This window comes from Bubalus kerabau, chromosome 4, assembly GCF_029407905.1.
Source record: "Bubalus kerabau isolate K-KA32 ecotype Philippines breed swamp buffalo chromosome 4, PCC_UOA_SB_1v2, whole genome shotgun sequence".
Taxonomy (NCBI): Eukaryota; Metazoa; Chordata; class Mammalia; order Artiodactyla; family Bovidae; genus Bubalus; species Bubalus kerabau.
This window is the reverse complement of record NC_073627.1, coordinates 172,144,529-172,353,486: the sequence shown is the minus strand read 5'-3', so window position 1 is coordinate 172,353,486 and position 208,958 is coordinate 172,144,529. Positions and strand designations below refer to the sequence as shown.

The 208,958-nt window shown below is 43.3% G+C and overlaps 6 protein-coding genes and 2 pseudogenes across 23 annotated transcripts; 4 read left to right on the top strand and 4 right to left on the bottom strand.

Moving 5' to 3' along the window:
- The first annotated feature begins 5,269 nt into the window (after positions 1–5,269).
- Positions 5,270–18,578, top strand: LOC129651064 (cyclin-dependent kinase 4-like; annotated as a pseudogene).
- On the top strand, positions 13,757–21,497 carry RNF183 (ring finger protein 183). Of its 2 annotated transcripts, XM_055579372.1 has the most exons (3): positions 13,757–13,851; positions 20,277–20,878; positions 20,988–21,497. In XM_055579372.1, exons 2-3 carry the CDS (start codon positions 20,316–20,318, stop codon positions 21,052–21,054), a joined length of 630 nt encoding a protein of 209 aa, XP_055435347.1. In that variant the 5' UTR covers positions 13,757–13,851; positions 20,277–20,315; the 3' UTR covers positions 21,055–21,497. The 2 variants fall into 2 exon arrangements, with proteins under 2 accessions (XP_055435347.1, XP_055435346.1); XM_055579371.1 differs by lacking the exon at positions 13,757–13,851 and having other exon boundaries at positions 19,394–20,878.
- A 332-nt stretch (positions 21,498–21,829) lies between these two features.
- Positions 21,830–25,196, bottom strand: LOC129650672 (40S ribosomal protein S19-like; annotated as a pseudogene).
- Positions 25,197–25,331: 135 nt separating this feature from the next.
- PRPF4 (pre-mRNA splicing tri-snRNP complex factor PRPF4) lies at positions 25,332–45,401 on the bottom strand. 3 transcript variants are annotated; one of them, XM_055579370.1, is made up of 14 exons: positions 45,236–45,401; positions 44,324–44,501; positions 42,157–42,343; positions 35,783–35,870; positions 35,284–35,363; positions 35,020–35,113; positions 34,418–34,512; positions 32,911–32,969; positions 32,340–32,463; positions 29,890–29,979; positions 27,328–27,450; positions 27,110–27,217; positions 26,901–27,019; positions 25,332–26,024 (listed from the first exon to the last, which is right to left on the bottom strand). In XM_055579370.1, the coding sequence occupies exons 1-14, from the start codon at positions 45,260–45,262 to the stop codon at positions 25,831–25,833; spliced, it is 1,566 nt and encodes a 521-aa protein (XP_055435345.1). In that variant the 5' UTR covers positions 45,263–45,401; the 3' UTR covers positions 25,332–25,830. The 3 variants fall into 3 exon arrangements, with proteins under 3 accessions (XP_055435345.1, XP_055435344.1, XP_055435343.1); XM_055579369.1 differs by having other exon boundaries at positions 44,324–44,504; positions 45,236–45,373; XM_055579368.1 differs by having other exon boundaries at positions 45,230–45,363.
- Positions 45,402–45,463: 62 nt separating this feature from the next.
- Positions 45,464–56,547, top strand: CDC26 (cell division cycle 26). 2 transcript variants are annotated; one of them, XM_055579380.1, is made up of 4 exons: positions 45,464–45,605; positions 51,095–51,204; positions 51,708–51,801; positions 56,140–56,547. In XM_055579380.1, the coding sequence occupies exons 3-4, from the start codon at positions 51,721–51,723 to the stop codon at positions 56,314–56,316; spliced, it is 258 nt and encodes an 85-aa protein (XP_055435355.1). In that variant the 5' UTR covers positions 45,464–45,605; positions 51,095–51,204; positions 51,708–51,720; the 3' UTR covers positions 56,317–56,547. The 2 variants fall into 2 exon arrangements, with proteins under 2 accessions (XP_055435355.1, XP_055435354.1); XM_055579379.1 differs by having other exon boundaries at positions 51,680–51,801.
- Positions 55,686–92,241, bottom strand: SLC31A1 (solute carrier family 31 member 1). Of its 5 annotated transcripts, none has more exons than XM_055579378.1 (6): positions 92,104–92,241; positions 65,046–65,203; positions 63,943–64,015; positions 62,314–62,482; positions 61,114–61,215; positions 55,686–55,704 (listed from the first exon to the last, which is right to left on the bottom strand). In XM_055579378.1, the coding sequence occupies exons 2-6, from the start codon at positions 65,169–65,171 to the stop codon at positions 55,701–55,703; spliced, it is 474 nt and encodes a 157-aa protein (XP_055435353.1). In that variant the 5' UTR covers positions 65,172–65,203; positions 92,104–92,241; the 3' UTR covers positions 55,686–55,700. The 5 variants fall into 5 exon arrangements, with proteins under 5 accessions (XP_055435353.1, XP_055435352.1, XP_055435350.1 ...); XM_055579377.1 differs by lacking the exon at positions 55,686–55,704 and adding an exon at positions 56,905–57,784; XM_055579375.1 differs by lacking the exon at positions 55,686–55,704 and adding an exon at positions 77,712–77,806 and having other exon boundaries at positions 57,940–61,215; positions 92,104–92,123.
- Positions 92,242–92,403: 162 nt separating this feature from the next.
- On the top strand, positions 92,404–150,167 carry FKBP15 (FKBP prolyl isomerase family member 15). 7 transcript variants are annotated; one of them, XM_055579359.1, is made up of 28 exons: positions 92,404–92,592; positions 101,426–101,541; positions 106,698–106,782; positions 107,323–107,392; positions 111,661–111,735; positions 112,089–112,187; positions 114,039–114,188; positions 115,480–115,548; positions 117,641–117,787; positions 120,557–120,699; positions 121,361–121,418; positions 124,318–124,425; positions 126,609–126,711; positions 127,215–127,321; positions 128,822–128,936; positions 130,642–130,751; positions 131,430–131,537; positions 131,972–132,066; positions 132,923–132,995; positions 137,920–138,091; positions 139,979–140,115; positions 141,779–141,934; positions 142,371–142,523; positions 143,503–143,625; positions 144,812–144,919; positions 145,215–145,858; positions 146,914–147,010; positions 149,020–149,301. In XM_055579359.1, the coding sequence occupies exons 1-28, from the start codon at positions 92,540–92,542 to the stop codon at positions 149,161–149,163; spliced, it is 3,618 nt and encodes a 1,205-aa protein (XP_055435334.1). In that variant the 5' UTR covers positions 92,404–92,539; the 3' UTR covers positions 149,164–149,301. The 7 variants fall into 7 exon arrangements, with proteins under 7 accessions (XP_055435334.1, XP_055435331.1, XP_055435336.1 ...); XM_055579356.1 differs by having other exon boundaries at positions 132,923–133,088; XM_055579357.1 differs by having other exon boundaries at positions 92,405–92,592; positions 132,923–133,025.
- Positions 150,168–152,171: 2,004 nt separating this feature from the next.
- SLC31A2 (solute carrier family 31 member 2) lies at positions 152,172–160,825 on the bottom strand. 4 transcript variants are annotated; one of them, XM_055579363.1, is made up of 5 exons: positions 160,459–160,825; positions 156,543–156,609; positions 154,271–154,457; positions 153,089–153,213; positions 152,172–152,951 (listed from the first exon to the last, which is right to left on the bottom strand). In XM_055579363.1, exons 1-5 carry the CDS (start codon positions 160,462–160,464, stop codon positions 152,878–152,880), a joined length of 459 nt encoding a protein of 152 aa, XP_055435338.1. In that variant the 5' UTR covers positions 160,465–160,825; the 3' UTR covers positions 152,172–152,877. The 4 variants fall into 4 exon arrangements, with proteins under 4 accessions (XP_055435338.1, XP_055435341.1, XP_055435340.1 ...); XM_055579366.1 differs by lacking the exon at positions 160,459–160,825 and adding an exon at positions 159,564–159,613; XM_055579365.1 differs by lacking the exon at positions 160,459–160,825 and adding an exon at positions 159,302–159,495.
- Positions 160,826–208,958: the final 48,133 nt, after the last annotated feature.

The window sequence follows — 208,958 nt, the reverse complement described above, 5'->3', positions numbered from 1 at the left end:
AGCGGGGAGGGGAAAACAGATGAAGGAAGGGGCTGAAAGCCCAGGGCTGGAAGCTGGAGGCCCTGGTGGGTCCAGCCTCAGCTCCCACATTTCGAAAACTGATGTTAGCTGGGAAAAATTCTCAGTTTCGTCAAAATTCAATCACTGCTTACAGAACTCCTCAAGTTGATCTGGGAATACAATGCCAGGTGTGACCTGCTTGGCGAGGGTAATTATGTGAACTACTTTATATTTGAAAGAATATCTAGATCTTGTGTAGTTCCTGCTAAGTCTGAGGTAAATGAAGTTTGGGAAATACTGCAAATCAACATTTCTAGATTTATTCAACTGGTACACTTTAAAAATAAAATGGTGGTCCAGTGTTTAAGTCCTTGCCTTCCAATACAGGGGTTGCGGGTTCGATCCCTGGTTGGGGAGCTAACATCCCATTTGCATCACAGCCAAAAAGCCAAACCATCAAACAGAAGCAGTATTGGTTGGCTCTCTCTCGAGCCAACCCACTGTTCTAACGGCGTGTCCCACTCTAATGCTGTTCTCCTCTCATTCCACCTCACGTCTGGAAATTTGTTTCCAACCCACACACAGACCACGACAAACCCTGCAAGCTGCATGGGGCAGCCAAAAATAGATAAAACAGAAGCAATATTGTAATAAATTCAATAAAGACTTTAAAATGGTCCACATTAAAAAAAATCCTTAAAAAAATAGAATAATAAAATAGTTTATAATCCTTATCCACGATTCTAAAATTCCCACACTCTGGAGACAAAGTTTGTTACTTGCTCAGTCGTGTCCGACTCTGCAATCCCATGGAGCCCACCAGGCTCCTCTGTCCATGAAATTCTCCAGGCAAGAATACTGGAGTGGGTTGCCATTTCTTTCTCCAAAGTTTTTCTTATTAAATTTGGTGCCAAAATTGGCCTGACGGTGCTTATTCTTTCAGCTTTCACTCTATAATAAATTGCAGAATATTAGTACATTTTATTACAGTGTGCTGCCTCAGATCTCACGAGTGTATGGTCAGTGCATCATATTATGTTCCTAAAATATGAAAAACTCTGAATTCTAAAACACATTTGGCCCCAAGGGTTTTGCATAAGGATTGTGGCTTGTAAAACAGATTCAGATGCTACACAAAGGAGACACAGAGATGTCCATTCCCACGCTGAGATTTACCCAGCCCTGACTGGAACATTATCTTCTTGGTGTCAGGTCCATGGGAAGTCTTTAGGAATCTGAAGATGAATGTACTCAGGATGAGTCAAGGAGCATGTATTGGGGATATTTTTCCTAAATTAGTCCTCCTCATACTCCAGTGTGTCTCTGAATTTCCCCGGGGATCTTGTAAAAATGCAAATTCTGACTTAGTAGGTCTGGAGTGGGCCTGAGCTTTGGCATTGCTCTCAATCTCTGGGTGAGACCTCTGCGGCTGGGACTTTTCTAGGCTCTGGGTGGGCCTAAGGCCAGGCGCCAGGTGACCCCCATATGGTGCCCCACAGGGGGAGCTGCCCCTGCCCTTTTGGGGTGGGGTGTCACTCAGGCCTGATCACCGGACCGAACCTGCCTCATCACCGCCTTTACTCCCGCCTCCACTGTCCGTTTCCTGCCTTCTGCTGCCTCTTCCTCCCCACGTGGTTCATGCCACCTTCCGCCTCCACTCCAGATCTTGGCTGGGCTCCACCACGTCTCATGACTCTTCACTCACCCAGTTTCAACGGACTGCTTAGACAAGGTGCTTTTCCAGCTGACTGACCTCACTTCCCAAGCATGAACTAAGTTTGTTCAACTCTCAGATTCCTGAGATGCCTCACTATCTCCCCTGGGTATCTCCCCGGAAAATTTTCCACAGTTTGCAAAGTACTCCCTAGCCCCAACCACCCAGAGACACTGTGATAGCGCATTTGCTCACTAGATAAGAAGTGACCCGGGAAAGGGCCGTGGTTAGACGAGGTGTTTTATGCTTGCAATGCCCTGATTTCTTACACACCCACCTTCCTTTCTCCTTAAGTTCTGGATTCCCTGGTTGCAGAAAAGTCAGACTTACTTATTTTCCAAGTGAATTCCCCTACTCCAGAAGTGAAACCATTAGGGGGCTCCACTCCAGTCCTTTATGTCTCAGAACAGAAAGAATTCAGCAAGAGGCAAAGTAATAGATAAAAAGTGATTTATTAGAATAGGACTCTTATGAGGCTGACAATTGATTGGTGAGAGGGTGCCGCCTCAAGAACTCCATGGCTTATGTTTTTATAATCAAAGGAAATGTGGGGAGGGGAAAAAGACCACTTTCTTTCTCATTCTTCAATAGATGTCACACTTCCATCATCAACTCCTCTTCCAGGTTGGGTAGGGGAATTTTCTTGTCCCTACATGGTCAAGCTGGCACTACGGAAAAATTACTTCAGGTCTCAGTACAATGAAGGTCTTTCACTTTGAACTGTCACCTTTCCATAAATCATTGTTTTTTATGTGTGCAAAGAGCGTGTCCTAGGAGTCATTAACTTCCTGAGCTCCCTGGGCGCGATGTGGGCCTCATGCCGCCATTGTTGTATTGTTCCGGCCATGCTTCTGCTTCATGGTTTCTGTTGCTACGCAAGCCTACTTGATTTTACAATTAATCAAATCTGATTGCTTAAGTGATCATTAACTTACTGCTGCTGCTGCTAAGTTGCTTCAGTCATGTCCAACTCTGTGCAACCCCATAGATGGCAGCCCACCAGGCTCCCCTGTCCCTGGGATTCTCCAGGCAAGAACTGGAGTGGGTATAGTCCCCCAAAGTCCCTTAAAATTCCCTCTCTATCTATGATCCCCTAATGAAATTTCTGGGCTACATATTTGATTATCCTACTTTGTCCCTATCAAAAGTAATACATATTTATTAATAAAAGTTTAAAAAATATAGATAAGAGAATGACAATACCAGTAAGCCTAGCATGCAGAGATAACCACTGTGACATTTTGTCTCATGGCCTTCAGCCTTTACAAGTTTTGTTTTACAAAATCTGACTCACGCATACAATATTTTGTAAACTGCTTTGCCCCCTCCTTTTATAGTATATTGTGATCATTTTCACAAGTCAATAAAAATTCTTCCACAATATCATTTTAAATGATTGTATAGTTTTCCACTTAACTGATGTGCTATAGTTGGCTCTATTTTTTAAAAAATTAATTTGTAGTTAAAACTGCAATGAACATCCGCACTTAACCAAAAGATATAGGTATATTCTGATTGTGACTGATTCTGATGTGTCTGTAGTTCTCACACCAGCTGGGTGTACAGTTCAACTCCGTTCTGACACTGCCTGGCTAGAGAAAGCATCAGATCCCACAGCTAATAGGTTCAGTGTCACAAGACTGCCTCCCCTCCACACACACTTCAGAAAGTCCACGTAGTTCCTTGTGCTTCTGACCAATTGGCTATAGATCAGAGGTTCCCATGACCCCATCCTTGGGTTTGATTAATTTGCTAGAGCAACTCACAGGACTGAGAAATATTTGCTTCCATTTACCTTATATAGGTAATTATAAGGTAGCATATTATAGAGGATATTATGAAGGATATAGATGAGCATATGTATGTCTAGTCAAAGCTATGGTTTTTCTAGTAGTCATGTACAGATGTGGGAGTTGGACCATAAAGAAGGCTGAGGCCAAAGAATTGATGCTTTCGAACTTTGGTGCTGGAGAAGACCCTGAGAGTCCCTTGGACAGCAAGCAGATCAAACCACTCAATCCTAAAGGAAATCAACCCTGAATATTCATTGAAAGGACTGACTGATGCTGAAGATGCAGCTCCAATACTTTGGCCACCTGATGCAAAGAGCCAACTCATTGGAAAAGACCTTCATGCTGGGAAAGATTGAGGGCAAGAGGAGAAGGAGGGTGACAGAGGATGAGATGGTTGGATGGCATCACTGGCTCAACGAACATAAATTCGAGGGTGACAGAGGATGAGATGGTTGGATGGCATCACTGACTCAACGAACATAAATTCGAGCAAACTCTGGGAGATAGTGAAGGACAGGGAAACGTGGCATTCTACAGTCCATTTATTTAGTCACAAAGATACAACTTAGCGACTGAACAACAACAGATGAACAGCCAGATGGAGGAGATGTGTAGGGCAAGGTATGAGGGAAGGGCTGTGGAACTCACATACCCTCTCAAAGCACACCATCCTTCTAGCACTTCATCAGTCCAGAAGCTCTCTGAACTCTATCCTTTTGGATTTTTATGAGGCCCCATTACACACCCATGATTAATTAAATCATTGGCCATTGGTGATGGAAGTTAATCTCTAGCTCCTTTCCCCTCCCAGGAGGTGGAGGGTTAAAGTTAGGGTTGTAAGGACCAGACTGAAAACTCAGACACAAAATCACAAGGTTGATTCCCTTGGCAATCAGCCCCCATTCTTAGGTTATCTGGTGGTATTTTGAAAGTTACCTCATTAACATAACAAAGACACCTTTATTGTTCTCAATCACTTAGGACATTCCAAGGGTTTTAGGAATCTGCACCAGGAACAGAATGAAGGCCAAATTCTTACTATAAATCACAATATCACATGTATATTTTGGATACTTGCAGGAAATTATATTATTATGTCAAATTGTATAAACTTCATGGTTTGCAAGAGTTGCCAAACCAGAAAGCATGGCTTCCAAACTTTCAAATACAAACCAGGTCTTCTGGGCTTAATCAGTGTTTTGAATTCTCACTAAACTTAGTTAACCAGAAATGAAAAGTAGGGCATTCCAGGGCTGAAAGGGAATTCCAGGCCACCAGGTCAAGCCGTGAGACATCCCTCTGTTTCCTGATCAGACAGAGGAAAAATGCTTCCTGAAGAACACAACTATTTTTCAGGCAATTCTAGGCTTATTTAAATCCTGCAATCATTTTGGCATTTATTTTTCCATCCAATGTTTATATATTTAAAATGAAGGGATTAGGGGGAATTCTCTGGGGTCCAGTGGTTAGGACTCCAAGCTTCCACTGCAGGGGCCCAGGTTCTGTCCCTGGCGAGGGAACTAAGATCCTGCATGCCTTGAGGCACAGCCAAAAACAAAGACAAAGGGGTTAGATCAATGAGGGAATGGCTGGGCAGTTGGTCACTTGGTGAGGGTGGTGGTAAAGGGGACGGCTTTAGTTGGCCTATGTCTATAGTAGACCAATGGGGTGATAGTTGATCCCCAACTGCAAGGAGATCAAGTCAGTCAATCCTAAAGGAAATTAGTCCTGAATATTCACTGAAAGACTAATGCTAAAGTTGAAACTCCAATACTTTGGCCACCTGATGTGAAGAACTGACTCATTGGAAAAGACCCTGATGCTGGGAAAGATTGAAGGCAGGAGGAGAAGGGGACAACAGAGGATGAGATGGTTGGATGGCATCACCAACTCCATGGACATGAGTTTGAGAAAGCTCCAGGAGCTGATGATGGACAGAAAAGCCTGGCAAGGTACAGTCCACAGGGTCGCAAAGAGTTGGACATGACTGAATGACTGAACTGAACAGAACTGAGCATCCAACTGCTTACCCAGGACAGAGCTCGAGTGTATGGCACCGCAGGAACTGACTTCAGGGCCCTGATAACAGGCTGCCCCTGTACCTCTCAACATGGGGCAGGGCTCTCCTCTGGTTTGAGAATGGCTACCCTTCAAGATGAGCCAGTCGCTGAGATTAGTGTTGGTGCCCATGGGATGGAGTACAAGGCCCATGATCCCCCACAGTGGCCACTCTGCAGCCCTCAAGAGCATATGAATGCCCTGGAAGGGGCCTACTGGACACCTGTGCCACAGCCTGAACTGATCGGGAGACCAAAGTGATCCTGGTGTGTGAATATGTGGCTCAAGACCTGTGGTCCAGGACAAGACACCCCCACCAGGCTTACCCATGGAGACCATCAAGGGTCTGAGGCACCAGTTTCTAAGAGGCCTAGATTTCCTTCATGCCCACTTCTTCATTCACCAAGACCTGAAGCAGAGAACATTCAAGTGACAAGTGGTGGAAAAGTCAAGCTGGCTAACTTTGGCCTGGCCAGAACCTGCAGCTTCCAGCTGGCACTTACATCTATACTTGTTACAGTCTGGTACCCTGAACTCCAGAAGTTGTTTTACTGCCTATGTATGCAACACCTGTGGACATGGGGAACGTTGGCCGTATCTCCACAGAGATGTTTCCTCAAAGGCCTCTCTTCTGCGGAACCTCTGAAGCTGACCAGTTAGGTAAAATCTTTGAGGATGACAGGCCCTGAGAAGTGTCTCTGCCCCATGGAGCCCTTTCCCCCAGGGGGCCTGGAGCCCCTAGTCGCTGGTACCCGAGGCTGAGGAGTCTGGAGCACAGCTACTCCAGAGATGCTAGAGATGCTGACTTTTAACCCACACCAGCGAATCTCTGACTTCTGAGTCCAGAGGCACTCTTATCTACACGGTGACCCAGGGTGAGCAATGGGAATGGTTGCATCAGAACCAAGAGAGGAGATACTGACATTTCCCTTCCTTCGAATCCTGGAGTGTGACCTCTGCCTTGGTCTCTGAGGCTTCCAAGACTGGAGACTGGAGACTTCCTCCAGTTTTTAATAGAGACTATTTTGCTGCCTTAATGACATCCCCCTCCAACCCCTCCTTTTTTTTTTTAAAACATTTAACCTAATTTTTGCCGGGAGCCGGCGAGAGACATTCCACTCGTGACAAAGGTCATGAGGAAGGGGGCTCGGCATACACAAAGGCGGGATCGAGCCTCGGGAGTGCCCCCGGATATTCTCGAGCATCTACCCCCCAAAAAACCAGAGTCTGCCTACTTTATTGCTTTGTGCTCTCACCTCTGACTTTACTGGGGGCTGTCCCGCACCACCATCTCACTCTCTCTGTCAAAGAGTTAACTTACAGCTCCAATTAATAAAGTTCCTGGGCAATTAGGAGTGTTTAAATCCAAACCCCTCAGATGGCTCTCTAACTCGCCTGACAAGTTTACCCGGACACCTACAGCTATGCATATGATTGTTTACAGTCTCCCAGCCTCCAGAGGCACGGGAAGCTTAAGATATTCAAATAGCTTAGAGCCTCTCAGAGAATTAGAAACTGTCAGAATAAAACTAGTAAAAGATTTCATTGATGAGCCAATGTTTGTTGCCAAGTTTTCACATCCCCTGAATTGTATCCTTGAATGTGCATTAATTAATATAGTTGGTATGTAGAAAAAATAAGTAGTGGCCTGGTGTTAGTAACTTTAGACCCTTAAGGTAGTAAATTCTTTCCTTTGTAAACCCATTACACATCCACCCTACAGGAACGTAATCTTATCTTCGGAAGATGGCGCCAAACCTTAAAATAATTACTCTTAGAGAAAATAAGTCTTTGTTGATAAGTCCTTGTCAAGAGTCATAAAATGTTAATAGGCCTCTGGCCAGAAGATGATGTAAATCACCTAAACCATTTGTATACGATAAATCTGCAGGAAAGAAACCCTGGTTTTTGATAAGCATCAAAGACTGCTGATTTTGCATCCCCTATTGTCCTCTATGTGTAACTTAGGGTATAAAAGCCCCTGTTGAAAATAAAGCTATGGGCCTTGCTCACCAACGCTTGGTCTCCCCATGTCATTCTTCCCTTTAACTTCCAGCTGAGTGTCCATCTGGAGCGTGGATATCCTCTGCGACCATTTATTTGCCTGGGCTTCTAAGACCCACTCGAGAAGGTGTCTAAGGTGGGGCACCTTCCGCTATTCGAGAGGGCGCCTGCGGCCTCCGTGGTCAGAGCTAACCTGGTGTCACGGGTTATATTGATTTTCCGCGTAAACCAAGCCACTCAGCTTCTTTTCTCCACTGAATTTTCCTACTGAGCTATCCTCATTCTATTCCTCTTTATTATCTCTAATTAACATTTGAATAGGTCGCCTAGCCGTCTCTCCTTCGAATACCCTGGATCAGCCGGGGCTGGACCCCGGCAAATTTTATTCATGCTTGCCTTGGGATAGAGAATAGATCTCTCAGTAAAAACATATGGTAAAAATAAAATATGTCTTACCATGTACAACTTTTAAACTACAGTAATGATGTACCTTAATTACTTCCAGGCATACAAGTCTAACAGTACAGTTTTTTTGTTTTTGTTTTTTAATAAACAAGGAACATTTTGTAATAAAGTACTAATCATTCTTAATTTTTCTTTGCAGATAGATCAAGCACCTCCAAAATACAAATTCCTATACACAGTGAAACTTAAAAGCTCAACATTCAAAAAACTAAGATCATGGCATCTGGTCCCGTCACTTCATGGCAAATAGATGGGGAAACAGTGGAAAGAGGGACCGACTTTATATTTGGGGCTCCAAAATCACTGCAGATGATGACAGCAGCCATGAAATTAAAACACCTTTGCTCCTTGGAAGAAAAGTTATGACCAACCTAGACAGCATATTAAAAAGCAAAAACATTACTTTATCAACAAAGGTCCATCTACTCAAAGCTATGGTTTTTCCAGTGGTCATGCATGGATGTGAGAGTTGGACTATAAAGAAAGCTAAGCGCTGAATAATTGATGCTTTTGAACTGTGGTGTGGGAAAAGACTCTTGAGAGTCCCTTGGACAGCAAGGAGATTCAACCAGTCCATCCTAAAGGAAATTGGTCCTGAGTATTCATTGAAAGGACTGATGCTGAAGCTGAAACTCCAATATTTTGGCCACCTGATGCAAAGAACTGACTAGAAAAGACACTGATGCTGGGAAAGATTGAAGGCAGGAGGAGAAGGGGACGACAGAGGATGAGATGGTTGGATGGCATCACCAACTCAATGCACACTGAGTTTGAGTAAACTCCGGGAGCTGGTGATGGACAGGGAGGCCTGGCATGCGGCAGTCCATGGGGTCGCAAAGAGTTGGACACAACTGAGTGACTGAACTGAACTGATACACAGTGAGTGCTTTACTGAAGACTAATGGTGCTAAAGCTGAAACTCCAGTACTTTGGCCACCTCATGCAAAGAGTTGACTCATTGGAAAAGATTCTGATGCTGGGAGGGATTTGGGGCAGGAGGAAAGGGGGACGACAGAAGTTGAGATGGCTGTATGGCATCACCGACTCGATGGATGTGAGTTTGAGTGAACTGCGGGAGTTGGTGATGGACAGGAAGGCCTGGCGTGCTGCGATTCATGGGGTCGCAAAGTGTCAGACATGACTGAGCGACTGAACTGAACTGAATACTTAAGTAAATTAGGTACATGGACAGCCTTAGGATAAGTTGACATTATATATTCAACTAAACAGGCAACAAACCATGGAGCTAAATGGAAAAAAAATGTATTTGCAAATAAAATTCAAAAACTAACATTTTGTAATTAAGTACAGAAGATATACGTGAACCGTGAACTTCCAGTTGTTCAAGCTGGTTTTAGAAAAGGCAGAGGAACCAGAGACCAAATTGCCAACATCCGCTGGATCATCAAAAAAGCAAGAGAGTTCCAGAAAAACATCTATTTCTGCTTTATTGACTATGCCAAAGCCTTTGACTGTGTGGATCACAATAAATTGTGGAAAATTCTGAAAGAGTTGGGAATACCAGACCACTTGACGTGCCTCTTGAGAAATCTGTATGCAGGTCAGGAAGCAACAGTTAGAATTGGACATGGAACAACAAACTGGTTCCAAATAGGAAAAAGAGTACGTCAAGGATGTATATTGTCACCCTGCTTATTTAACTTATATGCAGAGTACATCATGAGAAATGCTGGGCTGGAAGAAGCACAAGCTGGAATCCAGATTGCCAGGAGAAATATCAATAACCTCAGATATGCAGATGACACCACCCTTATGGCAGAAAGTGAAGAGGAACTCAAAAGCCTCTTGATGAAAGTGAAAGAGGAGAGTGAAAAAGTTGGCCTAAAACTCAACATTCAGAAAACGAAGATCATGGCATCTGGTCCCATCACTTCATGGAAAATAGATGGGGAAACAGTGGAAACATTGTCAGACTTTATTTTTTGGGGCTCCAAAATCACTGCAGATGGTGACAGCAGCCATGAAATTAAAAGACGCTTACTCCTTGGAAGGAAAGTTATGTCCAACCTAGATAGCCTATTGAAAAGCAGAGACATTACTTTGCCAACAAAGGTCCATCTAGTCAAGGCTATGGTTTTTCCAGTGGTCATGTATGGATGTGAGAGTTGGACTGTGAAGAAAGCTGAGTGCCGAAGAATTGATGCTTTTGAACTGTGGTGTTGGAGAAGACTCTTGAGAGTGCCTTGGACTGCAAGGAGATCCAACCAGTCCATTCTGAAGGAGATCAGCCCTGGGATTTCTTTGGAAGGAATGATGCTAAAGCTGAAACTCCAGTACTTTGGCCACCTCATGCGAAGAGTTGACTCCTTGGAAAGACTCTGATGCTGGGAGGGATTGGGGGCAGGAGGAGAAGGGGATGACAGAGGATGAGATGGCTGGATGGCATCACCGACTCGATGGACATGAGTCGTAGTGAACTCCAGGAGTTGGTGATGGACAGGGAGGCCTGGCGTGCTGTGATTCATGGGGTCGCAAAGAGTCGGACACGACTGAGCAACTGAACTGAACTGAACAGAAGATACAATGACTTGCTAAAAAAAATAAGATGTGATATAGTAACACTTGACTATAAAGAATGCATACCAGAACATTTTTAAATGGTGAGTGAAACTTATTAAGAATAGTTTACTACAATAAATGCTGGCTGAATAGAACCACCTCTCCTTTTGCAGCTTATCCTTCTGCCCCCGTGTGTCCTTACACCAAGGGGATGTCCCTTGTTCTCTCCTTCACTATACCTTGATATTTGGATCCTTTTTTATACAGGAAAAACAAAACAAAGGAAAAAAAAAAGGAATGGTTAAGTAATTTCTGGTACAGTCATTCAATGAAATCCAATACAGCCATTAAAAAACTGAAGGGGCTTCCCTTTGGCTCAGTGGTAAGGAATGTCTCCTGCCTATGCGGGAGACACAGGTTCGATCCCTGGTCTGGGCAGATCCTACATACCACAGAGCAACTAAGCCTGAGCGCCCCAACTACTGACACCCGAGTGCCCTAGAGCCTGTGCTCGGCAGCAAGAGAGGCCAGTGCAACGAGAAGCCTGCACACCACAACTGGAGAGTGGCCCCTGCTTGCCGTAACTAGAGAAAAGCCCATGCAGCCAAGAAGACTCAACGCAACCAATACATACATAAATAAAATTATTTTTTTAAAAAGGAAAAAACTCTTTATACACTAATACAGAATGATATCTCAGATACATTATTAAACGAAAAAAGCAAGATGTAAAAACGTGTACCATATGCACATTTGTGTAAAAGGGAGGAAAAGAAATACATAGACATTCTAACATAGGAGTTTTGCTTGTGTATTCATAAAGCATCTTGAGAAAAATACAGAAGAAATTGATAGTATAATATGCTAATTTTTAGGGAAATGAGGTAGCTGAGAGAAAAACATTTCCATTGCCAAATCAGACCTCTCATTGTGCTGAATACATGAATGTGTCACCTATTCTAAAGTAAAAATTGTAAAACATAAATTAAGGGGACTAGGGCATTTGATTACATCACCAATACTTTCATTTCTGTTTTTTTTTTTTTCCTCCAAACCCCAATTTAAAGGATCTGTAAAGGAAAGGATCCCTACAGTCCATGGGGTCTCAAAGATTAGGACATGACTTAGCGACTGAATAACAAAAACAAAAAGGAATAAAAGAAGAATAGGAGAGGGAACAAAAAGTAGGTCATATGAACATGATTTGGGGAGAGAATGAGGCAACAGCACAGATTTCAGGTCACACGTCCAGTCCCAGCTCTTTAATTTGTTTCTCCTGAGCTCTTGGGCAAATAAATCTCTTTGAGCTTCTGATCCCTTATCTGTGGAAGAGTAAGGATGGGTCATTGATGTTCTGTTTTCTTTTTTTTTTGTTTTTTGGTTTTTTTTTTGATGTTCTGTTTTCTATATTGTGCCTTGTGGGAATACTGGGAGGATTCACTGTCAATGATCAGAAGGATTTAATAAAGTACATAGACTGCTATTATTACTTTTAATAATAGTAGCATTTTAAGCTATTAATTCAATCTTTCTCAGTCTTATAGGAAAAATAGCAGTATCTTATTTAAATTTGAATTTCTCTAATTATAAATGGGGCTTCCCTTGTGGCTCAGCTGGTAAAGAATCTGCCTGCAATGCAGGAGACCTGGGTTCAATCCCTGGGTTGGGAAGATCCCCTAAACAAGGAAAAGGCTACCAGTATTCTGGCCTGGAGAATTCCATGAACTATAAATGAAGAGAGTACGAAAGCTGGTTTGAAACTCAACATTCAAAAAATGAAGATCATGGCATCTGGTCCCATCACATCATGGCAAATAGATGGGGAAACAATGAAAACAGTGACAGATTTTATTTTCTTAGGCTTCAAAATCACTGCAGATGGTGACTGCAGCCATGAAGTTAAAAGATGCTTGCTTATTGGAAGAAAAGCTATGACCAACCTAGACAGCATACTGAAAAGCAGAAGCATTACTTTGCTAACAAAGGTCCATCTAGTCAAAGCTATGGTTTTTTCCAGTAGTCATGTATGGATGTGAGTTGGACCATAAAGAAAGCTGAGTGCCGAAGAATTGATGCTTTTCAACTGTGGTGTTGGAGAAGACTCTTGAGAGTCCATTGGACTGCAAGAAGATCAACCAGTCAATCCTAAAGGAAATCAGTCATGAATATTCATTGGAAGGACTGATGCTGAAGCTCCAATACTTTGGCCGCCTGATCCAAAGAGCCGACTCATTAGAAAAGACCCTGATGCTGGGAGGGATTGAAGACAGGAAGAGAAAGGTTCAACAGAGGACAAGATGGTTGGATGGCATCACCAACTCAATGGACATGAGTCTGAACAAACTCCAGGAGATGGTGAAGGACAGGGAAGCCTGGCATGCTGCAGTCCATGGGGTCGCAAAGAGTCAGACATGATTTAGCAACTGAACAACAGCACAATTATAAACGAGATCGAATCATTACATGTCTATTCCATTCGTATTTCTCTTTCTGTGATTTGCCTGATTGTTTATAATAGTTAACATTTACTGCATGTTACTGTGTACCAGGCACTGTGTTATGATCTCTATCCAAATTATCTCATTTAACCTGCAGATCAAATGGGCAAAATTATTATGCTCATGTGCAGCTGAGAAAACCAATATTTAGAGAAGTCAATTTGCTCGTCTGCATCACTAGTAAGTAGAGTCTGGATTCTGATTGAGGACTTGACTCTGACCCAGAAATCTGACTTGATTGAGAACCCAGGCTCTTCGGGCTTTGGCTTCAAAGACTCTCCCCCTGATCATTTTCCTTGTGCATTATTTGCCTTTTCCTAATATTTTGCAAGAGCCCTTTGTAATTTGGTGGTAGGGCTCAGAGTAGTGGAGGATCTATCTGGGCCAAGGGGCAGAAGTGACTTCAAAGAAGCACCCTGCCTGACCTTCAACTACCCCTATGGTGGTGTGTCAACCTAGGCGGTGCAGTCAGACCTGATGGCCGCAGACCCAGCTGTGTTCTGTGTTACAGAACACGGGTCTGCAAAGACAAGTGGACTTCAACCCCTTTAGAGAGAAAGCAAGAGTGACTCACAGGAGGAGGATGAAACCAGAGCTTTCAGGCTGTCCAAAGTCATCAGAGGGAAAGAAGAAGAAAACATGAGGCGGGAAGCTGGCCAAGAGCTTCCTGAAGACCATGCAAATGAGGCCCGCCCACAGCTGCCTGGAAACCGCGCGCCAGGAGCAGGCGGAGCCCAGAGAACAGGCTGCAGGACCGCTCAGCCAAGGAGGAGGAGGTGGAGGAGGCTCTGAGGAGCAGGTAAGGAGTCAGGGAGGGTCGTGGAGGGAAGGGTCACAGGGCCTTGCATTCTGGAGAGGCAGCTCATCTCTGGGTGAACACCGGCCTGGGAGGCAGGGCTCCTGGGATCATCTTCCAAGTTCAACCATTCTTTAGCTGTGAAGCCTTGGGCAAGTCAATTCACCTTTCTGAGTCTTGACATTCCCATCGAGAAAATGAGTGCAAAAATGTCATATTAACTACGCGTTGAGCATCTGCTGTGCTTTGCTGGGCACATAATAGCCATTATCTGTTCCTCACAGCAAGCTCATGAGGTGGGCTCATTAGCCTCTATCATAGAGGAAAACAAAGCTCAGAGAGGTTAAGCCATTTGTCTAAGACCTCACAGCAAAGAAGTCTGGTTCTAAAACTACATACTTTCCACTCTTGATCCTGCTTTTTTCTGAGGGTGGTTTTACACAATCAAATGGTCTATGCAAATGGAAAAAAAAAAAAAAAACTGTAAAAGGCAATTATACCATCAAAATGGGAATCACTCCACTCAGACCCTGGCCAGAACTGATGCCCTTTGTAAACTGGGAAGTTCTATAAAATGGTAGTTCTTCACCTCTTTCCTCTGTCCAAGTTGAAAGCATTGGGGTGATGCTACAGACAACTGATATTTGGCTGAGTGAGCGGGTCACAGACGGAGGTGATGTCTTGGGTGGTATTGGGATATCCCAGCTTGAGAGTGAGTCCAAGTTGGATAAGTGGCCAGTGTCTCCTGTTTCCTGGAGACAGACTCTGAAACCACAGCCAAGGCCTGAGAGGACCATGGCCAATAAGGGCCCAGGTGCTGATTCGACCATAATCATCCCTTCTCACAACCCTTAACAGATTTAGCCATGGAACTTCAGAAAATGGAAGTCTACCTTGTGGGGAAGGAAGTTCTTTAAGGGTAGTAATATAAGCTTAGCACAGTAAAGTTTGAATTTTCAGATAGAATAAAAAACAAGCCAACAAACTTATACTCTTACCCGCAGAGATAAGCACTGTTGACAGTGTTTGTTTTTCCACGCATTTTTCCCATTGCACACATATATTGGAAAATTGGATTGTACTGTAATATGGTTTTACTGCTGGTTCTTTTCACTAATGACATGTCATGAGTGTATTTCCGTATCAATAGGTGTTTTAGGACATTGTTTACAGGCTGCAGAACGTCTCTTTGTATGGATGGAGAGAACTTATTTAATCAGTGTCCTACTATTGGATAATTGAGCAGTTTTCAATTTTTCACCATTAAAGCAGCACTCAGATCTTTGCACAGGACCTGGATTGTTTACACAGTATAAATTTCCAGCGAGAGATACTGCCGAATCAAGGTTATATACATTTTAAGGTCTGCTTCTGACACATTCTGGAATTCAGGGGCTTCTCAAAGCTCAATGCAGAAACCTTCATGGCTTCAAAGTCAGCCTTTTTAAATTTTATTTTATTTTTGGTTGTAGTGGGTCTTCGTTGCTGTGGGGACTTTTCTCTTGTTGTGGCAATCAGGGGCTACTCTGTAGTTGTGGTGCATGGGCTTCTCATTGTGGTGGCTTTTCTTGTTGCAGAGCACAGGCTCTAGATAACAAGGGCTTCAGTAATTGTGGCACTTGGGCTCAGTAGTTTCAGCTCCCAGGCTCTCGAGCACAGGCTCAGTAGTCATGGCATGCTGGCTTAGTTACTCTGTGGTGTGTGGAAACTTCCCGGACCAGGGATCGAACCTGTGTCCCCTGCATTGGCAGGCGGATTCTTTACCACCACCTGGAAGTCCTCAGAGTCTACCTTGAGCCTTCCTCTCTCTCAAAGCCCTTTGCAGGGATAATTCAACCACCTCATAGACAGTCTTTCCTGGGTGCCAGGTTCTGTCTAAGAACTTTACCCTCTGAGGCACCACCATTTTTAGCTTCCTTTTCAGAAGAAATGGAAGAACAGAGAGGTTAAGCAATTCAGCTGAAATCACAGCCCTAATAAGCAGTGGTTTGGAGAGCAATAGCCTTGACAATCTGGTTCTAGAATCTCTGCTGTCCACTGCTTCTCAGAGAGTACGTTTGATCCCATCTCCAAAGATATCTTTTACCCATCCCTTTGATCTTCTCCACCATCGCCTCACCTGCAGCAAGTTCCACCATCCCAACGTGGACCACCACTAGCGCCCCATCTGGTCTTTGATTTCCACTCATCCCTTTCAGTCTGTCTTCTGCTCTGCAGCTGAAATGGTATTTTTAAAATAGAAACAGGATCAGGTCAGCCCCCACTCCCCAGCGCCACTGGCAAGCACACACAGACACAGACTCAGCCCTAGAATAAAAAATCCAGATGCTTTCCCCAGCCTCCAGGGCAGTCTCCCTTACGATTCTCCTAAGTCCTCTCTTAGGATTCTTCCTAAGCCACTTTCCAATCTAGACCTGCCCACTACACCTCAGTTACCCAGCCTCCTTTCACTTCCTCAAAGCTGCTTTTCCTTAGAGTTTTGGCACAGGCTGTTCTCTTGAGCTGGAATGCTCCTACTCCACTCTACAGGGTTGGATTCTTTTCATATCCCTTCTCTGGTAATCTCTTCTGAAGCAGCCAGTCCTCTAAGCTCACTTTCCTTTTTGTTTATAGCATTCATTAAAATTGTGCGTTTATTTATTGCCTGTCACTCATTCATTAAATGTTGCCTTCCCTCACTAGACTCTACATGTCGTGAGGTCAGAGGCTACGTCTGTTTTGTTCCCTGTTATTTACCAAGTGTCTAGCACAGTGCCTGACCTGTGATGTTCAGTTCAGTTCAGTTCAGTTCAGTCACTCAGTTGTGTCCGACTCGTTGCGACTCCATGGACCGCAGCACACCAGGCCTCCCTGTCCATCACCAACTCCCGGAGTTTACTCAAACTCATATCCGTTGAGACCTGTGATGAGCTCTTGTTAATTCAATGACTGCTGGATGGATGGACGAAAGATCCACAGGAGGAGGCATTCATTGGTCGGGATCTTTGGCAAACTATCCCAGCCTTGGCCAGAGCTAGTTCATCCTCCTCCGGCATGTCTTCCTCTTCCCTACACGAGATAGTGACCGAGGTCTAGGGTCTAGCAGGAAACCAGGAAACCATGGTTGAGAGCGTAAGCAGGTTTTGCTTCAGGTGCCATTTCAGTCAGGGTAGATGAGGTCATGTTTGAGGCACAAGGGAGACATATTGTCCCCAAATCCCCCCTGCATGCTTCCTGGATTCCTACCATGAGAGGAATATTTATGGCCGCTAGAACTCTCCTAGTGAAATGCAAACTCTCACTATCCAGTCAGTAACACATATGCAGCAGGTGAACCGAATGGTGGGTTCTGTCTCTCTGACAGCAGCATGGTGGTGGCCTAGAAGTCCTGAGGTCACCAGTGGGTGACCCTGATGGTGGTTTAGTCACTAAGTCGTGTCTGACTCATTGCGACCCCATGGACTATAGCCCACCAGGCTCCTCTGTCCATGGGATTATCTAGGCAAGAATACTGGAGTGGGTTGCCATTTCCTACTCCAGAGGGTCTTCCTTACCCAGGGATCGAACCTGGGTCTCCTGCATTGCAGGCAGATCTCTACCCACTTAGCTATGAGGGAAGCCCATGTGTGACACTGGGGGAGACTAAAGGGCTCCCCAGGTGGCGATAGAGATAAAGAATCTGCCTGCAAATGCAGAAGACACAGATACACGGGTTTGATCCCTAGGTCAGGAAGATTCCCTGGAGAAGGAAATGGCAATCCAGTCCAGTATTCTTGCCTGGGGAAAATCATGGATAGAGGAACCTGGCGGGCTACAGTTCATAGGGTTGGATATGACTGAGTGCATGCGCGCGCGCGCGCGCGCACACACACACACACACACACACACACACCAGCAAAATGAGGGCTTAGGTTGGAGAAGAGGTTTAAACTTTTTTCTTTTTCCTCAGAAGCTCAACTCTTCTGCTTGTTCAAATGATTAATATGAGGAAAGCCAAGTGTTTCTGGCTGAAATACAGAAGTGGGGCTGGAATGCTGCTCCTCCTCCATGACTCCCCGTTTGAAGTCCCCAGGGTGGTGGGAGGGTCAAGTCTTAGACTCAACTCAGTAGTCAGTGCCTGCTGGCTGACTGTCTGTGTTCTAAGAACAATGAAGGCAGCGAGGCCTGCATGTTCTGGGTGTAGCTCCTTGGGCTCATTAAGTGATCAGGAGGGCATTTGCTGAATCTGATATTGAGAGAATAGTCAGAGACTTTAGGCAGGGCAGCAAGTGAATTTCATAGCAATTGAAGGGCAGGGCTGGCAGCCCCTTTGTGCGAGAAGGAGGTTTCAGCCATTTTAGAAAAGAAATGAGGGCCCAGGAGAGAGGAAGCCCAGAAGGCTCATTTACCCTCTCCACAATCTAGAAAAAGGAAATTGCCACCCCTGCCTTTCCAGGCCAGGGATCCCAGGCCTTGAGGAGACCGCCCACAATCTCGCAGATGCTTGGCTTCCGGGCGCGCTGTTGGCCACACCCCAGTGCAACGCTGGTCCCCCACCTCCCCACCTGCCGCTCTGGCCGGCGCTGCAGGCAGGTGTGCTCCAGAGGCTGCAGGTCGGGCCACCTGGCAGCTGCAGGCACTGCGTGTGCGCTGCCATGGAGATGGGCCCTGGGGTTGGTGGCGAGAAGGCAGTCTCCCAAGGCTTTGTGGATGTTGGAGAGGAAAAGACTGGAGCCTCCGACCTTCCGGGGCAGTCTGCCTTACTACCCTAGTGCCAAGGAAGCCCAGGTGGGTGCTTTGGGGGTTTCTAGGACAAACAGATGGAGGAGGAGCCAGGGGAGACCAGATCTTGGGAGAAGGCTCTGGAAGGGTTGATCTGGGGAGCCAGGGAGGGAGGAGCCTGTCCATGATTTCAGGTCAAAGGGAAAAGCCTTCACAGAGGTCCCTTTGCCAGGCCAGCGTGGTGCCCTGCACAAACACTGGGCCCATGGACTGTGGGGATTGGCCCTGCAGCCCAAGGGGATGAGGAAGGGAGGGCCTGGCATCTGCCCCCAGAGGAGGGGTAGACCAGGTATCGGCAAAGCCCATCTCTGCCCTAGCCAGGGATGGGAGGTAGCAGGTAGGGAAATGTTCATCCTCCAGGAAGATCTCCTGGGGGAGGGCATGGCAATCCACTCCAGTATTCTTGCCTGAAGAATCCCATGGATAGAGGAGCCTGGAGGGCCACTGTCCATGGGGTTGCAAAGACTCCGACAGGGCTGAAGTGACTCAGCACACCTAGCACATGAGGCACCATCTGTGGTTCCCCTGCCTCTCCCTGGGGTCCAGGGAACCAAGGGCAATCCCATACAGCACAGGGAGCATTGTAATCCGCTTTCAAGGCCAGAGAGCTGTCTCCTCCAGCATGAGCTCAATGATGCTGCGGTGGCTTAGGCCTTTGCCCAGCAGAGGGGATGCTGCCGGAGCACCAGGCTTAGGAACCTGGTGATCTGGAACAATCACTTTTTTTTTTAAATTATTGGCATATAGTTGATTTACAATGCTGTGTTAGTTTCAAGTGTACAGCAAAGTGAGTCAGTTATACATATTCAGTTCAGTCGCTCAGTTGTGATCGACTCTTTGCAACCCCATGGACTGCAGCACGCCAGGCCTCCCTGTCCATCACCAACTCCTGGAGTTACCCAAACTCATGTCCATTGAGTCGGTGATGCCATCCAACCATCTCATCCTCTGTCGTCCCCTTCTCCTCCTGCCCTCAATCCCTCCCAGCATCAGTGTCTTTTCAAATGAATCAGCTCTTCGCATCAGGTGGCCAAAGGATTGGAGTTTCAGCTTCAACATCAGTCCTTCCAATGAACACCCAGGACTGATCTCCTTTAGGATGGACTGGTTGGATCTCCTTGCAGTCCAAGGGACTCTCAAGAGTCTTTTCCAACACCACAGTTCAAAAGCATCAGTTCTTTTGCGCTCAGCTTTCTTTATAGTCCAACTCTCACATCCATACATGACCATTGGAAAAACCATAGCCTTGACTAGACAGACCTTTGTTGACAAAGTAATGTCTCTGCTTTTTAATATGCTGTCTAGGTTGGTCATAACTTTCCATATATCCACTCTTTTTTACATTCTTTTCCCATATAGGTCATTACAGAGTACTGAATAGAGTTCCCTGTGCTATACAGTAGGTATTTATTAGTTATTTATTTTATATATAGTACTGTGTACATGTCAGTCCTGATCTCCCAATCTATCCCTCCCCCGCCTACCCCCTGAGAACCACAAGTTTGTTTCTACATCTATTTCAGTTTTATAGATAAGTTCATTTCACTTCATCTTTTTGAATGTAAGTTTCAGTTTCATCTGCGAAATAAATATGGATGATAATGCCTTTCAACAACCCTCAAGACACAGCCTGGGGCCAAGCACGGGCATGGAGACTAATGGGTGTTCCTTTGCTCCTTTTCTGCCAGGACGTCTCCTGTCAGACCCCCGCAGTGTCTGGTCTGAGGATGGCAGAGCAGCAGGGCCGGGAGCCTGAGTGCCCTGTCTGCTGGAACCCCTTCAACAACACATTCCACACCCCCAAAGTGCTGGACTGCTGCCATTCCTTCTGCGTGGAATGCCTGGCCCACATCAGCCTGGTGACTCCGACGCGACGCCGCTTGCTGTGCCCGCTGTGTCGCCACCCCACCGTGCTGGCCTCCGGGCAGCCTGTCACTGACTTGCCCACGGATACCGCCGTGCTCACCCTGCTCCGCCTGGAGCCCCACCATGTCATCCTGGAAGGCCACCAGCTCTGCCTCAAGGACCAGCCCAAGAGCCGCTACTTCCTCCGCCAGCCCCGGGTCTACACGCTGGACCTGGGCCCTGAGCCTGCAAGTCAGGCTGGGCAGCCCCAGGACGTGGGCCCTAGCACCAGGCCAGTCCCCATCCCCAGCCGTTACTCTCTGCGGGAGTGTTTCCGCAACCCACACTTCCGGATCTTTGCCTACATGATGGCGGTCATCCTCTGCGGCACCGTGTTGTTCATCTTCTCCATCTTTTGCACCAGACGATTTTTCTGGGGCGTGGGGTGAGCATCTATTCCAGACACCTTTCCTGGCTGCTGCTGGGTATGGGGATTGTGGAGCACCACTTGGGGTTGGTCTTCCTTCATAGTATTGTTCATTTTTACAATCCAGGGGTCGGCTAGGCTGTGCATCTGCTTCTAGCAAGAGTCCTAATACAATGAGAACCTCTGAAAGCTAACGGACTGGGGAAGATGTGAAGAGACCTCTGGGTGTGAACCGTGGGTCATGGAAGGGCAGAGAAGCAGACCTGTGATTACAGAGCCAGAAGCAAGTTGTGCCAAAAGGCTGGATGAGGGTACCCAGGAGCCTGTCCAGCCCAAATAGCAGGTTGCAGTTCTTACTGGAGCTGCTTTGAACTCAGTTCACATTTTTTGTTTTGTTTTTTGAGTTGCTCTTTTTACCATTGGTTGCTAAAAAAAATCTGGAGTGAACTTCAATCGGGAGCAAGTGTGCTTGTCTTCTCCTTTCAGTTTTCTCTTTGGCTATCTTGCCACCATTCCCGGTAAAAAGGGCCTGCATTCATTAATTTATTCGCTTATTCAACAACCCATTGGCTGGTCCTCTGTCAGAACTAGGGGCAGAGAAGGGTAGGATTAACCAGGAGTGGCAGAGTCCTTATCAGTAAGGAGGGCAGGCCCACTCATTTGCTTCTTGTTCACGATGACCTCTTATTAGTATGTGGTTTATGGAGTGTTAAGAGTATAAAAGTTTAAAGGGAAAAGAAACCAGAGTCAGTGGATCAAAAGAAATCTGGGATTTGGAGGAAAAGATTCTTATTCCTCCTGGTAGGTGCAGGGTAGAGTTCTGATTCCCTTCCTTCAACCATTGTAATTCCGGCCTTAAGAGGTAAGGCAGGGTGCATCCATCGTGGCCAATGCAGGGGACACAGGTTTGATCTCTGGTCGGGGAAGATACCACATGCCGAGGAGCAACTAAGCTGCAACTATGGAGGCCGCATGCCTATATCCTGAGCTTGGCAACAAGAGAAGCCACTGCAGTGAGAAGCCCCCGTTCACTGCAATAGAAACAGGCCTCGCAAAGCAACGAAGACCCAGCGCAGGCAAAAATAAATAAAATTATTTTTTACAAAAAAAGAAGTAGTAAGGCAGGGAATTCTCTGGCAGTCCAGTGGTTAGGACATCCTGAGTCCACTGCAAGGGAACTAAGGTTCCACATGCCATGAGGTGCAGCCAAAAAAAAAAAAAAGAGGTAAGGCAGAAACTCCGGATAGAGTAAAAGCCTTAGCTCCCAGCCCAAGCAACACAGCCAGGGGACCCTGGTTTTTATTTTGTATGACAGCATCTAGGGACCAAGGACAACTGGATAGAATTTGGATGCCACTTGACTGCCAGTGGCCACCTCTGCAGTATCTAAAACCCTGACTTCTGTTTTAATGCTACCTGGTGACTCAGGTCTCTGAAACGACCTCAAAGCAAATTAGAACACCATCACAAAACAATAACATTTTGTTTTGGGGGGATGAATTTGTAGAATAAGCTTTCAGAGGCCAGAAACTGAGTTGATTTCATATGTTCTATATAACATTTTGTGAGTTTCATGAAGGTAGCTTCTATAACGGAGAAGGCAATGGCACCCCACTCCAGTACTCTTGCCTGGAAAATCCCATGGACAGAGGAGCCTGGTGGGCTGCAGTCCATGAGGTCGCTAAGAGTCGGACACGACTGAGCGACTTCACTTTCACTTTTCACTTTCATGCATTGGAGAAGGAAATGGCAACCCACTCCAGTGTTCTTGCCTGGAGAATCCCAGGGACGGGGGAGCCTGGTGGGCTGCCGTCTATGGGGTCACACAGAGTCAGACACGACTGAAGCGACTTAGCAGCTTCTATAAATTCTTATGTGTCTTAATGTATAAAATAGTCCCAAATTGCCAAGACATGCAGACTTCATGTTTAGCAACACCAAAGCCTTAAGCTCCACTGTGAAGGAAAAGTTCTCCATTACGAAATTGGAAAGCCGCCTTCATATCCTGCCAAGGGACTAGCATCTACCTCTCCATTTGCGCCATCAGGTAATTACCCTAAAGCTGGGACTCCACACTTCTCCCCACTGACTTCATTTCTTTACACATTCTTGCTTCTTAACCTTGTGGCGGGTAAATTAGGCAATGAGCTCATGTTCTCAGAGCCATGAGGAACAGAGAGGAGCTGGGGGAAGCTCAGGAAGGAACACCCGTCTCCGTACTAGGGCCGACTGCTCCTGAGTTCAGGAGGTCTCACCCCTATTTCACAGATGAAACTGAGGCTCCCCAAGTTTAGCTACCTTGTTCAAGGTCACCCAGCTAGCATGTGGTGGAGGCCTTACAGTCAAAACAGAACCTCTACTCTTGGAGTGGCTGATTCACCAAGCAAGACTCAGCTTTGAGTATTCTGGAATAGGGAAGGTTATAGTTAACACTGCAGCATCTTCTGTTTTCACATTTAATATTAATGGTTCTAACACTGGGCAGTGCCATCCTTCTAGAGCGCATTTAGAAATCTTTGGTCCTCCAATGCAGGGGTGAGTTTTGTTTCTGGCTGTTGGTACTCAGAGGTCAGGGATGCTAAGACATGCTGCAATGCTGAAGACATTTCTACAGAACAAAGCACCACCTGACCCAAAATACAAATAGTTTCCTGTTAACTAACACTGCAGGCTCCTTGTAAGTTCACAGGTACAAGTGATGAAATTAACTCCCTTTGGCATGAAGTCAGAGTAACAGATGCAGTGATGTGGTATAAACGGTGGAACAGGCTTTTCTAGTAAGTGACCTGAGGTGACTTTTTTTTTTTTTTTTTTAAGGAATGAGGCAATTTATTAACCCAGGATCATTTGCCCTAATGCTGCTTGTTGCCAGCTGCCACCTGTCTGGTGATTCTGTCCAGATCTTTTTCCTGAGATGTCAGTTTGCAGCCCCCATCTTGGTCCTTTTCCCCCATTTTCAGGCCCTGCAGGGCTTGGAGGACCTGATGGGCCACACTCTTGGAACCTCTGCTGAAGTGGCTGGGCATGACGCCATTCCTCTGATGCCCCTCCAGATATCGTGGTCGTGGGGCCAAGCCCAGCGCCCCTGGAGGTACAGGTGCTGTGCGATGGAAGCAGCTCGTATGTAGGATCAGTTCTCATTGTAGGGAGCGAGCTCTTTATGCTTGGCCAGCTTGACAGTGTCCAGCCGTTCAGGGACTTTCAGCTTCCCGAACTTTTTGAGGAAGGCGGCCAGTGCTCTGAGACTCCTGCTGGTTCATGTCTTTTCCAGTAACTCCAGGCATCACGCAGCCTCCATGCGCCGGCCAGGGGAAAAGAAGGTGACTTCTAAAAATGGTTTGCTATTCAGTTGACCCAGAAATCCCAGAAAATCATGCAAATCAAGAGGTTCAAAATCTTCACATGTTCACTTTAAGAACACTTGTGAAACGGCCCAGGCCATTTAGGGTATGCATATTTGAAATGCCACCAAGTATCTGAACGATGTCCCTTTACAGAACATGTGCCATGCCATTCTGTCGTCACAATGGTAGAGTTTGTAGGTGTGCTCAGGCCAAAGGGGAACTGGATGCAGGGTTGGTGGTCCAGAAGGCTGAGTTTTTACTGTATATGCTCAAAGATGCAGAGAGCAATGCCTAACTGAAGGGCTTAGATTCATATGCTCTGGCCACCAAGCACATCCAGGTGAACAAAGCCCCCGAGAGGGGGCGCAGGATTTACAGAGCTCGTGGTGGGTTCACCCGATCCAGGAGCTCTCCCTGCCACACTGAGACGATCCTCACTGTCCCTGCAACGGTGAAAAAAGGACAAATTCTCACTGAAAAAGGAGACTGTTCCTAAACCGGAAGAGGAGGTGGCACAGAAGAAAAACATACCCCAGAAGAAAATGAAGAAACAAAAAACCTAATGGTCTGGGAATAAATGCCGCCAAAAAATAAATGCAAAACAAGGTAGAGTGGTTAAAAAGTTCAGGCTTTGTACAGGGAACAGGCCGTGCTGGCTGGACTGGTGGTTTTTTTTTGTGGGGGCTCTGGTCAGTGTTGCTAAAATACTAAAGTCCTATGAACCTCTTATAAGGTCAGAGTCAAGACTTTACCACTTACTAATTAGGTAATCGGGAGCAAGTTACTTCTTTGAACTGTACTTTAGTTTGTAAAAAAGGCAATAATAATTAACTCAGGAGATTGAGAATTAAACAAGATGTCTGTGTGGCCGGGCGGTATCTAGACAAAGCGTCCCTTTAAGTGACGGCGGTAGTGTTTCTCTCACCATTACCATGAAATGCCACACTTAGTGTCTGCTCCTCAGCCAAAGGCTTTCTAACAATATTTCCAGTGAGGAAATGTATATTCCGCATTTCTTTTGCCAAAGGCTTAGATGAAATGTTTTCACTCAGTTGCTACTTCTAAATCACTTGGAACCCCCCATCCCCTCAAAAAGAAGACAAGTTTGAATGATAGTAAAATTTCACTTTGAGAAAATCTTGAACACACTATATTTAAAAATTGCATGCTAATATACTAAGGTTCATTATTAGTTACAACACACTACAAAGGTAGTTATGAAAAAAACAATTCTTCATGGCTTAACTATGGAGGAAATGGTAACCCATGTCACATGGAGTCCTGAAACACGTACCATGTAACGGAAAGCCAGGTTTCAAGAAGTAAAAATCCTGAGTGCTTTGAGGGAAGCAAGAGGGCATTTAAACAAAAGATTAAAAACAATGTCTACAAAGTTCATGGAAGGGCTTGAAGAGGAAAACTAAAATTTTTCAACCATGGAAGGGGTTGACCAATACCCAAGGATTGGGCTGCTTGCCTGAAGTGGGAGCTGAGACAGAAATTCGATTCTTTTGAGGATCTATATACATGGTAATTGGCAAAGTACATGATAGAACAAAACACATCAGTTCCTTTCTTTTGAAAATGGCTCTAAAGGGAGATTGAGTCCTTCTTCCATGGTCCTGCCTATTCAGCCATCCAGAGCTTGAAGGTCCTGTCATAGGAGCAAGTGGCTATGAGCTGCCCATCGGAGGAAATGTCTAGGCCCATCACTTTGCCTTCGTGGCCGGCCAGAGTCTTCAGAGGGGACCAGCCTGGGTGAGTCCAGATCTTGGCTGTGTTATCATAGGCACCAGTGAGCAAGAAATTCCCATGGATAGCTACAAAAGAGAAGAGGAATTACTTCAGGAATTGAAATATTCAAGAACGTAAGAAAAAGAACAGAACCCAAATCTGCAGGGTGTGTGCTCAGTCGTGGCCGACTCTTTGTGGCCCCATGGACCGTAGCCCATCAGGCTCCTCTGTCCATGGAATTTTCCAGGCAAGAATATTAGAGTGGGTTACTTCCCTGGTGGTCCAGTGGTTAAGATTCCATGCCTCCACTGTAGGGGGCATGGGTTTGACCCCTGGTTGGGAAATTAAGATCCCACATGCCACATAAGGAAAAAAAAAATCTGAAGAATTAAGAATACTGGAGTGGCTTGCTATTTCCTCCTCCAGGGGATGTTCCAACCCAGGGATTAAACCCACGTCTCTTGCATCTCGTGCACTGGCAGGTGGATTCTTTACCGCTGTGCCACCTGGGAAGTCCCAAAATCCACTAGAATATACTATCTTCAAAAAGATGTTATTTCGGCATTCATAAAACGCCAACCTCCGATCTGCATTTTTACTAGGCCTCTCCAAAAAAGAGAACGACTACAGACAGACTTAGGGAAACAAATAACATTATTAAGGTCTTTTGGTTCTTGCCCTGATACACAACCTATTCAAAATAATATTAAGAACTAAGTGCTTGGACCTTCCATGGAAAGCAAAACATGCACAGAAGTTTTCTTTACTTCCTAGCAACAAGAAGCATGCAGTCATAGCTCTGTCTGAAAGGGTGGTTGAGGGAAGGAAAGGATCATTTGTTCCTTCAACAGGGTCCAAATTCTCTCATGTTCCCCTTCCAAGTTAAGCTAACACCTGGCCTGCATTTCATGCCAATGCAATCTGTGTCTCGTAGTTAGGCTTACAACAGAAGGAAAACTTACGCTCGAACTTGACACCTGTCACTAAGTTCTGATGGGCAGGAATGGTGTAGACACAACGTCGCTGTCGGAGGTCCCACACCTTGCAGGTGTTGTCGCCACTGCCAGTTGCAATGTGGTAGCTGTGGATCGGATAGAGGGAGGGAGTTAGAAGCACAGAATACTTTCTGACCAGTAACCCTGTCCACCCCTCATTCAGTGAGCTTATTTACCCATTGGGGGAGAAATTTATTCCATATATTTCCTTCAGGTGACCTTCTAGGAACATGATACAACGTCCTGTGCGCAGGTCCCAAACTCGACCAAATGCATCCAGTCCCCTGACAAAACAGTTCATGAATGAGTATTGTGAACCCAGTTCTCTGTGGAAGCAGGCAGATGTCAGAGGTCAGACAACTGAGCTGCCCCGGCTATGTGGAAGAAGCCTTACCCAGTGCCAGCCAAAGAGCCATCTTGATGGAAGGCAATGTCATACACACCCATGCTGTGGCCCTCCTGGTGCAGGATCTCCTCTTGAGCTTCCAAATCCCATAAGCGCCATGATCGGTCATAGCTTAAAAAGTCAAGCTAATAATTAACCAGCAGATACTCAAAGTGTACAAAGCGCTATAAATTACAAGTGTACAAAGTGCTTCAATGTACCGAGTGCTGTAAATAGTTGGAGCTCAAGTTATATTCCTGAAACTATTCATACAACCATATTAACAAATTCTTTTCTGGCATAAATAATGTCTCCACAACTAAGCCTATCTGTCTTGGGTGCTAAATGGGAAACTGTGGACTGCCTATGCCTAAAAAACTACCTCACTGGCTATTTTAGAAAACAGAATTCCCTAAGAATGGCCCAGAACAAAGACTCTGTCACCTACTTTCTTCCCCAATTTCACTGTTATGTCCTTCCATTCACTGAGCATTTACTGAGTCCTAAACTGAATGTTGGAGATATAATCAATCACAAGTAAATCAACAGAATATAACAGAATAGAGAGTATATATAGAGGCCCACATATACACCATCGAATGATTTTCAATGCGGCCACCAAAGCAATTTCAATAGTGAAAATCTCAATAAATGATGAGAAAACTGTAATACATATGGGAAAAAAGATAAAACAAATAAAAAATCCTCAATTAAAAAATGAGTAAAGCACCTGAACACTGAACAAAAGAAAATACACAAAGGGTCAATAAGCGTATGCCTCAACACCAACAGTCATCAGAGTAATAAAAACTGAAACCATGAGATTTCACTACATACTTGCAAGACTGGGCAAAATGATGAAACTGCCAGTGCCAAATGTTGCAAAGATGTTAAAACAATAACAACAACAACAACAACACTAGAATGCTGGGAATGCAGAATGACACCAACACTATGGAGAACCCCTTGGAAATTTTAAAAGTTAAATATACATCTACCCTATAATCTTGCAATTGCATTCCGAGGTATTTATTCAAGATAAAGGAAAGACAAATATGTCCACAAAAAGTACTGGACAAGAGTATGTATAGTAGCTTTATTCTTACCAGCCAAGAGTTGGAAACAGCCCAAGTGTCCACCAATGGGAGAATGGATAACCTGGCAGTTATGCAACTGACTATTTCTCAGCAATAAAAAGCAACTACTGATACATGCAACAACAAGAATGAATCTTAAAAATGTGCTGAGTAAAGAACCCAGACACAAACGAGTTTATAAGGTATGACTATGTAGAATTAATTTATGGTGACAGAAATCAGGGCAGGGGTTGTTTTGGAGAGGGGAGTTGGCTGGGAAAGGCATGGGGGAACTTTCTGGGGTGATGCAAGTGTTCTCTCTATCGACAAGTGTATGGCTATGAGCATAACTGATGCCGTCTTGGGCCCATACAGTTCTTCCTGTCCTCCTGCTGACCCCACCCAGAACTGTACTGTGTGGTAAATCACTTTTCTATTGTCAAGGGCTTTTATTAATAGTTAATAGATATTGTTTAACAACCATTAGGACCAGGAGACCTCCATGCTCTGTTAGTCGTCAAACAATGAAGACCTTTGCTGATGTATTCCCAGCACCTACTGGGTTACCCACTCATAAATCTTGACTTAGGAATGTACTTCCTGCTTCCAAGCACAGACCCCCGTACCCTAGGTTAACTATAAAACTGCAATGGCTTCTTGAAGGTGCAGACTGCAGCTGTGAATGCTTCAGGGCTGCTGACCGCCAGATCCCACCCTATAAGTGACCCTGTAATAAACTGATCCACTGGTTATATGGATGGAGTTGTCCACCTTGATTATTCATCTCCAGATGCTTCTCGGGGACATCCCTCGTGATACAGTGGATAAGAAGCCACCTGCCAATGCAGGGGACATGGGCTCAATCCCTGGGCCACCCGTGCGCCGCAACTACTGAAGCCTGCGCGCCTAGAGGCTGAGCTTAGTCAGCAACGAGAGAAGCCACTGCAGCGAGAGGCATGTGCACTGCGACAAAAGCAGCGCCGTTCACAACGAGAGCGCCCACAGCGGCAACGAAGACTCAGTGCAGCCAAAAGAAAATGACTATCCGTTTGGTGGGCACTTTTTGTTCCCTTGGACCTCCAACAACAGGGATGTGGGTCATGTGAATGTATGCATTTGTCAAGACTGACTAAATTATACACTTACATCCATTTCACTGCATGTAAATTGTATCTCAAAAACTTCTTTAATAGATTCTGGCCTCACTGAATTTATAGAACCAAGAAAAGAGACTGATCTGTAAGCAGTGAAGTTATAATACAACATATAGCCCACCCCACCGCCCCTCTCCATCAAAAAATGCACTTCTAGTATTGGCCAAGAAAGAGAAGAGGGAAACTCGAGCTCTCTGGCATTTAGTGACCGAAATCTCAGATTAACTGCAATTTAAAGTCAAATACACTTAGCCTTAACTGTACCATATAGTCTTTTTTGATTCTGATTCATTGCAGTCCAAGAAAATATGACTTGAAGACAGAATAAGAGGATGGCTTACCAGGTGGTACCTAAGAAACGTCCTGATGGATGCCACATCACACGGGCCACACGCACTGTGTGCCCTTCAATATCTGCCACCGGTTCATCACTGAAAAGGAACCAGATACCCTAAGTAAACTATTTTACAGTCGTGCAAATATTCACTAAATTTTTTTTTAACTGTTGAGCACACAGGCACTCATTCTGCATGGGTGGACAGGCCAAACTGTAACTTGTAATCTGTTAAAATTTTAGGGCCAACGATAATCTAATCACCTCCCAAGGTTATAAAAGCTTTGGGACTATTACATATGTCCACAGGTGAACATTGCCCATTTTTGTTGTTCAGTAGCTCAGTTGTGTGCTACTCTTTGCAACTCCATGGACTACAGCCACCAGGTCTCCCTGTCCTTCACCATCTCCTGGAGCTTGCTCAAACTCATGTCCATTGAGTCAGTGATACCATCCAACCATCTCATCCTTTGTCGTCCCCTTCTCCTCCTGCTTTCAATCTTTCGCAGCATCAGGGTATTTTCCAATGAGTCAGTTCTTCTCATCAGGTGGCCAAAGTATTGGAGCTTCAGCTTTAGCATCAGTCCTTCCACTGAATACTCAGGGTTGATATCCTTTAGAATTGACTGATTTATTCTCCTTGCAGTTCAAGGGACTCTCAAGAGTCTTCTCCAACACCACAGTTCAAAAGCATCAGTTCTTCGGAGCTCAGCCTTCTTTATGGTCCAACTCTCACATCCATACATGACTACTGGAAAAACCATAGCTTTGTTTATATGCACCTCTGTTAGTAAAGTAACGCCTCTGCTTTTTAATATGCTGTCTAGGTTTGTTATTGCTTTTCTTCCAAGAGGCAAGTGTCTTTTAATTTCATGGTTGCAGTCGACATCTACAGTGATTTTGGAGTCCAAGAAAATAAAGTCTGTCACTGTTTCCATTGTTTCCCCATCTATTTGCCATGAAGTGATGGGACCAGATGCCATGATCTTAGTTTTTTCAATGTGAATTTTAAGCCAGCTTTTTCACTCTCTTCTTTCACCTTTCATCAAGAGGCTCTTTAGTTCCTCTTCGCTTTCTCCCATAAGGGTGGCGTCATCTGCATATCTGAGGTTATTGATATTTCTCCAGGCAATCTTGATTCTGGCTTGTGCTTCATCCAGCCCGGCATTTCTCATGATTTACTCTGTATGTAAGTCAAATAAGCAAGGTGACAATATACAGCTTTGACATACTCCTCTCCAAATTTTGACCAGTCTGTTCTTCCATGTCCGGTTCTAACTGTTGCTTCTTGACCTGCATACAGGTTTCACAGGAGGCAGGTCAGGTGGTCTGGTATTCCCATCTCTTTCAGAATTTTCCACAATTTGCTGTGATTCATACAGTCAAGGCTTCAGTGTAGTCAATGAACCAGAAGCAGATGCCACAGCACTTCAATAAGCATTGTCCTTCTATTTCAATTCACTGTCAACAAATTCTTAATTCTATACCACTTAAGATTAAGAGAAAATAAAATATACTTCAACCTAACAAGTAAAATAATTTCTCTGAACCAAAGGACTGCTGAGATTCTAGAGAGAAACATACTTTGATAGAGATGCAGGGCAATATCATACATTTCTGGTGCAAGTGGATTATAGATAATTTTATCTCAAACCTCAGCTTGTTCAAGGATCCACATGAAAGAAGAACTCCTAAACAGAAGCTTAGTTTCCTTTCAGTGGCCATTAAATTCTACTACCAGCAACAGCAGAAAGAAGATCTGAAACACCAGTGAAAGGAAATAAACACAAACCCTAAAGAGGGCAATTAAAAAGGGAACACTATTAATGTGGATACACAGAACTAATCAAAGCCCTAGGGGAACAAATATTGCTACATATTACCAAAGCCAATTAAAACTTGCTGTGCTCACAGCTAAGATCCTATCTAGCAGAGTGGAGATACTAATTAGCTCCTCACAAAATCCTAGAACAAAAGCCTCATGTGCTTTCCCAAAGAAGGAAAACTAAGCAACTGAATTCAGAAGTCTTTTAGGCAACAAGGTGCTTCTAATTATTTCTTGGAAAATAATAAATAATCACAAACACATTAAAACAGACAAGCCTGCTGTAATTGGAAAATATGGTTTAGGTAAAGGATGACAATATTGGGAGGAGATATCACTTCCTTGGCAATACTGCTGGACATAACCTTCTTTCTTTCCCCTGCGGCTGTTTGCTAAGAACCAATGTGCTGTCTGGAGTATTATTTTCAGTCAATCTACCAAACAGCACATTTGTCCAATGTCAATCTATTGCAATGGCAGGTATAATGGATCGTTCCAGAATAACTGGAGCCAGGAAACAGCAGTCACTGTATTAGAGGCAAAAACCAAGGTACAGAGTTCTAGGTCCCTAGGGCCAACCAATCAACTGTTTACTGCGGTGACTGCCGTGCGGACAGAGCAGTAATATTCACCTGTCAAGGCTCCACAGCTTCACAGAACCGTCAGCAGCACAAGAGGCCAGATTGACGTCTTTTTGGTCCAAGGAGACTGTGGATTTGGGATGGAATACGATCGCTCCCACGTTTGTGTTATGGCCTGAAGGAGTGTAAGAGATGGAAATTAAAGGGCTGCTGTTCTGTTATAACTTAAGTGTAAATATACACAATGAGGAATATTATATATACACATTCCAGAAAACATGAACCTATAAAGTATTCGTTATTCAACTACTAAAAAACTGAACTTTTAAAATTTAAACTAACGTATAAATTACATTAAAAGAAAAAGCTTAACACAAAAAAATATGTTTCTTGCTTTAGAGATTGTAAATGCCAGAGTAGGGCTGGACATGAGAGAGAAATATGCATATGATGTCATTATCATTCAGCCTTGCAGTCAAAGAAAACCAAACCAAGTCAGATCATATCAAGAATTAAGTGTGTGTGTAGCGGGTCTGAGTGTCGGTAGAGCTTTAAGAGTTACACTGCTGGATAGAGTCTGAACTGGGAAAAAGAGCAAGATTTAGGTAAGAGTCTAACCCACCTCGAAGAGTGTGAAGGAGGTTGCAATCGGGAACAGACCAGAGCTTGCAAAGCCCACTCCTATCAAATACAAAGGAAAGCATCTCAGCCAGGGTTGGTCTGGGAAGGAAAAGGTATCTTGGTAACATTACTAAAGGACAATTTCTTCTTACCCCCCAAAATCGTTATAGTGGCAGACAAAAAAGAAAAGGCTTATCACTTGGAGGGTTATGTAAGAAAGCTATAGCCAGGTCCGAAGCAAACTAAGGCCTCTACTGGACTATAAATATTATAGCACAAGTTGCTCTTCTCCTTAGCTTTTGGACCAATTTCTAGGCAAAGTAGGACAAATGAAATTACCTACCTGTAATATTAATAATGATACTATCTCCTTAAATATGAACAGCATAGTACTACTTACAAAGTAATTAAACAAAAAAAAAAAGCTTTATTTTGAAAAATTCCAACAAATTACTTTTATATCTATCATCTCAAATGATCCTTATAACAGATTTGTGAGGTACATAAGACGGAATGATCATTTCTACTTTACTTGTGTATTCGTTTTATTCTCTGGTAATTAACTCTTTAAACTGGAGTCCAGATGATTTACAACACTGTGTCAGTTTCTGCTGCGCAGCAGTGAGTCATTTCTACTTTATAATAAAGACAGCTGAGGCTTGAAGAGGTGGACAGATCTACATAGGTCCTTGGTTTTCTCCTGAATTGGTCTCGATTTCTGCCTAGTCACATAGCTCCTGTGTGTACAACGTAAGGAAGATTGCCCCTCACTAGACGACAATGTCCCACAAGAACAACTAAGTGACTGAACAGAACAAAACAACAAAGTTTTCACATCTTAAAAGTTTTTTGCATATGCGATGGCAAACAGAAAACAGAATAAACACAAAAACGGTAATTTGCTTTGCTTTACAGATAAAGAAACTGAAGCTTACACAGAAGTATCTTGCTTAGGTCACATAACTAAAACTATGAAGTATCTTGCTTAGGTGATATAACTAAAAAAGAAAAGCTGTATCAAGGTGTATATAGTTAGTCTATAAACTCCCTGTATTAATATATCTGCTCCAAAATGATGCAAATGCCAAGAATGTGACTGACAGATGCGAACTGAAAGCTCTATTATAAACTACAATGGGTACGCGTTACCACCTCTAGTTTGATGTGATCATGAGGCAGCAGAGGAAAATGGGATGGCAATGGCCTTCTATTTATTTTTCACATTTTTTTTGAAAGTAGCTCAGTCACATCCGACTCTTTGCGACCCCAGGGACTATACAGTCCATGGAATTCTCAAGGCCACAATACTGGAGTGGGTAGCCTTTCCCTTCTCCAGGGGATCTTCCCAACCCAGGGAGTGAACACAGGTTTCCCACAATGCAGGCGGATTCTTTACCAGCCGAGCCACCAGGGAAGCCAAGCAATGGCCTTCCAAAACAAATGTTGACTTTTCCCCCAGAACCCCATTCAGGGAAAAGAAAACAGAACACTATAAAATGGGGACTTACCAACAGGCTGTGGCCAGCATTTTGGAATTGGGACTGAAGTGACAGTAGGAGATAGGCCGATCATCCCCAATCTGACTGCAGAAATTATTCAAAGACTTAAAAAAAAAGACAAACAAGGGATCATTAAATGCTAACCCAAGACTTTCTTGGCTTTTCCACCATTAAAAAAAGAAAAAAAAATCTTTCCAGTTTTATCCCACCCTAAGATTCCCCATCCCTCCTCTTTTGTCAGGAGACACTTCTACAAATGAACGAATGAACGGAGTCAAGGCTTATCTGGAACTCCCCCATGCTGTCATCTACAGTCTGTGTCAATAGCTTCTCTGTCAGCTAAAAATAAACCAGAAAGCCATGGCAAGATTTAAAGTACAGTCTAACATATTAAAAGGGAGAAGTAAAGCACAGGAACCATAGGCCTCTGCCTGGTACGAAGTGCAGTAGGTTCCCTGCCACCTTAACTGATGGGTCCTCCCAAGCAGCAACAGTGCAAGCAAGGAAGATGTACAGCTGCCTTTTATTTGTTAGAGGCGGGCCAAGGTAGAACATTTAACAAATACTGCAGAAATCTTTAAAACATCGGGCAATCGCTGAGAGAGCCTTACTCGGAGAGATTTGTGCAGCTCTTGCATCTGGGAGGTTCTAGTTGTCTCAGGAATCTCTTTATGAAGACGGGCCTCTTCTAAGCGTTTCATTGCCCTGTAACACGGAAAACACGACCCTGGGCAAACAGGCTGGAAACAAGGGTCCAAAGAAGTCTCTGTATCACTCAATCTCAACTAACAACCACAGTCATTATAAAGCAGATCCTCAGTCCCTGAGAGGAAATAAGAAGCATGCTTCTTCCTCCTCCTCACATTTCTCCTTACCTGGGCAGTGAATAATTAGCAATCCACAGTCTAGCAACCTTCAGGCTGTTTGGTCCTTCATGGTACCAGGTCTGCTGATACTGAAAGTTAAATAAGAGCAGAAATGTCAAGTCTGAAGCATCCCTGCCTCTTTCATAGCTATCAATTCCCTACTGTAACTGCCCAGGAAAAAGGTGAATTAGTTCAGTATAATATGATGAAATCAGGTATATGCGTTTTCTGATGTGTTTCTATGAGTTCTTATTGGATGATTTCTGGTTCCTTTTTACAAGGGAAACCAGGAATGCTGTGCTTCTTTCCCGAAATGGGAAACTCACTTACTTCCATTTGTATCTACAAAGGAACCACAAACAACTGCCAACAACTATTCCTGAACAGCAGTCTCCAACCCCTGCTCTGGCCCTCATCTGAGGCAAAGTAAAGCTCTGAAAACAGAAAACGAGAGAACTAGCCCCTTGTCTCCTGCGTGCTGACACTATGAAGCCAAGGACGTATTTACCTCTTCTTTGGACTTCTTTGATTTCTCATCATCTTTTTTGGTCTTTTTTAAGGCATCAGTACCGACCACTGAGAGAATATTTCTTAACCTGTAACAAAGAAGATCAGAATTTAAATAGAGTTGAGGTAAGGTAAAGTAGGACTTTCACCTTACTTCACTCAGCGTGTTGGATACTCTTGACGCGCTAAGTATAAAAAATGACTAAGAAACAGCCCTTGACTTCACAGGGTGCTAAGGGGAATCCTGAGTAAACAACCTAGACTTGGAGGGAATCAGGGAAGGCCTTACGGAGAAGATGTTCTCTAAACTGAGACCTCAATCAATCAGGTCAAAAGGTCAAGAATTTTCGGAAAGGACAGCTAAGGCAGAGGGTTCCACAAATGTGAAGGTCTAGAGGCAAGCATGTTGAGCCTGGAATCAAAACAGTTCAGTATGGCTGGAGCATGGGGTACTGGGAAAGGCTGAGTGAGAGAAATGGCTGCCAATCTAAGTAGGGGCCAGGCCACAGTGCACTCCTAATGCCAGGGTGAGCAGAGTTCACATTTGAGAAAGACTCCTGGAAAAGTATGGAGAATAAAGAGGGAAGAACAAAGGAGGGAACTCAGCATACTGTGGTATCCTCCCACTTGAGTCTTAATGGACTGAATAAGACGGTGGCGGGGGAGACTCCAGACAGTCACCTAAGGGACACAAGCAACAAACAGTAAAAGTGTATCCTTTGCGAGGCTATTAAAGTAACATAACAAAGTGACAGAGCACAGTGTCAGGGCTCACTTTACCAGGGACCAGAGGTTAGGAAGGGCTTCTTTAAGGAGGTGGTATTTATGCTAAAACCAAAAGAACTGAAAAGCTCTAAAAGGCGAGAGCTCCACTATTCTTGCCTAGAAAATCCGTGGACAGAGGAGCCTGGCAGGCTACAGTCCATAGGGTCGCAAGAGTTAGACACAACTTAGCGACTAAATCACAACATAAAAGGCGAGAGAGGGGAACAAAAAAAGGAAAATTAAGTCGAAAGACACACACAAAAAAGCTTGAGCATCCTAGGAGGATCATTATGGCTACTAAGTCTAGTAAACGGGAAGAGGGGTACAAGGTAAGGATGAAGAGCATGTTAGGAGTTTTTTATTCTAAGTTTAGTAAGAGACACTGTAGGATTTTTGTTAAGCAAATTGTTAAGCAAACAATTAATACAGCACATCTGGGGTTATTACAATAGTCTAAAGGTGAAACTAGTGGAGGGAGAGAAAAGAGGACATGCTGGAGGTACATTTCAGAAGTAGAATAAAGAAGATTTTGCTGATGGGTTATACAGAAGGTGACGCAGGTTTTTAACTGAAAACCGTGTGAATGGTTGTGTTATTTGCAAGAATAGGAAAAGGATGGGAAATAGATGAGTTCAACATCAGTTAACTTCAGTTCAGTTGCTCAGTCGTGACCGCACGGACTGCAGCACGCCAGGCCTCCCTGTCCATCATCAACTCCCAGAGTTTACTCAAACTTATGTCCATTGAGTCGGTGATGCCATCCAACCATCTCATCCTCTGTCGTCCCTTTCTTCTGCCCTCAATCTTTCCCAGCATCAGGGTCTTTTCCAATGAGTCAGCTCTTCACATCAGGTGGCCAAAGGACTGGAGTTTCAGCTTCAGCATCAGTCCTTCCAATGAACACCCAGGACTGATCTCCTTTAGGATGGACTGGTTGGATCTCCTTGCAGTCCAAGGCACTCTCAAGAGTCTTCTCCAACACCACAGTTCAAAAGCATCAATCCTTCGGCACTCAGCCTTCTTCACAGTCCAACTCTCACATCCATACATGACCACAGGAAAAACCATAGCCTTGACTGGACGGACCTTTGTTGGCAAAGGAATGTCTCTGCTTTTTAATATTCTGTTTAGGTTGGTCGTAACTTTTCTTCCAAGGAGTAAGCGTCTTTTAATTTCATTCAATGTAGGTCCATGAATAAAGGTAAATTGGAAGTGGTCAAACAGGAGATGGCAAGAATAAACATCGACATCTTAGGAATCAGTGAACTAAAATGGATGGGAATAGGCAAATGTAATTCAGATGACCATTAAATCTACTACAGTGGGCAAGAATCCCTTAGAAGAAATGGAGTAGCCATCATAGTCAATAGAAGAGTCTGAAATGCAGTACTTGAGTGCAATCTGAAAAATGACAGAATGATCTTGGTTCGTTTCCAAGGCAAACCATTCAACACCACGGTAACCCAAGTTTAAGCCCCAACCATTGATGCTGAAGAAGTTGAAGCTAACCAGTTCTATAAAGACCTATAAGATCGTCTAGAACTAACACCAAAAAAAGATGTTCTGTTAATCTCAGGGGATTGGAATGCAAAAGAGGCAAGTCAAGAGATACTTGGAGTAACAGGCAAATTTGGCCTTGGAGTACAAAATGAAGCAGGACAAAGGCTAACAGAATTCTGCCAAGAGAATACACTGGTCATAGTAAACACCTTTTTCCAACAACACAAGGGACAACTTTACATGTGGACACCACCAAGTGCCAGACTGATTTTATTCTTTGCAGTCGAAAACGGAGAAGCTCTATCCACTCAGCAAAAACAAGACCTGAAGCTAACTGTGGCTCAGATCATCAGCTCCTTAAAGCAAAATTCAGGCTTAAACTAAAGAAAGCACGGAAAACCACTAGCCATTCAGATACGCCCTAAATCAAATCCTCCATGATCATAGTGGAGGTAACAAATAGATTCAAGGGATTAGATCTGGTAAACAGAGTGTCTGAAGAACTATGGACAGAGATTCGTAACACTGTACACAAGGAGGCACTGACTAAAACCATCCCGAAGGAAAAGAAATGCAGTAAGGCGGAGTGGTTGTATGACAAAGTCTTACAAATAGCTGAGAAAAGAAGAGAAGTGAAAAACAAGGGAGAGAGGGAAAGGTATACCCAACTGAGTGCAGAGCTCCAGAGAACAGCAAGGAAAGAGAGGGCCTTCGTCAAAGAACAATGCGAAGAAACAGCGGAAAACAGGACGGGAAAGACTAGAGATCTCTTCAAGAAAACTGGAGATATCAAAGGAACATTTCATGCAAAGATGGGCACAATAATGGACAGAAACAGTAAAGACCTAATAGAAGCACAAGAGATCAAGAAGAGATGGCAAGAATACACAGATGAACTGTACAAAAAGATCTTAACGATCTGGATAGCCATGATGGTGTGGTCACTCACCTAGAGCCACACATCACGAGTGTGAAATCATGAGGGCCTTCAGAAGCACTGCTGCCAATAAAGCCAGCAGAGGTGATGGAATTCCAGCTGAGCTATTTCAAATCCTGAAAGACGATGCTATTAAATGATGCTGCATTCAGTATGTCAGCAAATTTGGGAAAACTCAGCAGTGGCCACAGAACTGAAAAAGGTCAATCTTCATCCTAATTCCTAAGAAGGACAGTACTAAAGAACGTTCAAACTACCAGACAATTGCGCTCACTTCCCATGCTAGTAAGGTTACGCTCAAAATCCTTTAAGCTAGGCTTCAGTACTTGAAAGGAAACTTCCAGATGGACAAGCTGGGTTTAGAAAAGGCAGAGGAACCAGAGACCAAATCGCCAACATTTGCTGATCATAGAGAAAGCAAAGGAATTCCAGAAAAACATCTACTTCTATTTCACTGACTATGCAAAAGCCTTTGACTGTGTGGATCACAACCGTGAAAAACTCTTAAAGAGATGTGAATACCAGACCATCTTACCTGTCACCTGAGAAACCTATATGCAGGTCAAGAAAACAATAGTTAGAACCTTATATGGAATAAATGACTGGTTCAAAATTAAGAAAGGAGTATGACAAGGCTGAATACTGTCATTCTGCTTATTTAACTTATACGTAGAGTACATCATGGACATGCCAGGCTGGATGACTCACAAGCTGGAATCAAGATTGCTGGGAGAAATATCAACAACTTCAGATATGCAGATAATACCACTCTAATGGCAGAAAGCGAGGAGGAACTAAAGAGCTCCTTGATGAGGGTGAAAGAGAGAGCGAAAAAGTCAGCTTGAAACTCAATATTAAAAAATCTAATTAGATGGCCTCTGGTCTTAACACTTCATGGCAAATAGAAGAGAAAAAGGTGGAAGCAGAGACAAATTTCCTCTTCTTGGGATGAAGAAAATCACTGCAGATGGTGACTGCAGCCATGAAATTAAAGATGACTGCTTCCTGGAAGGAAAGCAACGATAAACCCAGACAGTATATTAAAAAGCAGAGATACCACTTAGCTTAAAAAGGTCCATACAGTCACAGCTATGGTGTTTCCAGTAGTCACGTACGCATGTGAGAAATGGACCATAAAGAAGGCAGAGCACTGAAGAACTGATGCTTTTGAACTGTGGTGCTGGAGAAGGCTCTTGAGAGTCCCTTGGACAGCAAGGAGATCCAACCAGTCAATCCCAAAGGAAATTAACCCTGAATATTCATTGGAAGGACTGATGTTGAAGCTGAAGCTCCATACTCTGGCCACCTGATAAAAACAGCCAACTAACTGGAAGAGACCCTGATGCTGGCAAAGACCGAAGATAGCAGAACAAGAGGGCAACAGAGGATGAGATGGTTGGATGGCATCATCAATTCAATGGACATGAACTTGGGCAAACTCCAGGAGATGGTGAGGTACCGGGAGGCCTGGTGTGCTGCAGTCCCTGGGGTTGCAAAGAGTTGGACATGACTTGGTGACTGAACAACAACTTAGAGATGTCAAATTTGAGACTATAGAACAGCTAGGCTACAGAGATCTGGGAGTCATTAGACTCCATGCCATGGGAGTCCATAGAAACTCCACATAAACCATGCCATGGGAACGGACCTGATCCCTCATGGTTGGTGTAGGACAAGGACAAACAACAGCAGTTTATAAAGGTTACGCAGGGGGAAAACGAGGCTTAGAAGAATTAGCTAAAGAAACAGGAGGAAAACCAGGAGGATTGGGTTTTATGGAAGCCAAGGAAAGGGAGCGTTTGAAGGATGGAATAGGTGGCAGTGTACTGGGGCTATTCTTAGTAAAGATGAGCTGATGACCTTAATGAACAGCCATTTCAATGTGGAAGTGGTCAGTCAGTCTGCACTGGGCTGAAGAGTGGTAAGGGCCTTAAGAGAGTAAATGTTATAAGTGAGGAATAGTTAAGCCCCAAGTCCTGAAGAGGCAGGCAGGTCACATCCTCATAACTGCACACGACTAGCCTGTCACCGAGAGATTTTGGAACTTCAGAATCACAAGAGTAGCATTATCTGAGGAAAGTACCTCTTTTCAATAATGTCCAAAATACACTTACCATCATGTTTTATGTTAATAACAAAAAACGTGTTTGCTGTTTAAATTTTCAGAGTTCAGTGACAAATTTTACCCAACTCAAAACTATACACTAAGGAGAGGAAGGGGAGGGAACATGTTAACATCTTCACAGTTTATAAAGAAAAATTAGTAGTGCAGAATAAACTGACCTAAGACTTAGATTATGGACTAAACCATATTCACACAACTTAATAAGATATTCTGTCAACATTATGTGAGACATTCTATTAAAGGTTTAGCTACAAGTACCAACTAAATAATGGCAGAAAGTGAAGAGGAACTAAAGAGCCTCTTGGTGAAAGAGGAGAGTGAAAAAAGCTGGCTTAAATTCAACATTCAAAAAATGAACATCATGGCATCTGGTTGAATCACTTCATAGCAAATAGATAGGGAAAAAGTGCAAAGTGTCAGATTTCATTTTCTTGGGCTTCAAAATCAATGTGGATGGTGACTGCAGCCATGAAATTAAAAGACACTTGCTCCTTGGAAGAATAGCTATGACAAACCTAGACAGTGTATTAAAAAGCAGAGACATCACTTGGCTGAAAAAGTTCCGTATTGTCAAGGTTATGGTTTTTCCAGTAGTCATGTATGGATGTGGACCGTAAAGAAGGCAGAGTACTGAAGAATCGATGCTTTTGAACTGTGGGGTCGGAGAAGACTCTTGAGAGTCCCTTGGACAGCAAGATCAAACCAGTCCATCCTAAAGGAAATCAACCCTGAAAATTCATTGGAAGGACTGATGCTGAAACTGAAGCTCTAATTCTTTGGCCACCTGATTCGAAGAGCCAACTCACTGGAAAAGACCCTGATGCTGGGAAAGATTGAGAGCAGGAGAAGAGGACAACAGGATGAGACAGTTGGATGGCGTCACCGACTCAATGGACATGAGTCTGAGCAAGCTCCGAGAGACAGTGAAGGACAGGGAGGTTCATGGGGTCACAAAGAGTCGGACATGACTTAGTGACTGAACAACAACAACTAAAATCTGGAACTATAATCCTGTGATTAAAAAAGAGTAAATACTTAGAAAGGGTACCTTTCTCTTCTTTCAGCAGGACCTTCTCCAAAAAGTGTGATGGGTTCCCCCAAAGCTCTAAGGCAAGCCTTGACCTCTGAGTCATCTGTGGAAACGTTGATTTGCCGGGCTCGCTTCCTTCTCTCAAACTCTGCTAACACTTCAGCCTGTCTCTCACTGATGTGCTCTTCAATTTCAAACACTTCTCCTATAAAGAGAACAGGCAATATCAGCATGATCACCAATCTTCTTCAATTAGGCAGAGAAATAAGTTCTTACAACTGGAGTCTGCATGCCTCTGCTGCTGCTGCTGCTAAGTTGCTTCAGTCGTGTCCGACTCTATGCGACCCCACAGACGGCAGCCCACCAGACTCCCCCTGGGATTCTCCAGGCAAGAACACTGGAGTGGGTTGCCATTTCCTTCTCCAATGCATGAAAGTGAAAAGTCAAAGTGAAGTCACTCAGTCGTGTCCGACTCTTAGCGACCCCATGGACTGCAGCCTACCAGGCTCCTCCGCCCATGGGATTTTGCAGGCAAGAGTACTGGAGTAGGGTGCCATTGCCTTTTCCAGTGCATGCCTCTAGGGACAGTTAACTAATCTGTAAGAAACTTTACAGTTTCTCAGTTTATTCAAGTATGCCAAAAACAGAAAACTAAATGAGGTTTTAAAGGCCAGAAACTGGTTCAAGTCATCTTGTTTCCTTTGGCAACTTACACGTACATAAACACACAGCTTTCATGAGACAATGCAAATACAGAGCACTTTTAACAAGTTAACTAGGCTTTCTCTCCATGGCAAAATAGAAACATTATTTTAACAGTTGCCAAAGCTACTCTCTGAAACAGTCTCAGTATAGGAACACTAACAAATATAACAGTAAACTGGAAATAATTACCATGAAAATGATAAGCCTTAACTATAAGGCTTTTTGGATAATGTAGTAGCTAGTTTTAAAACTCACATAAAAAACAAGCATTTGGATGAGAAGTGAGTACAGTCGTGATGCCGTCATGTTTAAAATAACATAAAAGGTTTAAAACTCATGAAAAGTGCACGTGTATAGAAAAGAAAATGTGTGGGAGGGTCGATGAGAAACTTGACAGAAGTCCTATCTGCACGCAAGTCTTTTTTATACCCTTCCATACTGTCTGATGGAGAAGGCAATGGCAATCCACTCCAGTGTTCTTGCCTGGAGAATCCCAGGGACGGGGGAGCCTGGTGGGCTGCCGTCTATGGGGTCACACAGAGTTGGACACGACTGAAGCCACTTAGCAGCAGCAGCATACTGTCTGAATTTCTTATGACAAACATGAATGATTTTATTTTTAAAATATAGTAGACTACTAGTTACTGGCATGAAAAAATACCCTCAACAGTGTGTGTGTACTTATTGGCTTACTTGTTTCCAACTCTTTGCGACCTGGTGGACTGTAGCCCACCAGACCCCTCTGTCCATGGGGTTTTACATGCAAGAAATACTGGAGTAGGTTGCCATTTCCTCTTCCAGGGGATCTTCCCCACCCAGTGATCAAACCCACCTTGTCTCCTGTGTCTCTTGCATTGCAGGTGAATTCTTTACCCACTGAGCCATCAGGAAAGCCCATTTAACAGAATTCAGAATTGACAATGCAGGTTACAAAACAATTTGTTTATCGTGGTTTCATTTATGGAAAAAAAATGTTTTTTTTTATAGCTTTATTAAGTTCTTGAAATGATATAGCTCCGATTAATAAAGATTACAGGTTTTTCTACTTCATATATTTCTTTATTGTTTAACTGCTTTCAAAATAAAGATGGCTATCACTTTAAAAAGAGATAATTTCATTTTGGGTGAAAAACAGTTGGAAAACTAAAAAGAGGAGAATATTAGGAAACACAGTAGCTTCAAGCTAACGCCAGAACTACACTAGATTCCAGAAGACAAAGGAAATCACTGAATCCAAATACACACTGAATAAATTCCTAGTAAAATTACTAACAATTCATTGAAGAAAAACTGTATAAAAGGTTTAAGAAAAAGGTTCTCTGGATAATACCAAGTCAGGCAGGCAGAGAATACGGACTTCGATAGGTGCAAGCTTATTATTTGTAGTTTTTTGACATAAACTAGTGATATTTGAGGCAGGTAATCATTACAGAAAATTTGAGCACCAAAGGTAAAGATGAACTCACAATTTGCATCTTACCAGAGGTTATGTTAATGTTTCCTGCTTCAATTCCTGCTTTGAGTCCTTCTTTTCCCAAAAGCCCAGATTCTCCTTTGGCCAGACGCTCCCTCTCCTTCTCTTCCAAACTTCCATAATAGATGTGTGGTTTCTTCACAACAGGAGCTACTAAGTCATCTGGTGCCTTAGTTTTGGTTGCCTGCTAAAACAAAGACCTAGATTAACCTAAAGCTTAATCTTACAATCTAATAAGCTTCCCAGCAGAATGCAGCTTATTTAGAGCTTCAAACCTATTTCTTCCCCACACAAAGGACAAACCAGGCACCAGTGAAAATGTGTCTTTCTTGATCTGGGGGTGGAGGTAAAGAGTGGTTCCAGTCTCTTAATCACTTAAATTTTGTAGATAGGAAGAGATGGATAAAACTAGTGAATTTCTGGTGCTGATTTTTCTGTCAAAGGTTTTCTCTCGAACATGTTTATTTCATACGGTTGCAGTAGGTGCAATCTCTTCTTGGCTTTTACGAAAATTTCCAGAATTACTGCTCATCACAGGGGTATCAAGGATAACTGAAATAATCAAAGCGATGGTACGGGGGACAAGTTAGAAAGTTCCTGTTCACACATTTCAAACGTTTCAGACATGAAGCAGTAGGTAAGTTAGGAGCAATTAAGAGTTCGGAAAGTGTCATAAATCTTGGCCAAGACTCTACTCCCTTTCAGAGCTCCGTTTCTGAACCAGACGGAAAAGATATTTACATTTCGGGGCTGTAGTGAGAGGTGAAAACGAGCTGAAACAGATGAAAGCACTTAAGAATTAGGAAAACACAGCAGCCTTCCTCCTCGGCCCTCCACTGCCGTAGCCCGTTCCCTAACGGCCCTATTTCGCAGGGACCCCCACCCTCTCAGCGCTCTCTGCCAGAATGAGACCTGTACCGTGGAGGAGGGTCGTGTGGAAGCCATGCTGGGCTCCGGAGACGCGAAGCCCCAGCGAAAGCGGCGCTCTACGTTTCAGACCGTCCACCGCGCGCCCGGCAAAGCGGAACTACGTCGCCGACCGGAAGTGGTCCGAGGTCCGACGCAGCATCCTGGGAGGCGTGGAGCATTGTGGGAATCGTAGTAGCAGGGAGTCTGGGCTAGTTGAGAGATATGATCTGCAGAGCCTCCGAGAAAAGCACGCGGAGGACAAGGTTCTGCGAAGAGAGAGACTCAGAGGCAGTGTGGGAAGTGTAGTCCAGTTGGCTTAGCGGATGATTCGGGGTGGGCGCCGAGGTTCCGGAAAGGGACTGAACAGGCCTGAAAAGAGGTAGGTGCGGGGAATCGCGCGGCTGCGAACTGAACTCAGGGAGCGAATCGAGGGATTCCGGGGCCTGCTGTCGGCTCCCGGCACGGCCAGGGGCTCTAAGTCCTCCTGGCGCCAAGGGCCATGTTGCCATGGAAACTCTCGCCCTGGACCCTCTAGTGCAGCCCAGGAGCTGCAGCAGGAGTGCTGTTCTCCGCTGTCAGGAAGTTCTCTTGGCAGTTTCTTCTGAGCTGGGTGGGTTTTCGGTGGATTTGGGCAGTGGTGAAACAATAAGTTCAAAGAGCCCTCTAGCGCCGAAGTGAAATAAAGACCAGGCGGAGGAGCCACGCCCCGCTTTTGCTGTCTTCAGCAGGTCTTTCTGTCTTATTCTGAGTGAGATGATGAATGTGAGGCGTCAGGTAAACTGCAAGCAAACAACTTGGCACAACCCTGCTGCCCTGGGTGCTGGGGCATCAGAGGTGGACAAGACAAGATTTTTGCCCCCTTGTAGGGGGTGAAAGTGAAAGTGAAGTCGCTCAGTCGTGTCCAACTCTTTGCGACCCCATGGACTATAGCCTCCCAGGCTTCTCTGTCCATGGGATTTTCCAGGCAAGAGTACCGGAGTGGGTTGCCAATTCCTTCTCCTTGTAGGCGGTGGAGATGCACAAAATATTGGTGTTTCCAGAGCTGGAAAGAGCCCCCTCCCCTCCCCTAGGCCTCTTTACGATAATAATGGCTATTTACTGTGAAAAATTCTGGAAGAGATGGGAATACTAGACCACCTGACCTGCCTCCTGAGAAATCTGTATGCAAGTCAAGAAACAATAGTTAGAACTGGACATAGAACAACAGACTGGTTCCAAATCGGGAAAGGAGTAGTAAAGGCTGTATATTGCCACTCTGCTTATTTAACTTATATGCAGAGTACATCATGCAAAATGCCAGGCTGTATGAAGCACAAGTTGGAATCAAGATTGCCGGGAGAAATATCAATAACCTCAGATATGCAGATGACACCACCTTTATGGCAGAAAGCGAAGAAGACTTAAAGAGCCTTAAAGATGAAAGTGAAAGAGGAGAGTGAAGAAGTTGGCTTAGAACTCCACATTCAGAAAACTAAGATCACGGTATCTGGCCCCATCACTTCATGGCACATAGAAGGGGAAACAATGGAGTGACAGACTTTATTTTTCTGGGCTCCAAAATCACTGCAGATGATGACTACAGCCATGAAATTAAAAGACACTTGCTCCTTAGAAGAAAAGCAATGACAAACCTAGACAGCATATCAAAAAGCAGAGACGTTACTTTGCCAACAAAGGTCCATCTAGTCAAAACTTTGGTTTTTCCAGTAGTCATGTATGGATGTGACAGTTGGACTATAAAGAAAGCTGAGCGCTGAAGAATTGATGCTTTTGAACTGCAGTGTTGGAGAAGACTCTTGAGAGTCCCTTGGAGAGCAAGGAGATCCAGCCAGTCCATCCTAAAGGAAATCAGTCCTGAATATTCATTGAAGGACTGATGCCGAAGCTGAAACTCCAATACTTTGGCCACCTGATGTGAAGAACTGACTCACCTGAAAAGACCCTGATGCTGGGAAAGATTGAAGGCAGGAGGAAAAGGGGATGACAGAGGATGAGATGGTTGGATGGCATCACTGACTCAATGGACATGAGTTTAAATAAGCTCCAGAAGTTGATGATGGACAGGGAAGCCTGGCATGTTGCAGTCCATGGGGTCACAAAGAGTTGGACACAACTGAGCAACTGAACTGAACTGAACTGATTGAGCGTTTGCTAAACGCCAGGTTTTGTTACAGGAATTTACACTGCAATGCAACATTTAATCCATATAACAACAGATACAGACCAGGAAACCAAGATCTAGTAAAAGGTGAAGCCAGTTATCCAAAATCAGTGGGGATGGAATTAGAATCTCTGCCTCCAATTGTTGTTCAGTTGCTCAGTCATGTCAGGCTCTTTGCGAGCCTATGGACAGTAGCATGCCAGGCTTCCCTGTCCTTGACCATCTCCTGGAGTTTGGTCAAACTCCTGTGCATTGAATTGGTGAAGCCATCCAATCATGTCATCCTCTGTCATCCCCTTCTCCTGCCTTCAATCTTTCCCAGCATCAGGGTCTTTTCTAATGAGTTGGCTCTTTGCATCAGGTGGCCAAAGTATTGAAACTTCAGCTTCAGCATCAGTCCTTACAATGAATACTCAGGGTTGATTTCCTCTAGGATTGACTGGTTTGATCTCCTTGCTGTCCAGGGGGCTCTCAAGAGTCTTCTCCAGCACCACAGTTTGAAGGCATCAATTCTTTAGCGATCAGCCTTTTTTATTGTCCAGCTCCCACATCGTATATGTCTACTGGAAAAACTAACTTTGGCTATATGAACTTTTGTAGGCAAAGTAATGTGTGTGCTTTTTAATATGCTATCTAAGTTTGTCATTGCTTTTCTTCTAAGGAGCAAGTGTCTTAATTTCTGGCTGCAGTCACCATCCACAGTGATTTTGGAGCCCAAGGAAATAGTCTGTCACTGTTTCCATTGTTTCCCCATCTATTTGCCATGAAATGATGGGGCCAGATGCCATGATCTTAACTTTTTGAATGTTGAGTTTTAAGCCAGCTTTTCACTCTCCTCTATCACCTTCATTAAGAGACTCTTTAATTCCTCTTCACTTTCTGCCATAAGTGTCATCTGCATATCTTAGGTTATTGATATTTCTCCGGCAGTCTTGATTCCAGCTTGTGCTTCATCTAGCCTGGCATTTCTCATGATGTACTCTGCATAGAAGTTAAATAAGCAGGGTGACAATATACAGCCTTGACGTACTCCTTTCCCAGTTTTGAACCAGTCCGTTGTTCCATGTCCAGTTCTAACTGTTGCTTCTTAACCTGCATACGGGTTTTTCAGGAGGAGGTAAGGTGGTGTGGTATTCCCATCTCTTTCAGAATTTTCCACAGTTTGTTATCATCTACACAGTCAAAGGCTTTAGTGTAGTCAATGAAGCAGAAGTATATGTTTTTCTGGAATTCTCTAGTTTTTTCTGTGATCCAAGGCATGTTAGTTCTAGAAGGTCATGTAGGTCTTCATAGAACCATTAAGCTTCAGCTTCTTCAGCATTAGTGGTTGGGACATGGATCTGGATTATTGTGATATTGAATGGTTCACCTTGGAAACGAACAGAGATCATTTTGTCATTTTTGCAATTGCACCCAAGTACTGCATTTTGGACTCTTGTTGACTGTGAGGGCTACTCCATTTTCTTCTTCTAAGGGATTTTTGCCCATAGTAATAGATACAGTGGTCATCTGAGTTAAATTCGCCTGTTCCAGTCCATTTCAGTTCACTGATTCCTAAAATGTCTATGCTCACTCTTGCCATGTCCTGTTGGACCACTTCCAATTTACCTTGATTCATGGACCCTGGACTTCAAGGAGAGCAAACCAGTCAATCCTAAAGGAAATCAGTCTTGAATATTCATTGGAAGGGCTGATGCTCCAGTACTTTGAGCACTGATGCGAAGAACTGACTCCTTAGAAAAGACTCTGATGCTGGGAAAGATTGAAGGCAGCAGGAGAAGGGGATGACAGAGGATAAGATGGTTGGATGGCATCACTGACTCAATGAACATGAGTTTGAGCAAGCTGTGGGAGTTGGTGATGGATGGAAGGCTGGCGTGCTGACGTCCATGGGGTCACAGAGTCAGACATGACTGAGCAACTGAACTGAACTGACTGATGGACCTAACATTCCAGGTTCCTATGCAATACTCTTCTTTACAGCATCAAACTTTAATTTCACCACCAGACACATCCACAACTGCGTGTTATTTCTGCTTTGGGTCAGCCTCTTCATTCCTTCTGGAGCTGTTTCTCTGCTCTTCTCCAGTAGCAATTGGACACCTACCAACCTGGGCGGTTCATCTTTCAGTGTTGTATCTTTTTGCCTTTTCATACTGTTCATGGGGTTCTCAAGGCAATAGTGCTGAAGTGGCTTGCCGTTCCCTTCTCCAGTCGACCATGTTTTGTCAGAACTCTCCACCATGGCCCGTCCATCTTGGGTGGCCCTACACCACATGGCTCATAGAGTCATTGAGTTAGGCAAGGTTGTGGTCCATGCGGTCAGTTTGGTTAGTTTCCTGTGATTATGGTTTTCATTCTTTCTGCCCTCTGATGGAAGAGGATAAAAGGCTTGTGCAGGCTTCCTGATGCGAGGAACTGGCTGTGGGGCAAACTGGGTCTTGTTCTGGTGGGCAAGGCCACGCTCATCTCCAGAGCAGGCACTTTTATCTGTTACTCTATACTTCTCCCTAGTGGTGAGCTTTTTATAGTTTGCAGAAAGGTTAAAATGTGTCTCAGTTCTTTTTTTAAACATTCTCCACCCTTGGAACTTTGGCCTCCTCTACTTTTTTTCTACATTGGAATCAAGATAATATCTGATTTAGTACAAAGCAATTTGAAATGTGATGTGCCAGTGTTTTGTATTGATAACATTACTTGTGTCTGTCCCAACCTTCGTGGGAGGAGGAGACATTTCTTCCTTTGTGTATTCCAAAGTCCTGTCTATATCCTAGATACATGTATTAACAATTTATATCTATACATATATTTTTGGTTTTTGTTTGTTTTTTGCTTGGTAAGAAGTGGATTTATTTAAAGAGAAACACACTCCACATAGTGTGGGCCATCAGAGAAGGCGAGAGGGGCCTATGCATACTTTAAAGGAGCTTTCACTTACATGCTTCTCATGTAATCCTCTCCCTGTGGCCTGTGTACAATTTTTATAGGAGGGTGACTTTTTTTTTTTCCCCCCTTCTCGAGGCATGTGGATCTTAGTTCCCCAACCAGGGATCAAACCGGTGCCCACTGCAGTGGACACAGAGTCCTAACCGCTGGACTGTCAGGGAATTTCCCAGGAGGCTGACATTTATTAATCAAACTGAGCAGCTAAGACTTTATCTGAGCTAGCTTTATCTAAATAGGGGTAATTTTGCCAGCATCATGGTATTTCTGTGTTAGAGTAAACCTGAGAATGTAAAAAGAAGAGTGTAGCACAGTGCTCAAGAAAAGTTCATTTCCCTTTTTTTTTGGTTTGGATCTCTCAGTCTATTCAACAAAGCATTTACTAACGGTTATTATAGATGATCTCTACTGGATACGGTGAGGATATAAAGATGATGCCATCAACAGGTTTTAAACTCAATTGAGGAGTTTTATTTTCTTCTAAAAGAAAAAAAAAAGCTTTTTTTTTCTTTTTTAGCATAAGCATTACCTTTCAGATTCCAGAGTGTTCTCTTGAGCCTCTGTGTATACTTATTCTCTCTGCCTGGGATGCCTTTAATCCCAGTTTTCTGCTTGTCCTTCAAAAATCAACTTAGACATCATCTCCTCCACATCCCTGTTCACCCCACTGGATTGGGTGCCTTTGTGATGTCATTACATTACCCTCATCAAAGTTCTTACTACAGTATACTGAGGTTTTCTCTTTATGTTTGTTTTCCCCACAGACTGTGACTATGCCTTTTAACTCAGTAGCTGGAGCACAGGAAGTGTTGGTTGAATGAACGACCTATCCATTGAGGACCTATTTAGACCTTTAGGATAACCCTGTGAACTGGTGAGTTAGAAGGAGTTTTCATACGATTTCACAAACTAATTTTAGCATTCAGGAGTGATCATAAGTCTCTCACAATTCCTACATAGTGTTGGTCAAATCTATTGGCTTGTATATTCTCCTACTAACTATACTGAATTAAAATTGTGATATTTTAGCTTTATTCTCTTAGCTAGAATAATTATCTGGGAATGGACATGAGATTAAAGTGATTGATGCCTAGAATCCTCTTTTATAGGCAGCTTGCTATTTTAAATTCTGGAAGAAAGAGATTTTTGGAATTACAGAGTTGTGGATCTGCATCATGTAATAAAAACATGATAATTATATCCCTAAGGACTTAGAAGCCAGTGTGTGATTCCAGATGAGTCTTTTGTATCACCATTTGTTTTAGTGTGCATGCTTACAAACTGATCTTATGTTTGTAGCTAAGATTTATGCCTTACAATTTTTTTCTCCTTTCTACCATTTTTAACAGCTAATAGTGTACTGCATCTGCCCTTTAGTATTGATTTCATTATGCTGCGACGAAAACCAACCCGTCTAGAGCTGAAACTTGATGATATTGAGGAGTTTGAGAGCATTCGAAAGGACCTGGAGGTGAGTACAACTTTCAAACCCTTAGGAATATTTAAAACAGTAACCCTTAACTTTTGAACTCCAGATTCTCATACCAACAGCTTGTTTGAAATCTCTATTTGGATGCTTTACAGGCATCTTAAACATAATGTATTAGCTTCCTGTGTCTGCTGTAATGAATTTCCACAAACTTGGTGGTTTCAAACAACAGAAATTTAGGCTTTCACAGTTCTGCAGGCAAGCAATCTGAAACCAGTATCACTGATCCAAAATCAAGATGTCAGCAGGACTGTGCTCCCTCCAGCGACCGTAGGGGACAGTTCTGTTCCTTGACTGTTGCAGCTTCTGGTGGCTGCTGGCATTCCTTGACTTGTGGCCACATCAGTCCGGTGTCTCTGTCTGTAATCACATTGTCTTCTCTGCCTGTCAAGTCTCCCTCTGCCCTCTCTTACAAGATACATGCATTGGCATTAAGGGCCCACCCACATATTCCAGGGAAATGTCCCCATTGCAACATCCTTAATTGAATCACATCTACAAAGACCATTTTCACATACAAGGCAATAATTACAGGATCCAGAGATTAGGGCCTGATAGCTTTGGAGGTCATTATTCAGCATACTAAACTTAATATGTTAAAACAAAAAACTCTTGATTTCTTCCTCGAACCATGTTCACCTCAGTATACTCTACTATGTCAGTATCTATATAGTTGCTCACACCATAATCCTGAGAGTCAATCTTAAGTTCTCCCTCTCCCTCACCTTTTATATTCAATTTTTCCATAAATCCTTTGGTTCTGCCTCCAGAATATTTCTAGTATCTACCCATACCTTTTTTATCTCCACCGTTAGAACCCTATTCCAATAACCATTATCTCACTGCACAATTTGAGTAGCATCCAAGTTCTCTCTCCACGTCCATTATTGTGTCTTCATTCCTTTCTCCATTAGGTATCTATATAGAGTGATCTTTAAAAAATTTCAGCTCATGTTATTCTCATGCTTAAAAATCCTCAGTGGTTTCCTGAACCTGGAATAAAGCCTCAGTTCCTTGTCATGCCTCAAAGTTTTTGTATGTTCTGGCCCCTCTCAGGTTTCATCTTCTGCCACTCTTGCCTTGCCCTCTGTACCCTAGGCACATTCGTTTTCCTTTGTCCTTGAACATGCCAAACTGTTTATAACTCGTGGCCTTTGCACATGTTATTTTCCTCTGCCTGGAGTCTTTCCTCTTTCTTGATGTCTCAGTTTGAATGTGACCTCCTCAGTCTGAGAGGCCTCTTCTGACCCTGCCCAGCTTCGGTGTTTTCATTCCTACCCGTGCTCTCTCCATCTCATTAGGGTCTCTCAGAACACTGTAATCTTTTATTTCATAGCACTTATTATAATTTACAATGATTTGTTTATTGTAAAATCATTTACATTAGGAATGCTGATTGTAAAAATCATGCCTGTCTTCTCCACTGTTGAGTTCCCAGCATCTAGTAGGAGTTCAATATGTATTTTTTAAGCATAGCCTTACCGTACGGTATTAGATGTCAATCAGTAAGACTTAAATTCTTTTCTGGCTTTTGGAATAAAGTACAAATTCCTTAGGATGACATAAAAGGCCCTTTTGATCTGGTCCTTGGTCATCTCTCCACTTTATCTTCTCCTGATGAGTTATCTTTAATTTCAGTGTCAATAAACACTCTGTGCTCTTCCCCTGAAATGTCCCTTATGGTTTAAACTTCAGTTGTAAAAAGTCTTATAAAGTGTTAGTCTCATACTGAAATTTGACCTTGCAGAGTCAGCTCCCCATTGAGTTACTTTTTTTTTTTTAAATTGAGTTAATTCTTATGACTGAGTAGTATTGTATGGTATATCTATATAGATATAGATATAGATACACCACATCTGCGTTATCCATTCATCTGTCATGAGGCACTGAGGTTATTTCCATATGTTGGCTATTGTGAATGATACTGTGATGATATGGTGGTGAACTCATCTTTTTGAAATAGTGTTTTCATTTTGTTTGGATATATACCCAGGAGTGGAATTGCTGGATCATATGGTAGTTCTACTCTTAACTTTTTGAGAAATCTCCTTTCTGTTTTCCTTAGTGGCTGTACCAGTTTACATTCTCAGAATGTGTGGTTTCCTTTTCTCCACGTCCTCTCTAACACCTGTTATTTCTTGTCTTTTTGATAATGGCCATTCTAATGAGCATGAGATGATATCACATTGTTGTTTTGATTTGCATTTCTCTAGTAATTAGTGATGTTGAATATCTTTTATTATACCTCTTGGTCATCCGTCTGTCTTCTTTGGAAAAATGTCTATTCAGATTCTTGGGTCCTCTGTTTTTTTGTTGTTGAGTTGTATGAGAGTTTTATATATCTGGGGTATTAATCCCTTATCAGATAAATTATTTGCAGCTATTTTCTCCCATTTAGTATCATGTCTTCTCATTTTGTCGATGGTTTCTTTTGCTGTGCCTAAGATTTTTAGTTTGATATAGTCCCATTTGTTTCTTTTGTTTCCCTTGCCTGAGGAAACAATACTCAGAAAGACTGATAAGACTAATACAAATAGCATACCACCTATGTTTTCTTCTAGGAGAGTTTTATTGTTTCAGGAGGTCTTATAATAAAGTCTTTAATCCATTTGGAGTTAATTTTTGTGTATGGTGCAAAATAGTGGTCTAGCTTCATTCTCTTGCATTGGCTGTTCAATTTTCTCAACAGCATTTATTTAAGAGACTGTCCTTTCTCCATTGTATGTTCTTTGCTACTTTGTTGTAAGTCAATTATCTGTATATGTGCAGGTTTATTTCTGGGCTCTTAGTTCTGTTCCATTGACCTGTGTCTCTTTTTCTGCCAATACCATGCTGTTTTGATTACTGTGGCTTTGTAGTATAATTTGAAATCAGGGAATGTGATACCTCCAGCCTTGTTCTTTTTTTTCAAGATTGCTTTGGCTCCTCGGGGTCTTCTGTGGTCCTATACAAATTTTAGGAATTTTTGTTTTATTTCTGTGAAAAATGTTGCTGGGATTTTGATGGGGATTGCATTGAATCTGTAGATTGCTTTAGGAAATATAGACATTTTAACTGTCCTATCCATGAGCATAGAATACCTTTTCATTTCTTTGTGTCTTCAGTTTCTTTCAACAATGTCTCATTTTTAAGTGTACAGGTCTTTTTACCTCCTTGGTCAAATTTATTCCTAGATATAAATTTATGCCTTGATATTTTTGTTGTTGTTTTTCATCTTTTTACTACAGACAGTTATTTAGAGGGTTTCACTTGTTTTTTAGAGCAACTTTGGAGGGAGGAATAGTTTTTGTCCTATGCTAAAATGGAACAGAAAACTGGTATTTTGTTACTAAAATTAGTTTAACTACATTTTGCTGATTCTGGATTTTGAAACAGTCAGCAGTTGTTCACAGTTGGAAGCCTTTTAAATGATTTCATTTTACTTGGATATTCTGAGTTTCTCACAGCTTATAAAATGATATATCATCCTGTGCCTTTTAGAACTTATCTTCACAAAGGTGTTTAGGGAGAGCTTTTCTAATGTTATGTTAGGTAGTATAACCTAGAGAGTAACTCAGGAGGTCATTATGTTTATATATATATATATATATGTGTGTGTGTGTGTGTGTGTATGTATATATATAAAGTAATACCTCACTGATGCACTATATACTTTGATGCTGGCATTTAAAGGCTCCCAGATCAGCAGTGGTGAAGAATTGCAGTAAGTGGTGAAGAATAGCAGTGATTCCAGGGATTGGGATTGGTGTAGTGGAGCCATTCTTCTAATAAGGAACTCTCAGGTAGGGTAGTTGTGGGATGTTAGTTTCTCTCTTTGAAAGTGATCAAACTGAGACATTGACTGTGAATTCTGTAGTAACTTGTGGCTGGAGCCAAACCTTTTATCTGAAAACAAAAATGAATTCCCCAAGTCAGACAAACCTCATGATAAGATAGCACAAAACTTTCTATTCTTGTGTTACATTTAATCTCATGGTGTCATCTGTTAATTTCTGGTGGTTATTGTTTTACCAGTCACTTTAATTTCCATCTATTGTGTGGACTTTGCCCTGTCATAGCCCTGATTCATCTTCTATTTTAATGGTCTATTTCCCTTTTAGACTGTGACATCCTGGAAGGTAGGGCTTTCATTTTTTATCACTGCATCCTCTTATATCCTCTTGGACCCCTAACCATCTAAACCTAGGATTTCAGCTTATTGTTGTGTAATCCCAAACCGTATCCTTTACGCTAATGCCTAATATATGGTAGGTGCTAAATAAATGTTTGTTAATGAATAGAATATTGATTGCCTTAACACTAAAACATCTAAACTTTCAGACCCGTAAGAAACAAAAGGAAGATGTGGACATTGTAGGAGGCAGTGATGGAGAAGGTGCCATTGGACTCAGCAGTGATCCCAAGAGCCGGGAACAAATGATTAATGATCGAATTGGTTATAAACCCCAACCAAAGCCCAACAATCGTTCATCTCAATTTGGAAATTTTGAGTTTTAGAAGTGGATTATCTTGCGTGCCAGAGCCCTGGAATGGAGTACAATGATGGCAGAAACACAGACAAGATTTAGAGAATGAATCAGACAGAATGTTTTACCTCCTGCAGAGAAATACTTCTGCATGATTACGGATGCTTAACTTTCACTCTGAAAGCTGAAATTCAAACTCTGGTTTGTCTCTGGAAAATTTGACTTGATTTTTGTTTTTAAAAATAAATATATTTTTGGGAAACTGTGTGACATCCTTAATGAAATATAATAGCACCATTAAATTGCTACATCATTCTTCTCAACTTTATTAAAAGACCCTATGCACAGAATGGGCTTTCCCAGGTGGCTCAGTGGTAAAAAGAATCCTCCTGCCATTGCAAGAGACGAGAGTTTGATGCCTGGGTCAGTAAGGTCCCCTGAAGAATGGCAACCTACCCAAGTATTCTTGCCTGGGAAATCCCATGGACAGAGGAGCCTGGTGGGATACAGTCCATGGGGTTGCAAAGAGTTGGATACAACTTAGCAACTACACAGCAAACACAGGACACATCCAGTTGATCCCTGTAACTGATTTTCACTTAGTTCATTTATTTGACAAGTATTTCTTGAGTGTCTCCTATGTGCCAGGTACCATTCTAGGCACTTAGTAACAGCAGTGAACAAATCGAGATCCCTGCCCTCATGGAGATTAGAATCTCACGATTTTGTATAAACCTGATCAAGCTGTGGATTTCCAGAATCTTTATAGAATGGCTTTGTAACTTGTTTGAGAGGATAGGCAGTGGAGTATTAGCACTCCAACCATCCCAGTTTTCCTTCTTTCCCAAACTGCCTGAGAGTTTTCCTAATGAGTCAATCTGAGAGGAAGCTCAGAGACTAGAATTATGTCCTGTTGTTTTCACTGTTTAATTCAACTACTGGGAACTGCCAACTATAGTAGAAAAGAACCTCTGGAGTCAGCAGTTCTGTAGAGACCCACTAGCAGGATTTTACCCAGCCTTTCTGGGGTAGTTTACGTCTGGGTAATCACACTGTGGGAGGCAGGAAGAGAAGAAGATATGTAGTCACGTCTTCCCTACTATTCTGACAATAGTTTTATTCTTCCACTTTTATCTGGGATTTTCCATTCTTTTATCTTAAAACACAGCAACAGTGGCTCCAGATAGGGAAACGGAGTTCAATTATTTTGAATGCTACAAAGGCCAGGATCAAAGAGAGAGAGAAAAAAATCATCCAAGCCTGCCTCAACCAGTCACTGTGGCTTCCCAGCATGAGTGGGCACAGAAGCACAAAAACACTGAGCCTTCTGAGTTTCTTCTTCCCTCCTAAGAGCCACACTCAGGAGGATGTTCTGTCAGCACAAACACAGGGAAGCGATTACGATATGATAAAATCTTCAGTGTACTGAGATATTGCATCTTCATGAAGACCGTCTCCTGTGCAAAAGGTCATGTGAACTCTTCTGGCGCGTACAAAGCCTGTCGTTTTAAGTAAAGGAGGAGGGCAGTGAGATGAAAATATAACTGGATCACGCCACCTGAAAGACGGACATCCTAAAAACTGATGATAATGAGTCCATGCAGACAATGAAGAGACCACTGACTCTGATATCACTCTGGGTGGAAGACATACATAGAATCACAAAATCAAAATATTTATTTGTTCTTTTGCACATGACAGTGTTAAAATATTCCTACGACAGCAATACTGCCCTCCAGGAGCTTACAATCTAAAACAGTCAACATTAATTGTAGACCCAGTGATTAAGGCATTATATCAAATGCAGACTTTATATCTTTAGATGTATCTTCTCAAGGAAGCAGCTGGAGAGGGCAGGACCAACAGTAAATGACATAAAGTATACTCCCTACCACCTCCCCTTCCAGCTTCTACAGGGAACCCCAAACCAGTGCCCCACAGCCTAAAAGGGAATTCCAGACAACCCTACCAAAGAAGTAGTGAAGAAACTTTAGTCTCTGATTCCCTGGTGGACAGAGGACTCTGTCTGTGGGCAGTGAGGGGCTGAGTGTTCCTCTGGCATAGGTTGGAGACGGTACCTAAGATTTTGTAACTTAATGGATAGTACCAGGTAGCCCTTTACCCAGCCTCATAGAAATTCCAACAGGACAATTGCTCCTCAAAGTGTGCTTAGGGTCTCAAACAAGTTTTACAGCTTCCAGTTGCTATCAATATCCAAACCCACTGCACAGCATTGTCCAGTGCATTGGGAGGGTTAGGGAGATTACTAGACTAGATATATGGGATAAAAGACTGAAAGACAGTAAGGGGCCAAAGACATGTGATACAGCTTCCACTTGTGAACAGGAGGAAACGAGCAATTGGCATCCAAAAGGAACAAAGAAGTCAGGCACTAAAATTCTAAATGAACAGGGGTATAGATATGAAAATCAACAAGATTATCAATATTAACACAGTCCAAGAGCTCAAGAAAGACAGAATTTAAGGTTTACTTTTTTCCCTTCACTAATTTCTTCCTTTGGCAACCTAGCTCAAGATCACAGAATTCAGGTTTTTCATGAGACTATCTTGAATACCCAAAGACGTATCCCAAATTGCTTCTCTCTGAGAGTTTGAAATTCACAGCATTTTGTCTTAACTGGCCTTGATTTTTCATACCTTGAAAATAACCTGATAAGGTTATTTCATAGCAGATCATGACAAGATGTCTAGAGAGTACCAGGGTTACTACTAAACATTGATTCTTATTTTATTTCTCAGGGTTTTATTATTCATTGGCTTCTGAGACAATACAGGCTATTTGTACCTTAATGTTGGATTTTTATCAGTACCTGTCATTCCCTTTGCTTATACTAAGTATCAGCACTACAAGGGGTTGGAATGAGAGAAAAACATAAAGTTATAAGTGTTGGTTCAAGGTTTTAACCTCGATCAGGTAAACTTATAACCCTCTCTTGGTTCAAAGCCATGCAAGTACACATTTCTTGCCCTCCAATATTTAACTGGCATCAACAGAGAAAGTACAAACTTCAAAACCACAACAGAGGCCAACAGGATAGCTGTGTTTTCTCTCACCTGCCCTGAGGCACAAAAGGAGTCTAGCACCAAGGAGGGCAGGATTTAATAGACCAGCACAAAAAAGTCACTATACAGAGGTAGGTTGGACTGGGAACAAGACTGCAGTGTAGATTAACAAGAATAAAAATCCAAGACCATTCTTCACTGAGAAAAGTAATTTTTGGCCACTTGTGATCTAATTAAGCTCTCCCCACCCCGAGTAACAAAGATGGTCATGCAGAGAATGAGGATCTGCCTGGTATGCCTTTGGATGTAGGGGCTGAGGAAAATCTGCCCATCAGCCAACCACACCCTAAGCCTCTCAAAGAGATGACTGGGCTTTTGCCCTTCTAACCCAAGACTGGCTGATTTACATTGCACATCAAAGGTCTTTCTCAACCTTCAGACTACTTCCAAGAAATTACAGATCTTTAAAAATAAGGACTAGTGATTTCATACATGCTAAGAAAAGTTACTTTGGCTCCAGCCCTTCCGTGCATGTGGGCCTGGGCACACAGACACAGCTGGAGCTGAATAAATGTTTATGGAATGATTAAGTATTGACCAGCAGCATTTAGTACATGGGTTAAGCCCAGACACACCACCTACTAATAGCAAATCAAATTCCCATGCCCAGTCCCAGGTAGCTCACCCACCAGGTGATACTCCCTTAGTTTAAAGCAGAGATGCTCAAAGTATGGTCCCCTGATCATCAGCAGGAGCATCACTTGGGAATTTGTTAAAAATACCAATGTAGGAGCTCTGGGTCGAGGCCCAACAACTGGGTTTTTAACAAGCTCGCTATGTGATTTTCTGATGCATGCTAAAGTTTGAAAATCACTGGTTAGAGGCAGACACATGAAAACAATAACAGAAGAAAATGTTTAAACGCTTGCTTCATTCAGCTGTGACATACTAAGGTACCAAGTGAAAGTAAAAATGTCAATGGTTTCATTTTAAAATATCTATTTTCTCAAATTGATTGTCACCTTTTTTTCTTGATTAACAAGCTCATTCTAATTAAAATGTTGAGTGGGAACATAGGTTGATTGTCAGCCACCCAGGAATGCACTGCCCTGCAAGTTCTGGGCCTGTATTGACACAGTCTCAGACCATCTCTGCCCCCTACAAACATTTCAGTGCAACACGTCACATCTAGGGAAGCATAACCTATCTTCCAATCATTGAGTCCAAAGACTAAAACATGTTTGGGTTCTGGGTTTAGCTGGGCAAGACTTTCCCTTGCCTGCCATCAATCTTGGCTAAAGTTAACCCATTTTCATCACCAACCCAGGAAATACCCATCAAATTCACAAACTGTCTGTTTAAAAGAAAAAAAAGAACACAAGACTAAAAAAAAAAGGAAGCAGGCAATGCAGCCATTGAACAGAAAGCTACCCAGATTAGATAAGAACATATAACTCGGATCTAAGATAATGAAGGAGGAGAGGACTTCTCCTGAGTGGCTTCTCAAGAGAAATGGGAAACTCAGCTCACTAGGGAAAGAAGTGTGGGGGGAAGGAAGTTACCACTTTAGCTCAGAGACTGTAAGCTAAACCTGTTAAGCAGGTGTATGTGTGTCATAAGGAGATAAGAGAAGGTGGAACCCTGTCTTCCAGTCTTGAACTGCTTTCCACTGCAATCGATAAGGCCACACCATGGACTTTGACGTTAATGGCAATGCTCTGTGATATCCACTACCACCGCCTTCTTCCAGCTGAAGAGGAAGTACCCTGTGCCCGCCCCGGCTGCTACAGCAATGCAGAGGTACCCGTTGTAGGTCATGAAGATGAGCATGAGGAAGTAGCTGATGACCACTTGGATGATGTGCAGCACTGTTTGCAGGAGATGCGGGAAGCTCAGCATTTGCTGCCTGGAAAGCAAACAGGGACACCAGAGTTAGGGCCCCAGGAGTGCTCAGGCAGCTCGGCACGTGCTTCAGGCACAAGAAAGGGAACAGTTGTAGTCCTGAGCTCAGCCTCAGCTGCCCTCTCAGTCACCCTGGCAACTCCAGAGTACCTGTGTCTACGAAAGTTTTGTTAATTGGTCCTTGGAATGTAAAAATGATAGGGCTATGAGGTTAAAAGACATCAGCCAGATATGGTTCTATGGCAGCAGGAGTCAAGCTCTTCAGGAGGAGGGCAGAGGGAGGCTGGAGGGTGACTCACCTCCCCCGTGGAACCTGAAAGGGATGACCCACACCCTTCCACACTTATTTCTGCGAACATTTTCAGGCCTTCCACCTTCACAAAGCTCATACTCGTAAAAACTTGGAAACAGAATTGACGGTGGGGGTGTAGTAGACAGTCCTTAATTAGGGGTCAGGGGACCTGGCTGTTTGTCTCCTCTGTCACTCACTGGTTCTGTCACCTTAGATGAGTCACAATCTGGTTGGCCCTCAATCATGGGTACTATTGGAATAAATAATATTGTGCTTCCTTGAGAGTAAGACATTGGTCTATAGGATTCCTTGAATTCCAATTTAGCTTTAAGATCTACGTTTCTATTATAACTGAATTTTAAAAAGCACTTGCCAATCTGTGGGGAAAACCAAGTCATCCAAATACTTTAAGTGAAATACAGACTTTTGCACAGTGTCATAACAAAATGAGACCAGAGCTGGGCAGGTACAACTTTCTATAGAAAGGGTTCTGCCATTCTTCTGTACCCTGACCTGAAACTTCTTTCTTTTAACTTGTTTCTTATTATTTGACTAATATGTTAAAATATGGATTCTTTTCCTTCTTCCAAAGTGACCAGTGCTTAGAATTCAGAATGAACTCTAAGAAGAGTTAATATCATTCCTCTTTGGGCCTAATGACTCACAACCCTAAGCCTCCAAAGAGTGCTGATCAAGGTGACATAGAATCATTAACTCAAGAAAAGGGCTGTTGCTAATAAAATAGCAACTTTGCTATTTGCCTAGTTCAGCTCTCCAGAACTTCCACCTGGATCTGTTCAATCTCCTTACCCGACAGTTTTGTGTGTCTCCATAAGGATAGTTCCATTTGGTCCTGGGACGGGCATGGAATTGTACCGGATGCTGACTTGGGACTTGCGCAGGAGGCCCTCTCGGGCTATCTTGAGTCCTTCATAGAACATGGCTAGTAAAAACACTGCCACAAAAGCTCCAGCCATTTCTAAGTAGGAAAGGAAAAGATGGCAGTAATGTCAAACATACAAAATGCTTAGCTGGTGTGCTCTCCAAGTGAGAAAGAAAACGCAGAAAAACTGCTCCTCTTTTTTTCTTATTTTTTTTGGGGGGTGGGGGGGTGGGGGTGGGTGGGAATGGGCCTTGCCACTCAGCTTGCAGAATCTTAGTTCCCTGACCAGGGACTGAACCCAGGCCCTGGGCAGTCAAAGTGCCATGTCCTAATCACTGGACTGCCAGGGAATTCCAAAAAACTGCTACTCTCTACTGTCAATTCCAGAATCTGTTATATTGTTACCTCTTCACTCCCATGGATGGAAGAGAAGGATTAAGATGGTCTTAGTGAAAACTACAGTCTCTACTAAAGAATATACTCATTTTCTGATTAACATAATAAAAAAATAATTGGAACAACAATAACCTTTGGTCTGGCTGCTTGACGTGATTAAACTAGTTTCACATAGACATACGATGTAGAATACGCTTATTGTTAGGACTCTGACCTCCCAGCGCAGGGGCACAGGCTCCAGCCTTGACTGGGGATCCCACATGCTGCACTGTGTGCCCTGCCTGCCCCTCAGAAGAGTGCTGACTCTATTTCTTGAATGGGCATTTCAATCCTACGTCTTTCACACTGTGAATTGTTGGTAACAATATGAATGTATTCAAAACTGATTCAACATACTACCTGAATTAAATGCTTCCCTTCTTCCCAAAACAATCCGATTTTGTGGGTCCAAAGACTTATCTTATACCTAAAGTGGTCCACCTGACCACTGAACTTATACAGTTTGAATTTAAGGCACACTAACTCAACATTATAGACTCCAAAAAAAATGGATGGTTAACTGCCCCCAAACTAGGACTGACCTTAAGATGGGTCAAGAGTCATGAATGCTGTAGACCAGTTCAGTAAAGGAGAAAGAGCACTGGATTAGGTCAGAAGCCTTAGGTCCCTGTCCTAGTTCGGACATACTAATTTATTTAGGGCTAATCATTTCACTATTTGAAGCTTAATTTTTCTGTAAAATGGAAGGACTGTACACGATTAATAGTTTTGAAGCTAGGGTTATTTTGTGGTATGTATATATAAAATGCTTCTTACGCCATTCGAACCTGACCATAGTCTTCCGTCCAAGACCAATCAAACAAGGAAACACTCTGGAAAAGGGTGAAAGACAGTGGTCTGCAAAAGACTCTGACCTGTATCTAAGTTATGTTTCAGAAACTCTAAAACATACACATGTTATTTAAGAGAGGTTTACAGTAGGACCTAAATAGTCATTGTGTATCCTTATCTTCCAGGTAGGAAATAGGAAACCAGACGGTTACAATTGCAACCCTCACGACTCAGTAACTCTGGCAGGAAGAGGCGCTGGGTTTCCAGATTCTTTGTCACTGTCTCTCATGTGAGTGTCACCTTCAAACAGCACCTGATGGCTTACTCACCTCCAGCCGTATTGATCACCAAACCAGAAAACAATAGTTCCACGTTCTTAAAGCCAAAGTAGAAGGTCATAGGCTGCCAGGAAACCAAAACATGTTAGTTAGAAACAATCGAAGTTTCTACATGAGAATCTCAGGTCAAGAAGCTTAGAACACTTATAAGCAGCAGTTCTGGGTAATAAGAAGCATTCACTTAAGAGGAAAACTTTCTCCTCATTTTCGTATCACTAACACAGGCACTTCTCCACATGTACTCTCCTTTGCCCTCACTGTCAACTTTCATCTTTTTTCTCGTCTACACAAAGCATAAAGAAATTAATCCAGAAAAGCGTCAATTTTGAAAGGAAGACACACTGAAGAAAGAACCATAGAAATATCGATTCTGGTATAGCCCTGAAATTAACCTGCCACATAATCTTGGGCAAATCACTTGACTTCTCTAGGTCTGCCTTAGTTTTTCCTCATCGGTAAATTGATCTTTAACCTTGAAAAAAAAAAATGCTATGACAAACCAAGACAGTGTATTAAAAAGCAGAGACATCACTTTGCCGACAAAGGTCCATACAGTCAAAGCCATGGTCTTTCCAATAGTCACGTATGGATGTAAGAGTTGGACCATAAAGAAGGCTGAGCACCGGACAATTGACGCTTTTGAACTGTAGTATTGGAGAAGACTCTTGAGAGTCCCTTGGACTGCATGGAGGTTAAACCAGTCAGTCCTAAAGGAAATCAACCCTGAATATTCAATAGAAGGACTGATGCTAAAACTGAAGCTCTAATACTTTGGCTATCTGATGCGAACAGCCGACTCATTGAAAATGACCCTGATGTTGGGACAGATTGAGGGCAGGAGAAGGGTACACAGAGGATGAGATGGTTGGATGGCATCACCAACTCAATGGATGTGAGTTTGAGCGAACTCTGGGAAATAATGAAGGACAGGGAAGCCTGGCGTGCTACAGTCCATGGGGTTGCAAAGAGTTGGACACAACTTAGTGACTGAACAAAAACAACAAACATAATCATCTTTTAGTCCTAAAATTTGATTATTTTTTTGACCCAGGTGGGTGGGAAAGGGCCCGGGCTGCCTTTCCTTCGGCACTTACCATCATCATCATCATGTGATCATGGGAGTGGTCAGATGAAGTGGTCGGGTGATGGTGAGGTGGCATGGTACTGTTGTCTCCACCACTCATATCCATGTTCATCCCCATGATGTGGGAATGGCCCATTTTCCCAGGAAAAGTTGAGTCAGCAGAAGATCCTTTTAAGAAAAAGAATTATATACAATAATTAAAAATACAAAATCTTGATTTTTTTTTTTTAAATCTTCACAATGTTTCATCTTGTCTTTTTTTCTCTTTTGGCCACACTGTGTGGCATGTGGAATCTTAGTTCCCTGACCAGGGATGGAATCTGTGTCCCCTGCCCTGGAAGCACAGAGTCCCAATTTCTGGACTGCCAGGGAATTCCCCAAATCTTGTTTCTTGATAAATATTTAGTCTACATGGGATTTCAGCCAATAAATATATGCTCCCCTAACATTTTACTCAGAATTATTTTTTAATTATCTACAGACACAGAGAGGAGTAACTGCACCAATAGGGATGTCCTCTGGAAACTGTGGCAGAAGGGATTTGTACATAGGGTTTCAGAAACCTCTTTTTTTTTTTTTAATTCATTTTTATTGAAGTATAGTTGATTTACAATGTGATGTTAGTTTCTGCTATGCAATACAATACAAAGTGAATCAGATATACAATATCAGAAACCTAACTCTTATTCTGAAGAATCAATGCTCTTCTAGATACATTCAATGTATGTTCAAACTTAAATATAAGGAGAAGAAAAGTAGCTTCTTTGGGTGGCAGGAAATAATTTGTATAAAACTGATGCCATGGATGAAATTTAACAGCCTTTCTGATCACAAATGTCAGTAGATAAAAAGCAAGAGTTTCAAGATAATTCACCTAATTGGATGGCCTGTGTTCAATCAGGATATTATGAATATACTCTCACATATGGGACCACCAGCCTTCGGCTAATTTAAATTAGAAGGAAAGGTCTACTGCTGCCCTAGGCAAGCAGTGTGTTCAGAATTTGATACACTATCAATATCAGCAGGGCATTAGACCTGGGAACATGGGGGGAAAAAGGTATAAATTAGATATTCTCTATTAAATTAAGTCTAGACAACTGCACGTTCAGTCTTGTCTCTATGTTTACTACCCCTTAATGGTTTTATTGCAAAAGTCCATCCAAGATGTTATCCAAAGAGCAAAAATTCTGGTAGATGGGGTGGGGAGTGGGAAGGTGAAGAGAGTAGAGAGGGAGGTGGTGGGATCCTCTTGATGTGTCCCTGAATGCCAATTTGTGGAGGAAAGAGTTCTTTAGAAATCCCAAGTAGGTGTTCATGTTCATGAGCCTGTGTGCCTCTTTTATTAATCCAATCAATAAATATTTATCCAGCTTTCGCCAAACTCTGAGCTAAGTGCTAATAATTCAACAGTGAATAAGACAAACAAAGCACAGGATGGAGACACAGTAAACAGAACAGTTTCATGTGGTGATTAGTGCTGTGAAGGAAAGAGACAGGGGAATATGGCAGGGTTACTAAGAGGCTGAAAAGAGGCATGCTTTAGATACCAAAGCACAAATACTCCACCATTTATTTCCCCCTCTTCAACTTCTATCCCACGATTCTATGATAGCAAGCTGAAAAAATAGGTTCCAGCAAAGGAAATGGCAAAGCATCCATTACAGATAATCAAAATTCAACTATGAATTTAAATAACTTTCATGCCAGATACTGTATTGCTTCATCATGAGAGAACTCAACAAGCTGGTATTGTTAATACCATTGCCATAAGGGGACTAGATTAGAGGTACAAACAGATACCTAATAAGATTTTTGTCCACAAAGGTTTATTTATAGTGAATGGTTTAAAAAAAAAAAAAAAAAGAATACACACAAAAATAATCAACAAGAGAGAACACACGAATGTGGTGTGCCTTCTGGCATCAGCGACTGAGGGACATACATAGATGAAGCAGACATAGACTCCTTCCTCATGGAGCTTCAGGGCTAAAGTTAGAAGGGGAAACTGAACAGTCACAACTCAGTTTAGGGCATAAGATGAACTGTAAAGGACAATTTAAAAAGTAAGGACATAGCATCAGAAACTAATTAAGATTTGTACCCTTGATTTTCCTCATGAACTTTTACATATTCTTCCTTTCACCGAGTTTCTTTTGAAGAATCACGGGTTCCTAATTGTCCAGACATCTCATTACCAATCAGAGACACCTATTTAATGAGAGTACTTAATCAAATCTCTTCAGATGTATTAGTGTTCTATATGTCCATATAGACATATAGAATATGTACCAGTATTCTATATGTCCAAATCCTAAGAACTTTCTTTCAAGTTATGCACCTGTTTTGAAGTATCACCTTGTAGGATACATTTCACACTGAAATATACTAGAGAACAGAGCAGGAACTGAATCTATTTCCTCCCACAGTCAATAGACAACTAATTTCTTTTTTTTTTCTTTTAACTTTAATTTTTTTTTAACCTCACCATGTGACTCATAGGATCTTAATTCCCTGACCAGGGATTGAATCCAGGCCTCCAACAGTGGAAGCACTGAATCCTAACTACCGAACCACCAGCAAACTCTCACAATGGATTTTTTTTTTAATAATTTAATGAATTTATTTATTTTTGGCTGTGCCAGGGGTTTGTTGCTGTGCAGGCTTTTCTCCAGCTGTGGAGAGAAGGGGCTATTCTCCAGCTCTGCTACTCAGGCTTCTTATTGTGGAGCACAGGCTCCAGGGCATGTGGGCTTCAGGAGTTGTGGCTCAAGGGCTTGGATGCTCCATGGCATGTGCGATCTTCCCCGAATCCCCGTTTGCTGCATTGGCAAGTGGACCCTTTACCACTGAGCTACCAGGAAAGCCCACAATGGATTTCTTATAGTGGAATCCTAGGTAAAAGTCAGCTTTCTGTTAGCTTCTCTCTCAGAGTATTCTAGCTAACTAAGACCACTTTCAAGCCCTTTCTGCCTATCCTCTCTCCCAAGGCCACAAAATGACTATCAACACATGTGTATGGTTCATAAAAGCTCTTTCGTCTAGCATAGAAAACTTCTTTGCTCTTTAAGAAAATAGATCAGAAACGTCTAGGAATTGGTGAGAGAAAAATATCAAGTATGAATTTCTATGAAACTTAGTTCATATAAAAATAGGTGAGAAGCTTATTTCTTTGGAAGGCTTTACACTATTCAGTTTCCAGGGAACATTCATGTTCAGCTGGGTACTTGAGGTTGGCTGTATACCAACTTGCTTGTATTGCCTGGAATACTATTAGAATGAATGACACATCCTATACTGAATAACCTGATGCTGGGAAAGACTGAAGGCAGGAGGAGAAGGGGACGACAGAGGACAAATGGTTGGACGGCATCACCGACTCAATGGACATGAATTTGAGTAAGCCCTGAGAGATGGTGAAGGCCAGGGAAGCCTGGTGTGCTGCAGTTCATGGCATCACAAAGAGTCAGACATGACTGAACAACAACAGCACTGAATCCCATATAGCTTTGCATTTTCTACCGTCCCCTTTCCCCCATTTAATAAGTATGGTGCCATCTTTATAAAAATAGGTTTCAAAACTACCTTGGATTCAAGGATCTAATTCCTTCTCAGTCTACTTTTGAGAATCATCAAAAAGAAACTTCCTCTGTTCCTGCCAACACTTCCCCCAAACACACGCATTGTAAAGCTGAGAGGGCCAGAATCTTTTTTGTAAAATCTATCATCTCTAGCAAAATATATATCAATTTATAGAGAGAAGACAGGGAACTAGTGAGCAGGTTAAATTCTGATGCCCATTCTGCGTCTTAGCACTGACTTTAAACTTTAAATCCTCTTTTATTTTCCTGGTATTTCACAATGGTGAATTAGAAACAACAGTCCATAACACCTACATTAGATCCCACAAAAGACTACACGGAAGTGGTCACACATCTGTCATATGGTCCCTTCTCCTCCAGCTCAGTCAGATGTAATCCGGAGCCTCAGATAATTCTTTTGGAGACTGCCACCAGTCTTTCCTGACTTTCATGATAAGGAAGAAAGCTTTTATTCTTAAAATGATTAGGGTCATGTTCTTTTTTAGATTTGTAAAAACATTTAACAAAGGGAACTCTATCTAGTCACTCTTCTGCTTTCTGGAGTCAATAGTTATGACTGATGATACAAGCTTTTGGCAAGCATAGACAGGGGAAATTCAACATCAAAGACAATTTACTACCATAAACAAGGATTCCTGCATATGGACTATGTTCATGTGATTACGCAACAAGTTTAATTGGACTAATCCTGCCTTTTCATGACCTGTATGGGGTCAGCAGATATTCTGAGGAATGACTCTGGGTTTGTTTCAAGTGCCTCTATAGGTGAACTTTGAAATTTTCCTATACATGGCTCAGATGATAAAGAACCTGCCTGTAATGCAGGAGATCTGGGTTGGAACCCTGGGTTGGGAAGATCCCCTGGAGAAGGGAAAGGCTCCCCACTCCAGTATTCTTGCTTGGAGAATTCCATGGACAAAGGAGCCTGGAGGGCTATAGTCCATGGGGTCGCAAGGGCTTGGACATGACTGAGTAACTAACACGATCTTTTATGAATCCTGCACTTATGCTGTTTGCAGGAAGCGGTAAAGGAATGTAGGAATAAAGGAGAGATCTTGATATAATGCAGTAACAAATCAGGCCTTGGTGCCTCTCCATAACCTGATGTTTCAGGCCAATATACTGAAGTTGTTTAGAAAAAAAATGCAGTGGTTTCTAGGGAAGGGAAATACAATTTGATGACTATAAATAGGGAAGACCCTTTCCCTTGATGGCCATGATGTTGTTTCACTCATACTCTAGGCCCTGGCCTCACATTTTTACTCCAAATTGTCTGACAGAAATGTAGTCATAACTGTTTGAATATAACTGCACCATGCTTTGGATATTTTAACTCTCTTCCCTTGGCCTGTATCCTTCTTGGAGTGCAGTAATCATAAGGATACTTAAACTAATTTCATTTACAAAGAGTATTAGGCGTGAGTAAATCTTAAGTTTATACACAGGTTCTAGCCAGAACTGGCAAAAATTTTTGACTCCCAGAGTTCTGCCATATCAATGTATTAAATAACAGTTTAGGAAAATGAGACAGTTAAGAAAATAAGTCAGGCCAATAAGAAAAAGGAAATGGTAAAGACCTTAAAATCTCAGAGTTCTGCCCAGATTAAATTTGGCAGGTGATGGGAGGGGATAGGGCATGTGCTATAATTGTAGCTTTATAAAGAAAGAACGCCGGAGAATAATTTCCAAAACCCCACCACCAACACTGTGTTAGTCACTCAGTCATGTCTGACTCTTTGCAAACCCTATGGACTAAAGCCCGCCAGGCTCCTCTGTCCATGGGATTCTCTAGGCAAGAATAGTGGAGTGGGTTGCCATGCCCTCCTCCAGGGATCTTCCCAACTCAGGGATTGAGCCCAGGTCTCCTGCATTGCAGGCGATTCTTTACCATCTGAGCCGCCAGGAAAACCCAAGAATAGTGGAGTGGGTTGCCATTTCCTTCTCCAGGGGATCTTTCCCTTCTTTCCCACCCAGGGATTGAACCTGGGTCTCCTGAATTGTAAGCAGATTCTTTACCATTTAAGCCACCAGGGAAGCCCTTACCACTAAAAATATACAAAATGAAAATGAAAGAAAGAAAACTTAGATTTTATACTTTAAAACCTAAAGCTACCATCTTCTCTTCTAAGTTTGTGGCTTTGTTGATAATACCAAAGTGAGCTCTACTGTAAACAGATAGTGCAGGTGTTACTGAGTCCAAGCTCGGTCTGCTCACTGCTGGACAGGCCAATTAACCAGAAGATTGAGGCAAGGAATATGATTCTATTAGGAAAGCTAGCTGACAAAGACAGCAGACTAATGTCTCAAAATAACCATCTTGTCTGGGTCTGGATGCCAGGTTCTTTGGAGGACAGAGACAGGTAGGAGTTGAAGAAGTAAAGACCATTATCTTGCAAATATCTCCTGGAATGGCCAACCTCCAGAGGTGATGTATCAGTCTTTTCCAGCAGAGGTGCAGTCTTCCCCAAGGCAGGTCATTATAATAACAAAGGGCTTCCCACTCCCTCAGAGAATCCACTTGCAGTGCAGGAGACCAGGGTTGGATCCCTGGGTCAGGAAGATCCCCAGGAGAAGGGCATGGCAACCCACTCCAATATTCTTGCCTGGAGAATCCCATTGACAGCTACAGTCCTTGGGGTTGCAGAGTCGGACGCAACTGAGCAACTAACAACATAATAACAAAAGCAACACAAAACAAAAGTTAAAGTCAAAGAAACAGATCCATCATAGAGACAAAACTGGCTCTTTGCTGCAGCATAGGAGGTCCCTGAGGAAAAGAAGCAGGTTTAGCCTTTTGATTTAAGAGAAGCCACTTTAGGCCTAAACCATTTTGTGATCTAAGTCTGGCTACCATGCACTCCCTTGAACAGGGTCTCAGTAAAAACAATCTTAAGTGAACATAAGAAGTAACAATAGCAAAGATGATAAGTTTGTTGCAGGATTCCTTGAAAGCACTGTTTGTGGAAAGAAACCAAACTACACTCTACACACTAAAGAGACAGCAAAGTCTATGTGGCTATACCACTCACGCATCAGACTAATCGGAAGCATCAATAGTAACCAGTGGACAGAGACAAAGGGGAAAACTACTTCAAACGGTTACACTTTAAAGGGCCTCCATTTATGAGTGGCCAATTCCCTGGTGGTTCAGATGGTAAAGAATTGTCCTGCAATACGGGAGACCTGGGTTCAATCCCTGGGTTGGGAAGATCCCCTGGAGGAGGGCATGGCAACCCACTTTAGTATTCTTACCTGGAGAATCTCCATGAACAGAGGCAGGCTACAGTCCTTGGGGTTGCAAATAGTCAGACACAACGGAGCGACTAAGCACACACACCATGATCTAGGCAAACAAGAAAGGCTACACGGACTGAAAGTTTTTAGAAGAACAAAAGAGCTGTGAATTAGCAGGAGTAGATCTTTTATACTGAAGTTCTTAGCTAAGAATGACCACTCAGGAGCTGCCCTGTGAATCTCATTCTAACTATCTATGGAAAAGACAGAACGCAAACCCATGATTTGATTCTAATCAGAATAAGACAAGAAAGGCTTTGCTTCCAGGTGATTCACCCCCTTCTATCATAAACTTTATCTTTCTATAGCTCCACTCAACAATGGTTAATCTGCTCAGGCTGAGCAAAGGAGATGAGAAGCCTGCTTGTCCTGGAGGAACTGATTATAAGACAAATTATACAGGTATATAATAACAGAGGCTTATCATTTTGACGGGAAAGCATGCTAAGGACAAACTTAATTTTTTAAATACCCAATGCAGATGATAACACCTTAATGGCAGAAAGTAAAGAGGAACTAGAGCCGCTTGATGAAGGTGACAGGGGAGAGTGAAAAAGCTGGCTTAAAACTCAACATTCAAACAGCTAAGATCATGGCATCCAGTCACATCACTTCATGGCAAATATATGGGGGAAAAAATGGGAACAGTGGCAGATTGTATTTTCCTAGGCTCTAAAATCACTGCAGATGATGACTGCAGCCACAAAATTAAAAGATGTTTGCTCCTTGGAGGGAAAGCTATGACAAAACTAGACAGCACCTTAAAAAGCAGAGACATTATTTGCTGACAAAGGTCCATATAGCCAAAGCTATGGTTTTTCCAGTGGTCATGGACAGATGTGAGAGTTGGACCCTAAAGAAGGCTGAGTGCCAAAGAATTGATGCTTTCGAACTGTGGTGTTGGAGAAGACTCTTGAGAGTGCCTTGGACTGCAAGGAGATCAAACCAGTCAATCCTATAGGAAATCAACCCTGAATATTTACTGGAAAGACTGATGCTGAAGCAAACCCCAGGAGACAGTGACGGACAGGGAAGCCTGGCATGCTGCAGTCCATAGGGTCACAAAGATTCGGACACGACTTACTGACTGACTGAATAACAACAACAAATCCTCACAGTATCTCTTCTTGTTTCAGAGGAACCAAGGCACAGGAAGTGAAAAGTGGAAGTATTAGTCACTCAGTCATGTCTAACTCTTTGCAACCCCTATGGACTGTAGCCCGCCAGGCTCCTCTGTTCATGGGATTTCCCAGGCAAGAATACTGGAGTGGGCTGCCATTTCCTTCCCAGGGGAATGGAATCTTCCTGACCCAGGGATCAAACCTGCTTCTCCTGTATTGGCAGGCAGATTCTTTACTACTCAGCCACCACAGAACCCCAAGGCATGGAAAGTTTAAGCAACCTGTTCAATGTTATTCTAGAAAGTTGTGGAAGACCCTGGCAAGAACTTATGTATCCTCACTCCTAGGCCAGGGATTATTCTCTGTTAAATCTGCCTTACTATTTATTCAGTGTCAAATTTTGATCACTTTTCCTAATCCAAATAAATTAGAAGATTCACTCAGCCTGCCTCTGGTTTTCACAATCACTCTCTTACAAACATGGGTTTTACTCATGGTACTTCTGCCCTCTGTTCATCCTATGTGATACATCAATGACAAATCAATCTACCTAAAGCATGGCTCTACTTATCTGTCCCCAACATTCCACTGCCTACCAACCTCTCCACTGAAATATTAACCTCCTTGTTCTAAGATCATAGATCTTTAAAATAAAGGCCTCAACCTACCTTTCTGCCTATAGGTACTTTGTGTTTCAGCTGAACAAGCCTAATTAGCCCAGTTTCTACTCTTACCACTCTTTGCTGTCTGGTGTCTTCACTGACATTGTTTCTCTAGTCTGCCAGGCCCATCCTTACAATCTCTAAATGCAACAAATCTTCCTCCTCTTACAAGGTCTAGTTCTAATACCTCAGACCATTCATATCACAATGTGCCTTTCCTCATTATCCAACTGAGACTAGGTCTCAAATATCCCAATTTTTTTTTTTTTTTTAATGCTCTTTCAATCTGTCTGTTTTAGTCATCACCTGATAGAACACTGTTGAGAAAATGTAAGAGAAACAGTTGAATGGAGTGTTTCTCCAAGTGTTCATCTTCATCAACTGCAGACATTTAACAAGTTCCTCTTGGATGCTTAGCCTCCTGACTCAGCTAAGGAGAGAAGTCTGGCTTCAACAAGTAGACCTAGAAAGAGATGAACGAGCCATCTCTTCATCTATCGGCAGACCACCTCAAAATAAAACCTAGTGCCCTGCCTCTCAATTTGTGGATCATAGAAATCTCACTAAGAATTGGAAGGGCTTTAGGACTTCCATGGTGGTCCAGTGGTTAAGACTCCATGCTTCCACTGTAGGGGACATGGGTTCAACCCCTGGTTGGAGAACTAAGATCCTCATACCACACAGCGTGCCCCCCCCACCCCCCCCCCACACACACAAAAAAGCCTGGAAGGACTTTAGAAGTCATCAGATGCAGCTATTCAGTAATAACCAAATTCTGTAACAACTGTTATAACACCCCTCAGGATGTTTCCGTTCCAGAAATATAAGGATGCAAACACTCTGTTTCCAGCCAAACCAAGCATAGGAGGTGTTTCATAGGAGCTGCATTTGGCTATTTTTTGGTGATGGTGTCGATAATAGAACCAGTAGTTCCAGTGAAACCAGTATCCAGATACTATTTGCATGTATTTCTCAAACCGTGATTTGCATTTTAGGTTTTACTCCCACGAACTAATCTGTCTGCAAAGAAACACAGAAGTATCTTCACCTCACCCTTCTCATCATTTATTTTATGTCCACTACCTGGCATTTGGGGCTTCCCAGATAACTCAGTTGGTAAAGAATCCACCTGCAACGCAGGAGACCGTGATTCAATTCCTCGGTTGGAAAGAAACGCTAGAGAAGGGATAGGCCAGCCACTCCAGTATTCCTGGGCTTCCCTTGTGGTTCAGCTGGTAAAGAATCCACCTGCAATGCGGAGACCTGGGTTCGATCTCTAGGTTGGGAAGATCCCTTGGAGAAGGGAAAGGGTACCCACTCCAGTATTCTGGCCTGGAGAATCCCATGGACTGTATAGTCCATGGGGACCCAAAGAGTCAGACACGACTGAGTGGCTTTCACTTTCACTGGCATTTATTTATGTCTCTGTTACAGATTTCCTTCCCAGCCTTACCCCAATCTAATCCTCTTCACATTCAGATATTCCACTGAAAGTCATCCATTCACTCTTCCTGAATTTAGTACTTTGATAGCTGTACGCTTTTTTGGCTCAGTAGTTCCCGTCCCATCTTCTGAATATGTGAAAATCCTATCATTATTTATTCAACATTTACAGTTCACTTAAAATGTGTCAGAAGTAAGTGAAGTGAAGTGAAAATCGCTTAATCGTGTCTGACTCTTTGCAACCCCATGAACTATACAGCCCATGGAATTCTCCAGGCCAGAATACTGGAGTGGGTAGCCTTTCCCTTCTCCAAGGGATCTTCCCAACCCAGGGATCAAACTCTGGCCTCCCGCATTGCAGGTGGACTCTACCAGCTGAGCCACAAGGGAAGCCAGAAGTAGGATAAAGTTAAAATATCTATGAGGTTTTCCTTGAATTCCTGACAGAAGAAATTGCTTTTTATTGGATATCTTTAGCAATCTTCTCTTATGGAACATTTGACTTACAGTTCCTAAAATACACGATAAAAAACACCATATACACACAGCAAAGTTCTTAGAGGGCAAGTTACTAATTCATACCTCCTTACTGCACCTGGAAGAACACTGGACAAAATATTCATTCACTCAAAATGTATTTAATTCTTACAAAACCCATGTAGGCTTTATATCTACTTACAAGGACCCAGGTGCAAAAGACAAGATTCTTCCCTTGGCAAAACTTACCCTAGAGGAGGAAACTCTCATTAAATATTTAAGTAAATGTGTTTAAGTATATAGTTGGAAGTACACATGGTGCTGTGGCAGGAGAATAACAGTAAAGGAACTTAGACGAAGCAGGGGAGGTAGAAGAGAGAACAGAGAAGCCCTCTTAAGGTAACATTTAGGCAGACTGAAAATTACTGGAAATGGGTAGATGGGCAGAGAATAGCACCCCTGAGGCAAGAAAGAATCAAGGTCATTCAAGGTCAGTATGAATGGAACGTACGGAGTACAGGAAGAGAAGCCAATGAGGCTGAAGACAGGCAGAAGGGGACAGTGAAGAAGGCCCTACAGGTCATGTAGAGCAGACTGAATTTTACTCCAAGGGCAGCTGGAAGCTATTTAGGGTAATAAGCAGGGGAGGGATGTGACCAGATTTAGACTTTAATAGAATACTTTGCTGTGTAGAATAACTGGCCTTTATTTGTTCTTACCTAATAATATTTTCTGCTCTAGTTTTCTGTGAGGCGTTCACAGATGGAAAAAAACAAATTCCTTACAGAGCCATGGACCATAATCCTTTAATTTCCCCAAATCCAGACAGACATCTGTTAAAACTTCCAAAGGATTAGACAAACCTTCTAATTTCTGGGTTATTTAATGGTTTGAGGGGCAAAACTGAAGAATACAAGGACTACCTTGGATTGTAAGAGCTTCTAAAGTCACAGGTCCACTTCTGTAGGAGGGAGTTAAGCTTACAGAATATTGTTAAGAGCATGAGTCAGGTAAGATTCAATCCTGGCTGTGCTACTTTCTCTCTGAGTATCTTGGTGACATTTCCCATAAAAGTCTCATGAGTCTTTCGATAGGCAGTAGGTACTATGCAGAGCCTGTTAAAGGGGCTGCGTTCAGATTTCAATAGCATTTGGGTAACTTACTCAAATTTGGTAGTTTCTCAGTAAGGTAAAAAATATGATGAAGGTAGACTAAGCTCCCTGGACAGCACGTGCCTAGTGGATTGTTATTGGGTTATACAATCTGTACTAAACATGGAAATCTTCAGCCATGATATTTGACAAATCCCACTTTTCACTCCACAAAACACTAGCAATAAATCCAGAATTTATGTGACTCCAGTTTTTAACGCTAAGGGCATTGGAGAATATACTAGACTGAGTTCAAGACCTGGATTTCTGCTTCATCCAACTCCATCACTCTGTATTCTTTGGAGGTAAAATGCCAATGTCAGTTTCTCAGTTTTGACCTCACTGACATTTGGGGCTGAACAATTCTTTTTGAGCTGTCCTGTGCACTGTAGGAAGTTTAACAGTACTCCAAGCCTTTACTCACTAAGTGACAGAAGCACTATCCCAGCTGTGACAATCCAAAAAATATCTCCAGATTTTGCCAAATATCCCCTCGGGGCAAAATCACCCTACTTCTTTTTTTTTGGTCATACTTCATGACATGTCAGAATCTTAGTTCCCCAGCCAGGGATTGAACTGACGGCCCCTGCTTTGGAAACACAGAGTCTTAACCACTGCACCACTTAGGTAGTCTCTGACAATCACTTTTGATCTCTGAGTTAGGCATCTCATCTGAAAGTCAGGGGAATGAGATAAAATCTGTCTTGTTCCTTTTCAGGGCTTTTGTATCATTAAAATAAGGTAATGAATGGCAAGAAATACTGAGAGAAAAAGACCATGTAACATACAAAAATGCATTATTATTACTTTTGGGTTGTGTTCTACGAGTGCTCAATAAGAAGGCTGAAGAAAACTACTCACATCTTGTTCATGGAATGCATAGTAAGGCCTACTTTAGACTATGTGGAGTCTAATATACCATTTACCTTGGTATTCAATAAATACTTGTTGATTGAATGCTTCTGAGTCTAGGTCCAATCAAGAGTAAACTTTCTTTCCAGCATGTTCTCAGGTTTTCCTGCTGAACAAGCACAGTGTAGTATGTTGCTAGACCTAAGTGCATGCGAAAGATAGGACTGGATTAAACAAGAACGGCTACTTGCTTTAATAGCTGGAAAATAGAGGTACAAGAGGTTGACTGACTAGTCAAGGTCATGTGGCAGTCAGTCTAGCGGCAGTCTGCAATTAGAATCCAGATTCTGACCTCAAGTCCAGGGATCATTTTATTACTCCTATCATTGGACTTTCACCCAACTCTTCTGTCCTTGTCTCTTAACATAAAGGTGTTTGGGACTTCCCTGGTGGTCCAGTGCTTAAGACTTCATGCTTTCACTGCAGGGGGCATGAGTTCAATCCATGGCTAGGAAAGGAGGAACCTCCCCCCCACCCCCAGTCAAAGGGAAACAAAACAAACAAAAAACAAAGGTAGCTGTTTCTGGAGGCAATTCTGAAAGATTGAGATTAGGAAACACAGTTGTAGTTTTTAGGGAGCTTGGAAAGAAATACAGACCTATTTCTATTGGGAGGAAGAAATGAATACTCTCTATACTCAGGATAAACCAACATCAAGTTATCTAAGGGCCCCGGCTAGTCTGTAAAGCGGATTAAAGGAATTCTTCAGGTGTGATTACTGGAGTGGGTATTACTGGAGCCATTCCCTTCTCCAGGAAATCTTCCTGACTCAGGAATTGAACCTGGGTCTCCTGCATTGTAGACAGATTCTTTACCGCCTGAGTCACCAGGCACGTCCATTAAGTTGTCGAGGAGGAGCTAACTCTAGCTGTTATCCACCTCCAGAGTAGTTGTGCCTTGTGTTAAAACGGTTAACTGCGGTACTGCAGGCTGCTTTGCCTCTGTGTGGCTCTAAGTAATGGATTTCCATGTAGCCTGAGCTCCAGGCCACATTTCAGCATTCCACTGAAATTAACAAAAGTCCCAAATGCCGTTCTACTATATATTTTCAGTGTCAAAAACAGAACTTTAAAAAACTAACTCATAAAAATGTCACCATTTATTCTACTCCTTTAAAATACCAGAACACTTCTGATTATTATGCCTCTGTGTGAACTTTCAAATGGTAAATGTCACAGAGTGATCACTCCCAACCACTGATTCAGCAATCTGAGGTATTCTCAGGCAATGTATGGATTATAGCCCACCTGTGCCTTTATAATTATTACAGCTTGAAAGAAAAGAGTAGAAATTCTGAGAGAGCTTGCTGAAGCAAAAGTACCAAGAGCAAGAGCCCTCCTGGTTCTTGGAGTCAGACACTGACTATCACAAGACCATGCCATCTTTGGAGCTAAGAACAGGTTTACTAAAATTTTGTGGAAATAATACACATAAGTCTGGGATAATAAAATCTCACTGTTTTTTGAACACCAAATATAAAGATACATATGAAAGTGACTGACACATTAATAACATACATAGAAAATAATAAATGTTAATTACTACCCTCCTAACTCACGAGTTTCTCAAAGTGTGGTCTAAGGACTGCCTGAATCAGAATTATTCAAGAAGTCTGGCTAAAAGTGAAAATTATGGACTCCACTCTAGACTCTCAAATCTCCTCTCAGGGAATGGGGCCTCAGAATCTAGATATATATCCAAGTATATAGCAATTCTTACGTACTCTAAAATTTGAGAACCAAAATTCTGAATTATAAAGACAAACAATAGAGATAAGGGCTTCCCAGGTGGCTCAGAGGTAAAGAACCCGCCTGCCAATGCAGGAGACGCAAGAGATGCATGCGGGTTCCATCCCTGGGTTGGGGAGATCCCCTGAAGAAGAAAATGACAACCCACTCCAGTATGCTTGCCTGGAGAATTCCATGTGCAGAGAAGTCTGGTGGGCTGCAGCCCATGGGGTTATAAACACAACTAAGGGAATAAGCACAAGCACGAGACAACATAGATACAGTGCACAGAATCGCAGGATTGCACTGGATTGGCCAAAAACTCTGTTTGGGTTTTTCCATAAGATGTTACAAAAACCTGAATGAACTTTTTTGCCAACCCAATATATTTAAACGAGGGAGCTAAAAAGAAAGTTAAGCTTCAACCAGGAACTAAAATAAAGCATTTCTTTATTATGATATCCCAAAAGGGCACAAAAGTAGTCCAGTCTCACTCAAAATTTACACATAGCACCACCTAATATGGTGTTGACAACGTGCTGCACTCACTATGCCAGCAAATTTAAAAAACTCAGCAGTGGTCACAGGACTGGAAAAGGTCAGTTTTCATTCCAATCCATGGCATCCAGTCTCATTACTTCATGGCAAATAGATGAGAAAACAAGGGAAACAATGACAGACTATTTTCTTGGGCTCCAAAATCACTGCAGATGGTGACTGCAGCCATGAAATTAAGAGATACTTGCTCCTTGGAAGAAAAGTTATGACTAACCTAGATAGCACATTAAAAAGCAGAGACACTACTTTGCCGACAATGGTCCGTCTAGTCAAAGCTATGGTTTTTCCAGTAGTCATATATGGATGTGAGGATTGGACCATAAAGAAGGCTGAGCACTGAAGAACTGATGCTTTTGAACTGTGGTATTGGAGAAGACTCTTGAGAGTCCCTTGGACTGCAAGGAGATCCAATCAGTCCATCCTAAAGGAAATCAATCCTGAATATTCATTGGAAGGACTGATGCTGAAGCTGAAACTCCAATACTTTGGCCACTTGGTAAAAAGAACTGACTCACTGGAAAGGACCTTGATTGCTGGGAAAGATTGAAGGCAGGAGGAGAAGGGGACGACAGAGGATGAGATGGCTGGATGGCATCACCGACTTGATGGACCTGAGTTTAGCAAACTCTGGTAGTTGGTGATGGACAGGGAAGCCTGGCATGCTGTAGTACATGGGGTCACGAAGAGTCGGACATGGCAGAGCGACTGACCTGAACTGAACCACCTAATAATCAAGGAACTTTCTGGGCTAACACTAAATTTAATACAAAATGGCTCATCTCTGGAATTTGACAGCAGTTTCTTTTACACACTGTGGGAACAGTTCCCAACGTGATTAATGAAATTAAGATTGGCTCCCAGCTAAGCACTCCAGGGCCTGTCCCTAACCATCGGCTCCTGCTTGTACGAAAATGGGAGTTCAGCTTGAGATCCTGAATAGACCACTAAAAATAAGCAATAAAAAACATGAGGAGGAAGTTGTGGGCAGAAGGGATATTTTCTTTTTCTGTTTTATGGCGGCTCTCCAAGTATGCAAGGAAGTTATGCTCAATCTCTAACTGGTACAACTGTACCTGCTGGTTGTGGGCCCTTGGGTGAATTACTCAACATCTCTGGCCTCTGTTCTAAAATCAATAGAAGTAGCCTACCTCATAGGGATTGTTATGAAGAGCTCACTGAGGCAGCAGGATACTCAGTTTCCATGACGACAGCAATGAGAGCATTGCCTACCTTGTGGCAGCGTGCCCTTAAACATGAACTCAGTGCAGCGCCCAAGCACAGTGAGCCCTTGATCAACAGTCATTACTGTTACTTCTCAATCTACTGTTCTTTCTAAACTTGGCATAGGTATAATCCCCTCCAATCCTTTGATTTGTCCTTCGTCCATTTCCCACTTGGGTTCCCAGGTGGCTCAGCGGGTAAAGAATCTGCCTGCAATGCAGGAGATGCAGGAGACTCGGGTTTGACCCCTAGGTCGGGAAGATCCCCTGGAGCAGGGCATGGCAAGTCACTCAAGCATTCTTGCCTGAGAAATCCCCTGGACAGAGAAGCCTGGAGGGCTATGGTCCACTGGGTTGCAAGAGAGTCAGACGCGACTGAGCACGCACGCATAGCTACTCCATAGCTAATTTTTCTTTCTAATCTTTGTTGTTCTCATTTTGCGAGTGTTCAGGGTATGCCAGTGAACCCTATCCACTGCACTTCACAGGGAAGGATGTTCTTCACCCATGTTGAATCAGGTGGTCAGTAATTTGCTTCAATTTGATTCCAATCTGCATTTATAGTCTTTGAGATGTCTCCAAGTTTCAGGTTTCTTTAATCTCTATTTTCTAATGATAAAAGATATTTTAATGGGTGGTTTCCCTGCTGCCAAGCAATTCTCTAACTCTAGTGGGGTGTCCTACAACTCAACTCAATTCTATCTTTTCAGAGATAGCATCAGATTATGCAGATTAGAAAGTCCCACAAGACTGCCCTTCACTTCAGATGTCAACTGCAAGCCTGTGTTTGTGATCCACTGGCTATAGGTCAGAGGCTCCCACAATCTCTTCTCCTTGAGTTCTATAAAATTTGCTTGAGTGGCTTATGGGTGCTTAAGTTGCTTCACTTGTGTCCAACTCTTTGAAACCCCAAGGATTGTAGCCTGCCAGGATCCTCTGTCCATGGAATTCTCTAGGCAAGAATACTGGAGTGGGTTGCCATTTCCTTCTCCAGGGGATCTTCAGGACTCAGGGATCGAACCTGTCTCTTGTCTCCTGAACTAGCAGGTAGGTTCTTTACCACTAGCGCCACCAGGGAAACCCAACTCTAGCCACTTAGGAAATTCCAAGGGTTTTAGCTCTGAGCCAGAAATGGGATAAAGATCAAATATTTATCGTAAATCATGACAACATAGCTTCTCGTTTTTATATTTCTAAAGACATTTCATTAGCATTTTGAGAAGGAAAAAAGATTGTTCAAAGTGCAACCTTGAAATGTAAATATGTACATTATAAGATGTTTTGGCCCATCTTATATTTTCTACATTCTAAGTTTCTTAAGAATAGGTAAGACGTAGTTAACTCTACCCATTAATTCTAAGCTATAACACAGCACCATACACCTTGGCTATTTTTGAAGCCATAATAAACGAAACTCTTTTCATGGTTAGTTTCTAGAAAGTTCGTGGGCGTTTTACAAGTTGTCCAAATAACAGGCAGAAAGAAATCTAGTGAGGCATCTCATTGGCACTCCCTAGCAGTAATTTCCCCTGGGAATCTGGCATTAAAAAAAGCTTATATTTGAAAAGATGGGACCCATCTGGGTAACTTACATGCTAGGGCCTATACGCCTCTCACCTTACTACAGGAGTTACAGTCCAAAAGTAAGCCCAGTCATCTTCTATCCCACAGAGATTATCAGAGCTATGCCACAGAGAATTTATGAGTACTTAAAGCATGGCCCATAGACAAGTTTCTTTATTCTAAAATCATAAGTTGACAGTTTGTGTTCATCTAATATTCATGTTTATCTTTATGATTATATACACATAAGATGAGATCTGCGGGAATCAAAAAATACACATTTATTTTGAGTTGAAGACTCAAAATAAGTAGGTTATTTCTACTGAGTATGTCTAAATCAGGCTTTCCTGGTGGCTTAGATGGGAAACAATCTGCCTACAATGCAGGAGACCTGGGTTTGATTCCTGGGTGGGGAAGATCCCCTGGAGAAGGGAATGGCTAACTACTCCAGTATTCTTGCCTGGAGAATTCCATGGACAGAGGAACCTGGCAGGCTACAGTCCATGAGGTTACAAAGAGTCGGACATGACTAAGTGACTAACACTTTCACTTTCTCAAGTCTAAATCCATAATTACCACTTGTGTGTAGCTTAATAAATAAGGCTCCAATTTTTTAACTGCAGCACAAACAATGGCACCTGGAGCCAGGATTGTGCGTGTGTGTTAGTTGCTAAGTCTAAGTTAGTTGCCGGATTCTTTGTGACCCCATGGACTGTAGCCTGCCAGGCTTTATCCATGGGATTTCCCAGGCAAGAACACCGGAGTGGGTTGCCATTCCCTTCTCTAGGGGATCTTCCCCACCCAGGAATCAAACCCAGGTCTCCTGCATTGTAGGCAGATTCTTTTCACTGTCTGAGCCACCAGGGAATCCGCAGGCTCTTTGGGCTAGTCTTCTACATGGCAAATACTTGTAAAAGTAGCTAGGAGACAGTTCCCTTTTGTCCTTAGTGTATAACATCCCTTTACAATGTAATAATACCCTGAGTAATACTTCACTGAATAACACTAGAAAAAGGATTGTGATGTGACTTTTGGCAAGTTCTCAGTTCAACATTATTTTGATGAGACTGCTTATACTTGGCCCTTTACTTAAATCAAGATATTTTTAAGGAAATGATACTTTCTCATCTCTCTCACTGATCATTTACAATTTCACTTCTAAATATCTAGTCTACAGATAATCTGACACATATGTGAAATGTTATATGAACAAAATTATTTGTTGCAGGGCTGTCCTTAACAGCAAAAAATACTGAAAAAACAAGCTAAACATTCATTGACAGGGCACTGATGAAGTAAACTGTTTCCATCGAATGGACTCCTTCGTAGCCATAAACAATGAAGAAGCTCTTACATATTGATAGAGAATGACCTCCAGGGTATATTATGAGATGAAAAAAGATGGGATGCTGTACACTATCATTTGTAAAAATTTTTTAAAGGGAAAAGAGTATATGCATATTGTTTGTAAACACCTATACTAACTCTGAAAAGACTGAAGGCAGGAGGAGAAGGGGCTGACAGAGGATGAGATGGTTGGATGGCATCACCGATTCAATGGACATGAGTTTGAGCAAGCTCTGGGAGTTGGTGATGGACAGGGAAGCCTGGCATGTTGCAGTCCACGGGGTCGCAAAGAGGCGGACATAACTGAACAACTGAACTGAACTGATATTAACTCTGGGGGCCACAGGACATGCAGGATCTTATTCCCCAATCAGGGATTGAACCTGTACCCCCTGCAGTGGAAGTGTAGAAGTATGGAAACCTGGAGTCTTTACCCCTGGACAGTCAAGAAAGTCCCAATGATGCTAATATACTCTTTAGTCACCTGAGCCCGTAACATCTGCTTTTCGACCCAGCTTCTGTGTAACACTGGGCTAGCTACTTTCCCCAACCCCCATGATTTCTCCAAACAGTTTGCCGGGAAGCAGCAGCAGGAGGGGTTTCTGAGCTTTACATATCCTGTTTTAGTGACAAATAATATAGAAGCTCTTATTTCTCTTGCCCACTCTCACCTTTCTCTACAAAGAAGATCAAGTATACAACTACATTCTTCACAGAAGCCTTTAGAAAAGCTTTTATTTGCCTGGTCCGAATAGGACAGCTCAAATTTGATATGTCAAACAAACAAACTGAAAAGGTCTTTTAGTTATGCAATGACAGAAGGGCCTAAGTCCAATGGGGACTGGATCTCCCAGTTACTACACTCCACTTCTCTGATACCTTTTGTTGTTGGCTAAGCCACATCCTGGAATAATGCACTCAGGAGATGCACCCTTTCAAACTCCTCTTATAGGATCCTTTTGCAGTCTTGACGCATTTCCACCATGCTAATCATGAATGCTTAAGTATGATTTATGTTAAGATCTCAGTGTTTTATGAAAAGTGTGAGAACAGTGGGGACAGCCCTGGATTAGGCAGCAGAGGCTCTCAGCTGTAGACATTAGTTCGCCATGCTGCTGCTAAGTCACTTCAGTCGTGTCCGACTCTGTGCGACCCCATAGATGGCAGCCTACCAGGCTCCCATCCCTGGGATTCTCCAGGCAAGAACACTGGAGTGGGTTGCCATTTCCTTCTCCAATGCATGAAAACTGAAAAGTGAAAGTGAAGTCACTCAGTCATGTCCGACTCTTTGCGATCCCATGGACTGCAGCCTACCAGGCTCCTCCATCCATGGGATTTCCCAGGCAAGAGTACTGGAGTGGGGTGCCAGTGCCTTCTCCATAGTTCACCATATATCATCTATATTAAGCAAATCACCTGAACTCAACATGCACTAGATCCTTTATTGCAAAATGGATATACAAATACCCACCCTACCCATCTCACAGGTTTGTAAGGATCAATAAGTCAAAATACCTCCTAATTCTAAGGTAGCATAAATATGAGATATTATTATTAATGATAGCCTGCTTTCTCATTAGAGGACAGAATTTATCTCTGAAAGGAGACATCCAAGTCACACACAGGGGTCACTTTCATGTCACTGAAAACATACAGACTTGGGACTTCCCTGGTGGTTAAGAATTTGCTTGCTAATGAAGGGGACAGGGGTTCTCGGAATCAGAAGACCTGGGTTCAATATCTGATTCTCTGTCTGACCAGAGAAACTCAGTCTCTTCATTCATTCATTTGTTTTTATATTTTTTGTTCATTCATTCAAATTTACTGTGCACCTATGGAGTGAAGGTACTGTGATGAAACCCTCTCCTCAAGAAGCTCAGTCTGATGGAGAAGGGATACATACAAATAATTAAAAAAAAAAAAATTAAAACACAGCAGGAGATGTACTAAGATACAGGTGATGCACAAGGTGATGGCACCTGACAGAAAGCCATCGGGAGAGGCAGGAGAGGGACGGGCACCTGTGGGGACACAGCAGCATTCCTCTTTCATTTCATGAACTGAGCAAATACATTCTAGATGCTCTAAACTGCTTAAAATTACATAAAAACTTTGTATAGTTCTATAATAACTCTATTACCTGTTTAGGGAAAGACTCAAACTGGCTGGAAAAAAAAAGGTCTGCTAACATTTTACTGGTTGCTAGAGTTTTGCTCTCTTCGCGTGTTCCCCCCCAAATCATTTCTCTTATTTACTTTTGTCATGCAGGTTTCCATCTCATTATGCTGCATTGCACAATGTCCTCAGCCTACAAAAGCAGGTTGTATACAAAAACCTAGGTCCTTTGTTCAAAGGAAAAGAGGTAGGGTGGACCCTTCTCAACCCTTTCCTTCTCTGCAGGGCTTTGTATTCCTAAGGATGGGCCCCTCCTCTGCTTGGGGATGTTACCTAAATCATGAAATTATATTACTCAAAGCAAAGGAAACTTCAAAAGCACTTCCTTCCCAGTGCCTACTCTAAGATTTCTCTTGGCACAAACGGCTTGTTTTAATAGGATTAAGAGTCAGACCCTTGCTGACTTCTCATACTTAGTCACAAACTACAGAAAAGATTTTTTTCGATGGCTTTATTATGCTAAAATCTGCATGTGGGAGTGCAGGCATCAGTCAGCAACCTGCCTTCTCTCTTCCCTCCCTTTCCAACCATTCCTGGCTTGCCAACTTTAAATGGCAGAGTTATCTGGGCGCTGCCTGGTTACTGACTTATCTGACATATTCCACTAGTTGAAGTCATCTTGTCGCTATAAACACTTGCTTTTCCAGTGACAACTATGTCATCTTTTTCTTTTTTGCAGCATGTCTGGTGAGGAAGGCAAAAAGAAGAATCAACAGCAGAGGCAAACGGGAACAGGGCTTAAGAAACAGATTCTTAGGGGCACGGTATACATTGTTACCTTTAGAGAAGCCATTTAATTTTATTCACATTCAGTCTAGAACATTTATTTTTCTCAATTCAAAATTGATATTATAATCCAAAGAAGAACTGGATTGATGTTTTTAACAGATGAATACTAGTGCCCTAAGTAATGTTTACCATACCATATTGCACTCATTCCTCACATCAACTCCATATCCTAAACCATTTGCATTTTTTTAAATATGACCCCCGTCATTTAGAATAAAAAATTCCATTTCCTACTGGGCTAAGTACAAGCTTGGCCTTCAGTGTATTTGACAAATATGGTCCTGGTCTCCTTTTCTATTTTAATCCACTATTTGCCTATATATACTATTGTCCTAAACTCTCAGCAAACTATTGCACAGAACTCTCTTAATCAATTTAACTAATGACACATTCGAAGAAGGCAATGGCACCCCACTCCAGTATTCTTGCCTGGAAAATCCCATGGACGGAGGAGCCTGTTAGGCTGCAATCCATGGGGTCGCTAAGAGTCTGAACACGACTGAGCGACTTCACTTTTACTTTTCACTTTCATGCACTGGAGAAGGAAATGGCAACCCACTCCAGCGTTCTTGCCTGGAGAATCCCAGGGATGGGGGAGCCTGGTGGGCTGCCGTCTATGGGGTCACACAGAGTCGGACACGACTGAAGTGACTTAGCATAGCATAGCAATGACACATTAGCTAGGCTATTCTCCAGTATCAAGGGAGCAACACTAGCTGTCTCTCTCAGTGAAACTATGTGTTGATTGAGGGTATCAGTTGTGTTTATCCACAAGCCCATGTACCGCAACTGTGTTTATTATTCTAAATATATAATTTAATAAAATATTAGGTAAAGCAATGAAGTAAAAAGGAGAAGAGGAAAACAACAGCAGCTATTACTGAGTACTTACTACCTGCCAGGCATTGCTCTAAGTGCTTTAGGTGAATGACCTCAGAAAATGTCACAAGAACCCTAGGAACTAGATACTATTATTGTCTCTATTTTACAAAGGAGGTACATTGAACAATGTACCCAAGGCCTACACAACTCATAAGTGGCAAAACAATTTGGCTCCAGAGCTTAAGAATGTAACTCCTATGCTATACAGACTCTCAAGAAGTTGTCTATGAAAACCGAGCTGAAAGCTAAGGCAAGACTAGGTAAAGATGAGTCACACAGATACTCACAACTATACTCCGCTCTACCTTATACGTGAAAGTAGCCATCAGACAATAAAGCGTCTGCCTGCAATGTGGGAGGCCTGGGTTCAGTCTCTGGGTTGGAAAGATCCCCTGGAGAAGGAAATGGCAACCCACTCCAGTACTCTTGCCTGGAAAATTCCATGGACTGAGGAGCCTGGTAGGTTACAGTCCATGGGGTCACAAAGTCAAACATGACCGAGTGACTTCACTTTCACTTTCAAACAAGTGAGCATGGCTGTGTTCCAATAAAACTTTATTACAGAAACAGGCAGCAGGCCAAGACGAGATTTTGCCCTTACACTGTAGTTTGCAGATGCCTGATACCCACATTCCAAGAAAAGACTTCTGTTAAAAAATGGCAAAAAGATGTTTATGTTTTAAGTTAAAATATAAAATGCTTAAGGTCTACGGGTAACTAATATCTGTATCATTCCCTGCTTTAATTTACTTTTTTTTCAGCTAGCCAATTACTAGCCCTAATTGCATCAGATAAGAGTGGTCATGTATGGATGTGAGAGTTGGACTGTGAAGAAAGCTGAGCACCAAAGAATTGATGTTTTTGAACTGTGGTGTTGGAGAAGACTCTTGAGAGTGCCTTGGACTGCAAGGAGATCCAACCAGTCCATCCTAAAGGAGAGCAGTCCTGGGTGTTCATTGGAAGGACTGATGCTAAAGCTGAAACTCCAATACTTTGGCCACCTCATGCGAAGAGTTGACTCATTGGAAAAGACTCTGATGCTGGGAGGCATTGGGGGCAGGAGGAGAAGGGGACGACAGAGGATGAGACGGCTGGATGGCATCACTGACTTGATGGACATGAGTTTGGGTGAACTCCGGGAGTTGGTGATGGACAGGGAGGCCTGGCGTGCTGTGATTCATGGGATGGCAAAGAGTCAGACACGACTGAGCAACTGAACTGAACTCAAGAGTGCAACTTGTCTTAAACTTGGAAAGCCTTGCCTCCTCACTTCCACTTGGAATCCCAATCCCAAACCTACATTCAATTCATAATCCTAACACCACACTTAAGATCTAACTTGGTTATAATTTTAAACTATTAGTTTTAAAATCATTCACCAGAACAGATTAATATACTATATAGAATTATATAGTACCTGTATATAAACACTGTCATCTCTGTAGCAAAACTGTTGATAATTCAAAAGGAACTGTTAAAATTCATGCTTTCTGATTAATCTTCAGGGGGGTCAATACATTTCACAAATACACCTAAAAGCTATATACTTAAGCAAAACAAAAACGCTTTATTCAAACTTGAGACAAACAAGGTAGTGCCTATTTACCTCCGTATCCCCAGCAGTACTACTGAATAGATGTCTGGTAGATTTTAGGGAGCCTGGCCCAAGCTCAGAGAGAGTTAGAAGGGCAGGGACGGGAATTCAAGTTTCCTGATTCCTAGTCCACTATTCTACTTCAGGAAGACAGTGGCTTCTTTAGGTGCACTCAATCCTGCAGTCCAAAGCCTGGAAGACTGGGCTTCCTCGGTGGTCTAGTGGTTAAGAATCTGCCTGCCAATGCAGGGGACATGGGTTCGATCCCTGGTCTGGGAGGATCCCACATGCCACGGAGCAACTAAGCCCATGTGCCTACTGAGCCCGCACTGTAGAGCCTGTGAGCCCCAGCTACTGAAGCCCACGCACCTAGAGCCCACACTTCAAAACAAGAGAAGCCCCTGCTCTCCGCAACTAGAGAAAGCCTGTGTGCAGCAATGACGACTCAGGACAACCAAAAATTTTACAAAAGTAAATAAATCTTAAAAAAAAAAAAAAAAGCCTGGAAGACTGAGGAAGGCTCACCACTGTCTTCTCCTTTCTCCCATTACCAATTAGAACCAGCAGCTGTGTCCTACAAGGGCAAACTAGGCATGCATATTTGTGGTGTCTCACTAAAAAGGCTGATCCATGATCCAGATTTTAGGATTCCTGCCTATCTAGAAAGGCAACTTAAACACCCTGGATATTTGATGTTAACCTAAAACTATCACAACATTGTTAATCAGCTATATCCCAATACAAAATTAAAAGGTTTAAAAAAAAAATGCTTTGCTGAAAAAACACTCCCAACTCAAGAACACAAGATAAGTGCTCAATGGTCTCCTTTAGCATTTGTAAAAAGCACTATTCAGATGCTGCAGTGATGGGATGACAATAACCAGTCCTAGGGAGAGGGGGAAGAAAGAGCTGTTACTTATGTAGATTATTCTTCCCCTGCACCCAGAGCAGCCAAGCTCACATTCAAAAGACAGCTACCACAAAGCATTCCAGTTCCAGTGCTTAGACTCCAGTTGCATCATTGCTTTAACACTGTCAGCCTTCACGGCTTTAACCATCTTAATCTGTAAAATAAACACAGGAAGCAGACAACAGTCCTGTCCCTCCATTTAACAGAGGAATCTTTACAAACAAAAATTAGACCTACATATAATATTTCTAGCTATCCCATTCCTCTTTTTCCCCTTCTCTAGAGCTTTAAACAACATTAAAGTCATCTTCAACTGACAAGAGACTAAGCTACCCAGACAGTTCACAGCTAGTACAGCACTTTTATCTTTCTGGAAGCTACTTAGACAAGGCAAGAGTCATTGCTAGGCTCTCTGGGTCACATGGGAAAAAAATATGCTAAGAGTAAATTAAGGAATAAGGAAACAAGGCTGAATTACACTACTCAGTCTAACAAAGAGTAAATGAGAACTCATTACAGGCAAGAGGGCACAGTGCTCGGCGACACAGGAGACACCAAGATGAATAAAACGGTCACCGTCCTTGAGGAGTTTACTATTTAATAGAGGCACACAAACTATAATAAAAAGCAGAACAAGCTAAGTGCTAAGAGGCATTAAAACTCTGGGAAGGAGTTACCAACCACTTCACTCCGCATTCATGCAACAGATTAAAACTTTCAGGTAAGGGACACATGTTGTCCTAATATGATTGAGATCTGTGTAAAGAAGCTAAGGTGGGACATAATCTGCTTATCCACACCTCTTCGGTTAAGTTAGGCCTACCCAGAAATTGTTCCAAAAATGACACCAGGTTAACCAAAGAAATGCTTATATCAGATAGAGAGGATGCAAACTGGAAAGAAGTCGACAACAAATCATGTTTACTTAGGTTTGTGGCAAGAAGATTAAGCAAAACCCAGGCCAAGGTTGGGGCCAGGGATTTTCAGCTTCTGAAGTTTCCTCCTTTCCATCACCCGCCCCCAGAACATCCCAGCTCTCCTGCTCCTCACCTGCGTAGGTGGACACTAGGGAAGGAACTTCTCTCCAGAGGTATCCCCACTCTGTGAGAGTACACAGTACTTAAGGGTTGATACCATTCTTGTTGACCAGGCAGCTCGCTCAGTTCCTAATCAAGAAACCAGGGATCCACCCTCAGTCAGCCCTTTACTCTGTGTGACCTCGGACTAGTCATCCAAGTGCTGAGTTCCTGTCTTTCCGTATTTGTGAAGTCTGGGATTACGAGGAGACTGGGATTGAATTGGATGACCTCTGAGGTCTTAAAGCTTCTTGACCAGCCAGCACACTGAAGCACTGGACAAACAGCTCGTTGAACAAACAGCGAGGGCGGCCACAGGGAACAAGCGGCAGGGGGACCAGACTCGTTTTATACACAGGGAAACGGAGGCACGCAACACCCTGACCCAAGGTCACTCCAGTTATGTCCCAATGGGGGCTGGGCCGAAAGCTCAGGTCTCCAGACCTCCGGTCCCGGGCCCTTTCTCCTTTCGCGGAGCAGAGAAGAGTGGCGTGGAGGTCCCTGTCCCGGAGAAGAAAGGACTGTGTTCGTGCCCGGGTTGCGAGAGGGGCAGAAGAGGCCTCACCTTTCCAGATCGAGTCCCGCCACCGGTGCCTCTCTCTCAGATCCTTAATCCGTCACACCTCCAGGACTCTTCAGAAGCCCCTCCACTTCTGACCCTCGCGACGTGTCCGAGACCGCCACCGAAGCGCCAATTCCCGCCCCTACCCCGCCCCCTGACTCGCTGGCCAATCGCCGCCCAGAGTTTTGGAGCGCCTGCTGTTCTCACCGCCTCTGAGGGCTGGAGAAGCTTACGTCACTCATCAGGCCTCGCCCGCCAGGCCCTCTCGTTTGCCTTTGCTCCACCTTCTCCAGAGCCTAGTCTCCTCCCGGCCCAATAACCATGCGAGAGTTCGTCTTGCCGGAAAGCAGCACGCCGCCGCGGCATTTTACGACGTCGGCGTTGAAAGTCTCTGGAAACTCTCCGACTTCCTCCACGAAGTGGGGCGAAAGGCGGCGCAATGTTCGGTGCGGTCGACGAAGACGATACCGACTTCCTCTCGCCTAGCGGCGGGTGAGTGCAGAAGCGTAGGGCAAGAGAGCGTGGCTGAGAGCCTGGCAGATCGGTTGGAGGGGGCGCTCTCTTTTCAGACCTTTTCCCAACTTCCGGGTCCCGAGACCCTTGCCACATTCCGGTGCTGTACAGGTTCCAGAATCTGGGCAGAACTGAAACTGTGCTGAGTCTGTTCACCCGGATTCTGGACCTGACATCTCCCTTGAAGCATAGTATGACCATAGGGTTGGAACTTTTGCTTTCTGGGTCACAGTTGGTCCTTCTGTGAAATGGGTATAATTGTTGATCAAAATACTTAAGAATTTTTATGAGTCCACCGGTGCCGATATGAGGCTTTCTCTGCTCCGTGGACAAGACGTTGACCCTTCAGAATTGGCCCTGGTGGGTCAGCTTCAGCATCCTTCAAGGCCTAGCTCGGATGTCACCTTTTCGGTGCTTTCCCTTCTCCCACGGCCCCAGGCAGAATAAATTGCATTCTCTTTCTTATACCCACAACTAGGTGTGTTTACCTTTATCTTTGCACACCGAACCTACTAGATTATAAGCCCTAACAGGACATGGACTGTTCAGTCTGTTCTTGCTGTCGAGCGCTCAGCAGAGTACCTGGCACATAGTGACTGCTCTAGGAGGTGCCTACCCAGTGAATGATAACTGGGAAATTGCTCTCTAAAGCTTAGAGCCCATGTAAGGAACTGCAACTGCTGTCCCCTGTCCCCAGTCAATATATATATATACACACACACCAGTCTGGGGTACAGGTCTTCAAGAGGCAGGGCCTTGTCTCTTCCAGTAATCATTTTAACCTTTTCCCTTGTGATGTGTCGGTAGACAGCTTGACTGCCTTCAGACTTGTGAACTGCCAGATTCTGATGTTTTCAGAGCCTTTCTTTGAACGTCTGTTTAACCAGTTCTGGCCTGGAGAATTCCATGGACTGTATAGAGTCTGCGCAAAGATTCCCCGGGAACTGAGAGACTTTCACTTTCTTTGAACATCTGTTTAACCAATTTAAGAAGGTACCCAAGAATGAGGAAAACACCAGTATACAATCCTACAATCCTTATTCTACTAAATGCTTAGAGGTTACAGAGATGATTAAGCTTCTGTGTGTGCTCTCTGATTGCTTCTAGCTCTGGTGGAGAGTTCAATTGACATAAAATGGCACTGACTCTGTTTTGCTCTTAAATAGGATCTTTTGACTTGCACAGTGACTAGTTCTACATTAGCCAGCCTAAGTTCCCTTTTCATCCTCACTGCCCTGTTCCACCCCTGCCCTCGCTTTGGATGGCCTGCATCCACTTAATTTAATCTTGAGTTCTTTCGGTTGCTCAGTTATTTTAGAGTTAAGCAATCTTTGGTTCCTTTTTTTTCCTACTCCACCCAAAGCATTCACTAATATTTCCACACATCCAGCCTGTTGCTGTTGACTGTGTAGTCAGCCATTTGGATGAATGTTTTTTTCTTAACAACCTGTTTTTCAAATGGCTGTACCTTTTGAAAGTTTACGAAGTATGCTTTAGATTCACATTCTTCACTAGGTCAAAGTGTTGGAGGGAAGTTTAAATGAATGTTAGGGTTCCCAACCTTTTTTAAATTTAGTTTTTATTTTATATTGGAGTATAGTTGATTGGCAATGTTCAGATTCTTTTCCCATATAGGTTATTAAATTAGAATATTAAGTAGAGTTTAGGGCTTCCAACTTTGATGCAACAAACACTGCTGACTGAAAATTCCTGAATAGATAATAACAGTCATGTGCTCTTCCCGAGGTTCCTGGCCTGAGATAAGTTCTTGGTGGCTCAGCTACGCTGCTTTCCTGTGCAGGCTTTTCAAGGACTTGAGAAGCTAGTTGTAGGCATGAGACTCCACCCCTAAACACAGACAACAGCTAATTGAATGAAAAAAGTCTTAGTAAACAAAGGTATACAGAGAACTTTTAAGTTTAAGGTTGAGAATACAGAAAGTTTCACCAGCATTTCCTGATTCAGCTATTCCTATTGTGATTCCCTGTAAGGAAGTAGAACATATGACAGTGAGCACTGCGGCTGCTTTTCAGTTCCTCTTGCATATTATTTATATTTGTAAGTATTCTCCACTGAAAAAGATGCACAACGTGAGAGTTGCGAGTTAAGTTTTATTTGGGGCAAAATGAGGACTGCAGGCTGAGAGGCAGCACCTCAGGTAGCTCTGAGAGACTGCTCAAAAGAGGCACTCAGGGAAGGTCAACATATAAGATTTTGGTGAAGGAGTTCAGTGCAATCAAGCTTACTTTACAAGAGGTTTTCTGATAGTTGAAAGGATCTAATGTCATCATGAAGGGATTTAGTACTTTTCTAGATATGAAGAGATGATAGGATTGGGATCATGAAATACCCCAACTATCCTGAAAATACCCAACTATCTAAAGACCTGTCCCACCAGATATCCTGGAGCACAGAGTGCCTCACTCCACCCTGAACTCCCTCAGGGACTGTCAAGGTCAACAGCTGCAGCAGCACAGGGTTCAATCTCCTCAGAGGCAGCTGGCAAATGCCCTTGTTGTTGTCTCTGCCAATACTCTTGGCAAGAGCCAGTTTGTAGTTGACAGTATCTTGACTTCCCTATAGCTCAAATGGTAAAGAATCTACCTGCAATGAAGGAGATCAGGGTTCAGTCCCTGGGTCGGGAAGACCCTCTGGAGAAGGGAATGGCAATCCACTCCAGTATTCTTGCTTGGAGAATCCCTTGGGCAGAGAAGCCTGGCGGGCTGCAGTCCATGAGGTGGAAAAGAGTCGGACATGACTGAGCAACTAACGCACGCATGCATGACTTAAATGTGTGACTTACTTGATTCTATTTAAGATAGTCAAGCCTAAAAGAAGTGGGAGTATTGGTACCTAGGATGGCTGTCTAGATGATTAATAATTTGTGTTCCAATTTTTCAGTCCTCTTGGTCCATGGTTAACCTAGAAGTAGTAAAGTAATAATCAGGATGCTTTTTTTGGTGGGGGTCTTGGCCCTTTCTCCACTTTGAGACTGAAATGAAGAAATATGTGAATGTCTACCAGGTGTATGGTACTTGGCTTCAGCTGACAAAGATAGGAATAAGGCACAGTTCCTGCCACTAGGAAACTTCCAGTTAATAATGGAATGAAACAGTTCAGTAATAATAATCGAAAAGCATTTTTAGGGGGCCAGTAATATATATGCTTGTGTTTTAGATTATGTAAAAGTTATATGTAGACAAATCTGATTAGCATAGTAATGATAAATCCCCATTGTAGAGGTAGAAAAAGGAAATTTAGAACTGATCATCAGAAAGCATCTTTAAGTTCTATAAAAGATATGGAAAAGCCTCGATTCTGAAGTTGATTCTGCCCCCAGTTAGGAATATGACTTTGAAGTCACTCACTTCCCATCCTTGGCTCTCCATGCTGCTGCTAAGTCACTTCAGTCGTGTCCGACTCTGTGCGACCCCATAGACGGCAGCCCACCAGGCTCCCCCGTCCCTGGGATTCTCCAGGCAAGAACACTGGAGTGGGCTGCCATTTCCTTCTCCAATGCATGCAAGTGAAAAGTGAAAGTGAAGTCGCTTATTCGTCTCCAACTCTTCGCAACCCCATGGACTGCAGCCCACCAGGCTCCTCCGTGCATGGGATTTTCCAGGCAAGAGTACTGGAGTGGGTTGCCATTGCCTTCTACCCCAATCTATTAAATAATGGGGTTGTTCTCGGTGATCTTTGAGATTTTTCCCAGTCTTGTAGCTTTGTATTTATGCTGATATCTGTTCATAGTTCCAGGTCAGCCTGTGCATCAGTCAAGCATGCTCTCTCCCTTCTAGGGGTATCTGAGTTGAATTTATATTTTTAAGGTTATTACCTTAAAAAAGGATGTGTACACCTGTGTATAAAACATAATTGTGTACTTACTCTGTGCCAGGTACTATACTAAATATGACATATGTAATATCGTATTAATTTCTCTCTACTACTCTCTGAGGCAGTTTTTACTATTATTCTCATTTTGCAAATAAAGATCAGAGAGGTAGGTTGCTCATGGTCAAAGAGCTAAAAGGTAGAAGAACCTGGATTTGAAATCAGGCAAGCAGATTTCATATGCCTGACTACCCATGTGCCTTCTTATTATAATAGAAGTAAATGTTTGATACAGCAGTTTGGAAAAGAAGTACTTTAACAACAAAAAGAATCTGCATTTATTAAAATATATTGATAGATCCTAAATGTGTATATTTCTGTTTTGAATGAGAAAAGAAAAGGAATATAAAACTAAGGTTAGATAAGGACTTTGATACCTGAACGCATTGGCTAGCATTTAGTTTTTAAATGTGATTAATGCTGTAATGACTTTTCCTATGAATTATAAAGTTAGAGACTAAAGTCCAGAGTTAGCAAACTCATTCTTGCTAAAGTAATTAGGGGGGTGTGTAATTTGGGACTTCCTGGTGGCTCAGACGGTAAAGCATCTGCCTACAATGCAGGAGACCTGGGTTCAATCCCTGGGTCAGGAAGATCTCCTGGAGCAGGAAATGGCAACCCACTCCATTGGAAAATTCCTTGGACGGAGGCGCCTGGTAGGCTACAGTCCACGGGGTCTCAAAGAGTCGGACATGACTGAGCAATTTCAGTGTCAATGTCAATGTACATTTGAGAACACTTTAGAAGTAGAAAATGTAATAATTTAGAAAAAACCTGTGCCCTTAGTCTGTGTAGAGTTCATTTTAAAAATTAATAGAAAATAGCTTTAATCTGAAAGGTGATGGGGTTGACCTGACTTTTGGATTGACTTGCAGTCATCAGTTGGCTGGCCTTTAGGGCATCTATGGAGCAGAGTTTACCTATAGTACTTTTGTCTTTCTGTTGAAAAAAAAATCTGCAAAATTAGAACAATAAATTCAGCACTGAAGCTAACAAGGACATTCATGATTTGTGCATAATCTGTTAATCTTAACAAGGTTGGTTTTAACCTTTGCAAAATTTTCACAAAGTTAAAGGCATTGCTCAACTCTCCTAGGATCTTAAAATTCTTTTAGGGAACCTGCTCTGATTGCCCTAGGCAAAAGGAGATCTCTTGGTCTTCTTGAAATTTCATTAGCATTTGTTGATATCCTAATGTGGAGTAGGCCAGCACTGATCTCTATGTAATCTCATTGAAACCTCTTGGTCCATCAAAGTAGGCATTGCTGGCCCTATTTACAGGAAACTCACAGTGTACTCACTACCTTGAGAAAACAAGGTTTTAGTTTAAAATCATATTAAATTTATTTTGTAAAATCTAGTATGTATTATATGTTAAAATTATCCATGGGAAATAGCCAAAAAAAGTTGTTGGGAAGCTTCAATATTTACTTTACCTAAACTAAAGGTGGCTTTGGAGAAGTGGAGCTCAGAGCTATATTAGACTTTGAGTTCACTTATTGAGCCTGTTACATACCAGACCATAGGGAAAATATAGTCAAGTTTGTTGTTTAGTTGCTAAGTTATGTTGGACTCTTTTGCGAACCCAAAGACTGTAGCCCACCAGGCTTTTCTGTCCATGGGATTTCCCAGGCAAGAATACTGGAGTGGGTAGCCATTTCCTTCTCCTACAATGCAGGATTCTTTACCACTGAGTGAAGTGAAGTCACTCAGTTGTGTCCAACTCTTTGCGACCCCATGGACTGTAGCCCACCAGGCTCCTCCATCCATAGGATTTTCCAGGCAAGAGTACTGGAGTGGGTTGCCATTTCCTTCTCCAGGGGATCTTCCCAATCCAGGGTTCGAACCTGGGTCTCTCGCACTGTGGCAGACACTTTTCCTTCTGAGCCACCAGGGATGACGCCTGAGCCACCTAGGAAACCCATACAGTCAAGTGAAGTGAAATCGCTCAGTCGTGTCCGACCCTTTGTGACCCCATGAACTATACAGTCCATGGAATTCTCCAGGCCAAAATACTGGAGTGGGTAGCCGTTCCCTTCTCCAGGGGATCGTCCCAACCCAGGGAACAAACCCAAGTCTCCTGCATTGCAGGCGGATTCTTTACCAGCTGAGCCACCAGGGAAGCCCATACAGTCAAGTAGTGATCATAATAAATAATCAGTTACCATGTTAGATGATAAATGGCTGAATAACTTTTATTGATCTCTATGTTATACTCTATAGTGTGTTAACGTGATCTATATGTTATATTCCATATAACAGCCACTTGCTATATATCTCATGTTATAGGTTACAGTTGTATAGTGTGTGTCTAATTCCCTTGTTACAGTATATAAGCTACTTGAACACAGAACCCAGTTTTGCTCACTGGTGTATATGTAGCACTTAACATAGGGTATGGTGCATATTTCTTGAATGAATGAAGTGCAGAGTTCTCTGGGATAGGAAGATCAGCTAACCTAGTCTTTGAGATTAAGGAGCAGCTTCCAGAGGAAGAATGTTTCAGGCAGAGAGAATAGCATATCCAAAGACTAGAGAATAGCATATCCAAAGACTGGAGAATAGAAAGATAGTGCCTTGTATGAGAAATTAGAAGTTCCACCGTGTAACTGTAGCCTGCATTTGAACCTGAGACTGTTATCCTTAGAAAGTCCTGCTTACAAGGTTGACCCTTTGCTGGCAGCTGGGAACTTGATTGACAGACAGTTCGCCACAGTGATACAAAGCTTTCCACAAATGATAAGAGCAGCTCACTGTGCCTCAACTGTTTGTGCAAATGATATGGTTTATACTGAACCTTGTCTTTCTTCTTGAGAGTGCCTTGGACTGCAAGAAGATCCAACCAGTCCATCCTAAAGGAGATCAGTCCTGGGTGTTCATTGGAAGGACTGATGTTGAAACTGAAACTCCAATACTTTGGCCACCTCATGTGAAGAGTTGACTCATTGGAAAAGACCCTGATGCTGGGAGGGATTGGGGGCAGGAAGAGAAGGTGACGACAGAGGATGAGGTGGCTGGATGGCATCACCGACTTGATGGACATGGGTTTGGGTGAACTCCGGGAGTTGGTGATGGACAGGGAGGCCTGGCGTGCTGCAATTCATGGGGTCGCAAAGAGTCAGACACGACTGAGTGACTGAACTGAACTGAAATGTCTTTCTTCTGGGAGTCTAGATTTTTTTTTTAATGTTTCTAGCAGCTTTATTCATTATTGCCAACAATGAGAGTCTAGAATTTTGGTACATGTTAGAAGGTTTCTATGTGACTGTTGGCTCTCTGGTTGCTAAGTTGTGTCCAGCCTTTACAACCCTATGGACTGTAACCCACCAGGCTCCTCTGGCCTTGGAATTTCCCAGACAAGAATACTGGAATGGGTTGCCATTTCCTTCTCCAGGGCATCTTCCCAACCTAGGGATCAAACCTCTGTCTATTGTGTTAGCAGGCAGATTCTTTATCACTGAGCCACAGGGAAGTGCCTTCTGTGTGATTAGCCCACAGTAAAAAACCTTGGGCATTGAATGTCTAATGAGCTTTCCTGACAGACCGCACTCACACGTTATTACAACTTATTGGTGGAGGAATTTAACATGTCCTGTATCACTCCATTGGGAGAGGACTCTTGGAATTTTGTTCCTGGTTTCCTCTGGACTTTGCTCCAGTGCACCTTTTCCCTTTGCTGATTTTGCTGTGTATCTTTTTGTTTTAATAGACCTCAGCCCTGAGTATCATATTATATATATTATGCTATAACTAGGTGTTAAGCCCAGTGAGTCCTTCTAGCAAATCACTGAGCCTAAAGGTGGTCTTGAGGACCCTGACATAAAATGTCATTCAGGGAGAAGCACAAGAGTAAATACAGGTTTTATGAGGCAGTGGACACTGGAAGATGCAAGTTTTGGTTTGGACATGTTGCATTTGTGTTCCCTGTGGGATTCTGTGTTGTCTGGCATTCAGAAGAAATTTTGTACTAGAAATACTGATTTGAGCATCATCAGCATTTGGATAGCACTGATATCAAGGTAAATAAATTTGATTGCCAAAGGATAGAATGAATCTTGGAGCATGGATGCTTAAAGGTTGGACAGTGGTAGAAGAGACCAAGGAGTTAAATGAGCCGGAGAGATGGAAAGACAACAAGAGAGCGATCCCATTAACATTTATTGACCTCTTATTTGGGCCAGCCCCTCTTCCCACCCTTGCAGATATTCCCACAGAAGTCAAAAGAAGAGTTTGTTTAAAGAAGAACAAATTAGTTGACAGTGTAAAAAGGCAGCATGAAAGCCAAATAAGATAAAGACAAACTGTTTATTAACAAAGAGATTGTTGGTGACTTTAGTAAGAGCAGTTTCAGTGGAATAGCTGGGACATAAGATTCATCATAAGGGATGGTAAAAGAATGATTCTGCCATGAAGGATGGAATCATAGATGGGATTATGTTTGATAGAGTAAGCTTATAATACAGTTGTTTTTTTTTTAAAGGTGACAATATTCTTTTTCTTTCTTTTTTTTTTGAAAGCTCAGAGCCCTAACCACTGTACCACCAGGAATTCCTTGTAATATAATTTTACTTCAGTGTAACAAACTAGCAAAAAATAGGAAACTATGACTTGCTAAAGGTAAGAATGTACAGTTTGAAGAGGACACCTGGACTAATCCCTTTAATTTACAGATGAAGAAACGGAGGTCCAGAAAAAAGAGACACCTTGACCAAAGTCCTGTGGGTGGGCAAGGCCACTTGGTGCTGCCCAGATCAGAAATACAGTCTTGACTTCAAAGATACTTAGCTGCTGCTTCTGATAACAAATGGTGGGATATACAGTCGAGGAGGGATTTGTTCAAGGGTGGAGCATGAGCAGCATTTGTAATAATCCCAGGTTTGAAATATGTCAAATGAAACATCATTTTCATTTTCTGCAACAGTACCAGATTGGCTTCTCTTTTTGGACTGGATCAAGCAGCTGCTGGCCATGGAAATGAATTCTTCCAGTACACAGCTCCAAAGCAACCCAAGAAAGGCCAGGGAACAGCACCAACCGGTAAGTTAAAGAGGTTAGGATTGACCTCTGACAGGCTAGTTGGAACAGTAAACAGCCTTCCAAAGGTGACATGCCAGGTCATCCATCCTTGATCGGTTTGGCCAGGCTCACCACCAGTGAGGTACATACTGCTCTGAGCTCTCAGATTCTGAATTCTGGCAGCTAGATAGTATGCTCATTTTTGGAATCTGATGGAGGAAGGTCACAGGCAAGCCCTTCTGCCCCACGTGGAAACCACTCTCCAAAACTCTGCCCAAGGCTCTCTAAGTAGGCACTGTCCAATGTTTTGGCAAGAAGGAAGAGCTGCCTTTCACATCCTTCACCTGGATGGGTTAGATATGTGCTGACAGTGAGTTTTTCCCAACTAGACAATGATGCTCAATGCTGTATCACCTGTACCTTTCATCATGATGAACACAAGAAATAATGAGTGAAAACTTGTTGCATAAAAAGAGAAAAGAAGAGTCTAATATTTTTTAAATGCCTGCCACATGTCTGGTCTCAGGCGCTTTACTTGGATTGTCTGATTTAACAATTCTGTGAAATAGGTGAGACTGCCACCATTTTAGAGGCTCAGAGAGGTTTAGGGGCATAGTTAAGGTCACAAGCAGTAAGTGAGAGAATTGGAATTTGAACCCTGATCTGACTTACTCCAAAACTTTTCTGCCCTCCTCTGCACTTTGCTGTATTTGTGTAAGAGTCTGAAGAGGAGTGAGGGACTGATAAACATAGCCCAGGAACTTCCCTGCTGGTCCAGTGATGAATAAGAGTCCGCTTGCCAATGCGAGGGACACGGGTTCGATCCCAGGTCTGGGAAGATCCCACATGCGGCAGAGCAACTAAGCCCCCGCACCGCAGCTACTGAGGCTGTGTGCTGCAACTGCTGAAGCCTGCGTGCCTAGAGCCCGTGCTCCGCAACAAGAGAAGCCACCGCGAGGTGGATGTGAGGAGCCCGCTCACCGCAACTAGAGTGCAGTCCCTGCTCGCCACAACTGGAAAAAGCCCACGGATAGCAATGTAGACCCAGTGTGGCCAAAAACAAACAAGTGAATAAATAAATTAGCAAACAAAAGTTGACGTTAAAATATTTTTTAAAAAAGAAATAAATAGCCCAGAGCAGAACAAGCGGTAAGAGACATTGTATTAAATTTGTGCTGGATGAAGGGGGGGAGTATTGAGTGTCTTTTGTGTGCTCGGCACAGTGCTGACACCGAGGGTGGTGTTAGGATATTTAGAGTCGAACCCTTGCAGCAAACACTGTATGGCCTGTAGTCCAAAATAGTCACTCTTTGGCCCTTTACATACAGCGTTTGCAGACCCCTGCTCTAAGTCTTACCTGTCACTTTTGACAGCTTTGTCGTGGATTGTGGGTCCTATTCTCCAAGCCATAATCTGGCCAGATTTCTAGTAGGCTGTGCTTTTTACATTTCCTCTGGCATATCTTTTCATTAGCAGTGTACTTGTGACTCAGTTTTATGGTGATTGAGTTAATGGATGTGGATAAAAACAAATACCCTCAGTCCCTACCCAGTGAAGTAACTTGGTTTTTTTAAATTAGAAAACAACAACTGTGAATTCATTATACTTTTGGGGGATTATAGAGGTATTTAAAATGAAAAATTAACTATATTGTCTTATGTAGGCATTCACAAATAAAATAAAAACTAGTAATACAGGAGATGCTCTCTGTTCAAGGAATATTTATGTAGCAAATTATTGTAGAGAAGGAGGTGGCTGCAGCATAGCTCTTGAATCTCTTCATAGATCTATAGAAACAGAGAAACTAGATAAAATAGACAAACTTATGGATAATACTTACAATAAAACCAGTTGAAAAAGGATCTTCATGAACCTCCCAAGTATGAGCAGGTATAGACACAACTTGCATGGTATCAACATTTGTGTGGGAGAAAACCAGGAAGCAATGGAATAATATCTGCCTCTGAGAGTGGGAGAACCCCAAAGTAGCCAACAGGTGTTCATGAGAAATACTGCAGGTCAAGCTGGAACTGCAAAGCATTTTGCCTGTTTTAATTGGCTGAGTACAAGGGGTTGATGATTGGGACTAGAAGAACTGGAGCATTCTTGCTTCTATGAACTTTTGAGACTCACCCTCTATGATGACCTTCTCAGAGAGGTCCCCACCCCAAGAAGAACCTGCTGGGAATGGAATTAAAATTGAGGGGTTTAAGGATATTAGAAGTGAAGGTTAGGGACTTCCCTGGTGGTCCAGTGGCTAAGACCTGGTGCTGTCCTGCCGAGGGCCCGGGTTAGATCCTTGGTCAGGGAACTAGATCCCACAAGCCGCAACTAAAGATCCCGAGTGCAGCAACTATGACCCAGTACAGCCAAATAAATACATTTAAAAAAAAGGAAAAGGAGAGAAGATTTAGATTAAAGTAGGGCTAGAACAGAATCAGGAAGCAGGCAGAAGCCCCCTGCTTTTTTGAATCCTCACAGCAGAGGAGTGAGTTCCATGAAGTTAGGAAAGCCACCCTGAACCATGCCTTTGTCTAAAAGTTCAGAAAAGCAAATTTCACATAAAAATAAACAATAGAAAAGTATCAAACTCCATGCAAAGTTATTGCAAGAGCAAGGAGCAGAATAATATCCCTACAACATGAGCTCTATTCTGTGAGAATGTTTCTTAACAACTAGATCAAAACTGCAGCCACCTAGTACCATTAAGAAAATAACATAAAGACATGAAATGAGACCATAAATTGAGAAGTTTAAAATCCCAGAAGTAGGTGACAGGACTCAGGCAAGAATTAGAGATATCAGAAAAATTATTTCAGAAATGAAGGCTAAACAAAAAGGAACACAGTGTGAATACACACAACAGGTTATGCCTTAAGAGAAATAGGAGGCTGGTAAGAGGACATTTTTAAACTAAAAAATTTAAGAGAGAAAATGTTTTCAAAGGAAGGTGAAAGACTTTGCAAGAGAAAAAGATTTCAAATCACATATTAAAAGCAGTCCTTATGAGCAGGGAATTAAAGAATCTGTACAATCCTGATTTCAGAGAGGAAGAAATGCTTAGCCAATGAGAAGATCCCATGATTGTGACATCTGACTCGCTTATCCCTCTAGCAAATCCATGAACAGCCTTCCATTTTCAGGATGATGGATAGGTAGGGAGATGAGAGCCTTGGGAGACATTAATTTTTTTCTCAGTGTTAACTGCGGCCTGAGTTTCTCTTTTTATTGGTCATTTACTGCTTCTCCAGAGAGAAGTTTTATATTCTGTAGCATCACATACATACAACTGGAAAGTACTGTTGTCGGTTTTTACAAAATAATAAGGAGAACAAGAACACCACAGACTAGGAAAATAAGCCAACAATCTAAAATAGGCAATTCATCAAAATCAAACAAAATAAATGGCCAATACAAATCTATAGAAAATGTTGAATTTCTGCTTCCCCGTAATCAATAAATGCTAATGAAAACAACCGTGAGATGGCATTCCCCTTTCCCTAATGCCCCCCATCCCATCGGTAAAGATTTAGAAAGCTCATCTCCTCTTGTTGGCAAGGATGCAAAGCTGGCATATTCATACTGCTAGTGGTATTTTATGTTTGTTTTGGAGATTCTTTTGAAGAGTATAAGGAAATGTGTATATTACGTGAGAAAAGGAAATTGCCAAATCATATCATTAATGTTGTTTTTAAAAAAAGATGAAAAAGCTGAGAAGTTTATGTGTATAGAAACAGGGCTAGGAATAAATACATCATACTATTGATGTTTATGTTTCGGTGGTGAGATTATAAATTGTTTTTATTTTCTTTGTGTGTTTCTGAATTTACCAGGTTTTCTACAGTGTACATGTACTCTATATAAACAGAAAAAATATGTCAATACTGTTAATAAAATTTAACTGACTGAATTTTAAAGATCTTATTGGCTATATTCAGCAGTTCATGAATTGAGTGGCATCAGATGGTAAAGCATCTGCCTGCAATGTGGGAGACCTGGGTTCAATCCCTGGGTCGGGAAGATCCCCTGGAGAAGGAAATGGCAACCCACTCCAGTATTCTTGCCTGGAGAATCCCATGGACAGAGGAGCTACAGTAGGCTACAGTCCATGGGGTTGCAGAGTTGGACACGACTGAGAGACTTCACTTTCCTTTCCTTTGCATTCTAGAGTTGAGCAGCATCCAGTCTAGTAGATAGGGGCTATAAAGAGCTGTATGAAATGAAAGTCTCTTATAGGCAGAAAGGAGCAGAAACAAGGCAGAAGGGATTCTCGTATCATGCTAGGCAAAACAGTGGGCTGCTTATTACAAGGTCACCTTCCTTTCATTTCGGTTCAGTTCAGTGGCTCAGTCGTGTCCGACTCTTCGTGACCCCATGAACACTTCCCTTTAGGAGATAGTAGAGACCTATCACACATTATCTATCTGGTACTGATCAGATCATTCCTGATTGGTTTAAGATTCCATTTCTTAAAGAGCCAAAACGGTGATTATGTTGAATCTCTGTTTAGTGGATTGGAGCTTAGGCTCGGTGATTCCATTTTGGGCCTGTTGTCTTGTTTTTTAACAACAACCAAAAAAATCAAATGAGGATTCTTTTGAAAATAAGTTCTTAGCTGCTGTGTCCACACCTGTGTTCTCACTATTCTATCATTGCGTTCCTGTGGTGGGTGTGAATATATGATTTACTCTAAATGTACTATTTTTAAATGTTAGTGTTGCTTTACCACTGCGAAGGTAAAGTTATGAATGTAATCTCAATATCAAAATTTTTCAACTCTGAAAGTAAAGGAAGGGGAAACAACTTCATTTTTACTAATTATCGCTGTCAAAATATTGGAAGGAGAAAAGAAAGTAATGGAATGTGATCTTGCTTTCTAGACAGTGCTCCTTGTCCAGCGTCCAAATTTGTTTGGAATGGAGCCAGAATCCTGAGCTCTAGTCTAGGCTGCTGCTGCCATCATGTAAGGTACTTGGGGCCTAGAGGCTCAGTTTCTTCATCCCCAGCCTTAACCATAGGGGCCCTTTGGTGGATCAGATGAGGACAAAGGTTGTAAAAGCATTAGAACATCAACTCGAAGGTTAAAGAAGAATTTTGAAGCTGCTTTAATGGTTAAAAATCAGTTTCAAGCAAGAAATGAATGACACCTTTTGTTTTCTCCTTCATCTCTTCATCAGGGAATCAGGGGACACCAAAAACAGCGCCCAGCACGGCAGGCACTTCCACGTTGTTGGTTGCCACAGCAGTCCATGCCTATCGGTAGTAAGTAGCTGAGAAGGACCGCTTTCTGAAGTTGCTTGGGGCCACGGGATAAGCTCCTGTCTTTTCACAATAGGCCTCTCTGTTGCAAAATGGCTACTCAGTCCTGCCATAGACAAAGTATTAGTAATGCTTTTCATGTTTCAGTCGGGCAGTTCTGCACACAGAACTTTGAAGAGCCGTTACCTTGTGTACTCTCTCTAGGAAGTGCTTATACCCTCAGCAGCAGCCTTTTTAAAAGTTCAGAAAAAGCCACTCCACTAAAAGATCCTGAGTAGTAGATGTTTAAAGAGTAAAGAAGTTGTGTCAGAGCTTTAAATTATAAACTGTTGTCTGTCCCTTTCTGGAGGCTGAATGCCTAGATTCCCCACTTCTAGAATTCTTTTTAACAGTTACTTTTAATCTAATAAAGTCCATGCATTACCGGTGGTTACTATGTTTCTTAAATCTCTTTCATTCTCCCATTGGGAGATATATAATGTCTGAAAGCTGGTTCTACTTGTTTGAAGGAAGTGTTAATACCTGTTTTTCTTACTTCTGTAGCACAAATGGTCAATATGTAAAGCAGGGCAAATTTGGTGCTGCAGTCCTGGGAAATCACACAACCAGAGAGGTGAGAATGCCCCCTTGTCTCATGTATATTCAGGTGTTCCAAATCATACCAGTGAACTGGTTTTTATGGGGACTTGTCTTATATATCAAGTCAGAGGATTAGAATGATTGTACTCAATGTGAATTTTTAATGTTAGGTGTATAATGATATTTATAGTCACATTTTGCTTACTGTTGTGCATTAAAACAAATTCAACCACTCAAATTCCTTAAGTTTGACCTTTGTGATATGAATCTAGCTTAAGAATTTGTAGAATCTTAGAGTCATTCAGTAACCAAGGACATTCTTTTGTTAGGTAATGAGCAATGCTTAGAGTATGACCACTGTTTATCTTGTGTGTGTGTGTGTGTGTTTATCTTTTTTGAAAGTTTGGTGAGTTGGGCAGTTTATCACACAGCAGAATACTGATTTGAGTCAAAAAGATGTGATTAGAAGCCCAGAGACTGATTTCCTTTTATAGATTGTTCAGTTCAATTCAGTTCAGTTGCTCAGTCATGTCACTTTGCGACCCCATGGACTGCAGCGCGCCAGGCCTCCCTGTCCATCACCAACTCCTAGAGCTGACTCTAACTCATGTCCATCGAGTCGGTGATGCCATCCAGCCATCTCATCGTCTGTCGTCCCTTCTCCTCCCGCCTTCAATCTTTCCCAGCATCAGGGTCTTTTCAAAGGAGTCAGTTTTTTGCATTAGGTGGCCAGTGTAGATTGTATCTAGCTTGCTTCAAATTCTTCTCCAGAAGGTTTTGAACATTGTTAAAATACACATAGGAAACAATAGCATTTCAGCGGTCCAGATAACATGCAGTCCACATACCTCAGAAACTCTGAGACACTGAGAGAGAAGATTACCTGTTCAGGGTAGCTAAAGTAATGAACAACACTCCTGTATATGAAAAACAAAAAGCTTAATTTTGGAAATTTGCAAAACACATGTAAAAACAGTGGGACTAGAATAACAAACACCCACATATCCATTACTGAAGTCTAACAGTTATTAATCTTTTTCATCTCAACTCCAACCTGTCTTCTTATTCTCCTGCTCAGATTATTTTGGATAAATCTCTAGCATACAGTTTTAGCTGGAAATATTTTAGTACATATCTCTGCAAGATAAAGATTCTAAAAAACATAACCATTATTGCTCCTAAACAAAACCCACAGTAATTCTTTGATCTCACGCACACTACCAGTTAGTATTCAGATTTCCCTGATTATCTGTTTTTTTCTTTTTAACAGTTACTTTTAACCTAATAAGGTCCATGCATTGCAGTTGTTACTGTGTTCCTTAAATCTCTCATTCTCCCATTGGGAGATATATAATGTCTGATTGTCTCTCATTTTATCATGTTAGCAGCCATTGTTTTTTTCTTTTTGGACCCACTGGGAGGCATGTGGGATCTTAGCCCCCTGACCAGGGATCAGACCTGCCCCGACTGCAGTGGGGGCGTACAGTCTTAACCACTGGACCAGCAGACAAGTCCCTGTTACCAGGCATTGTTGATTATTATCTAAGTTCGTTAATTCATTAGAGATTGCCATTTGGATTTAAAAAATCTGGTATTGGGACTTTGAGCTTCCCAGGTGACACTACCGGTAGAGAACCTACCTGCTGATACAGGAGACTTAAAGGACGTGAGTTCCATCACTGGCTTGGGAAGATCCCCTGGAGGAGGGCATGGCAACTCACTCCAGTATCCTTGCCTAGAGAATACCATGGACAGAGGAGCCTGATGGGCTACCCAGTCCGTAGGGTCGCACAGAGTTGGACATGACTAAAGTGACTTAGCACAGGCACATTGGGACCTTATCACCCTTCACTTCCAGATAGAATGTCTTATGTTGTAGCAGGCAACAGTATAAAAAGACAAAGTGAAAAAATTGTATTTTAGAATTCATTAGGGAGCTATGGAAATGATGAGGAGTAGATGAATTAAAATTTTGAGAGGAAAGAGCCAATAAGCTGAGTGTTTCCTTGCCTTGAGACCTTTGCTGATACTTAGGAGTAGACTAAGCATCAAGTGTGTCCCAAGCAGAGACTGCTGGGGAAAAGAGACATTGGCAAAAACTGTAGACGCTCCAAACACAAGATTGGTTTTTCCCCAAGGGACATTTGATGAATTGGGGTGTGGTGTGGAAGTCCGTGGACTATACCAGAAAAGCAGAAGGAAAGATTGCCTTTGGTTCATAGGAGATAAAATCCAACTTAGGGCTGGAAAGCAACAACTTTCCTCTCAAAACATTTGCTAGATTTTGAACTTCATGGGGAAGAGACTAAAGAATCTCAGCTCAGAATCTCTGATGGGCAGAAAACTTCAGGACCAAAGAATCAGAGGCCATCCAAACTGTCAATGAAAAGCCTTCGTAGATAGTGCTCAGGAATAGGGACAGCCCAGAAGTGAGCCAGTTCTTCATATATCTGTTGTCCTTCACTGAGCAGCTCAGTCTATAATTGGATTGGCGTGAGGTGATCAGTCCCTGCTGTATCTGCCTCACATAGTATAAGGGAAGTCCTTTCTAGTACAAGATTGTATATGAGCTTCTGTAGTCAGTCCCTCCCTCCCTTCTAGGGTTGAATTTTAATTTCTGTGTGTGTGTGTTGTAAATATATATGAGACATAAAATTTGCCATTTTAATCATTTTTAAGTATATAATTCAGTTGCATAAATCGCTTTCACAGTATTGAGCAACCATCATCACTCTTTCCACTTTTTTCATCACCCCAAACAAAATCTGTAACCTTTAAGCAATAACTCCCCATCCCCTTTCCGTTATTCCCTGGTAACCCCTAATCTACTTTCTGTTGTTGTTCAGTCACTAAGTCGTATCTGACTCTTTGTGACCCCATGGACTGCAGCATGCCAGGCTTCCCTGTCCCACACTATCATGAATTTGCCTACTCTAGGTATTTCATATAAGTGGAATGATAAAATATTTGTCTGGCTTATTTCACTTAGCAAAATGTTTTCAAGATTCATCCATGTTGTAGCATGTATCAGAAATTGGTTATTTTTATGGCTGAATAATATCTTATTATATATATATAAAAAACACATTTTTAATATTTATCCGTTCATTATCTGCTAAACACTTAGTTGTTTCCACCTTTTGACTATTGTGAATAACAGTGCAGTGAACATTGATGTACAAGTGTGTGTTTGAGTCCCTCTTTTCAGTTCTTTTGCATGTATACTAGGAGGGAAATTGCTGTGTCATATGGCCATGAAATTAAAAGACAGTCCTTGGAAGGAAAGTTATGACCAACCTAGACAACATATTAAAAAGCAGAGACATTACTTTGTCAACAAAGTTCCATCTAGTCAAAGCTATGGTTTTTCCAATAGTCATGCATGGATGTGAGACTTGGACTATAAAGAAAGCTGTGTGCCGAAGAATTGATGCTTTTGAACTGTGGTGTTGGAGAAGACTCTTGAGAGTCCCTTGGACTGCAAGGAGATCCAACCAGTCCATCCTAAAGGAGATCAGTCCTGGGTGTTCATTGGAAGGACTGATGTTGAAGCTGAAACTCCAGTCCTTTGGCCACCTGATGCAAAGAGCTGACTCATTTGAAAAGACCCTGATGCTGGGAGGGATTGAGGGCAGGAGGAGAAGGGGACCACGGAGGATGAGATGGATGGCATCACCGACTCGATGGACATGGGTTTGGGTAGATTCCAGGAGTTGGTGATGGACAGGGAGGCCTGGCGTGCTGCAATTCATGGGGTCGCAAAGAGTCAGACACAACTGAGTGACTGAACTGAACTGAACTGAACTGAATGGTAATTCCTTGTTTAGCTTTTCGAGGAACTGCTGAACTCTCTCTACAGCATGTATACCATTTTACGTTCCCATAAGCAATATATGAGGGTTTCAGTTTCTCCACTACCCTGCTGACACTTCATATTTTTCCTTTTTCTACAATAGCCATTCTAATAGGTGTTAACTGGTACCTTATTGTGGTTTTGATTTGTATTTTCTTAATGCCTAATGGTGTTGAACATCTTTTTTATGTACCTGTGGGCCATTTGCCTATCTCTTTAGTCACCCCTCATTCAAATAAAAACACCAACAAAATAAAGACATTGCTAATTACAGTTAAAAGAGTAGGGTCAAAATGAGAAGAGATTAAAGTAGATGGTGAGAAGATAAACTCTAAACTTTAATGGGTTAACTGAGGTTTGAGTTTTATACCTGCATGATGCATGACCCCTGACATCTTTGTATTGTTCTTTAACTTCTCTTTTTTCTGCCCGTCTTTGCTTGAGTACAGTATAGTATTCTTCTTTATATCAGCCAACAACAGCCAGTAACTGTTGCCAGGATTCATCTGAACTTTGAGCTGATGGTAAGGCTTTCCCTATTGGAATCAGTAGCTCCTTTGGGACTGGTTTATAGGACAGGTGGGTCTGTGCATACCTGGTGGGAAAAGTGGGTATCTTTTTTTTTTTTTGGCTGTGCTTGTCAGGGAATTCCCCAAAGTGAATATCTTAACAGAACCTCTCGGAAAGGTCTCTTGACTGCCTCCTGGGAATGTGCACTAAGGGGTGATTGGTGGAGGATGGGAGGAAATAAGAAAGTTCCCTGATAACTCTCCTTGGGTCCACCTGAGGCAAAGCCCTTCTACATGAGCTTAAGCAGTCACATTTATCCACTGTGCTGCCTGCTGTTGAGTTATCTCAACATTTTTCCTTTCTCCAGGTTCGGCCCAATAACTATAGCACCTTTTATGATGACCAGAGACAAAACTGGTCCATCATGTTTGAGTCAGAAAAGGCTGCCGTGGAGTTCAATAAACAGGTAAGACTATTTTATTGTTTCTGTGAAGAGCCAAACACTAGTCTGGATTTTCCTTGATTTTAAGAAAATATATGGAAAACTCATAATTTGCTATATTTTTAGTTACAAGCATTAAAAAAAAAAAACCCTAAATTCATCCCTTGAACTTATTGTATTTTAGGGAAATAATAAGAATACTTATTGCTTGAAAGGAGAAACAAAAGGCTAAATATAAACATATCTTTAAACACCTCTCATAAATTATCTTAAGGAATAAATACAACTATTTTTTTTAAGATACTATTTTAAAAGAATTTTTTAAAAGTTGTTTCATTGTCATTATAGAAAATTTAGAAAAGCATTTGAAAGCATTCATAATCTTACTACCCAAGGTAATCACTGTTGACATGTGACATTTCTTTTTTTTCCTGTGCATGAGGTCCATAAATAGTTATAGTCCTTTCAGCGTGCATGTGTATTCAGTAGCTCAGTCATGTCTGACTCTTTGCGACCCTGTGGACTGTAGCCCATCAGGCTCCCCTGTCTGTGGAATTTTCCAGGAAAGAATACTGGAGTGTGTTGCCACTTCCTACTCCAGGGAATGTTCCCAACCCAGGGACTGAACCCATGTCTCTTGCATTGGTCTCTGATTATTTCCTCAGACTAGAAGTGAAAGATGTAATCAAACAGTTCATGTATGTTTAGATTCTGTATAAATTGTACTGTTTTACATCCATATCAGTTCTCACTATACCTTTGCCACATTTATTTATTTTTGACTGTGCTGAGTCTTCCTTCCTGTGCTTGGACTTTCTCCAGTTGTAATAAGAAGGGGCTGCTCTCTAGTTGTGGAGCACAGGTTCTAGGGCACTCAGGCTTCGGTCGTTGTGGTGCGAAGGCTCCGTATTTGCAACTCACAGGCTCCACAGCCTGGGCTCAGTAGTTGTGGCACACAGGCTCAGTTGCCCCTGGGCATGTGGGATCTTCCTGGACCAGGGATCAAACCAGTGTCCTCTGCACTGCATGGCAGATCCTTAGCTACTGGACCATCATGGAAGCCCCTTAGCCAACATTTAGAATTATTATAGTATTTTTTTCCTTCTTACTCTTATTTGCTTGATAAAAAATGACTTCTCATTGTTTTAGCTAGCATTTGATTGCAATAATGAAACTTTTTTTTTAAAGAAAATGAGTAGCAAGTTTCTAAGGTATATATGTTCAAACATTGACTATAGAAAAATTATTCATTAAGATAATGTTTGACTTCTTTATCTAGTGTCTGAGCTAACATAATATGGGTACATCTGTAGGTGGTAGAGATGAATTCTAGGAATACATCATGGTTTTGTAAAGGGCCTTTATTTTATTTTTTTAAATAGCCTTTTGACATTTTTTTAGATGCTCCCCTATCTTTCATAGGCTCCCAAACACTGAAGCAGTAAACTAGTATAGTAATGATAACAAATGTTTATTGTGTACTTACTGTTATTTGCCAGGCATTGTGCCAAGTACTCTCCTTGTATTATTAGTTCAGTCTTCATAGCTAACCCTAGGAAATATGCAAAGCCTTTATCTTCATCTTACAAAACAAAACTCTGAAATAAGGTTCATAGGAGTTATGTTATTTGGCTGAGGTCACATATTAATAAGTGGCAGTGCCCAGATCTGTACTCAGACAGTCAGACTCCAAAGCCATACTCTTAAGCACTTTGATTGCTGGCAAGATTACTGACTTTTGGATGGTTTGCTTCTAAACATGTAATTTGTTTCGTAAGTGGGCGCCACTGTTTGGAAAAGAGCAATTAGTAGTAACTGAGTGAGTCCTTAACTGAGCTTAAACTAGGTTCATGCTGCTTCGATTTCACCTCGCAGGTTTGCATTGCCAAGTGCAACAGCACCTCTTCCCTGGATTCAGTGTTGTCACAGGACCTGACGGTGGTGGAAGGCCCTGCTGTAGAAGCTGGAGATTCTTTAGAAGTGGCCTACACCAGCTGGCTCTTTCAGAATCACGTTCTGGGCCAGGTAAGAAAAAGTACCCTGCAAGTTCTTTTGTAATTTAAATAGCATGAGAGCTATTCAAATGTACAGTATATTACTGTGAATTGCTGCTGTTAGCAAATAGAAATCTTTTAGGAGCCTTGGTTTGACCTCTGTAGCCGCTTCTGTGGAGAAGGCAATGGCACCCCACTCCAGTACTTTTGCCTGGAAAATCCCATGGACGGAGGAGCCTGGTAGGCTGCAGTCCATGGGGTCGCTAAGAGTCAGACGTGACTGAGGGACTTCACTTTCACGTTTCACTTTCATGCATTGGGGAAGGAAATGGCAACCCACTCCATTGTTCTTGCCTGGAGAATCCCAGGGACGGCGGAGCCTGGTGGGCTGCAGTCCATGGAGTCGCTAGAGTCGGACACGACTGAGCGACTTCACTTTCACTTTTCACTTTTATGCACTGGAGAAGGAAATGGCAACCTACTCCAGTGTTCTTGCCTGGAGAATCCCAGGGACTGGGGAGCCTAGTGGGCTGCCGTCTATGGGGTCGCACAGAGTCGGACACGACTGAAGCAACGCAGCAGCAGCAGCAGCAGCAGCAGCACATAACCATGAAATGCTAGTATAAAATCTGCTTGGTGCCACCGTGTCTCTTCCTTAGAGCAGGTGGAAACTAGTTTGCGCCAGTGTTAGCTTTGGTAATTGTTCATGTGTACATCTTGTCCTCCTATACCAATTTTAAATTTGAAAAGATTCTTATGGGATTAGGCCTTAAACTTCTTAGACTTTCTTCACAGTTGTTTCTCTGTTTTTCTTATACTAGTGTGAATAGATTGGGCTTATATTATTAAGCCCTCAAAAGTAGTATGATTTGATAAAAGGAGCTTTAGATCATGAGTCCAAAAATGTGGATTCAAGTCCCAGTTTTATCCTAACTTGACTTTGTCTAATCATTTAAGCTCTTAGTTTTTTTCCCCTGTGAATTAAGCTTAGTTAGGGCTCTATCTACTTTCTTGGCCAGATGGTTGTTCACATCAAATGAGATAATTTATTTGAAAATTCTTTATAGATTAAGATAATTTTAAATATGTGGTGGTAGAAGTTTATTTTTTTCTAAATGTGGAAAATCCTTGCTTTGGAGATACTCAGTGTGATAACACTTTTAGCCATGATGTAGTCCCTTTTTTTCAGGTCAGAAGTATTTTTCCAGTATATTTGACATTACCTATTTCAGAAGTACTGTGCTGTTCTGTGTTAAGTTGAACATCATAATGATTATTACTATTTGTGAAGTTGGCTGACATTTATTTTGATTAACTTTCAGGTTTTTGATTCCACTGCTAACAAAGATAAGCTTCTTCGCCTGAAATTGGGGTCAGGAAAAGTCATCAAGGTAAAGGCTTAACTGTGTTCTTGTAAGAGTTTATCAGTTGCAGTGTGCTTAATTTAGACTGAATTTTATGAAATCTCTAAGCTGGGTTTATTTTCTAAGAATCTGGAAAGGCTTGATTATAAAATACAGAAAAATGTGCTATGTTATCTGGATTTGAGAGACTTTGCCCTGTGAGACAATATATTGGAGAAGGGTACATTTCTTTTTTGTGGTCCTTGCCTTTCATTTTTCATTCTGTGGTTCTGAGGGAACAATTAAATTCTTCCTATTGCCTCCTTGGGAAAGAGATTAAATTGTTTCTTCTAGAAGTGTATCATTAATGAGTGATTCTAATCTGTCTGGGATGCTTCGAATCATGCTGGGAAGCAGCTGCAACATAGCAGGAGAGACGTTGGGATTGGAGTCTAAGGACCTGGGTTTACATCGTGAATTTCTTCTCTAGCAACTGTGGATGTATTTTATAAAGTAAAGCTCATTTTACAAAACAAAAACAGACTCACAGACTTAGAGAAGAAACTTATAGTTGCCGGGGGGATGAATGGGAGGGAAAGAGACAGGGAATTTGGGATCAACAGGTACACTCTGCTGTTTAAAATGGATCACCAGCAAAGTCCTGTACACACAGGGAGCTGTTGCCAGGAGTTTGGCTGTCGGTGCACCAGTGCCAAACAGAAATATGCAGACAGAGTTACAGAGTAGAAAAAGAGTGGCTTTGTTACTTTGCCAGGCAAAGGGGGAATACAGTAGGCTAGCCCTCAAGAACCTGTGCCCCCCTCCCTGGTGAGTAGGGAGAGGTTATATGTCAGGGTATAGGATAAAGGTCAAAGCAGTAACAACCTTCATTCCCTCAACAATCTTCATTCCTTCTTCTGCACTGTTTCAAAAGGGTGGGGTTGCTGACCTGATTAGGGTGTGTGCAGGGTCTTGGGTCTCATCTCCCAATCTTGATGAGCCTCTCTGAGCCTTTTAACCTTGCCTCAGGTGGTTTCCTTGCTGCTTCTCCTTTGTTTCAGTCAGTTCAGTTGCTCTGTCAAGTCCGGAGAACTCAGAGAAGGTCATGCAGGCTGGAGTCTTGCCTACAAGGAATGGGAGACAAAAAGGCTTCCGTTCCCAGGAGCCCCACAGGGCCCTGCTCACATCAGAACTCTGCTAAGTGTTACCTGGCAGTCTGGATGGGAGGGAGTGTGAGGAGAATGGGTACATGTATATGTATGGCTGAGTCCCTTTGCTGTCCACCCGAATCTATCACAACACTGTTTTTGGTTTCTTTTTCTTTAAAAAAAAAATTAATGTGGCTGTGCCAGATCTTAATTGCAACATGCAGGATCTAGTTCCCTGATGAGGGATTGAATCTGGGCCCCGTGTGTTGGGAACATGGAGTCTTAGCCACTGGATCCCCAGAGAAGTCCCTCTCAACATTGTTAATCAGCTATACTCCAATATAAAATGAGAAGTTCTTTTTGTTTTTCTTGTTTTTAGAAGTTTTTTTAAAAAAAGAATATTTTACGCATGTGAGGTATCATTGTGTCAGGACATACTGATGCATTGTTAAGCACTCATTCATCCGTGTGGCAGAGTGTTTTTCTCCATAGCTTTGTTAATGACTCCTTTTCCCAGAATCCTTTGGAAACTTTTCCCTGGAGATCATAGTAGACTTAAAGCTAGTGTTGAATCTTGGCTTAACAATGTACTAACTGATCTTGGGCTAGTATCTTACCTCCTTACGCCTCGGTTTTCTCCTCTGTAAAATGGGGCTATTGCTACTAATCTTATGAAGTTATTTTAGGAATTAAACAACATAGTGGAAGTAAAGCACTTACCCAAGTACTTAGAAAAAAGTGTGTTTAATAAATGATAGCTTTTATTTCTCTTTTAATGCCATTCTTTTCCTCCCAATTTCTCTCATCATCTAAGATATTTCATTTAGCCCTGGATGTGCTGGCTTTGACAAGTCAGCTGAGAAGAAGTATTCTAGATGTTCTTATAACTGGTGTGTGGGAGTGGGGAGCATAAACTGATGAACCTCTGCTGTGTTTTGTGTTATGAGAAGCTTTGTATCTGATGAGCTTTTCCTCTTCTCTGATTCCTAAAGAGCTGGGAGGATGGAATGGTGGGCATGAGGAAAGGAGGGAAGCGGTTGCTTATCATCCCCCCAGCCTGCGCTGCTGGCTCTGAAGGGGTAATAGGATGGACTCCCTCAACAGACTCGATCCTGGTGTTCGAGGTGGAGATTAGGCGGGTGAGTGAAATGGTACTGTGTTGTGTTTGATGAGTATTCTTTGCTAGTTAGGTAAAATGAATAAATAATTGCGTTGGAAAAGATTCTAAAGATCTCTCTCTCTCTCTTTTTTTTTTCTTTTAAGTAGAAATGGTATAGTTGGAAAGAACAACAGCTTTAGAATCTATTTTTATTTATTTATTTTTTAATATAAATTTATTTATTTTAATTGGAGGTTAATTACTTCACAGTATTGTATTGGTTTTGCCATACATCAGCATGAATCCGCCACGGGTATACACGTGTTCCCTAAAGGCCAAAGTTTACGTCCTTCTTGGCTCTGTATTTATAGTCACTTCTCTTTTTATTTTTTCTGTAAAATAGTGATTCTTACCCAGGGTTCATACTTTTTGATTTAGTAATTCTGTGGCTGCAGATTTACCCTGTCAGTATGTTTACAGAAGTGTGCGTGTATACCTGTGTGTAGATGGAGAGCTAGAGATAGATGCATGGCTTTTTGCCACATTGTTTGTGATGGTGGAGAACTGGCAACAGCTTAAGTGTGTGTCATTATGAGACTGATTGAATTATGGTTTTTCAGGGCGTGGACATCTGTGTATTTCTTAAAGAATATCAAAAATCTGTTTTTAAGTGAAAGACACAAGTTGCAGAACAGCATGGGTAGTATGATTTTGTGTGTATATGTATATATACACAAATAAATATATACATATGCCCTTATATTCATATGAAATTTCTGGAGGCATTTAAAGAAATGTAGTGATTTTTCCTCTGGAGAATGGGAATGGAGTTTAGAAACTTTTACTTTTTTACATTCTACCCTTTTGTACTATTTAAAGGTTTTATTACAAATAATTTCTATGTTAGTCACTCAGTTGTGTCCCACCTCTTTGCTACCCCATGGACTATAGCTTGCCAGGCTCCTCTGAGCATGGAATTCTCCAAGCAAGAATACTAGAGTGGGTAACCATTCTCTTCTCCAGGGGATCTTCCCAACCCAGGGATCAAACCGGGGTCTCTTGCACTGTAGGCAGATTCTTTGCTGTCTGAGATATCAGGGAAGCCCAAATGAAGTTTATAGCAGCTGTGGCTCATTAATGTCCCCTCTAATCCCTTGCCCCTCACCCCCAAAAAGACTCTGTTTAATGTTCCCCTCTAATCCCTTGCCCCTCACCCCCAAAAAGACTCTGTTTAATGTTCCCCTCTAATCCCTTGCCCCCTCACCCCCAAAAAGACTCTGTTTAATGTTCCCCTCTAATCCCTTGCCCCCTCACCCCCAAAAAGACTCTGTTTGCTTTACACTGTGATTATTAGGTCCAAATGTGATAGTGTTTGGGACTGTAAACTACAAAATACAATGCAAGTAGATACTATGGCCATCGTCATTGTGGTTGTTATTCCTGCTGCGACAAAGGGTATGCATCGTTTCTCAGTGACTCTTCCCACCCTTATCTCTGGTAGGCATTTCAGCCCTCTTTGATTGACATGCTTCCAGATGCCTTTTTCACAGCTTTTATATTCTTTCTCCATTTCCTTTGAGGACATCATGGCTGTGATAGATAACAAATCAATTTGAATCCATAAAGACTTTTTGTAAACATAAGAAAGAAATACCCTATTTTACCAATAATCAAAGAATTACAAATTGTTTACTAAACTGACAAGGCTGAGGGAGTTCCCTGGTGGCCTAGGGGTTAGGATTCTGGGCTTTTCATTGCCATGGCCTGGGTTCAGCCTCTGATTGGAGAACTGAGATCCTGCAAGCCATGAGATATGGTGGGGTGGGGGGGGGGAAACTGACAAGGGTGATACAGAATGGTAATACCCAGTGTGATAAGAGTTTGGGGAAGGATTTATACACCACTTTTGGAGTATAAGGGCTTCCCAGGTGGTGCGGTAGTAAAGAATCCACCTGCCAATGTAGGAGGGGCAGGAGACTTGGGTTTGATCCCTGGGGGTCGAGAAGATCCCCTGGAGTAGGAAATAGCAACCCGCTCCAGTATTCTTGCCTGGAAAATTCCATGGATAGAGGAGTCTGGCAAGCTACAGTCCAAAGAGTCAGACATGACTGAGCAACTGAGTACAAATAATGGAGTATAAAGTAGTTCAGCCTTTATGGTGTGAAATTTAATGGTATATATCAAAAGTTTTAAAAGTAAGTATAACTTTTATCCAGCAATTTAACTTCTGGGAATTTGTATTTTGGGAAAGATTATGTGCAAAGATACAGAGATAAAACTATTCGTAGAAGTATTGTTTGTATGGAAGAAATTAGAAATAAACTGAATTTCCACCAAGTAGGAAATGATGAAATATATTTTGTGATAACATAGATATTTATGACTTCTGTCCCCAAAGTCCTTTGGAGACTTTTTCCTGCAGTTGATAGCAGTTAAGGGTATGACCTTTGAAGTTAGAAGTTAAAAAGGATGTTGTCGATTAATAATTTAGTTAACATGGAAATATTAATATGTTAATCAGTGAGTGAATAAAGCAGTATGGCCCCATTTTTGTAAAACACACACACATAATATAAATGTGAAATAGTACATCTGAAATCCTAACAATATTACTGCTTAATAGTTGAATTGCCAGTAATTATCTTTTTTTTTTTTCTTTTGGCTTGTCTCCATTTTCTCTTTTTCCTACCATGAGCAGATAATGACTTTGTATGATGAAGAATAAGTAAGATGGAAGGAGAATGGAGGGGGAAGGGGGCTGTTTTTGTGGTCTGTTGGCCTATTCAACCTGTGGTTGATCTTTCCCTAGGTCAAATTCGCTCGAGATTCTGGCTCTGACGGGCACAGCGTTAGTTCCCGGGATTCTGCAGCCCCTTCTCCCATCCCTCCTGCTGACAGCATCTCTGCTGATCCTATTGTGTCGCCATCCACATCGGTGCCTTTCAAATCAGGGTAAGACACTGCAGTTGTATCAAGCTCTTTTATTGTCCATAAATAGGATTCTTAGGGTAGTTCAGAAATAGGGATATATTAAGTTGGCCAAAAAGTTTGTTCAAATTTGTCTATTGCATCGTATAGAAGAACCTGAATGAACTTCTGGACCAATGCACTAGTTAAAAACTGAAATAATTTTAAATAATTGAGGGGGAAATGGGATAAAGGAAATGGGAAACATAATTGCTTCAGATTTTCTAACAAAGGATTAATGTTCATAGTCTATAAAAGCACTAATTCAGATATAAAAGAATACCCTAAACTTTGGAGAAAAATTGGGCAAAAGCCATAAACACTTACCTCTAAGGATTAAATGTAAATTTTTCTGTTTGAATGGAAAATTGTTTATCTTCAGTAGCTTTCAGAAATTATGCAAACTACAGAACAGTTGAAATTCTATTTTACAGCTGTTAAATTATCAAACGTCTTAAAAAACAGTGTTTAGGGGAAAGGAAGTGTAGGACCAGAAAAGTAGTCAGTAAGACTCCTAGCAGCACCATGTGGCTGCTGCTGTATAAGAAAAACAAACAAACAAAAAAAACAGTGTTTATCCAGTATAATCTGGACTTGTGATTATAGATTTTGTTTTTATCTCAGGATATGTCTTATTTGCTTTCAGGGAGTCAGCTCTTCGTTCCAAATCTAACTCCCTTAGTGAACAGCTTGCAGTAAATACAGTGAGTATATGTGTCTTATCTCCTTAACCCCAGTTTGCTAGGAAGGTTTCATGTGCCTTGGGTGTGGTAGGTTAGAGAAAAAAAAAAGAGAAATGTTGATTTAGGGTAGAAGTCAGTGGTTACTTGATTCACTGTTCTTTACTTGGGAGTCAGTTTAAATTAGCCTGGGCTTCTGCATAGACCTGGATTCAAATCTTTATTCTTACAAACATGTGACCTTGAGAAAATTATCTAACTTCCCTGAAAATCAGTTTCTTCCTTATTAAAATGAAAATAATTCTCACAGCCCCTCTTTGTGATCTGTTTTTGTGATATGTTTATAAAGCCCTAAGTTCAGAGCCTACATAAAACATGTCTTCAGTAACCTCTCAAGATTTTTATGAGGTTTCATTGTGTGTGTACGTGTGCCTGTGTGTGTGCTTGCGTGCGCTCAGTTATGTCTTACTCTTTGTGACCCTTTGGACCATAGCCTGCTAGGCTCCTCTGTCCATGAGATTTTTCAGGAAAGAATGAGCAGGTTGCCATTTCCTTCTCCAGGGGATCTTCCCAACGCAGGGATTGAACCTGCATCTCCTGCATTGCAGCTGGATTCTTTATCTGCTGAGCCAGTGGGGAAGCCCAAGAGGTTTAAATGAAATAATGCCTATGGAGTTTCTAGTATTGTGTCTGGAATATTGTAAGAGCTCAATTAACATTGCTTTTTGTTATCATAATTACTGCTAACACTACATGTCTTTATACTTTCATTTTCTCAGAGGAATTCTACACTAATTCACCAGCTAGTTGGCTTTGAGCAGGTTGCTGGGCCTCTGTGGTTCCCAAACTGTGAGATAAGGAGACTAGCATATTGTTGTAGTAAACTTTGGATTTGAAGACCTTTGGGAGGATGTACACTGTATTGGAGGCTGCCCTGCCTGCTCCATGAAGGCATCTGTTTCTGCGTGTGGATGGGATGATAGCTGAGTTACTTGAAGTTCTAAAGCTTTGTAGCTTTCACCTGCCACATTAGGATAACTGTGTGGACTGAAATTGATGATTAATTTCCCTCCAACTCTAGTTTACTTGTTTATATCCAATCCAAAGTAGGAATTAATTAAGCAAATAATTGATCTGATATGTATAAAAAGTGATCTAAACCCAAAGGTTAAGCCAAGGAATCAAGAAAATGGGAAAACTGTAAAATCTCAGATCTTTGAATGCCAACAAAATTGTTCAGTATTAGTTCTTTTGTACCCTCTAGACACAGCAGGGGCTTCCCTGGTGGCTCAGAGGTTAAAGAGCCTGCCTGGAATGCGGGAGACACAGCTACTTTTAGCAAATATTTCTAAACTTTGGTAACTTTTGGTAAGTTAGTGGTCTACAGTGTTTTTTTTTCCTTTCTTTTTTTGCAATTTTGTTATTTTAATTGAGACAAAGTTCATATGACATAAAACTTTAACCATCTTTTTACATTGACGTTTTTATTAAAAAAATTTTTTTTATATGGACCATTTTTAAAGTCTTTATTGAATATGTTACAATATTTCTGTTTTTTATGTTTTGGTTTTTTACCTGCGAGGCATGTGGGGTCTTAGCTCCTCTATCAGGGGTAGAACTTGTACCCCCTTCTTTGGAAGACAAAGTCCCAACCTAGACTGCCAGGGAATTTCCCAAGTTTTTATCTTTTGCTTTTAATATATAATTGCATTCATAGGGCACAGTTAGCAAAACAGTATAACAGGATATACGTTGAGAAGACCATTCCTACCCCTTCCCTCATGTACCCTTGTTTTATTTCACCCCCCCTCCCCACCCCCACACCTTGGGTAAATGCTTTTATTAGTTTCTTATGTTTTCCTTCAGTGTTTCTTCATGCAAATGCCAGCAAGTAGGAATGTATATTTTATTTCCCCCCTTTCACAAAAAATAGCATATTATATGTATTATCTACCTTGCTTTTTATACTAACAGTGTCTTTCCATGTTAGTGTATGGAAAACTTCCTCATTCTTTTCTATCTTTAGATCCCTGTGTTCCATTGTGTGGATATTGATTTATGTAATTAGTCCTCTTTTGAGGGATCTAACTTGTTTTGCTGATGTGCCTCCACTGTTACAAAAAGATGAGCAAACACTGTCAGTATGTATTTGTTTACAAATTACATGAAGTATTATCCATCCCTGTAAGCAAGTTTAATGTCTTATGTATACAGTAGCTTGAGCAAGCTCTGGGAGATGGTGAAGGACGGGGGAGCCTGACGTGCTGCAGTCCATGGGGTCGCAAAGAGTTGGACGCGACTGAACTACTAAACAGTAATACTGTAGCTTATAAATAATTTTAAAATAGAGGCTATGGTCATTTCATTTTACACTCACAGATTACCTTGCTACTCTTAGGGCTGTACGCGGCTCTGAAAACTGTACTTTGAACCAGTTAATGAAAACAGAGGCGTCCAGCTCAGGGACTAGTGTGTCATCAGTGCCAAGTCAGGTTAAATGAAGCTGAATTTAGAACACAGAGTTCCTGTTTACCCCTCTCCCTAAATCTGCTCTGAATGTTTACCTACTGAGTTGCTCTTGGGCTTTTGAGAAGGTATTATTATCTAAAATGCCTGCCTCCCTCCCTTAATCTGTACTTGAGTTTTTCATCTGTAAAGTGAGAATACTTATGCCTGGTAAGGAGACTTGATTGAAATGAAGGAATACAGATGGAACCACTGTGTCCATTCCAACACGTAGGGAATTATTTTTTCTACTATCATTAATTGTGACTCATGTATGCTTCTAGGAAAGAAGTCTTTAATTCTCATTTTATAGAAAAAGTGCTTTCAATAGATGTGACATAAGAGTCAAAGACATAGAGTTGACTAAAGGTAATGAACCTTGATTACAGTGATTTTTGTGACTTTCCTTTCTTTTTAGAATCCTGATACAGTCAAGGCCAAGTTGATCTCTCGGATGGCTAAAATGGGCCAGCCCATGCTGCCCATTCTTCCACCACAGCTGGATTCTAATGATTCAGAAATTGAAGTATGTCCCACTGGTTGTCTTAGAATGAATAGTGCAGATGTTGCTGTCTTCTGTTCTTTTTTTTTTTTTTAATATTTATTTATTTGACTGCCCTGGTTCTGCAGCATGTGGGATGTACCCTGACCAGGGATTGAACCCTGGCCCCTTGCATTGGGAGTGCAGAGTCTTAGCCCCTGGACTACCAGGGAGGTCCCTTTCTGTTCTTTTAATTGAAATTATTGCTTTTCCTGCCTCTAAACAGAATCATTATTTAGAGAGCTTATAGTCAAAATGATACAGGTTGGTATTGGTACATGTGTTTCTCCTATAATTAGCACTTCCCCTGAGAAATGGAAGCAATTCTGTATATCTGTCACAAGAACTGGGTGGTTTTAAGTGGTTAATTTAGTTTTCTACTGAAATCTCTATTGTTAGTAAAAATCAAACCTTTGAGACTGCATGATGCTCAACCCATAAAGAATGTTCAAGTCATATTTGTTGATCGAATTGCTTAGATTCTCTTGAGAAATGTTGATTTTTCAAGTTTAAAAATTGTATTGCAATCAGATCTATCAAATTTTTCCCTTTGTTTTTTGCTTTTGACAATATGCTTAGAAAGCCTTCCCACTTTCAGATATTGTAAACATTACATGTGTTTTTAAAATGTTTATTATTATATATTTAGATTTGTTATTTCATATTTAGTCCATCTGGAATTTGGTGAATGACAAGAAGTAACAATTCCAATTAAGTTCTTTAACCATTGGTTAATTCTTTATTGAATACAATAATGCTTTCTCAACTGAATTGAAACACTTAACAGTGATTAATTTTTAGGATTCTTTGACATTGATGTTCAGCAAAGCAAAGGTTATGATCTTGAGTAAAAAATTCATAAACAGTTTTATTTTTTCATATTTTTATTTTATTTCTTCATGGAAAAGCTGTGTGCAGATTTAACATTTTAAACAAAGATAAGATTTCTGGGACTTGTTATAGAATTGATTTTTATCTGGGTTCTAGAAATGAAATTTGGGTAAGATAATATTCTCATTAAGATTTTTAAGTGCTACTTACCTATTATAGGGTAATTTAAATTAAAAAGACATATTTAACAAAAAGGGCATTCTTTTTGTGTCGTTTTATAATCAGATTTTTAAACTTAATATTATATCATGAACATTTATGTTAGTATTGATAATATAAGAAAAAGAAATAAAGCAAAGCTTTATCACCTTTAAAGATAGATAACCCAGTGTTCTGTTATATTGATTTATCATAATTCCTTTCATTCTGTTGTTAGACATTTAGGTTGATTTGTGTAATGAGGTAAACCTGGGATGCTTTTCCAGAAACGCATAATACATTTCTGAGAATTTCAGGAGATAAGAGGAAGTTCTAAAGTAAAAGAACGTCCAAGAGATTTCAGCCCTTGAACTACTGTAGCAGAGCAGATGACAGTCTCTGTATATTGTGCCTCAAGTTTCTTTTTTCCTTGTGTGAATCAGGAAGATGTCTATACATTAACTTTGTTTAGACATTCTTTTTTTTTTTTTTGGCCACTTTGTGTGCCACACAGGATCTTAGTTCCTTGACTGGTGATTGAACCCATGCTCCCTGCAATGTTAACTTTATTTAGAACTAGAATAGGACCAGCATCACTTTGCTTTTATGAAGAAAAAGAATGAAGGGATAACACTCTATATTGTCAAAAATAGCCTGGTAATGAGACACATTGACTCCTGCTGTGTGTGATTTTCTGTGAGTACCTTGAGGTCTGTGGAGGTTATTTGGCAGAAGAGAAAGGCTACATTATTCCCTGGGGTTCCTTGTGAGAGGCCCTAATTCTGTGGAAGCAGACTAGGTCAGTCTTAAGGTAGCTGCTGGTTTGGAAAATGATTCATTATGGAGAGCAGTCACTCTAGCTGCTTCAGATAAAATAACGTCATCAATGTACACTGGAAATTTAACTATAATTATTTGATATAACTTACAGGGAGAGAGATCCTACTCTAGTACATAAGAGAGTGCTTTTCTCCCAGAGCCCAGGCCTTAAATTCGTGCCTTTCTGCTTACCTTTCCTTCCTCTTTTTTTTTTTTTTGGTCTAAAACTGATTGTAAGCAGGTTTAGGGTGGATAGTCGGTCTCAGTCTTCAACTAAGGACCCATAGTTGTAATAACCAAAATGCTCGTGCCTGTTGTAGGACGTGAATGCTCCTCGAGGAACTAGGCAGCCCTTGGCGACCCCATCCATCCAGCCCTCTCTTCAGCCAGCCCATCCAGTGCTCCCACAGATGACCTCACAAGGTAAGGAACCCCTCTGAGGCTCTGTGGTCTTAAATTGGGTTGGTACCAAAATTATCATCACTGTACTCTAAAATGTTAGGCTGTATTATTTTAGTACTGAGAACTGGACTAGAGTATAAAACTTCCCAGACTGTCCCTGGATAGGGCATTTTCAGACCTGAGATGTATTTGGTCTGCCTGCTGTGTCTTCTGCTGTGTTGCATTCTTAGGTTTTGAAACTGGCACTCAGCTGATGAGCCATCTCCCTGTGTGTAATTCTGCACTTCCTGTCAGCTGATGGGGTCATAGGTCTGAATCTCGTGCACCCAAAAACACCCAGTTTCCTTTCACTAGCCCAGTAGGTTTGGATCCTACTTGCTGAGATCCAGTAGGTCTGGTTTTAGGAGAATTAGGTGAGACAAGTGGTCAAGTGTGAAGGGTGCTGGTGTGTAAGGTGATAGTCCGGACTTGTACCAAGAAGTGGGGAGTAGGTTTAACAGTGAAAACTTTTTGCTGTATCTTAGCACCTCAGCCATCTGTTTCCGGTCTCCAAACACCATCTGCTGCTTTGATGCAAGTTGCATCTCTTGATTCCCACTCAGCTGTATCTGGAAATGCCCAGTCCTTTCAGGTAACATTTTTTAACCATGTCAGTTATATGCTGTCATTTATTATTGTTCTATACAGTCTCTTTTTCTCTTTTTGCTCAATTTGTACAGCAGCAGTTCCCCCCAGAGCTTAAAATTTTTCCCCTTCCTGAACCACCACATTTTCGTGTCTAAACAAGCAAAGGATTGCCTGCCTTGCCGGTTGTTGTCAAGATTAAATTTGAGAACCAGCAAAACACCTGGACAAGGCCTGAAAGTGAAAGCTGACTGATGTTTGTTTCCCTTCCTTTTCACACACGTCTAATTTAGAGACGTATATTCAAGTCTTCTGTGTTCTTCTCTATCAAACAGCTGATAGGCTAAGACTGTGCTCTACACTCAGTAGAATGGTTGTGGTGGAGGGGCAGTGGGGGAGGCTGTATACAAATACAGCTGAACTCGAATTGTTTAGTTATCCTCCAGAGGTGAGCTCTTAAAAGTAGGTTTTTTGTTTTTGTTTTTGTTTTTTTTTCTGTTTTCATAGGAAGCAGTGGCAACAGCCTATGTGTCTCTGCTGACAGTTTGCCAGGACAGTAGACTCTTTCTTTTGCCCAACACATTTGATGGATAAGACTTAACTCCCCATGATAAAAGACTCTCACTTCTTTGGTGATTCTTCATGTGGGGTGCAGGAGGGTGACGGGGAAGGGGTCAGAGCAATGGTGGTCAGCCAATGCCTCATTAGTAAGGGTGCATCAGAAATGAGAAAAGTCCTAGCTTGGCCTCTCTCACTCCTGAATGGACCTAATGGAGAGTTATATCCTGTATACTGAGATTCTTCTTTAGTAATGGCTGGGTAGTTATACCTGTTCCTGGAAACGAGCTGTATTTCCTTAATTCAAGGAAGAATAACCATCATTATTAAAATGATAGCTGCTGTTTATTGAACACTAATTGTCTTCCAGGCACTTACTTACCAGGGGGTTAGGAACTTTAGCTATCTGTCACTTCATTTAGCCCATACAACAACCGTAAGAAGTGGTATTATTTTCATTTAATTGTTGAGGTGACTGAGGCTCAGAGGAAATGAGAGTGCTTGGTCATACAGATAAACATCAGAATCTAGCTAGGCAGAGGCATCCTTTGGAAACTAGTGGATTTAGTTTGGAATCAGAACGCCTCTTTTTTTACTTTAATGAAACCAAGTAGAGTTTGGTTAGTTTTAAAATGTCTCAGACCATCTATTGGCCCAATGGCTGAGGGATGAATTCCTACTGAATTAAATCATCACAAGAGGACTGGGGAGTAACCTGAGATGCCCGTAAGGCTTTAGTGACTAGCATCACTAAATGCCAGGAATGAATTACATCATTCCTCTCCTGCTGCAGTTACTGTCCAATACCAAACCCTGGTCTATCCATCTCCAGCTTCAATACGTTTGAGTCTCCTTCCAGTTTACCTACCTTATTCCATCAAAGACAAGCTAAGCAGAAAAGAGAGAGATGAATGTTTTGTAAACCGGCTGTAATTTGGCCTCTTCTCAGCCCTATGCAGGTGTGCAGGCCTACGCTTACCCCCAGGCACCAGCTGTCACTTCCCAGCTGCAGCCCGTTCGGCCCTTGTACCCCGCACCACTCTCGCAGCCTCCTCATTTTCAAGGTAGGCATTTCTCATCTTCTGCTCTTGCTGGGCTTCCCCATCTCCCTTCGGTTCTCATTTTGACTCCAGTAGATCTCTGCCATTTTTGTCTTTTCTTTTTTAAGAAGCTTAGTTGAGGTATGACTTACATACTATGGAGTTCACTAGTTTTTTTCCTTTCTTTTTTAAAATGTAATAAAGATTTATTTCTTGTGCATGCTACATGTCCATTATGGGTAGACTGGAAGTTGGGTCATGCCTGGTCATCACTCTGGAAGGAGGTTTCTGGAGCAGGAACTCTCTGAAACACCGACCTTTGCGAGTTTTGTGTGGATCCATATGTTCCTTTCTGCTGGTCAGGGACTCCTGTCCGCTGTCAGCTGGTGCTCTGTGAGATCCTCTATATCTGAAGATGTATCCCTAATGAATCAATGGAGAGAAAAGTACCCCACATCCACCGACTCCTCTGTGTCTTGTCATCTCCCCAATTCACTGGTTATAAGTGTACAAGTCAATGACTTTTTTTTTTTAGTCTACACAGTTGTGCAGACATCACCATGATCCAACTTTAGAACATTTCCAGCATCCCCCTCAAAGCCCTTCTGACTGTTTTGTTTCTTGCATTTTTTTCCTCCCAGCCCTTTAAATTCCTCTCTAAGAGTTGCTCTGTAGAGTTCTTAGTAGATAGTAAAAGAGGAAAATATTGGAAGAAATTGGGAGAAAGCATGGCTGTTTAGTATCTCATATGAGAGCTACTTTGTTACAAGTTTAAAGTTGTGAAAAGAATATACTTTTATAAAAAGTCCACACAAAAGAGTGTGAAATAAAACTTTACTGTCTTCCATCTTTAAACCCCCTTGACCTTAGGAAGCAGTCACTTGAGTAACTTTTCAGGTATCTTGTATACATGTACAGTATGGTTGCCTTGTGTAAATACGAAGCAAAATAAGTGTATGCAGCTGGGATGGTATCCTGCCTTCTTCTGAAGCTTGTGTTTTGAATAGTGATCACTTTGAGTATTAGGACGGGGTAGAAAGAAGCAAGAATATCCCCAATGAAATGTAAGGTCCGGGAGTGGTTAAGAGTTTCCTGTGTGTATCCTTGGTCTGGAAGCCCTGCTCTTCTCCATCTGGGAAACTACTAAATCTGTAATCTCTTCTGAGAAGCCTTCCCTGTTACCATCCCTGCCTCTCCTTCCAGAGATGTAAATGTATATGTGTCACTAAAAAGTTAATGTTGCCGTTCTCTGTGCTCCTTTTTGTACCTTGTAACCTGGTACATGGTTCATTCTTTGCACTTACAACAAACACTCTGTTACAGTGATCTGTTTACATGGGAGTCTCCTCACCAGGCTAAGCTTATCAAGGGCAGGAACCATGTTTCACTCGTTGCTGTATCCCTGGTACCTGATCCTATGCCTGGCATGCAGTTGGGTGAATGGAGAAGCAATCTGAGCTGCTAATGGCCCCACGTGTGCTCTGGAACCAGACCGTACCGCTGGTTGCATGCCGCAGGAGCACATCGTGGTTATTGTTATAGCTTTGGAGCCCTTTGACCTTTACCACTGCTCCGTCTTCTCCTGACAGTGTGACTCACCGCCAGCCTTTCCTAGTCTTTGGAAATGTTCATTTCTTTCTTTCCTCTGCTGATAGAGCTATTGGCTTTTCCTCATTCAGTGTCCTCTGTTACAGTTTCGTAAGTTTCTTCTTGGCTTTTGTCTGTTTAGGATCAGGTGACATGGCTTCGTTTCTCATGACTGAAGCCCGGCAACATAACACTGAAATTCGGATGGCAGTCAGCAAAGTGGCCGATAAAATGGATCATCTAATGACTAAGGTAACGGAGTCATCTCATTTTGAAAGTAAGGGTATAAAGTGAATTCCCTGGCGGTCCAGTGGTTAGGAATCATTGCTTTCACTGATTCAGTCCCTTGTTGTGGAACTAAGATCTGAAAAGCCGTGCATGGTACATCCAAAAAAAATTAAGTGGGGATATAAAGAGGGAGTACAAAAAGAGAGCCTCCAGCACTATGGGTAAACTCTTTATTGTTTTCTGTATTCATAGTGCGTGCTCAGTCACTCAGCTGTGTCCAGCTCTTTGTGACCCTATGAACTGTAACTTGCCAGGCTCTTCTGTCCTTGGGATTCTCCAGGCAAGAATACTGGCATGGGTTGCCATTCCCTTCTCCAAGGGATCTTCCCCACCGAGGGATTGAACCTGCGTCTCCTGCATTGCAGGCAAATTGTTTACCACTGAGCCACCTGTGAAGCCCCGTATTGGTAGTGGTTAGTAGTTATTTCCCAAAGGAGTTGCTTTATTTAGGGATACAGTTAGCAGAAGAAAACTCCTGCTTACATTAGAGATTGTCTCAGAAACTTAACAACCCTCTCAGTGGTCAGATCTTGGATACATTAAAAATTTCATTAAAATGAAAATTAATTTTAATTAAATTAATTCATTTAATTCATTAATTTTAATGAAATTTTAAAGACTTTTCTGGCACTAATTTTGTAGGTTGAAGAGTTACAGAAGCATAGTGCTGGCAATTCCCTGCTCATTCCCAGCATGTCGGTGACCATGGAAACAAGCATGATTATGAGCAACATACAACGAATTATTCAGGTGAGAGTGGTCTCAGCCTGGAGATCTTCCCGTGCTCTGTCCAGAGATGTACTACCTTTAAAACCTCCACTCCAGGAATAAGAGCATGTAATAAATGCTCACGCTCCATGGAATTGGGAAATTTTGGAAAATCCACTGTGGCTTAATCTAGTCCAAGTGACATCACTCTGTGATCAGAAGGAAGCATTTCTCTTTTCACCATATATCAAAAATTCACTTCACTTTATAGCCATTTATATGTTTAGTCTGTTAGATATAGTGATTTGTATCCATCAGGTAGAATTTGATATGTTGTTGTAAGTATTTATATTTATCTGGGCAGAAGTTCTAGGTTTTTTTAACAGTATCACCCATCCGTTCAAGTTGATTCCCTTTTATCTGATGCTTTTCTCTTAAAAACTTCAGTTTTACACATCACATATTTTTGAATTTAGGAAAATGAAAGGTTGAAGCAAGAGATCCTTGAAAAGAGCAGTCGGATAGAAGAACAGAATGACAAGATTAGTGAACTAATTGAACGAAATCAGAGGTAATGACAGGTATGGGGCACTGGCTAGGATGAGCAGAAAAGGGTTTAGCTTGTAAATGCCCAAGTTCAGTGAACATTTGTTCAGGGGGGTTTGTGTATGTTTCTGCTCTTTTCTGCTTCCTGCCTGTTGCACGAATGACTTCTTGGTGACGGAGAGGGATTTCAGGAGAGAGGGCTCAGGAGGCTACGACAGAACACACACCCGTGTTTGAGTCCACGCTCTGCTCCTCATTTGTTCTGTGGCTTTGGGCATTTTATTTATTCCTTTTGGCTCTAGTTTCCTCATCTGTAAAAGTAGTGTTAATGCCTAGAAAACTCTGATGTCAGCTCTTCTGTCTTCTGTGTGGGCTGGGCTGACTCTGTTTTATCAACCAGAAATTCACAGATTTCCACATAAACCCAAGCACTGTATAATTTTTCTAGATACTTCTGAAAAAGAATTTTGGGGGAGTGGTCAGGAGAACATGTCACAGCATATAGCATTTCATTTTAAAAATACTGTTTTCCATATTTCTTTTCTTCAGTGTCCCTTATCTCCCACATGGAGGAGGGGAGGGAATTGGTTTTCTTCTCTTCCTTCCTTGCAGCCTTCATATTCCTATCTCTTTCTTCTCTCATTTCCCCTCACTATACCTGATCGAATTCCTCTCCTCTTTATTCTATACATTCAAAGCAGTTCACCCCTGGGCCCAGGTTCCTGCCTCCAAACTTGATTACCGCAGATCTTAGGAAAAGGAACTGCTTTCGGATTGTTGCTGATGAAGGAGCAGAGCAGTGCTCTGGCTGCACATTGGGTTGTGCCTGCTCTGCATGGAGCGCCTGATACATGTTTTCTTTTCCCCTCCTTATTTCATAGGTACGTTGAGCAGAGTAACCTGATGTTGGAGAAGAGGAACAACTCACTTCAAACTGCCACAGAAAACACACAGGCAAGAGTTTTGCATGCTGAGCAAGAGAAGGTAAAGAAACTGGGGAGAGAAAAGCCCAAGTCAGGATGTGTAGAGCCAAGGAGTGTGTCCTCTGTACGTACTTACCAGTCTCCTTTTGAGCAGAATTTTTGCCATTGTCGGGAAGAGAACTAGAAATCTCCCAGCAGATTTTTAATATATCCACCATCCAGATTTCTGTTTTTTAAATACGTTACAGTTAGTTGACTCAGAAGAAATCACTGATCGTAGTAATTTGGTTAAGGTGAGGATTAACCCAATTTATTAGAAAGGAATCCTATTCTGCTGAAAAAATCAGCAACAGTTTCTGTTATGCCACGTAACACATATTTATTGTGAAGTTTGAGATGGTTTAAGTAAGCAATCCTTCATCTGTGTCTGCCAGAGCATTTTCAAGTACTGCTGTTTGACTTCAGTCAGCTCAGAATTATGTATTTTGACCTGTTTCTGAAGTAGCTGTTAGGAAGACTGCTGAGGGTCTTGGGTTGAGGAGGACTGGTTTGGAAGCCCCATTCTTCCTATCTTTGCTGCAGTGACATTGTTTATCTGGAATGAGTTCCTTCCTGTTTGGCCTCTCCCTCATCAGCTGGGAGATTGCAAGCCTTCATCTGCTGTTTTTTCAGAGGTTTAAGAAGTAGCTTATATTTTGTATTTGAATATTTTTTTAAAACAAGAAAAGTTAAGGTAGGATGCACTTTATAACTTTACACACTTTTTTACATTTTGGTAATGACAAGGATTCCTTTCTTGGGTCTCATTGCTGTTATTCTTTATGTTCTCTTAGCTAGTATCCAGTCAAGTAATAATAATAATAATAATAATTTAAAAGTGGACACCTTATCCCCAGATAAGCTGTGTTTTGCCGAGTCCAGTCTTGACCCTGAATCTTCCCCATTGCTACTTGACACTGCCCTTTGTTTGTCGTGGCTGAGTCCCAAAGCCTGGGTCCCCACTCCCCATGAAGTCTACTTTTTTTTACTATTTCTCTTTCATCTACTTTTATTTGCTTTCTCTTTCCTAACAAGGCAGCCACATATCTTACTTGTTGTGGCTGTTAACTATTATTCAGGTCTACAATTGATTATATAACTTGTTCTAGATCAGTGGTTCCCAAATACTGGTTTGGCTGCCTCAAAATCACTTAGGGAGCTTGATCAAAAATATACATCTGTAAGCTTCACCTTGAGATTCTAATCCAACATTTCTAACTGAGGTCTGAATCTGAACTTTTAAAAGGCTCCCCTTGATTCTGAGACAGAGCCAGGTAGGAGGCACTGCTCTTATGAGTGATTTCTTTTGCCACAGTCTGTGGAGGTGGCAGCTGCCACACCTTTGTTTTTAGCAGGCTCACGATGTGGCTCCCATTCTGGGTGTCAGTGGTATGTGTGCATGTGAGTGTGTATTCCAGTCAGACTTTATTCACAGACATAGACAGCAAGCCAGTTTGACCTGCAGGTGATAACTTGCCAATCCCCTGAATTAGCTAACTAATCCACCCAAATGCTTATTGATAAACTCCAAAAGTGTCTGGTACAGTACATGAACCTGGTCAATGCTCTACTTACAATAGCCAAAACAGTAGTAATAATAACAAAAACAGTACTACCTGTTGTTGTTTGGTCGCTAAGTCATGTCTGACTCTTTGTGACCCTGTAGACTGGGGTACCAGGCTTCCCTGTCCTTTACTATCTCCTGGAATTTGCTCAAACTCATGTCCATTGAGTCAGTGATGCTATCTAACCATCTCATCCTCTGCCACCCTGTTCACCTGTCAAAGACCTCCTCGGTCCTAGGCACCATGCTTACACAGATCTGTTTGATGACATCTCCTGGGCTGAATATCAGGAGATAGTCTTGATATTCTTGATGAGTCAGGTACCATATACATGCTTCACTTGGTCTCCTTTATTCCAGTAAAACTTATCGAGCCTTGACTCTCCCATTTTTCTTTTGATCCACCTCTTAAGAGTCTTCCCTGTGATATCTCTCCTCTTAAATGGAAATAATCAAGATTCTTTCATGCCTGGAGGTACTTCTCTGCCTGCAAGCACAGTTCAGAAACCTGTGGTTATATGCTCAATGAATATTTGGTAAATGAAATTATTTTTCTCTATGGCAGTATTAATATTTCCACATAAAACCATGGAATAATGGTTAAAACTGGAGAGAAGTTACAGTTCATCTAGTTTGATATTCTTTTCCAGAAGAGCAAGCTGAGGCCCAGGTAGAGTAAAAGACTTGCCTGGGGTCTCACCTGCAGCTGGCTGTGTCCTTTTCCCTTTGCCAGATGGCCATCTTTCTTCGGTACCATGTTCCTCCTCCTATCCCGAATGCTTTTTCCCTTGTTTTTCTGAATTCTTGGTTCTTTCTTGTCATGGCTTCCTTTTCCCAGCTCTCCATGTCAGCAGTGGAATTTGATCCCAGGTGCGAACCAGGGAGCTGTCCTATCCACTGTGTAGGTTTTTGATATTTTCCTTCTCATTTGATATTGCAGACCCTTACTTAAAACAATCATAATTTACACACCCACACACATGTGCACACAGATGAACATACATATACATATTTATATATATTCACACATTTCTTTCTGATTACAAACATTGCATCTGTTTCTTCCAGGAAATACAGATAAGCAAGCATAAAACATAACTCACAAATTATCCTCCCACTCAGAGATGCCCTTGTGCTTAGATTCTTCGCAACCCCACGGACTATAGCCTGCCAGGCTCCGCAGTCCATGGGATTTTCCAGGCAAGAAGACTGGAATCGGTTGCCATCTCCTATTCCCAAGGGATCTTCCTGACCCAGGGATCAAACCCACGTCTCTTGCATCTCCTGCATTGGCAGGTGGATTCTTTACCACTGAGCCACCTGGGAAGCCCCACACTCAAAGATAATTTTTATGTGTATCATTCATCCCTTAACAGTTTTCGCTATGTGTGTGTTTGGGAGAGAGTATTACTTGCTTGTAAGAGGCCTTTCTCTATTAGGGCCTGAGTCAAGAGCTTTTGAGTGATCTTCCATTCTGCTTGTTCTTGGTGAGAGTGAGCACTGCCTCTCCTCTGGAATTTGTCCCCTCCCATGGTCTTAGCTGCTCCGAGGTGCTATGTGAACGGTCTTCACTCTGATTTTAGTGAACTCTGGAGCTATGATGAATACGGAGCTCTCTGAGCATTGTGTTAGTTCAGTTTCTACCAGGCCACTTGGGACAGGACAGTGAGTAAAACTTTTATTCTACTTGTGGCAGATGAAAACCCTCTTCTGTCTGGAAATTCAAGCTGCCATTGTCCTCTGTGTTTAACAGATGAAAACGTAAGGCTGCTGAACAGCAAAAATAAGTATCTTAGAGCTCACTCTGAAGGATGTTGTTAAAAAATTTATTCTGATACTTACTAAAACCATAAGGGAGACTTTTGTTTAAGACTGTTGATATAGATGAGAGTTCTGTGGTGGCCTTGGGGTTAGGATTCTAGGCTTTTACTGCTGTGGCCTGGGTTCAGTCTGTGGTTGAGGAACTGAGATCCTGCAAGTCACAAGGCACAGCCAAAAATCAAAAGACTACTGCAACAGGTACGAAAGATTGGGCTCAGCTCTAAACACAATAAGGGCAAGAGAGCAAGTAGGGAATTTACAGCCACGGAACAGAGTGAGAGGGTCAGTGGATGGAAAATTACTAAGAGGAGAATCATAGGAAGGGGGATTCTTGCTAACGACAGGCCAAGGACTTAGATAGCAAAGGTTGGGATGAAGAGCTGTGATCAGTTATCAGGGGTAGAGATTCTCTCTAAACTGACATAGCAGGATTCTTGCTAAAACTGGGCTGGTCAGGCCAAAGACAGGGTGGGGAGACCAAGGCTAAGCGCTCTGAGGCCCTGACTTGAAGTTTGGTCAGAGAGAGCCTTTGCCTGTGGACGCTCATATGCTCATTCCTAGCCTATTTCTTTTTACTTTGTGTACCATTTGTTTTATTTCCTCCACCTTTAAGAGAGCCAAAATATCAGATTTTAAATGCAAGCTAGAAACCTGATTAAGGCTTTGGAATAAAGTTTAAAACTGAGGTGGGCACAGTGACAACCCTAAGAAGGGACAAGTGATACCAAGAAAGGAGACAGCAGTAGAAATGCATGTGCAGTACGGTCGTCTAGGGAGGAGTAATGGTGGAAGCCGTACAGTATGGAGAGATGGTCCCACCCCAGATACACCCTGCTGTCCGGAAGTCACGCCCGTCGGAGCCGTCATGCACTGCCTTTCCTGCCCTGTTTTGACAGGAGCTCGTCCGTGCAGGTGAAATGAATGTGGCATTTGTCACTTGTTTCCCATTCCTTTTCACTGACTATCCTTTCGTTTGCATCATCACCCTTAATACACAAAACACAGTAGATGATTTTTCCAGGGGGTCATTTTGGTTTCATCGAATGTAACTTGAGAATATTTAGCTCCTGTTTGGCCAGTATGAGCCCCATTTAAAATGCATTGAGCAGCCAAAGAAGTTGGAGTGTTCCTTTCTTTTATTACCACTGTTCTTCCCAAAACCCTCAACACAGTTACTCTGACGTGACTGGTCTTTATAGTACCATTAGTACCACAGTGCTCAGGAGAAGTTAGAGACTGAGAAGTGGATTGCCATTGAAAGCATTCAATTTAAAATTTAAAATGCTCTTTTCTTCTTCTTCTTTTTTTTTTAAAAAGATTGTCCTTTATAGGAAAACTAGAAAATGGCAAGAATACCATTTTTACAAGGTAATTCTCAGGTCAGAGACCTTGCACATTTGAGGGCTTGATTTTGATTTAGTGCAGGTCGAAGGTGGCCTTAGCTCTCTTCCCACCAGTTCAGCCAGCACAGAGTATGTGAGCTTGGGGCATCACCATGTTTAAAGTGATGTCGTACTTTGTCGCTTTTCAGGCCAAGGTGACGGAGGAGCTCGCTGCTGCCACTGCACAGGTCTCTCATCTGCACCTGAAAATGACGGCCCACCAAAAGAAAGAAACAGAGCTGCAGGTCCAGCTCACAGAGAGCCTGAAGGAGACAGACCTCCTCAGGGGCCAGCTCGCCCAACTGCAGGCAGAGCTCTCAGGTACGCCCTTGTGGAGGGGGCTGGGACTGTGACCAAGTAAGCGTAAGGAATTACACTGTTTCCTTCCCCTCGGTCCGTCTGACAGAAGGCTCATGAAGGTTATGAAGGATGAACCAGTATAAACCTACAGGATTGACATAATGACAAGAGAACTGACCGTCCATTTAGTGCCACCAAGTGGCCACAGTTCTGCTTTGTTTGGTCAAGTGTTCAGTCTCTTTGGTACTTAGGATTGGCCTCACAGGCCTTGAAGAAATAATCTAACTTGTGACTAACCTAATTGAGGGGTTCCTCTAACTTGTGACTCAGTAGAGGCTTAAGAAGGTGCTTCCTGCATTGGTTGCCTCTTTCCTAGAGGATGGATTGCAGTCTTTCAGCCTGGCGCTCAAGGCCCCTCCATCTTGGCTTATTTCCTGTTATGCTGCTTAATTCATCGTAGCTCTGGGCATACTAGCCAGCCTGCTGCTTCAGCATATCCTGTATTTGTCTTGCTTTTTATCAATACTGTTCTCCGGACTTGTGGTGTGCCCACCATCACCAAGATTTACCTCCAGTTCTCTCCAAAAACTGCCTCTTGCAGAAACTTCACCCTCTTTTTTGCCTCTAGAATATTTGATCTCCTTTAAAGTCTTGCATCTCTGAGTGCATTATTATGACCATTTTCAGAGTTAGCCTTTGATCAGCACTACTTGTGTGTCTGTTTTCCCTTCTATAATGCAAGCCTCTGAAGGGCAAATATGATGCCTTGCTCATCTTGTGAAGTCCTCCCCGTAGTACTAGTTCAGTGCCTGGCACAAAGGTGCTGCTCGTGACATGGTGAAAAGCAGATCTGTGAAGACTGGCATGTTGATTCATCCACCACCTTGTAAAAATAAATGTAGAAGGCACAGATGGGACCAGTGGGTCAGGTATGGCAAGAACAGCAACAGTTAAGAAACAAAATTCACTTGCCCAAAAAGAGAGCTAAAAAACACTGATCTCAGTTGGTGAAGTGATACCTTGAAGATCCTTTCCTTCTTAGAGCATCACTTGAGCAAACTTGAGGGAAAATCTTAGATTCAAATATCATACTGATATCTTCTTTCCTGTTTTCACAGTGCCCTGTGACAGTTACCTTAAGGGTACCATAAAGGTCTCAAAAGTTTTCCAACAAAATTAATTTTGATGCGTTACATTTTAAAAATTACTATTTTCCTATTGAAGTATAGTTGATTTACAATGTTTTACAATATTGTGTTAATTACTACTATACAGCAGAGTGATTCAGTTACACATATATATGTATATATTCTTTTTTTAAAATCTTTTCCATTATGGTTTATCATAGGGCTATTACCCCTATGGCACAGATATCCCTCTGTGCCATACAGTAGGACCTTGTTTGATGTATTACATTTTAAAGAAATTTTCCAAATAGCTTTATTTGAGAAGGAGTGTTTAGAAAACAGACTATTGATAGAATGTCCCAGCTAACCAAGAAAGTTGAGAATATCTTACCAGGCATTGAGAAAGGGCCTGGACTAAACAAAGATCTCAGTGTGTTGAGTCCCGTGGGTTGAGATGATGACTGACATGGAACTGAGGGACGGATACATTTCAGGGGTCATCTCTGACTGCTTGCTACACTTCTCTTCCATTTTGTGTGTGTCAGAGGTGACCTGTAGGTACAGAGATAAATATGGATGGGTGTGGAAGTCAGCGGGTCAGTTTATGGCTTGATAAGCCTGTCGCTGGTCAGTGAGGTGATGCTGGAAGAAGTGAGTGGAAGAGGCTCGTGTGGGAGGGTTGGAAGATGAGAGAACGCAGTTTTGAAGGAGCTGTCGGGATGCCGTACAGCCCAGGGCAGCTCTGGTTCTACAGCCAAGCCTTCGTGCTGTCATATCTCAGAGCTCCAAGAAACCTCCCAGCAAGTGCAGTCCAAACTCAAGAGTGAAAAGCAGAGCCGGAGACAGCTGGAACTCAGGGTGACCTCCCTGGAGGAGGAGCTGACTGACCTGCGAACTGAGAAGGAGTCTCTGGAAAAGGTAAGCTCTCCATCTGAAGTTTCTCTGTTGTACCCAGCTGGCCAGAGTGGGCTGTTTCATAAACATTATTATTTTCCTTTTAAAAAGTACTGTAGCGTGTGCTCACTGTAACATACAAATAATACAGAAAAATATAAAATAAAAAATGAAATTTATGTTTTCCTCTTCTCTACACTAGAGGCAAGAACTATAAAAAAATGTGTGATTATTCTTCCAGATTGTTTTCTTTGTGTATAATATATACATGCACATAGCACGCATGTGTGTATGTATAAAGTATATGTTTACACATATGTGTACACTCATAACATTTTTAATAATAATGTGATCACTTTTAATACTTTAAAGATTGTATTGTGGCCGTTATACTGATAAGAATGAGAGCTTTCTCATTCTTTGTAACTACTACAGAGTAGGCTGCTGCAAGGCTGTACCATAATTATATTTGACTATTCACCTGTTGATGGATATTTCTAACTGTTCACTGTTTCAAACATTGCTTTCGTGGATATCTTTGTACTATATAACTTTTTTTGCAAATTCATTTGAGCATTTCCATAAAAATGGATTGCTTGAATTTGAATTGCTGCATCAGAGAAAATTCTCAACATTTAAATTTTTAAAATAAATGTTGCCAGATTATCCTAGAGTATGTTAGCTTACATTTCCAGCTCTGTGTAAGCAAGCCTATTTCTCCATTATTTTTCCAACTCTGCCTGTATAAGTTTTTACAATCTTTCATAATAGGTGAAATATGCTTATCTTTAGGTGTATTTTTGTTCGTAGTAAAGCTCATATATTTAACACCTATTTGTATTTCCTCTGTTATAAACACTATTAAAGTGCTACTCCTTTGTCAGTCATAGGTGTTTCAAATATTTTTCTAGTTTGATGTTTTTTAACCTTATTTAGTGATATCTTTTGTTATTTTATAAATTTAACGCTAGGATAATACTAGCCCCATTGAACAAATTGGGAACATTTCTATCTTTTTCTGTATTTTGGTACAGCTTAGATATGAAAAGAGTGGTCTGTTTCTGAGCTTTTAATAAAACTCTCTAGTAAAGCCCTTTTGCCTAATGCCCTTTTAGAGGATAAATCTTGGTCTGTACTTTGTTTCTTCCATAATTTTATCAGGTTAGTTCTTTCTGATTTTGAGGGCTGTTTCAATTTTTCATTGTTCTCGATACTCCTACAGTGATCACCCTTGTAACACATAATCTTTATGATCTACTGCTTCCTTAAAATAAAGTCTAATTTGTGTAATTTCTGGGTGTGTGTATGTATTTTGAAGGTCCTGTCACAGAATTGTGACTTTCTTACCAGCAGATTGTGAAAGATGTTCCTCAGAGATGAGGAACATCTTAACAGTGGTAGGTATACAGGGAAATACGATAAAGTAAATAAAGCTTTACCTTATTTAAATAAATAAATAAATAAAGCTCTTCTAGTTTACCTTCTTATTGTCGCAGTTTTTTTTTTTTCCCTGCCAGTAGTTGAGAATGTGAAATATATTGGGGAAACTAAACTGAAAAAATGAATTGTTTCCATTAATGAAGTAAGGACCCAGTGATGTTAATAGCTAGCACCACCATTCACCATCACCATCTCCATTTATCTTCTTCAAACAACTGGAGCTGATGACGGTTCTCTTGTTCCTAAGAACCTCTTAGAAAGGAAAAAGAAGTCCGCTCAAGAGCGCTGCCAGGCTGAGGAGGAGATAGACGAAATTCGCAAATCACACCAGGAGGAACTGGACAAACTTCGACAGCTCTTGAAGAAGGCTCGGGTGTCCACCGACCAAGCAGCTGCAGAGCAGGTAATGGGAAAATGAGGCTGGGAAATCAAGGGCAGTGGCAGGACACAGCTAATCTCTAGTCATTTGACAGCAGCCTTTCTTTTTGTAAGTTTCTGCATTCATGTTTATATGTTGTATGTTCTTTAGTTAGAGTGAATTGGTGTCCTTCATCTGATCATCTGTGGAATTTTGGAGGGAAATAAGTTTCTTCTGTTTAAAAAGGTCTGAGGGTCCAGATCCTGAAAAGTATGATCATATTATGGCCCTGGGGACCTGTCTATAGACAGTCACCCCTTTATCTGGTTGTAGTACCTTTTGGAGTCCTGACAACCAAGGTCTTCCAGATGGTTGTTTCTCTGCCAAATCTGGGCTCTTAACTTCTTTGCCTTATTAAAGATGGGGTTTCCCAAGATGCAGTTAGACCCCCCATGATACAGTGATTACTTTCTCTTGGCAGCTGTCTCTAGTACAGGCTGAGCTGCAGACCCAGTGGGAAGCCAAGTGTGAGCAGCTGCTGGCCTCTGCCAAGAATGAACACCTGCAGCAGTACCAGGAGGTGTGTACACAGAGAGATGCCAGTCAGCAGCAGCTGCTCCAGCTGGAGGAGAAGGTGAGCGTTTTCCCTTGGACTAAGTCCAGGGGATAAATAAGCCCAGGCAATTTAAGGTAAACAGGTTGTTCAAGTCTTGTAGATCCTTTTGTACCCAAAAGATGTTAATCACTTTTGAAAACAGAATCATACTTGTCAGCTCTCTGGTTGATCAAGTCATATTACACGTACTCATTTGGGATGACAGGTCAGTGACTTAGAAAAAGAAAAAGCAGCATTCATGTTTTGGACTATGTTTTCCATTATAATTTGATCCTTCATTTATTAAGCAAATACTTATGGAGTGCCAGTTATGTTCCAGGCACTGTGTTAGGGAAAAGGCTTACAAAGAACACTCCTCAGGAGTCTCACAATCAAGAAAGGGAGACCGAGAAACAAAGATAAGCATTAAATGCTGTGAGGCCCAGAAGAGGAAGTGCCCAGGGGAACAGAGCCAAGAGGGACAAGGAGCTTTGATGAGGTGGGGAAGGCCGCAGGTGTTCTGGGCAAAGGCCCTGAGATGGGCTGGAGCACAGGTGTGGTGGAATCATCTGGCATAAAACGAGAAAGAGAAGGAGGGATGGCTTACCACCATGTATGGAAGTCCTCATATCTGGAGGTCAGTTAAAGTGTCCAGTTGAAAATCTTCCACTCAGAGATGAGGAAGGCAGTCTTGGTGGTGACCGTTCATATGTCTATGTGACTAGGGTTATCAGACCCTTCCTCCCATTTTTCATCATATTCTTGACCTAACTAGGAACAAGGCACGTGACCTTGTTGGGAAAGAGGAGATGGAGTGGTGAGTTGGGACTGAGTGATGAGGAAATGGAGTGCTCTGGGTCAGCAGGCCCGGGGTGGGGGTGGAGGGGTGTGGATGTCAGCAGGCCAACGTGAGGTTGACACATAAAGCTTAGGATGCTTCTCCTCCTCCTGGGCTTCCTGACCTTCACCTGGAAGCCCAGGTTCCCAGGCCACAGCCACAGCCTGTTCGTTTTTGCAGTGTTCAGCCCTCCAGGCCCAAGTCACATCCCTGAGAGAGCAAAATGCACAGCACGTCAAGGACCTAGAGAGCAAGGCCCAGATGTCTGGGGTCGAAGCCACTGCCGCTGACCCCTCAGAAAAGGTGAGCTGACGTTTCAGAGACATGAACCGTGTCCTACAGGGCGCTCGCGTTTGCAGAGCAGGCCCGCGGAAAGGGCTTTGTCGTCAGTGTGCTGTGTCGTTAGCTTGTTGTCCGATCCACCACCATCTGACCTGCTGCTGCTGCTAAGTCGCTTCAGTCGTGTCTGACTCTGTGCCACCCCATAGACGGCAGCCCACCAGGCTCCCCCATCCCTGGGATTCTCCAGGCAAGAACACGGGAGTGGGTTGCCATTTCCTTCTCCAATGCATGAAAGTGAAAAGTGAAAGTGAAGTCTCTCAGTCGTGTCCGACTCTTAGTGACCCCATGGACCGCAGCCCACCAGGCTCCCCCGTCCCTGGGATTCTCCAGGCAAGAACACTGGAGTGGGGTACCATTTCCTTCTCCAGTGCATGAAAGTGAAAAGTGAAGGTGAAGTCTCTCAGTCGTATCCGACTCTTAGTGACCCCATGGACCACAGCCTACCAGGCTCCTCCACCCATGGGATTTGCCAGGCAAGAGTACTGGAGTTGGGTGCCATTGCCTTCTCCGACCATCTGACTTAAATCAGAGTTAACCCATTGGAACCTGTCTGTTTGGTGGCAAACCCAAAGAGCCCCATGCTGAGGTCTTGACAGGTGAGGGAAATGTTTCTAAGTCATAGGAGAGGAGTGGGGAGCGTGCCAGCCTCTTCTGGCCACTCGTCCTCGTAGCCTGTGGCAGCTCCAGTGGTGGCCTCAGTGGGAGGGTGGCATCGGGGAGCCGTCTTTGAGAGTCTTAAGCACACACGCCGCAGCTTACCCGTCCTTCCTATAGCCCTTCTGTCGAGTGCTGCTCGTTATTCAACATTGTCCCCTCCACAGTGTCAGCCTTCGGGGTCTCAGTTCCTGACCAGCTGTGTCTCACTGCAGAGTCCTAGGAGGGCTTCATTGAAGCCTTCCAGACCTCTCTCTGGAATTTATTTATTTAACATCTAATTTATTTGGCCGCGCTGAGTCTTTGTTGTGGCATGTGGTATCTCGTTCCCTGACCAGGAAGGGAACCCGAGCCCCCTGTGTTGCGAGCCCAGTCCTAGCTACTGAACCACCGGAGCGAAGCCCCTCTCTGGAATCTACATGCGTCCCTCAGTCGCTTGACTTTGGCAGCATGCATTTTGATCTTGTTTCTCTCTCCTCGCGTGGTTGTGCAGGTCAAGAAGATAATGAACCAGGTGTTTCAGTCCTTGCGGGGAGAGTTCGAGCTGGAGGAGTCTTACAGTGGCAGGACCGTTCTGGGGACCGTCATGAATACCATCAAGGTACAGCCGGCCATCGTTTGTGTCATTGAGACGGGTATCTCATTGCTTAAGTGCCGTAGGAGAGGATCCTGACTGAAAAGTTATTCAGGATTGTTGATCAGTAACTAGGATGTCTGTACAGATATGGGCAGCCTCTTTTGAGAGGAAGAAACAAAGGCATTTGTACTGAAAAATAACAAACAGAACAACAGAGTTACTTGAACTCAGTGACCAATTGTGTTAATAGAGACTGAAGAACTAGGAGTGCCTCCGTTTCTGGTCAGTGATCCTCTCCTCCTTCTTGGCTTTTGAACAGATGGTGACCCTTCGGCTGTTAAACCAACATGAGCAAGAGAAAGGAGAGAGCAGCAATGAAGAGGAAGAGGAAGAAGACGAGGCGCAACCTCGGAGCCCTTCGGGACAGTCTCAGGCACCCTTGGACGGGGAGAGCCAGGGGCCCCCTGCAGTGCTGTCGGAGCGGGTGGTCCAGGAAGATGCCCCGCTGTCTCCTCAGGGCTGCCCCACTCCCCAGGATGACGCACAGAGAAGGGAAGGGGAGCCCTCAGAAACAGAGGCAAGCTTAGAGATAAAAGAATGTTCGGTCCCTCCCGAACTGGCTTGCCTCCCCTCCCGAAGAGCTCTGGGGCCCCCAACTTCAATTCCCCCCAGGCCTCCAGGCCCCGTAGCTGTGGACTCTGAGGGTGAGGAAGCACTGGGAGACGCCCATGTCAGGGAGGAAGAAAGCTCCACGAGACTGTCCCCGACCTCAGACCCCGAGAAGGTGGACCCACTGGCCATGGGGCCTGAAAGTCCAGGAGGAGAGCCTCAGCCTCCAGAGCTCCAGGAAGACAGGGATGTCACAAGCTCGGCTGCTCCCTCCCAGGAACCGTGCGGCCCAGAGGCAGCTCCGGCAGCTGTGGGAGCAGCACTTGGATCTGAACACTGTTCTCAGCATTCCAGGTGTGTCCCCTGAGCAGTTTGAGGAGCAGGCAGCTGCCTGTGGAGGTTGTCTCCAGTTTTTCCAGGGCAGGTGATTCATCCTCAGAGACTGGCTGGCTGGCTGAATCACTCATTCATTCACGTATTTACTCGGTACCTGCTATGTAATAGGCTCTGTGGGAGTGTGGGAGGCAAGGTGGAGTTGGTTTTTGACTTGAAGAGCTTACAGTCTATTAGGGAAGACAAGTGCTTATACAGTTGACCTTGAACAACACAGGAGTTAAGGGTGCCGACCCTGTGTGTGTAACTTACAGTTGGCTCATCTCCAGATTCAAGTGGGGTCACAAAAAGTCAGACACGATTTAGCGACTGGACACCCCCATACTCACCCAACTGCAAATCGTGTTTATTGAAAAAAGTCTATGTATCAGTGGACCTACATGGTTCAAACCTGTATTCATCAGGAGTCAACTGTATGTTATAAATGCATGATAAATGCTTTCTAAAAAAAAGAAAGAATCAAGGTTATAATAGAGAATAAAGGGGGACTTATTCTACTTTAGGTAGGGTGACTAGGGAAGGATTCCGAGAAGGTGACATGTAAACTGAGACCTGAAGGATGGATAGGAGCCTTCTATGCCAAGAGTGGGCAGGAGCGTTTGCAGAAAGCAAGACCAGCACGCACAAGGCCCTGCGGTAGGGGGTGCGTGACGCAGTCCAGGAAGAAGGCACAGTGGGTGGGAGAACAGTGGTGTTATGCCAAGGTTGGAGAACTTGGTAGGAGCCAAGTCATGTGAGATTTTGTTGTCACTGTTAGAAGTTTGGACTTTAAGGGCAGTGAGCAGCTTTTGAGGGGATTTAAGCACAGGAGTGATGTGACTGATTTACTGGCTTTAAAAGATTGCTCTGGCTGTAGGTTATGGAGGGAGTCAAGAGTGCTGGGGGTGAGTGTGGAGAAGTGGGGGGATTCCTGGGCAGTCACTGCAGCTGTTGGATATTTAGCCCAGAGCCTGTGGGCACTGTGGCCTGGGGCAGAACATTTTCCTATGACTTGATTTTCCTGATTTTTCTTTCAGCCTCTCTGAGGATGAAGAGGATGAACTGTTTAAAGGGGCATCTCTGAAAGTTCCGAAGCCCAAAGCACAGGCTGAGGAGGAGGATGAAGACGAAGTGGTAAGGAACTCCCAGGCCCTGCCAAGTCCTCACGCCGCCCCCGGGGGGCCCCTCCCCGCTGGCTGTGAGAAGAGGAAGGGGGTCTGCTGGTGGCCCACCCCCTGGGCTCTGTGTTCAGGGCCCTGCGCGAGCAGGCTTGGGGCTGGGAGGGAGCAGCTCTGTAAGCCTGGTGGGGATGGGCAGATACCACTCTATTCTTGAAAAAGGATCACAGTCTCCACTCATGCAGCAGTAATTTCTACTTGAAGAAAGTTGGGCTGCTTAGTCCCATATTAGAATGCTAAAGCCTCAGGTTTCCGGACCTCAACTCGGCTAAGGTGTTTTATTTTAGAATTGGAAAGGACTTTGAAGATCTTCTTGTCTGGCATCTGTATTCATAGACAGACAGGTTCAGAAGGATGATTTACCTAAAGCCACAGAGTGAGTTAATGGTATAGCTAGGACTCAAACCCCAGGCTTCTACTCAGACCACCTGTTTCTAAGCATTTTCTGCTTCATCAGCCTGCTTTCCAACCTGCTGCCTTGTTTTGTTATCACAATATCCCTGGGCAGAGAATGGATTAAGTACTGATAGTGTAGGGCTTCCCTGGTGGCTCAGTGACAAAGTATCCACCTGCCAGTACAGGAGACACAGGGTACACGGGTTCGGTCCCTGGATTGGGAAGATTCCCCTGGAGTAGGAAATGGCAACCCACTCCAGTAATTTTGCCTGGGAAACCCCCGGCAGGCCACAGTCAGTGGGGCCACAAAGAGGCAGACACAACTTAGCGAGTAAAACAACAGCAACAGCGCTGATAGGGCAGCCTCACTTTGCAGAGCTCCAGAGTTAAGGCCAGAAAGGTGATCTGCTGATGAAGCCTGGATCAGAACCCCGTTTCTCGCATTCGTGGTCCCCGTTGTGCTAAGTTACAAGCATTCTTAGCTCTCTTTAGGACGTTTGACTGTTGTGATAATTTCACTAGGGTAAAATGTGGGTGGAGAACACAGATCAAGGTCAGGCTCAGTCCATCCCAGGAACAGAAATATGAGGTGAATGGGGGCAGATTTTCTCCCCTTTTGTATCCACCAAAATGGATTCTGCCTTTTGCCAAGACCTTGGGAGCTTTTGCCAAGACCAAGATCCCAAGCTCTGTGGCAGAGCTGGGATCCGGCTCCTATGGACCAGAACCCTTCTCTCTTGCCTATGTTTCCCCTGGAAAGCGCACTGGTTCCTCTATTGGCCTTTCTTCCCAAGAATTACATTTTCATTTGAGAGTTCTGAATATGAACAAAAAGCCAATTGAGTATCTCAAGTGACTGTCCTATATATGGATGGAGTTTTCTGACTTTAGCAGAACATTATTGGTGTTAATACTAATATCATCAAGTTAATGTCTGTTTTTTGGGTACTCTGAAAACTATAGACATTTAATCTTCTGCCAGTTCAGTGAAATGTAGGCACTTTTATTCCATTTTGTAGAAAGACGGCCACGGCTCTGGAACATTAAATGGCTGATCCAAGGTTCTATAGTGGTAGATGCACACCAGAACTTCAGCTGGAACAAAACAGAAGCAGTGAGCCACATTTTAAGATCCCATACCATTAGAGTTTAGAGATCACTTCACTGATGCCCAGGGAGAGGTTCGAGGTCTGTTAGTTGGGGGTGGAGATGCAATTAGCCCAGGGACCTCTGACCACATCACACCACCTTCCTTTGGCTGGCCCTGGGAAGTCCGATCCCGGGCCAGAGTAGTTCACCAGAGCAGAAGGTACCTTACTTAGTAGAGAACACTCGGGAGTGCCTGTCTCTAGCGTCAGTCCCAGCAACCCATAGGATTGTCCCTGCCAGTCTAGAGGGAAAAGGCCAGAGGCTCAAGTCATGAAAAGTGGGGCGAGTTTCCTCTGGCTCGTTAATCCCCCTTATCCTCCTGCCTGATGGGAGGGAGAGTGGGAGGGAGGTGCCAGTGATACCAGGGATATGAGCCTACGTTCCTGGGTTTTCCTCATCTTGGGATTCTCCACTTGGTAGGGTGGCCAAGACTTTAAATTCGACTCTCTCTCAAATGGTGGGCCCACGTCCAGAGCCAGGCAGGCTACCACAGGCCACAACAGCGTTTTTTCAGATGTGACTGTACTCTTCCCAGCTTCCTTCTTCCTGTGTTCTGTGCCCTGAGGGTGGCTCTGCTTCTCTGTTTCCTTATCCTGCGCCCCCTTCCTTTTCCCACACGAAATGTGTAAGTTACCACATGCGAGAAAACCTGTCCAATCAATACATGTGTTTCTCAAATAAATGACGAAATGAGCCAAAGTTGGTCTTCTTGTCTCCGTGTTGAAAGATTGCCTCCCTTCTCTGACTGCTTGTCTCAGCTTTTCCGGAAGCCTGGGGTTTGCTGGCCTCAGGGTTCGTCCCTTAAGTTAAACCCTCACCAGCAGTCTCCTTTCCAGCCTGGAGCCGGGAAAGATGCTGGTCACTTCATCTTGCACAGGCGGGAAGTCCATCTGGTGCAGGGACAAGTGAGGACTGACTACTCTTTCCTGTCTTGTCAGAGCATGAAGGGACGCCCGCCCCCAGCACCCCTTTTTGGAGATGATGACGATGATGATGACATTGACTGGCTGGGATGAAGACCCAGGAAACCGGTGCAAAGGCTTCTCTACCAGCCCTTCCCTAGGCATGATTTGCACAGCCAGCGCTGGCTTTAGACGAGCCACGGGGTGAGGTGAAGGTGAGCACGCTGAGGACAGTAGTTCAGATGCCTGAGCTGGCCCACCTCCAAGCCCCCGCCTGACCCGGTGAAGCAGCGTGGGACCCTGTCTTCAGAACACTGGGGTTGGCAGCAGCCCGCCCTGGTCCTGCCTCAGAGTCCCCCGTGGAGAAAGGGCTGGGGGCTCCCCTCCAGCGAGTCCCTGTGAAAGTCGTGCCCTCTCCCAAGCTTTTTATTCTCTGAACTCCCAGACTGACCTGTCAGTGCTCAACTGTGTCCCAGCGCCAGTACTGTCCCCTGTGGTAAGGTCTCCCTTGGTAGAGCTGGTAGAGGGTAAAGTACCCCATCTAAACCCAGTTAACAGCCTTGCCTGCAGTCCTGGGACGTATATCTTTTCTCTGCCTTAAATCTGATATAAGAGGTCAATGAATATTTGAAATTAACAGAACAAAAATAAATGTCTGCAATGAAACCTGACTCAAGCTTTTGGGGTGAAATCGAATCTGGTTCCGAGAGCAGTCTGTGCTCTCTGGGAATGTGAGGGCAGGGGCTGTAACAGATGTGGGTTGGTTAACATGCGTGAAAGCACTGTGACATGCTTCCTTTGGCACTTAGCCCTGGAACTCTTAGGCTTTTCGAGCACTATCCCAGCATCCCAGCTGCTTTCGGGCTCAGGGCAGCAGGGTTAGGACCAGTCCCGTTGTCCACTGCCTCCTGCAGGCCCTGCACCCTAGGAAGCCAGGCAGAGAAGATGGGGAGGGTGCCTGTGTCGTCATCCATCATGGATGGCACCTGAGAGACTGAGTCTTCACTTGAAGAGCAGCTTCCATTTCCTCTGATTTCAGGCCCAGGACTAATGCAGGGAACAGTAGTGAGAAAATATTCATGGCCATTTTACTTATTTCAGCATTTTCCAAAGACCATGTAAGCAGTCTTTTAAAAGTAGAATAACTTTAATAAAAATGTTCCCTGATTTTAAATGTTTATAAGATAGGAACCCAGATTCCACTCCATCTCACCTGCCAATCAGACGTATCCTTTTCGATGATAGCTTTGAGCCTGTCTTCCATCTGTGGGCCTGGGAGGCCTAAGAACTACCATTTACTAAACTCTGTTGATTCACAAGTAGGTGCTGTTGTGGGGCACTTTACCCAGACTGTCTCATCTCCAGCGGCCCTCACAGAAGATATTTATCCCCTTTTATAGAGGAGATTGAGGCTTAGAGAGGTAAAGTCACCCGTCCAACCTTACATAGCTAGGAAGCGACAGAACGGGGTTGCAGATCCTGGCCTTGGGATTCTGAAGCCAGGGCTCTCGGCCAGCCCAGCAGCATTTGTCCTGGGTTGAGGGAGGAGGGCAGTGTTGTGTCAGAAATACAGGCTCCTGGGCCCCACCCCAGGTCCCCTGAAACAGAATTTCTGTCCTGTTAGGGTGAAATACACACAGCATAGACTTTTCAGTCTCCACTGTCTGCATTCACACCCTTGTTCCACTGGGTGCCATGTGGCTGAAGCCAGTTACTGCCTCAGCCACAACCCTCATGTGAGTTGATGAGCAGACTCCAGGCCAGGGAGCCTGACCACTTATTAGCTGGGTGACTGTATTTAGCTGCCTTAGCTCCCTCATCTCCAAGACAAGGGCAGAAATACTTTCTACTTTATTGTGGGAATTAAATGAGTTAATACTGTAAAGTGCTTAGAACACTGCCTGTCTGGCACATAATAAGTGTTATATAGGTGTTTGTTAAAAACAAAAATTCGAGTAGAGAAAATACCACCTTTTGTGGCTTGACTCTGAGGACCGTTGAAATGCCTACTTAACCTGGCCATATAATCCATTTCTCCAGACAGTAGATTTTTTAAAAAGCCCTCCATGCTGTGAAAGCCTCAACTGTATTTAAAGAGACCATCAAACAAAAGAGGCTGCTGAACTCCCATGGAGATATCTCAGCAGGGCCTCAGGGCAGGGGAGGGGCCTTAGCTGGACAGAGAAGTGGATGCCTGACCGTCCAACTCCAAGACTGCAAATCTTAACACCTGTTGTCACACTGAGCGGCTTTCCAGCCCCTGCTTGTGGGGGGAGAAGACACGATCAGTACTGAAGGCGGCACGTACTATACTTTCTGTTTGAGCCCTTTCTTATTGCAACTTTTAAAAAGTGGCTTTGGTATGTTTTTGCTTCTGCCCTCAGGGAGAGAAGGTGCTAATAATGGTGCTGACGTGGGCGTTTAGAGTCCCTGTGGCAGTTCTTTTTCTAATCATTATTTGTTACATGAACAGAAGAGTGGCTCGTTGAGTAGGCTGGCACTGAGGGTGTCTGCTGAGGGAGCAGCCTTTCGGGGCTGGGTTTGCGGAGCACAGAGTTGTCTTCATGGGAGACAGACTCAGGCTTTGGGCAGCCCTACTCAGCTCCTGCAGTTGCTCTCAGGGTTCCGTGAGCTTGCTGTTTGAATGAGGAGAAACAGAAGACAGTCACAGACTATTTAAAAATATATATTTATTAAAATAATTTCGTTTTTAATTCTCAAAGCTTCAGACCATCTTTCCTCTCGCCCATGAGGTACTTGAATGTAGACATTACAGTAGACAGCAGTGATTTTTCTCTCCCTGGGTCTATTTTTTCCTTTTCTTTAAAGAGAAAAGGTTCAATATGTGTAGAGCCCCCACCTAACTCTACTAATGTAAGGCTTTGGCTTGATGGCTTATTACATCTTCAGTTGACATGCCCTGTGGCTTACTCACTATGTGAACGAATCATGTTTCCCCACCAGATCACTATGGGTGAGCAGTAAGTAATAAATAGAAAACATCAGTATTGAATATTACTCAGTGAATTCTTGGTTTTGCATTAGGGGGAGGATCAGGATAAGATTAAGGCCATGAAGAGCTCCCCGCCCGACACCTAAAGCCATTTAACTATCACCTTCCCATCCCGTGGGAGGAGCTTACTGTATTGGAGGGTAGGTCACAGCCCTGGTAACTTCCTGCTTCTTTGCCTTTAATCAGCTGTCACTTACTCTCCCCCCAAGAGAGGGAAAGGGGTCCCAGCAAATGCTGCCATGGTTATGAAATCTGCCCCCGGGTGCTGGTCTCCATCCCACCTCCTGTCACAGCAGCCTTCTTAAAGGCACAGAAAGACTTCGCCAGGGCCCTCTGCAGCCTGGCTGAGGAGTGGCAATGGCCTCAGAACTCCAGGGAGCAAGCGCTGGCTTCAGCTGAAAGTTTCCAGGAGCTGGCAATGCCTTGAGAACAGCCAGCTGAAAAAACAGGAGACGTGGGGCAGGCAGTTCAAGGTCTGGCACGAGGCGCCCCAGGTCCTTCCAGCCCCCAGAGCCCTCACCCTCAACCAGCTAAGTCATGCTGAGAAGTGGGTAGGCCAGGTAGTAGCCCACACCTGAGCCCAGGACCACGCCGAAGAAAATCCAGGTGTTATAGGACATAACCACCAACATCACGAAGTAGCCAACGACCACCTGAGCGACATGGAGCAGAGACTGGCCGAAGTGACACAAAAACCACCTAGATGAACAGGAACACCCAGTTAATGCCGGCAGCGAGCTGGAAGCTAGGAGTTGGTGTCAGGGAGTGGAAAGAGCAACCGAGGTATAGGACTAGCTTCTTTATAATCCGTATGCTTAACCCAGGAGATTTATTTTTAAGGAGACATGTCAGAAACCAGTGATAGAGAAGGGAAGAGGGACTTGTACAAGGAGTTTGGGATAATCATTTCTCCACCACACTGAGCTCTGAGTTTCCCAGTATCCAGGGCAAAAAGGGAAAATGTGTGATCAACCACATCTGACAAAGGATTATACAAAATCATCAGTAAGGCAGACTTCCCCCCCCACCCCGAATCAATTGTGAGCTGTGAAAGGAAGTATTACAATGGAAAGAGCATGGACCCTGGTAACATTAATCTCTAGCTGTGCCACGTGCTAACTGTGGCTCAGCATAAGCGTCTTAACTTCTCTGAACTGCAATGTCCTCATCAGTAAAACATACATTAGTAAGACCTGTATGAAAACACCTGCCTTGCAGTGGGTTTGTGACTGTTCGAGGCCCCTGCCTAAGGAGCAGACGGACACAGCACAGCCAGTGCTGCAGAGAGGACAGAGTGGGGATCCCCAGTGGCTATCAGAATGGGGAGGGAAGGAAGGAGCAAGAGGTTGCCCTCTACCAGGCTGGTACACTGCTAACCACAAATTTTTTTTATCATTTATATAGGAAGAACTGCAGGTACCATCTTGGGTTTGGAAGCCTTAGTGACCTAAGAAAACCTGCTGTGGTTTGGGGTGGGCTGAATGGACACCCTTGTTGCTGGACTGAGGCTTGCACCGGAGTCAGAAAGATTGGAGCCTCCCACGTGGCTGTTCAGAGAGCCCAGCCTGGGTATCAGGAGACCTGGCTGTAGTCCACAGCATTGCTAACTAACTGGAAGCGCTTGGGCAAGTTCTGGTCCGTCCCTGGGCCTCAGTTTCCCTTGGATGAAGTGGGGCTAAGTGTCCTGCGGGTCCAGCCTACCTCTCAAGGTGAGTGTGAGCACTCTGCCCGTTGCCCCCCACCCCACGTCTGTTACCTGAGAGGGCTTCTGCTGACAGGCAGGGAGTCTGAGCTTGAAGAATCCTGGTCTGCCGCTTCAATAAGCTGCTGGCTTGGGATGGACAGGTTCATCAGGGCCTGGTAGAGCAGCCTGGCTTTGCCAACCTTGATGCTTTCATACAACACAGCCAGAAGCAGGATGACCAACACAGAAAGGGCCATGCCTGTCAAAGGAGACTGAGTTACAGAGCCCAGCCGGGCAAACACTGCTCCCCTTCTGGCAGCTTTGCTGGGGACTTGGCACAAGTGGGGAAGGGCACCTCCCCCCACCCTCCCTCTGAATCCATTCCTCCTCCCTTCCCCTCGCATCTTCTTCCCCACTCTTGCTGGGCTCAGAACTCCTGTCTCTTTCCCCTTCCAGCCCATTGTTGGTAGAAGTGGCCTGCTGGAGTGTGGCTTTGAGCCCAGCAGGAAAAGCCACCTGGCAAAGCCCGGGGCGGTGGGGGGCGGTGGCGGGGAGCACGCCCAACGGCCTGCCGCCCCAGCTGCGCCCCAGCAGGCAGCACTGCGTCCCCTGAACACGGAGCATGGGTTCCCTTTAGTTCACGGAGGTCCACCTTATTTCTGTGGCTTCATAACGTCTGTGAAAGATTAGATTCTCCAGAGATGGCCGCCTTGCTCTATCCCACCCCACATTCTCTTCTTACAGTACAGCCTTCCTGCCATCAAGGGGTGGCATCTGTGTTCCCTCCCCTTTAGTCCCAGAAGACCTCTGGGACTGCCTCAGCCAATAAAGGTGGAAACGATGCTCTCTGACTTCCAAAGCTAGGTCTTAAAAACTAGGCTTTTTTTTTTTTTTTTTTTTCTTTACCTTATTCTTGCTTTCTCCCTTTTTTCCCCTACCTTTTTCTCTTGGGACACTCACTCTGGGAACCCAGTCACCCTGCCACGAGGACTTCAGCCAACAACCCCTGCTGAGGTCCTAGCTAACAATCAGCATCAATTTTGATCAATACCTGTAGTAATGGGCGTTTGGGCTTCTTCCAGCCCATTTTTATTCATTTTATTTTATTTTTTGATGGTACTCAACACAATTTATTGAATGAATAAATTAAGAACTAAGAATTGACACATCCAAAACACAGGAATTTTTAAATTGTTTTATTTTTATTTATTTAAATTATTTTTTAATTGAAGGATAGTTGCTCTACAGAATTTTGTTGTCTTCTGCCATTAAGTGGCATTGTTTTAAATGGACCTGAGCTCTATAGAATTGGATTGTTCATAATCTTTGCCACTATCATTGCTGATCTAAGAACAGTCCTCTTATCACTTTTATTTTACAATCTGCCTACCAAGCTAGAGTTAACAAAATCACATGTCCTATTTCAAAGTTACTTTTTGAGAAACATGTATTATTTCTGTTAACAGAGGTAATAACAGACTTTGTAACTAAATAGAGCTACTCAACTAGGAAACAAGGCATCCTGCTCTGTTTCTTTGTTCCTTCTGTTATGTTACAATGCCTTTCATAGTCTATTCCCCAGGTTGTAGGTAGGTACATTGTGATCACAGCAATTTCCATCCATAGGTTGCCAGCAGAGATTATTAGCCCAGAAATTAAAAATGGTGAAAGGCTGAAGAAAACAAGTGTGGGCCAGGTCTAACATATAGGGGGAGAGTATAAAGAGCTGGAGAGAGAGAAGGGTCAGAGAAGATGGGCAGATGGGAGACGTGGACTCTTCACAGAGACAGCTGGATCCCTGGGGTGAAAGCTCTGGTCTCAGCAGTCTATTTTTAACATGTAAGTACTTAAGTGGAAACACAACTCCATCATGATTTAGTGTCTGACTCTGCCTTTTCAAGTCAAAGGAATACTCGTCTCTTTCAAATTTATGTCTCATTTGAGGTCAAAGGCTGCAGCTACTCTGTGCTTCTGAGCTGACGCTAGACAGTGAACCCCTGTATGAAGGAGGTGCTAGGAGGCAACAAGAGGACCTGATCTAGTTCTGGCTCTGATGCACACTGTGTGTCCCTGGACAAGTCTTTCCCCGTCTCTAGGTGTCAGTTCCTTCCCCATATTGGGGGAAGCTGCACCCTCCTGCCTCTCTCTGGGCCTCACAAAGAGCTCTTTGCAGTCTGAAGGGCAGAGATTCCAAATGGAATTACAAATGCAAAGTTACCGCTCAATATTTATGCAAGAAGAGTCAGGCTCCTGAAAATGTCCACAGAGCATAACAATAACGAGAACCTGGGTTCCCACTGCCTGGAGGTACTCAATCTACAAGTCTGGGCTTCCCAGTTCTTACCTGTAGGACTGTGGACGCTCCAAAAATCAAAGAGAAGCACTACCTCATCTGAGAAGATGAAATGCATCTGAAAGAGAAGGGACCGCATCAGAGGGGGCTTAGGGCAGTGGAAATCATGTTCCCGATTGCTCTCCAGCAACCTCTTCTAAAGGCCCAGGAAAACAAGGTCACTGGATTTAAGTGCTGCAAAGGCCATTAGAGCCATCAGAGGCAACTGAAGCCAGACAGGGCAGGGAATTGCCCAGGGTCCCACAGTGGGTGAGCAGTAGAGCTCGAATTGAGCTGGCCTGTTCCAGTTAGGGGCCTCCCTGGTGACTCAGATGGTAAAGAATCTGCCTGCAATGCGGGAGGCCTGGGTTTGATCCCTGGGTTGGGAAGATCCCCTGGAAGAAGGCATGGCAACCCATTCCAGTATTCCTGCTTGGAGAATCCCCACAGACAGGAGCCTGGCGGGCTACAGTCCATAGGGATGCAAAGAGTCAGACATGACTGAGTGACTGAGCACAGCACAGTTCCCGGTAGAAGTAAGGTGCTTGGCGGTGCCCGTCCTCACTGGGCCAACCAGTCACAGTGCTCTCAGTCATGCAGAGATGACTCCTTTGTGGCCTTGAAAGGCAATGAGGACATGCTAGGCTGAGGACTGACTGCCTCTTCTTACCCCCAGGGCCCCAGCCATTCTCTTCCAGCAGTGCGTATCATGGATGAGCCCAGGGTCAGCTGTCTTCAGTGTGTACTGCACACCTGTTCACCCAAAATTCACTAAACAGTTGCTGAGCCTAATCCCGTGCCCAGCATTATGGAGAGAGGTTAATGTGTCTGCCCTTGATGAGCTCAGTCTTACGGAAAGAATGAAGGTGGAAGCGAAGAGCACACAGCATCTGTCTGAAGGCTCTTCTCAAAGAGCAGCTGGTCCACCCTGTGTTCTGGGTGGCATCAAGAGCTTTGCGTATAATATCTCACTTCACCACAATCTTCTATGTGGCAGGGCCGATTAGGTCCATTGTATAAGAAAGAAAAGAGGGAACTGGGCTCTGAAAAGTAATTTGCTGAAGGTCACAAAGCTAGTATTAATAAGTTGGCAGAATTGGGATTCAAACCTGAGTCTAGTTAGATGCCAAAGCCCCATTCGTCTATGCTACCTCTCAGTGACCAAGAGAAGAGGACAAGATGGGAACTGAGTGGGATTCTAAATGCCTGCATCAAGCTTAATGATTGGCAAGATTAAAGCCAGAGAAATCAATCAGTTCACACTCTCAAGGAAGGGATGTTTCCCTCTTGTCACCAGGTAAGACCTCAACCAGCAGAAGCACTGTCAGTACCCAACTATAGCTAAGCAGATCCTGGCTGAGTTGGGATCAGTTGGTGGAAGACTTCGCCTCCAAAGACAATGGCCAAATATTAGAATCTTCAAATGCCAGAGTGACGAGTGTCCTCAGAAAGTTTTTTAAATTGAGACGTAATTGGCAAATAATGTATTTGTTTCAGGTGTACAACATGATTCCATATATGTGTATATTGCAAAATGGTCACCACAAGAAGTCTAGTTAACGTCCATCATGACAATGTTTCTTTCTTGTGATAAGAACTTTAAAGATCTACTCTTAGCAACCTTCAAATCTACAGTTCTGTATTATTAACTAGTCACCATGCTATTATATCTCCAGAACATTTTCTCAGAGAATTTTTAGTCACCTGTTTTTCACCTTTTTTCCCCACAGAACACTGACAAATAAAATCTTCCTTGTAACTCCACGATATAAAACACAGGGCTTTTGGTGAAGAGGGGAGAGAGGTCTGAGCTTTGCTGAAATTCAATGTGAAAAACATTGATCTGGTCCAATACTAGTCCCTTTCTAACCACTTCTCATTTGCAGATGGGTAAAAGGAGTTCCAAAAGGGGAAAGGATTTGTCCAAAACCTCGTAAGATGAAAACTGAAGCCTAGACAGTCTTTTAAAAATCATGTTGAATAATTTTAAAATAGCTTTTTATCTCCCAAATATGAAAGTGATACTTGCTTAATGGAAAAAGCTGAAACAGTACCAAAAAGAAAGTAAAAAAGTATTTTGAGTCCTACTACCCAGAGATACCCTATGTCACGATTTCAAAAAGAGGAGGCAAAATGTTCACAAAAAATTGATATGCAAAAACAAATAGGTACAGGTAATCCTGTGAAACTGCATTTACACTGGAATTGCACTCATGGAATTTCAGAAGCCTACAGCACCATCTCTGCAGGTGGAGTGAGGTGTGACGCCTTGACCCCCACTCCAAGTTCATTTGATAAAGCAGCTGGCATGACTGGAATATCCCCTGTGGCTAATTAATCAGAGAGGTTCTATAACTGGATTCCTTCTGTCATCCTTAGGCTTGGGTCAGCTATCTCGGGGACCCCAAACAGTTTTCGCAGTAGATCAGAACACCCCCGAGAGCTGTGCTAGGGGTGCAGGTGCTGGAGACAAACGAGACAAGTCCTTGACCCCCAAGGAGCAACTGTTTGTCAGGGCAGAGGGAGTGAACAAATAGTACAAAGGGGTTTATGTATTCAGCAAGGGGGAGGCCCGTGGAGGCTGGGGGTAGTGGGGACAGAAGATCCCTGGAAGACACGTAACCCAGCCAGGGAGGCAGGTGGCTAGGACGTCTTGTGAAGCAGGAAGCAGTCAGGGAAGATGGACAGTGCAGGTTTTCCAAGCCGCAAGTGTCCTTACAGAGCGTCCACCCCACTGGAGTGAGGGGCCCGAGGGAGGGACAAAGACTCACCTCTCTTGCCTTTTCACCCGTGAAAAAGATTCAAATCAGCACACCCTGACTTGGAGCTGCAGTTTTCAGTCAAAGAGCCCTGTGGTCAGACACTTAAGGGGCGGGCCTCTCCTCCAGTTTCACAGCTTTGGATAAACCAGGGCCTCCAGTAGCTATATCTGTGTCTGGTTCAGGGCCCCACCCTGTGGGGAGGGGCTACGGGGAAAATGACAGCAATCACGGGACTTGGTTCTTCTTTATTTTCTCATTTGGAGTTACTCACACTTTGAGAATCCCAAGGATAGAGGAAGCTGGAAAACTACCGTCCATTGCCTCACAAAAGAGTCCGACACTACATAGCAACTAAACAACAACAAGTGCCCTCATTTATAAGCCAAAGAGTTTAGGGGCAGATTAAGGTCCCAGTCCTATCACTGCCCGGCTGGGGAACTTTTCATATAAACCCTTCCCATCTGTTTCCCCTTTTAGAGGGCCGTCGGGAGTTGGGTGTGTGCGTTTGACTAAAAGACCTGCGTTGGCTTCCTGAATCTTCAATTCTATGGCATTCTTCCTGGAGGAAGAAAACTGTGTACATGATTTATTCATAGACCGAAGAGTTTGCAAGCTGTCAATTCTCTCCAGCTCAGGTGAACTCTACCAAGAAAACTAGTTTATCTGAAATGCTATTTCTAACCCAAGTGTAAGAGGATGGAAAGTGGCAAGGTCTGTTTGTTTTTTCTCCGAAAGAATCAGATCACGAACTTGTGAAGGCAGGGAACCGCCCCGGGGGGGTGTGTACGCGCGCCCAGCCGCCGGCTGAAATGCTCCGAGAATTCCCTCATGGGCTCCTCCCCGCAATCTCCCCCAAGTCACCGCGCCCAGAGCAGGGGGAGCCCCCGCCCGGATGTCTTCACCCAGCGCACCCCGACCCTCGTCCGCGCCACACCAGCGCGTAGTGACTGCTAGTCAAGCTGGACTGACTCCCAGCCGGAGGAACAAATAAAAAACCCCAAAGCCCCGGCCAGCTCTCCTGTTCCCGATGTTGACACAGCTGCCAGCACACCCCCTCAGCGGCCCCCTGCCAGGGGCGGCGGGCACCGCGGGATGCCCGGGGTCGCCTGCTCCAGAGTCCCAGCGCCCACCCCGCGTCCGCTCCTCCAGGAGGCGCCCGGACTCACCGCCATGGTGAGCGTGCTGGGCGGCCGGGCGCCGTGGCCGCGTCTGCTCGCTCGGGACTGGGGCTCCGAGCCCGGACAGCCGCCGCGATCGCGACCGGGGCTGCGCGGTCACGTGGTCCGGGCGAGGCGCGCGCGCGGGCGCCTGGGACTTGTGGTCCCCACAGTGCTCCCCGCATCCTCGGGCGCACCCACCGGCCGGACCTCCTGCCGAGTTCCAAGAAGGGAGCGGAGCCGGCCTCTGGGCCAGAGCCGCCAGCACAGCGGGGTCCCTTCTGCCTACCCTTTGGGCCCCTTCCTGTTTTGCACTTGAGTTGTCTTCCAATTATCATAAAAGGATTTATTGCTTGTTATAATAAACAGCTTAACACCTGTTAAGTCCATCTTCTGGACGTGATAACAAGAAGTTAGAAGTAAATTAAAGAAATTATGCCCCAAGCTTTTCATGTAACCATCCTTCTTCTTTTTCTTCTTCTTGTCTTTTCCAATCTGAAATGAAAAGCAATGCACGGTTGTAATTTTAATTTGTATTTCTTTAATAACTAGGATGGTAAACTTTCGTCTTATTGGTGTAGCCGTTTTTCTGTATTCTCTGTCCAGTTCATCCATCCTGCTTGGGGTGGGGAGAGTTTTATAGGGGATGAGGGACTTTTAACAGTATTTACTTTAAAATATATTTAGTAGCGACTTCACTTTCACTTTTCACTTTCATGCATTGGAGAAGGAAATGGCAACCCACTCCAGTGTTCTTGCCTGGAGAATCCCAGGGACGGGGGAGCCTGGTGGGCTGCCGTCTATGGGGTCGCACAGGGTCAGCACGACTGAAGCGACTTAGCAGCCGCAGCAGCAGCAACCCTTTGCCAGTCCTTCTAGGAGGCAAGTGGCTTCTTAGAGAAACCTTACCAGAGGCAGCACTAACAGACCTTGAACCTGGAATATGACCTCATTTCAAATCCTGCGCCAACAAGAACTGGCTGCAGGACCTCCAGCTTTACATTTCTGAGCCTTGGTTTCCTGGTGGGTAAAATGGAAAGAATAATAGAAGCATGTCATAGAGCTATGGTAAGGCTTAAGTGAAGTCTAGCGTGTTAAATCCTCATCGGAGAACCTGGCAGTCAGAGCTTGCTCAAAAAACAGTAGCCACTGTCGTCCTTAGTGGCAAATATTTCCATTCTGTTGTAACTGAATAGGATCCGGTGGTTCCTTCCTGGGACAGACCCTCCCCACCTCCTCTGCCTGCTTCATTTTTGTAGAAAAATGTCTCTCCTGAGCCACAAAAACCTGACTCAAGAATTATTGACTGAAAGGGTGAACATGTAGTGACAAAAATTGGGTACTGAGCCAGGAGAAACTGGTAAGAACTTACAAAATAAATGGGCCATACGGCAGTCACAGAATCTTATGTTCCTTCCTGAAGTATCTAGATAACAGTATCTGATGCAAATTTCCTGAGTTGTTTTACAGATGCTAAAACCCACCAAATAGAAGAAGTTAACATTAGGTGACCGTGAGTGTGTAACCCCCAGACCTCCTGGAGCCTGAAGATTAATGTTGTTGACCCCTGTGACACCACCCTGTTACCTCACCATCAGCCAGTCAGAGAACTGTGCACAAGCTGATCACACACCCTGCAACTCCTCTCCCTCACCTGGTCTTTAAGAATGCTTCCCCAAAGGAACTTCACTGGTGGTCCAATGGTTAAGACTCTGCCTTGCAATGCAGGGGACATGGGTTTGATCCCTGGTTGGGGAACTAAGATCCCACATGCTATGGAGCAACTAAACCAGAATGCTGTAGCTACTGAACCTGTGCTCTACAACCCGTGTGTCACAACTAGAGAGGAAAGATCCCACATGACACATGGAAGACCCTGTATGCTGTAACTAAGATGCAATGCAGACAAATAAATAACGTTTTTTTTTTTTTTAATGCTTCCCTAAAACCTGTTAGGGATTTTGAGTCCTTTTGAGCATTACCTGCCCTGTTCTTCATGCTCAGCCCTGCAATAAACCTTTCTCTGCTCAAACTCTGACACTTCGGTTTGTTTGGTTTCACTGTGCTCTGGGCGCATGAACTTGAGTTCGACAACACTATGAGAGGAAGCCCCTTCAGAGGTCAAGCCACTTGCGCAGGGTCACACAGCTTCTAAGGGCCTCAGTCTGAAAGATAGTGAGTGTTAAGGGAAATCAGGGGTTGGGCAGCCTCAGGGAAGAGCATGGGGCCAGCACTGTGAGGGGGTCTCAGGGGGACGGCCTCGGCTGTCAGGGATTGCCAGGCCCCATGGAGGAAGCAATGGGGAGAAGAGGTATTCTTGAAGCATCTGGGCCTCTGGAGCTTGGTGATTTCGGTGTAATTTCTCACCTCTCTGGGTCTCACCTGGGCAACAGAAATAAGAGGACTTAACCTTCACACTAGCAGGCTCCCATGCACTCCCCAACCTTCCATTGAAGGATTTTCAACACAGCTTTATTCATTTGACTATTTTTGTTGGCTTTGTTACAATCTGATGAACTTCACACTTAGTTCTCACTTCCTCATGTGTGTTATGATTATAACAGTCCTAAAGTCCTAAAGTGCCCCTTTACTTCCTGAACTACCAAAGACGTCCTTCCTCTGGTGCCCAGGCAGAGAACAGAATCCCAGTTCATAAAGGTAACACCATAGATGGCCAAGCCTCAGTCCATGGCAAGAGATTCTTTCTGGATTCTGTACTAGTAGGCTCCCCTTCTCCTGAGAAACAGCAGAGAATCTGTCCTTGTCTTTCCAGCGCACACCTACAGCCCCAGGACAGGACAGAATCCCTGGTCAGAAAAGACGGTGCTGCCTCAGTCATCACAGAGATCAGCCAGCACCCCTTTAAACTGGGTGCTCAGCTCATGCCTGCTCAGTTGGTGGAGGGAAAATCCAACCAGTCATTTCTCCTGTTGAGGTTCAGTAGAGGAACTTGATGTCTCATGAAAAGTCTACAAAATATTGTTTCTGCAGAATATCTGGCTTTGATGTGCAGATAAGGCTGTGTGACCCCATGGGCACTGCTATCCCTCTCTGGGCCTTTCTGGAATGGAAGACCTCTAACTGCCCCTTCATATACTAATGATCTACACTTATAAGGGAGCTTGAGGTTGGGGTTGAATACTTTATGGCTAGGATTTTTGCCATGTAGCTCCATTCAGCTAACTTACCTTGTTCTTCCACAAACCTCTGCTATGATATATATACATGTAAATATGTATATATATATATATATGCTATGAGTAGCATAATGTATAACACATACATGGCAACCCACTCCAGTACTCTTGCCTGGAAAATCCCATGGGTGGAGGAGCCTGGTAGGCTGCAGTCCATGGGCTAAGAGTCAGTCACGACTGAGCGACTTCACTTTCACTTTTCACTTTCCTGCACTGGAGAAAGAAATGGCAACCCACTCCAGTGTTCTTGCCTGGAGAATCCCAGGGACGGCGGAGCCTGGTGGGCTGCCGTCTATGGGGTCGCACAGAGTCGGACACGAATGAAGCGACTTAGCAGCAGCAGCAGCAGCATACATAACACAACATTATGCATCTGGGCTGTGTGGCATAGCGGGAGTATGCACACTGGAGGTTGATCAGAATATAGAGATAGAGTGTGCCTGTGTGTTTCTGTATGATGTGGACTTTGTGTTGATGAGATTGGGAAAAGCAGGAGCCAGGACACCAACCTGAAGTCCATGTTTAAAGCCAGGACTTTGGGACTTCCCTGGTGGGTCCAGTGGTTAAGATGCTGAGTTCCTAGTTCAGGGGGCTCAGGTTCCACCCCTGGTCAGGGAACTAGAGCCAGCATGCCACGATTAAGACCTGGTACAGCTGAATAAGTAAATAATAATAGTAAAGTCAGGAATTTATTCTGTGACAAAGAACCACTAAAATTTTTTTGCCCCACTGGGCAAGGTTCCCCAATAAGGGATCAAACCCATGACCCCTGCATTTGTAACATGGATTCTTAACCACTGGACCACCAGGGAGGTTCCCCAAAGTGGTTTTTAATGTATGCTTTTCTCCCTGCAGTTTCCCTTTTCTTTCCCAAATGTCACTCTCTTAGTGAGGTCTGCTCTGATCACTGATTTAAAACTGCAGTCTTTTGTATCCCTCACCAACCGTTGCCACCCACCCCCCATCTTACTCTGCTTTATTGTTTTTCCATGGCATGCGTCACTGGGTAGTAAGTATCCTGTTTATATTGGTTATCTAGTGTTCCTTTCTCTGCACTCAAATGGAACCTCAAGAACAGGGATTTCTGTATTGTTATTCAAGAAGGCACTCCCAGTCCCTACAAGAGCTCATGTTACAACATGCACTGTCTGCTTGTATTCGTTGAATGAATCAGCACACCCCAGCAGGCATGTGCTTCATTGCTTCAGAGGAAGGAAGTGGTAGAAACCAAGGCAGCCTCCGGATGGGATGGTTTTATTTCCCATGAGATGGTGGCAGGTTTGGGGAGGTTTGTGGGAGCAGTTAGAAAATAATTTGTGAAGAAGCACAAGGAAAAGCAGGGATACCTTCCCCCAACCCACAGAATACCCCAGCCCAGAAGACAGAGCTTGCAGCGAGGGGCCTCTGGGTCACCAGGGGAGGAACAGCAACAGACAAGACAGAGGGCCATGCCCCAGCTCTGGAAAAGAGCAGCTGCGAATTCATGAGGCCTTGCAGCCCATAATAATGGTAGCAAACCCAAGCATGGCCCTTCCTCCCAAACTCACAGAGCAGGGGTGGAGAGACTACCAGTCATACCCAAAAACACACAACCTGTTTCAGTTCAGTTCAGTCGTTCAGTCGTGTCCGACTCTGCAACCCCGTGGACTGCAGCACGCCAGGTTTCCCTGTCCATCACCAACTCCCAGAGCTTGCTCAAACTTCATGACCATCAAGTCAGTGATGCCATCCAACCATCTCATCCTCTGTCATCCCCTTCTCCTCCTGCCTTCAAGCTTTACCAGCATTAGGGTCTTTTCCAATGGGTCAGTTCTTTGCATTGGATGGCCAAAGTATTGGAGTTTCAGCTTCAGCATCAGTCCTTCCAATGAACACCCAGGACTGATCTCCTTTAGGATGAACTGGTTGGATCTCCTTGCAGTCCAAGGGACTCTCAAGAGTCTTCTCCAACAGCACAGTTCAAAAGTATCAATTCTTTGGCACTCAGCTTTCTTTATAGTCCAACTCTCACATCCATACATGATTACTGGTAAAACCATAGCCTTGACTAGATGGACCTTTGTTGGCAAAGTAATCTCTCTGCTTTTCAATATGCTATCTAGGTTGGTCATGACTTTTCTTCCAAGAAGCAAGCGTCTTTTAATTTCATGGCTGCAGTCACCATCTGCAGTGATTTGGGAGCCCAAGAAAATAAAGTCTGTCACCGTTTCCACTGTTTCCCCATCTATTTGTCATGAAGTGATGGGACCAGATGCCATGATCTTAGTTTTTTGAATGTTGAGTTTTAAGCCAGCTTTTTCACTCTCCTGTTTCACTTTCATAAAGAGGTTTTTTTAGTTCTTCTTCACTTTCTGCCATAAGGGTGGTGTTGTCTGCATATCTGAGGCTATCGATATTTCTCCTGGCCATCTTGATTCCAGCTTGTGCTTCATCCAGCCTGGCATTTTGCATGATATATTTGCATAAAAGTTAAATAAGCAGGGTGACAATATACCAGCCTTGATGTACTCCTTTCCCAATTTGGAGCCAGTCTGTTTCAGTTCAGTTCAGTTCAGTTCAGTTGCTCTGTCGTGTCCAACTCTTTGCGACCCCATGAATTGCCAGGCCTCCCTGTCCTTCACCAACTCCCGGAGTTCACTCAGACTCACATCCGTCAAGTCAGTGATGCCATCCAGCCATCTCATCCTTTGTTGTCCCCTTCTCCTCCTGTCCCCAATCCCTCCCAGCATCAGAGTCTTTTCCAGTGAGTCAACTCTTTGCAGAGGTGGCCAAAGTATTGGAGTTTCAGCTTTAGCATCAGTCCTTCCAATGAACACCCAGGGCTGATCTCCTTCAGAATGGACTGGTTGGATCTCCTTGCAGTCCAACGGACTCTCAAGAGTCTTCTCCAACACCACAGTTCAAAAGCATCAATTCTTCGGCCCTCAGCTTTCTTCACTGTCCAACTCTCACATCCATACATGACCACTGGAAAAACCATAGCCTTGACTAGACTGAAACTCCAGTACTTTGGCCACGTCATGCGAAGAGTTGACTCATTGGAAAATACTCTGATGCTGGGAGGGATTGGGGGTAAGAGGAGAAAGGGACGACAGAGGATGAGATGGCTGGATGGCATCACTGATTCGATGGACGTGAGTCTGAGTGAACTCTGGGAGTTGGTGATGGACAGGGAGGCCTGGCGTGCTGCGATTCATGGGGTCGCAAAGAGTCGGACACGAATGAGCGACTGATCTGATCTGATCTGATCTGACTAGATGGACCTTTGTTGGCAAAGTAATGTCTCTGCTTTTCAATATGCTATCTAGGTTGGTCATAACTTTTCTTCCAAGGAGTAAGGTTCTTTTAATTTCATGGCTGCAATCACCATCTGCAGTGATTTTGGAGCCCCCCAAAATAAAGTCTGACACTGTTTCCACTGTTTCCCCATCTATTTCCCATGAAGTCATGGGACCAGATGCCATGATCGTCATTTTCTGAATGTTGAGCTTTAAGCCAACTTTTTCACTCTCCTCTTTCACCTTCATCAAGAGGCTTTTTAGTTACTCTTCACTTTCTGCCATAAGGGTGGTGTCATCTGCATATCTGAGGTTATTGATATTTCTCCCGGCAATCTTGATTCCAGCTTGTGCTTCTTCCAGCCCAGTGTTCCTCATGATGTACTCTGCATATAACTTAAATCAGCAGGGTGACAATATACCGCTTTGACATACTCCTTTTCCTATTTGGAACCAGTCTGTTATTCCATGTCCAGTTCTAACTGTTGCTTCCTGACCTGCACACAGGTTTCTCAAGAGCCAGGTCAGGTGGTCTGGTATTCCCATCTCTTTCAGAATTTTCCACAGTTTATTGTGATCCACACAGTCAAAGGCTTTGGCATAGTCAATGAAGCAGAAATAGATGTTTTTCTGGAACTCTCTTGCTTTTTTGATGATCTAGGAGATATTGGCAATTTGATCTCTGGTTCCTCTGCCTGTTCTAAAACCAACTTGAACATCTGGAAGTTCACGGTTCACATATTGCTGAAGCCTGCCTTGGAGAATTTTGAGCATTACTTTACTAGCGTGTGAGATGAGTGCAATTGTGCGGTAGTTTGAGCATTCTTCGGCATTGCCTTTCTTTGGGATTGGAATGAAAACTGACCTTTTCCAGTCCTGGGGCCACTGTTGAGTTTTCCAAATTTGCTGGCATATTGAGTGCAGCACTTTCACAGCATCATCTTCCAGGATTTGACATAGCTCAACTGGAATTCCATCACCTCCACTAGCTTTGTTCGTAGTGATGCTTTCTAAGGCCCACTTGACTTCACATTCCAGGATGTCTGGCTCTAGGTTAGAGGGGGTTAAAAAGGTGAGGGGCTTCCCTGGTGCCACTAGTGGTAAAGAACTTGCCTGCCATTGTAGGAGACATAAGAGACATGGGTGCAATCACTGGGTTGGGAAGATCCCCTGGAGCAGAGAATGGCAACGCACTCCAGTATTCTTGCCTGGAGAATCCCACGGACAGAGGAGCCTGGTGGGCTAGGGTCCATAGTGTTGCAAACAGTTGGGCATGACTGAAGCAATTTAGCATGCACACATGCAAAAAGGTGAGAGGTCTTCAGGAAGCCCTGGTCTTGAGTTGTGAAGTCTTAGGAAAACATAAACAGAGGACAGGCAGGCGGGAGACAGATTCCTAGAGGGCAGCCTACCTTTCGGCCCTCTCGCTTACTCCTGTCTGGGTTGTGAATACCTTTCACTGATCAGGTCAGGCATTTAGATCAGCTTGATTCCTCCTGGGTGAGCATCAAGCAGTTACCCCTGCAGTCACTTTCTTTCTGTTTGCAAAGGCTCTTGCTGTCAATCTGGATTCTTGCAGCAGTCCAGGGGCCAGAAGGACTGATGTGGTCACCTGAATTGGCCTGGAGAGGACGGGACTTCCCAGGGTTGATAGTGAGTCAGTAGCAGACTCCGGCCCCTCAACTTGCACCTGCTCTAGCACTGTTCACAGTGCTGTAAACAGTTGTTACAACCTCAGACTAACATGTGCAGGATGGGAGATGAGACCACCTCCTCCCACCCACCCCCACCAGCTACAGTGGGAAAAGGGGCCCTAGGAAAGTGTACATATTTTACCCAAATGTACCTGAGATGCTTCCTGGGAAAACCCTAAACAGGAACTTGAGAACTCATGCCTTACTTCTACAGTAGTTTTTTGTAGGTATTAAATCATTTCTTGATTGTTCATGATAATAGATGATACACAAACTTCATTCCCATCTATAACTTTATCTGGTATCAATTTTCATATTAGATATATTGCCTAGGATGTGGCAATAATTATATTAATAACTAAAAACCTCTGTGACTTTGCTTGGGTGACCCTTTTAACAGTGAACTCCAGGTGACAACACAGTGATTGTCAGTTCAGCTACATCAAGGTTTTTGAAGACGATGGCTTCTCCACTAAAGTAGGATGTAAATAAATTTTGAATGGAGCCTGGCATCACCTGGAAGGAATTCTAAACTTCACACCTTTGGGGTAGTTGACCCAAATGGCTTCAGAGTAGGCTAACTTTACAGAGCACGTTAGAAAAAAGGACACACTTATTCAGCTGAAGCTAAAGCTCCAGGACTTTGGCCACTGGATGCGAGGAGCCAACTCACTGGTAAAAAGCCTGATGCTGGGAAAGATTGAAGGCAAGAGGAGAAGGGGGCGACAGCAGATGAGATGGTTGGATGGCATCATCACTGGCTCAGTGGACATGAGTTTGAGCAAACTCCGGGAGGCAGTGAAGAGCAGGGAGACCTGCTGTGCTGCAGTTCATTGGGTTGCAAAGAGTCGAACACAACTGAGCGACTGAACAGCAACAACATTCAACATCATAATCAGACTATTACAGTTAGCAATCAACTGCATGGGTGAAAAAAAAAAAATCTACCTTAAAACCCTTTGTTGGAATGCTTTACATTTTCCACAGAACAAAAACTGAAAATCCTGCTGTACAGTTAGTCAGAAATGCAGTCCTCAGGGGATTTTTTTGCCTATACACAGGAGTGTTGTCTAAAACATGTCTTCTTTGTAGCAGCTGGGGCCTGCCACCACTGTTCTTGGCTGAGCCACAAATCTGTTGTAACCTGTAGCTTCTCTGTCACTTCACTGGCTTTCCTCTCCTGTCAAGCTTTGTTTTCTGGCAGTAATTAAAACCTTCTGCCACTGCCATAGCTATTGCTCCTGTTGAAACTGCCGTAGCCACCTTGGTTTCATGGTTTGGCAAAGTATTGGCCTCTACCACCATAGGGGCCAGAGCTTCTGCCTCCAAATTTCCTCCTTTCGTGTGTCCAAAATTTGAAGATTGATTGTTGTAATTGCCCAAATCCTTGTAGCTTCCATCACCCCCAAAATTGCTTCAGTCACTACCAAATCCATTATAGACATCCCATTCTACCACCATGGCAGCCACCAAAGCCACCTTGACCGCTTAAGTTCCCTCCACAACCAAAGCTGTCATTCCCACCAAAATTACCTCCATGACCACCACCAAAGTTTCTGGAACTATTTTTGACCTCTTTGGCCTGATGAAGCACTAGTCCTTCACAGTTGTGGCTGTTCGCTGTATGGTGTTTCTGAATGACAATCTAGTCATGGTCATCAAAGGCTATAAAGCCAATGCCTCTCTTTTTGCCACTGCTTCGGTCAGTCATGATGTCAGTCACTTCAATTTTCCAATACTGTCCAAAGTAACCTCTTAGGCGATATTCTTCAGTGTCTTCTTTAATGCCACAAAACGAAAATCTTTTTCACAGTTAAGTGGCCATCAGGTCTTTGAGAATCCTCTCTTGAGACAGCCTTCTTGGGTTCCACAACTCTTCCATCCACTTTGTGTGGCCTTGCCTTCATGGGCACATTCACCTCGACAGATGCACATATGACAAACTCGAAGCCTGTGGAGTGCCTGTGGTTTGGATCCTTCATTACCACACAGTCTGTGAGCATTCCCCATTGCTCAAAAGGGCTCATCAGGGACTTCCCTGGTGCTCCAGTGGTTAAGACACTGAACTTCCACGGCAGCAGACACAGGTTCAATCCCTGGCAGAGAACTAAGATCCTGAACAACACCGGCAGTACTGCCCCAAAAGAAAAACAAAACAACAACAACAACAAAAAACCTAAAATGGCTCCTCAGACTCTCATTGGTTGTTTCAAAGCTCAAACCTCCAATGAAAAGCTTTCACAACTGTTCAGGCTCTTTGGGAGACTCTGACTTAAACAAGATGGCAGTAGATGGGGAAGACTTAAATGAAGCTTCTTCAGTGGCATCCAGGGGCAGAAAGGAGTAATCTAATGAATGTATCTCTGTCAGGAAGCATTTAACAGGAGGCTTCCTGTGTGCTGTTTTGGATCTGTCATGAATGTCTGTTCCTTATTAATTCCTGAATATTCAGGAATTAAGAGGAGAGGCAAACCACTCCCAGGGCAGAGGAATGCATGCATTTCCTTCATTAGTTTTTCCATACAGTGAGAAGTAACTATTTACCACCCTCTTCCTTTTTATGAACCATATGGTAACAATGATTATTCACAATGCTCTCTCTTTGATATGGATTGCCTTATGTTTCTTTGATAATTTGTAAGTCTGGACTTTTGATCTTTATCTTTGCTGAACAAAGCTACCTTGTAAGACAGTATATATACCCACACTATGTTGAATAAAACACCTTTGCTCCATGAGAGCTTGGGTCCCCATGTCTTTCTTCTTTCTCTCTCTCTCTCTCTCTCTCTTCCCCCCCGGCTAATTCTCTGGAGCCCATCGTGCTCACTCCCCTGCCCGGGCTTCTAAGGCCGTCTCGAGAAGGTGCACTATACCTTCACCCCCTCGAGAGGGTGCCCGGTGCCTTCGTGAGTGACGCAAGCCCTGTGTCAAGGACTTTATTGGTTTTCTGCGTAAACCAGGGAATATCGGCCTCTCTCTCTTTTGCTTTCTTATCGTCAACTGCGGACCACCAGGTTCTGGTCCATTAAAGGACCTCTATAAGTGGTGCCAGAACTGGGACCTGGTACACCTGGCAGATTCGGACGGAGTGACTCCAAGGACCTATTGAAGTCAGTAAGTACTAAGACATGGGTCAAACGGCTGGAAAGCCCCATCACTTTTCTACTTTACTTCATCACTTATTTAAAGTTCAGGGACTTTCAGTTTCACACTAGTGAATAGAGGCTTGCCTTCAGACAGTGGTTGAATGTAACCCTTGGTTCCCTGATGAAGGTAGTTTTGATTTATTTGTTTTTCTTTTATTTATTTATTTATTTTTAATTTTTACTTTATTTTATTTTTTAACTTTACAATATTGTATTGGTTTTGCCATATATCAACATGAATCCGCCACAGGTATACACGTGATCCCCATCCTGAACCCTCCTCCCTCCTCCCTCCTCCCTCCCAGTACCATCCCTCTGGGTCATCCCAGTGCACCAGCCCCAAGCGTCCGGTATGTTGCATCGAACCTGGACTGGCGACTCGTTTCATATATGATATTATACATGTTTCAATGCCATTCTCCCAAATCTTCCCACCCTCTCCCTTTCCCACAGAGTCCAAAGACTGTTCTATACATCAGTGTCTCTTTTGCTGTCTCGTACACAGGGTTATTGTTACCATCCTTCTAAATTCCATATATATGCATTAGTATACTGTATTGGTGTTTTTCTTTCTGACTTACTTCACTCTGTATAATAGGCTCCAGTTTCATCCACCTCATTAGAACTGATTCAAATGTATTCTTTTTAATGGCTGAGTAATACTCCATTGTGTATATGTACCACAGCTTTCTTATCCATTCATCTGCTGATGGACATCTAGGTTGCTTCCATGTCCTGGCTATTATAAACAGTGCTGAGATGAACATTGGGGTACACGTGTCTCTTTGAATTCTGGTTTTCTCAGTGTGTATGCCCAGCAGTGGGATTGCTGGGTCATACGGCAGCTCTATTTCCAGTTTTTAAAGGAATCTCCACACTGTTCTCCATACTGGCTGTACTAGTTTGCATTCCCACCAACAGTGTAAGAGGGTTCCCTTTTCTCCACACCCTCTCCAGCATTTATTGCTTGTAGACTTTTGGATCGCAGCCATTCTGACTGGCGTGAAATGGTACCTCATAGTGGTTTTGATTTGCATTTCTCTGATAATGAGTGATGTTGAGCATCTTTTCATGTGTTTGTTAGCCATCTTATGTCTTCTTTGGAGAAATGTCTATTTAGTTCTTTGGCCCATTTTTTGATTGGGTCATTTATTTTTCTGGAATTGAGCTGTAGAAGTTGCTTGTATATTTTTGAGATTAGTTGTTTGTCAGTTGCTTCATTTGCTATTATTTTCTCCCATTCTGAAAGCTGTCTTTTCACCTTGCTTATAGTTTCCTTTGTTGTGCAGAAGCTGTTAAGTTTAATTAGGTCCCATTTGTTTATTTTTGCTTTTATTTTCAATATTCTGGGAGGTGGGTCATAGAGATAAATCCATGCACCTATGGACACCTTATCTTTGACAAAGGAGGCAAGAATATACAATGGATTAAAGACAATCTCTTTAACAAGTGGTGCTAGGAAAACTGGTCAACCACTTGTAAAAGAGTGAAACTAGAACACTTTCTAACACCATACACAAAAATAAACTCAAAATGGATTAAAGATCTAAACGTAAGACCAGAAACTATAAAACTCCTAGAGGAAAACATAGGCAAAACACTCTCCGACATACATCACGGTAGTTTTGATTTAGAAATTTGGCACCAGGTCAAGAGAATGTTGAACGAGCCACCAGATGGGGAAAAAATATTCCGATAGATTTCTGGCCCCTATGGGCTCTCATTAAAGCTGTGATTCTACCATTTCAAGGTAATTCTAGCCCTCCTGATATTTGGCAACAGGCAGAACACTTATTACATGAATATGAATTAGATGATGAAACCTTACAAAAGGCCTAATTAGAACAACATAAAATATTTCAGAATTTTCCTACAAGCCCTGCGCTTGTTGCTCCAAGCGCTCCTCCCCTACCAGTGGGCACAAATCCCAAAGTCTCTCCCTTGCTAGAACCTAATGATTCTGGCAACAACTCCCCTAAGACACCTTTTGACATTAAAACCGACAATACCTTTCTGAATAACAATAATAAGTTTTTACCACATACTCTTAATTGTAAGAATTTGCTACCTACTCACTCTCCTTCATGACAGAGGCTCTCTGAATTTCTGGCTTTGCAATCACAAGTCTCTGAAGCCGATGGTTTCTCTACCTTTCCAGTTTTTAGAAATCCTGATGCTCAAGGGCATGTAATACCTCAATATGAAGATATTAACTTTTATCACATGCAACAAATTAAAAAAGCTATAACTATGTACAGCCCACATTCACCTTTTACTAAAGCACTTCTAAATTCTATAACATTCTCTATTGGAAATTTTATTCCCCATGATTGGCGAACTTTAATAAAAGCTCTCCTTAAACCAGGAGAGTATCTTCAGTGGATAATGTGGTTTCATGATATAGCCAGAGATCATGCTAACAGAAATGCTCGAGCTGGCGCTCCCCCAAAATCAAATTACTTTTGAGATGTTAACTGGTACAGGACAATTTGACACTATAGAAGCTCAAATACAGTGCCCTCCTGTATTACATGGACTATTATAAACAGTGGCCCTTGAAGCTTGGGATCAAATTACTCCTCAAGGGGAGCCTACAGGTACCTACACTAAAATACTGCAAGGACCTAATGAATTGTATGCTGATTTTTTAGCTAGATTAGAAACTGCTATTTCACATACTGTAATTGGAGAAGAAGCCAAAAGGCAACTAGAGAAATTACTTGCTTATGAAAATGCAAATCAGGAATGTCAAAAGGCTATAGCTCCAATTTGTGAGACAGGGACTATTATTAATTATTTGAAGGCTTGTCACAATCTAGGATCAGAAACTCAAAAGTTGCAAATGCTAGCTGAAACAATGGTTGCTGCCTTAAGAAAGAGAAATGAAGGATGCTTTACATGTGGAGATAAGAATCATTTAAAAAGGGATGGCCCTAAAAAAGCTAATAAAAAACCTCCAAAAATCTGCCATCGCTGCCATAGAGGAATGCATTGGGCCAAAGATTGTAAATCTAAATTTGACATTGAAGGGAAACCTATTCCGGGAAACTCCAAGCAGGGGACCCCCCAGGTCCCCTTCAACAAAAACCAGGGGCAAATTCCATCTTCTCCCTCAAACCCTCAACATCCAGCAGTGCTGCTCTCGATATACCAGCCCTAAATGACTTTCTCCTTTACCCTCAAGCAGTCCCCTCTAGAATACCTACCGGACTTTTTGGACCCCTGCCCCCACAAACCTTCAGTCTTTTACTTGTCTGATCTAGTTTGAGTTCTAAAGGAATCACTGTTCACCCTGGAGTAATTGATTCAGATTATAAAGGAGAAATTCAAATTATGATGTCATCTCAGATTTTATGGCAATTCAAAAAGGGATTAAAATCGCTCAATTACTTCTTTTACCTTACATTTCTATTAACTCCTCTAATGATGTGGTGGGTGGATTTGGCAGTACAGATCAAAAACAGTCCTTTTGGACATCATTAATATCTGAATTTGCCCGACAGACTATAAATATCAAAATTAATGGTAACAGATTTTCTGGTCTCCTCGACACTGGATCTGATATTACTATTATTTCCAAACATTTATGGCCCAAATCCTGGCCTGCACAAAAAAATTCTTGCCAAATTGCAGGGATTTCTCAAACCAAAGTACAAGAGGTTTATCAGAGTACTCAAATTTATCCATGTGAGGACCAGAAGGCCAACCTGCAACATTAAGACCTTATGTAATAGATGCACCCCTTAATCTAATAGGAAGGGACTTACTTATGCAATGGTAAACTCAGATATACGTTCCACATTTTTCCTAGGGGCCACTGCTCATTTAACAAACAATACAATTATTAAAATAACTTGGAAGAATGATGAGCCTATTTGGACAGAGCAGTGGCCCCTCATGAAAGAGAAATTACAGTGCTGCGATTCATGGGGTGGCAAAGAGTCGGATACGACTGAGCGACTGAACTGAACTGAACTGAAGGAACGTATAGACACACAACTAGAATTAAAACATATTGAGGAATCTTGTTCTCCTTGGAACTCTCCTATTCTTGTTATAAAAAAGAAATCTAACAAATGGCGTCTCCTATCAGACCTTAGAAAAGTTCATGCATCTATGAAACCTATGGGTGCATTACAACCAGGAATCCCATTACCTACCACTATTCCTCAAAATTGTCACATTATTATTACTGATGTACAAGATTGCTTTTTTAATATACCTTTACACCCTTTACGTTGAGAGAGATTCACTTTCTCTCTCCCTTATCCTAATCATATTAGACCTCATAAACAGTACCAATGGACTGTACCACCACAAGGGATGATGAATTCTTCCACCATGTCAGTACTACGTAGCTAAAGCCTTTGAGCCTGTGAAAAAGCAATTTCCTAACTTTCTTGTTATTCACTATATAGATGATATATTGTTTTAGGCTCCATCTATCTTAGAAACTCAACACATGTTTGATATAGCTCAACTATGCTTAAAAGACTCTGGATTAATCATTGCCCCTGAAAAAATTCAAACCTCTATACCTTACCATTACTTGGGGTTTGTTGTTAATAGACAACGTATTACTCCCTGACTAACTCAGATCCGTACTGATAAATTATCAACCTTAAATGATTTTCAATAGCTCTTCAGTTCAGTTCAGTTCAGTCGCTCAGTCGTGTCCGACTCTTTGCCACCCCATGAATCGCAGCATGCCAGGCCTCCCTGTCCATCACCAACTCCCGGAGTTCACTCAGACTCACGTCCATTGAGTCAGTGATGCCATCCAGCCATCTCATCCTCTGTCATCCCCTTCTCCTCCTGCCCCCAATCCCTCCCAGCATCAGAGTCTTTTCCAATGAGTCAAGTCTTCGCATGAGGTGGCCAAAGTACTGGAGTTTCAGCTTTAGCATCATTCCTTCCAAAGAAATCCCAGGGCTGATCTCCTTCAGAATGGACTGGTTGGATCTCCTTGCAGTCCAAGGCACTCTCAAGAGTCTTCTCCAACACCACAGTTCAAAAGCATCAATTCTTCAGCACTCAGCTTTCTTCACAGTCCAACTCTCACATCCATACAAAAACCACTGAAATAGCCTTTACTAGATGGACCTTTGTTGGCAAAGTAATGTCTCTGCTTTTCAATATGCTGTCTAGGTAGGTCATAATTTTTCTTCCAAGGAGTAAGCATCTTTTAATTTCATGGCTGCAGTCACCATCTGCAGTGATTTTGGAGCCCCCCAAAATAAAGTCTGACACTGTTTCCACTGTTTCCCCATCTATTTCACATGAAGTCATGGGGCCAGATGTCATGATCTTTGTTTTCTGAATGTTGAGTTTTAAGCCAACTTTTTCACTCTCCTCTTTCACCTTCATCAAGAGGCTTTTGAGTTCCTCTTCACTTTCTGCCATAAGGGTGGTGTCATCTGCATATCTGAGGTTATTGATATTTCTCCCTGCCATCTTGATTCCAGCTTGTGCTTCATCCAGCCCAGCGTTTCTCATGATGTACTCTGCATATAAGTTAAATAAACAGGGTGACAATACACAGCCTTGACGTACTCCTTTTCCTATTTGGAACCAGTCTGTTGTTCCATGTCCAGTTCTAAGTGTTGCTTCCTGACCTGCATACAAATTTCTCAAAAGGCAGGTCAGGTGGTCATGTATTCCCATCTCTTTCAGAATTTTCCACAGTTTATTGTGATCCACGCAGTCAAAGGCTTTGGCATAGTCAATAAAGCAGAAATAGATGTTTTTCTGGAACTCTCTTGCTTTTCAACGATCCAGCAGATGTTGGCAATTTGGTCTCTGGTTCCTCTGCCTTTTCTAAAACCAGCTTGAACATCTGGAAGTTCACGGTTCATGTATTGCTGAAAAGCTCTTAGGTGATATAAATTGGATTAGACCTTCTTTAGGCATTGCTAATTATCAACTGAATAACCTATTTAATACTTTAAAAGGAGATCCTGATTTAAATAGCCCTCGTTCACTTTCTCAAGAGGCAAGAAAGGAACTCTATTTAGTGCAAAATAAATTACAAAAACAATTTCTTACTCCCATCAAACTAGATTTACCTCTAGAATTATTTATACTCCCCTCTCTTCATTCTCCCACAGGACTTCTTGCCCAACAAGAACACCCAGTAGAATGGATCTATACCCGTTTTAGGGTAATAAAGACACTTACACCCTACCTTGATTTAATTGTTCTAATCATTATCAATGGAAGAAATAGGACTAAAACTCTAATTGGCTCTGACCCTCATAAAATTATAATACCTATCAATAAACCTCAATTTGAGAATGCATTACAAACTTCTACCGATTTCCAAATAGCTTTTACTCATGGTAAGGAGCAGGCTGATAAACTGGTTTCCTTTGCTATTCTGGAGGAACAGCATGCTCTGTTGCATAACAATGCTGGCTCCCTACACCAGCTATGGAAAATCCCATACCGCCAGGCTAAAGAAATTATTAGTAATTGCTCTACTTGTAGACCCCTACATCTTCGACCCATTGCCCAAGGTATTAATCCTCGCAGTTTGCAACCTAATGAACTACGGCAAATGGATGTAACTCATTGCCCTGAACTTTCTCCATTTTTTTTCTTGCATGTCTGTATCAACACTAATTCTTCTTTTATTTGGGCCACACCTCTTCACGGTGAGGCTACACATGTTATAACTCATTTATTAACTTGTTTTGCTGTAAGTGGAACTCCTAGTTCTATAAAATGGAGAAGGCAATGGCACCCCACTCCAGTGTTCTTGCCTGGAGAGTCCCAGGGACGGGGGAGCCTGGTGGGCTGCCGTCTATGGGGTCGCACAGAGTCGGACACGACTGAAGCGACTTAGCAGCAGCAGCAGCAGCAGTTCTATAAAAACAGACAATGGCCCTGCCTTTATTTCTAGACACTTTAAACAATTTTTACAATCTTTTTCTATTAAACATATTACAGGTATTCCTTATAATCCACAGGCACAAGGCATAGTCAAACGAGCACATCACACACTAAAGTTGCAAATAAAAAAATTTTTAAAGGGGGAATACACAGGAACACTACTGTCTTCCTTATCTAAAGCAGACTTTACTAGATTCCAACATAAGATATTTTCTAAACCTATAACTATTGTTAATACAGCTTTATTTGTTTTAAATTTTTTAAACTTACCACATGGAGATATCTTAACAAAAGCAGAAAAGCATTTTGAGGAATTGAAGGACACTTCTCTTCCTCTGCCCATTTGGTACCAAGACGGGTTAACGAAACAATGGAAATCTGGGAAACTAATCTTACAAGGAAAGGGGTATGCTTGTATATCCCCAGATGGATCCAACGAACTTACATGGCTTCCTTTTCGGAATATTCGACCCAAGGGGGCCCCCAGCCTTCAAAATGGAGACAGGACAACAAGGACCCCAGGAGGAAGAGATTTCAGTGCGGGCCACAGTGGCTGTGAAGATCTCCAGGAAGCACCACCATCAGCGGCATCAACCTTATGATCTCCCCACTTGGGGACAAATAAAAACCCTTACTAATCGAGCTGAAAATTTGGTCCCTCAACAGGGAATGCCTCGGAGCCCTGAATACATTCTCCTAGCAATGGTCAGTCTCCTGGCCTGTGCCTCCCCCGTTCTAACTAATCATACTTACTGGGCTTACATACCAACCCCCCTTTACTACAGGTGGTCGAATGGACAGAAAGAGGACCAATCATTTCAGCTAATGACTCTATACATATGCCTTCTCCCTGGAGCATTAAAGGGCCCTCACACCCTAAAGAAGAAGGAAAACTAATTAATAGTTCTCTAGGTTATGAAGTCCTTCCTTTGTGCATGGGCCCAGCAGAATTATGCATGAACGTTAGCCGACAAACGGGCTTTCGCCCTGCCTCCCAAAAAGGATTTTCGGATGTTGCTTGGATTATTTACTGCCCTTTCTTTGTCTGTGAACCATATTTATACTACTGAGACTTTACGGAAAGAACAAAGAACATTATGCAAAGAGTTTACTTATAAGAACTTTACATATACTCCTGTTTGTTGGGACAAATGTCAAGCCAAATCAGGAAAATTAATGTTTGTGGCTAATTATACGATTGTCGACTGGGGACCCCATGGTATGTGGTTATCTAACTGCTCAGATGATGTTAACAGAACTGTGTGTGACTATGCTACTCAAATGGCATGGAAAATTAATGACACTACGATGGAGCATTACCATGACAAAGGACTTCTTGGGTGGCTTGACGGTGGATTAGCCCCACCTCGTCCTAGGATCATCCTCGATAAACAGAGTGATAAACAGAGTGGGCCTGAACAATGGGACATTTGGAAACTTGCTGCGAGCACCGGAAAAACTTGGGACTTGGACCGGACATTTCACAGGGACCAGTCATAGTCACAGTAACTATTTCTTTCACTATAATCAATCATATTTTATACAGGCCTGTGTCCCACTCCCTTTTGTTATAGCCATAGGAAATTTACAATTTAATAAGACTTTACGTTCTGTAACTTGTATTAATTGCGAACTATATACTTGTCGTAACTCCTCTATTTCTTTAAGAAATTATTCCCTTATGATTCTTCGATCTTGACATAATTTGTGGTTACCAGTAAATCCCCAACGACCCTGGGAAGAAGGTCCCATGGCTGGACTTGCTTCCAGACTACTTACTAAACTGCTCCAACGATCTAAACAATTCGTTGGATGGCTGATTCTTGGCATTTTGGGGTTAATAGCTATTTGCACCACTGCGGCTGTCGCTGGCCCTGCTTTACATACCTCGACTCAAACACATAATTTTATCCAAAATTGGACTGAAGATGCTCATAATATGTGGGCTACTCAGGCTCAGGTAGATGAGGATATTCAAGAGGAAATACAGGAACTAAAAACAGCCATCAAATGCATCGGAGATCAATTAATAGATCTGCAAAAGCAGGTGATACTCAATTGTGGTTGGAATTCTACTCAATTTTGTGTTACTCCTGTTCATTTCAATCATAGTGCCTACAACTGGGTTACAAATCAAATTTCATTTACAAAACATATATGATAATGCCTCTCTGAATGTACAATTACTGCAAAAGGAAATTCTTGAAACATTTTCTAAAGGTCTGCCCTCTTCCACTAATTTGGAAACTTTAGCTGAACAACTAGCTGATCAATTATCTGGGCTAGACCTACGAGGATGGTTTCAAAGTATTACCCACAGCATCAGGTCTAGAACTGTAACTTTCGTGATTGTCTTGGTAATTATATTTGTTGTTTAGCATTGCCTTTCTATAAAGTTGGTTAATACTAAACAAACTCAGTTGGTCAGGACCTTTCTCACAAATATAATAAAATAGGGGGAATTTTCAGGAAGCATTTAACAGGAGGCTTCCTGTGTGCTGTTTTGGATCTGTCATGAATCTCTGTTCCTTATTAATTCCTGAATATTCAGGAATTTAAAGGAGTGGCAAACCACTCCTGGGGCAGAGGAATGCATGCTTTTCCACTGTTAGTTTTTCCATATGGTGAGAAGTAACTATTTACCACCCTCTTCCTTTTTATGAACCATACGGTAACAATTATTCACAACCCTCTCTCTTTGATATGGATTGCCTTATGTTTCTTGATAATTTGAGAGTCTGGACTTTTGATCTTTATCTTTGCTGAACAAAGCTACCCTGTAAGACAGTATATATACCCATACTATGTTGAATAACACCTTTGCTCCATCAGAGCTTGGGTCCCCGTGTCTTTCTTTCTTTTTCTTTCTCTTTCTTTCTTTCTCTCTCTCTCCGGCTAATTCTCTGGAGCCTAGAAACCCGTTGTGCTCACTCCCCTGCCCGGGCTTCTAAGGCCCTCTCGAGAAGGTGCACTGTGCCTTCACTCCCTCGAAAGGGTGCCTGGTGCCTTCGTGAGCGACGCAAGCCCTGTGTCAAGGACTTCATTGGTTTTCTGGGTAAACCAGGGACTATCAGCCTCTCTCTCTCTTTTGCTTTCTTATCGTCAACTCCAGACCACCAGGTTCCGGTCCATTAAAGGACCTCAACATATCTTTACTATTTGTTTGTTTGCGGTGGTTTTAAAACTGTAAATTCTTTGACATTCCTCCCATTGAGAGGTGGGGGAGAGGTCTCTGTTCTCTCTGGGTCAACCTTAGCGACTCACTACTGACAGAATGCAGCAAGAGTGATACTATACAGCCTCTGAGCTTTGCTCATAAAATGCAGTTTTGCAAGATGAAAAGAGTTTTGGAGCTTGGTTGCACACAATAAATATGCCCAACACTGTGGAATTGTATACTTTGAAACCGTTAAGATGGTAGGTTTTATGTCATATGTATTTTACCACAATTTTTTAAAAAATTAAGCACTTTTTTATGATAAAAATGGCAATAAAAAGGAATGAAGTTTTGATACATGCTACAATGTGGATGAACCACGATAACATTATGATAAATGAAGGAAGTTAGTCACAAGGGCCACACATCATATGATTGAGTACATATCAAATGTCCAGAATAGACCAAAAAAAATAGACCGCTGGTTGCCAGGGACTAGGAGGAAGGAAGAACGGGGAGTGACTTGTGATGAAACATTCTGAAGTTGGAGAGTGGTAATATTTGCACAATCCTAAGTTATGACCAACCTAGATAGCATATTAAAAAGCAGAGACATTACTTTGCCAACAAAGGTCTGTCTAGTCAAGGCTATGGTTTTTCCTTTGGTCATGTATGGATGTGAGAGTTGGACTGTGAAGAAAGCTGAGTGCTGAAGAATTGATGCTTTTGAACTGTGGTGTTGGAGAAGACTCTTGAGAGTCCGTTGGACTGCAAGGAGATCCAACCAGTCCATTCTAAAGGAGATCAGTCCTAGGTGTTCTTTGGAAGGACTGATGCTAAAGCTGAAGCTCCAGTACTTTGGCCACCTCATGCAAAGAGTTGACTCATTGGAAAAGACTCTGATGCTGGGAGGGATTGGGGGCAGGAGGAGAAGGGGACAACAGAGGATGAGATGGCTGGATGGCATCACCAACTCAATGGATGTGAGTTTGAGTGAACTCCGGGAGTTGGTGATGGACAGGGAGGCCTGGTGTGCTGCAATTTATGGGGTTGCAAAGAGTCGGACATGACTGAGCCACTGAACTGAACTGATGACTATTCTAAAATTGTATACTTTAAAAGGGTGAATGCTATGGTATTAAATTATATCTCAATAGAGTCATTAAAAAAAAAACAAAAAACTATGAAGTTTCCACTTTGTATGCTAGGTGTCTTTCAGGACTCTGAACTGCCAAGCATTAAAAAAAAAAATCTGAGTTGCCTGAGGCCACCATTTTATAAGGAAGTCCAAGCCATATGGAGAGGCTATGGATAAGTGCTGCATTTGACAGCCCACTTCACCTCCCAACTGTCAAACAGCATCAGGTGAAAGAAGCCAGATTTGAGGTCTGGCTGGGTTGAGCTTTCAGATGACAGCAGCCTCAGTGGACATCTCAGTGAAAGCTCAGGAGAGATTCCAAGCAAGAACTGTCCAGTCAAGCCCTTTCTAAATTCCTGTCACACAAGATCTTACCCAGAATGAAACAGTGGTTCTACTTTAAGTTGGGGGGTAATCTGTTAAGCATTAATAAAAACTGGAACACTTATAACACAGTTGATTTCTGCTTCATCCCTTGGGTTCATTTTGTGGAGGTGAGCTGAGGCCAGGGATGTAGAATGTCCTTAATATTTTCTGAAGGTCTTTGTTTGTTTGTTTTGGTTTTTGTCTTTTTTTTTTTTTTTTTTTTTTGGCCTCCCCACATGGCATGCAGGATCTTAGTTCCCTGACCAGGAATAGAACCTGTGCCCCTTGCATTGTGAGCACAGTCTTAACCACTGAACCCCCGGGGAAGTCCCTGGTTTTCTTTTTTAATTGACCATTTGTTTATTTACTAACATGTCCTTCCTCCACACAGGGGCTTTGAGGCAGTTCCTAAAGAGAGTTAATAAAAGATAAAAAAAAAAAATGAAATAAGTGAGGGAAAGATTCACGATGATCTGGGAGGAAAAGCAACAGAGTTGTTCAAAAGAGCCCACAGGGAGAGTGACATTAGCTCTGAGCACACATGGGGTGTCACCAGCCAGCAGCTGTAATGAGGTTGTGATGTGGGCTCCCAGGCCCTGCAGAAGCCGACCTCAGCAGGGACTCGCAGGCCAGCAGTAGGGAATATTCTGGGAGGAGTCACATGTGGGCAGCTGTGCATGACCATCAGCCCTGGGGACTGCCCATTCCAGAGGCTGAGAGCTCCAGTGTGGTTCTGGGCCCCGTTCTCCCTCAGAATGATGGTCAGAGCCCAAGTTCTTCCCTGTCTGAGACATCTCTCTGCATTGGCTCTGTCACCACCACGACTTTAAGGTTTTTCTTCACTCCTAAACATGACCCTACTCATCTTGGGTTAGTGAGCACCCAGAGGGCAGCTCCCTGGGGTTCCTGTGACCTGTTTCCTAGTTCTCAGGGAGCCAGGGCTGCACTGGTGTTCTTTTTGTCTGCTGGGGAACTTCCCATGCTGCATCCCCCAGGCCTCTGTGCCCCCATGTTCCAGGAGAAAGCCCCAAGGAATACAGGGTGGACTTTAGGATGGACTCCCCATCCATCATCTCTACTTCTGAAGCCTGCAGGATGAAGGAGGGCATGGACCAGCCAGTCTGCCATGGCGGGTACTTTCATTTTCTATGGCTGTAGAACAAATGACTACCAAGTGAGTATCTTAAAATAACATCTTTATTCTCTTTCGGTTCTGGAAGTCAGAAGACTGAAGTCAATTTCCCTGAGATGAAATCAAGGTGTTGCTCTTCCCAGAGGCTCTAGGTCAGAGTCCTTTCCTTTTCTTTCCTGCTCCTATAACTGTATTCCTTGCATTCCTGGGCTTCAAGTCACCTTCCTCCATCTCCATAGCCCTCAGTGTAGCATCATCAAATCTCACTGCCTTCTCTCTCCTCTGTCTCCTTCTGACTCCCTCACCTTGATTACAATTAGGATCTATGCAGATAATCCAGGATAACCTCCCCATCTCAAGATCGTTAATCATATGTGCAAAATTCTCCTTTGCTATATGAGGTAACATTCACAGGTTCCACCAGTATGACCTGGACAATTTTTAGGGCCATTATTCAGCCTATCAAAGGGAGCATCAATATTTATGACTTTTCTGCTTGTCTAGAAGGGCCTTTAGCCAAACTAGAGTGAGCCACAGGACTACAGACAGATGAGAAAGAAAAGAATGGTTGGCTTTGGCCTCAATGGGAGCGGGTTTTCTACATAGACATGTTCATTCTTGAAGCCAGGGTTGCCTCTAAGACTTCTTGGGTACAGGATTTCTGCCTGACTTCACAGGGACCCTGGGCTTGTCTTAATAGACTCTTTGACACCTCTGTGAGGTTGTCCATTCTAGCTGCCAAGGGCTCCCAGGCCTTGCATGCTTGCCTCCTACGGGAAGACTTAAGGGCCCCAAAGAGTTTCCATCATGTTGAGGTTAGCCCATGATGTCACACCACAACAGTGACTCAGAGGCAAATGGGAGAACCATATGATAAGCAGTTGGTCCTGGTTGACTCAACAGACATCTCGTACTGTTTGGTACTGCAAAACAAAGAACCAATCACATGGAAGTTTACAGTTCAGGAAGATTTTTCTGCTGTGAGTACCCAGACGTCCAGGCAGTTTTCCCAAACTCATCTGAATGTCCCCTCTGAGAAGTCACGAGTGATTGGCAGGGAGAAGTCAGCAGAGCACTGTGGATGAGGGGCCATGTGTACGTGGATGAGGATGTGATGTGTGTATGGAGAGTGTGTGTATATATGTCAGAGTACATGTGGTTGAGCACGTGTGTAAGTGTGCACATGTATTGGGTAGATGTATGATTCTGTATTTCTGAGAGTGATTGGTGAGTCTGAGTTTGTCTGAGTTGAGAACGTGGGTAAATGTTGGGATGGTGTGTGTGTGTGTGTTTGTGAACATGTAGGCAACTTCAAAGGATGAGGGAAAAATGAAGGGGGTGAATTCCCACTGATGGTCATGAAAAGCCCCCAGGAAGTAAGTCTGGGACACGAATGCTGCAGGGTTGATGGGCAAACCACATCCTTGGTCCCTGATGTGGCAAGCCCCAGGGCTGGCACTGCTTCCAGCCAGAGCCAGGGTTGATTGCAATGTGCCTTTCTAGACCCAAGGTCAGTCTGTCTGGGTTCCTACTCTCAGAGCAGCGTTTGAAAGCTTCCTCTTATTTCTTCATGCCCTGAAACCCCCTCCTCGATAGAGAGTCTCCATCTGCAGGCCCTAGCCTGCTTTGCAAAGGGGGAGATGGGGTTGTTGCCTTTCAGAAAGCAGCTTAGAGTTGCTTCTGTATAAATGTATGGAGCACAAGAACCAGGTAATGAGGTCACCTGGCATGTCTCTGCAGTCCCAGAGAGGTTTCTGTTTCTAGACAACTATAATCAGAGCTCTAGGGAATTTGAAGGAGCAAGGATATGTTTTTTTCTTTCAGAGACATCAACAGCAGGGGATGTCCCCTCTGAACTGAGACTCAGGAGGCCTGAGTCCAGATGGTGTCATTTCCCTCCTTGGGCCTCTGAAGGGATAAAGATAATCTATAACACAGAATCTCTAAATTTTCTTTTTTTCCGAGTGGTTAGCACACGGTATTTTAATGATCAGTAAACTTGTTCTAGCTCCCCCCACTAGAACCCAATGGACTGTTTCTGTCCCCCTGATCCCCATTCATATGTTGAAGCCTTAACCCTCAACATGACGGCTTTTGGAGGTGGGGCCCTTGGGAGATAATCAGGTTTAGATGAAGTTTTGAGGGGTAGGTCCCTATGGTGGGATTAATGTAATGATATAAAGAGAAAGAGAGACTTACAGCGCTCTCTTTCTCTCTGTGCCATGTGAGGACACAGCTAGAAGGCAGCTGTCCACAAACTTGGAAGAGGACTCTCACCAGGAACCAGATCTGCTGGCTTGATCTTGGACTTCTCAGCTTCCAGAATTTTGAGAAATAAAAAAAATCTGTTGTTTAAGAAACCCAGTCTGTGGTATATTCTGTTATAGCGGCCTGAGCTGACTGATGCATACGTGGGGTTTTCTTCAGCATTTCCAGGACCTGCCCAAGCTTCCGGCATATATTAAGCATGTTGTTGTTGTTGTTGTTACGTTGCTAAGTCATGTCAGACTCTTTTGCCACCCCACTGACTACAGCCCGCCAGTCTCCTCTGTCCATGGGATTTCCCAGGAAATACTGGAGTGGATTGCCATTTCCTTTTCTAGGGGATCATCCTGACCCAGGGATCAAACCCATGTCTCCTTCATTACAGGCGGATTCTTTACCACTGAGCCACCTGGGAAGCCCCATATTAAGGACGGCAATAGCAATAATGGAATCTAACAGTTATAGTACATTCTATGCTGATCACTTCCCCTGGATTATCTTTTCTAATCAGCACAATAACCGATGATGTGGATCCGTGATAGTCTCTGTCTTTTCAGAGAGGCCAAGTAGCTTGCTCTGGGCACACAGCTGTTAAAGGGAAGACCCCAAGCAGTCTGATTCCTGAAGTTCCCTCTTGGGCAAAATAAAACTTGCTTTCCTTAGGAAGCATATTAAGGTGCTCAATAAATGAGGATTAAGCACTGGTTGAGTGAAAGAAGCTGTTCCCTGCAGTTGAGTGCCTTCCCCCTCCCAGTCTGTCAAATCCCTTTTTAGGGCTCAGTTTTCCTGCCTCATAATAAGGACATGATACTGTTTTGTGGATACCTTTTGTTCTGAACATTTTTTGATGCTTTTTCCTTATTCTTACCTTAGTGATCTCTAACTTACTTCTTACAGGCCTTTGTGGACTCCTTCAGGATGGGCTTGCATCTTACCTACTTCTGTATTTGCAATCCACTACCTAGAAGCTTTTAGGCACATGATAGGTGCTCGATGGACATCTGGTCCATCACTCCATGGCAAATAAATGGGGAAACAGTGGAAACCATGACAGGCTTTATTTTGGGGGCTCCCAAATCACTGCAGATGGTGACTGCAGCCATGAAATTAAAAGACGCTGCTCCTTGGAAGAAAAGTCATGACCAACCTAGACAGCATATTAAAAAGCAGAGACATTACTTTGCTAACAAAGGTCCATCTAGTCAAAGCTATGGTTTTTCCAGTGGTCATGTATGGATGTGAGAGTTGGACTATAAAGAACGCTGAGCACCAAAGAATTGATGCTTTTGAACTGTGGTGTTGGAGAAGACTCTTGAGAGTCCCTTGGACTGCAAGGAGATCCAACCAGTCCATTCTGAAGGAGATCTGTCCTGAATATTCACTGGAAGGACTGATGCTGAAGCTGAAACTCCAGTCCTTTGGCCACCTGATGTGAAGAGCTGACTTATTGGAAAAGACCCTGATGCTGGGAAAGATTGAGGGCCGGAGGAGAAGTGGATGACACAGGATGAGATGGTTGGATGGCATCACTGACTCGATGGTCATGAAGTCTGAGCAAGCTCTGGGAGTTGGTGATGGATAGGGAAGCCTGGCATGCTGCAGTCCGTGGGGTCGCAAAGAGTTGGACACAACTGAGTGACTGAACTGAACTGAACTGAACTGTAGTGCTCGATTAATGCTGGGTTGATTGACTAGTAAAAAGCCAAGGATCATTTCTGAAAATTTCCCCGAAGTGACCACATAATCAACATATATAAAATCATTGACCCACGGAATCATATATACAAAACAAAATGCGTAAGTAGAGTTATGGGGAAAACACATTTTCCTAAAACAACTCTCGGTCTTTCCTTAATTTTGACTTTCAGAAATAACACATAATTTAATAAGGTGTTATTAATTTACTCAATGAGGTACAATGTACACTTCAATGAGTTTTGACAAATACATATACCTATAAAACCGTCACTACAAAGAAGACATAAACTTTTTCAACATTCTAAAGTTACTCTGTACCCTTTCTAGTTAATTCTTCCCACTCCTTGCCCTTTACAAAAATTGCTCTGATTTTTATCACTATAGTTTAGTTGGTCTGTTCTAGAATGTCATCTAAATAGACTCATACAGTATATACTCTTTTGTATGTGGCTCCTTTTGGTAAGCCTAATGTCTCTGAGTCCATCCATGATGTTGTCTGTAGTTTACGCTTTTCATAGCTGAGGTAGTATTCACTGTGTGCATATATTATTTCTAGGAAATATATATATCAAATATCAATATATATTTGGGGTGAACATGAATTCTTCATGTACAAGTGATCTTGTAGGCTAATGATTTTTCTTGGATAAATACCTACAAGTGGAATTGCTGTGTCAGGCTACTTTCTTTGGTACCCAGAGTCCTTTGTAAGGGTTAGAAAAAAATATTTTTCAGAAATGTGACTACTTAAAACGTCACATCGTCATCTTAGGGCCTGGGAATTTCCTGGAGCATGAATGCTTTGTGTTCCTTTAATTGGTACACTAGGCAGTGTATTCAGGGCTCAGAAAAAAGAACAAAGAAAGAGTATGACCTCACAGAACTGTATGAAGTTTCTGAGAGCATTTATGGTTTGAACAGAGCAACGGAAAACACTAAAATCACTCGGTCAGTGCAGAACTTCGGGGTAAAGACTTGGATAGGACTAAAGATACACTCAGACCCTGTTTAGTTGGGTGTTGGCTAAGCCATGTCCTAGCTGTGTGACCTTACACAAAGCTGCACAACCATCTCTGCATCTCAGTGTCAGCTTGTAAAATGAGAGGTAAGCCTTGTGAAACAAAGACATTTTCTGCCCCCTGCTTAGGGATGCTGTGAGGATGCACAAAGATAAAATTTACCCAAGTCTCACCTTGATAAACTGTAAAGTGCCATGCAGTGTGAGATAATACCATGTGGAGAGAAGCAGGAACACACACAGAGCTCATTTTGTGCTCTGATGACTCGCATCCATTGCCGCGAGGACTTGGCTGCCTTTCTTTCTGGGGACTTCGGGCAAAGTCAGATACACAGTGACAATAACTCTTTGTGAGCTTCCAACTGGACCGGGATATCTCTCTCCATTGTGTTCATCTCTGCAGTAGAGGACTGCCAGTTTCTTTATTCCTTTACACCTGCAGGAGAATTGTTCCCCAAATCACAGCCACCCCCCCACCCTCCACACAATATGTCTTCAACAATTTTGTCCTTCACTGATCTTATCATGCAACTCATTCTCGGTTCACCACTGAAAATATAACCTAAGGGTGACTATTTTATAGAAAGTCTCTTTAGGATAGTTCTAGCCAAAGACCCCAAGAAGACAAGATATCTTAAGTGGAGATAAAAGATGAATGCAAGCAATGTCACATGCCAGCTATATTTACTGAGAACTTACCTCTGAGAGCTACGTGTTCATAACCATCTTATGAGCTGGCCACTATTATTACTTTACAGATGAAGAAGGACTAGGAGTCTTGGGACCTGAGGATTCCATTGTGGTCACTAATCAAGGCTGCTGCCAGGTCACATGATCTTGGGCCTCAGTTTCCCTATCAGTAAAATGAGAGTGCAGACTACTTTCCTTTAATCTTTGATGTCTTTTCCAGCATCAATATCCTGTGAGCCTGTGTCTGATTCTGGATGAGTCAAGTAGCCCTTCAACTATTTTCTCATCTGTAGAAGGGGGAGAACCACAACTGCCTGGCTAGTCTTCCCCGCAGGGCTGCTGTGACCACATGCTGTGAAGAGAGAACTGTGCTGAGATGCTGAGCGTATGTCTCGGCTATCTCCTCAGGGCCCCTGAGCCCCTAGGAAACGGTGGGAACCCACGATGAGCAGGAAGCCAGTCGCTTCGTTAGGTTCGCTTCGAAAGGTTCCCCATTCACTTGGTCAGGAGAAGACAGAAGAGACAATAGAGATTATGTGATATTTTGCCCTGATAGGGCTATTTATTTATTTATGGAAGCACTGCAGGGCATGTGGGATTTTAGTTCCCTGACCAGGGATTGAACCTGCCCTCCCTGCAGTGGAAGCGTGTAGTCTTAACCACTGCATCTCCAGGAAAGTCCATTGCCCCCAAAGGGCCTTGAGATCAGCTTATTAAATACTTTCCATTCCACAGACAAAAAAACTGATGCCAGCAAGGGTAGTGCTTTTCCTTACGGAGCAAGGGAAGAGCTGGAATTGCAGCCCTGGCTCACTGATGCTGGGTCAGTTCTTCCTGAAGCATCAAGGTGCTCAAAAGCAGAAAAGAAAGTCGCATCACTCCCTGAGCCCCACTCTATGCCTGGCTTTGCTTCCTGTCTAGCCACATTTCGTCACGTGTGGCCAGTGGCTGCCATGCTAGATAACTGCCTCTTGAGAGAGAAGCGATGCTGCTTTACCGAGGATGAGCCACTGGGTGGCGATGTTATCCATTTTGCTCAGCACTTGAGAAAAAGAGGAAAACAATAGAATGGGAAAGACTAGAGATCTCTTCAAGAAAATTAGAGATACCGAAGGAACATTTCATGTAAAGATGGGTACAATAAAGGACAGAAATGGTATGGACCTAACAGAAGCAGAAGATATTAAGAAGAGGTGGCAAGAATACACAGAAGAACTGTACAAAAAAGATCTTCATGACCCAGATAATCACGATGGTGTGATCACTCACCTAGAGCCAGACATCCTGGAATGTGAAGTCAAGTGGGCCTTAGAAAGCATCACTACGAACAAAGCTAGTGGAGGTGATGGAATTCCAGTGGAGCTATTTCAAATCCTGAAAGATGATGCTGTGAAAGTGCTGCACTCAATATGCCAGCAAATTTGGAAAACTCAGCAGTGGCCACAGGACTGGAAAAGGTCAGTTTTCATTCCAATCCCAAAGAAAGGCAATGCCAAAGAATGCTCAAACTACTGCACAATTGCACTCATCTCACATGTAGCAAAGTAATGCTCAGAATCCTCCAAGCCAGGTTTCAACAGTACGTGAACCGTGAACTTCCAGATGTTCAAGCTGGATTTAGAAAAGGTAGAGGAAACCAGAGATCAAATTGCCAACATCTGTTGGATCATCATAAAAGTAAGAGAGTTCCAGAAAAACATCTATTTCTGCTTTATTGACTATGCCAAAGCCTTTGACTGTGTGGATCACAAGAAAATGTGGAAAATTCTGAAAGAGATGGGAATACCAGACCACCTGACCTGCCTCTTGAGAAATCTGTATGCAGGTCAGGAAGCAACAGTTAGAACTGGACATGGAACAACAGACTGGTTCCAAATAGGAAAAGGAGTACATCAAGGCAGTATATTATCACCCTGCATATTCAACTTACATGCAGAGTACATCATGAGAAATGCTGGTCTGGATGAAGCACAAGCTGGAATCAAGATTGCCAGGAGAAATATCAGTAACCTCAGATATGCAGATGTCACCACCCTTATGGCAGAAAGCAAAGAAGACCTAAAGAGCCTCTTGATTAAAGTGAAAGAGGAGAGTGAAAAAGTTGGCTTAAAACTCAACATTCATAAAACTAAGATCATGGCATCTGGTCCCATCACTTCATGGAAAATAGATGGGGAAACAGTGGAAACAGTAACAGGCTTTATTTTGGGAGGCTCCAAAATTACTGCAGATGGTGACTGCAGCCATGAAATTAAAAGACACTTGCTCCTTGGAAGAAAAGTCATGACCAACCTAGACAGCAAATTAAAAAGCAGAGACATTACTTTGCCAACAAAGGTACATCTAGTTAAAGCTATGGTTTTTCCAGTAGTCATGTATGGATGTGAGAGTTGGACTGTGAAGAAGGCTGAGCGCCGAAGAATTGATGCTTTTGAACTGTGGTGTTGGAGAAGACTCTTGAGAGTCCCTTGGACTGCAAGGAGGTCCAACCAGTCCATCCTAAAGGAAATCAGTCCTGAATATTCATTGGAAAGACTGATGCTGAAACTGAAACTCCAATAGTTTGGCCACCTGATGTGAAAATCTGACTCATTTGAAAATATCCTGATGTTGGGAAAGATTGAAGGCAGGAGAAGGGGATGACAGAGGATGAGACAGTTGGATGGCATCACTGTCTCAATGGACATGCATTTGAGTAGACTCTGGGAGTTGGTGATGGACAGGGAGACCTGGTGTGCTGCAGTCCATGGGGTCGCAAAGAGTTGGACATGACTGAGCGACTGAACTGAACTGAAAAAAGTCTCAGACACAGACGTAAGGGGAAAGCAAGGTAACTTATTACCCTTATCCTTGCCTTCCCTGGTGGCTCAGACTGTAAAGCTTCTGCCTACAACACGGGAGACCCGGGTTTGATCCCTGGGTTGGGAAGATTCTCTGGAGAGGGAAATGGCAACCCACTCCAGTACTCTTGTCTGGAAAATCCCATGGATGGAGGAGCATGGTAGGCTACAGTCCATGGGGTCCCAAAGAGTTGGACACAACTGAGTGACTTCACTTACATTTTTTGCATTCCCATGCCCGTCCACACCCTTCAGAAGATCCATTTCAAAGAAATTCAGCTTAGCTCAGGCACAGAATTCTCTCAACACAGTAGGTGAGCTCTCACAGGGCCTGGGACATCCGGGCTGTTCAGCAGTGCCAGGTGGTGGGTAGAGACGCTAGCTGAAGCCAGATGCCCTCCAGTCATGCCAGGTTTCCAGGTCACACAAGGTCCTGGGGGAAGCTTGTGCAGAATTTTACAAAGGAGTTCAGATATCCACGCCGATGCTATCAGAGCTTTCTTAGGAAAAGGCAGAATATACACCTGTGATCCATTTCCTAAGAAAAATCATTTGGAACAAAGCCTGAAGCTAAATAACCTGATAGGAAATTCTAGCTAACCATGACGTCTCTGGAATGTTAGCTGCTAGGCTTTCTTGTGCAAGCTTTGCAAACAAGCTTTAGTATTTTCTTTGCTCTCTGAGAGAGGAGTACAGAAGCTCATTACAAATGTATTTGGCAACTAAGAAGACTATGCCTACAAATGGAGTTTATGTAGTTACACCCTAAGACACAGCAGTCCATGGGAAGTTCATTATTTTCATGCTGAAACAGTCCAGGTCATGAATCTGGGTATTCCTACCCATTTTAGAGGCAGCACCAAAACTGTGCATTGAATAGAAGGGTTGAAATATACATAATCTCGTACTGTGTCTGCATTCTGATCTACTGGGAACACTCTAAGCTTCTTATAAGATTCTTACCTTTTAGAGACTGATCTAGCATGAAATCTGAATCTCCAAAAAGATACCACAGTGTGGGCAATACTCTGGCTCCCAACTGTTGGAAGGCTGGGTGTGGGGGCACTTCCATTCCTCTCCCACTTAGGGATCACGTAGAACACCTGCCACCTTCTGTGAAAGAAAGTTCAATGTGAGTTCCTACCGCCTGCACTGTGACCCTTCTCTGAGTTTCTTGGGTTTGCGGGAAGCCCCTGATCAAGTTGGGTTCACTGTTAGAAGGCAGTCAATTCCCTCAAGTGTGACTCTCTCTTTTTAATTAACTTTTTTTCAGAATTTATTTTTGGCTGCTCTGAAACTCCAATACTTTGGCCATCTGATGTGAAGAGCTGACTCATTGGAAAAGACCCTGATGCTGGGAAAGATTGAGGGCAGGAGGAGACGGGGATGTCAGAGGATGAGATGGTTGGATGGCATCACCAACTCAATGAACATGGGTTTGGGGGGACTCTGGGAGCTGGTGATGGACAGGGAGGCCTGGCGTGCTGTGGTTCATGGGGTCGCAGAGAGTCGGACATGACTGAGCGACTGAACTGAACTGAACTGAAGCTTTGTTGCTTTGCTCAGGCTTTCTCTAGCTGCCGAGAGCAGGGCTACTCTCTAGTTGTGGTGCCTGGGCTTCTCACTGAGTTGGCTTCTCTTGTTGCAGGGCACCGGCTCTAGAGCACAGACTCAGTAGCTGTGGTGGGCTGGCCCAGTTGTCCTGAGGCATGTGGAATCTTCTCAGACTAGAGATCCAACCCATGTCCCTTGCATTGGCAAGCAAACTCCAAAACACTACACCAACAGGGAAGTCCCAAAGGTGACTCTCTAGGTGTGGCCTTGCAGGTGGCCCAGGGCAGGGGTACAGCAGAGGAAGGGGAGAGTGCTGGCTAGGGATCTAGGAAGCAGACCTGGCAAGGACCCAGGAGCAGTGGAGGCAGAACTGCACTGGAACCCAGCCCTGATTTACCACCAGAAGGCTTCCACTGCCCCCTAGAGTGCAGTGAACCAAGGCCAGCCACGCAGGTTTGAGGAGCAAGGAGGGTGAAGGAAAAGATATTTGAAGGCATGCCCTCTGCCAGGTCAGTCAACTTTGGTGGATCTGATCTAAAGATTCCCTGGAGATGGAGCAGCACTTGAGAAACAGAGTAAGATATTGACACTATCTAGATTGGCTTGGTTATTATAAAAAGGAATCATAATCCTTGCTTCTGAGATGCTTTAGGACTCAGACATCCCTTTTCTGGATTTTTAAAACCCCAATCCATGGACCTCTGAATTTCAAAAAGCCACAGAAATTACGTGCAAAAGGGTGTGTGTGTGTGTGTGTGTGTGTGTGTGTGTGTATGGGCATTTCTCTAGAGAGAGAATCCGTAGTTCATCAGACTCACAAAAAAGAAAATGGTAACAATTCTTGCATTAAAGTACTCTGAGAAAAGGGGATAAATTATCTTAGGGGGTTGTGGAAAGAATCACTTTGGACGGATGAAGTTCTTGGTAGAACTTACTGGGAAAAATAGGCTTCATGGCAAGATAATATATAAGTATTTAAGATTTGACAACTGTTTAGTAAAGAAACATGCTTAAAAAGACCACCAATGGAGGTATGACTGACATACACAAAGCTGATCATATTTAATGTATACAACTCGATGACTTTGAGGATAAGTATACAGCTGTAAAACCATCATCACAATCGATGCCACAACCATATCCATCATCTCCAGAAGTTCCCTCCTGTCCTCTTCGTTTTTACTTTCTGTGGTATAGGCATAAGATAACTTAAGATCTACCCTTCTAGCAAGAATTTAAGGGTTACAATTAGTTCAGTTCAGTCACTCAGTCGTGTCCGACTCTTTGCGACCCCATGAATCGCAGCACGCCAGGCCTCCCTACCATCACCAATTCCTGGAGTTCACTCAGACTCACGTCCATCGAGTCAGTGATGCCATCCAGCTATCTCATCCTCTGTCATCCCCTTCTCCTCCTGCCCCCAATCCCTCCCAGCATCAGAGTCTTTTCCAATGAGTCAACACTTCACATGACGTGGCCAAACTACTGGAGTTTCAGCTTCAGCATCATTCCCTCCAAAGAAATCCCAGGGCTGATCTCCTTCAGAATGGACTGGTTGGATCTCTTTGCAGTCCAAGGGACTCTCAAGAGTCTTCTCCAACACCACAGTTCAAAAGCATCAATTCTTCAGCGCTCAGCTTTCTTCACAGTCCAACTCTCACATCCATGCATGACCACAGGAAAAACCATAGCCTTGACTAGACGGACATTTGTTGGGAAAGTAATGTCTCTGCTTTTGAATATGCTATCTAGGTTGGTCATAACTTTCCTTCCAAGGAGTAAGCGTCTTTTAATTTCATGGCTGCAGTCACCATCTGCAGTGATTTTGGAGCCCCAAAAATAAAGTCTGACACTGTTTCTACAGTCCTGTTAACTAACTGTACAGCAGATCTCTAAGACTTATTCACTGTGTATAGTTGCAGTTTGTATTCTCTGACCAACACCTTCCTGTTTCTCTCTGCCCATAACCCCTGGAAACCACCATTCTACTCCCTGCTTCAGTATATTTTATTATTTTAGATTCCTCATATAGATGATATCATGTGGTATTTGTCCTTCTGTGTCTGATTTATATCACTTAGCATTATGTCCTCCAGGTTCATCCATGACATTACAAATGGCAGTATTTCCTTTTCTTTTAAGGGTAAATAATATTCCATTGTATGTAGATACCACGCTTTCTTTATTGATTCACCTATTGATGGACACAAGTTCTTTTTTTCTTGGCTATTATGAATATTGCCACAATAAACATAAGAATGCAGTTATCTCTTCAAGATCCTGATTTCAATTCCTTTGGATACATGTCCAGGAGTGGGACTGCTGGATCATATGGTAGTCCTTTTTCTCTTTTTTCTTTTTTTTCCCTGTGCCATGAGGCATGCAGGATCTTAGTTCCTTGAGCAGGGATTGAACCCACACCCCCTGTAGTGGAAGTGCAGATGCTTAACCGCTGGACCACAGGGAAGCCCCTGGATCATACGATAGCTCTAGCTTTAATTTTCTGAGGAATTTCCATATTCCTTTCCACAATGCCTGCACTGATTTACATTCTCATTAACAGTATATAAGAATTCCCTTTTCTCAGAGCTTCACCAACACTTACTCTTTTTAAAAAATTTCATAACCATCTTAACAAGTGTGAGATGGCAGCTCATTTTGGTTTTGATTTGCACTTTCCTGATGATTAGTTGAACGGTTCTATGAAGACCTACAAGACCTTTTAGAACTAACATCCAAAAAAGATGTCCTTTTCATTATAGAGGACTGGAATGCAAAAGTAAGAAGTCAAGAAACACTTGGAGTAACAGGCAAATTTGGCCTTGGAATACGGAATGAAGCAGGGCAAAGACTAAGAGTTTTGCCAAGAAAATGCACTGGTCATAGCAAACACCCTCTTCCAACAACACAAGAGAAGACTCTACACATAGACATCACCAGATGGTCAACACCGAAATCAGATTGATTATATTCTTTGCAGCCAAAGATAGAGAAGCTCTATACAGTCAGCAAAAACAAGACCAGGAGCTGACTGTGGCTCAGATCATGAACTCCTTATTGCCAAATTCAGACTTAAATAGAAGAAAGTAGGGAAAACCACTAGACCATTCAGGTATGACCTAAATCAAATCCTTTATGATTATACAGTGGAAGTGAGAAATAGATTTAAGGGACTAGACCTGATAGATAGAATGCCTGATGAACTATGGACAGAGGTTTGTGACATTGTACAGGAGACAGGGATCAAGACCATCCCCGTGGAAAAGAAATGCAAAAAAGCAAAATGGCTGTCTGGGGAGGCCTTACAAATAGCTGTGAAAAGAAGAGAAGTGAAAAGCAAAGGAGAAATGGAAAGATATAAGCATCTGAATGCAGAGTTCCAAAGAATAGCAAGGAGAGATAAGAAAGCCTTCCTCAGTGATCAATGCAAAGAAATAGAGGAAAACAACAGAATGGGAAAGACTAGAGATCTCTTCAAGAAAATTAGAGATACCAAGGGAACATTTCATGCAAAGATGGGCTCGATAAAGGACAGAAATGGTATGGACCTAACAGAAGCAGAAGATATTAAGAACAGGTGGCAAGAATACACAGAAGAACTGTACAAAAAAGATCTTCACGACCCAGATAATCATGATGGTGTGATCACTCACCTAGAGCCAGACATCCTGGCATGTGAAGTCAGGTGAGCCTTAGGAAACATCACTACGAACAAAGCTAGTGGAGGTGATGGAATTCCAGTGGAGCTATTTCAAATCCTGAAAGATGATGCTGTGAAAGTGCTGCACTCAATATGCCAGCAAATTTGGAAGACTCAGCAGTGGCCACAGGACTGGAAAAGGTCAGTTTTCATTCCAATCCCAAAGAAAGGCAATGCCGAAGAATGCTCAAACTACTGCACAATTGCACTCATCTCACACGCTAGTAAAGTAATGCTCAAAATTCTCCAAGGCAGGCTTCAGCAATATGTGAACCATGAACTTCCTGATGTTCAAGCTGGTTTTAGAAAAGGCAGAGGAACCAGACACCAAATTGCCAACATCTGCTGGATCATCAAAAAAGCAAGAGAGTTCCAGAAAAACATCTATTTCTGCTTTATTGACTATGCCAAAGCCTTTGACTGTGTGGATCACAAGAAACTGTGGAAAATTCTGAAAGAGATGGGAATACCAGACCACCTGACCTGCCTCTTGAGAAACCTATATGCAGGTCAGGAAGCAACAGTTGGAACTGGACATGGAATAACAGACTGGTTCCAAATAGGAAAAGGAGTTTGTCAAGGCTGTATATTGTCACCCTGCTTATTTAACTTTTATGCAGAGTACATCATGAGAAATGCTGGGCTGAAAGAAGCACAAGCTGGAATCAAGATTGCCGGGAGAAATATCAATAACCTCAGATATGCAGATGACACCACCCTTATGGCAGAAAGTGAAGAAGAACTAAATAGCCTCTTGATGAAAGTGAAAGAGAAGAGTGAAAAAGTTGGCTTAAAGTTCAACATTCAGAAAACTAAGATCATGACATCTGGTCCCACCACTTCATGGGAAATAGATGGGGAAACAGTGGAAACAGTGTCAGACTTTATTTTGGGGGGCTCCAAAATCACTGCAGATGGTGACTGCAGCCATGAAATTAAAAGACGCTTAGTCCTTGGAGGGAAAGTTATGACCAACCTAGATAGCATATTCAAAAGCAGACACATTACTTTGCCAACAAATGTCCGTCTAGTCAAGGTTATGGTTTTTCTAATGGTCATGTATGGATGTGAGTGGACTGTGAAGAAAGCTGAGCAACGAAGAATTGATGCTTTTGAACTGTGGTGTTGGAGAAGACTCTTGAGAGTCCCTTGGACTGCAAAGAGATCCAACCAGTCCATTCTGAAGGAGATCAGCCCTGGGATTTCTTTGGAGGGAATGATGCTGAAGCTGAAACTCCAGTAGTTTGGCCACGTCATGTGAAGTGTTGACTCATTGGAAAAGACTCTGATGCTGGGAGGGATTGGGGGCAGGAGGAGAAGGGGATGACAGAGGATGAGATAGCTGGATGGCATCACTGACTCGATGGACGTGAGTCTGAGTGAACTCCAGGAATTGGTGATGGTAGGGAGGCCTGGCATGCTGTGATTCATGGGATTGCAAAGAGTCGGACACAACTGAGCTGAACTGAATTGATGATTAGTTGAGCACTTTTCATTTGTTGGTGATTTACATGTCTTCTTTGTAGAAATGTGTATTCATATCTTTTGCCCGTTAAAAAAAATCAGGTTATTTGGATTTTTGCTATTGAGTTATAGGAGTTCCTTATATATTTTGGATATTAATCCTTTATAAGATATAGGATTGGCAGATATTGTCTCCTTTTCCTTTAAAATAGCCTGCCTTTTCGCTTTGGTGATTGTTTCCTTGTTATGTAGGAACATTTTTTTTTTTAATATAGGTTATCTCACAGACCTTCCCAAAGCTGACAGTCCGGAGATATTAAACAGCTTGTCCAGGTCTCAGCGCTTACTGACCAGTCTCCAGGTCTTCTAACACCTGCTCAGTGCTATTTCAACTGCAAATCTGAGAGGCCAGTGCCGGGAGCCAGCGAAAGACATTCCACTCGTGACAAAGGTCATGAGGAAGGAGGCTCGGCATACGCAAAGGCGGGATGGAGCCTCAGGAGTGCCCCCAGATATTCTCGAGCATCTACCCCCAAAAAACCAGAGTCTGCCTACTTTATTGCTTTGTGCTCTCACCTCTGACTTTACTGGGAGCTGTCCCCCACCACCATCTCGCTCTCTCTGTCAAAGAGCTAACTTACAGCTCCAATTAATAAAGTTCCCGGGCAATTAGGAGTGTTTAAATCCACACCCCTCAGATGGCTCTCTAACTCGCCTGACAAGTTTACCCGGACACCTACAGCTATGCATACGATTGTTTACAGTCTCCCAGCCTCGAGAGGCACGGGAAGCTTAAGATATTCAAATAGCTTAGAGCCTCTCAGAGAGTTAGAAACTGTCAGAATAAAACTAGTAAAAGATTTCATTGATGAGCCAACGCTTGCTGCCAAGTTTCCACATCCCCTGTATTGTATCCTTGGATGTGTATTAATTAATATAATTGGTATGTAGAAAAAATAAGTAGTGGCCTTGGTGTTAGTAACTTTAGACCCTTAAGGTAATAAATTCTTTCCTTTGTAAACCCATTACACATCCGCCCTATAGGAATGTAATTTTATCTTCGAAAGATGGCGCCAAACCTTAAAATAATTACTCTTAGAGAAAATAAGTCTTTGTTGATAAGTCCTTGTCAAGAGTCATAAAATGTTAATAGGCCTCTGGCCAGAAGATGATGTAAATCACCTAAACCATTTGTATACGATAAATTTGCAGGAAAGAAACCCTGGTTTTTGATAAGCATCAAAGACTGCTGACTTTGCATCCCTTATTATCCTCTATGTGTAACTTAGGGTATAAAAGCCCCTTTTGAAAATAAAGCTACGGGCCTTGCTCACCAAAGCTTGGTCTCCCCATGTCATTCTTCCCCTCAATTTTCAGCTGAGTGTCCATCTGGAGCGCGGATATCCTCTGCGACCATTTATTTGCCTGGGCTTCTAAGACCCACTCGAGAAGGTGTCTAAGGTGGGGCACCTTCCGCTATTCGAGAGGGCGCCTGCGGCCTCCGTGGTCAAAGCTAACCTGGTGTCATGGGTTATATTGATTTTCCGCGTAAACCAAGCCACTCAGCTTCTTTTCTCCACTGAATTTTCCTACTGAGCTATCCTCATTTTATTACTCTTTATATCTCTAATTAACATCTGAATAGGTCGCCTAGCCATCTCTCCTTCGAATACCCTGGATCAGCCGGGGCTGGACCTCGGCAGGCGAGCTCTCCTTTCTACCGGTGCTGCAGCTGGCCCTCTCTGTCCCACTCTGAAGCTGAGTCAGTTCTTCTTTCTGTGGAGACATACCAAGAAGTGACTTGTCTCAGTCAGAATCTTGCTGTTGCTGAATCTGGAACACTCGAGTTCAAAAAGACACTGAGCCAGATCCTGAAAGTGCCCAATTTGGCAGCTTCCTCTTCCAGCAATTGACTCCCAGGTACATGGAAACGGGGTTGCGAGTGGCCCTAATACCAAGATGTTATTTCCTGTGAACTCCTGGAGGGGGATGGGTACTCTGGGGAGTGAAAGGTGGAAAGGGCTCAGTTCAGTTCAGTTCAGTTCAGTCGCTCAGTCGTGTCCGACTCTTTGCGACCCCATGGACTGCAGCACACCAGGCTTCCCTGCCCATCACCAACACCCAGAGTCTACTCAAACTCAAGTCCATTCAGATGGTGATGCCATCCAACCATCTCATCCTCTGTCATCCCCTTCTCCTCACGCCTTCAATCTTTCCCAGCATCAGGATCTTTTCAAATGTTCTTCATATCAGGTGGCCAAAGTATTGAAGTTTCAGCTTCAGCATCAGTCTTTCCAATGAATATTCAGGACTGATTTCCTTTAGGATGGACTGGTTGGATCTCCTTGCAGTCCAAGGGACTCTCAAGAGTCTTCTCCAACACCACAGTTCAAAAGCATCAATTCTTCGGCGCTCAGCCTTCTTCACAGTCCAACTCTCACATCCATACATGACTACTGGAAAAACCATAGCTTTGACTAGACAGACCTTTGTTGGCAAAGTAATGTCTCTGCTTTTTAATTTGCTGTCTAGGTTGGTCATGACTTTTCTTCTAAGGAGCAAGTGTCTTAAAATTTCATGGCTGCAGTCACCATCTGCAGTGATTTGCGAGCCCCTCAAAATAAAGCCTTTCACTGTTTCCACTGTTTCCCCATCTATTTTCCATGAAGTGATAGGACCAGATTCCATGATCTTAGTTTTCTGAATGTTGAGTTTTAAGCCAGCTTTTTCACTCTCCTCTTTCACTTTCATCAAGAGGCTCTTTAGGTCTTCTTTGCTTTCTGCCATAAGGGTGGTGTCATCTGCATATCTGAGGTTACTGACATTTCTCTCTGCAATCTTGATTCCAGCTTGTGCTTCTTCCAGCCCAGCGTTTCTCATGATGTGCTCTGCATATAAGTTGAATGAGCAGGATGACAGTGTACAGCCTTGATGTACTCCTTTTCTTATTTGGAACCAGTCTGTTGTTCCATGTCCAGTTCTAACTGTTGCTTCCTGACCTGCATACAGATTTCTCAAGAGGCAGGTCAGGTATTCCCATCTCTTTCAGAATTTTCCAGTTTATTGTGATCCACACAGTCAAAGGCTTTGGCATAGTCAATAAAGCAGGAATAGATGTTTTTCTGGAACTCTCTTGCTTTTTTGATGGGTCCATCGGATGTTGACAATTTGATCTCTGGTTTCCTCTACCTTTTCTAAATCCAGCTTGAACATCTGGAAGTTCAAGTTTCACGTACTGTTGAAACCTGGCTTGGAGGGATTTTGAGCATTACTTTGCTACATGTGAGCTGAGTGTAATTGTGTGGTAGTTTGAGCATTCTTTGGCATTGCCTTTCTTTGGGATTGGAATGAAAACTGACCTTTTCCAGTCCTGTGGCCACTGTTGAGTTTTCCAGATTTGCTGGCATATTGAGTGCAGCACTTTCACAGCATCATCTTTCAGGATTTGAAATAGCTCCACTGGAATTCCATCACCTCCACTAGCTTTGTTCGTAGTGATGCTTCCTAAGGCCCACTTGACTTCACATTCCAGGATATCTGGCTCTAGGTGAGTGATCACACCATTGTGAATATCTGGGTCATGAAGATCTTTTTTGTACAGTTCTTCTGTGTATTCTTGCCACCTCTTCTTAATATCTTCTGCTTCTGTTAGGTCCATACCGTTTCTGACCTTTATTGTACCCATCTTTGCATGAAATGTTCTTTCGGTATCTCTAATTTTTTTTGAAGAGATATCTTGTCTTTCCCATTCTATTGTTTTCCTCTATTTCTTTGCACTGATCACTGAGGAAGGCTTTCTTAGCTCTCCTTATAATCTTTGGAACTCTGCATTCAAAGGGTATATCTTTCCTTTTCTCCCTTGCTTTTTGCTTCTCTTCTATTCACAGCTATTTGTAAGTCTTCCTCAGACAGCCATTTTGCCTTTTTGCATTTCTTTTTCTTGGGGATGGTCTTGATCCCTGGCTCCTGTACAATGTCAGGAACCTCCATCCATAGGTCTTCAGGAATTCTGTCTATCAGATCTAATCCCTTGAATATTTTTCACTTCCACTGTATAATCATAAGGGATTTGATTTAGGTCAACCTGAATGGCCTAGTGGTTTTCCCTACTTTCTTCTATTTAAGTCTGAATTTGGCAATAAGGAGTTCATGATCTGAGCCAGAGTCAGCTCCTGGTCTTGTTTTTGCTGACTGTATAGAGCTTCTCCATCTTTGTCTGCAAATAATATAATCATTCTGATTTCAGTGTTGACCATCTGGTGATGTCCATGTGTAGTTTCTCTTGTGTTGTTGGAGGAGGGTGTTTGCTATGACCACTGCGTTCTCTTGGCAAAACTTTATTAGCCTTTGCCCTGCTTCATCCTCTACTCCAAGGCCAAATTTGCCTGTTACTCCCGGTGTTTCTTGACTTCCTACTTTTGCATTCCAGTCCCCTGTAATGAAAAGGACATCTTTTTTGGGAAAGGCTGGCAGATCCTATGTTGTGGAGCTGGGCCTGCCACAGCGCACACTGCTCCTGCTGCCACCTTGAAAACAGGATTCCTGACTCCCAGGCCAGGAACTTTCCCTCCCATCAGACCACTCCTCTGGGGATTTCCTGGGTGGTCCAGTGGTCCAGTAAGACTCCATGCTCCTAATCTGGGGGGCCCAGAATGGGTCAGGAAACTTAAGATCCCACCTGCCACAACTATAAATCGCACATGCTGCCACTGAAAGAAGATCCTGCATGCTGCAACTAAGAACCTTCCCAGACAAATAAAAGATAACATGGGGCTTCCCTGGGGGCTCAGTGGTAAAGAATCTGCCTGCCAGTGCAGGAGACAAGGGTGCAAGCCCTGATCCAGAATGGCTCCACATGCCTCTGAACTTGTAAGCTTCTGCACAGCCATAAATAAATAAACTTAAAAAAAATAAACCATCCCTCTGGTGCATTCTCGGGTAGCTCAAACAGTAAACAATCTGCTTGCAATATGGAAGACCTGGGTTCCATCCCTGGGTTGGGAAGATCCCCTGGAGAAGGGAATGGCTACCCACTGCAGTATTCTTGCCTGGAGAATTCCATGGACAGAGGAACCTGGCGAGCTACAGTCCATGGGGTCGCAGTCAGACACGACTGAGGGACTGACACTTTCACGGGTGCATTCACCAGAAACCAGTTAAACAAGCCCAGTGATCAGGATAACCACGGTGCTCATCTTCTGTCCAACCCGGCTACCTTGAGGGAATTTAATTTGAGGAGTGTGTGAGCCACCTCTGAGGTACAAGAATATCCCCTACGAAAATAAGACAAAGTAAGATCAGGATTCAAGTTGAACCTTCTTTTGGTTTTATGAGTAAAAATGTCTCTCATTTCTAAACCACGACTTTAGATTCGCATGATATGTTCACATATTTTAAAAAGCACCTATCTAGGAGACGGTCCCCCGGCCCCACCGCCGGCGGCTTCCTCCGTCTGCTGCGCGCTCTCGCGAGGACCCCGGACACTGCGAGTGTCTCCCTGCGGTCTCGCGGGGACCGCCGCCTACCGGCGAGTCTGGAGAAGCCGCCGCCACCGCCTGACAGACCGCGGAGTCCGCGCCGCCGAGAGATGAAGAGCCGCCCGCGGCGCTGAGAGGACAGCTTCCTGTCCGGCTGCGGGACCTCCTGCCCGGGCACTCGCGCTCGTCCCGGTGCCCGAAGCCTGTCCACGGCGGCGAGGGTGACGGGAAGGGACGCCCCCGCCCCAGGCCATGGAGCCGCGCGCGCTTGGCGCGAGGCGGTCCGAGACTCGGCCACGAGCGGCCGGCAGCCCGAGATGGAGAGCGGAGCCCAGTGGGCCGGGTCTGGCGGCGGGGACCTGCAGACCCCTGAGACCCCGGAGGAAGAGGTGACACAGCCTCCAGCCGATTCCGCCCCGGTCCCGGAGGGACTCGGCGGCGCCCTTTCCCGCGGCTCGCGGACTTCGCTCCGTGACGAAGTTTTCTCTTGTGTTTCCCAGAGGACTGTTCTCCATCTCTAGGACGCGCGTTCTGGCGGACACACGCAGTTTGCTTTGGGAGATAACTTGCTTCGCTCCCACCCACATCTCCTTTCCTTGACTCCTTCCAGTCGGACGTTCCGGACGACTGAATGGAGTTTTGAGTTGGACTCTTGTGTCCCTTACGGAATCGAGCCTGATCCTGGAGCACTGGGGCTGGAAGGGTTTCTGTAAATGCAAGTTAGATAAAAGGAAGACCTCTCGCCGAGGGATCTAGTGAATGGCACACAGTCTACCATCACCGACAGGTTGAGGCGAAGCTGACTCTGTGCTTAGCCTCCCTGGATGGGGCCCCCGACCTCGTAGGAGAGTCGGGGATTGCCTAGTGCCTTTGTTCCGTGAAGTTGACAGGCAAGTGACAGAGGGTTGTTTCCAAGCTCTGCGATTAGCCTGGGCTTGTTGCAAGTTACCCGGTTGATTGAACTTGGAAATTCAAAAAATTGAATTTTTTTGGTTTATTATTGCTTTTGAAGAGAAACTTTTCTCCAGATTCTCAGAAGAGGGGTAAGTAAAGCCACGGTTGTGCTTTTTGTCTGCAGTGTGAGTTAAGATACTGTACTGATCTTGGAACCGGTTGTTGTTCAGTCACTCAGTCGTATGTGACTCCTTGTGATCCCATGGACTGCAGCTCGCCAGGCTTCCCTGGCCTTCAGTTCTCTTGGAGTTTGCTCACACTCAGTCGGTGATGCCATCCAGCCAGAGGAAGGTCATTCTGGGTGAAGGTCAGTGCCTGAAGCCAACGGGGGTCGTGGGTGCAATGTCAGTTTTACTCCTGCGTTGCAGTTCCCTAAACCCTGATGCATTTTAGGAATTTATATTTGTGAACTGCATTCTGAGATGGCCCTATGATAATTTATGAATTTGATACAGTGTTTATCATCTAATGGTTGTCCAGAATGTTGCAGTTACTAGTAAATCACAGGCTCCTAGTGGGGACCATAACAAGGAACTAAAAAGAGGTGAGGGAACCTCATGGGGCATGATTTTAATTATTGCATTTTATTATTTCATCTTCCAGAGACATTTGCATTTAAGAGGTATAAAACCTAAGTGAATTATAGAAGCTGACGGGTGGATTTGTTGAGTTGAGTGAGTCCTTTATAGTACTTACCTATGTTGCTTGATCCCCTGGAGAAGGAAATGGCAACCCACTCCAGTACTCTTGCCTAGAAAATTCCATGGACAGAGGAGCCTGGTGGGCTACAGTCCATGGGGTCACAGAGAGTTGGACATGACTGAGCGACTTCACTCACTATGTTGCTTGGTGGTGGTTGGTGAATTGAGCTAGACCATATGTGGTTTAAGTGGTGTTCCCTTATTCTTAAGAGTTGTTCTTTGGAGTATTAGGTGAAGTGATAAAAGTATATTCTTTTACTACATTTTACTTCTCAGTTTAGTTATAACATTGTGTTCAGGTCCCAAGTTTCAATCAGTGTTTTTTCCGGGGTGGGGGCAGGTCGACCTTCAAAGTGTTACATCATTAAAAAAAAAAATAACTAAAATAAGGGACCAAAGAAAGCACTTTGATGAGAAGTGCAACAGTTGTGTTCCTGCAGAAATTAGTTGAATTTCCTAGTAAGAGTTTCACTCAGTTGTAAGACTCATTTGTTGATTTTAAAAAGGCCAAATTCCATTATCATAGCATATTAGCTACTCCAGAAACAGAATTTCCTCTTCCTGTTGATGCAGTCTAGTATCATGTGAATGCCTACCTAAAAGATTCCATTAAATATTTAACCTATTTTTTTTTTTTTAAAGCATCTATGGAGTGTATGTGCCAAGCACAGAGCTGTGCCTAGGAGTCAGCAGTGAACAAGTCATTCATGCCTCCCCACCTACATGAGTTCACAGCCTGGCCAAGAGTGAAGCCCTAAACCTTGGTGGGTTTTGACAGCTCATGGGGAGACACATCACCTTGCTGCCTGGTTAGACTTTTCTGCGCCTTCCCAGGTGATGCTTCCCAAGCCACACAGTGTCCTAGTTACCACATAAGGACTGCCCAGTGAGCAACAGTGTCGCTCTAAGGCCCAGATACGTGCAACTTTTGCACCTTCCTTCTGTACCCAGCAGAGGAGTACTTACTAGGCTCATTCCTCTGGTAGTACCTTTTCCTGGGAGATGTTGGCTACTTCTCTCTCCTTGACTCACAGCAGAGTGAAATCTATTTCCTCACACTCATGGCGATGCAAGGGAGTATCATGAAAAGATGGTTTTTAAGAGAGATAATTAAAAATGTTCCTGTGCTGTGTGCTGAATCTTTCCCTCTTGGCACAGCTAGGGTGGCCCATCCTTGTCAAATTACAGGAACTATTGTGGTAATCTCCAAATTACATTAACTTGAAAGTGCCATTTCTGGAAGGGACATCTTCCTGGTCTTTCTTATAAAAGAGCTTCTTGTACAGGAACAAATGAGGAAGATCCACATTGACTGACTGCCTCAGACACAGACATCTGTGCGGAAAGAGATCCACAGGCAGTTTTACATCTTCCTCTCCTAAATAGTGCACTTACAGTCCTTTCCTTCTGGGATCTCAGTACCCTTTGTGGCTCACATTAGACTGAAGTGATGCTTGACAGGTCTAGGAGAGCAGTGTCCAATCCCAAAGACTGATCAGACCCTTTCCAGAGTTTGAAATTCCTGCCTTATTATTAAGATGCTTTAGGATAAATTCTGATATTTCTTTCCTCCTTAAGGGCTTTCTTCTCCAATCTTGAAAACATTGAAATTTCAATACTTTGAATCTGTTAACATTCTGTACTAACTTTCTTTATTTCTTTTTCATGTGTTGTCCTAACAGTGGTGTGAACAACTTGGAAAATAATGAGTCATTAACCTTTGTTTTCCACATTTGCCAAAATCATCACTCTGGTTTCATTCTTGAAGACTATAGAAAAGAGTTCAGAATCAGAAATTAGAGAATTCTCTTCTTGCTGTTCTGCTTAAAATGGATTTTTAAATTTTTAATTTATTTTTTAACTTTCTGGTTGCTCTGGGTTTTCATTGCTTTGTGTAGGCTTCCTCTAGTTGCAGTGAGTGGGGCTACTCTTCATTTTGGTGTACAAGTTCTTCATTGTGGTGGCTTCTCTTGTTGGAGGGCACAGGCTCTAGATGTGTGAGCTCAGTAGCTTCAGCACACACACTCAGTAATTGCTGCTCGCAGGCTTAGTTGCTCATTAGGATCATAGTAGCATTCTTGCCTGGAGAATCCCAGGGGCAGAGGAGCCTGGTGGGCTGCCATCTATGGGGTCGCACAGAGTCGGACAC

What these genes read in the sequence shown, in the direction of transcription:
- SLC31A1 (XM_055579374.1), bottom strand. Translation starts at nt 65,171, where the DNA reads ATGGGCCATTCCCACATCATGGGGATGAACATGGATATGAGTGGTGGA. An exon ending in ATCACATGATGATGATGATG is followed by an intron (nt 64,016 to 65,045) that starts GTAAGTGCCGAA and finishes GTTTCCTGGCAG; the next exon opens with CCTATGACCTTCTACTTTGG. An exon ending in GAGACACACAAAACTGTCGG is followed by an intron (nt 61,216 to 62,313) that starts GTAAGGAGATTG and finishes TTTGCTTTCCAG; the next exon opens with GCAGCAAATGCTGAGCTTCC.
- RNF183 (XM_055579371.1), top strand. Translation starts at nt 20,184, where the DNA reads ATGATAATGCCTTTCAACAACCCTCAAGACACAGCCTGGGGCCAAGCA. An exon ending in CGATTTTTCTGGGGCGTGGG is followed by an intron (nt 20,879 to 20,987) that starts GTGAGCATCTAT and finishes TTTACAATCCAG; the next exon opens with GGGTCGGCTAGGCTGTGCAT.
- PRPF4 (XM_055579368.1), bottom strand. Translation starts at nt 45,262, where the DNA reads ATGGCTTCCACACGACCCTCCTCCACGGTACAG. An exon ending in CAAAGAAGTCCAAAGAAGAG is followed by an intron (nt 35,364 to 35,782) that starts GTAAATACGTCC and finishes TTTAACTTTCAG; the next exon opens with TATCAGCAGACCTGGTACCA. An exon ending in AAGCTGTGGAGCCTTGACAG is followed by an intron (nt 29,980 to 32,339) that starts GTGAATATTACT and finishes GTTCCTTTTCAG; the next exon opens with TGATGAACCGGTGGCAGATA.
- FKBP15 (XM_055579356.1), top strand. Translation starts at nt 92,540, where the DNA reads ATGTTCGGTGCGGTCGACGAAGACGATACCGACTTCCTCTCGCCTAGC. An exon ending in CCCACAGATGACCTCACAAG is followed by an intron (nt 126,712 to 127,214) that starts GTAAGGAACCCC and finishes GCTGTATCTTAG; the next exon opens with CACCTCAGCCATCTGTTTCC. An exon ending in AGAAGGAGTCTCTGGAAAAG is followed by an intron (nt 140,116 to 141,778) that starts GTAAGCTCTCCA and finishes CTTGTTCCTAAG; the next exon opens with AACCTCTTAGAAAGGAAAAA.
- SLC31A2 (XM_055579363.1), bottom strand. An exon ending in GTCAGCAGAAGCCCTCTCAG is followed by an intron (nt 153,214 to 154,270) that starts GTAACAGACGTG and finishes CTGTTCATCTAG; the next exon opens with GTGGTTTTTGTGTCACTTCG. An exon ending in CGGCGTGGTCCTGGGCTCAG is followed by an intron (nt 152,952 to 153,088) that starts GTGTGGGCTACT and finishes CTGTTTTTTCAG; the next exon opens with CTGGCTGTTCTCAAGGCATT.
- CDC26 (XM_055579380.1), top strand. Translation starts at nt 51,721, where the DNA reads ATGCTGCGACGAAAACCAACCCGTCTAGAGCTGAAACTTGATGATATT. An exon ending in GCATTCGAAAGGACCTGGAG is followed by an intron (nt 51,802 to 56,139) that starts GTGAGTACAACT and finishes CTAAACTTTCAG; the next exon opens with ACCCGTAAGAAACAAAAGGA.